The following is a 238,483-nucleotide window of genomic DNA, read 5'->3' as shown; positions in this document are numbered from 1 at the left end:
TTAGCGTAAAACAATATTTCGTCAATATAAAACAGGAATTGTCTTATCGCAAACCCCTCCTCATCCTCAGACAGAGGTCAAAGTCGAGCGGTCTAGTAGATAACGTGATTGCAGAGTCGCGTCGCTTTGTTGTACTTCCGTGTTTTACCTCTACATTTCTCCAAACACAAAAATTCAACAAAAACAAACATTACCAAACTAAAACTAAACTCTTTATTGAAAAAACACTCCAAACTTGTTTTTATTCTTGATCACATTCCGCCACCCAAAATTCGAGTGCCTCCGCCGTCAACGAAAGAAAAACATCCCTCGAGATAGTACCTATCAGTAAAATATCAAATTCTAGAGGGGCTGATCAGAAATATAAATTGAATTGTAATGGAAAGGCAATTATGTACCTTGCAAATCATGTGATGCCGCGCGGCCTGCCGTAATCGGGATTCTCGAGAAAGATAAGATAACAGCGACAACAATACCGATCACAATACCTGGAAATGCTTGTAAGTTTGTAATTTTGTAATTACAGAGTTTTTTTTTTCGTTCTATCATGTTTGTTTCTATAAATTTATATTTTTGTGTTCTTCATACTGGTGTGGTCGGTATAATCCCAAAGTACCCGATTATATTCATCGTTGTGTGACAATTCAATGTTAAACTTGAATAATACCATGATAATTTCCAAACATTTCAGTTTATTTTTATATAACAATTTACTTTATTTTTACTACATTTTATCTCTAGTGACTTGAACTTAGCGTCTTAGCATATATGACAACAGTAGCCTATAATAAATATGTAGACTGCTTTCTACAATACTATGGCATAATAAATTGTGATAAAGAAATATAAACGTGAACAGCACATTTTCTGTCAGCAGAGCTTTAGAATTAGTATGTTTCCTTGATTTTGATGTCGTTTGTTTTTTATTTCCTCTATGGTGACCGAGATAGGTGTATGAATCGGACGGAAGGAGGAATGGAATGGAATAGTTACTAGTTAGCAGTTGTTTTGATGAAAACAAGCAGTAGAAGTGTCAAACATAACCTAACTAACTCATAAGTGCTGTTTACAATCCAATTTTTAAGTTTCTCATTTCAGATGAAAATTGATTGTTTGTTACCTAGTTGTGCTTACACTAACTAATTACCTCTTGTTCCTCTTGTTGTTTGGTTTCTTAAATCATGGGGAAGACTTCCAAAGATAAACGAGACATATATTACAGGTTAGCTAAAGAACAAGGTTGGCGTGCTAGAAGTGCTTTTAAGTTATTGCAAATAAATGAATACTTTAACATATTTGAAGGTAAGTACCACATTATTTTGAACAAAAGTATACTTTTAGGTCATACTTATCACAGTAACGATGTTTTTTTTTAATATTGAAATTTGAATTAGATTGTTTGTTAGATAATATTTGCTTAGGGCCTACCTAAAACTACTTTTAACACATTCTTAAAATGTTATATTTACATTTCTCAAAGAAATTTTAGGCCATGACAAACCGTCTATTGCTACTAAATTAATAACGTAAATTTCAGTTATCCTAGATAATTCAGCAACCTAGACTCTAGAGGACCAGAGGGAATTGGGGTTTTTGATCGGAGGAATAATGTGGTAAGGTGGGGTAAGCATAGGAGGAACTGATAACAGGGAACATCAATACTTTCAGTACAAAAATCAGGGAGCAGTATAATAAACACTCATCAAAACATCGGATTACTGAACCAAAGTCCATTTAGAACTAGCCTACTTAAATTATCGACTGATCTTTATTTACAATTATTGCCATAACTACATTGTTTTAATTAATTCAAATAATTTCTATATGTCATTATAGAAAATGCCTTAACAAGTTTTTTTATATAAAAAGTATTGGGTAGGGTACAATAAGCGGACCCGGTTTTTATATCGAAATTCGCAAACGATATTATTACTTAATCATAACCATCCATATAATCAATCGATACTGATTAATTATTTTGAATTATTAACTTAAATAGTCTATATCAACAGCTGTAAACACTTTAACCCTTCCCACGCGGCAAACTGATATATCCGTTAGGTCTAATTTTGACCAAAACGCGGTGAACTGATATATCCTTCAAAGTCTATTTTGTGTTATTTAATAAATTGTAGTTGCCGTGGAATCCGCTAGAGTTCAAGGGAGTGTTGAATACTTGTTCTGAAAAGCAGATGTTACAGTTTGAACCTCATTGGCGCATCGCAGTGGTGGGAGGGCGTGGCTTTGTCCCTCGTGGCGTGATTTTGCCTCAGTCTGCGGTGAACCATTACGCGGTAAACAGATATATCCCGGCACGGCATATTTTAGTGTTTAACGCTGTTTTGCCATATTTCCTTATTTACTGTTCGTGTTCCTGTTGTATTTAGCATTATATTATCTTTTTATTCTGTTGTTATTACTTTATTTGCTGAAAATATTTTTAGAAATTCTAGTAAAAAGGTTGTTTTTTCAATTTTATGTACATTTTGAAAAATTGTAAAAAAATATAGGGGTCTGATTATTTTGTGATACTGTATTATTTTTTTTATTCCTAATAGCCACCACTAACTAAAAAAAAATTAGAGTTGGTAAAATCTAGAAAAAAATTTTAAAGTTAATTACGCGTTATGAGTCAAAATTGAAAGATAAATTCTGCGTGGGAAGGGTTAAAATAATACATGTAGGGTAATAACTCGTGCATGTATTATTTTAACACTTCCCACGCGGAATTTATCTTTCAATTTTGACTCATAACGCGTAATTAACTTTAAAATTTTTTTAAATTTATCGTACCGAAAACACCATAATGTGAAATTTGTGGGAAAGAAACAACTGTAACTGTGAGAGGAGCAAATATGGTTGTCTTCAGTTTTCCTAATTTTTGTTATAATAACTTGTTTGATCACTGTAAATATTAAATTCATATTTTAATTTAAAACATATGATTGTTAATGAGGATTATAGATACTTTTATACCGATTGATAGTCTAGGATTTAAGATGTGAATATTAGGTATCGAAGACTACATTCTTCGATATAAAAAACCGGGTCCGCTTATCGTACCCTACCCAAAGTATTCTTGACGCCATCATCAGTACTAACGGTGTGGATATGTGTCATACTGACCAAATATTTGCATTGAAACTCTTTATATAATATCCACATGCGTAAATAGTAATAACATTAATTTTTGTTGATGAAATATTACTTTTTACATAAGAAGTACTGCAATGCCACCGTAGCATCATTGGTACTAACAATGTTGACATGATATAACCTCAAACTCACTTATTTCCCAAATAATAATAGTGAAACATGTGGGATAATCGAGTCACATGTTATCAGAAGAGCTAACTATAAATCAGCTGACACTCAAGCTGTAAACATTACAAAATACCTAATCAGTACTGTACTTTGAAGACTGCTTTAGGTACCAACGTCAATTTCCTATTCTTGGACATCTAACTGAACATATAATATAGCAATAATTATGAATTATCATTAAATAATAACAATTTCGGCAGCTTAAAAATATCCCTCCATTTGATGCCATGGTGGTGGCTTCATCGGTACTAGTGGTGTAAGGTGTGCACGATGCTGAGCACTGGTATCTGGCGTCACCAGGGTTGAACATTTTAAATTATTTTATGTATTAGATTGTTTCTTTTTATTTCCATTTTGTTAACAGTATGATAAATTTTAGGTGTGACAAAAGCAGTTGACCTTTGTGCGGCTCCTGGTAGTTGGAGTCAAGTACTTGCAAAAAAGCTTCCGTAAGTACAATCTAACATTTGGGGCATGGTGTTTAAAATATTGAAGTATGAAGTTATTTATACTAACAAATCAACTTAAAAGTTAGGTTGCAGTACAATAAGCCACTACAATCAAATCATTGATATTCATGATTTTCTGAACAACCGAAACCAAAATGTCCGAATAACCAAATTACGTTATAGGTAGTTCAGAATATAGTATAGGTCAGCTATTTTTCTATATACAAATTTAATGATGAGTAAAAAGCTCTCTAGCTTTATGTATTTACAAAATGTAACCAACAAAACATTTTAGTCACTTTATACTATTTTGAACTCTAAACTTGTCTGAGCTTACTTGCTTGTACTGTGCTTGTAACACAAATAACACATGTAGATTACCATTGTGCTTGCAGCCATTACTCAAATACCATACAACTGATTTTACTTTGATTGAATTAATTTGGAACGATATTAGTATTCGATACATTAAAAAGAGCTAGCAATAATTGATTGTAAATAACCATAGTTGCAAAGTTTTTGTACTCGATAGATATATCTAATCCATGATTCGATTATGGTAGTGACCACTTACTATACTACAGCCAAAAGTGAATTTAATGATAACAAATAAAATCAAAATCTCTATTGTATTTAGGCAATATAGCAATCGACATGATCATTATTTTGTGTTACAAATCATAACTTTTCATAGGTAATGTTTACACTGCTTAGGTAGGACTAGACTATTGTAAATTGATCATGTAAAACATTAATGTATTTTAATATTATTTTACTATAAGAAATTCTTAAATTAAAACAATATTGATAAATATCCAATAAAACCTTAAACTAAGTAAATAAACTAAAATAAATTATCAATAAATAAAATATATAAATCTTACATATTTAACAGATTTACAATAAATTTATTTCTGAATTTGGCATGTTTAATTCATTGATGCTATAGAAGGGATGAGCATCCAGCCATCTATATAACTTACATTTAAAAAAACTAAAAGATAAATCTTTGGTTGAGAGTGGTAACTTATTGTATAGTCTAATACACATTACAGTATGGCAAGATCTAATTTTTTTCAATCTTGTAAAGGGTAAATCAATATACGATTACCATGCCTTGTAGATTTTTCATGGATTTCATTCCTTAATTATATGATTATATTATGATAAAATATCTTTATGAATATATAACAATAAATAAAATATATAGAGATTAAAAACAGTTAAAATACCTAAATTAATAAAAAGTGGTTTACAATTAGTCAGGTAGTGAGACTTGGTAGTTGTTCAAACAGCCTTCTTCTGTATCAAAAGGATATCTTTAAGGTTGCTGGAATTGCCCCAGAAAATCAAACCATAGCTAATTATTGACTAAAATAGTCCATAGTAAACAGTAACAATATAATGTTTAGTAACACAGCTCACAAGATGTCTTAAGAGATAAATCACACGAGATAGCCTAATGGATGTTGTTCAATGTGTTTTACCCATGACAGCTTACAATCAATGTAAAAACTTAACACAATTATCAAACTCAGTATCATCTGTAACAGGCCTAAGACTAAACACAACTGATCTAGTTTTGTCATTATTTAAAAGTAAGTTATTAGTTGAAAACCAATTTGAAACTAGTTCTAAAGTATTACTGACTTTTAATTGTAAATCAAGTTGAAGTTTTTAACAATAGAAAGAAAATTGAAATTGGTGTCATCAGCATGTATACAAGTTTTAGACTGTTGAATATTAATAGGTAAATCATTTATTGTTATTAAGAACAAAAGAGGGCCCAATATAGACCCCTGTGGAACACCACATCTAAGCTCCCTAGCTGAAGATCACAGGCCATCAAGATAAACAGTTTGACTCCTCTTAGATAGATAAGATCTAAAAAATGATTTTGCAGATCCACTGATGCCATACTGTTCCATCTTTTCAAGCAACAAGCTATGATCAACACAGTTAAAAGCACGGCTTAGGTCAATGAAAGTGGCCAAGGCATACTCTTTGGACTGAAAAGCATCGAGAATCTCCCTTACTACAGTATCAATAGCAGATATTGTTGATCTACCTTGCCTAAAGCCAAACTGTTGATCAGATCAAAAACCATTCAATTCCAAGTACATGCTTACCTGCTTATAAACAACGTGTTCAATTACTTTACCAAAGACTGGAATAAGTGAGATAGGAGGGAAACTTGCCGGACTTGTTACAGGCCCTTTTTTAAATACCGTTATTACTTTGGAAATTTTGAAACTATCAGGAAATACACCCAGGCTCCAGGCATAAATTAATACTAATGGTAAGTGGTTCTACAATATGATCCACTATTTCCTTCAACATATTGCTAGATAGGCCATAGAAATCCTTATTGTCTGTTTTTTTTTTTTTTTTTCATTTTACTTATAACATACCTTATTTCAAAAACTTGATTCCACTTAAAACTATCTGGGTTCGCAAACGTTGGGCACATTTCAGTAGCCAATAGTGAGCTAGGCTTTTTTATATTTGACCTTGTTTCAGTTATAGAATCAATAAAATAATTGTTAAAACTATCAGGGTTTATGTCCCAGTTCGTCTTATATTATTATTAATATCATTAACAATGGTCCAGGCTGCTTTACACTTGTTATTTGAGCTTTCTATAAGATTAGCATTGTAATTTATTTTTGCTTCATCAATGGCTGCTCTATAAGACCATTTAAGTCTGGCATAACAATCTTTATCACATATACACATAGAAACTTTGTACTTGTCATAAGCAACCATTAACAAAGATCTAAGATACTTTAAATCATCATTAAACCAGTCATCCCTGTTTTTAGTTTTATTATTGGGCATACAACTTAATTCCTTAAGAGGAAAAATATTATCAAAGATAAACATAAATACCCTAAAGAACTTGTTAAAAAAAGGCGTCAGCATCACTAAAATACAAAACACTAAAACATAATGTATGATTCCAGTTGATCCTTAAGAGTTCATTTCTTAGTTGAAAGATTTTGTCCCGTGAGAAAACTCGCTTCCTCACCGGTTGACTCCTTACAGATGTTGGGTGGACAGTTGAGGAATTACGAGTGACATAGATCCTGAACCATAGCGCGTTGTGGTCCAAATATGGGAAATGTTCCACAAAAGAGAAATAGTTTTGAGGTGGGATATTTGAAAAAACATTATCCAAACACGCATTAGAACAAGTAGGTTCAGAGTTATAGCAATACATATTGAATTGTCTCAAAAGATTTAGGATTTAGGATATGTTATGAATTGTCAAAAATATTGATTTAATGTTAGGTAGTGGTTTTTTCCTTATAGCACTCCTGATAGAAAGGATGTGAAGATTGTCGCTGTGGACCTGCAAGCGATGGCCCCATTGCCAGGAGTGGTACAGATACAAGGGGACATCACCAAGCTGTCCACCGCGGAAGAGATCATCAGTCACTTTAAGGGGGAAACTGCTGACCTAGTTGTTTGTGATGGAGCCCCTGATGGTTTGTTTATTACATTGATCATTATATTTATTTGTTATCAATCTGTCAATAAAATGCAAATTAGAGGTGGCAACTGACAGATTTTAGTAGTAGAGTTTAGCCTCCCAAGGAAGCCGAGATTGCATAGCAAGTGGGTGATACGCACTATGCCTTAGCAGCCAACCAAGTGGTATGGGGCATTATTTTTGAAGGGACATGTCTATTTTAATAGAGGAGGAGTACATCCTCAACTCAGATTACAGTGAGAAATCCCAAGAGCAAGGGAGATTTCCTTCCCTAGTTAGTTACTGGTGCTATAGCTGCTTCAATACGAGTTGATAAAGTGTACCACACGTATGTACTTATACAAGTCCAAAATAATCATATTTCTTGGTCAGCAGAGAAATCCACGAAGTCGAAAATTGTGTGATATTTGTTGGGCATGGCTGTTACTCCCCCAAGTCCTAGATAGGATGCTAGCTCGAAAGTCCCAGAAAGCAGTCAAGGTGAGGAAGTTCCAAATAGGATGCTAGCTCGAAGGTAGCTATTCGAGATGTACGTCTCTCTCAGTCACTCAAAGAAGCGTGATACACTAGAATTCTTTTGAAAAATGCAGTCTGCGTGCTTAAGAAGTCTGCGGGCCGAACCAACTGGTCTGTTTAAACGACTAATTACTACCTGGCTGCGGATGATCGGCTCTGATAACGCTGAGTCTCTCCTCACTCCCACTTACCGTTATTAACTACATTTACTATAACTACTTTCAGTTGCTGTGCCGTCGTGTCAGCATATACAACATGTTCAACCGCTTGCTTAGATATTTTTGTTTTCGTAACTTTTATTTTATTTTATTTTGTGGGAATGATTGTGTGAGCTGAATTTTGCTTATTGTATGGATTTATAAAAAAGTCTGTTCTATTAAAATTGTTGTAAATAAGAGCTCGCCGTCACGCACAGGCCTCGGCCCATGTGACGGTATTTTCATAATAATAATCATGTAATTGTAATTATTGTATATTTGAAAATAAAGAGTACTTTGATTTGATTTAAGAAGTCATGAAGTTTTATTGCTTAAAATAATATGAAATCTAAAAACTACACACTACATGAAAGAATAGATTCTAAGCTTTTATTTTCATTCATAAATGTGTTCATGTAAGTGTTCATCTCTGTTGTAGTTATCGCTAAGCAAAGAGTTCAATTATTTGTAATCTTACCAATCACCACCTCATGAGTACAACTTAGAATAATGAGACATAATTTGAACTTCTAATAAAATACAGATATAACATCTTTGCAATCTACTGTCTTGAAATTGAAAGATTTCTATCTGTAAATTGAAAGGTTTTATGTAGGAATGATATGTAGGTTTTGAATTTTTTTAAATAAGTTTGCATCTGAAAACTTTTTTATTATTTTAGCCAAAAGAAAATCAATTTTAGCTGAGGTAACATTTTGATGTACAAGCAATATACTCATATGATGTTTTTGAAAAGTTTTATTTATAACAGAAGAAAAGATGAAAAGGCTTTGATTTGACACCTGTTGTATCTCTTTGCAAGCAGTTAATTATTTATTTCTTGTTGTTAAAACTAAACTTCATTTTAGGCGCTACCACAAAGCTGATTGAGTCTAGAGTCAATTATTGTGAGTGAATTGCTGCTGCTGAATTGACAGCATTAACTGTTACACAGTACTCTCCTCTGTTTAATACGCTCAACTTTTAAACGTAGGACTGGTGCATGGATTATCTGACCTTCCACAGATCCTGGCATAATTGTATTCCATCTACGGAAGTTCATATTACTGTCTCTGAGGACAAGAAGCTTATAAATTGCACTTAGTCCTGTAAGAACCTTTGCGCTGCTTCCGGAGTGACAGGATATTCAGGATAGGTAAGGTTAGGGAGTAGGGGCTGCCTCCTATCGAAATCCATGAGGAAGAATTAGGGCACTACATCTCAAAGTCATGTGTCCCCGGAAGAAGAGGAGGCCAGCTCTGACCCAGCCTCTAGTCAAAGTAGGCAAGGAGTGGCACACCCTTGTTGAGGTTAACAAGGACCTCTGAGGTTAGGGAACAAACCCCACCAACTCCAACAGTCATCTCCCACAGTAGACTAGACCTATTGAATTGCCTATGAACCCCCGAATCTCAACATTTATGGTTAGTGATGTGCCACTACTGGACATCCATAAGGTTGCCCAGATTGAAGTGGCACATTGGTTTTTGCTGTGCCCAGTGGTGGGTTCATCTGGTAGGTATAAACCAGCCAGAAGTGATGCCTGCTGGGTCTCTGAGAACCTTACTTGTAATTCCTCTGAAATAACCAAATTTTTCACCAAGTTACCGTGCATGATAAGAAGATTATATTGGCCTCATTATTGTCTTCTGAGACAGAGTCTGCCTAACTAACCGGTTATCACGATAAATTGGCACTTTCATAGCATGCATATCAATCTACCCAAGAACTTCCCTTACAATCGGAGAGTTAATGTTACACATATTGTCACTTTTTAAATAGCATTTCAGGCTTAAAGTGCCATTCTTCAATGTGAAGCATCTGCTCTTGTGTCACAGTCCAATAAGGGTTAGATAAAACAGCAGCCATATTGTCTAATAAGTATTGTAACATTTGATACGACCACAATAACTTCGGTGAATACACCTTATAATTTGAGAGGTAATCTCAGGCTACATAGTAACCCGCGAAACTCTGGGCATTCAGGTATTGCCCTGCTCTTATCGTCCATTCTCTTGTTTGGAGGCAGTTGATTCCAGCTTCAATCCCTTTCAGATATTCTAACAAACAGGACTTTATATCAATGATCATATCAAGGTTACAACATTATATTAGTGATTAAGCTTTAATTAGTAGTACCACTAAATTATATCTACCAGTAAAATATTATCTAAAGTAATCGAAGTACATGATATGGCTGTTTGTAGTGACGGGATTACATGATATGGATGAGTACATACAAGGACAGTTACTTCTGGCCGCACTCAACATCACGACCCATGTTCTCAAGTTGGGCGGAACATTTGTAGCCAAGATCTTCCGAGGACGTGATGTCTCTCTGCTCTACTCTCAACTCAGGATATTCTTTCCCAGAGTGACCCTTGCTAAACCCAGGAGTTCTCGTAATTCAAGCATTGGTAGGTAGAAGTAATCTCTAGAAAGATTAATTGATACAGGCTTTAACATGATATTGATCTCAGTGGCGTCGGGCCGGGGGGGCACGTGCCCCCCCCAACATTATGCAAAAAAAAAAAAAAATAATATAAATTATCTTTAAATTACATATATGTATACACTAAAAAGTTACGAATGAATAACTAATATAGATCCCCCGTTAGTCTATTTTTCTGTATGCATCTAATTTGATCTGTGTGTGTAAAGTATGCGCGTGTTTAACAACTAAATTTACAAGTGCCGGTGAGCCGACTCTGGCCGGTTTGCGCCCGAGCTGGAGCAGCCGATCGAATTGCACCCGAGCCCAGCCGACGCCGGCCGAGGGCCTCCGAGCATTGACGACGCCTGGCGGAGGGATATCATACCAGCTCAGTGCGCGTGTGTGTTGTGTTGTGTTAGGTGGTCGCCACGTTTTATTCGTTCAATAAGCTTATTGTTACTAGCTGAGCTGCTATTGTTTGTGTAATTTTTGCGGATGTTCGTTTGTTATCATGTCTAAGAAACAGTCCTCTGTACTAACATTCTTTAAAAAACTTGGAAATTCAAGTGAAAGTGTAAATGAAGATAGACATTTAGCGGGAAGTAGCACTGGAGGTAGCGTTGGTGATGAATCGCCATCTTGTTTACGCCCAGATCGTGATGCTACATTCCAGGGCGAAAGTAGAGATTCCTTCATTGGGAGTACAAAGTGCAGATATTGCAAAAGGAGCATTTCAGCCTGTTGAATTGTTTTAAGGTAAGCAAGATTCAATCCAAATCGAGGCAGTTCAAAGAATCCTGGTACAGTGAATTTAATTGGGTCGAATATAGCCCCATTAAAGACGCTGCATTTTGTTACCCATGCCGACTATTTTGTCAACATAAAGTCTGGTCGCGGGGAGGAGTCATTCACTAAACTGGGCATGAACAATTGGAAGAAAGCTTTGGAAAAATTCAGGAAACATGAGAATAGTGAAATGCATCAAAAATCTAAACAGTTTCTCAATGAGTATAGAAAAGCAGGAAGCACGGTAGCAGATTCGTTGTCCCTCGGCACATACTAAAATGGTTGAGATGAATAGGAGGTATTTAAAATTCATAATTGAAAACATCCTATTCCTTGGAAAACAGAATCTTGCCTTAAGAGGACATGATGAGAGTACTGCTTCATTTAAACAGGGGGAACTTTATAGAACTGCTACAACTGAGATCTACTCAAATGGAGGAAGGAATCCAAACATTAATGAAATCCCCAGTCCATTCATACAAAAGTGCCCAGGTACAAAATGAGATAATAGATTGCATAAAAAGTGAAATGCTTCAACAAATTGTCCAAGAGGTGAGTGAGGCTTTGGCCTACTCAATTATTTGTGATGGAAACTACGGATATTTCAACCCGTGAACAGCTTAGCATTTGCATTCGATACATTACTAAAATAGATGGACACATTAAAATCAATGAAAGGTTTTTTTGGGCTTCGTTGATGTGTCAGACACTACTGGTGAAAATTTACATCACACTATTAAACAGTATCTGCAGCAGTTGGGTATAAGCTTAAATAAAATGCACGGCCAGGCATATGATGGAGCTAGTAACATGAGCGGGCAAATTCAAAGGTGTTGCCCTTCAAGGTTCCAAGAAGAAGAGCCTAAAGCTTTGTACACACACTGCCCATGCCCACTTGCTTGATCTGGCTGTTCAAAGATTTTGTGAAGAAAATAAGACAGCTTCGGAATTGCTTATCCATAGTAAATCACCTGTATAACTTAATTAATGCATCAGCTAACAGGTTTTCAATATTTGAATCAATATGTAAGCAAAGCGGAGAAAACAAAAATGAAACAGGGATGCTACAGGTCAGGGAAATCAGGGAAGGAAGTCAGGGAAAAGTCAGGGAAAAAAAAACAGGACTGGAAATCAGGGAAAAGTCAGGGAATCCGGTCTCAAGTCAGGGAAAAGTCAGGGAATTTCGACGTTGGTCAGGGAAAAATATAAAATCCCTTTACACAAATAAACTTACTGCCGCCGCGCCGAGTCCAAGCCTGCAGACGACGCGGCGCATATTTTACTTCTGTGTTGTAAAAGATCATTTAAGTCAATCTTTTTGTACGTATTAAAAACTGTGTTCACTTTATTTTTTGCTTTTTTATATTTGCCACCCCTGTTAGCCTCAACACCGCTTTTTTCCACCCCGTTAATTGCCAAAAACCCTGGGGATTGCGTCGAAAAAAGTCAGGGAAAAATGAAAAATTTGGTCTGGAAATTCAGGGAAAAGTCAGGGAATTTCATTATTGGACTCCTGTAGCAACCCTGTGAAAAGACTGGTGAGCTTGTCTCGAACTAGATGGACAGTTCGACACAAAGCAATCCATGTAATTCTAGAGCAGCTCCCTGGAAGTGTACGAAACTTTGGAAGTTATTGCAAACGATGTATCAAATCGTAAAATTGCAGCCGAAGCTGATGGTCTAGCCAAACAAATCAGCACATTTGAATTTGTATTCAGTTTAAAAACTATTGCACAGCGTTTTGAGTCAGACTGATATACTCTCCAAAGAACTGCAGAGTGAATCTCTTGACATTTCTAAGGTTTTTGCAAAAGTTGAATCAGTCATTGACTGTTTAAAACTGGACAGAAATGATGATGGCTTTATTCAGATGTGGAATGAGTCAGAAGAACAGTGTAACAAATATGGTATGAAAGGTTTGTCAGTTGAAAGGCCTTCACTACCACGCAAACAGGAAGATTCCGAAAAAACTTGAAGCTAGTAGTTGCTCTTCAGATGCTGCATTTCATCAATCACCTGAACCTGAACCTGAACAGATGTTCAAGACTGGCATTTTACTTTGCTGCTTTAGGACACAGTAATTGTAAACCTGCAATCTCGTTTTTCCAAGAACGATTATGATAAAATCAACTGCATTGCCCAGTTACTATTTAATTGGACCGAAATTGACAACAACGCTGTTATGGCAATCCAAAAGTTTTATAAACTTGTCTTTAAGTTTCTCTGTACATCTTAAGTTTTTTCACTGTTATGCAAAGAACAATTTTGTCAAAAACAGACAAAGCAACCACAAGAATAACGTTCCAAGAGTTGGCTGATTTTTTTTATTGAGAATTGATCTTCAAGCCAGTGTACCAGATGTTTGGCAGCTACTAGAAATATCACTTTCGTGGCCTATCACAACAGCAAGCGCAGAAAGATCGTTTTTCTACACTACGAAGGCTAAAGACATTTCTTCGAAGCACCATGACAGAGACCGCTTAAGTGGGCTTGCCCTGATGTCTATTGAGCAAGAATTGACGTCTGAATACATGAAAGATAAAAAACTAGATCTGTTAGTTAACAGATTTTTCAAATCTAGCCGATAGGAGGCTAATGCTTCATTAGAAGTAACGAAAATTGGTTCGTTGAAAACCATTACTGTAGTTCTGTTCACCTTAAAACTTTGTCTTGTACACAAATTTGTTTTTGTGTTATAAATGTCCTTGCAGTTATGTCTAGAATAGAATAAACTTGTATAATTTGAAATTGAGTCTTTTTACAATCCATCAATATAGTAAAAATTGATTAAAACCAATGTTTAACAAAAATACACACATATGCTTTACTTTAGTTCTTAAGTGGTAGTTTTCAAAAAAGTTTCCACGGGACCACCCCCCCCCCCCCCCCCCCGCTCCCCCCCCCCACCCCGGAGACCCCGTGCCCCCCCAAATTATTAGGTCACGCTACGCCTATGATTGATCTGATTGTTTTCTATGTGTAAATATAAATTACTAAAGTTACCAGGCATACAGTGATGTTCATGAAATAATTTATTAACAGCTCCAGCTCACTCACTTATATCATAGGTCTTTGGGCATTGCAAAGTGAATATCTTTGTTTTCAGTTCATTGTTAATGATGGATGGTTGGAAATACAAAATATAGGGTACAGGCATCTTCCATTCGCTATGTTTAAACAACATTGAGCGCTGTTTTAAAAAACCATTTATCATTAGAACAGTGTTATGGCATAGGATATTCTGTCATCATTGTACCAAACTGGTAATTATATTGTTGTATTAATACCAATGTTATTATTGTTTGTATTCAATATGGCTATGAATATCACACACTTAAATAATTGTATCTTATAAGAACAGTTAAGGAATTTGGTCAATTCATAATAAACAAACTTCACATTTAGTCATTTGTTTCCCATTAAATGTGCTGTCATGCTATAAATTAATTCATTGAAATAATATTACATTTTCTTATATTAAATATGTCATTTTACATGCACTTACCCTGGCAAATTTCATAGCAAATGACAGAAGATGCACTGCTAGATTTGTCAATGTATACAAAATCAGCATATTTCAAGAGTCCTAATTTTAGCACTTAGCAAAAATTGTTGCATGTCATAAATAAATATGAGCCCCCAGAGTCCAAAACCACCCCCGTTCAAACCCCGTTCAAATGTTTTATATTTATATTTTATACTTATGCTATATAAAGTAGCTTGTGGAGACGATAACTGTCCCATAAACACCCAAACAAGTTGAAACTTGGTCCTATGAATATCTCCCTGGCTTTTTTTGGTAAGCTTAGTACACCATTCGTTTCAAGATGGCGGTCATTTAAACTTTTAAAAATTCACAACTCTGTTATTTATGAACTTAATTCTGGAATGTTTGTAATATTTCTTAAACTTTTTATCATAAACAATTTGTGTGTCTTGAACAGTTTTCAAAATATTAAGTACATGTAGATCCAATGAGAATAAATAAATTATGTTTCAGTTGTCACAAAATCGACATTCTCTTCCGACTAAGGCGGAAGGACTATTTTCTATTATTGTTATTTTTACAGAGATGATCATTAAATACATTTCCCATGATTTTAAAACAGGCAGCATTATTAAATTTTTTTTAATGACCACCATTTCTAACCAAACATTAGTGAAGACAGCGTTCTATCTTTTGTATTCTCATGTTGTAAAATTACCAAAATTTGAGTTTGAACATGTTTTCTATTCTTATTGTTCTGGTGTTTATTGTATTATAGGTTGTAAATATGATGGTTCAATTGGCATTGGTATGAATCCATGAAAATTTTTTGTCTTATTCCCATGATTGTTGCTTATTTCCAGAATGGAATCTGTATTCAAAATCTTGTATTTGGTGTTAACGACAATTGGAAGCTTTATCTTTGATAGCTGCTTCCCAACTCAGTGGTTTAGTGAGGTACGAGTTGTAGGGATATAAGCATGGGAGATTACTAGGCATGCAAATGTTGTTGGATTTCACCTTACATGTCTCATTGCTTGTGATCTTATTGTACTACTGCTCCTTTTTATTACTGATGTCACTGCATCTTAAAAAAGGAACATTAAATGGAATGTATAAAGGGAAAGAGAAAAATGACCCTTGAAAATAATTGGAAGACACTGTACCCTAGACAAGGACAACTATCTTATTCCGTTAGACTTGATGTCACTCAGATCTAGATAAAGATGTAAAGTCTTTTACAAAAAATATACAGCCTATTCAAACTTTTTCATAACAATAATAATAGGACATTACCAAATACTTCCATTTCCCCCTTCTAGAGATCTTCACACCTGCACAAATATGCATCATATTAGTTTGTCCAATGGTTTTCTTATATATTACAATATAATTTTTGCTCTGCCCAAATAAGTTTATCTTGACAAACATTAATCAATCAGATATGAAACTAATATTATTTCCACTGTAAAAGTAAGTCATCTTTGGTTAACTTGAACACACTACCTAGCATTAGGTTTAATGGCATTGAATGTTTTTTACAGAAGCATTTGTGGTATGCCAGAACTATGCGCCACCTGAGGGGTATGTACCAACAATGGCCAACCCCTTGTTGGACAACACCAACTGTGACTGGTCAGAGCTGAACGGTATCAACCGGCTCATTGTACCGTTTGTGGCATGTGGAGACCTTAGTGGTTACGATTCTGACACCAACTACAGTTTAAATGTAAGTCAAAGTAAAGTTTTCTCTTGTTTGAATATAGTTATTATTTAATGTATAGTAACCTACATTTATTAAATCAATTTCATGTCATTGTAATTATAAACAAGTTTTATTAAATATTTGAGTAACTATGCAGAATATTAGCAGCCAGGAATGTGGAGAGGTGATAAATGCAGTTCCTCTGCAATGATGCTACTTTGGTTCAGTACAACTAGGAGTTTTAAAATTTTTACCACAATTAATTATTTATTAAGCCCAATAAAACTGACTCTACACTTTAGATGTTTGTACTATTTTGGATATCTTTATAATACAAAGTTATAATAGGAAAAAGATAAGTTTCACATATCAAATTGGTTTGAGAATTATTTCAAAGTTATCAGTACTTTACATTATAATTTATGAAATTTTTACAATTCTTTATAAACTTGGATGTCATTTTTGGGTAAATTTCGAATGATCTTTGAAATTGTGAAATTTAATAGCAAATTTTGCAAATTTTGAACAGCCTCTTCATCCCACTCTGTGTTTTTACATACCAATAAAGTCTTGCTCATACTTTGTTAATCCTAATGCATTGTTTATATTGTCATAACTCTTTTCTCAAATGTGACAAAAATCAATAGTTCGTCATTTTTGTTACAGTTGGATGGAAAGCCGTACCAGTACACAGCACCTACTCAACTACCTATTTCACCTCCATATGAAGAAGCTATGGCCCTTATCACAAAACCAGGAGAAACTGTTGTTCAACTGCCTGATGGAACAAATAAAGTTAATCAAACATAAAGGATTTTATTTATTTTATTCCTAAAATTAAAATACAGTACCCACAATGAAACTTTCACTATTATTAATCCTTCTTTGTACCTTGCTTTGTGCGTATATTATCCTCTCCTGTATGAATTATTCTGGCAATTTCTGCTGTGTTTGGTTTAATAACTATAAATTATAACTAAGGTACCTATTTTATTGTGTGATTTATGTCGGATGAAACTTATAACGCTTACTATAAAAAAAACTCAGGAAACACTTGGTTACATAATATAATTATACATACTTGTGTGAAAGTTTAGAAATAGACATACCTATTACACTAATTAACTACTTACTGTACATTACTTCTGAATTTTTCAGATCACAAAACTATTTACATCTTTCCCGTAAAAATACAAGACATTCAGCACCTCTGTTTTAATTAATATAGAGTCTATGCCATATGGCAATTATAAAATAATCACTGTCACTATAAAAGCCTTAGGTTCAGGATGTTAGATAAAAGAAACACTCATTACCTTTTTTCTGATTGACAATAGAATTTGAAACAATTCATTTTGAAAGTTAATCCCTCTGCCTTATTTTGTCAAAAATATAGACAGCCATATTTGTGTCTCATTGACAAAGAAACGTAATATTTAGTTTTTGGAAATTACTCCTTTATAATGTAAACATATATATATATATATTAAAATCATAAACAGAAAGCCAGGTATTTACAACTATACAAGTTATATGTTATTTAAATAAATCATAAATTGTGTAGGACTTTATTCAAATAGAATTTTGATTCATTTGATTTTAAAACAGACAAATTTTACAGACAATATATTTTAATGTTATAAACTCTTGGTTAGAAAGCCACAGCTTTCCCCTACCCTATGATGAAGAGACCTTTTAACAAAGAATAATATTAAAATAAATGTGCTAACAATCTTGAACCAGTGACATTAACAGGAGTGGCGTTAGGGTAGGGGCAGTTGGGCGACCGCCCAGGGGCACCGGTAGCCTTTTTTCGTATGTAATTGAATTGCAGTTAGGGGGCGCCGAAGAAATCTCGCCCAGGGCACTTGTAATGCTAAAACCGTCACTGCATATTAATTCATATCTTACAATGATTGTTAGATTTTTAAATATATTTTAAATAAATAACAAAGTGACTGTTTTCTGAAAATTTAATTTACTTGTAAATAATTGAGCTAGTTAACTAAAACAGTTATATCTAAGGAAGCTAAAATCAAAATGTTTATAAAAACATCTAACCAGGACCTTTGCCCATAGTTCCTTTTATAATGGCATCCCTGCGTTTTAAAAAATTCCTGAAACATTATTATTTAACATTAAAATGTATTTCTAGCCTGGTACTTCAGCTGCTCAGTGATAGCAACAAACTAACCTTTATGGAAGCAAAATTCCTTTATCAAAGAGTCCCTTAGACTAATTTGAGTCTCTAATATCTCATATTTAACATTGTCTTATTAAAATTAATAGGAATAGTACATTATTGGTTTACATTATATATGTGCAAATAAGTACATATTGCTTATGATTTTGGATTACCTACTGCTCAATCCAGACATGATTGGTTTCACCGACTCAAGATATTTATATCTTCAGTATGTGGTATCATCAATAAAATCATGCCCTCTTAGCCATGGCTGTAGGATTACTATCTTATTACCCTTGAAAGCCTGCTTCAATGCATGTCTAAATGAAGGTGTCTTTCCCAGTAAGTTAAAGGTTGCTCGGGTCACACCAATTTTTAAGAAGAGAGATAGGTCACTGCCCGTGTGCTACAGGCCTGTTTCTAATATTCCCATTTTTGGGAAGGTTTTTTAATCTCTTATTAAGATTCAACTCCAAAGGTTTCTCGAGGATGGTGGCTTGAGGATGCCCAGTACTGTTTTAGGAAAGGCCTTTCCACGGTGAGTGCAGTTTCTCACTTGGTTAGTGGCGTACTAGATGGTTTTGAGCATAGGCTAAATACGGGGGTAACACTCTGTGACCTCAGTAAGGCCTTTGATTGTGTATCACATGGTATATTGTTTGAAAAAATAAGGCACTATGGTATAAATCACAATAATTTGGAATTATTCAGGTCTTATTTGGGCGGCCGTGAGCAGATTGTCACAATAAGTGGTCGTAGCTCTTGGGTAGGTGCTGTAGTGCACGGAATCCCATAGGGATTCGTTCTTAGACCATTACTCTTTCTTGTTATGGTAAACGACTTATCTTGTAACACCGACTCTGATGTAATTTGTTATGCTGCTGACACCACTCTGATTGATGTTAATGCTGATATACAAATGTCTTTGTCATATTAATGCAGGACTCACTTGACTGTCTCCAGTTGGTTCCAAGCCAACCTTTTTATGCTTAACATGAATAAAACAGAAAATTATATTTAGCTTGAGTAATGTAAATATTTTTAAAGATAGTGTTAAACCTACTGAGCATAACCTTAGATAGTAAGTTAATTTGGCATGATCATGTACATATTTTAAGTAGCAAGTTATCTAAAGTAATATATCTCTTGAGAAAACTAAGGGACTGTGTCCCTATTGGATATTTTGAAACAGCATATTTTGCATTTTTTCAAAGCCTAATCCAGTATGGGCTCAGTCTATGGGGATGCACTTCTGGTGTAAATAGTGTTTTAATACTTCAAAAGAAAGCTCTTAGAATAATATGTAAAGTTAACTCAAGTACTAGCTGTAGACCATTGTTTAAAACCCAGAATATCATGACTGTGGTTGATATATATTTTTAATGTTGTTATGACTATGAAGGAAAATTATGAGAAGCTTAATATTAAGAAGTGATGTCCATAGATAAAATACTAGGAATAGAAGTCTTATTGATATTCCATACAAAAGGCTCACTAAATCTAAATTTAATCTGCATCACCAAAGTATATTATTTTTGAATAAACTTCCAGGCTCAGCTCGGACCTTGAAGACATCAAAATTTAAAAACAAACTGTCTGCTTTCTTTTTGGCAAACCCATCCTACAATCAAAGTGGGTTTCTTGCCTTATCTCAGAGTGACTTTAACCCTTACTTCTAATGCATGGAATGCTTGCTTTTAGTATTTATTAATCCTGCATGGTTTTTACATAGCCTTTGGTTTTTAGTTTTAGCTATGTTTGTTTTTTAACCTCTATTGACTAAACCTATTACATGTATGCTACTTGTTAAACGGTTAATACAGTTGTCTATTGTCTATTGCAATGTAAGTGGAAAACAGAAATATTTAAAGCAATAAATTAAACTTGTGAATTTTGAAATATTTTTGGAATAAGCCTAGCTAGAATTAATTAGCTTGACTATATTTAGCCTTAAAACAGTTTGTTTAGTATGATTTTTTATCAGTGATAGTAATTGATAATAGCTGATCATAGTATTGTACTAATAAAATGTAAGAGTCAAACTAAACTTACCTTATAACAGTAACTATTTTGTACTTCCGTATACGTACAAAAATTTGTTATAAATACACATTAATATACACTAAAACATATTTTTTCATCAGCAGAATTTCATAAAGAAATCTTGTCTGTTTTGTTAAATGAAACTGGATGGAAGAACTGAACTAATTGTATATTTAAATATTTAGCCTGAGTCTTCATCACTCTCTTCTAAATCCATATCTTAAAATATTTCTTGAAAGTTTGAAGATGTAGATTCATTTGATAGTAAGTAGTAATCAATCACTTTGTCCAGTTTTGTGGGGTTTCTAAAAGAGTGCGTTTTCAGATCCTCTGCAGGATCAGACATTAGTAACAACTGATTTATGAGGTCCTTACAAATGTGCATTCTGGATGTTTTCAGAGAGTAGGCGAGTCGGTTTCGGCGAATAACTTTATGCATGCCTTCAAGGGTCTCCTCTGACAACTGATCTATGGGTAATGGAAATGATTCCATGATATCAATCCCGTGAATAAGTAGTTTGTGGACGCTGCTTGGCATGTATTACCATCCATATAACTTTAAATACAAATCCCTTGTACTGTTGAGTAGCTCCTGGAATCGAAAGTTAACTGATTTGCTACTGGAAACTACTCTTAAAAGTAAGGGAAATTTCTTAAATAGTTGTTCATTAATAACAGTAATTTCTTGGGTTTCCAAAGAACCTTCAGGCCTTGTTGCTGTCGTTTGATGATCCAAAACCCTGTTTTGGTTTATCGACAATTAAGAACCATTTTTGTATTGAATTCTTACTGAATTCATTTTTTAATATTTCCTTTTTATCTTGACCTCTTATCTAACTTGAATAGATTTGAATGCCAACCTTTAGGAATAACCGTAAAAGCATCTAATTCAATCTTGTAGGGACGATTGAATTAATGCCTTCAAAGAAGTAATGCCTTCGTTTGATGTGTTTTGGGTTACCAGAGAAGTATTCATTTGCGATGGCCCAGCAATACAAATGAAAAAATTTGCAGTAGAGTTGGTTTCATACAAAATATTGCATACACTTCCAAGTAGAAATCAAAATTAACTTTTAAAGTGTGGCTATCCACTTGTACTTCATATTGGCCACATTGAGAAATTTCTGTTTTTATTTAACTCTTTTGCTCTATCACAATGTCTGGGCATTCCTTTAACAAATCGGAATTTAAAAGGTTTACAAAGCAAAGAAGACTACATGGAAGAGTAGGCTACATGGTGTGTTAAACCAATCTTGGAATTTTATTAAACATTGAAGTTATCTTCTGACAGTTTTGCCATTTTTTTCTCAATATTCATGCAAAGGAGGTCACAGTAGTTCACCAATTCTGACAGGACTTCATCTGAACAGTTTTCCAGTTTGTATGTCTGCACAAAATGTAAGGCTTCAAGTTTTCTAGTACCTTATTCACTGCTAAGCCATTTCTTAAATATTACTCTATTTCTTATTACCTAATGGAAAAAGGTTAAAAAAGAAGGGGCAGACTTTCATCAAGGAAAATAGTTCAAAAGTGTCTAAAGAATGAAGCATTGCTATTCACAGAGTCGGTTTTAGCCAACGAACTATACTACTGGAACGCGCGCTGGGGCTACAGAACCGGGCCGAAATCCGGGGTTGCGTCTGACGTTTGCAGGCGCTCGGAGTGGGCAAGAACACGCTCCGCGTACAAGCAGGCTATGGCAGTTTTGCTTCGCGGCATTTTAAATCGCCCTGTAGCCTCTAATATGATTAAATTTTACAACATAATTTTCTAACATCTGTTGTTACACAGCGTTTTTTCTTAAGCATTTGAGGTGTATGTTAAATTACTATAAACAATAACCTGTAATCGTTATCAAATTACCGTAGGCTACGACAGTAACTAACACAACAGGAACCAGATATAGTCTAGGTAAAATAGTAGGCTACATGTTTTTCTTATTACTTGTGGTATATTTCAATTCATGTCACAAACAATTCACAAACATGATAAACTTAGTCTAAGTGTTGGAAAACAAAATCATTTTATTAAGTTTTTGTCTTATGCCCAAGTTAGATTTCTTCGTCACATGCAAGGTTTTTTGTTTTGCAATGTGATGAGATATTATTTTCAAAAAACAATTGAGTTACAGATTTTATTAACAATAATTCATGGCTTCCAGTAAATTTCATCGTTACTTAAATGTCCTTTGAATACACTACCTGTTAAATGGTTACAAACTCTCATTGTTAAATTTACAGTAGTCAAATTAGTCTCAGATAGCTTGAGCAAATAGGCATATTTAACAACCTTTAATACATCCTCACTTGATCTGATTAATTTGCCCTTAGATTTAAAATCAGTAAGGCGTGTATATGTTCTAAGATCAGAATCATTAGCATGGAGTACATAACAACAATCTTTACATTTGATTTGTTTCTCCATTCGTCTAACAATGACTCCACAGATATAATACAAGATTTCATCCTTAAAACTAGAGTCATCATAATTTTCCATTACACATATGGCGCTCTCAATTTCACTCTCGTCATCTATGTCATCTACAACACATAAACCATGGCCTAACTCAAGAAGGCCTAAGTGTGAGTTGGGGTCAAACTCAAGACAGTTGGAATTTTTCAGATGCCCTGACACTGTCCTAAACATTAGTTGCCTTACTGCCCAAGTAAACTGTTTTGTATTAGGATTGTCATTATTCCCACCCCTACTTCTAATACAGGAGAAAAATAATTCCAGGTGGTCTTGACTAAATTTGTATGACAACAAGTATTTAAAATCCTCTAAAACTAACAATCTGTCTCTTAAAATACAAAAACTCTTAATATTACTTAGAAAACCTAAAGCGAACGTCTTCCTTGCATGATTTAAAATTGATTGTCCTCCAATTTTAAGTTTTGACAAATAGTTGTCTGCTTTTTTAAGCATTAAATCATCATTTGCTTTGTTTTCTAGTTTCATCGGGCCCTTGTAGCCTCTTCCAAATGGATCCATACTGTTCATAAAATCGAAAAAGATTGTCAACTATTCTTAAAAATTCTACAGTTGCTAGACAATCTGAATCTGAGAACTGTGGATGTTCTTTAATGTTCAAATATTGTAAAGCGTCTGCTACGCTGGAACTAATAGTCTGTGCAGCTACCTTTACATTCATTTTTCTATTTTTGTAGAAAACATGTTTGTCTGATAATTTGTTACACATTTCAGACCTAGCTTGTTCTGTAAATTATTAAGATCCTCTATATACTTAAAACAAATTCTCCCTGACTCGGAGTCTATAACCTTTATGTCCGCTAGTGCATTTCTTGCTAGTTTTAACATGTGTGGAGGATCCAAAATGGCACAAAATATCGTAATTCATAGTATCGAGTTTGAAAAAATGGCGCTTCAGGGAACTTACAACCTAAATGTTTCAATGCGCTAAGATTCGTGCTGGTTCCGTCAAAAGGTCACGCTCTGTACATTAACGCCCACTTCACTTAGTTTAACTATAGCCACTTTACTTAGCTGCGACAGAAAAACTGATGAAGTTTTAATTTACATAAAAATACCCTACGATACATTTAAAGTGGCCTCTCAAAGAAACAATTTGAAATACTAAAGCTTCCGTAGCAATCTCCTCGTTGTTGTCTATTTTGAATCCTCCAACATCTACATATCCTACATTTTTCCCTAGTTGCTCGTCATAAACTATCTGCTTTCTAATGCTCATGGAATCGAATACCAAACTTACATTTCTTAGGTGCTCCTGTTCCTTAACATTATGTCTTAAATACATGAATACTCCTCCAAAAACCCTGGACAACAATTAAATTTTGAAATCCATTTTCTTATGTGGCAGGATGTGGTAAAATTAAATTTGAAGCCCGCAAGTATCTATAAGCTTTTGGTGAATAAAAATATAGTGTGTTAAGGCAAACTCCTTAACACTTTCTGTGAAAGTATGTTTGTTTTTACTTTTTTCCTTTGTTTTTCAGGCTACTCAACAATAACTCGAAAGGCAACCCTGTAAAGTTGTTTTCTACAAATTTCGATTAAACGAATCTGGTGCTTTAAATTTGTTTTTCAAATTTGAAATCAATTCTTTCATTGACCTTAATTTACAGGTCCCTTCTTTTTAATTTTTGCTTTAGAGCTTTAAACCTTCGGCGCAATAGCACTTTTCTGGGAGATAGAGATGTGGATGGTGATGCAGTTTTCCGCTTATCCTAGAATCATTAGCATTGAATTAATTACAACAATTAAAATTATCGTAATTATCATTCGTGAATTTATTAAAATTATTAACCCAAACTTATTAAAAAAAACATTTGTATAAGAACCCCACTCCAATTCATGAGACATTTTTATCTAGCCGCATCCTCTAAAAAAAAACCTTTTACGTGATGTCCGTGTCTATGTCTACCAACGAACTATACTACAGCTTACCGGTGTTTGATGTAGGCCAACTGTTGATTTTTGCTCGTTTGGTGTGGAAACTGACTGGTTGTGTTCCAACGGCAGCAGCAGAACCTCAAAAAATACAACAAAAATTGCTGTTAGATTAACCTGCGTTGAATATAGCCCTATCGCAGCAAAATTGCAGACAATAAAAACAATAGAACATTATAACTGAGGGTTTGCGGCAACAAGGCTGGCTTAAAATTTGTTTATAGTTTTATATCAAATAAAAAATACTTACAATAGTATTAATAGAATAATAACAATTTAATATAATGATTTTATGTTTTTTAACACTGTGCAGGGGAGCAAAGTAGTTTTTACGTTCTTTTAAAAATTATGTTTATCATATTACACATTTGCTTTTTGATTCTGACAACACAAATAATTATGTTAAAACTTACCGATGACATAGACGTGTTGGCTTCAAATCGAAGATCTGCACTAGGTGGCTGAATAGGTACGGGTAACTTCTTTTTTGATGACAACCCTCCTCTGTTTTTTTGGCGGTGGTTGGATATTTGATGGAAAGTCAAACAATGTCGGAATTGCTTCATTTTTTAGTCTTTTCTTAGTTGTGTTTGGTAAAACTAAATGAAAATCGTCTTCTTTGAAATGTTTACCACACAGAACAGTATGTTTTGTTGGTTTGAATTTCTTTCTTTTCAATGCAATAATCCATTTTTTTTTAAAAGTTTGTCATCATCCAACGGAAAGCTAAAACATAAAAAGTCTGTATAATTTACTGAAAAAATCAAAACATAACAATAATTCTGAAGTACATAAAACAAATGTTTTAGTTTCGTACTGGATTGGAATTTGGTGCATAGTGTAAAAAAGGCTAAAATCTACTTTAAGAATAGATAGGCTAACTTGGAACAACTCTCTTGAGTAATTGGATTTTTTAAATTGTTTACAGAAATATCAAATTATAGTTTTAAAAAATATAAAAATATATTTTTGACTAGCGGATAATCAGTCTTACACATAATTATTTATTTATATACCATCAAACAGTCGTACTTACTGAACTATTTCTGTTAGGTCCTAATAATCTTGCAAGTTTATGAAACAAGTATAAAATACAACATATCATGTTACAATTTATAATTGCTAAATGTATTACTATGGTTAAAAATGTTAAGTCCTTACTTGTGAAAAGAAGTGTTGCAGCCTTTACTCCATCTCGAAAGTACAGTTGTACGCAGCACAACTCTTTACCATTGTTAAAAAGCATCTCGAATATAAAACAAATTTGTAACTCTTAAACACCTATTAAAACGATTAAAATAATAATTGACTTTAAAACGATTAAAAATAACAATTGACCTTCTCGTAGCAGACGTTGAGACAGACTGAAGTAAAGTATGTCCAATGATGAGTTTCGTGTTGTGACATGAAAAGTTCATGTTGTGACATGTAAAAGCGGGTTACCTGTGTAGTCGATTAGTGCGGTTGAGTTCTTGCCCACTCCGAGCGCCTGCAAGTCTATGGATACTCCCGCAGCACACGGCTGTGTGTGCCCGGAAAACATAGTACAGGGCTTATGGACAGCGCGCGTTCCAGTAGTATAGTTCGTTGGTTTTAGCTTTTGGAGAAAATCAATGTTAAAATTGTTATTAATAAATTAAGTGCTTACCTTCAACAGCTTGATCCATGAGTAGAGAGTGAAATAAATTAAATGGAAATTTTCAAACCAATATAAAATGTTTTAAAATCTTTGTATGTATAAAAATATAGTTTTGAAATTAGGGTGACGTAACATGAAAATTAACATAAGGAACGGAATATGAAGTGGTTCCAGAACGGGCTCGACTTCACAAGTAATACCGGACATACGAGATAAGATAAGCTGCAATGCCAATTTTTGCTGTGCAATAAAGTTAAAAATACTTAATAAGACTTTTGAATGTTGTAAACAAACAAAAATTAAGCGTAAGAAACTGAAATATTTAAGAATATTTGTTTTTTATTTTTGTCCATTGGTCAATGCACTGTGCGGCGGCGCGGTGTGCGTCATCATTATAGGTTATGACGTGTGATAAGAAAAGTGGTTAGACCGGATGTGACGTCACGGCATTGACCTGAGTAACGGAGATAACGGTCCGCCTCTCTACCATTGTCAGCTGTGAGGACTGCCGCAGCTTCATGGATCCCACATCCTTCATTTCACTGTCAATTTCATTGGTTTTTCGTTCGAACATATATATTTCAGATAAATTGAGTAATTGATACTGGTATAATAGCAACAGTAATTAATTGTTATTATAAATGGTAATTATTTTATTTAATATTGTAGATAGGCACTATAATTTTATTAACTGTCAACTAATTTTTGCGACCGAACATGACAAGCAAAGAAATTAAAATGATGAAATTGGAATTATTATTCAATTTATTGATATTAAGGAACCGGCTTATATTTTTATCTAATTCCAAAGATTATCTATACTGTTATAAGTTTTTATGTTCTAATATCTAGATGAATCGCTTTAGAGCCAGATTTGGACAATTCAACTAAAACGTTTTGTTTTAGGTTAGCAGCAGTGGCGTTTTACAATTTCTTCGACAACATTGTGTTTTTCAGTTGTTTTGAATTTTTACCAAATAGTTAAAATTATTTATTATTGTCTCATTGACAATTTATTTGCCATAGCTATTTATTTATAAAGCATCGTATGGTAAATTTATAAATAGGCCTATTTACGTGTACACGATGTCTATGTAACGTGATGCTAGTTTCGAGAAATATCTGGTGTTTTAGTCTATACTAAAAACCATGGACAGCGATAGACATTTTGCCATTAACTTACATTTTAACTGCAGCATTGGGTTTGCCAAATTGGAGTACCTGATAAGGCCATGGGCGGAGTTTGGGTAAACAAGAAGTTCACCTGCATGATCAATGCCTTATCGTAACTCTTGAGATTTAGTTAGTTATATTACAGTTTATAGTTGATGGTAGTACCTGAAAATATTTAAGCTCATAGCAGACGCTAATCTTTCAGTATTTCTCAGAAGGTCTCATAATCAAGGGTTCTTTCTACCCAATTGGACTTTTCTACCTGTAGTGGCAGCGCGTACACGAGGATTGTTGAATGCCTTGAAGGTAAAGAGCCAAAAATTCTTACTCAGTTAAAGACCAGAAAGGTCTAGCATTTTCAATTTGCGTTGCATAATTAAAATAATTAGCACAGTAGTATTCTTTTTGTACTTAGTGTTAGGTAGATAACTTTTCTTATTTGGGCAAACGGATACATGACTGCATTCTTACAAATTTTACGGATATTTGTTTCATATGGTTGGTTAAATTTGAACGTAAGTGTACAGCAGTTAGTCCTAGTTTTATTAAATGCTAAAAATGTTTGTATAGTGAAGATTAACCCATTCTCTACATTGTATTAGATTGGGCTCCTTAGGTCTAACTTATTTGGCTGCGTTAGTTAACTAAGTCATATGCTGTTATGTCAAAACTATTTCGAGGGACGTTTTTCTTAAATAAACTGTGAAGTATTTGTTTTGTTGTACTTGCGAAGACATCGTGACCCAATAACCGAACTCTAAATAATATTGGGTAGAAGGTTGGTACATTGTTTACATTCACTTACACAAATTTTACAACGCTAACAATGACAAAATTCTTTAATTCTGTTACGTACCGGATGATAGTTTTACCTTATAGTTAGTTGATCACTGTTCAAACAGCATTTTAACTTTGTTTTATCAATTGATTAGTGTTTAAGCGATTTTAAATACTTCTTTGGGCACTTCCATTTTAGTTGTAAGGCGATGACGACATGGCAGCATTCATGATATGGAAGGAACCTTGTGTAGCTTAATCTACTAATGTATAAGCAAACGCCGATATGTAAGTAGTACGACGCGACGTTTGGACGTACGTTTACGCAAAAAGAAAATTTACGCTTGTTCTTTTTCTTCATATTTGTTTAAAAAAGTGAATCACCTCGACTGCAATACTTTTATTATATGAACCAAAAAATGAATAAATAAGCGGAAGATATTAACAAAATGTGTTTATTATGAAAGAAATATTTACTATTTTGTAGAAGTAGCTAATAAATTTTGGTTTATCATCATTTTTAAACTGTGCTTGAACTGGATTTATGCGCCAACATGCTTATAGACTTATAGGTAAAATAGTGAGAATACAATTTTAAAACCGGTTCAATAATTTAATGACACATCTCGTAGATTTAAACTAAGAAATGAACCAATAAAGCTATAAAAAGGTGAAGCAGGTAAAATGTATGGAAACTTATAACAATTCTAAATATAATAGTTAACAGAATTTAATGAATAATTTCACCCTACAAATGTTTAATACATTACAATAAAACCTAAGAATAATATCGGTTTTTTCGTATTAACCAACAAGACTATATTGATGAATTTGAAGAAAATTATAACTTATTGAAAGCAATAGGTGTAACATAACATGTTCTAAACAAAATTGCCACTTTAAATAACCAAATACACATACTTAAATAACCTTATACGAAAAATAAATTATTAATTAACTCAGAGTAATAGATGAGTTGGGTACCGATAGTTGGATACTTCACGTGGCCCAAATAAAGGAATATAGAATCGACCAGCGGACGAGGTAGAATAATGCTATATTATTTGATTACATCTTATGTGCGAATACAATTATTTACGAATTTAAATAACTGTAAACATGATAAAATACAACAACTTTAAAATTTATGGAGACGATTCTTAAAGCAAAACAAGATAAACAAATCTATTGACATATTATTTGATTTCATAAAAATCGGTTCAGTGCGCCTGTATAATGCAGTCGTATGGACTGTCATTGCTAGCAAACCGCTTGTATCTAGGGGATGTAAGATTGGCTGTTCTGACGTACAACTTGTCCTGTCTTCAACATTCACTTTATTCATCACAACGTTTTGGTTAACTTTGCTTAACCTAATGTATAAATCAAAGTCAAAGTAAAAAATCTTTTATTCGACAAATTTACAAAGCTTACAATGTTTGCTACACCCAATGTTAATGTTTTTGTTTGTTTGCTTTTTTGACAACCTAAAGAAGAGAACCGACTGCAACCCTAGATATGTAATGTAATATTCCTGTAACATGTAACGTAAGTATAACGATGGAAAATGTCCAAAATCCTGATTCTTTTTAATGTAATTTTATTTTTATCATTAACACGTGTGTACTGGTGATGCCTCATTTCCCATAAGTAGACTTTTCTATTTTAAATGTTAATATTGAATGATACTGCAATAAATAAAATATTTAAGATGCGCTTGTATTCATCAGATGCGTTATATAGGGGGAGGGGAGTAGAACCTATGAACCCCTCTTGATGTAGCCTATACACTGTAAGTCCTCTTGATATATATTTGTATTAACCTTAATACAATTTTATAAAAAAAGTTTAGTTATTGTAACTGTCACAACACAGATTCATTTTAATGCTCCAATATTCTTCTTTATAGATGAATAAATATAACAATTGTTTATTTGGACTCTAAATAGTATAAACCAGAAAAATGCATCGTAATGAATGAGTGTGAGTTATTCAATTTCAATAAAACTTAATGATTAGATATTATTTGTGTAACGTCCACGTGAAAATATTCATTCTTTACAATCTGCACAAGATCCTGAAAATTCAGGATCTTGTAGAAATGTAGTGGTCTGTTTTTTTTTATCTCCACTGTTTCATATTTCCATTTTTTTTATTATTACTACATGTAATTTCCATATTTTCTTTTTGACACCTTCTTTTCATTGAGTGAATCTAATACCGATATTACGTCATAACCCCAAATTATACCTGTAATAATAAATTCCAAGTATCAGCGATTCAGAGTCTGAACCCTTCCACCTCATCCAATTTTCAGCGGACCTGGTCCTCATAGTGATTGTGTTTATCACTTTCCCCCACTTCCTGGAAGGACCCGCTTGCGTCACGAGAAAGCACACAGGCCCTTGACCTCCACTTTCCCTTGGGAGTATACGAGAGTAAACAAATCACGCACTAGATATAATACTTACTTGGATTGTTTCTCAGACGCCATTCATAAAACCGCCATTCAGAATCTTCATAAGTCCTATTTGAAAGAGTTAATTACTAAGTACACAGAATGGTCTGAGAGAATCAGCTGGTAGCGATGGATAAATCCTCTGCTCTTCTTTATTATCCTTTTGAATTTTACTGGTTGACACAAATAGACATAATTTGTAATGAAAAGTCTCCAACGACAGATAACTAAATAACCTTAAAGATTATTTTAATTTATTTTGTATGCAGGAGCCGATTATACTGGTAGCCATCTTAATTTTAGCTCCCATAGAAAAGTTTTAAACTCCATAAACTTTTAAACCTTTTAAACTTGGTCGTGTAAAAGTATAAAAGAACCTCTTCTTTTAATGATATTAATAATATGCGCACAAACCTTTTTAGGATTGTTTTGTTATTTTTATTGGTGGTCTATAACAAATACACCATTGTGTTTTATCGTTTAAATATTTAAAAAGTATACCCACAAACTCAAATGCGCCTGTATATAAAGATTTTTAAAATTAGACATTTCTCATAATTTTAGGATCAATTTAACAGGAAAATGTTTTGAGGTTACTTAGGAAAGATTACTTTGTTTTATGGGGGTCAAGGTCGTTCACTAAAACCGGCGACAAACTCATATCGTTATCACTCAAACAACCAAACTGTACTTTTGTATTTTGTTTACAACGTTTACTAATAAGTCTGTGGTGACTAAACTTGTACAACATAATGTGTATTAAAATAATTAAAAGGAGGAGATAGGTTCAATTTTTATACCAAAATCTGGATTGAATAAAAACGTTTGTAAAACACAATTTTAAAATTAAAACTACATTTTAAACAAGCTTTACGAAACTATCATTCTAGTAATAGCTACGTCACTCTTTGTTAGGAATGGAAGACACCAAAGAGCACAGAATAGAATATCTGTAATCTCTGGAGGGTACTGATGGAGATGAGATGAGATATGTGGTTTCTTAAGTAAACGTCTAAGGCGCATGCGCGATAGGGGCATAACATCAGTAAGCTTCATTTGATGCGCTTGTTACAGTCTCAAGCTCACTTTGTAACTTTATATTAGTTACTCTCAAACCTTTATGTTCAACGCTTTAAGGTAAGACAAAACATTTTGGAATTGTAAAAAAATGTTTTAATCCTGCTTCAGAACTCCTAATGAAGAGTAATACTAAGACAAAAGCCTGTGCTCAGACGGTTTTCATTGTGATGACGAAAACCGGCATTACAAATATTTTAGTACGTAATTTGTTTTATATATTTATTAAAAAAAATTTTACTGTAAGTCAGGTGCCGTTTTATTCATATAAACTGGATTTGTTGTGAGGAGAAGAGTACATATTTAACACTAGATTAAACGCTCGCCAAACAAACCAATAAGAATCAAACAGTATTTTTCTCTTATTCAGATTGTATTTAATGCATTACCCTTTCAAACCCAACACAAAGCAATGGTGATTACAACTTATTTATTCTTTATTTGGAATTTAACATGTAAATGGCACACTTGTACGAAAAATGAAAACTCTTTAATCTTATAGCACACACTTTGTTTCCATACGATTCATAATAAAATGTACCTTACTATTTAATTCAAATCTAAATAGTAGCTAAGATAAGAATAAATCTGTTTATTGTTATTCAAATCATCATAATGCTAAAAATTAAAAATCAACAATTTGTTTATGAAAAAGGTAAAAGATTGTTTATACGATTGGTTGGAATATCTTTTAATTGCCATTACTAAAAATATTAAGAGTAGACGATTACTTTATTTATCGTATGATTGAGAAGGTGAGGTGATTAATGATAGGTATCAACAAGGTTACCATTGCCTCTGGATTAAACATATACAAGAATAAAATTATATATAATATTTTAACCAACAGATATAGGAACAGTCGTTTCAAGAGAAATAGCATGCTATTCTAAAGCTCCCTGAGTGTAGCATGGATTACTGTGTTCTCTCTGTTTGTATGTTCAATGGCATATTCTCTCCGAGTGCAGGCTTGACGAAACATTAATATTCCAATTTAAATCCAAAAATTTTCATGTTATTAAGATTTAAAATATTCAGAAGTAGTTTTTTTCCAAGTTTACAATAGTTGGAGGTTCATTTTCATGTCAGTGTCTTCTGTCTTTGGTCCAGTAAGCAATAGATTACATCCAAAAATCAGAATTGACAACTTATAGAAGTATCAAGTTCCAAGTTTTGATCACTCAGCAATAGATTGTTCTCAGAGAATAGACTTCAAGATTCAACGGAGTTCAAAGTTCCCAATTTGATCCACTCAGCAATAGATTGTTCTCAGAGAATAGACTTCAAAATTCATCGGAGTTCAAAGTTCCAAATTTGATCCATTCAGCAATAGATTGTTCTCAGAGAATAGACTTCAAAATTCATCGGAATTCAAAGTTCCAAATTTGATCCATCAGCAATAGATTGTTCTCAGAGAATAGACTTCAAAATATCGATTCAAAGTTCCATCTCTTAGAGAATAGGCTTCAAGATTCATCGGAATTCAAAGTTCCAAATTTGATCCACTCAGCAATAGATTGTTCTCAGAGAATAGACTTCAAAATTCATCGGAGTTCAAAGTTCCAAATTTCATCCACTCAGCAATATATTGTTCTTAGAGAATAGGCTTCAAGATTCATCGGAATTCAAAGTTCCAAATTTTATCCACTCGGCAATAGATTGTTCTCAGAGGATAGACTTCAAGATTCATCGGGTTTCAATGTTATTTGCCTGATACAATTAGCAATGTATTACTTCATAAGAAGCCCATGTAATCACTGATTTTAGAGGTTAAATACTCAGTTGTATGGTTGAAACTCGTACGTTACCGCTGGATTAGTCTGAAAATAATAAAATAAACCAATTTAAAAATTGTTACAAATTAATTTTTTAATGTATTAACTGCATTAGTTTATTAATATCGAAGTAACTTTATGCTAAATAAGTAACAGGTACACTGGTTGAAACTATTGTTCAGTACTAATCATTAGACGAAAATGTAGTTTAAGAACATGCAACGAATCCTAAACAAATAAATTAAGAACCTGTTGTGCACACAACTTATTTATTGAAGACTCTTGGAGAAGTTTGAAAAAACTTATAAATACTACTAAATGTAAATATTACAATACGAGTACTTGTCCAAATGATTTATTTTTTGGTCGAGGCCTTTCAAAACGAAAGGTCTCATTGTATCTACAATTAAATTACATTTTACTATTTCTAATAAGAAGAATACCGGCAAGAAATTACAGTTCATAGATTGCGATGCTATCTAGTTTTAAATAGTTTTTTACATTTTGAATAATCTTAAATTTCTGTATTTGTTCTTCTTTGGATGACGTATATAAAAGACATGTTAATTGTTAATTAACGACATGACAACACGCAATATGTTAGGTAACTTCACCCCCGTGCCTTAACACAATCGTGCAAAACACATTCCACACCAAGGTGTTAAATGACACATAATGCTTGTCTCCTCTCATGGTCTAGATCGTTGTTAAGGTTAGTAAGTCGGCTGAATTAGTACTTCGTGTTGAATCAACTTAACCTGAATATTTGGCTGGGTCACTAGGTTTACAAGCAAAACTCCTTCATCCCAGTTTCGCCTACAGTGTTTGGGAGACTATCGTCACACGATTGATCGTTTCAATCTTGGAGAGACGTTGACAGGTTAGCATCTTTTATGAGGAACAATGCAATACAAAACCACAAACATTACGCTAAACAACGCAGAAAATGCATGTGCTAAACCAGGTTTACTTCAAAATAATTCTAAAATTAGTATTAGTCAGTTAACATCTCTTTAGGACACCACCTTTTTGCGTTATCTAAAAACACCATTGCTAATTTAAGCTTAGATCACCTGTACTTGAGTTAGTAATTTCATTCTTATTTTTTCTTCTCTTATGTTTTAAAGGAAACAATATCTCGTTGGGTATAGAGTGGGGTAGGACGACCTGGATGTGTTGACTACGTTCTGTTAATCAATTATAATCTTATAAATACAAATTTATGTCTAAGGCTAAGCGCAACACATGAGACCGGATGGACCAATTCAGCTTTTTTTTGTTCGTTGGAGTCCGAGAAAGGGTCTTAAGATAAGAAAATTTGGAAAAGTGTTCTGAGATACTTTTTAATTCTGTAAAATAATAACATTCATAAACATAATCCCAATTTAGCTAATAATAAACAGTTGTTGAGACTTTCAGCTGAAGTTCCCTACAGGCTGAAACATTATGGTGGTTCAGTATTCTGACAACACGACTCTCTGTGTTAAAGCCAAAACACTTCAAAACTTGGAAATAATAATTACTTTTTCTGAGTTGAATTCCTGCATTCAATTTTTTTCTGAAATAAACCTGAAAACAAATGAATCAAAATCAAATTTCATGAAATTTTCGCTAAGCAAACGAGAATCTGAAACAAGACCTTCAGTATTTGTGAATGATCTCCCGCTCGATGAAACGGAATCAACAAAATTCCTAGGAATGTCCCTAGATCAAGGACTAACCTGGGACGTTCACGTGGATCATGTCTGTGCCAAGGTTGCATCGGGCATCTTTGCCCTTCGCAATTTGGCAAAGCACTGCCCTATTACGGTATTAAAAACGGCCTATTATGGTTTAATTTATCCCCACTTGGGATATGGAATCAAACTTTGGGGTAGTTGTGGACAGCACAAGCTGGAGCGAGTCTTCAGGCTCCAAAAAAAAGCCGTAAGAGTAATTTTGAATTTAAACAATAGAGAGTCGTGTAGAAGCGCGTTTAGGGAGCTAGGATTTCTGACTCTGCCCTGTGTCTACATTCTCGAGGTGATCCTCTACTCCGTGTCAAGGTGTGCTTTGGTTAGGGGACGGGATGTTCACCATCACGGGACGAGAGGCAGGGACAACTTGCGCGTCCAACAGCACAGGACAAAGCGTTCAGAAATTTACTATCCCAGGTTGGTGCCAGATTGATCAATAGTCTCCCTGAACACATCAAGCAACAAAATGGAAAACATTTCAAAACTCAGTTGAAAACTCTTCTAATTTCGAGGGCATTTTACTCGGTTGGTGAGTTTATGATGGGTCGCTGGGATGATTAAAACCTAAAATTCTCAAAGACCATCAAAACAAATAAATTTGCCGGGCCTGTAAATCGTGTGAAAGAGGCGTGAGTGATACAATGTGTGTCTGAATGGTGTATTGTCAGTATGAATGATTATGTTAGGTAGGACGACTGTGATACAATGTGTGCATTGTCTGTTCACAATAAAGTTTATTATTATTATTATGTTTACATGTTCTAATTTCGAAAATATCAACACTTAAGTACTCTTAAGTGAACTTGGAACTTTAGTTAAAACTGTACAGTTTAATAAATATACTGTTAGATACCTCTAAATACTATTTAAACATTGTTATCAAACCCGCCTTTATAATAAAACTGTGAACGTTTGAACAAAAGATATACGAAACTAGTACGATTTTTGACATTGTGTTATGACATTTTAAAGTGACTCAAGTAAAAATCCAAGGAATGAACACTAACACGTCTCAACGAGCTGTTTTTCAGAATACAGCACGAAAAACAGTTCTATCACATAAAACCTATGATTATAAACCACTATTTTTAAATGTTAAAATTAGTAAATATTATTCAGTCTTATCGTCATAGGTACCTGGATTATGATACGTGCGCCGGAAGTAGATGGTTTTTGCCAAAAATATGTACAGGTATGTATATTCTCTTGATTGGGCCAACAAAGCAAAATCAGCTGTAGTTCCGGGAATACATTAGATAGGTAATTATGTAGGCTATACATTTTTCCTTGATTGGGGCAACAAAGTAAACTTAACTATGGCACCATAAATATGGGAGTTAGACGAACCATAAGGGGTTAATAACAAGGGTAGCAGCACAGTTTAACCATTCGTTTATTTCCGCATTACTGCCACCGAAAATTTACTTTACAAATTCAAGTAATCGGAACCATTTCTTAACATTTGCCCTCCACACTTGGGAATTCCAAATCAAATTCAAATAAAGAATGTAATAATCCTAATCTGTCCAGCTGTTAATGCTGTGATGTATTTGTGGAAACACTTCGAATACAAATCATATCTTCAAGTTTGACGCAACTGTAGTGTTTGCGACAACACCGTGAAGAACTGTACCTGTATTTTTAAGGTTTTCACCTCATGTCTTGATTTGGCAGCAGTAAACAGTGGAGTACAGTCGGGACCGAGGTCCACGGCCTATGGAGGTGAGTGTACCTCTAGTTCCGTCAACTACGGATCTCACCGCTGCGCCTGGTGCCTCACTTGAAGCGGACAGACGCAACAACGGGGTCACCTGCGCCGCTACTGCTCAGACAATCCCAGGTGAGGCTTCCTATCACAGTTACCATAACATCACTCCAAAACGTGTATGTTTTAAAATACTTTACTTTCAGTTCAATTAAAATAAGTGTTGTCAAAACACGGTATATATTTTTTTCTTATGTGTTTACATAATTCCGAATTCGTAATAAAATCTATTGAAGTGATTTTTGAACGCAACAATGAGAATTGAAGACTGTAAAAACGTACCTAATCGCTGTCTATGAATTCAGTTGTGCGTTTCATAAACGTTGCTAGGGTGTGATAAGATTTTATTCTGGAATACATTGTAAGGCAAATACTAAATCTATAAAGTTGATATTTTGGAATATTTAATGAACTATCCTTTTATCATTTAATTATTAATGTAACATTTTTAGTTGACAAAGCTAAAAGTTACGTTACGAGATGTGCTCTGAGTATTACGTATGTCCAAGCATAATCACTATATTAATTACAGTCCAAGAATATTTCCTAAAATAAAGTAAACATTTTACGAATGCAAAAAATGTGAACAACTATAATCAAATAATAGGGTACATGCTATTTGAAAAGGGAAAGTGCAGAAAAGAAATAGCAGCATAAAGCGTTAGAAAATTATTTTTTATTCTGTGCATTATTATTTTTTTTATAACCAATTGTTAAATATTCGGAAAGTTGCTCCAAACTAAAAATATGGCGAGCCAAACAGTATGGATAAATGAAAAATGTAAGATTCAAGGTATTGTATGGCTCACAAGGGAAGGAAGTAGCAAGCGTTGCTATATATTTACATTTTCCTTAAAAACAAACATCGCCAGTGTTTTGTGTATCACGATAAGTTCAAGGCTGTGTGACACAATGGACTAGAACGGAGGTGTAAAAATCCCAGCCCAAGTCGATGAACCCTTTCGGTCTGTAGGCTGGACAAAATGTTCATTTTACGTATGTGACAAAGGTTAGAGCTTTGAGAACTCCGTATGAAATGATCTGAAAAGAGTTGTCAGATCATTCTTTATCGCAATTGATGAACACCTGCCATAAACACTCTTAAGCTGTAGAGTTATACGAGGTGTTTGATTTTAAAGGTAGCTTATACGCATGTTTAGTTTTTGTGAGATTATATATTTTGAATAATTAAACGATAAATAAATATGTTTGAGATTTCGTTTCTGAGGAATCAATAAAATGTTTCGAAAAACTAGAACGCGTTTGGAAACGTATTAATTAAATATTAAAAATGAGACATACCCATTACCTCTATGAGGATATAAGGAGTTTTTAAGGTTGACCATTCTTCTTATGGGGTACAATAGTTTTATTATGACATATTTACGCCATATCAAGTTCATATAAAGTACATACATCACATTAATAATACGAATATAAGGCAATTTATGATCACCATACAATTTAGTGCAATCAAAATACAAATTTGTTTGCAGCATATTGTTCATTTGTTTATAGTATAATGATGTCTATAAATATAATAAAATTGAAAACTGTTAAGACTATAGGTTTTTTATAAAGATATATAAAAAAATAAAATATCGAAATGCAGATTAGAAGTTTTTAATTGTGATACATTGTAGTTTATTGGGATTGTAACTCATCTGAAATAAAAATAATCACAACTATCTAACTTTATACGTTGAAATTATATTTTGTACATCTCCAAATTCATGTTGCAAGAGTACAAACAGTGCTAATACTTGATATCTGCGCGACTTTATTGTATTTTATACATAATCCTGTAATATTCTGTAATTAGTTGAAGAAACGTTTTAAAACGTAATGGAAAAGGTTTATATTTTCTAAAAATTATTTTAACTAACCGCTAATTAAAAGAACACATCGTGACTGAACTTATTAGATCATTTTATACTGAATTCTAAAAACCCTAATCGTTCTAAGTTAGGTGCATACGTGATACGAACGTTACTTACATGTGTAATTTCAGTCACTGACCTATTGTAATCTAACGGATCAACATGAACGCCTACAAAAACAGAATGCGCAATTCTGCAACCGGTGTGCTTTGCGGACAGTGTAAATGTAACAACTACGGCGTACGTCACAGGTCACTGACAAGTTAATAAGTGTACCGAGTATGATAACGAATGTCTGTTACAGTATTCTGGCGTAGAAATCAGGTTTTGCTATTTTTCAAACTGTAACTTGATCATTCGATTAAATAAACACAAGTTGTAAATCAGCAACAAACCAACATCGGTGAGAACAGAAATAGTGCAGTCATTGGAACAAAACATTTTAAAACCTGTTTTGTTTAAAATGATTTTCTCGTTTAGTCATGACTCTTATATCCTAATAATGAGCATTTACTTTCTCTATTGATTGTAAATTGTATGTAGTTATGAGCACCGTATTTGTAATGTTTAATTGGCTGAGCGTTAGCGAAGCTTATCACTTGAGAAGCTAGAACCTGTTTATTTCTGTCTGACTATCTCTCTGTCTGTTTGCACTATATCACAAGAACGCACTGACCCATAGAATTGAAACTTTGCTTGAAACTCATTTTTATATACGTAACATCGAGTTTGTTAGTTGTGTATAGCCTAGCAATCCAAAGGATTTGGCTGAGCGTTAGTGGCCATTGGTCTAATGAGTAACATGATGGCAGCGAGAAAATTCCAGAATAAATAAATTTGGTAACAAACTGAGTCCTATCCTATGACATTTTAACATGTTACATGTAGCCTAATGAAATGAGGAATATACGTAATTTTACACGTAACCTTAGCGAATCCTCTTACACGTCAGGTGTACTCCTCTTTGTAACACTACATATTTTATACGACGATGAAATGATCTAAATGGATGATTTGAAGATATGACAGGACTATGAACGATGCCCTAGTTGTGTGAATAAAAATTAAACATAACTTTAAAATAGCTCGCTATCTCGTTTGTTAAACTCTTGAAAATAAGCTTTATCGTGCACGAAGCGTAAACAACACTGTAACTTATTTATAATAACTTATTTCAACACGACGCTGTACATACCCGCATCAAACATTACAATAGAAAATCACTAGGCTGACGTATTTTTATCTACAGTTCAGTTCTCAAAATGTCATCTTTCAATTTCTTCTGTGTATAAAACGATATTCCCAATTCTGTTTCCTTTCCAATATTCTTTTTCATGTCATTCGGTGATGTACTTGTATATAAACATATGAAGATATGTACGCTTTTAGTATGGATATGTGGGCGTCCTGATATTATTTTAAGTCCGTATGGTGTTTTAATTTGCCCAATTACAATGTTTTTTTCGCTTGAAATTTAACCGTGTTAAAGTCCCGTGAACTTAAGTTTTACTAATTTAGTATGCAATAATTTGTCGTACGATTGGTAAAAAATGTATGTAAATCATTAGAACAAAAATGTCTCATATGTACACAGAGAAAAGCTGTAATTTATATGAAGTCTTAATTTATATAAATTGTTAGAAACGGTTATCCGGAGAAGGCGAGCTTGGCTCTTTAAGACTACGACGTAACAATGTTAGGGTCAATAGTGAACAATCATTTGAAGCGGTAGCCGTATACGAAATGGTATTGCCCGAGGGGTGAGGAGTGTTAAATTTAATTCATACCGGTATTGTGCCCAGAGGGTTGATTGAGTTTGTTCCCTCGCCGGCTTTGATGAACATATTAATTATTTGTAAATAATGTAATAAATTCTATTTTACGTTTACAATGATTATACGAATAAAATCTGGTCAAACCCCACTGATTAAAGAAATCTCAAGAAGGAACATTGCGATAAACCCTAACACCTAAAATAGAAGACCCTATTTTTGCAGTTATGTATTTTTATTGGTATCTTCTAGGATAGAGAAATGGAGCTAACTGTTGAATTGAAGAATATGTGGCGCTTTGTTTGGGTTGGAATTAAAGGTGCGCACTACCACAGTGCTCGAAGTCGAAAACAAGACTAAAGGAGATTACAAATCATATCCTTGCTAGTATAACAACGTATAGGAAACCAGAATCAAATTAAAGCTAAAATTCCACTCCATACTTCTCGTAAACCGGGTTTTCATGGTATAAATCAGATATTAAAATGTACACTTTATTGTCTTTTGATGGGACCGTTTACACCATTATTAGAAGCGTTAACGATAGATTTATTTAATGGTGTGTAGAAAGAATGGGCTCTCCTTCAATACGCTTGATTATTATCGGTATCTGCCTGAAGATTACGGAAGGTCAAGAGCTACTGGGACTGCGCGGCATGGTTTGGCCAGGATATACAGTTCACCGCAATGCGGTCTTGAAAAGTGTCTGTCAGCCGAGATGAGTTCTCCTTGAGTCCTTGCGTATGAAGTAGCCGTAACATTATGCAATGTAATAAACGGTTTCCGAGTTAGTGTCCGAAAGAGAAGAGGGTATTTTCAAACAAGAGGATAATTAAAAAAAAAACACGTTATTCTTTTCAACTTGCGAATGCAAGATAATGAAATGTTACCAGCGGTCATAGTGAACGAGTCTCTTATAGAGGAAGTCGACTCTATTAAATTCCTAGAAATTCATATGTACAGAGGGCTAACTTGGAGAGATAACATCGACGTGCTATGCTCCAGAGTTGTCAATGGTATCTTTGCTCTACGGAACCTAGCAAAATCATGAACGAATTTGAAAGAGCCTTTCAGCTCCAATAAAAGGCAGTCAGGATTATTGTAAATTTAAATGTTTGTCTTGTAGAGATTCCTTCAGGAGTTTAGGATTGTTGATTTTGCCTTGCCTCTATATCCTGGAGGTGGCCCTGTGTTGTCGATACAAATGTGATTTGACACATGGCAGTGACAACCACAGATATAATAAGAGACAACTTGAGGATTCAGTATCACAGAACGATGGCATATGAACAACTTTCATTTCAGGATGGTGTCAATGTGATCAACTTACTCCCGGAATGCATTAAAGGATTTTCAACAAAGAACGTTTCAAAACTCGATTAAAAGAGCTTTTAGTGTCGAATGCGCTTTATTCCGTTGATGAGTTCATGACGAACCTCTATGAATAATAAAACTATTTTGTTAATTCTGTTGATTAAATGATTTACATTTTTATGTTAACAATTGTACAAAAATTGATTACCTAATGTAATTTGAGTAAAAACTGGTGTTTTATACTTAATTCAAATGTATATAACTATATTAATATGCGTTGCTATATGATTGACGCAAGCAATACAATTGTAACAAATTACCTATTAAAATTAATACAATTTGAATTTGTTTTATTTTATGTCTGTCTGTGTTTTCTTTACAAATGGATGGCTTTTAGTTATAATGTTGTAATTTAGAATGTGCTTGCAATTAATCTATGCTACTGTTACAACATGACCACCATTTTGAAAGTAATAAAATTATGTACTTTTTATTTATATAGTAAGTCAGGTCATAGTAAAATGAATATTCAGGACATATTGTAACACCATATCTTAAACTGTTTTAGAGGAATGAATGTTTTGATGGAAAACAAAACAGGATACAGCCATTATATGTAATGTAACATTTTTTTACATTTCGGAGTATGGTTGACTAAGCTCTAGACTGCCGGTAAATGGAGAAAGGTAGACGGCTGACAACGATAATCCCCGAAAAGTGGTGTCGCGACACGGCCCAGGAACATTAGTCAGTGACGCAGTGACGTCGGCTGGCCACAGCGGCCGCGGTGCGAGGCGCGTGTTGACTTTCCCCTAATGGCTCCAGATAGACTTTCCACGATTAGCTTTCACAGTCCCTTAGGCACGCGCCTTCGCTGATCTGATCAGAGGCACACGTTTAGCCAAATTATGGCTGAACCTTTCTGGAGCACAGCACCCATCTTTATACACGAATTTGAGTGATCCAGTAGCCCACAAACAGTTCCACTCGTTTGTAATGACAATGTTAGATACTTGTCTAATGGTTTTATTTAGATTATTAATTTAAAAGTAGGTAATTCTTTTGTTAAAACTTGGAATATTATTTGAATACGAGGGATGTGTGTAAGCAATATAATATAATATCCTTCTAGTAGATGTCTTCAGACACATCGACTACAGCTGTCTTATCAGAAACTGTCCCTAGTTCTGTTTACAGTATTCACGTCAGATACCGCACTCCAGTGGCGTAACTAGGGAGACGGAAAAATTAAAATAATATCGTCCCTCAAAGAGGCTTAAACAATATTCGTATAGCACCAACCCAACTTGTTTGATATACATCAGTTAATTTTTTTACTTTTTATTAGGCCTATCTAATTTATTCTAATGTTGATTCGTCACATATCCCTGTGTGGTGTGCTCTTTAATTTGATTAACCCCCCTTACCTCACCTCACAAAAATTAAGTCTTAGTTACGCCACCGCCGCATTCTATGTATTTAACTTTTTTGCATCAAATTTTTGTTTTTTTTTTTATTTTATTTATTTTTTGTTTATTTATATTTTTTAGAACGATCTTTAAGTATTACATGTCAGTAATACTGAATTATTTAAATAATCATAATCGTTTACTAAAAAAGTCATTGAAAAAATTAAAAGTTTGGTGGGTCCGGACCCCTCATTGGCTACGTCCTTCACAAAAGCTTCCGTTTTGTTAATACTTGTGGGAACCAGTACGGCAGACTATGTTATTCCCGATCGGTACCAGTTTCGCGCGTGGGTTACAATTGGTTTCAAGGGCCGAGGCTTAATTTATTATTCCGGAATATTTATTGTTGTAATATGAATAGTAGCTTGAGCTACGTCCAGTAAAAGACGTCATATTAGTATTAAGCACGTTGCGTAGTACAAAATAACCTTCAAAATGTTGTGTAGTTATAAACCTTTCGTCTTTTTCACCTTCGTAATTTTAATAAATTTTATGGAAACTTGGGTTACTTAGAACAATAACCTTCATATACTGTAATTACCACTCCTCGCTCCCTGGTTCCATATCAAACTTAGTTATAACTTAAAAATTGGTCATTGGTCATCGTTACAAATAAAATGCAAACTAATGATTTGTTACAAAGTAATATAATTTTGATATTTTAATATACTACAGTTCCAGTGTGCAAATCTATGGCAAGTATAAGAAGTCAATTCTGGAATGTACGTACTCATAAGGATATCCGTGAAACTAACTGTGAGCCTAATTGCTATAAAACTTATATTGCCACTTTCCGTTACTTTTTTTATTTTCAGTAATTACCAAAAAATCATACCGGCCTCGATGTAATGACATTTTGCAGCATTGAAGGCGTACCAACTAACAAACAAGCACAGCAAGGCGGAGGTCGACCCGTGGGGCGAAGAGGGGTACATTAACTGTTCCGTACCAATAAATTGCCTTACTCTTCAACATATTTACAGGACGCATAGTATGATAGAGGAGAAAACTTGAGACAGTATAAACGACAGCTATGTCCCAAACAGTTAATGATATTTACTGAAATAATCATTATACTTGAAAGTAAAGTTATGTTCATGTCACATCACGTTGAGCTTGTGTACTACTACAGCTGTACCTCTATCAGTCACTCTTTGACCCACAGAGACCTCGTGCTCGCTCAGTGTGGACTGAGACACAACACAATAAGCAAACAACATTTCTGTCTGTCAGCTGAGTGGATGCCGAAATATTTGTTAAAATGTATATTATTAAACACGATTACCTCGAGAAAATGGGGATGGGCATTCAGCATGTAGTCCCCGCAGTTTACTATAAAACTTAATAATTTAAGGATGTAGCATAATTTATTTCACCCCTTGTATTTTATTGATAATCAAAGAACTTATTTACACTTTAGTTCAAATTATCACCAATTATAATATTATTATTGACGTTATAGTGCTTTTCGTGTTTTAAACGAGAAAAAAAATTGGTTTTAAAGAAGTGTTGTATATATATATATATATATATATATATATATATATATATATATATATATATATATATCTTGTGGACACAGATGGAGGTGAAAACAATCCTTGAAAACAATACTGTACGGGTCGTTTACGAAGCCTCCGGTAATATTTCAAGAATTTGTTCGTGTCAAAACAAACAAAAATTTAATTTTTAAACATGGGTCAGAAATGCTTAGTTTACCGTATGTCTATTTGTTTTTAGATTTAATGTTTTTACTTCAGAAACTAGTAAAGTTAAAAAAACTCAAATTTTGGACAATTATTATGGGTTTTGCATTATCAAATCAATATACAACATTTGAGTAGTATTAAGTTTCAAGATAAGTTCTAAGTTTTAAGAAATAGGATAAGTAGTTTAAGTTTAGTATCAAGTTTTTGTAATTTTAAGTTCATCAAGTTTCAAGATAAGTTCTAAGTTTAAATAGGATAAGTAGTTTAAGTTTAGTATCAAGTTTTTGTAATTTTAAGTTCATCAAGTTTCAAGATAAGTTCTAAGTTTAAATAGGATAAGTAGTTTAAGTTTAGTATCAAGTTTTTGTAATTTTAAGTTCATCAAGTTTCAAGATAGTGCGTGATTGAAGTATTGTATTTAATGATCTTAAGCCATAAAAACTAATAAGATAATTACAATGTTAAAGAACAATGAAAGATTTTAAATTGAAATAAAAACATTTTGACGCCTAGGTCGTAAACTTGGACGGTAAATAATGTAGACATAAGCCATTAACTGTTACAATGCATGGTTAATTATACTGTATGTAATAAAATATTGTTCTTTGTATTACAACCATTACATATACATAATTAATTCTTAACCGATTGTAATGTTTTAAGTGCGAAAATGTCTGTAATTAAATGTATCAACTTATTATTTGCCCATATTGTCATAATCTTAGGTCTATTAGTTGTTGTTATGCTACTAAAATTTCAACCGTCAACCATTTTGAAACGTGATATGATAGTATAATATAGAATATTCTATTGGGGCTGCAACAACAATAATCATGGAAAATTTCAGTTAACTAAACTGGTGTTTGAAATAAAAAATAAAATCTAAAAACAAAGACGTACAGTAAACTAAGCTTTTTGTTTATATTTATAATAGGCTACTTTTTTTATTTGCCTTAGCTTGATAAACAAATTTCCAAAATATTACTGGAAAATGTGTAAACACCCTGCATGCGTAATAAATATAGTTGGGCGTTTTCTTTTTATTTGATCACTACTGAACACTGATGTAAAACCAAATTTCGACGTAAGGAAGTCATATATTTTTTTTAATAAATATAAGTGAAGAGAATGTCATGGTTTTTTAATCTTGTAACGAAATTGTGGAGTAAACAAATATTAAGTGGAGTAACAAAAGAAATTTATATGCTTTTTCTGCATTCAGAGATGTTATATTATATTATTAATATTAGACCTACTATATTATATTTATTATAAAGGGACATGAATTTTACATAAAAAATATTTTCCAAATTCAAAATCGGCTGCATCATCTCAGTTGTACTTCATTTGGAACCCGCGTAGCAAAGCGAAAGGCTATCTTGATAGGTATAGGTTTTTATGATTTCTAGCCCAACTATTGTTATATGTTACTTCATAATACTCAAGAAAAATTTATTTAAAAATTTCACTGGCAAGCGATATAGATTCTCAAGTTCGGTGACAAAACACACAATGCTACTGAACACATCTTTGGTAGATTAAGTGTTACAAGACATAATTGACAACAATAAGCGTATTGTAAAAGTCAATCTTTTTGTTAAATTAATTGTTTAAAACTAATAATCCGCACGAAATGTTCAAAATGAACAACTGCAGAGAATTCATTATTTAAAAATCAAGTACACCATATCACTTGAAACGAATGACTCCATTAAAACACTTAATTAGTAAATAAAAACTTAAATAAGCCATCATTTGTGTATTTTAAATACGAGCCAGTCCATGGCACAAGCTTCAATATATGCTATGCCTGCTCGTGCGAACATTTTGTCCGTTAGTATTTTTTTTTTTTTACATATTCCTTCTCGTATTTATGTACGTGTAAGAGTTTCCTGAAAAGTCATTCAAACGTTGCCTTAATTTCGAGCAGACTTATTAAACAAAATATAATGAACTGTTTGAAACACATTTTTGAACTTTTCCACAAATTGATTTTAAGTAGTATTAAATCACAAAACAAATGTTATTAATAAAAAAATTTAAAACATTCGTTGATGGCGCAAGTTGCCCCGGGCGGTGCGATTGGAAGCCAGGAAATGCGATACTTATAACCCAGGCCACAGTCTTCTCTTATTTGTTTTATAGTATAGAATTACATTGCAAATACTCGTATGTTCCTTGATTAATGTTGTATTGCTACAATGTTACCAAACGACAATTTCGTTATTTTATTTACTTTTTATATTTCTGTTGGTGTGAGGCGGGGGCCCCGGGCGCCACCAAGTCTAAGACAGTCCTGCGTTTACCCTTTAACCTCTTATTTTCTATATTTGGACTATCATGCATTTACATATTAGACTGTAACCATAACATGTGCACCATTGAAAAACATTGACCGTTTAGCTGGAAGGAAACAATAACAAAAGTCGTGCTCTTGCTTAAATCTTTTAAACATTTTAATTTTATTATTTAAACATATGAACAAAACATGCTCACAATACCAACACAGACCTAAAAAGATCGATTGTCCTCATCAATTGAATGGTTTAAGTTTAAAATACACAAAGCCATATACTGTATTACGTTTGGCGTTCCTAAATTGGCAAGTGGCGACAAAATGTCAGCAGAGAGACGCAACATTGATCCGGGCCCAGGGCGGCTCTCGCCCTACTTCCACAATATAGGGTCTGAATACAATTGGGGTAACATTAACTGATTATGTTTAGAACTATGTTTTAGAAATATTCTTAAAATACAAATTTAAGTTCCAGCTAATATAGTGATGAAGACATATGGATTGTAAATCTCTGTAACCACTTCACTTTACGTTATGTAAGGCAATAATTACGTACAGTAATAGATGAACCTCTAGGTTCATATAGTCATTTGCATTTACATTATTCCGCACTTTTATTGCTAATATACTCAGTTATCTTAAATGTTATAAACAATAATGATATTCCAGTATATTAAGTATTCTTTCTTATCAATCAAAAAGTAAAGCATAAGGAGTCTATGTTTACAAACTTTTAGATTATACAATAATAGAAACTACATTTTATTCGTAATAAGGCTAATACGTTTGAAACTAATTTACCATTGACTAAATTGTTAACATCTAAGTTAGTATTATTCTCAGAATGCTAGAGCGTTTAAGATATTAACATTTAAATATTGAAGGACAGATATAAATATAGACAACGTACGGACGTATTCGTTCTAATTAAACACAGAAAATTGTATAAATAGGCCTGTTAAATATTAACCATACATGATATCATAGTCCCCCAATGTCTCTCACCGTGTACGCTATTTCGGGCATTTTGAAATCCTTGAAGCTGGGTAGGCGGTTGACCAGGCTGGCGGGGATGGAAGGCATCGTGATCACCGGGGTGATCCTGGTCTCCTGCAGCTCAGCCTGCTTCTGCTCCTCGAACCTCGCGAGTATCTCCGTGATGTTGGTCTCTTGCACCACTCCCCCCATCACTATTTCGTTCAGAACATAGTGCGCGCGATCCACGTTAAAGATGAGGTCCAGTTCGCACACGTTCTTGAAGCACTTGTCTAACGCTTCCACAAAAACTTGGATCAAATCCAGAATGGCCAATTCTGATTCGGCGGTGTCGCAGCAGAAAACGAAGTACAGAGTCGTGAAGTGTCTGTACATTATTTTGAAGTCGTCGCCGAGAAATGTACACTTCTCGATGAAATTGCAGTTCTCATTGTTTTTTTGTGACACCGCTTTGAAAACATCCGATAAAATTTGTTGTTGCCTTGCTTCCGAATGGTCAGTATAAAATTTCATCAGTCTAGGTTTACCGTAGTTGTTGAAGACGAGCACTGATTGAATCATGGTTGACACTGGCACTGTTAGGTTATGTGAGCCACCACAGCTGATCACAACAACAATGTATAATGTTTCAGTGTAACACAGGAATGGACAGTTCATGTGGGCGGAAGGCAGCGCTAGCGGTAGCGATTGTATGTACTCTATCAGCTGTTAATCAAGTCAACAGTCAAAGGTTATACCAAACTTCAACTCGTAAGTGTACAGCTATAATCTATTTAATAAGTAATTTTCTTACTTTTTACATATCTACCAAGTGAGGAAAATATATAATTCATAATAGTACTATAATTGTGAGTGCACCTATTAATACTAATATTTTGATTCCTTCGTTTTATTATTTGTGCCCTTTGATAAAATGGTACCCAATCATTCTCCTATCCATTATCACATACAATATATCCTAAATTTGATAGTAACAATTATTATGGATTTGCATTTGTGCCTTTGTTAACAATGTACCGTATACAAATAATGTAAAAAGATTAATTTGTTACAATGTTAAAAAGTTTTCTATTTGACAATAAAGTAATTTTTTTGTAAAAATTACTTGTTGATAATTGTACCCACATTACTGGGGTTAAAATCAATTAACATATAAAACATTAAATTTTATTGTGGAAGTATTCACTGCAAATCCGACATACAAGTTAACTAATATTTTACTATTCATTGTATTTATATTGTTGTAAATATCACTTTTATAAACCATTTAAATTAGAAAAAGACTTTTTACACTGTGGTAGATTTTTTTATAGAGTTCCGCATTTTTACGATGCATCGGTAGAAAATATATGTCTAAGTTCTAGAGTATGCACACTATTCATATTAGACACCTGTTCATTTGTGTATGCCATTTTGCAAACCCAGTAACTTTGTGTACTTGGCATTCCAAAATAATATTAATATAAATTTCGCTTATCTGAATATGGCAAGCTTTTCTTTGCCAAGTTCTTATGTAACGTGAAAGTGCATGTTACAATGTGACTACCTGAATTACTCCCGTAACCACATTGTTTTAAGTAAGACTTAATGTTCCTCAAAGAACGCGAAACTTGTATATGGTGTATATGGTAAATTGAGCAAATTTCATAAAATTAAAAAAAACGTAATAAAATATTTAAATCAAAATACGTTTAAACAGATAACAGCCAAGATTGCCAAAACAATAAACACAAGCCTCAACCAATAAAATACTAAGCTGAACAATTTAGAGACATTGTTAAACGTTAAGATTTATATAGTATATCACGTTATGTGATTACATGTGAAGTATTCTGGTACTGAGATGATAACCTGCTGACGGATATTTTTATGAAGGCAACTCTACATGTTTGATCGAAATCAAACATCTTAACAAAACATCACTGGTATTAACACATAGGTAGGGCTGCTATTCCCCATGTTTTTAACTTCTTGGTTAAATATTTGAGACTAGAATGTTTGGCCTGCGAGTTTTATTCCTACTTGTTCTGATTGTTTCTTTTTTAAGAGATGATACCTAATTTTAGTAGCTTGCGATAGGGAAGCAGCGGTGTTGCTTGGTAGATAATTGGCATCTTAGTCAATAAAAATGAAGGGGAATTAAGTGCCGGGGAGACTCGAGATTAAGGAATACCCCTCATTAAGCAGTGGGTACAGAAGTCCACCCACGGATATTTTTTAGAAAATCGCCTCTGAAATCGTATTAATCGTTTTGTATTATTCTTTTTTTGTTTGGTGCCGAACAGATAAAAAGGACGTGTCACAAACATTAAAATACTCTATTTGTATAATGTATTTAATTAAAATATAAATGGAGCAATATTTTTTACAGATCTGTAAAAAGGACTAATTTAATATATTTGTTTACTAACGCACTTAGCACTGTAGCAGGCGCGGGCGGGAGTATGCTGGGGCTAGAGATCGCGCTACGGCGCAGGTTGTACTCAGCAGACAACAGCAGCATCTCTTGTACATTTCTCATCTCCCCGGCCAGACCCCTCAACCCCCATCTATGCTGTTGCCTGTCACCGTCACGTAATTGCTTCGTTAGATATCAGCCGGGATTGTTTGAACAGAGAATAGTAACGCATTTCTATCATGTTCTGTGTTGAGTATGTTTCCTAGGTAAAATACTCCTTGTTATATAAATGCTTGAACGCTATTTATATAGGTACTTACTAACCGATTTTACTGAATTTTTACATCGACATTCTTAGTGTCCCTAGGATGAATATATAGGCCTAATTATTACTTCGAAAATTAAATGTAATCAACTGTTCTGTGTTAACATTGTTTTATGACAGCACAACCGTATGTTTAATAAATTTAACCTCCATTTTCAATTTATTTACATTAGTGTAAAACCATAGTATAGAGTAAGCTTGACAGTAACATTTCATATTCAACATTTTCTGCAATCGCTGTTGAGAGTAAAAAAATATGCAGATAACAAAATTAAAAGTGTTAATAAAAATATACTTTTAACTGTACAGTATTAGATTTAAAAGGCAAAGTTACTATCTAACTTTCACTATAAAATTTTAAGACTTTTATAAAACACATCTTAGATGTCTTTTCATAGAAGTAGCCTTCTCAGATCACGTATATACATTTTCTTGATCAGAAAACGAGGCAAAATCAACTATGGAACAAAAAATACTAGACTGGTGTAAATTAGTATGGCCATAAATATACACTTTTTGACAGATTTTCTTGATCGTGGTAACAAGCAAACTCAACATTGGCGTCAGAAATATAATTCACTTTGAATCAGAGGTGCTCATATACATGGAAAGGCTACGAAATTGCATGCAAAACCGTGGGTAACTGCTAGTTAGAAATGAATAAAAATATTAAAGAATTACCTTAGATTTACTGAAGCACTGCATTACCTGCTACATCCCAAAGCTTGAGCTATACAATTTTAGGCAGTTTATATCATATGTAAAGTTGTATTATGATGAAAAGTTCTAATAAATAAACAATTGATAAAAGTTGAGATACCTATAAGTTAATAATTTTTTTCCAGCTTATTACCTCCACCCATGCTCACGTTCAGACCCCAACATCAACCAGTGTCTCACATATGCCGCAAACCATCTTGCCATGAACTTCAGGAGAGGTAAATAGACTAGTGAAGAAATACGAGTATCATTGATTGGCAACAAGTACACAATAGACTAGCAAATGATTGTATGATGTATGCAAATAAGTTAGACATGCAAACGTAAAAAAAATCATTAAAATATGTAGAACAAATTTACTGATTTTTGTTCTGCTCTGAATAGTTTTAAAATTGTGCTTCCTCTCTACTTTTAGCAAGCATATGATCTTTAGTAGGGTGAATGGTTTTCTTTGTTTTCATGTAAAAACATGCTACTGGAAATATTAAAATGATTATACTATTTTTGGGTTTTGGTAAATACAAGTTTTAGCTTTGTATAAAATACTTCAAAAAACTTTTCAAAAGGTATTACAGTAATTTACCACAAATAATGTTTATTCTTCAAAAAAATAAGAGCATTTTCAGATTTAGGATGACAAAACATTTCTATCTTTATTGGTTATAATAAGTAAATATTAAAAGCTGTCATATCAAACAAAAGTTATTGTATGTTTAATAAATAAAAGCATTTAAAAGTATATCTTATATTATCCCCTACGAGAAATGGACAAAACACTTTTGTTCTCAGATAAAAATGTCCATCAAAAAAAGGAAAGCTTAATTAATTTTCTTGTGCTCAGAGCTTAATGCCTTAGTATTCACTAAATTTCATGCTTATAGATCAGTAAGAAGTGCCCACTAGTGTTGTAACAGTCTTGAATGAATGAGTAAACCCATTTGAATATCCAATGCTATATTATAGCAATAATCAAATAATTTATTTTTTTTATTACTGAATAATTATTTTTAGGTAGTAATGATTAATTTTATACAGTTTTATAATAATTTTGTGTAGATCAGTATATTATTTGAAAATACAACCTTTTTCTATGTTTTTGAAACTGGAAATACTCTAATAGTCTATTCAGAGATATAAATTAGTTTCATTGTTAAGTTTTCCAGTATCATAATAATCCCATATCTTATTTTATTTGCCATACAACTTTATTGTTTTAAAGGGTTGCTGTAAAAATGTTCTGATACATTCTAAATCTCTTCAAGTTATTATTATATTCAATGTCATGAACTGTTCAACTAAATTGATTATTAATATAAAATATAGATAATAAATTTAAAATATAATAATAAAAAGGTATTATTTTCAAAAAATTATATTTATATACCCACATAAGACAAATTGGTATTATTCAGCTTTAATTTTTTGAAAATACACACAAACACACACACACACACACACACACACACACACACACACACACACACACACACACACACACACACACACACACACACACACAGTTTCATGCTGATTGCTATCCTAATACATAATTACATAAATCCTCTTATAAACAATGAATTATTAAAAAACTTATTATTACCATAATACAAAAACACATACACACACACACATAATGTTACATTACTTTGACTGGAAGAATAACACACTAAATGTTTTTATTATGGTAATAAGTTTTTTAATAATTCATTGCTTATAAAAGGATTTATGTAATTAAGTATTATTATAGCAATCAGCATGAAAGTAAATTATGTTTTAGTCATGTTGCAATAATGTTTCTAAGAATAGAACAAACACAGGCATCCCAGAGTTGGGAGTAACGGAAGTGGAGCCCATCACTATAGATGAGATCAATCTGGCACTGGGTGCAGGGCCTGACGGTTACAGAGCAACATTCCGCAACATTGAAGCTTATGGTGTAAGCAATCTCACCGTCACTGGAGTTAGGTGAGATATTAACTTCTGTTGGTTCATTCAAGCTTATTGTGTAATTCTGGTTGAGAGTTATCAGACTGTTTCGGTATTTTTTATTTTGTAATTACATTCTATGCAACTTCTGTGTTTTACTAGTATGTTTAAATCAAAACACTTTATTTACTGGAATTAATCCACATTAAGCTAGTTGTAGCTGAGAAGGATATCTGAGTTCTGTCTTATGCAGATTTTACTCAGGAACATAAATTTATAATATAGTCTAAATATGGATCAAAGTAGTTTAATATATTTAATTTATAATATGAACTGTTTTGGACGAGTAATGGTTAAAATCATTAATGAGGAATGTAATAAAAATTATTTGATCAACCCCTTCTATTGTAGTGAAATATGATATGAGTGTATGTAGGCATAGCTAGACAGAGCACTGAGGCAATGGAGTCACAAACTGTGTGCCCGGAATAACTGGAAGGGATTCCCACACCAATTATGAATACCTCTGGAACACTTGTTCTTTTAAACGCAATATGTAGCTGGATGTTGTATACTTTCCAAACCGATTTAAAAATTAAGAAATAAGGTCCTACTATAAAGTGGAAATGTGTGTTTGTTTGTAACTATGTCTATATCAGGAGTTTCCAAACTTTTTGTTTGAGGGCCAAACTAAAAGTTTGCTAACAGGCCAAGCATTTTCACATGTATTTTATTGAGAAAAAAATATGTTTAAATTCAAAAACTCAGTACCAGGAGTCGAAGTACAACTCTAACTGGACCAATATAGTACGGTAAGTTCCTAAAGGAAGCTATTAAATATTTCCATAAAACATAAATTAATTTACAAAATTTAAAATTCTTTACATTTGTTGACAAAACATTAGTCATATTTTCTGTTGAGCCATCGCTTACGTTTATTGTGTGTGTGTGTGTGTGTGTGAGATTTGTGCATTTTTTTTTTTTAACATTATCAATCCATCTTTCATCAAACTTTGACAACGCTATAACCAAATAGATATTGTATGTTCATCAGAAAGGTTCATTCTACTTGTAACTTACAATTTTGGTGTTCAGATCAGACCTGAACACTCTACAGTTTCAATTGGCCTTTTACATACCCAAAATCTCTGTGAGGGCAAACTACCGCAGTGCTGGAGTTCTCATTATGGTCCAAGCTACAGGGGGTGGAGACTACTGGGGCGAGTATGGTGAGTCACACTCAACTTATCTATGTAAATATTGTACCAATATTCAAATTCATATCATACTTACTTGTTAAAAGTGTCGGTAATAGCTAATTACCAAGTGGGTTGTTATCATGCTCAAAGTATGTTATCATTCAGCATCATTAAGGCTTTGACTCAGTAGGTTGACACAGTTTCTCCTTTGCCTGCCACAGAGGATATAACAAATTCAGTATGATAGCCTGCACGACCTCTCAAGAATGAAATAAACTGTAGATTTGAAAGTTTGCACCTGCGCAAAGTCTGTTATGCGACATGTGGTGTGGCATACTCCTACTACCTTATTATATATACACATAGGTAGTGCATTTAAATGGGGCAGCTGTGTCGACTCTGGCCTGTGTGCCATCGTGAGTTTGGTGGTCCACCTAAAGGAGTGCTACCATCGATTACTGAGTCGCTCTCCTCCTCGTTTGTATTCTCTCAGTCACCATCAAACTTAACGGTGTGCTGCTCTGTCAGCTCTGTGCCGATCGCCTCATGCTCAAACATATATACATGGATCTCACTAACATCACTGGTGACTGCTCTGGTAGTAATGGCTCCAATTTGACTTTCACATTACTATGTTTAGTGAATACTGTACATGTTACGAGCAGGGCAGTAAATGCGTTTAATTTTCTCTTGATAATGTCTTGAGTTAATTAATATACTTGGTTCTATCGATTGATACTTATCTTAATTTCCCAACTATTTCATAGTACATGTGCAAGAGAAATATGTTTTTTTTTTAATATCCCTTACCTCTTAGACTCCATCATCTTGAAGACAAAAACATTAAGGCCGGTATCGACAGTGCGAGGCTGCTCGCTGCGAATGCCTCGTGGCGGATGCTCGGCTTTGCCTCGGACTGTGAATACCGGGGTTGCTCGCTATGAGGCGTTCGCGTCACACAATGTGAGGCGAGTCGTGTGCTTGTCGGTTTTAGAGCAGTGCTCAAAGGTGCCTCGCTCCGAGCTGTGCGTCAAGTGGATACCTGCGCTGTCTGCCTCGCACCATACAAGACAATTCTGCACTGCAAACCAATAAACCTCCACAACGAAACTGTCATCATGGATAATTATGGTATGATCAGACAATTAGTGGAGTGTTAGAAACCAAACGTTTACTGTGGGACTCGAAACACCCTGAATATTATAATAAAAACAAGAGAGAAGACTTGTGGCGCGAAATATCGCAGTCAATGATAACCGATTTCGATAAATTTTATGATCCACCAACGGGATTTACGTCGCTTTTCTGTTGTTTTTTCCTAATAATTGTCGCCATCACAACAAAAGCAGCGGCAGGAACTTGCGCATTTCTAGAAAAAAAAAAACATATTGTTCTGTCTTCACTATGAATGCGGGTGGTTCGCGTGCTCGCAGTGAGCATTCGTGGTTACAAACTAGCTGCTAGCTGAAGAGCTCGCCCTGAGGCAGATGGCACGAGGCATTCGCAGCGAGCAGCCTCGCACTGTCAATACCGGCCTTTATGTATGTAAATTTAGGTAAACCTTTAGGTATGTAAATTTGTTTGTGTAAACATGGACTTGATTTCTGGACTATCAAAAACAAAATTATGTTGGTATTCACTGACAACTTGAGAACATAACACACACACAACTGACACTGAAAACATAAAACTGCCATTATATTGAAACCTTAAGAGTTATTTAAAAATTAGTAAGAATTAATGTTACATGTTATTGCTTACCATTTGTAAAAATTATGTAATCAATGTTAATAGCCTAGAAGCCGAGAGCCTATTTACATTTTATAAGCACAGTACTTAGTTTTTTTTAAATTGATAGAGGAACTTTTCAAAAGAAATAATTTAATTATTAGCCACAATAATTTTGATGAAGGTCAAAATATTTTTTAACCTCAACCGTTATAAGGGTTAAAACGGTTAAAAATAAAATACAGTAATTTTTTTAGATCATATGTTTTTTGCATACCTTAATTTTATCAATGCCAATAAGAATCTAATAATTAAAGTAAATGCTTGTTTTCTGATTATAGACACCATTTTAGGACAAACGAATGACATTAATAAAAATTGTTTATAGACCAGAAAATATTTAAATAATAATTCAACTATCCTGCTATTCCTGCTTTATTCCAAATGAATTTTAGTGTAATTTTTAGATTAAGAGTAAGTGTTGTATAGACCTACAACATGGTTTGCCAATTCATGTTTCAGGAGGTGTACGAGCTAAAGTGTATTTCCGAGCCAGCCCTCTAGAGATCAATGGCCAACAGTTTCTAAGACTGGAGGACCTCAAGATGGACTTCAGTGCCAAAGAGCTTCAAATGGGGATAAAAAATGTGCACAATGGCAATGCTGTATTAGGTAAATTCAATAACTTACATAGTATATTTCATGTAATTTAACTATATCTGCATACTATACGAAATTATTGTTTCTAAAAATGAATCAGAAAGGGAGGAGACATGTAAACAGTTAATAAATAATGCTTTCAGTACAGTACAGCTTAGATGATTGGATGTCTATTACAGTAATTAGATTGAAGGAAAGGAGGGAATGTGAAAGGTTATCAAACTTCCTACATCAAGAGGTGTTCCCCAGGGCTCCATACTCTGTCCTACTCTTTTCCTGATCTGTATCAACGATCTTCCTGTAGGTACTAAGTCGGCCAGGGCCATTCTCTACGCCGATGACACATCTCTTTTGCTGTCCAGAGACTCCTACTGTGGAAACTCTTGAACAACTGACTTTTGTTGAAGCGAACAGTTTAGTGCAATGGTTTGATAGTAATCTGCTCACAATTAATTCATTTAAAACCCAGTTTCTAAACTTTCACATTTCTGAAAAATCCGCTCCTGATTTTAGATTCTATCTAGATGAAATTCCTATCTACCCCATTAACAACACGACATTTCTTGGACTGACCTTGGATGATAAGCTAAAATTTCACAACCATATTGAAAATGTATCCAACAAAGTGAGCTCAGGAATATTTGCCATCCGCACCTTAGCATAATTATCTAACTCTGATGTTCTTCTTTCTGCATATTACGGACTCATTTACCCGCATCTCGTCTACGCTCTGCCCATATGGAGGTGTGAGAACAAAGGGACACTGTTTCTGTTCCGCCTACAAAAAAGAGCGATCAGAGTAATTTTTCAATTAACAGGCATCAGTCAATCTTATAAACCGATTTTTAAGTATTCCAATATTTTTACTTTTCCATGTCTTTATATTTATGAAACTTTATCTTTTCTAACTCAATACATTGAACATTTAAAAATTCCTCATAACCATCAGTATAATTTAAGAATTTCTAACAACCTTCAAGTCCCTGCACATCACAAAGCTTTCCGTTCCAATGCAATTAATCTGTTTAACAAACTCCCTATGCACCTCAAAACAGAGTCAAACCATTTAAAATTTAGAAAAAAACTTAAGGCATTTCTCCTTGATAAAATGTTTTTACAGCGTCCATTAATTCCTGACTGACGGCTAATTGGACAACCTGGTAGTTTTATAATATCTTAGAGTTCAAGTCATTTTGGTTATTTTATTGACGATTGTAATCTGTTGTAAGAAGTTATCTAACATGACCAATGCATGTAATTGTGTTACTTTGGTTGAATAGTTATTGAGTTATTGACAGGAAAACATATTTTCAATGTAAAATATATGGTGTTGAAACAGTTTTTAAAGAAATTAATAACTGACTTGATTAGAATATAGACAATTATTCTTTTACCTAAAAAGTAAATAATATATTTATAAGTTTTGTTGTAATAACATTTATTGCAAGATTAATTTTAAACCATTTAAAAATTATTACCATACATAAAAAAATCACTAATTTTTGTAATCGTTACAGTTATTATCCTGATCAATTGCAGTACTTCCACAAATTTATAAATTTAATTTATACTGCCATCATTTATACTTACAATGTACCCACTACCCAATAAAAAGTCAAATTCTTCGATATTTACCACCCAGGGCACAAGTATGTGGCGGCACCCCCTAACATGGCTCATAACATGGAGTGTGTCGAAATTGAACAATTATTCAAGTGTGTAGTGAGTGTCACTGAATCACTCTCCAATATAATTTGTTTTTAAGTATTAATATGCATAAAACATATAGAAGGTATCAGATAACATTATGAATAACTACCAAATACTTTTATTTGACTTAACGTTGTTGAAAAATACACTTCTAATACAATGTGCAGATGGTCTTAAGTTTAAGGAACAGCGTCAACAATGTTTGATACTTTTTATAGACTCAATCAAATATTTTAAACTTGTCCTTTCTTGCCTTTGCTGCTAAAATATCTTAAATAACGTCTCTGACATTAAACATGCAAAATAATCATTTGCAGTATATCTGTGTGGAATCATGAGAAGTGTGCAGGGCAGTGGCTAAGGATTGTTATCAAATTTATAGACCTTTTGGTTTTAAATTAAATTTTCACCATTTCATGCTGCTCTTTACAGCAACATCAAAACATATTTTGTATCTTAATTGCTCTTTATTTCTTCAAAAATATCTTGTGGATAATGGTTAGCCAATAATTTGCAGCATTCATTCAGATAATTTTTCATCATTGATCCTAGGTTTCACATAATTTTTAAACTCACAATATGATATTACCAAAATTAATTTTCTAGATTTGAAAGGGAAGTAAATCTGTTGCTCATCTCTGCTGACAATTTGCCGATGATTTTATCTAATTAGACAGTATTTCATCACCTGTTGGCTGCTTATTCCTAAATCATCAGCATTTCTCCAGGCATTTTATGTATTTTCCTTGGCCTTTTATTGATCTCCACCACCGAATCCTCACATATTTTCAATGATTTGTTAATGATATTAAGTGTACTATGATAGCATTTTCCTTCAATTTGCAGTACCTTCTATAAATAGTTTATTGCAGGAAGAATTTTAGATACAGTAAACATATGAAACTGGATGTCTCTAATCCATTTATGAGTACTAGAGCTACCCAGAAAGTTGATTACGTTGCGCTCTGTAGCCGCTAGGGGTGGGAATATGGTGGCCATTTTGATGTCAGTGTGTTTTTCCATTCATTGACTATTCAGCTGTGGTCATGAGAGATTGCTGTCGCTCCTTGTTGTTTTACAATAGCAGTTTAAAATGTATGATGCAATTAAAAATCCATGAGTTGTGGACTGTGGTTGGTGACGGTTTTAGTTTGCTAAGCACAATAAACCAATTGAGATTTATCACCAACTCTGTGAAGTTTATAGAGTGATGTGATTACTGAAGGTGGAAAGCGTCAGTGGTGCATTAGGTTTAAAATTGGCCAACTAATGTTCGTGATGACGAACGAAGTGGACATCCAAGCATTGTAAACCGATGAAATTATCTCTAAAGTCGATGAGAACATTAAATAAGACCGTCGATTCACAATAACAGAACTCTCACGTAGTTTTCTTCAAATTTCAAGGAGTTGTGTTACACAAAATTGTTACACAGAAGTTAAGTTGCCATAAATGTTGTGCAAGATAGGTACCAACCACACACAGCAAATCAGACTCAAGAAGTCTTAGCTACATTTAAGTTTGAGTTGTTTCCACGTCCGCCTTAGAATCCGGATCTTGCACCCAGCTACTACCACCAGTTTCCAGCAATGGAAAACTGGCTTGTGACGCAGCACTTTGATGACAACGTGGAACTGATGGAGGGTGTGACTACCTGGTTGAAGACTCTGGCAGTTGAATTTTATAAAGCTAGAATTTCAAAACTAGTTCACCGCTATAAGTTTCTTTTTATGGTGACCTTTTTTTGTGAAATAGTATTTTAGTGTCATTTTTAAATGTATATAATACAATATTTTCTTGTACTTGAATATCTATAATCCCTTTAAGAGTATTACAGCACCTTCACGTATGTCAAATCTTTCTGTAGGTGTGTCTCTGAGTTTCTCAACTAATGATTTCATGTAGTTGATAAACTGCCACTTAACTGAATTTGCTTTAAAACCCAATCTTTTTTCTGCATGTCGCTTCAATGTTATATTTACACAATCTCTCAAAACATTAACCCGGTGCGTTGAACTAGTAGAAACTCTTGAATTGTAAGTATAAAATAGTGTATACATTAAAAAAATCTTGTTGAGAAAAATGTCATTTGCAGAAAATGAAATTTAGACGTTTCTGAAATAATGACAATTATTTAAAGGGATTATAAATTGAAATTAAATTTAGTATAATGAGAGCAAAATACAATCTGTAGCAAGAGAGATATCTTTTAAGAATACATTTGTTAATTTATTGACTTGTTATTCTATCACATCCTCTCACCAGTAGGAAAACCATTATTTTGCATTAAATTTGTACATTTTAAAGTCTTCTTAAGTGTGAATTGCTTGTTTAAGCTCTTGTTTCAAAGTATTTGTATATCATTGTTTTTTAACAAGAGCTCAATTTTATTGATACATAGCTTGACATATGTTTAAATTGAAGATTTTTGTGGATTCCGTCTCCTCAGGACATGATTTCCAACTTCCTCATGTGAACAATCATTGATGAAAAATTTAACTTTTAGGCCTTAAACCGATGTGAAAAGTTTAATTTTTATAATTATAGAATGAACTAAGTAATAGTATTAACCCATTCAGATACTTCTCAGTATCCATAAGAATGGCCAGAGTGCTTTAATTTATCAACCTGGAGGCACTGAGACTTGAGATGAGATTTGATTAAAAAATTCTCGCATAGTCTCGCATGCATAGTTCTTGCATGTTGTAATCCATGCGAGCAATAATAAACATATATGGCATTTTCAGGTTTACAAGGGAATGTTAAGGGGATAACTGAGTCAAGACTCATCACTCACTGCCAATCATTAAGTCATTCAGATCCTTGGTCACAGAACTATTGATATGACCAATTCCTTCTAAATATCAATTGAGATAGCTCTACGTCACTCATACTACACTTATCTCATATTCAACTTAAGCCAACGTCTGACATCTTAAAGAAGTAAATAAAAGTCAAGTAAATAGAAGTAACAGTAATGCAACTGGGAGTGTTGGATGCAATGTAGATATTAATATTGACACCAGAAATTAAATGGGTTTTTTTCTCCAATAAACTATGAGTTATCCACAGAGTTGATGTAGGTAACACGGATAATTGACTTTCATGAATAATCCTCAAAATTGCTGGGACTAGGTGTAAAATAGCCAATAGCTGTATTTATATTGGCTGACAGTCTATTCTTCTATTATTTATTGCAATTTCAACATTTTATCGTATTTAGAAAACATAGTAACAAAATTTAGTAGTTCCAAATAATTAAAACAATGTTTAAACAATCTTAATGTAAATTGCTACTATGTACATCACAGATAACCCACAAAATGGATACATCCTCTGTGGATAAACGTGATTTTGATGTAGTTACTTATTAGGAATAGTAGTACTCGTATATTCTAAATCAAACGTGTTGATAAATTGTCAATCTCTGGTTACAAAAGAAAACCTGTATATTTTCAGAGGCAGCCCTTAATCTGTTCATCAATTCTAATGCTCAAGAGCTGCTGAGGGAGATGAAGCCTTCAATCAAGAAGAAACTGCTTGTAACAATGAGGCATTTCATTGACAATCTTTTTGACAGGATTCCTTACGATAATTGGATCGTTGACTGATTTCTTTCCTCATTTCGTTTACTTTGTACTTTTATTATTTATATCGAAACCAAAAAACATAATTATAGTATTTTTATATAAAATACATGTTATTTTATTAACATCCCATCTTAAAAGTAAGTTATTACGTTTACAAAACATATACAGATTTGTGAACAAAAGTTTAACCAATGCCATACAAGTATTAAAAGTACAATTAGGTACAACATTAAAGTAATCATGAGGCACTTGTATAATATTATTCTAACATTATAAAGAAATTAGGTTTAAGTTTTTGCTCTTGTGGAGGGGTTAAGGTGAGTCATTGCAACTGGATGTTGCCTTGTCACGACAACGAAAAAATAATGGTTTCACTTGAACTTTCATGGTAATACAACCGTTGCAACAAATAGGGGGCGGTCATTCCAATTGAAACTGTTGTGACAACTCAACTGTTGCAATGAATACTGGATTGATTGGAATGACATCACTATATGTTGCAATGAATCCTGAGAGACTATATTTATTATTTCCGTCTTTTTCCTTTCCTCTAAACCCTATCTGTTAATAACTGAAATTATTTTTATTCAACATTTTTCAATCCGTAACAATTTTAATTTATAACGTTACAAATTGTTGGAATATTTGTCTTGTTTTATGTTGTTGTCAAAATTTAATTTTGACCTTAGTCAAACTATACAATTACGGTATATACTGTATTTAGCATACCATCTGTTTGATGATTTGTAATATCAGAGACCTCGTGTTAATATAGTCTCTGGTAATAATGAACCCAAACAAAAGTATATCAAAGTAATAAATATCGACTATGTTGTATGTCACTTGTATCAACTATATAAGTTGTATATAACTGACAACTTATATAGCCAGCACCAACTAAAAACAGTTTAGTTTATATAGTCTTATGAAGCTAAAAACTAATCAAGCAAAATAAGTAAACAATTTAAAAACGCCATTGCTTAATGCATTATCAGAAGAGTGACAATGATTTATGTATATAAGTATATCCACATTTTTATGACTATTAAAATAAAAAATAACAATTTAGGTGAAGAAAGCCAAATAATCTGTTATTGATTAAAAATTCCTTTTTATAAAACACGGTTTTAATTTTTAAAGTACACTTATTACATTTGGAAAGTTAAAGTGTTCACTGTTAATTTTGTCACCCATTAGGTGCCTACTAAATTCATTTAGAGTATAGCAAAGACTGTTTAGTTATTTTCTTCTAGATTGTCATAAAAATTGTATTTAAATTCTTCAAAATTATTTTATTTATTTACTAGCATTTTATGTTCAAGGAAATGTAACACAAATTTTCTATATACAGTAAATATTTATTTTATATAACTAATCAATTTTAACTATAAAACATTAGCATTCCAAACATTAAGACTTAAAATATGTTTGTACAAATTAATGTGCAAATACAAATTATAGCACTATATAAATTATTATTTACAAAATATTGCACATAGTCACTGGCCATAGTCAATTATATAAGAATAATTAATGTCAACTATTTGACAAATGTAATATTAATGATACAAAACTACATTATTAGGTGGACTATATAATGTATGTTCATATAGTAGAATGTTCAACAGTTTTTACAATAAAATAGCATTCTATACCAATTTCAAATATTAATTAACTATTATAAAACCATAACTTGCATAATCTTATTCATCAGGAACCTCACTTAAAGTTATTATCATACAATTATTTTACTATATGTGTACATAAAATGACAACATATACACAGGACACACTTTTACCTACTGTCCATAAGTGAGAATATTTTAGAAAAAATAGCCAATTATTGTTGTTCTTATTATATTTTTTAATAAAAGAATATCAATTTGTTGAGATTTCTTATGAGTTTTATTACAATAACTTAAACCAAGGTGTATAAAAATAGACAAGATTCGATATAAAATAGAATCAACATATTTTTAGAAAAATATTAACCTAAATTCGTAATTATTAAGCTATACTTAATATTAAAAATCAATTCACTGTTATTGACAGTGAAACAAAGATAAAATCACAGCTATTGCCAGTCTTTGTCTTTTAAATAATTACCCTGTTAAGTTCATATCCTAAAGTATGAAAATTTACAGTTCATTCAAAGACACAAACATTATAAAATTTTAATTAATCATGCAACTACATTGTTTCTTTTTGGTTTCTTACCACCTAAAATTTGTTGAATTTCATCTAAACTTTTTCCTTTAGTCTCAGGAACCATTAACAGGACAAACACCACTCCTATTGCACATATGACACTGAATATGCCAAATGTAACACCCATGCCCAACAGATTCTTGAAAGGAGTAAAGGTTTTTGTAACTATAAATGTATACAGCCAGTTGAGTCCAACAGCTATTCCAGTCGATGGACCTTTCACATCAGGTGCAAACAATTCCCCAGTCATCATCCAGGGGATAGGACCAAAACCCAAGGAGAATATGATGATGTAGAGGACAACACTTGAGAGTGGGATTAATGTTAAACTACTGACATCACTTCCACTCTCTTGTAGGTAGAAATAGAAGCCGAGCAATCCTTGACAGATTGCCATCACTACAGCTGAGATCAGCAGAAGAATTCTACGTCCGGCTTTGTCTACAAGGAGGGAAGAAGCATAAGTAACGATTACTTGGACTACTCCTACAATTATAGCTGAAACAGAGGGGCTCAAAGTACTTCCAGCATCCCTGAATATAGCATTAGCATAGAAAATAACAGCATTTACTCCTGAAAGTTGTTGGAAGGTCATCAAGCCCAATGCAATCAGAAGGCCTCGTAGAGCAGATTTCCTCTTGAATATATCGCTTATTGAAGCTTGGTTATCTGAAGACTTCTCGAGCTCTCTTTGGAGCTCATTCACTTCATTCTTGACATCATAGTACGGCCCTCTCAGTCTCCTCAGAGATTCCTCAGCGTCACTTCGACGATTCTTCTGCAGGAGATAGACTGGAGTTTCAGGGGCTCTGAAGAACATCAGGAGGAAGCCAATGGGGACAATGCCACACATGATGGCCAAAGTAGTGTATGATACACATGCACCAAGAACGTAAACGTACAGGATTCCAACTGTTATCATCAACTGGAAAAATGAGCCCAAAGAACCTGAAAGAAATGCAAATGTAAGTTATTATACTGTTGTAAGAGATAACAATTTTAAATCCCAAAATAATAAAACAATTCCAACTATTATACACTCATATAACTGTGAAGAAAAACAGTATTTTCCCAAAAATTTGCCATTGTACAGTGATACAAAAATGCAGTAACACTATGTTTTGCGATCTGCAACCTTATCTCTACCTCAGATGGATAACTAACATAACACATAACCACAATTTAGGTTAAAATAATCTAATCATAGCAGAGTGTTGTGGCACACATAAGTCAGAAATCAGAACAATCATGTTGTGTGTTAATTTCATGCACACTATCTCTAAAATATTTGCTTAATAAAAACAAAACAATAATTATTAAAACTGAATTAAATAATACAGATCACAAAAGGGCTGCACTAAACGACCAACCGCAATGAACTACTTTGAATAATTGGTTTATTTTAACCTAGATTGTAGTTACATGTAAGGTTAGTTATTCACCTGGGAAAGATATGAAATTGCAGATCTCGAAACGTAGTGTTACTGATTTTTTTGTATAACTGAATGATGGTAAATGTCTGGAAAAACCATGTTTCCTTCACAATCCCTCCATCGTCAAAAACAAACTTTAAACAAAGAACTCATTTAACTGTCATTATAACAGCCTTCAAGTCCTTTCTGTCGGTATACAGATTTATAATTTAATAAAAATATTATAACTAAGTAAATTACATTTTTTATTGATAATCTTTTGTAATTTTCATAACAAAATTGATAATTTATTGCAATTTGTATTAATATGTTCACTATTTATATGTTATATATGCACTGTTTATTGCCCTACAAACATCAAGATAACAATTAACTTAAACCTGGTATGCTGAATCGTTTTGGACACTTTCTCTTAGTACATAATGTTTCTAATACACAATCAGAAAAGATTTAATGGTGTTAAATTTAAACTTCTAGGATACCATTGCCTCTTACCTACCCATTGATTTCTTTAAACTAATGAGAAGAGCCAAGAGTATAATTTGTAATTTTGAAAAAGCCTGCTGCTCTAACATGTTTAAATAAACATTACCAGTGACTGTTGGCACAACAAAAGAAAGAACACTCTAATCATTTGCTTATGCACACAACCACCAAGTCACATGTTTGCTTTGGAAAAATCTTAAACATTCTCAGAAATTTTATTTAGTTACTTAGACCACCAAATTTAATAGTAACATCTATGTTCAACACTATTCATGTAAAACTTTGCTACTTAAGTGAGTATAACACTCTTCAAATAAATACTGGCTGCATCAAATGTATTGAGAATTTAAACTGAAAAAGAAAATTACGCCTAATGTGGTTAATGAGTTTAAATTCATGTTTATACTGGATCTCAAATACATGGCAACTTAGATGGGGATAGTTTATACCTATACCTACAGGTAAAGCAAGCTTTCAATTGTAGGTATAGGTATAAACTATCCCCATCTTTTGATTTTTATAATTATATAAACAACTAAGTTATAAACATTAAACGTTTTAACAATTTTAGTTTGCCCAATTAAGTGGTTTTCTCTTATTCAAATTGCCAGTTTTCATAAACTGCTTGAACTTCAATTTTAAGGTGATAGAAGGTGTGACCTTGTGATAAATATATCAGGAATTTGAATGTTGAGTTTAGCTCCAGTTCACCTTCCTCTTAGTGTAGTGTCTGAAACCTGACACTACTATCACATACTTAACTTCTGGAATATGGAGTCATATTTGTCAAATGTATTACCTCAAAATGTACTCTTTACATCATTTCGACATCGCTGCATTAAGAAGAAAGTGAAATGGAGTTAAACTCACATTGAATTATTCCTTTCCACCACAGCTACTTCTTATATCAGAAATTCTATTATACATGATTTGTGCTCTGGTGATCACAACACATTCTGTCTTTTCCTAAGTAATCTTTATTATATTTACTGTCTTTGAGATTTGACAATGATAATATATACATTGATTGACAATGTTAACAGTTACAGGTAAATCAAAAACCTAAAAGTTGACAAGGAGTGACATAGGCTGGGTTATTGTTTTTGTTACTGAACATGAATAATGAAGATATACAATCGTAATCGCTTATGTTATAGACATTCAGCAACTCACATTGCACAGGCATTCAGTAAATATTCTCAAGAAGACTTTTTTGATTGTGTAGTGCAAATGCATAAGAGCAGATTTATGGAAGCTAAACTTATGGAACAAATATACCTAGATGGACTAGGAACCATTATTCAGACTGTTAATAGATCTGAAATAGATCATCTCATATAGTTTATGGCCTTTACTCTATCCTGTGAAAAGGTACATTAAGCCCTCAGGTTGATGTTCTAAGTCATTGAGTTTTCCTACACTTCAATCTATACTTATTTACTCAGAGCATGTTCAAAGTTCAAGAGATAGTGGTAGTAAATACAGTTTCAATTACACATACGTCACTTTCCTGGAATAAGCAGATAAGATAATAATATATTATCTTTCATGTTCAATGATACATTTAAAATAAACAAATATAATTATATAATCCATTTATAATTACTGATTATTTTCATAGATTATTTTTTTAGATTATAAGTAGAATGTTTGTTTAGTTGCGTTAAAATTGTCTGTTCAAAATTATATTTTGCAAACTCATCTGTAAAAAAGTGAACTATTTCTAAAAGAACAGTAATGTTGTACCAAAATGAATTTATTATACATAAATAACAGCATTTATCCTTCAATGAATGAATATATCTGTTAAATAAGTGGTATACAAGCAAACATTTAATTATTCATACAGTTACAATACCATATCATTATAATTTTAACTGTTTGGTAAAAATAATAGACTAAAAACTGTGTATTATTTTGTGATAAATCAAAACTCATATCAGTAGACAGTTGGAGATCAGACTAATTTTTAAACAGCTAGGAGTCTGCTATATTTATCTCTACTTGACATTGAACTATCTACTGATACTGCGTTTGTTCTATCATTATTATTGGCAGAAAATACATCCAAATGGCAATATTGTGGTGATCCTAGTTTGTACCCCTTTGATTGTTCAATATATCGATAAGAGAAATAGTATCTTATAATGTAGAAGTTATCACTCATAATTCTCTCTTCTTTATCATATACAGAATAACCTTGTAGGTGTTCAGAATGCAGGTGTTCAACTACTGTTCTTCTGCACAATACCTTCATCTTCAAACTCTAACAGAACAGTGCACATAACATCAAAACAATGGTAATGGTAATGGCGAGGCACTGCATGGTTATATAAACAAAGAATGAAACTTTATTATTAATTCATTCATTGTCTTATTCATTAGAAATCAATGTGGTAATTGAGTTAATGATTTTTAGATATTTGAAACAACTCATTAATAACAATAATTAATTATTAGACTAATTTATTAATGTTACCTGATTTTACCCAAAATTTTGGATGCTTAGAGATATAAACTTCATCATATCTTTATTTTGTTTTTTGGCATCCTTAAAACTTATTGTAGGGTTGAAAATGTACAATATTTTAGATTAGAAATGTATTTAATTATTTCCACATCTCCTAAACAAGAAGTAATGCACAAAATTACAATGATAGTTAACGACAGTGATTATACTTTTTGAGTATTCTGATAGTTTAATGAAGGAGATTGTAGATCCCTCATTTCAGCACAAAATTCCCATAAATGGTAGCTTCATTACTGGTGTAGCTTTTCTTCATACCTTTAAAAGATGGCAACAATATGTTGAATTTTTAAGCCTCTTTTTGTGACAATACCGCAGTTTAATGAAAGTAACAGTGTGATGATATCCTTCAGCATCTTTACCTGTCATTGCTTTGAAGGAAAACAGTATCCAAAAGTTACCAAGATCTTAATACATAAAATCTCACCTCTGACTGAGCTCTCAGCAATTTCCCCAACGTACATGGGAGCAACAGCTGAGGAGGCTCCAGTAGCTACACCTACGATGAGTCTGGCAATGTACAGCTCCCATGCACTTGATGCCATTGTTATGAGACACCTAACAATAAATGCAAAGTTATAAATACATCAAAGTATATATACAATATACAAACTAGAAAAAAAAAAAATATATATATATATATATATATTCTAACTTCCTTGTAATAAATATTCTACAAGTATTTTATAACATTTGATAGAGAACAAAATCAAATCACATACAGCAAACTGTGTTTGAAATGAAAATCAGTTTCGAAACATGTACATTTCTAAATAAGTAATAGTTATAGTAACAGTGTAATAAAATAAATTGTATGTCTTGCCCTGTACTTTTACAGTCTTGGGTATTATCAACATCAAACTGCAATATACACCAATATATAATCCATCTAATGGAATTTCTGAATTAAGAGAGATAATTAGCACATTTTCCTATTTTATTTTCTGAAAATTAAAAATTTTCATATTGTAAATTTGAATAGCTTTTAAGTGAATATCATCTGAATTGTACTAGTATTACCCCCCTATTGCACAACACTCTATATTCAAAAAAACAGACACAAATACACGGCTGCCGCAAGTCACAGCTTTAAAATTTATAAATTTTGACACTACTAATTATTAATTGTAATCTACTTTATACTAATAATAATTAATAGGAAATTAACTTGTACACATCCAAATGTCTGTAGTTTTGGTAAAATTTCAATAGTTTTAATTTATTGGAAGAGTTACAATCTTTGTGAGTTTTGTTGTTAAACAATGAACAATAATAATAAGAAATCAAATTATTGTATAGAACTTTGAATGATCACATCACCTAGAAACCTAAAGATATGCTTGTATCAATAAATCTGTTGTTACATTTATTCAATGTTATTAAATATCATGCCATTGTTGATATTGTGAAATAACTAGTATAAAGGGTTTGAATAGTTCCTTACTCCACACCGAAAGCCATCTTCAATCAACAAATGGAATTTTAAATAGATAAGGAAGCTATAATTAAATTTTTATTAAGGGGGAAATATTAATATTACATACAAATTAGAGTACTGTTGCTCCTAATTGCTAAAAATAACAATATAGTCTGTTAGGAGAATGTTATCAACAAAAAATGTTTTGTGATAAGTGCATGACCTTTACTCTGGTCAAATATACAAACCATCATACTCAATTGCATAAAAGAAAAGATAAAAAGTTGGTAAATGTTGGTTTTCCCAGCTTCTAGAAACATGAGTTACAGAAAATGTACAAGGCTACAAATAAGAACAATTGTTATCAATGAATATGGTGTCCTGTTCTAATGCGCTTAGATATAACCATTTCTTTACTTGTAAAATGATCTATAAGTAATGATAAATCCCCAAATGCAACCTGAAATAAAATTTATGTGACTATAATATGTTTAATCAGTAAAGCAAAATATTCTTTCACAAGTAACTTGTTTACTGATTGGTTTTTGAAGAACCTTAAAGTCCAACATTCAGAATGCTTGTTTGTATAAAATTAGTTATACTTTCATATTTAGTTTTTGTTATTACTTTAGTGTGAAACTCTGTAGAGTTAGTTACCCAAACATAGGACAACTCCTAGGTTAAGTGTAAATGGTCACTTTTATTAACTGTTAATTGTTCCTTTTATGTGGTACACTCATTCTATCTCTTATTTTGTCTTTGGTAAACAGCACAGAGTAAAGAATTAGGGTAAAATAAAAAATGGGAGAAATTTAACAAAATATCTTATTCGTAATTTTACAATAAACACAAAAGTATTATTAAAAATGACTAGATATTCTGTAATTCACATTTAAGTTTCACACTTCATAAAATGCTTTAATATACATACAAACAAATAAACAAGATTAGGTACTGATTGTGAATGTTCATTTAAATTTACTTAAGCACTGAGGAGACAGTTCAAAAACTGTATGTTTATGGACTTAAACTCTTAAAAAAAACAAAAAACAAAAATTCTCTGGCCTCAAGAATCTATCTGGTTGTGGCATTCTCCATTGGATCACCTCATCCCATACATACTTGGATGAGTTAACATACATGATAACACTCTATCCTATATGTGATGGATAAAAATTGTTTATCTATTTAGTTGTTTATGTGTGAGCTTTACACATAAATGATTTTATAGTTAAACAGTACACTCGTATACACACAGTGTCTTGAAATATTGGTCTTTCTGTAGTGATTCCTTTGTTAAGTAAACAAGTAAAAACAAGTATTGCAAATCAATTCAAATAACATAATGTCTATTTATTGTGAGTCATTAGACCATGTAAAAGTATTAAAACAAACACACTACAAGAGAACCACCTAGATTCCAGCTAGCTAAATATCAAATCACAGATTCTCTTTTCTAGCTAAATTTGAATGAAATAAAATATTACCAGCTGATGATAAAGGGGATGGCCAGCGAGATGCAGACAAGTTTGCGGCCAAAGAGATTGCAGAAGTAGCCAGCAGGCAGCGCCCCTACCAGGGCTCCTACTGGCATGAGTGCACCGACCCATGAGCCTTGCTCCTCAGTGATAGAGATGGTGTCTGGGTCTCGCGTGGCGTTACCCACAGCTACGATCACCTCCAGAGCGGGACCAGTCCAAGCTAGCGCAGTACCCGCACAGAACGCACTCATGGTGGCTGCCAAACGTAACGGTAAAGTATATAACTCATTGAAAGAGTTCATGATGTCTAGGATTAAGAATTAAGTTTGTTGATTTCAATTAAGACTTCTCAAAGTAAGCGATTGGTTCAGATTGTCGACTTTATTATCACTAGGCCAGAAAATGTAGTCACAAAGGTTTTATTATCTGAACTAGTATCTTTTATACTAAACAAAAAAATGACAATAGCTTTTCAATCGCATAAGGTTTTTTGTGACACTCAAATGGTTTTATTCAATTTTGTACCAATTTACAGCAATTTCTATCTAGATTTGGTGCATTAAAAGGTGGCTGCAGAGGATTCTCTTCAATAACTTCTCAATAACAATTCTCTTCTTGCTTTTAAGGATCCAGCAATAGTTAGCCAGCATTCTTAAAATCCATTTCCAAAACTAAAATATCCTGATGAAAATGTTCTCCCTATTTGTTACTCATATCTCTTACATTCTGTGAGAAAAACACAAGTGGGAATGAAAGAAACGATTTATGAGAGGCAAGTTGAAGTTAAAGTCACTATATGTTGTCAGCAGGTTGTTCACACATTCTTCATAATAGTTGGTTGGCTTTATGGTTTCCTAGCATTTTTTTAACTAACTTTTTCAAACAGATCCAGACTGTTTACTAAATCTTTAAACTTTATCTCTAAATTATCATCATTAATCAGCTGCCTTGTCTGTTGACCTATAACAATGCCTTATTTTATCTTAGCATTATTTAGTTTGGAAAGCAAATCATCAAAATCCTCTAGCCTATTCCTAAAGCAACATACGAGTCGTTTGGTACTCTTATCAAGTAAGTTCCAACCCTTAAGGCATGATCCCAAAAGTTCTACTTTTTCCTAATAAGTTTAAATCACGAACCAGGTTATTAAGATCCCCTCAAGTTCATAAACAAGGCACAGTTATAAGGCAATTAGTTGGCATAGGGTATGGAATGATGGCTTTGTATGAATGCTGATGGCTAAATGTCTGTTAATTTCCTTCCAATGTGTATTTGATTTATTTATTTTTAATTTTTTTAAAGAACCTTTTTTCCTTTTATTATTTCATATAAATATAGATTATTATTTTTTAATGTAAAACAGTAATGTAGACTCTACTGTGGCTCTGTTTTACACTAAAAGTATCACTTATAAATTTATGGTTAGTCGTAAGAGAGGACTTAGTAGTCCTAACCTCGCCAATTGAATATATTGTTTTTTTTTTATTCAATATTTAATTTAATTTTACAGTTAATAGCTCGAAACTAGGATCTTATATATCTTCAATTTCTTCTTACTTTGTGTCAGAACATGTAAATGCTTTTCCTAATTTCTCCTGACAGTAAACAAAAATGGCATAAGGTGGGAACCCTTTAGCCCGTCCAGTCAAACAGCCTAGAGCATGTAACACAAAAATATGTGGTGCCAACTTTTTATTCTAGTTTCCCACTTTAAAGCCAAAAAAGTTCATTACATTGTTCTATTAAAGAAGTAACATTTCTTCTTTGTAACTGTCAACTCACCACACACTTATATACCACAAAACATATCAGGATGTTTAAGCATTTACGTGCCATTGTAAATATGCACACAATACCACGTAAGATCACCCTCACAAGAATAAAGTGATCAGTTTAGAAGATAACAGAGCACTGAGTACGCTATGTGACCTTGTATGTGAGTTGACAGGTAAACTGGTTACTGCCCCCCCCCCCCTCATTGTTTCTTCATTTAACCAAGTGAATAAATTTTGGATGTAATGTTTTTCAAATACAAACTATTGATTGAATAAAAGTTATAGCAATATTATTAGATATTAAAAAATCCCTTGCTTGATATGAAAATTATGATTTTATTTTTGTATTCTACTCAAAAAATGATAAGACGTTGACAAAATAATAAATGGGACAAAACATGTATTTTAGACTGTACCTAATCGAGGGCACCATGCACACTATTCCTTTTCTATACAAAAAATTAGGTAATATTCTCACTCTTTAAGATAAGTGACAATGTAGTTATTTAGAGATCAAAGTCCATGCCACAAATGAAGGATCACTTATGACTATGTAAGGTCAAAGTTAATTTTTGTTGTTTGATTAAAATTACTTTGATACCTGATATTTTCCTTCATTGCTTAAACTCCAATTAAAATTTAATGGTTTTGTTTGTAAAATAATATTCATAATTAAATAAATTATATTAGGAAGATTTTGGATTGTTGCTTGTGTTATTCATGGATTTGCTATTGTTATTTTAACTAGATTTTCTAGTTTAGTCTCATTACAAAGGGTGTTGTTAAAGGTTGTTGTGAAGATTTTTACTACAATTTTCCAATTACTATAAATAAAGAACAGAGTAAGAGTACCCCATAATAGGCTATTATTCAAACAAAGATGTTTTTAACCAATTTTGTAGTGTTCACTTTATTTACTATTCAAGTTAAGCCAAGAATGAACAACTTTGTCTTTATGTAAAATACTTTTTATATCTACAGTTTCAGTATTATTTATGATTTCAACTTTTTTGAAAGTTGACAACATGTAATAATTTTTCCATGCATTTTTATGTTCTATCATTTGTTTACATATGAGAGAATTTTGAAACATTAATAAATTATAATTATCATTTATGATTTTAATAATTATCATTAGAAGACACACTAATGGCTTAGTTCTGCCTACAGCTAAATAATGTAAGAATTAAAAATACTTATTTAAAAAAAATAGAGAATATTGGATTTTCACATGTTAAAAATAAATATTTACAAATTGCCACCACTCAAACCTTTTACTTCGTAAATGAATTTCTAAATTCAGAGGTAAATGTTATAAATGTCAATGTATACTTTATACTGACATGTACAATGTTTAAATCACCTGATGTAAAATGTACTGCATTTTATACATCATTCGTGACAAACTTTGTAAATTCTTTAAACAAAATGACAGTAAAATGATTTTGATTACTTAAGATATTACAGTAGTTAGAATAAAATGTTCATACAGTTTTGTCATATGCATGTGTGTGTGTGTGTGTGTGTGTGTGCGCGCACGCGCGTGCGTGCGTGCATGTGTGTGCGTGTGTGTATGTGTAAAAGGAATTTTGTTTATTTTTTGGTATAAAATTTGAACAGTAAATATTCATAAGGATATAAAAGTATATATACCTGCAATGGTGAAGAAATACTGGGGACCCTTCATGCCCTCCTGTGCAGGCCTGGGACCATTGTTAAGCATAGGCTGCATAGTCTGACCCTCTGACTCGGCCATGGCTGTACAATACACAACACAAAATTTACACAAACTACACACCTTGTCTCTCACACACAGTTATACACAAAATCAATCACTGCTGTTATCTCACACAATCCTAGCTATCACTGCTCAGTTCTCCAGATATGTCACTTGTATTTATCCCTCCTGATAATGAATCTTTATCAAGACTGAAGTGGTCATGATTGTCTAGTTTGTTATGAGTGTGTTTTTCAATATATCTCACCACACAACCAGGTTGTGGTGAAACAAGTGGATAATTACACTACAATAGATGAACCAATTCACTTTATACCCATATAATTCTCCAGCTACCTTTTGGTTTTATTGTACTCACATATGCATTTTAAAACATATGTGAGTACAATAATGTGCATTTTTAAACACAACTTATTGTGTTTCAAACCTAGATCTTATTTTTATATACTTTATTATTATTTCTTAATAGAACAATACAAACCTGTAATAATGCCAAATAGTTTAATAATCTTTAAAAAATTATAACATCATTTAACAATGCACCTAAAGTACATCATGGGTTAAGAATATGTTTACATTAATAATCTGGGAATAGACCACTATTGATTGCATCATGATATGCAAATAATCTGAACTAGGTGGTCTGCTGTGATGAAACAACTTTACTCTTGCAATGCTTTGTTTGGAAATGAGTTTTGAAAATATCTTTTTCAGTATACAACAGTAGGAAGTAGATAGATTAACATCATTATTCCCATCACCATGTGAGTCATTGGGTCACACGCCAATTTTGTTTACAAACCCTCTACGCTTGGCTTTGTTGCAGTTTGCTCAACGAAATCTGAAGAAAAGTACTGTTGGATAAAATATAAACATACAGTAAATTTTAGGAACTTTTTTCTTTCACTGCATAGCTCTACTTAAAATAGGGCACTTAGAAAAATTGTATTCCTGAACAGAAAATATGAAATTAGTACTTGAATGATACATGGATTCTAAATAAAGAGAAGCATGGCCATCTAAACCTTACATAACAAACACAATGATTAACCACTTTATTGAGTTTATTGAGTAGGCTTAATACAAGATCTTCAAGATCTGAATTGGTGTCAAACAGTATAGGATATGAAGCATTTGAATAATTTGTCAGAGGACACTAAGCAGTGGATACTAAGTGGTCAATGTTCACGTTCTCTCCAGGTCAAGAATTCTTCAAGGCTGTAGAACGATCTCCCTAGCAGCCAGGCAGTTAGCTTCTTCTTGAGCAGGTTACGGCTGATACTCTTGAGTGCTTCTGGTAGGCGGTTAAAGAATTTTGCTCCAGCATAGGTTGGCTTCTTCTTGTAGCGTGCTGTCTTGTGTGGAGGTAATGCATAGTTTGCAGCATTTCTGGTATGATAGGCATGTCTGTCTTGGTGACTAGGCAGGTCTTGTGTAGAGGCATACATTATTGTCTCCAGGATGTAGAATGAGGGTGCAGTGAGGATCCCTAGGTCTTTAAAAGATTGTCTACAGCTGTATCTTGTGCCCAGGCCAGATATTGCTCTTACAGCTTTCTTTTGCAGGATCAGTACGCGCTGCATATTTCTTGCTGTTGAGCCTCCCCATAACACAATGCCATACCGCAGGTGCGACTCAAACAGTGCATGATATGAGGTTTTGCTGGCTGCTTGAGTGCTTATTGTCTTGATCCTCTTTATAACGTAGATAGCTGAGCTAAGTTTTTTACAGAGCTTGTTTACCTGCCCCTCCCAGGACAGCTTTTCATCTATCACGATCCCTAAGTGATTTACTTCGTTGGTTGCTGTAATACTGGGGAGCTCTGAAATTTTCTCTCTATTTATTCCCAGAGCTATCTGCTTTGTCTTAGATTCGTTAAGAACGAGGTCATGTACAGAAGAGTACTCAGCTGCTACTCAGCAGCCACACTCTAATTATCATATATAATTAATAAAGTTTATAGTATACCTTTATTAGTAATATATTTGCTCTAATTTATACCTAAAACTGCTTCAGAAAGGTAAGGTTATATGCTTTAAAAAAAGATGGAAAAAAAGCTTTAATTTAATATTTATAATTTTTTTAAATCATGCACTCGGTTTGTGACTACAAAATTGCAGTGCACTTTTCATACGACACTTGACTACTCTAGTGTTTCAAGATGGTTAGAAGTGCCTGTGAGAACGGCTCCACTGAACATCGCCGGAAGATTTTCTTACTGCGTGATACAAGCAGATCAATCACTGATAATGTGACAAGGTTACAATCAAATACAATTGGTCAATATTGTTAACCTATAGGCATAAAAATTGAGGATTTAAATTCTGTTCACGTGTGATCAGCATGGTTTAACGATGATGTATGATTGTCGAGTATGATAATCTCAAATTTAGGTTAAACAACATTATGCAATTTTTATGAAAAGATAAAGGATGACCTAGTTAAGAGTAATTCTTACTGGTTGATTGTTAGTTAATAGAAAAATATGTTATGCTTGTACATTCAATTGATAGTTAAGATATAATCTAGACACAATACAATACTTAAAACCAGTATGAGTGTAATTTAGAATCTACGTTTTCTAAGTCTGGAATTAGAAAACCCAGTCCTAATATTGAAGCTATTTTTAAATAGAATTGTATAAGGCCAACAGCTTATATCTTTAACCCATTAACTGGATTTGATTACCATTGATACAAGAGTAAATCTTCATCCAAAATGTTAATAAATTCTCATACATAAATATGAGCAATTGTTATAATTTCTTAATGTTAATGGCTTAGTTCTCAGAGTATGAAATTTGCTCTACTCCCAGGCTCTAGAATACATCTTTAATGGTTTTTTAATAGATTGTGCATATATTTTGTTTGTGGACATTTTGCATTTTTCAAACACTTGTCTTCAACAATAACTTTATTCTTTCTTCCTGAACAATCATCCATGTCCTGAACAAATGGATGAGTTCTTTACTTCACATTAAAAAAATATCAATATTTTATTCAATTTACAAAGAAAATCACTTTAATATGTTCCCAAAAAAGAAAGTTTATCAGATTGCTTACAAAATTACCTAAAGTTTTCACCCCTCAAGAAGTTATACAACATTTTTCATTTTGTGCTCTAACGACCAATAGTTTAACTTTTTTGAATGACCTTGATATATTTAAATTGAGCATTATCATGTTAATTATTTCACTGTTATGTTTTCAAATACTGTGATTGTTAAAAAAATCATATTTTACATTTACACAAATTACATGCTTTTTTAACTATCTAAGGAAAATTATTGAAAAAAGGAATTATTTGAAAATAATCACAAAGAATTATAACCTGAAATTGAATTGGTTGGTTTGCTTAATAAACATGTCAGTAATTTAGGTATGTAATCAATTTTAGTTCATCTTATTAATATTACATTTATAAAACACAAAGTAAGATAATGCTACAATAATTTTATACTTGACTTTTTACCTGAAATAAAATTCAGCATAATTAAGAGATTTATGCACAAATTAATGTAAACTCTGTAGAATTGTAATTGCCAATTCACAATAAAATATTACTTGTTTCTTATTTTCCAGATTCAGAAAGATAAAACTAATTTATTAAACTCTTCAAATGCTCTTCAAATCACTCCATCCCACGTGGAGTGTGATAGACTTCAATAACACAATTTTTTAGGAATAACTGGCTAAAGAATTAGGTCCCATAATCAATAATTGCTTATATATTAATAAGTAGAATGTCTGTCCTATTGTGGCTTCAAAATTGTGCGGTGATTACCAAAATTATTCAATTTTAAAAAATATGTTAAATATAAAATGAATGTACATACCTTTGGTGGGTCTGGGACAGTTATGTTGTCAGCTCTCTTGTGAACTGACACCATCCACTGCACTCTTTGAACTTGAACACCATTATCACCATAGATAACCCGACATCTGTCTTTTGTTCAATCAAAAGCAGATATCATTTAAAAAGTCAACCTTAGGGCAAACTACTCTCCCCTAATACTTCAGTTTTTACCCACTGATAAAATGAGTGCAGATATTATCGTGTCTGAAAATAACTATCACATGACCAATTACTTGTCAGCATGTATTCTTCACTCGTTATACATTTAGCTTAAATATTTTTAGTTACTTTTTTATATTTTTAGTTAAAAATTATCACGTGATTGTGTACTTTAGTTAATCGGTGTATGCGAACTGGTTTATCATGGATACAAATATATTTCAAGCTTGGGTGAATTTTCATCTAAATTCTATGTATATATTTTGACAATACCCATGTGTACGAGGTGTGATCAAAAAGTTCCAGGACTGAATTTTTATACATTTATTCATACAACATACAGGTTATTCGAATTTGTCTCCTTCAAAGTACTCCCCTTGGGAAGCTACACACTTTTCCCACCGGTGTTTCCACTGATCAAAGGCCCCAGAAAACTGTTCTTTTGTAAAGGTGTTTAGCAGCTCCGTCGTTTTTTCTTTAATTTCGTCAACTGCTTGAAATCTTCGTCCTTTCAGGGGTCTCTTGAGCTTCGGGAAGAGAAAAAAAGTCTGCTGGAGCCAGGTCAGGTGAGTAGGGGGGCTGAGGAATGACAGTCATTGCGTTTTTTACACAAAAGTCACGGATAAATAATGCAGAGTGAACAGGAGCATTGTCATGGTGAAGGACCCAATTACCACTTTGCCACAGCTCAGGTCTCTTTCTTCTCACAGCATTACGCAATTTTCTGAGGGTTTCAAGACAAAGAAAACGATTAATTGTTTGACCTTGTGGAAGGAATTCATAGTAGACGACACCTTTACAGTCAAAGAAAACCGTAAGCATGACCTTCACATTTGATTTGACTTGACATGCTTTCTTGGGTCTTGGAGAGCCTTTTGATGTCCATTGTGATGATTGGGCTTTTGTTTCCACATCGTAACCAAAAACCCATGTCTCGTCTCCTGTAATGACATGATCCAAGAAGCTTTCGTCGTCATTTGCCTTTTGAAAAAGTTCCTCAGAAACATGAAAAACGTTTTTGGTCTTCAGTTTTGGCACACACTTTGCTGCAACACGACGCATTTGAAGTTTTTCAGTTAAAATTTCCTGACATGACCCAAATGAAATGTTACACTCTTCTGCCATTTCACGGATTGTTAATCGACGGTCTGATCGTATGAGAGCGTTCACTTTAGCAACATTGTCATCATTGATTTGACGTTGAAGGGCGTCCGGAACAAGCATCGTCGTCTGTGGATGTTCGGCCATCTTTAAACCTCTTGAACCACTGATGGCAGCATGATCAGCTTAGACATTCTTCACCAAAAGCCTCTTGTAACATCAAAAAGGTTTCAGAAAACATTTTGTTCAGTTTCATACAAAACTTTACACAAACACATTGCTCTTCTTTCACATTCATTTTTATTAAACAAAAAAATAGCCAAACTCTATAAAACTAATCTCAAACAAATTGTGCTAATGTTACTTTCAGTGATGTTATGATTGATCTGCAAACACAGCTGTGTTACTGTTGAGTCAGGGAATACAATGCTGCCAACCGCATCTCTGTGAGACATTGCATTCCCATAGTATATAAAAAGTCCTGGAACTTTTTGATCACACCTCGTATGTATGCATCAAATCTGAAATTAATAACCACTGCACATTAAAAATCACCAAATGTTTTGTCATTAAACTAATCCTCTGGTAGTGCATGCTGTTAAACAACAGTGTTAATGCAGTGTCTGAAATCTGATGCTGTTACAGACTTGACTCCTGAAATCCTGGGTCATACCCGTCTAAAGAGATAAAAAGTACTGGAGCAATCTCAACATTTTCATCAATCCTTTCCATCATAACAATGTTGTGTGAACAGGTGTTAGTTTTGGTCTGAAATTGCCACTGGTACTGTTGGGGTTAAAAAATGTAAGTTTTTCTAAACATTTTTAAAATATGGTACATTATTAATAAATATATCCAAATCAAATATGAGCAATTTTTTATCGCTAGAATATCCTCTTGACCACTTCTAAATTTCTACTGTTCAATGCTTCTGCCAAAGACAAATCCAAAACTCAGATCGAGACGTCAGAACCAGAGGGTTCCATCTGCAATTTTTTGATTTTTTTCATTTTATTGTATTAATGTGTACATTAAAGCCTTTTTGTACTAAATATTAACACAATCTTTGTGTAATTATGAACAGTTAATATTTTACAAGCAGGGAAATTTAGTTCCATCTGCATAAGTTGGCAAACTTGAGAACCAGACAGTTCTATCTGCATCAGCTGGGAATAGTATTGTTTCACTGCTGGTAAGGTTATGTTGTCGTGTTAATGTGTTAAAAGTAATTTCATTGTGTGTTTGTAAACATATTAAAATGGATGGTGATATCATAAATAAATGGATTGATGACAGTTTAAATGATAGTTTGTCAATAGAAAACATCAATAGTGATGATGAATATATACCTTCACCTGACGACAGTAACAGCGAAGAGGATTGTATTCTTTCACCAAACCCAAAACGACGAAGACTTTGTAAAAGGTATGAATATATATATTTGTTTATTTTAGATTTGTTTAGATTATATCTGTGGTCATTTTAATATCAAATATAGGTAGCTTTGCAGTAATTGACTATTTTTGACGGATTTTATAGTCAACCCTTGCAAAATCGCTTTAAAAATCTATGACATTCGGGCGCATTTCAACTGCCAGTTAGTGGGTTAACTGTTATATTTTAACAATGATTTGACGGTTATAAACAAAAGTTAGTCATCATAAAATATTCAATGTTACTTAACTTGAAGTTTTTAACCATGGCGTAGGCCTAGTATGTCTCCATCTTGCAGAGAATAACTAAAAACTACTGTAAACTTATTATGTAAACATGATGTTTTTATGCTTTGGGCCTTTTAAAAAAGCTTTATCGTTGACTTTTGGCTTTATGTTCTAACATCGTTTGTTTATTTTCAGGTTGTTTGATTGCAGACGACACGGATAAAACTTCCAGTGAAGCCCAAACGAACAATACCGATCCAGCTCTGGAAAATGAAGGAAGCTATAGTTCTGTTTGTGATGTTAGCCCAACAGTGAACCAAAGTGGAAAAATAAATCGATCTCTAGTTCCTTACAGTGAAACAGAATCAGAAAAAGACTCCACTTCTGATGAACTAACGCCGATGAAGGAAAAGAAAAAAACTAGAAAAAGACAGCGGAATCCGAAGGAATTGGAAGAAAAATGTTAGGAAGGAGAGGCGACAAACGGGTAGATCATACACCAGCTCATGTGGTAAGATTGTTCCTCAAAGAGAACCTTCAACACTTAGACTGCAAAATGTAAATTTAAATGTAGTAATAAAGTAAGCAAAGATGAGCGTGAAGCTGTTATGCTGAGCTATTATAAAATAGACCAAAATGAAAAATATCATTTCATACTAAGAAATACAGAGTGCAAAATGTCAGTAAGAACAAAGGTGAAAAATAATCCCCAGAAAAAGAATTCCTTTTCATATTTTTTACATATAAACAACGAAAAGATTAGAGTTTGTAAACAGTTTTTTCTCCAAACTATTTTAGTGAGTCAGAAGACCATTTACAATGTTCACAATAATAATAAGGACAAATCAAGTGAAGTACCGAAATCGGACGAAAGAGGAAAAAAAACTAAAGACAGGACGCAAAAAGCTGATAAAGATATTCTTAGGAAACATATTGAATCTTTTGCAAAAGTCGAGTCCCATTACTGCAGGGCAAAAACAGCAAAAGAATATCTTAGCCCTGACTTAAATATCAGTAGAATGTTTGACATGTACCTTGAACATTGCAAGGAACTTAAGGTGAAACCTCTATCCATATCAATGTATAGATCTATTTTCAATAATGAATATAATTTGGATTTTTTGCTACCCAAGTCCGACAGATGTGACTTGTGCGAAGAATACTCTATGTCCCTAAAAGAAAATCGAATGACAGAAGAGCTTGCTGCCAAATATGATGATTCATATGTTCAATAAAACATTTATGAGAAATGAAAGAAAAAAAAGACCGAGAGAGTAATGAAGTCGTTGTATGTTTTTGACTTACAAAATGTTATAGCGCTACCTAGGGCTAACGTAAGCTGTTTTTTTTACAAAAGAAAGTTGAACGTATACAACTTAACTGCACATTGCTCAAAAGACAAAAAAGGCTATTGCGCATTTTGGCATGAAGCGCTTTGTGGTCGTTCTGGGAAATGATATTGCCAGTGCAGTGGTAAAAATAATGGAAAAAATAAGTTCAGCGTTTCCAGATGTTAAAGATTATATTTTGTGGAGTGACAGTTGTGTTCCCCAAAACAGAAACTCTGTCATTTCATATGCCATTTTCTTTATTTATGGCAAAAAATAAACACATTGAACGAGTAACAATGAAATATTCTACTCCAGGCCATTCATGCATACAGGAAGTAGATAATGTGCATTCCAACATTGAAAAGGCACTCAAAGTAACTGAGGTTTGGTCCCCTGTTTTCTCTTTTAAGAGTAATCATCGCATCTAATAAAAAGTCACCTTATTCAGTAATCCAAATGTTGACAAATGACTTCTTCGACTTCCAAGCACAAAGCAAGAACCTTGCGTATCAAGATTGCCCTTATACTAAAGTGTGCCAACTTCAATTTTGCCAATCTAATTTACTATCAGTAAAGTTTAAAACCAGCCATGATCCTTTGGAACCTTGGAACTGCATTAACTTGGTGAAAAAAAATAAGTCGAACAGATCTACAGGACGAGCAACAACTACTCTGCCGAGAATTCTCTGGGGAGCAAACGTAGTGCGAGACAGGAAGAAATTAACCTTCAGACAAGATTAAAGACATAAAATCTATGATGAAAATGGATGCCTACAGTTGATGTAGACTATTTAAATACAGTTTTGAATTAAGGACCTTTTGGACTTTAAATATTGATTTGTACTCAGGGACAAAAGGTTCCATCTGCACGTTTTGTTTTGTTTAAAAAATGCCTAAAAAATTGTATTTTACTAATATTTCAATAAACTGGGGTTTTTGTAAACACTAACAAACTGTTGATTATTTATAACCTAGAATTTCTTTCAGTACAATATAAAGTTGCCCTGCAGAAGGTCTTAAACTTTAAAACGCTCTACTGTAAAAATTTGTTAAAATGCAGATAGAACCCTCTGGTTCTGACGTCTCGAGATGTTTCACTGAGGTTGATAACTAGGTCACATAAGAGAATTTGCTACACAAAACATGTAGTGGCTGATCTTGCCAACTGTACTTTGTAGATTTGGCCATCAGATAGCACTGTGACCCATTTCTGTGGGTTTTGCTATCCTACAGTTGACTCCTTATGTTATATATTTATCATATCCAATTATGATTTTGAATTGATTGTACAAGTTTACGACTTCCTGCACAAGTAATTTGAAATACAGCATAAACAAAAAACTTAGATGATCTTTGCCCAAGTCCATACGCAGGTGACATTATCCATTGTCTTATCTAAAACATTTCTTAACCATGAATGACAGTTGGCTAATGGTGCATTATACAGACATAAATCAGCTACAGTCACATTAACTTGAGTTTCCTGCATATCTAAATGGAAGAACATGACTTTGTCATGAAATAACTTCATATATAAGACTGAACATGAAATTAAAAAACTCATTTCAGTATTATGCAGGGACTAGACTACCTGCGTTATGCTAGACAATTTACTTAACAGCCGGCTGTAGTGAAATGACAGAGTTTTACACACTAAGAACAATGTTAAGCTCTTAAACCCTTATTTTTTAAATAGATTTATGATGACGTCATGATTTAAAAAGCTTCCGAACATCCATTCTAACAATCTTTCTATCGAAATACCAAACAAGGAGCCCTTGTTTCGCCCTATTGAACAATCCCCAGCCAGATAAGTTTAGCTTTATCACCTTTTGCTTTTGAGCATATTATGAAAATTATATTGCACGATAACACATGGACTTAGACAATGTCACTTATTACTGTTAAGGCTGTCCAAAAAGTGGTACATGTCTCATGCCACACATGGGTTAGGTTACCCAAAATGTTCAAAATTTGTATCTACCAACCAATCCGATAAAATAATGTTATCACATGTGTTAATAATTGGTTGAAAAGTGTTATTAAACATTAAAATATACCCTGTTAATTTGTTTATTTAACATTCTTCTTGTGCTATGATGGATACCTGTAAGTCCAAGCAATATTTTAAAATTTTATTTTGGATAACTCATAAAAAAGTTTCCTTCATTCACATCCACTAAAATAAATTGTGTTAAGAATGTTAAAGAACAGAGGCACAAAATTTACATATTAATAAAAACCCATTCCTGAATTATTAACCCTTTCTGCTTAGGTGTTGGGGAATCTCACAGATTCCGATGTTGAGCCAGTTTCAGTTTTGCCATTATAATCCAGTATAATTATATGTATTTGGGCACGCATAGTTACTTGTTTGCCGTTAGTGCTGATCTGTGATATCTGCTGCTGTTACTATATGTTTTCCCGAACCATTTTAACACGGTTTCACTTCTAAATAAATCTTTGGTACTGAAACATTTGTTATCTGCTCTTGAAACCGCTGTCAGACCAGCGCTGTGTACTTCTATTCCATGTAGGTTAGACATTTCCAGATGTTCTATTGTATTATAGAGACACCTTCACATTTTACTTTCCAGTAGTTTGTTCTTCTTATAACAATGTATATTGTAGAATAAATCAATAATAATGACAGTAGTTGGTCAAGAAGTTGTAAACATATCAATGAAACTCTGCCTATAAATCTTATTCTAATATTGCCAGTTTGTTTGATGATGATTATTTATTACATTACTCTAGCTATTAAAAAAATTTAACAACATTTAGTGATATTGTCAATCATCTTAAACATTAAACATGATGTAAGCTTTGAGACGTTCATTGCACATTCTTTTAAGCCACTATATTTCTTTGCGAACTAGAACAAAATTTGTTCCTAGTAGTTTTAATACATTTGTCACTTGCATCATCACACATTCAGACTCTTGGTAGCCAAAGTGAACATTTAATACTATAACTAGAGTAGTATTGATATTTAAATTAATCAGAAACAGGATTTTTCCTGACATTTGCCATCGTTCAGTGAAACAAGAAATCAGTAACACTACGTTTTGAGATCTGCTATATGATCTCTTCTTTAGGTAAATATCTAACCTAATACATAATTATTACTAACTAGGTTGAAATAAACAAATCATACCAAAGCGTTGTGGCATGCCTAAGTCAGGAATCACAACCACCATGTTGTTTGTCAACTTCACTAACTCTAAAAACATACACTTAATTTAAAAAACTATACACAACACCAATCATTAAAACTCAACTACAGAATACAGGTCACAATACGTCTGCATTCATCTACCAACCACCTAAGACTGACCAGAAGGCACTAGCCAATGGCAATCGTCACGGCAGACAAAAACAAAATGGCGGAAATAAAAAGGAAGGGGGTCAGGAATGGGCTCTTTTGTTATTATTGGTTCATGCTAGATGAACTTCTTAAAACCATATTGTGACTCCGCATTGGTTTATTACGAATATCTGATCCGTTTGATACTTTTGGTTTTCTTTTTAGTTCATTTTATAGAATTGGCAACCAAAGCGGCCTAATCTTGACTGATTGGTTGGTCTGCCAATTTAATGTATGTTGCTTCAATTAATTTCCTTGAAGAAATGTGGTTCTCGATGTATTTGCCATTGTCATTGTTTCACTGAACGATGGCAAATATCTGGAAAAATCCTGTTTCTTTCACAACCCTTCCATCGTCAAAAATAACCTTCAAACAAAGAATTGATTCTCGGTACGGACCCAGAACCAGTAAACAAATGAAAGACCTTGAGAGCTTGCATCTTAAGTTAACTAAACACATCATCATCTTTCATCTTAAACTAATCATTTAACTTTTTTGCATAAATGTAAGGCTGGAAACCTTACGCCTACAGGGTTAACTCTAAAAACTGTTCTGAACGTTGATTGTGGCTTGGAGAAGCTACCAAAGCAATGTTTATCGCTGGTACAAAACGTTCTCAAACGGCCAAGAAGATGTAAACGACGAACAGTGTGCCGGACACCCGAGCATGTTAAGAACAGAGGTAAACATTGATAAAGTGATGAAAATAGTATTGGCCAATCATAGAATCACTGTTAGAGAAGTTGCAGAGGATCTAAACATATCAATTGTCTCGTGCCGGATCTTAACATATCAATTGGCTCATGCCATTTGATTTTTACCAATGATTTGGGCATGAGACGGGTCGCTGCAAAATTTGTATAAAAATTGCTCAATTTCGAGCAAAAACAGCAGCGCATTACCATTATGTGCTGTTGGACTCTGTCCACATTAACCCAAATTTGATCCAGAGCGTCATAACCAGTGACAAATCGTGGGTTTATGGTTATGACATAAAAACAAAGGCTCAATCATCCCAACGGTAGCTGCCGCACGAGACAAGACCGAAAAAGTGCACCAGTTCAGTTGAAAAGTTTTGAAACTGAAGAGGTCCAGGAATAGATGATGCTACGTTATGATTAACAAGATAAAGACAGCATCGAAGAAATGTTGGCACAAATTTATAATATCTAATAGGATTACTTTGAAGAAGACAAAATTGTGATTGATAAATAAATGGTCTTCGAAAAAAAAAAAATAATAGTGCTGTTTTTTTAACAGATCTCGTATCAGACCACTCGGTCATCTACTTGAACTATGAATAGTTAGCATGTCACTCTCGAGATGGAAACAATCAAAATAATTCAATAGCCAGAACTCAGCAACAATTCTGAGCTAGAAGAATCAGAAGCAATACAATCAGACCAAAGGTTGGGAATTGATTTATAATATAAATTTTAACCATAACAAATATATAAAGTAAATTCTCAATCCTAGTTTTATTGTGTAACTAATAAAACACAAAAAAGATAGTTTTCAACACAATCTTTCTAACAAGTACTGATTAATGTATATATCAGCATGTTTGAAAAATGTTTTAATATTTTAGTTTAAAAGAAGATAAATTTGCCAGTTTATTATATTTATATTAAGAAAATAGATCCATGACTGCTATTAAATACAAATTTTTAGACTCTTTTTGTCTTATACATTTAAGTTTAATAAATTTGTCAATCAAAAAGATAAAAAAACACATAGTCATAAAAGGTAAAAAATTTTACCATAAGAATTACAAAACAAATTTTTATTTTTAAAATAGGGCACTTACATAGTATATTACAGATAGGAGTATTTTACAAAGAGAAACTATCATTAACTGAAGTTAAAACTGATCGGCTGGTTTTGTAGATTGACTGATGTTGTGCTACACTTTTCTCCAGTTCTTGTAACAGACGGTTTGCGTTTCTGAATGCCAGTTTCTATAAACAGATATCGAGAATACAATTAATTAATTACATTTCTAGAAACATAATGCACATTATTGGGGAGATTGATTTTTAAATTATTTTTTATACTTATTAGACACAACACTCAAATTAATTTATTTCTAGCTATATACAGGATGTCTATTTGAACTGTACCACCATTGGTATCATAAAAAACAACTAAATTTACAGAAAAGTTTAAATGGAGGACATCACCTACTTTTTACTAACAATGAAAAATATGAATTCAAAATTTGAACGTTCAAATTTCTTATGAAACATCCTGTGTTTTCTTGCAATTTTTTATATTACACATTTTTATTCTTGGCATTTTAAGCGTTAACTTACTCGTTTATTAGGAGCTACTAAACCTAATAATGTTTAAAAATATTAGACATTTTGACATTTATAAGAATTGAAGAGTAAGTATTTTAACAGTAATAAAAGGAACAATTGTATTGATAAGTAGACTATTAGCATCATGTATAAGTTTAGTAATAAAATATACTTGTAAATGATAAATTATCAACATGCATATAAAAATTTAACACTACAAAAATAATGGGGACAGCTGTTAAGTATTAATACTGTACACAATAATACTATACATAAATATCTACTTTTTTGTAAATATTTTATTTTTCATTATATGAGAGGACAGTGCAGAAGGAGTCGGAAAAGAATTGTAAATGATAGCATATGTCAGAAGATAAAACATTTCTTTGTCAAGTAGTATATCAAATTAAAGTTCTTTCTTAGGAGAAAACAATGTCAAAAATCAGACCTTCAGTCATAAGGACTCTAAATACACTTAAAATGTAAATCTGTAATTTTATGTGTAGCTGAAGGACTATTGAGAACACCATAGAAAAATAACACTGTGGGTGTGGCCCTATAGAAAATATGAAAAATAATAACAATAAATAACTAATGTAAAAAATGTTTTAATTCATAAAACATTTTAGTCAACATATATAAAGTTATATTTGATTACTGGAAAATTTTGTCATGGTCCTTTAAAATTTAGTCTTCTGCAAGAATTTAATATCTTGAATTATGTATCCTGAGGTATATGACGTATGTTAAAAAAGTAACGGGAATTTTAAGTTTCGCGGGTTTTGCGAATCTGAATGTCAAAATTATTTTTATTATGTTGGTGCTTATGCTCCTGAAACATAAAATTTCCAGCTGTATTTATTGTTTACTTTTTCAGTGGTAGCTGGTAAAATTATTAGACGTGTTTGATGAACTCAGTGATTTTCGTTAAAAAAATGGATCAAAAAGATTATTTCAAATTTTATATGAAAAATGAAGTGTTGGAAATATTGACAAAGGCCTATGGTGAGTCGTCTATGAGTAAAACTATGGTTTATGAGTGGTATAAATGTTTCAAAGATGGCTGTGAAGACATTGAAGATGATGAAAGCTCCGGACATCCCCGCACATCAACAATCAAAGAAAACGTGAAAAAAGTGGAAGAAATGGTTATGAACCATTGCCTTATTATGATTACAGAAGTCCCTGATGATGTTGACATATCAATTGACTCATATCCCAATTTCTTTTGAATTTTTTGGGTACAAAGCGTGTGGCAGCAAAATTTATTCTAAACCTGTGCAATTTTGAACAAAAACAGTAGCAAAGGGAAGGTGCTAAATTCAGTCAATGATGATGCAGAATTACTGAAATGTGTTAAAACAAGTGACGAAACATGATTTTACGGATATGACGTCAAAACTAAGTCTCAATCATTCCAGTGGAGACATTCTGGATCACCAAGACCGAAAAAGGCTTGACAAGTGCAGTCAAACATGAAGGTTCTGCTCACCGTGTTCTTCGATTTTAATGGCATAGTGCATCATGAATTCTTGCTACAAGGTAAATAAGGAGTATCACCTGCAAGTTCAAAAAACACCCGGATTTGTGACAAAACATTTCATGGCTTTTGCACCATGACACTGCAACTACTCACACTTCACTGCTTGTGGGACTTTTAATTTTAAAAAATAAAAAAAACCTCAAAGAGCTATTATTTTACAAGAATAGATGACATTTTTGTGCATCGCTAGAAGAGCTAAAGGCTATCCCAAAGATTGAGTTTGAGAAGTGTTTCGAGTATTGGAAGAAGCACTGGCACAAGTGCAAAATGTCCAATGTGGGCTTTTTTGAAGTTTTTATATATATATATATAATTTTAATAAACATTGAATCGCAAAAAGTACTCGCTCCGCCGGGAGTCGAACCCGGATCTCTCACTTGCCGGGTGAATGTGCTACCATTACACCACAGAGCGCTTACTTTTTCCGATTCAATTATTTTGTATTTGGCCGTATCTGTCACATATGTGTTTAAATAAGCAAACTAACATATGATCGGAAGACCAAATACATGTCAAACGACTTTTATTTACATCAAATTGTATAAATAGCAATAGCCTTATTTAATTTCAATAAACATTGAACCGCAAAAAGTACTCGCTCCGCCGGGAGTCGATATATATATACATACATATTAAAATTACTGTAGTTTTTTGAACATATCTCATATTAAAATCTATTGCAATAAATGTAGGAAACATTATAACTTGTAGACTAGATCTTTGCAGGCAATGTTTTAACACTTTCATAATCAACAATATTGCCTTAACATGTTATGCTAAGTTATACAATATATACATCTAACATAGCACACACTGCAGTGCAGCCTTCAGTCTGAGCTCACTTTGAGCATCGTGAGCAGCCTTAACATTTTATACTAAGTATTACAAAATTCAAATACAACATACCGCCTCCTGCAGTGCAGCCTTCAGTCTGGGCTCACTTTGAGCATCGTGAGCAGCCTTAACATTTTATACTAAGTATTACAAAATTCAAATACAACATACCGCCTCCTGCAGTGCAGCCTTTAGTCTGGGCTCACTTTGAGCATCGTGAGCAGCCTTAAATTCTTCTAGCTGGTTACAGTACTCAAAAATCTTTCTCACACCTTCAATTAAATCTCTTGAAAAATAAAGAGATTAAAATTACATACAAATCAATCATTCAAATCAATAGATGACCACATTCAATAACAAATTTTGGGTAGTATGGTTGAATACAATCTGTTTTTTATAAAAGACGATCATTTTGGATGTTACTAAACAATTATTGAAATGCTCAAATGGAAAATACATTGTGAAAATGTAAAACATTAGATATTGAAATGTTATTAATATTTGTTTTAAAGGTGAAATGACTACACTACTGCTATGCATAACAACTCTTCCTCATTATTCAACAGTTTAAAATGTTTAGCAGCTGTATTTAAGTACAACTTGGATACCAGCTTGAATGCTGAATATTCAGAATGGCCAAATATTGTGACCACTGACATGTTTAAATTCACCAAATGGTGCTTGTTTACCAAATTAAAATAAAAGAGATAACAGAGGCCATCAACATTTCTATAGAACGTGTTTGTCACATATTGGATCAAGGATCAGGTATGATTATAGAGAGCTGATTTGATAAAGACTATAAATTTCCAAAATCAAATTGAGGCTGCTGATTCATAGCTCCTGACAAAGCGTATCTGTTCCCAGTTTCACCGAAAGGCGAAGAACGAAGTTGGAGTTGTTTAAGAAGGTAACATATGCTCATTTTTTACCATGGGGCTGACAAGATAGTATTGCCAACAAAGTTAGTGTCTTTTCAATCTAGTCTTAAGACCAGATTTATAGTTGCTATTGAAAAGAAGCTTATCCATTGTAGATACATTGATAGTTTTATGAATAGGATGCAGGGATATGGGGAGGTACCAGTCTCAGGCTACCATTGCAGTGACTGGATGACAGGTCATTAGCATAAAGATAGGTGTTATAGTTCAAGATAAATGTTATGTTATTTGATAAACAAAAAAGAGATTGCAAACTGGAGGATAGTACAACTCTCAGAATATACTCAACCAAACTGTACTCTAAAAAATACCTTTTCTTCAAGGTAGAATTTAATCTGTTGCAGTTTGTGGAGTGTAATTGGGTGTTTTATAATTGATCACTGATGTAAAATTGATTTCAGTGAAATATTTCTATCTCAGGGCCAGTTCGTTAAATCAATAAATAAATAAATGCAAGAGTTAAAAAGATTTTAAAGTTTATTTGAATTTAATTTAAAAAAATCACATAATTAATGCTTATCAGTCCAGCATTGTGTTGTTTTGAGTTATCGGATGACTTTGCAAAAGATGTTTGTTAGCAAACATATCCTGCCAAGCCCCCTGGTACTTAATAATAAATTTATAATAAGCCTATTTACTAAAAACCTAAGTGCTAATATTCTGATCACACAGTCAATTTAATTTGTGTAAACTTTTTACTGTGAATCAACAAAACCAATCAGTCTGTTTTTTTGTAATTTATAATACGAGGGTCTTCCAGAAAGTAAAGAACGTTTTGTTATAAGTCAATAAAAACAAAAGATAAGAGCATGAAAATTTATTTATAAATACTTATAAACTTACTCTATTTTTCTACAAAATCGCCGGAACTGTCAAGGCACTTGTTGTAGCGTGGCACCAGTTTTTCTATACTGACGTTATACTGTTCTGCCGCCAAGGAATGAAGCCACGTTTTTACTCCTTCTTTGAGGTCTTCGTCACCCAAAAAGTTTTTTCCGCCTAAAAACACTTTCAACTTTGGAAACAAGTGATAGTCACTCGGAGCCAGATCTGGACTATACGGAGGGTGTCCGAAGATTTGCCATTTGAAAGAATTGAGTTCTGCTTTGGTTCGTGCACTGCAATGAGGCCGAGCATTGTCGTGGATCAGCACCACTTTCGACGACAGCATTCCGCGTCGTTTGTTCTGAATAGCGCAGCGAAGCCGATGCAAGGTCTCGATGTAGGCCTCTGAGTTGATTGTTTCGCCTCTCGGCATGAACTCCACATGGATTAGGCCTTTTCGGTCCCAAAAAACTGTTGCCATCAATTTCCTGGTGTTCAAATTTGGTTTTTCTTTCCTGTTTTTTGTTGGTGAATTCGAGTGATGCCATTCCATTGACTGGAGCTTTGTTTCCGGGGTTCGATAGGAAACCCAAGTTTCGTCACCCGTTACGATGCGGTCAAGAAACGCATCACCTTCTTCGTCATACTGAGTCAAAAACTCAAGAGCTGCTCCCATCCGTTTAGTCTTGTGGACATCAGTAAGAATCTTAGGCACCCAACGAGCACACATTTTCTGATAACCAAGACGTTCAGTCACTATTTCGTGCAAAAGCGACCTTGAAATTTGTGGAAAAAATTCCACTAGACCACTCAAAGTGAAACAACGGTTTTGTTGAATTTTTCCATCAACTTTCGCTGCCAACTCGTCAGTAACGAGTGACGGCCTTCCACTTCGTTCCTCGTCGTGCACATTAGTTCGACCTTCCTTAAATTGAATGCACCATTTTCTCACTGATGACTCGTTCATCGCATTGTCACCGTAAACTGCCTTAATTTGCCTATAAATTTCAATAGGTCGAACATTCTGTGCATTCAGAAACCGTATCACACTACGCAGTTCACACTTGGCGGGATTTTCAATTAACGCCGCCATTTTAAACTTTCACAGGAGATGCAAACGTGACCTCACGGTACCGCTACTCAGCTCACACTGAGGCAGAAGGTGTGGCTAACGAACAAGCTATCTACCGCGGTGGTGGGGGAACTGCGCCGCCCGTGATGCGCAATCGTTCTTTACTTTCTGGAAGACCCTCGTATTTATTGTCCAATAAATTAATACTACATTTAACAAAATACTTTATTTTACTTGTTCATTCAAGTTCCATTACAATTCATTTTCATCCGGGTAGTTTCCATCTTGAATATTTTACAAGTTGAACAGAGCCAAATGTTCAACTTGTATATACCCAAAGAAACATTTATTTATATTTCTACTAGTGCCAACTGTTTAACTTGTATACACCCAAAGAAACAGTTATTTTTATTTCTACTAGTGCCAACTGTTCAACTTGTATACACCCAAAGAAACATTTATTTATATTTCTACTAGTGCCAACTGTTCAACTTGTATACACCCAAAGAAACATTTATTTATATTTCTAATAGTGCCAACTGTTCAACTTGTATACACCCAAAGAAACATTTATTTATATTTCTACTAAGATGAGGACATTTTCCTAGTTTAATAAAGGAAACAAGTTGTGTTAAACCAAATTAAAATGTTTAGATATACACTATTATTCTATAATTATATTATCAAAACTATTAATGCACCTGTGTTTGGATTGTTCCAGCAAAATGTAGTTGAGTGCAGACTCTTTTACATCTATTTCCTCCAATACCCTCCGATCTTTCTCAAAAATGTCAAGGAAGTTGGTATCTATCTCTTCCACTAATTCACTTGCCTCTCCTGTAAAATATAAAATGTAAAGTTCAATAATATTGTATTTTTCTATCCAAAATATTAACAACTATTTAATAAAAATACTAAAGTTTTGCTAGTCAGGATCCTATTGGTTGGAATATCTAAAGAAACAAAATGGAAGGACTAATTAGTCAGTGTCCAAACTAGACTGTACACTTTGTTTAATGTTTAGTGGTAAGGTTCTATCACCATTTTAGAAAAACAATTGCCCATTTAATATATTTTTTATTTTAAAATAAAGTGTATATGAATAGCAAATTTTTGTGAATGAAGTATTATAAACACTTCATTTGGGTCATCATTTCCTGGTGCCAACAGGCATCAGAAAATGGTGAGTCTTGCCTACTTCATAACAACAAAAACTCAAGAAATTAAAAAATCCTTTAACTGTGCAATAATTAATACTATTGTTTACATTAATTGATGGCCTGCTAGAAAATGTAGATAACTTTTACTAGATTCACCAAATAGCTAATTACTCAAAGATAATTTTGAAGATTATTAATCAGACATTATAAATGTAAAACTCTTATGAATATAAAACCAGAGATTATCATAATATCCTACATTTGAGAACTGGTGATAGCAGTAACCCACAAAAAAACTAAAATTCATGGTTTCCTACCATCATTTATATTGTACTAACCATGTACTCGCAAATTGTATCAAATCAAGATGTCGGTATATTACTAACCTATAATAAATTAACACTAACTCCCAAGTGAATATTGCAGATAAAGACTGCTGGGGCTGTAGGGTTGTATAACAGTACCCGACAAGCTAATGTACACAATGTTAACACTCTCAGCCCCAAGTGAGTATGGCAAGTTAGAAAAATTACACTTATTGCAGATTAACATGGACTGCTGTGGCTGAAAGTGTTGTATAGCAATACCGGACAAGCTAAAGTATACAATGTTAACACTCTCAGCCCCAAGTGAGTATGGTAGATCAGGATATTTGCAATAGGTACAGATTAACATGGACTGCTGTGGCTGAAAGTGTTGTATAGCAATACCGGACAAGCTAAAGTACACAATGTTAACACTCTCAGCCCCAAGTGAGTATGGCAGATCAGGATATTTGCAATGGGTGCAGATTAACATGGACTGCTGTGGCTGAAAGTGTTGTATAGCAATACCGGACAAGCTAAAGTATACAATGTTAACACTCTCAGCCCCAAGTGAGTATGTTAGATCAGGATATTTGCAATGGGTGCAGATTAACATGGACTGCTGTGGCTGAAAGTGTTGTATAGCAATACTGGACAAGCTAAAGTATACAATGTTAACACTCTCAGCCCCAAGTGAGTATGATAGATCAGGATATTTGCAATGGGTGCAGATTAACATGGACTGCTGTTGCTGAAAGTGTTGTATAGCAATACCGGACAAGCTAAAGTATACAATGTTAACACTCTCAGCCCCAAGTGAGTACGTTAGATCAGGATATTTGCAATGGGTGCAGATTAACATGGACTGCTGTGGCTGAAAGTGTTGTATAGCAATACCAGACAAGCTAAAGTATACAATGTTAACACTCTCAGCCCCAAGTGAGTACGTTAGATCAGGATATTTGCAATGGGTGCAGATTAACATGGACTGCTGTGGCTGAAAGTGTTGTATAGCAATACCGGACAAGTTAAAGTATACAATGTTAACACTCTCAGCCCCAAGTGAGTATGGTAGATCAGGATATTTGCATTGGGTGCAGATTAACATGGACTGCTGTGGCTGAAAGTGTTGTATAGCAATACCGGACAAGTTAAAGTACACAATGTTAACACTCTCAGCCCCAAGTGAGTATGGTAGATCAGGATATTTGCATTGGGTGCAGATTAACATGGACTGCTGTGGCTGAAAGTGTTGTATAGCAATACAGGACAAGTTAAAGTATACAATGTTAACACTCTCAGCCCCAAGTGAGTATGGTAGATCAGGATATTTGCATTGGGTGCAGATTAACATGGACTGCTATGGCTGAAAGTGTTGTATAGCAATACCGGACAAGCTAAAGTATACAATGTTAACACTCTCAGCCCCAAGTGAGTATGGTAGATCAGGATATTTGCATTGGGTGCAGATTAACATGGACTGCTGTGGCTGAAAGTGTTGTATAGCAATACTGGACAAGTTAAAGTACACAATGTTAACACTCTCAGCCCCAAGTGAGTATGGCAGATCAGGATATTTGCATTGGGTGCAGATTAACATGGACTGCTGTGGCTGAAAGTGTTGTATAGCAATACTGGACAAGTTAAAGTACACAATGTTAACACTCTCAGCCCCAAGTGAGTATGGCAGATCAGGATATTTGCATTGGGTGCAGATTAACATGGACTGCTGTGGCTGAAAGTGTTGTATAGCAATACTGGACAAGTTAAAGTACACAATGTTAACACTCTCAGCCCCAAGTGAGTATGGTCAGTAATATTACACTATTCCAGATTAACATGACTGCTGCGGCTGAAAGTGTTGTATAACAATACCCGACAAGCTACTGTACACAATGTTAACACTCTCAGCCCCAAGTGAGTATGGTAGATCAGGATATTTGCATTGGGTGCAGATTAACATGGACTGCTGTGGCTGAGAGTGTTGTATAACAATACCTGACAAGCTACTGTACACAATTTTAACACTCTCAGCCCCAAGTGAGTATGGTCAGTATTATTACACTTGTTCCAGATTAACATGATTGCTGTTGTTGAAAGAGTTAGTGTAGGCAATGTGTATCAATAGCAACAGTTAAAATGTAACAAAATATACCAACTAACAAATAAATTTCTTTTTCATTTATTTCATTTATTTATTTCCACGGCAATCGCCACTTTTACAATACCATTACATAGTAAAATAACATAACAATATAGAATAAGAGTGCAACAAGCGAATACAACAACTGATACAATTGGATAACAATAACTTGATAACGACTAAATCAATAGATAACAATAATAACAACAGGTAACCATTTGACAATATAACAAGAAAAGTTTGGAGATTTAAGATGCACAGAGAGTCAAGCAAAACAGGGTTGATTAAACAAGATCAACAAGAACAGGTACATGAAATAATCAATAAACTATAAAATACAACAACAATATCGAACAATTTAAATGCAAAGACTATAATATATAACAAAGTACTACTAAAAAAAGGCGAGTAAAAACAGAAAAAAAGGTATAGTTGAAACAGAATTATAGAGTGCCATATACTATAAATGCCATTTTCTTTTGAATAAAAAGAAAACAAAATATATTTATGAGTAAAATAATAAATTGCAGTCAGTTGTCATATCTTACTACCTGCCGTATACAGTGAGGTGGTGAGATACCAGACACCCAAGTTTACAGATGGCTCATCAGTGCAACAGAGCAATAAGGTAAGTTTGTTTTTCTAATGGTGACACCTTCACATTCCTGTTGTTGGATCTAACAAGATATAGATGAGCCGCTTTGAAAGCAACCTATTAATTAAACAGTGTGGGGTGAGTGAGAGAGAGATGCAAAGAGGGAGAAGAATCACAAACTCACTTCCCCCTCCACATTCCTTACCAACCACTACTCAGTCGCCACTTTACCACTCGTAGGATATGTGTTACATAACAGCTGTTTTACAAACCTAATAACAATAACAACAGCTATTAACAATAAACATTTGTTTAAATACTTCCTAATTATACTAACATATTAAATAGATGACTAACATACTAACATACAAAAATCATATGTATGATTTTTAAGAGGGATAGAGAAGACTACAAGAAGAGATAGAATAAGGAACGAAATAACCAGAGAAAGATTGAAGGTAGTCTCACTGCAAGAGACAATGGAAGGAAGAAGAATACAGTGGATGGGGCATGTGAAGAGGATGGGAGGTAATAGAATGCCTAGAATAGCACTGGAGAAGGAGGAAGGAGGAAGAAGACCAAGAGGAAGAACGAGAGGAAGATGGAAGGACCAAGTGTGGAAAGACATAGAGAGAAGGGGACTACAGAAAATACAGGTGGAGGAAGAGGAGACCTGGAATGACAGACAAAAGTGGAGGAGGCTGTGTACGACGACCCGTGATAACGGAAACATCTGATGATGATGATGATTAAATAGATGCAATGCACTATTATTAACCCTTCGACGGACCGCGACGTACGCTGTACGTCTAGCGTTTACCGCTGAACTCGGCCCGCGACGTACGCTGTACGCATCGCGCAGTCCGATCTTATAACGAATATATTTCGGTTATTTTCGGTGTAATACATTTGAGTTATACATCGTTGGAAAGAAGATGAAATGAACTATCGGTTTATCGAACCTATGTATCGAAAGCCGTTCAACATGTAGTTTATAGTAGACGAAAAACATCGATCAAGGTGGCGCAACTTTGTCTGCTGGCATGACGATTTATTGTTTGTCTTTAGCTGTTTATTTGTTTGGTTATATTTACATACTATTTCATAGTGTTACTTTTGAGTGTAATTTTATCAATTATGTTGTTTGAAAGTGATTTTCACTGTGGTTTAGGACAAATCTGATTGTGAGTTTATACTCGTATGTGCATCAGTGAAGTGAAACAGTTTTAGATTTAGTTTTTAAAATTGGTTTGGATTATTGTTTAGGCCTAGGCCTGTTTTATTACTTTATTTCATAAGTTATGATGGGCATACTTATATTTTAGCAACACAATCACTTTTACAAGTATAGGCTTAACAGAAAATCATTTAATGTATGTATAGGTAATGTTTTCACAAAACTGTGAAAAACAAGAAATTAAGTGGACCACTTAGGGGGTGTTCAGTTCAAATTAAATAGTGAGTTGAAGGCTTAACATAGATAATAAATGTGTTATTACGTAACAACGAGAATATAACAGAACATAGTGTGATGCTCCAAAACACCAATACAGGGAAGCAGAGCACCAGCAAGAAATAGATCAAGCAGTGAAAGAGGGCGTGGCGGTAGGAGTGGTCAAGCTCCAGCTCCTCCCCCCCCCCCTTATGCGCAAGAAAACATAAAATCTTCACGCAGGTCGCTTTCAATGCAGCTCATCTATAGTTCAGGATTCCAAGAAAAAACCAGTAAACTAAAATGTGAATGGTTGGACAGCTCTGATTAGCTTTTAAAATTTAAGTATGTATGAGGCATATTCAGAAAGTAAGTGTACTAAGGCTCTCACAGGTGGAAGGACTTTTTTCTCAACATGTTAGCTACATTGACATGTAACGTGATTCTTCCCCTCTGCAACAAGACTGGTTTGAGGTCCATATGTTGATAACTGTCGATGTAACAATAGTATGTTTCGTAACAAATATCAATTAAATCACCTGCCAAGTGCAAAATACGTGGCGTCATCCGTTATCTCGTTTGGAAGGGAAAAACTCTGGTTGACATTTATAATGAGGTAAAAACTGGAAATGGTGATAAAGCTATGAGTTATACAAGTGTGTTCAAATGGTGTTGCGAGTTTAAAATTGGTCTATGTCTGTGCATGATGAACAGAGGAGCAAAATACCTTCAATTGTGACTGAAATACTCTAAAAAATTGAAAATGTGCTCCTTAAAGATAATAGATTCACTGTAGATGTACTTTCTAAGATATTTCAGCAAATCCCAGATCTCTGCAACACAAAACTATCACAGTAACCCTGGATATCGGTAAACATCCACGAGAGGTCCCAAAACAGACCAACATAAGTTGAATCAAATGGAAGCTGGACAAGAGTTTTTGAGTTGTTACAAGCTCCATAGAGATAAATTCATCCACTTCATTGTTTGGAATTATACAGTTTTTACTTATTACAAACCTCAATCAGAGTTCTTTCCTTCCAAACGAGACAATGGATAAAACTCTGTATTTTACACTCGGCAGGATATTGGATTGATATTTTTCACAAAACGTAGTCGCATTGTCAGTTCTCAACATATTGACTTTGAACTGGCCTTGTTGTATAGGGGAGGATTCAGGCTACACAGCAGTGTAACCCAACATGTCAGAGAACATCCTTCTGGCCGTGAGAGCCTCATTACACTTAATTTTTGGTTATGCCTCATATAATGTTGTGAGATACAAATCAATGTCATCAAAATGATTGCGTCATACCTTAACATATACCAAATACTTATTTTTCACTATATATTATTTACGCAAATGCTCATGTTCAGAAAAATATATAATAACTGTAATCAGTGGTACAAATGCATTGACAAATATTTAAGAAGGAAAAAAAATAACTGTCACTTTCATAGTCTATATGTCAGATAAATGAATTAAAAGATCATCACTATCCTTTATAATAATTAGATTTAAAAAAATACTCAGTTCACTGTTGCTACTGTCACACTCTGCTTTAAGTTCATGTCTTATTCGTTCTGAGCCCATTTTGGATGTAACAGTTACAAAATACTAGTAAAAGTAAGGTTGGATCACACAAAGGACACGTACTGTACCTGCAGGTTTATATCAGCAGGCAATAACAAAAATGGCTCAAGGGGTCTTGGTGGAGAAATCAGGACCATAACATAAGTAGAACTATTAGGTTGAAGGAACATGGTAAAGTAGTGTGTACAAATACGATAAACATGGGATAGGCAAAAAAATCAGTGTATACGAAATATATAAACATAGTAGCGTAGCCCAAAAACAGGCACAAGTCCCTTTTGGGTCTAAGAATGAAAGTGTTAACAAATAACTGATATTCTAGAGTAATACTAAAATACAACATACTGTGCTTACCAATTAGGTTTTTAAGTTCTCGTAGACCTTCATTATAGTCCTCAATATCTTCTGAGATAGAAGGCAACTCCCCTGATTCAGCGGCCATGCTGTTAGATCTGTCAGACATAATATACCAAGTTATTCCGACAGTTTATTCTAATTAAATAGGTAATATATAAGGTTAAATTAAGATCTACTATAAAGCAATAAAATTTAATTAATTTAATCAATGAATTTGTTGGTAATATGAATATTAAATATTTAGCTGTTTCGAACAGTGCAAATTACACAAATTACAACATTAAAATTATTATTAATTTATAATTACAGGGTTGCTACAGGAGTCCAATAATGAAATTCCCTGACTTTTCCCTGATTTCCAGACCAAATTTTTCATCTTTCCCTGACTTTTTTCGACGCAATCCCCAGAGTTTTTGCTTCATGCGCCGCGTCGTCTGCAGGCTTGGACTCGGCGCGGCGGCAGTAAGTTTATTTGTGTAAAGGGATTTTATATTTTTCCCTGACCAACGTCGAAATTCCCTGACTTGAGACCGGATTCCCTGACTTTTCCCTGATTTCCAGTCCTGTTTTTTTTCCCTGACTTCCCTGATTTCCCTGACCTGTAGCATCCCTGAATTATTAAAACATAACATTTTGTAATTATTATTAAACTTTACTCCACTATCTATTGCTTATTTTAAATTGAGGTAATTCTAAGAAATACATAAACCTTCATTATGCTACCATTTATATGAGTATTTTTACTGAATCATATTGTGGACAAGCAAATAAATTATGAAATTTATCTAACGATATGTCAATTCAAAGACAGTTATGCATGTAAAATACTGGAGTTATTTACGGCTTTATTTACAAAGCTCGATATAAATTATTGGAAACTGGAAAATTATTTTGGTATGAATTACCATACATACACAGTTGACTTTCAATTAACTTCTTTGAAATGTTCTAATGTGCAAGATTGAGTTGATATATAAGCCATTATTCCTTGTCTCGTTTTCTGTTACTTAGATTAAGGATATATTTCAGAAACAAATCAAAATCCTTAATATATATACTGGCAAATATTAACATGCATAAAATAAAAAGCTGAATGTCAGTTTCATTACAGGTCAGTAAAGAAACAAACGTAAAGGACTATTATTGAGTATAACAAAAATGTATTTATGGTAAAATACAAGAAGAATGGAAGATTTTACACAATATATCAAAAGTGTGTGCCATCATTTTTATATGTATTTATATATACAAGGTAGGAGTGTGCCATGTAAAAGACTTGGCTTCACTGAGGTTCAATGCAAAATTTCAAGTCCATAGCTCATTTCATTACTGACAGGTAGAATGGCAAACAATCATACAACAAATAAATCTTTACATCCCCCACCAAACAAAACAGAAATTGTGTCAGCCTACTGAATAATAGTACTGAATAAATGTTCTACAACTCCTGCAGTCAAAACTAAAAGCCCAATAAAAAATGTTACATTATAAAAATATCACCTCATTTTACAAAATTTTTCCCACAAACAAACTTTGTCTGACCAAAGAATTAAAAATAATCCTTGCTTAGGCCTACTACTTTTTCCTAGTCTTTATAAATGTTATGTAAAATCTATACTTTAATAATTATTTCACAAACTTTTAAACTTAACAATTATTTACCAGGTGGCTACTAAGAGCTTTACATATATATATATATATATATATATATATATATATATCTCACAGAATTTTACAATATTGTCTAGACCTTCAAATTCAGTGAATCATAAATGGTCACTAGTTTTAAGAATATGAGTTTAATCCCTGCAGAGACAGTTTTACTCTGCGAGACGGACTTTTTCATGCAGAAGGCTAATAGACTGAGTCTACAGTTATAAAATTCATACACTTACTGATTTTGACCAATTTTGTTCTAAAACATGTGCTTTTACTTTCAACAAAATCCACCAACACTGTTCCTCCCCTAATTTACTTTAACAGGACAGAAAACCTACCATAAACAGTATTTGTACTAATTCTACATATTCTTCATAAGCCTAGGAAAAGAATAATATGCTACTAAAAAGATGTGAGGGGTAAAGTACAATAAGCGGATCCGGTCTTTATATTGGTTAGTATAATCATCAATGTTTAATATTCATATATCGAATACGAGTCTAACAATCATGAATCAGCATATCTATAATAACAAAATAATATAAATATATTAACATAATAATGATAAAAATCATATTTTAAATTAAAATAATTACTATAATACACAGTGACAATCTCATAAATAATAAAGGAGCTATGACGATGAAACAAACAATTAGAACTAGAAATAGGAAAAACCCATTCAAGTAATAATGAAATAAGATAACAGAAAATACAAAATACGCGTAACTTTGTATTTCTCCAGGTTATCAATGATTAATCGCTTTCAAGAAGTTGTTGAAAGCATCCTCTCTAGAAACCCGAACTTCTCTTGTACAAATACTCGAATAGAGATGCAGAGACCTGAAAGCAGGTCAGCTCATACGCCATTTTTTAAACTTTGTTTCACAGTCCTCCACGAGCTTTGGACTGTCTGTTAGTATATAAAAGAAAATACAGTTATTATATGAAAAAGTGTTTAAAGTCATTTGTCAATACTGTTATAAAAAACTGGGTGTCTGATTATCGTACACCATCCAATGTGTCTGAAAAGTATGCCTTAAAGGCAGAGTGGGTTGTATTTTCCAAGTTTAAATAATATTGTATGTTTTGTATTATTTTTCGCAGAAAATAAATTTATTTATTTCCTTTAATAGTAGTCTATAGTCGTAGATAGGCTTATATTAACCATGTAAAATGTTAGTATGTGCTCATAGAAGATCATGTTAGCATGTGCTCATATAGATCATGTTAGCATGTACTTCTGCAAGTTCTTTTCAGCAACAATCTACATAACCATAGCTATAATTAATATAAATCTGGTAGAATCAGCAGTCACAATGTAGAAATAATAGAAATTAAATAATTCAGTGTAACTTAAAAATAAAGTTTAAAATTTGGCTACATGGAAAAGCCTAAAAGATACAAAAAGCATGACATGCTATGTTAACTAGGTTAACTATACGGCCCATGTTTTAATTTACAACTTATATACATCAAACTGTTATGAATTATCACTTGAGACTACGTTTGTCTAGTTATCAATAAGACTGCATTCTGGAGTTAAACCTGATTTTCGAAGTGTATTAATTGAATATACCAAATTAAAATACAGATAATTTAATTTAGCCACTTAAATTCAAATACCGATATGAAAAATTCTCAGAACTTGGGTCTAAAAAACAGGTGGGTCTAAAAAACTAATTTTGTAACAGTTTCTCATTCTTAGGACATGAAAATTAAACATGTTTAAAATAAGGCATAAATAAATTCTGTTGAAATTGTAAAAGAAATTCGTAAATAATACCTGACTACGATAAGTTGTTAGTTGGACAATCCTTAGACTAGGAGATTAACCCTGCCGACAATTTTCTTACTTCCAGCGTTAAGGTTATTTGTTTACTATTTTCAAAACAAAGTGAGGTGGTATTTTGTGACGTGAGTGAATTCAGTGAATGTGAAAATAAAAGAAGGCAGCGGAAAGCAGTACGTTCAATACTAAAAAAAGACAAACAAGTGGGAAGTACTAAAGACAGACCATGAAAGAAATCAAAATTCACGACAACGCGAGGCAAACAGATGTCATTTTGTCTTTGACAAAGTAAATTATTAATAATAAAACCACGCAGGGTTACTTTAGATGTTGACATGATAAGTATTTGGAGAGTTACTTATTAACAATTTTATAAAGAAGAAAAAAAGAACAAGTTAATCTGTAAGCAATATTCTACAGCGCTCTCTTGATGACATTTATAACTGGTGCTTTACTAACGGAATGCAGCTTAATGTTTCTTTTTAATGGTTATCTTGAACGTTACCCTTTCTTCGGATTGCCACATCGATGCTGAATGCAATAGAGCAAGCCGACTCTTAGGTTTCTTGTGGCGTGGTGCTATTGGTGGTCTGTCAATCCACTCCATATTATTCCTTTTCAAGATGATTCCATTCTGCAATATGTTACAGCAGTATGGAAACCATACATATTCATAATATTACCAGCCTGGAAGGCATTCAGAGAATGAGGCTTGTTGAAAACAATTTTGGGGTTTCGGTACCTGTACGTCCCCGACAGCGGTATAATGAATTTGCTTGATCTAAGTCCTTTGGAACAACGATTTGATCTGGCTAACGTTCTCTTTCTCCATCCATATTATAGGAGCAAGACGGATTCATAGACTGTCCAGCTCTACTGGCCGAAACTTTCTTCAGGATTCCAGTGTCACCAGATCCACTGAACTATTTGCTCACAACCACTTCAGAACGAATTACTTGAAGGCAGGACCCAAAGCTAGATTACATATTTTTGGTAATTGTTATAGGTGAAGCAGAATTCTTCCAGGATAAACTACAAACATTTTAAGATGGTCATGGTTTGTTTCCCTGTATAACAGCCATGCAAAGCCTCTATGTTGTCTGCCTGCTGGCCTTATATTTGTCCATTTAAATTAGCTGTAACTATATTGTTGATTGTATTACATATTATTATGTATACACTTGTTAGTGTTATATATAAAATTATTATAATTATAATTATTATTTGTTATGTTCATTGTAGTATCTAGACATTCACTGTTGTCAACTGTTTTACATATTACTCATTCTACTTTAGTGCATATGTAATTTTTGCGCTGTCATATATAAGTGTTGCATTTATTGATGATCAGTAGCCATTCTGCTTGTTGCAGAGACGCTACCACAGAAGGGACGAGAGTTCCAGCCTACCCGCTGCCTGCCTGCCTGCCTTGATTTTTATTTGTCGTAAAGGATACACAACAATATCAACCATGCCATATAAACAAACTATTTTTACGATATGAAACGTACGTACGGCGTATGTATAGCGACTTTAACGAAGGTACAGTTTAGTTATAAATTAATTTCCTTTTTCAGTCCTACTGGAAACTGCAATTTAAACTCTATACTAATTTGTAGCTACTTTAGCTATTTTTTTAAATGATAGGTGTGAAATTATTACTAATTTGCACTTTAGGTTGAGTTCCAGTGAATCAAATTATAGTGTGTTTTAGTGGTCAGATTTGTATCTAGAAATGCTACCTAACTGTTTTCATTTAACTACAAATTCACTATGTTGACTGTATAATACTTTGCTGAAGTTAACAACTTATGCTATTTTTCTCAACATCTCCATTTTAAGCTTGTTGCTTTAATTGTTATTCTCTGGTATAACTTCATCTGTGTTAAGTAAGTGAACGGGATTAAAACATTCTATTGTGTTATTTTATGTGTTTATTGCTATTTGTACATTGTATAAAAGAAAGGTCATACAATAAGGGGTGTAGCGATACAGGTCTTCGAACCAACCTTAGTCACTTGCGAGTGTCGATATCAACATAGACCCAACAACATTGTGATGCTGGTAGAAATTAACCTTAATGACAAAATAAATGATTTTGTGCTCCATTTTACAAACCACTCAGTTTTTCGTTGTGACTAATAGTAACAGTAATGAGTAACAGTTCTGTGGTTAATATTTTAAAACGCAACAAATGCCGATTTTTATCAGCTCAACAAATACTGCAATATAATGAAAATAAAAAAATTACGCAGACCCGAAATTTGTGAGCAACATGGTTTTTATTGGTGAAACACGTTTTATGTTAAAAAGAGATGTTAATCGACATAACGGTGGATATTGAGCTGATACAAACTCTCACTGGATGATAGAGGCACACACTCAGCTTACCTAAAATGTGAATACGTGAGTAGGCATTGTTGGACAAAATATTATTGGTCTTTTTATTACTGATTGAAATTTGAATGGAGAAATTTACCACCACATGTTGGTGAATAAAATTATGCCTGCTATCATGTATGAAGAAGGATTAAACTGGCATTATGTTTGGTTCTAAAAAGACGGAGCGCTCCCTCATTATGCAATAGAAGTAAGTAATGTTTTGAACCATACGTTTCAAGAGCAATGAATAGGTCGGAGAGGTCTATTTGAATGGCCTGCTAGATTACCAGACCTGTCACCTTCGGATTACTTTTTTGGTGTCAATTAAAAAGCAAAGTTTATGAGACCAAGTCCTCTAACCTAAACGGCTTAATACATTCCTTATGAACCAGCAGGCATGTATGATGAGATACTACGAAATGTTATGGGTAGCTACTAAAACCACCTTGCTCACTGTCAAACTGCCGAGGGAAACCAATTGGAGCATCTGTTAAAAAAACAGGTAGCTCTAACGATAACCTCATCGGGAAGTTTTCATATTTTGTGACTGAAAATTTTCAGTTTTTGGCAGGAAATGGCACAAGAAAAACTCGGTCTGGTGCACTAAGTTTAAGAATTCCAATACACGGAACCACAACTTATAACCAATCCTACACCACCACTGCCTATAGATTATTGAATTCATTATCAGATTCGGTCAAACAAATTGAGAGCCGGAAACGGTTTGTGGTGGAGATGAGACGTAGATACCTGGACTGGATGATCATGGCGGGCGGCGGAGCTACTCTTTGAATCATGACTGTGTGAATGGCATATTGTGTTAGTAAGTTGTGGTTAGATAAGCCTTATTTTGAACTATTAAGATTGCTTTTTTGTTTAAGAGGTTAAATGTAAGAAAGGACCATATGGTCCTAATTTCGCCTCAATACAGAAATGTTTTTATTCTATTCTATTGCACTATAGTGGATCTCTCTCGGTTTTAAGCTTTTAATATGTTCACGAATAAGTTTCTTTGATTGCTCTGAATGGGTGTGTGGGTTATGTTCATGTTTGCCTCTTTTATCAATTGGTGCATGAGTCTAAAATATCTAATGCTATGTAACGACATGAAAGCTTTTTTGCATACATTAAACTTAATCAGCCTTTCATTACCATCTATATACCTGACTCTGTACACAAAATTTGCATCTCGAAACTGTGCTTCGTCCTCATAATTTCGAGGATGTCTCCTATCTACTGGGATCACCGATACTTGACCTGCTAAGTATGAATTTATAGTATTATTTGTACCTAACTGGTTCATTCGCCGAATAATTTCTTTTTTTGTATGGACCGACACAATCAAAACACTAATTTTTGGAATTACAATATTTCTCTGTATCAAATGACTGCAGTTTTAACCTCATTGCAACCTCTTTTAAACATCCATACTTATGTATCTACTTTGTAGTAAGTGATTTGACCGTAATAGAGACATTTCGTTCTTCTTCAGATTAATCCATTTCACTTAATGTTAGCACACGAATTCACAATTCACAGCACCAACACAAAACAAGATGAACTGTAACACACCACATTTCAGCTGTCAACAGTGGCAACATAGCCAACTTCAGTGCTACCATAAAAGGAACACCAAATTATTGGGACTAAGCATGTTTCACCCCTGAATATCATATTTTTCAACCTCTTTATTTGTAGACTGAACATGTTCTTCCCCAATACAAATAACTAAATAATACAGCTATAATTGAAGCATGTTCAAGCAATCAATTGATAATTGATACTGATGCATCATATGTGATTTAAAAAAATGAAGAAAATGGATTTAACATGTTCTTCTCCTGAACCCCTCAACTATATAATTTAATATCAATATAAAATTAAAAATAATAATTTGGGTGTACTACAAGGTACTATTTTGGGATATTTTTTCTGTGTTATTTGAGCAACTTTAGGATATAACTTTTGAACCTTATTCAGGGTTATGCCTCTATGCTCATGACCCTAAATTGAAAGTTTTAGCAAGAATGTAAGCAGAATTAGAAACATTGGTCTCAATCAAATTATCTGACATTGAAGAATTTTTTTCAAAACCAGTATTGAACCTTAAATTATGAAAAACAGATTGTAATTTCAAAACTAAACAATGTAAATAACTGGTACAGCCTAACATAGTAATTAACGGGAATGTAATTGGAACAGTTGACCAGATAAAATTTCTAGGCCAATCGGTAGTAATTTTTCATGTGATAGTTATTTTTTTAGGGTCAGCTAAAGAACATTTTATAAAATTTATATTTTTCAAGGTACTCAGACATATAACTCTAAACACAAAAATGAATTTAGTTTTCCTAATCACCAGCTGGAATTTCTTAGAAAGAAAAGAATTGCAGGAAATATTTTTTTAAAACATACCTGATGAAATCAAGAGGGAGGAAAATCATAACATATTAAAAAAAACTTAAAGAATACTTAAAAGGATTAGCCTTGTATTCAATTAAGGAATTTAAAAATTTAAATTAATATGCAATTACATTTTTTATACAAAACAAGGTATATTGGAAAAATATTGAGTTCTAATCTTAGATACTAGGTTAAGTTTTAGTTTTAATATTTTATTGTATATTGACCATTTGCTAGCGGTAGAGTGGCAGCGGAAAGTTTGTTGCCTAGACCAGACTGAAAACACACCAATTGAAATATACCCTAGTCAACCTAGCAGTTTTATGATTTAGATGAGTGTAAATAGAGATTTAATTGAATAATCATGACTTTTTAATCACTGTAGGGGACATTTCTGAAGACATATCAGGCTTCCAGATGATATTCATTTTGATGCGTTTGGGACATTTGGCAGGACAATGAGACAAAATATGTGTAATTATGCCAATGAAAATTTATATGTTCAATGGAGTTCCTGTGGCTCCAATGGATATTACAGTGGTCATGTAGAATCCATTTGGAAGCAGTGATACAGGGTAACCAAACGGGGTGTGGATAACCGAGTGTTGGAGTATTGGAAAATAATTTGATACAGATTCAATAATTTTTATATTAAAGTATGGTTTACTGTATTTAAATTTAATTTAGAAGAAATGAATATAGTGTCCTTGAAGAAAATTTCTATAGAAGAGACATGATTAAACTAGTTTTTAAGTATGAGCTGCAGGTCTACTACATTTATGTAAAGTAATGTAAAAATTTGTCATTTTGAACTTATTGAAGAGGATTTTGCAAAAATGGAACAAATAAAATTAATAATGGTAGATATTCTAAATATTAATTTATATTTTTACAAAACATAAGCTTCATTCTTTCCATCGTTGAGGAGTTCTTCGATGCTGTAGGTGGAAAAGATTTCATGGCCATACTGTTCATATCTGGACTCCAATTGCTGCAGTACTTGGTCTCGGTAAAGGCCCACGACCCATGTGGTAACTCGAGATACAAACCAATTAAACCAGCCTCCCACTCCAGTCAGTGATACATCTAGGTCTCTATAGACATTACAGAAGAGTCACGTACAAACCAGATTAAGGCATTAAGATTGTACCCATAATTTCACACTGAATTATTAATTACTCATATTAAATATAAATAATACCATCTAACATTAGTTATAACTAATTAATATAATCAACTGATTTTGTGCTTTTCATACTGCAGGGAAAGTAATTCTACTATAGTATGAATATTTTATAGTTTTTATTTAACCTTTATGTTTTAAATCAAACACCATTCATAAATCAATGATACCACTGCCTGTACTAATGGTTGATGCCTGCCTGCAGTGTCTGGTACTCAAAAACAAACATAAAACATACCAAGAATGTGTAATGTTTAAATAATTTAAATATTCATCAATATTAAAATTGTAATATTTTATTGAATTATAGATGTTTACGAAGATTTCCTTCACAGAGCTACACAGTTCGGTACCACTGTCATGTTGATTCATTTATCAAAAAATTGTATTTTATCTTTTGATTTATTACTTTATTTAGATTAATCAAAATGTGATTTGTTTAATATCAATTTTCCACTTTTATTTTTATAGTATTTTGACAATTTATCAGTGAGATTGTCTTCATTCATACCCCATTAAGAGAAGTAGGCAGGTAACGTTTTCCGGCATGGTTTTCCAGGCAACTCAAGGACATAACCATTAAAAAAAAAAATGCTAACAAGGCATATATAGATTGTACCTCAACTAAGCCAACTGAGATAAATGAGATTAAGTTTTCTCAGATGAAAATGTGTCAGCCTGTATGGCTGTCATAACTACATCACTTCATCGACTCATCCTTCCATATAATTCCTGAACAATTTGTAGCCACGTCAGCAAACTGAAGAAATTCTCTTCAGTCCTGGCCATGCTACAACATAATGGCATCGAAGTTCCGGAGCCTCAAGATACGTATGTGTAATCTACTTACCACTTATTTCTCAGATTCCTCACCTCCCAGGCATCACCTTTCAACTTACGAAATAAAGAAAGAGAGCATGCACAAGAGGCTCTCCAGCCTGGATGGCTCTAAAGGTTGTAGTCCCGATGGTATTCTACATTCTGTTCTGTGTGTTGCACTAACATTTTATCTAACCAGCCTAATTAACAGATCACTGTGTTCTGGGATCTTCTCCAGTGTTCTAAAGAAGGGTTGTAGATACCCGAAGGTTGGAGACAACAGTAGTAACTAATTTCAGGCCATAGTTATACTATCACCTATAAGAAATGTCTTTAAGGGTTTGGTACTCAATCAACTGGAACCTATCTCATGACATGTACTCTGCGATAAAAAGCATGTCTTCAGATGCAGGTGCTTTACTAAAACCAACCTGCTTCTACTATAAAACATGATCTTCTCCAGCTTCATCAAAGGGTATACCAGGTGCATGTTTGGTATTTGGACTACACAAAGGAATTCGATACACTTATCCACCCAATCAAAATTCTAAAAGGTTATGATATACTCGGATCTGCTGAGCTATATAGGACAATGCATCATGTAAGTAAACACCAATCTTAGTCACATTGTGTATCCCATAGGGCTCATTACTGGGTAAATTATTGTTCAATCTCCTAATCAATAGCCTGTTAAAGGTTACGATGAACTCCAGTTAGCTCTAGATGCTGTGATCAACTGGGTAGAACACAACCTGGTATCACTCAATCAAAAAGAAGTGCAAAGTCATCAAGTTCACCACAAGAATTATCCCATTGATTTTCAATACAAATTGACTAAACAGTGATAAAGTGCTGCATGATGTTACCTTGTCTGCTAGAGTCGCATCTGACCAGTATATAAACCATATCTACCTGAGTGGCAACAAAGCCTTTGGCCTACTTTATGACTCTCAAGAGATCAAACTGTCTTATAACAGGAAAATCCAATCAATATCACGCAGATTTATTTGGTGGGTGTAGCTGAGGATGGCCACCAATATCTGGACAGTGAACATGCCTATCAATACCATTGTGACACAGGCTGGACTTACTCTATTGAGATTGCTGCCCTATGCCTCCTATATAAGCTGCTATATGAAGATATTGACTGTGCCGACTTTCTTTCAATGCTTGAGATAAGAATTTCATAAAGGACAAAGTTCCTAGCACTGTTTATTCACCAATATCATCCAATGAACTACCAATAACACTCAGCTATTCCCAAGACTCATGCAGGTGGGCAACGAGGTTTCAGTTCAACTGCACTTCTTCTGAAACGTCAGCCACGCCACTTTCAGAAGGTATGTCTGTTCCATCCTCTTAAACACTGATGAACCATGAGTTAAGACACCAATTGTTATGTGTGGATGTTTTTCTTTAAGGTCCATGATTGTTGTCTCATTACCTGTTATTATTTTGTCTATCTGTTACTATTTTATTACTATCCATTTTATTTACCTTTTACATCAGTTGTTTATTTTTATTTTCAGTATATTTTGTTTTATCATTTTGTTTTTATCACTTTTGTAGTTATATTGTTTTTGTTAACTTGTCATTTACCTGGCTGTTTGAACCAATTTATAAGCTGTTAATAATGTTAATATCTGGTTGGTCTGAGTCCATTAAAGTTGTTTTTTTACACTGTACTGTTTTTTGTTCCAAACATGCAATTTAAAATTTTATATCTATTAAGTAATTACATTTTTGACTACATGGTTTTAAACATCCATTCCCTACATACAAGTGCAAGTTTATAAAAACTTTCTCTTACTTACCCAACATTGGTAATTTTGAATTTTTCCAACGTTATAACTTTGGAGGAAGTGTTTAGATAGACGTGTACCAGAACAGAGAGTGGAGCCAACTTGGTGTCCAGGGATCCAGAGGGCCCAACACTCCAGAGTTCAGCTTTGTACTGGTCGTAGTAGAGCTGCAGGATGATGGTGATTTTACAAACAGTAAACAAGCTGATATGTTCATTGTTTGAACAGAACTAAGTTATATTTTACATGTTTATTAACATGTGCTTTATTACGCCATACCATATACCCATTGCTTGAATACGTATTCACCTATTAACAGTATACAGCTATACAGTATACCATTGGTTGAATATAATCAAATTATCCTGTATTCACCCATTTTTTAATTATTAAGCCAAACAGCATAAATTTATTGTTTAAACATACCTAATTTATATTCTAAATATCCATTATTTAATAATTCAGTTATAAAAAATACACCCTTCGTTTAGTTACTACATCATTGTCACTACGATATACAGTACACCTATTGTTTAACTGATATACAATTGAGACTACATTATACTGTAATTTATCTTTGAAATTAGCATGTTTGTAGGAGTGTTAGTTTTAGTACATACTACGATATACAGTACACCTATTGTTTAACTGATATACAATTGAGACTACATTATACTGTAATTTATCTTTGAAATTAGCATGTTTGTAGGAGTGTTAGTTTTAGTACATACTACGATATACAGTACATCTATTGTTTAACTGATATACAATTGAGACTACATTATACTGTAATTTATCTTTGAAATTAGCATGTTTGTAGGAGTGTTAGTTTTAGTACATAGTGTTTGTATCATTGCTAGTTTATTTGAAGTACATTAAATTTCTAATGTTAATTTGTGTTTACGTAATACGGTCAGAATTTTCTAATGTAATTTGTTGTCAGTTTACAGTTTTAGTAATTTTTTTTAATTACCATAATTATACTACATACTATAGATTTCTAACTATATAGTTTTATCATTTATATATTTCATTCACATATTTATTTATTATATCTTTAGGTTTGTTTAATTTGAATTTTATTTTTAATTTTATGTGTAACTAAACTCAGTCATAAACAGTACACTATGGTTAATCCCTTTTCAGCGGTAATCTACTTATCTCTCTCATACAAAAAACCTCTACCTTTAAAACTTAAGCTAGGTACAGTAAGAAGTGATGTTTAACTTATATTTGGATAGCCCAGTGAATGTCTAGGTGTTGGTGAATCATCTATAACTGGCCCTAAATTATTAAAATTATTTTAAAAAAGTCTAAAAAATGTATTAAAAGCTACATATTATTTAATTTTGTTGTGGACTATTAAACTACCATTAATATTAAGTTTTTACTAATATATATTCACTACACTTACTTTCAAAACCAAAAAAGGAGCTTTGTTCACATGTTTTACCAAAACAACATTATACATATATGTGATTACCAGTGTTGTATATGCCAATGTTTTCTAAGCATGCTGTGCACCACCACACACGGCTGTTACTATAAACTATAGTTAAGTACATCACCCATACCACTACACCCTACTAGTGTTTTTGGTAGACACACACAAGACATTCCTCAAGGAATAATATAATCAACAGTATCAATTGCTTTCAAAACCAAAAAAGGAGCTTTGTTCACATGTTTTACCAAAACAACATTATACATATATGTGATTACCAGTGTTGTATATGCCAATGTTTTCTAAGCATGCTGTGCACCACCACACACGGCTGTTACTATAAACTATAGTTAAGTACATCACCCATACCACTACACCCTACTAGTGTTTTTGGTAGACACACACAAGACATTCCTCAAGGAATAATATAATCAACAGTATCAATTGCTTTCAAAACCAAAAAAGGAGCTTTGTTCACATGTTTTACCAAAACAACATTATACATATATGTGATTACCAGTTGTATATGCCAATGTTTTCTAAGCATGCTGTGCACCACCACACACGGCTGTTACTATAAACTATAGTTAAGTACATCACCCATACCACTACACCCTACTAGTGTTTTTGGTAGACACGCACAAGACATTCCTCAAGGAATAATATAATCAACAGTATCAATTGCTTTCAAAACCAAAAAAGGAGCTTTGTTCACATATTTTACCAAAACAACATTATACATATATGTGATTACCAGTTGTATATGCCAATGTTTTCTAAGCATGCTGTGCACCACCACACACGGCTGTTACTATAAACTATAGTTAAGTACATCACCTATACCACTACACCCTACTAGTGTTTTTGGTAGACACACACAAGACATTCCTCAAGGAATAATATAACCAACAGTATCAATTGCTTTCAAAACCAAAAAAGGAGCTTCACATGTTTTACCAAAACAACATTATACATATATGTGATTACCAGTGTTGTATATGCCAATGTTTTCTAAGCATGCTGTGCACCACCACAAACGGCTGTTACTATAAACTATAGTTAAGTACATCACACATGCAATTGATGCTGTTGATTATATTATTCCTTGAGGAATGTCTTGTGCGTGTCTACCAAAAACACTAGTAGGGTGTAGTGGTATGGGTGATGTACTTAACTATAGTTTATAGTAACAGCCGTGTGTGGTGGTGCACAGCATGCTTAGAAAACATTGGCATATACAACTGGTAATCACATATATGTATAATGTTGTTTTGGTAAAACATGTGAACAAAGCTCCTTTTTTGGTTTTGAAAGCAATTGATACTGTTGATTATATTATTCCTTGAGGAATGTCTTGTGCGTGTCTACCAAAAACACTAGTAGGGTGTAGTGGTATGGGTGATGTACTTAACTATAGTTTATAGTAACAGCCGTGTGTGGTGGTGCACAGCATGCTTAGAAAACATTGGCATATACAACTGGTAATCACATATATGTATAATGTTGTTTTGGTAAAACATGTGAACAAAGCTCCTTTTTTGGTTTTGAAAGCAATTGATACTGTTGATTATATTATTCCTTGAGGAATGTCTTGTGTGTGTCTACCAAAAACACTAGTAGGGTGTAGTGGTATGGGTGATGTACTTAACTATAGTTTATAGTAACAGCCGTGTGTGGTGGTGCACAGCATGCTTAGAAAACATTGGCATATACAACACTGGTAATCACATATATGTATAATGTTGTTTTGGTAAAACATGTGAACAAAGCTCCTTTTTTGGTTTTGAAAGCAATTGATACTGTTGATTATATTATTCCTTGAGGAATGTCTTGTGCGTGTCTACCAAAAACACTAGTAGGGTGTAGTGGTATGGGTGGTGATACAATCACCACTTTTGTGAATAAAAATTATAGTAAATAATTACAAAATTTTAAATTAAAATAATAGAACATTTGTTTAATAACAATAGTTTAAATTTGTTTTATAATAATGTAATCAGAGTCTGTCTAAAGTGTCCTGCAGTTAATTTTAAAATTATAATTTTTTTTACAACAAAATAGTTTAAAAAAACAAACAGATTTTTTTGAAAGCAACTAATGTCATTGATCGAAATAAGGGAGATACATTAAAGAATCAATGGACAACAATAAACAATAAAATAAAGCTTTTGTCTGTTCTTTGATGGCGATTCTTGCATTCTGAGAGGATACACACTCTCAGTGAATGTGTATTATTTTTTAAATTTGATTTACAGTGCTGTTTTTTGCTGTAATTTTTTATATTGTTAAAATGTGCAAGTGAAATATAAAGTTATCTTCTTGTCTTCTGAGATCTAAGACACATCTGAGAGCTATGTGATCTTCTGTTCATATTGAGTTATAAATGAATACTGTCTTATTAAGAAACAATTTATAATACTAGAAGTGTTGTTATAAATAATCAAAACATAACAATTCTCAATTCTTAATAACGATTAATAATTATGATTCCTGAAAAATATTAAACATCCCAATATTTTAAGCAGTAATATTAGAATACATTATTAATCAAGCGTGGTAATACATTATAAAACTGATAATAATTATTTTTCTATAAAACTTACATGTAAAGCTTGGAATCCTAGAGTGCCATAGAAGTGTAAAAGTAAATCGTTGCTGTAGCCAAACACTACATCGCCAATACGATAGACTGAGGAGGCACCAATAGCAGCACCTTGAGTGGCTTTAAAACTTCCTCGGAAAGTAACTAGAAACTGAAAACAGGCCCGTCAAGCGTTATACTAGTCTCAGTGTTATGTAATGAAGTAGTTTGTTTAGAAGTGTGTTATTTTTATTACATTATTCTTAATTAATTTGTATTTATTTACGAATGCTTGTACTATGGAAATGCTTATACTTGAGAATATATGATAGTGGTTCCCTACCTGATCATATTACAAGAATCCATGAAAAAACAAGCAATCGGGTATGAAGTGAATTATAACTGATTATCACAAATTTGTAATAATCAGGAATTCAAAAGGCGTAAGCATGCTACCAAAGAACTTTAATAACATGTATACTCCTTAAAATTGAAATTAAAAAATAACAGTTAAAAACAACTATAAATTCTCAGCTGATGTAATTTCTATAAGCAAAATAAAAATGTTGTAAAGCAAAATTGACATAACACTTTAACTGAAGCAGATAGTGTAAAATTATAGGACAGTAATTCTTTATACTAGCATCATAGTACATAAGTACTTCCTTTTTTAATATTGACCAAGAGGCAAAATAACAACAGTATTCAAGTGAAAATTGAAAATGAATTAAAGGACTAACATAGAAACTAACACTTCAACACAAGATCGGAAGATATAAAGAGTATACCACCAGATTTAAATATTATTTCAGTTTAAATTTAGAAGTATTAAGTTTTTAATAATATTTCCACAATATGTTAACAAATATCTGGCCAACAGTATATTACTCTTTCTTACAGTTCTTTTCTTACTGCTTGACAATCATTAATAAGTTAATTTATTCTCTGATTGTTTCTTATTGCCATTGTATTGATGTACAACACAACAATAAGGAATTGTCAGAAAGTAAATTTACAATTTATTAATTAAATGTTTTCAAAACTTCAAAATTAGTTAGACCTTATAGCTAATTAATGTTTCTAATATTCTCTGTTACTAATAAACTATATTTTGCATTTATACTTCATTCAGCGGAATACTGTTTCTACTGAACCTGAGAATTAACAAAGTGCTATTACTCGACATTAATAGATCTTTAAGCCAGCTGCTAATAGTCATGATTTTGGTTGTAATCCTAATAGCAAATCAATACAGAGTAACCTTGATTTATTAAACCTGGTATATCAAATTTCTTGATAAATCAAAGTTTTGTCATTCTCCTACTTCCCTTTGATGTACTGTTTACTTCAATGCAAATTTGACCTCTAAATATATATATGCCAAAGGTTTAACGTAAATAACCTCAATATTTGCACACTTAATTTTGCTTACTGTGTAAGTATTGAAGTTTCAGTTTATCAGTGTAATGAATTGAAGTACAGTACTGTATTTTTCATGTTGAGACTTGAAATCCCCACCACCGACACTCCTTTGTTTTCTGTTGTCGTCAGTAGTGAATCTCCACTCTACCCTCAGTTTGATTCGGATGTTACCGTGAATAAGTTATCTCAGTGAACTATGGCTGTTAGATTTAAACTGTGATAGTATTTCGCGTAAAAGTATGATTGCTTACACATGTTTTTTATATAACTCTTTCAATTACTATTTCATGTTCCCATTTACACTGTAATACTGTACGGTTGATTAAAATTAGTAAATTTGAATGTACAATAATTATTATTATTTATTACTACACATTTTCTGATAAGATATTCACAATCAAGCTTACATTATTACTGTAGTTGTTGTGAATCTCTTTATATCAAAGTTTTGTATTTTGCCTTGAGATTCGATATATCGAGGTTCCACTGTACTCACCTTCTCTGAAAATCCCTCATCAATGTCAGGAATTTTTATTCGATCACCATATTTGCCACGAATCATTGCTCCCCCAATTTTAAGTAGACTATCTATGAAAGTGTTTGCATTTTCTGTGTTGTTAACTCCGATTACACTGAAAAGGTGGCTTTGTGTTAGTTTAAAACATAAATATTAGGTAGAAAACTTTTATTGATGGCTAAAATTGAGTAATGAGAACTTTTTATAGTAAAACAGATACTGTAGATATATAAGCATTTTCCAGTACGTTTTTAAATAAGCTTGGTTTTTTTGTTGTTTTATTTTACATGTTTTGTATAATTCCATACATTACAGGAAATGCTATGTAATATACAAAAAATATCTTGCCTAAATTAAACTTTAAGTCAAGTTAAAAATATACATCTTTGTAATAAATCTAATATAAGGCATTAATATTGAAGCACATTAGATATAAAAAAACCAAATGTATAAATAAGCTTAATCAAAACCAAAAATTAAAATTTGTAACTTTAGATATTAAAATTAAAATGTTATTGATGTTCACTTGAAAACCCACATTATAAAAATAGTATAAAGACAGTTTTAATTTATTCTTTTGAAATTTTGTATGACATTTTTTGATCTGACATATTATTAGTTAAATTATTACACAGACATATTCACGCAACTGTTCAATATCTTAAAAAATACCTGTTCTCGTAATTAATAATTAAGAGAGTTGGAGTTTATTGGAATTATGTATGTTGAGGTAGGAACTAAAATAGCTATGTTTTTCTTAATCATAATTAGTTAGTGTTTATAATTTCAAATTCATGGAAGGTTACAAAGTTTAAAACTCTTAAAGTGGGCTCTTAATAAATCATATTGTAGTACATAATACTAGTTTTTCTATCTTATCTGAATTAAGAAAAAGGGTTATTTAGTTCCATGGAATTACTCCAGAATTCAATATCATATGACAGGCACTATATATTGTACATACAGACATGTAGATGTATCAAAGTTACTGATAAGGCCTCCTTATATGTCATGATTTAAAAAACTGAAAATGGGATCTCTCCGGATACTTTGGAGGCCACCAGTATCATAATATTAATTTTTAAATTATTTGTAATTTAATCAATTGTGTTACTGTATTTGTTACATTTTCATTTGAAATAATTAACATTTATTTATAATAAGTGTACCTTTAATTCTCTTCTCTGTTTGGCTAATCTGCTTAAATCAATTTTAATTCAAAGAATTAAGTTTGTTCATGTACTGGGTTGCTACAAGGAACTCTTCCCCACACATAGACTTATGTCTATGTGGAGAATATATTCTGTATTTAGTTACATGAACTATGAAATAGTCTATCCAGTAATTAATGTGAAGACATTTATTTTAAATTCAAATATTACATAGCTGTATGCGGTGACATTATTAGTGGCAATGCCTAATAAGGTTGTTGTTTATTTCATATACATTAAATGTTACATCAAGGATAGAAATGTCAGATCCAAAGCTAGTGTTATAATGGAAAATTGGTCTATATAACTAAGAATTGGTCTAGTATTGAGTTAAAGACCATTTGCTTTCAACCACTTATGTGTTAACTATCTTAAGATAAAGATAGTTTGTTTGGTATTTGCATACATTTAGTCTCTGGAAACATGATACAAAGTAAAACATAACTAGACAAGAAACACATTACAAGAGAATAGGGCCTGCTCAACACTTGAACATAATGACAATTGTATACCGACCGATGTGCAGCAGAAGAGCTGGCCCCACCTCTAACTATGTGAACTACTTTCAACCATGGATAATCTTCATAATCTTTCAAATTTAAAGAGATCTGTTGTTTTTGTAATTTAAGTAAAAATGTAGTAATGCAGCAAAAAAAGTGTTCTTCTGACCACTATACCTGTTAGTTCTCATAACGGACTTTGAACGTGCCATTTCCTCATAAATCTAAATACAGAGTAATTTAAAAAGTTGGGCCCGATTTTAATTTTTAATTTTTAAAATATTAATGAAGCGATTTCAGTAACACTAATGTCATAATATAGAAAAAATGTGCAGGTTTTAATATCTTCATTGGGCTGACCTTGAAGTTATTGCAATTCTGCTCATGAGCAGGTACCATATTGACACGTACTGATTCCCTGATCGGTAGATTGATAAAGGTGGTCCTGTTGCATGACTGCCAAGGAGCTTTGACTTAACTCCTTTGGACTTATTCTTTTGGGATTATATAAAAAATATTGACTATGCTACGAAGAACCGCAACCTGCGACACTTATGGGTACGAATCAACACTGTGAGTGCAACTGTGACTATTGCTTAGATGTCTGTAGTGTACAGGAGGAGCTCACGTAGAAATTTATTAAAGTTAAAATTTTCTAAATATTTTGTGCAAAAAATAAATAAAAGTATCTTTATTAAACTTACTTAGTAATGTTTAAAATCGGGTTTACCTTTTTAATGACCCTGTATATTATAGATTTCTACATATTAAAGTAAAAAAAAAAAAAAACATAATTTTGTTGTAGTTCATTAGTTTTAAAATACACTGATTTGCTTTGTATTGCCATCATTAAAAATGTACAATTCTTTCCTCCCTTTGATGAGTCATAATAAAAATTTTTGTGGTTTACAGGTTTTTTAAATAACAGATTTAGATTAATATTGCATTTCATCATATTTGGTGATTCTTTAAGATTTTACAAGAAAACAGATGATTAGATAAATAATTAATACATTGCTATCAATAAAATTGTGTTACTGAATCCGTAGTGAACATCGTCAGACAATCTCAAATCGAGTTTGACATGTCAAATTGACAAATCTCTATAATCAGTATATACGAGTATATGTCACTCTATGGGATTTGGCTGAGCATTAGTGAACATCTTTATATTGTTTTATGAGTAACCATGATGGCAACTGGAAAATCACAGAATAAATACATTTTAAAACAAATTGAGCACAACCCTTATAACATATAAGGGTACATAAGTGAGATAATAATGTAGACTAATGAAATGATAAATAGACTTTGAAGATTTCAGACGCTGTACTGGGAGCAAGGTGAACCAGAGCTAAGCTCCATATTCACATTGAATTGGTCCTTCCCGCCATATCTATGTTATTTTTAGTATTGTATTATTATTTTATATATTCAAAAGACGAACCTGATTTCTTCGGAGTACGGCATCAAATTCTTTATTTTTGAAGTTCTTTTCAATGTCTGGTTGAGATTCTTACTTACCACTTTGGTAAGCTGATCACTTATATCACGTTGTAACTTTTTGGACAACATTTCCCCTAAAAATATAAACAATATACATTTTTCACTTGCTTGAAATATCTCTGTAGATAAACTAATTATCTGTCTTAGGCATGTACAAGTAAATATTTTCAAAAGCTGTAACTAATAGTTATTAGTATTTAATTTCTTCCATATCATAGTATATAGTACTGCGATGATTCATAACAGAATTTTGATTTTCATGTGAGAAATACATTTTTGAACTTACTAGATCTAAAAACATTAGTCTTTGGAATATGTCCAACCATGTGTTTGGATATGTAAGCAGTCAAACGCGTAAGTGATTAACCAAATACTTGACTGATTTTGACTAAGTTTGATATGCAGGCTTAATTGGAATAATCAGGGCTAGTTCGAAAACATCTTGTCTGTGTGTGTGTGCGCGTGTGCGTGCGTGCATGTGTGTGTGCGTGTGTGTGCGTGCGTGCGTGTGTGCGCACGTGTGTGTGTGTGTGTGTGTGTGTGTGTGTGTGTGTATGGGTATGTTCACATGGGTTTGTCTGCACATTATCTTGAGAATGGTTTGATGTACAGCAGAGAATTAACATCAAAGTTGGTCTGGATCTCTTTGAACGGAAGTAGATAATTTTGACTGAATTAAGCTTCTCAGACCTTTGTATGTATTATATTTTGAGACAGTGAGGTAAATTTGTCCGTAGAAAATTATTGAAAATGTAATTCATTTGAACCAGAAGTGCTCTTACATGTGGAATACCAAAAATAATTTGTGGAAAGAATTTGCCAACCACAGATCGCTTTGCCAAATCCATTACAGAAATAATGAGCGCACTCCTAATTTAGAAATTTTTATTTTTATTAATTTTAAAATTTTTACTGAAACAGCAAAAATATCTAAAATTAAGCTGTACTAATTTTGACTAAATTGTTGTTATTTACAGTGTGTAAAATGTTCTACAAAATATTCTCATCAAGAAGTTTTAAATGTTAAAGTCTAATTTATTAATTCATCCAGAAAGCCTTATTTTAAAATTATTTAACTAGAAATATTTTTGAGTGATTTTGATTGTAATTTTTACCAACTAAACTATAATAAAAAATAAAAAAACCAAAGTTTTTATTTACAAAGCTTGATTAATTTTTCACTAGAGACAACTCCTAAATAGTTTAAAATAGCAAAACCACATGCTTATATGAATTATATTTTTAAAATAATATAATTCTAATTAAACAAAAATGTAAAATAAATGAATCCATGAGGATTAAAACAATATCAGATCTTTGAAAAGTCTATGATAATGTGGAAATGGTGAAATACAATTCTAATACCTAAAGAAAGAAAGCTTCCGATGTATTTATTTTATTTGAAAACTATTATTGACAAAATTTATCGAGAATAGGCAATATTTTCAATTGTATACTTTTTCCCTGAGAATGTAATATCGTTACAACAAAGATATAGTGGATGTATTGGGAGAATAACTTTTAAGTATGTTCATATCAATAATATTTAAAACTGTGTAAATTCTTACCAAATTGAGACGAATTTAATGTTTTGAAAATATCTCCATCAAGTTTCTCTTCAGAGCTCTGTAAAAATAACAGTTACATTTAATTGTAATTAATTCACTATTTAGTTTTCAATATAAAAATGAAAAATTAGAGTAAAATAATATAAAGTTCCTTCATATGCTAATTATATTGAATGAAATACAGATTCTGTGCAATAATTTGACTTGCATTTCTGGATAATGCTATTTTATAGTAGGGCAAAAATTCTGTTGTATCTCCAAACTTTTAAAATTTTTATAGTAGCTAAATGTGGACTCTTTTAGAAGACTATGTTATTTGTGTTTTACAACACTAAAACAGTTTATTTTGCACTAGTTCAGTCACGGATTTCACAGGGAATAGACGTAGTGTGCTGCAAACAATTGTTTTAACAAAATTCCTGAGACAACTTAAACAATAACATTTGAAAACATACAATAAAGAGCATTCCAATTGTTATAGTAACTAAGCTAAAGTACACAATTTGTGTATTTTTGAATAAGATTATTATTGAGTTGTAACTGGATTATGTAAATATTTTGTTACCTAATGTTTTTCTCTTTAAATTTGTTATTTTTACTTTGTTTTTATATTTTTTTTAAAAATCACTATTTACTATCATATCTATTTACAAATCGCTATTTATTTATATAATTTATTATTTATGTAAGTAGTTTAAATTTGAATTTAACTTTTTGACTGTATAATGATATTGATATATCTATACATTGTGTCTGTTAATATGATCAAATCAATAAATGTGAATACAGATTTCCAATCTTAATGTCAGATGTGTATTTTGAGGTCCTAGTATGCATGAGGACACATTTGTAGCTGAAAAAATTTGACTACCAATAATCAGCACAAAGGATTTGGATATAACTGTATAAGTGCAAGTTTTACACAGTAGGCTCATACAAGGGTCAAAAATACAATGTGTCTACAACGTCATGTCAAACTTTTAAATAACTTTCCTTACAAAAGTATTTATACCGTAGGACATGAATGAGATTAACATAGGATTAAACAGTGCTTTAAACAGGGTTACATCAGTATATGTAGAGGAGTATTAAACTTAGCTAGCCACAAAATACACTGAGCTTTTCTCTACAATATTGCCATAAGCTCTAGCCACGCATTACTATATGGTAACAATGGGTAACTTGATTAATAATAACAAAACTTTATAAAGAGCTGTTTTAATTTGCATCTACTTCATAGACCTGCAACCAATAATAGAGTAACTATAAAGAATTAAAAGTGTGACATGACTTTTTTGACACACTGTATAAATAAAGACAAAATCATATTGACCAATGTTTTTCATGTCATAGCTATCACCAACTGGTTAATTTACACTTAACATAACTCACAAGATTGTGGTTTTGCTGGGGTTGTTGCACTGTTTATAAGTCCATAGTACATTAAAAACAATTTTTTCTTATAGTTATTCTATCATTAATTTTGGTATTTCCTTATATGGTGCAATAACCTTCAAAAATTTTGACTGAATATTAAAAATGAAAAAGCAATAAGAATAATACTGAATTTAAAACCTCAAACATCAGTTAAAGAAAAGTGTACAAAGTTAAACATTCTTATAGTCTACTGATGGTTATAGTATCAGTGAAATCCTTTATAACAAAATACAATAAAATATTACATTAGAAATTTATTTCCTTGAATTCAAAAATAGGCAAATAATACCTAATCAATCAAACACTTTATTCATTCACTGATCTTTGAATAAAAAAAATAATGAACTGTTTATATAAAATCAGTGATTAATATAATATTTTAATATTGTATAAAATAATGTTTTAATTAAATATTAAGATTGGGTTTTAGTTCTGCAATTTAGGCTTATTGTTATTTTAAGACTGGATATCATTCAATGTATTCTCGTAATACTGATGAATAAGAATGTTTTCATTGAAGTACAAACTTCCAGTAAAACCCTCTTCTCTATACTACTCATGATTATACTATAGATTTTGAGAATAATAGCATACACATAATTTACAATTTAATGGTACCTTAATTTCAAATGATGTTGAGTTTGGCCTGAAATAAAAGTAGGACCACATAACGTTGATCAAGTCAACAGTCAAGCTCACCACTCCTGTGCCTCGAAGATGGTACTGCATAAGCCTACAAAGTATAAAATAATTACTTGACACCAAAGCATCCTTAAACAAATAACAAAATCTTCCAGAAGCTTGAAAGAAGTAAAAACTGAGTACAACATTAATTCATTCTACTTACTCATCTAAAAATTTCCAGACTTTGATTGCCTATTGAGTGATTTTATATAAAAAACCTAACATCTTTATGTATTACAAGTACAGTTATGTGTGAAGTGCTATAAATGACTGGCCTAAATCCAGTCCTCTTGTTCTCTTTATAAACAATTTACTAAGTTATATCTAAGATCTCAATACTACTTGTAAGATTACATACAGATGAGACAACTCTTGATCAAAAGTACCACCACCAAAGAATGACATTGTTATACGATGAGGTCCCATGTATGAGAAGGAACTCAAGAGTCCCAAGCCATCCCTGAAATTGTATATTGTTATTGTATATTGATGACAATGAAGGTTAATTTCAGTAAAATAACTAAAGTTGAAAACCAAGTGAAATATTTTTATGGTATACCCAGCTTTACTGTCCAGTTGACACCATTTGTAAAAAGATTAACACTCACATACATGTTGTGTGATAAATAATACTATCATCTAAATTTTCTAATTCACACTGCTTCAAAACATTGTGTGGAAAGCCATGTTGAATCTGCATAACTGAAACATTATTCCACTTTTTCAATCATATGCTGATTTGGATGTTGATGATGCTCCAGGAGAGATCCCTCCTAAACAAATGCAGCTCCATATAATGCAGCTATGGTGGGAAGGGTTGATTCAATGTAAATGTTGAGTTTAGCTCCAGTTCACCATCCTCTTACGTGCAGAATCTGAAATCTGATGCTGTTGCAGACTTGACTCCTGAAATCGGAAGTCATGTTTATCTGAAGGGTTCCAAAAACAGTCGGCGGGGATTTCGTTTTGAGTTCCTTCATTCTTTGTCGCCAACTGGCTTTGGATCCCTTTAGACGAACATGACTTCAGATTTCAGGAGTCAAGTCTGCAACAGCATCCATAAAAAGTCCCATTAATAATGAGGAAATAAAAGGTTCACCCAGTCAGAGCCCTGCATGACCAGGTAACCAAGGTAAGACTATTTGATTGGGAGAGCACCCATTCCCTCCATGGGACACACTAGTTTATGACACACTAGCTCTGCACCACGCATCCCTTAGGCACAGCCATATCTCCAATATGACCCCACCAATGAATGATGAAACTTTCTACAAACAACAGTGTCACTTCAGGTACTTGTTAAGAAATGGTTTTAAAAACGTGAAAATTGTATTGTAAAAATCTGTGAAAAATCATGAATATTTTCACTACTCACAAATTCCAACTATTAAGGACCTGAGGGTTAAGTTTTCACATTATAACATGGAGCCGTAAATGCTACCACAAAAGACTACATATGTGAATCGTTAATATAATTATTAAAATAATTTACAGATTGAATTTCTGTTTTTATTGAATGGTAGATGAGAATAAATTATATATGAGGTAGAGCCAAAAGTTTACAAAATTGTTACATATATTCCAGCAGGGGTTTGCTAAAGATAAACATTCTCTTCTGGTTGGTAATTTTGAGCACTTTGATAATAGTCACAAGCCATCTGGAGTTATTCTTCATTACCGCTGTGAAAAGGTAAGGGTCATTTCTGAAAGAATACTTTTTTAATTGTTGGATTTTGAGTGTTTATTAAGATGGCTGATACTTTTGTCTGAAGGTTGAAAAAACACTAATGTTCATCACTTGTCAACCTTTCTTCAAGAAGCTGTCAATCATATTCAAGGACATGTTTTATCTCACTTCTTAATGATCAAGGGTAACATTTTTGGACCAATGTGCAGATAAAAACAATGTATGTTCAAATTACCAATAGGAATCTATATTGTTCCATGTGAAATTCCAACTTTTTAGGCATCAGCATTGATAATTAATTAATCAACTGTCTGTGTTTACAACTCTTTTGAACATGATCAAATTTTTCACCTGCGATGGAAGTAAAGAGGCACTCAACTGAAGTTTATATTAAATATTATTTGTTTAACTTCCATGAGACCACTTATGCATCTTTTACACAAATTTTTTCAACAGATCTTGTCTGTATGCTTTCCTCAGAATTCCAAGGGATTCAAATGGTGATTTCTCAAGCAAAAGGCAACATTAGATGTTACACTGCTTAACACACTGTGTGTGGCGCAGTCACTGGCGACCGCCACAGTAGTGGTGTGTGGCGGTCGTCAGTGACCATACCACATGCGGAGTGTTAAAATATAAAGTTTAAAAATCTGATGAGTAACATAATCTTTTGTCAGATTGCAGCTTTCAGTAGCAATAAAATAAAGAATGCCACATGACTCAGTACCATCATTAACCACAGGAAGATAAAATTTTCAATTGGTTAATCTCTGTTTGAAGATATGAAAGGATTTCATGTTCTCGTATAGATAGGTTCATAGAGAAAATATAAAAATGTGACTGACCTGAATTCAGATTTAAGAGGTGCTGTTGTCCCAAGACCTGTTTTCAGCTTCCCATTGACTTCAATCCACTGGAAAGTGACTGATGGCATCATCCTGTGGCCTAACACATCCAAGTTGGTCTCTTCCATCTCAAACTCGCTGCTTATCATGCGCATGTCAGATACGTGCCTAATGAATATTATTAAAATATTAATTTAAAAAGGAACATACTGATTTTTTTAAATAGAAAAAGTGTTATATTGCTTAGAAAAATTGAGATTATTAGAGATGTAGTAAGAGAAAAGTGTCAGGATATTTTACTCATTTTATTTTCTATGAGTATAATTCAGATGTATCGAGAACTCTTCATTTACTTAGCTAGTGGATTTATCCTTTTACTCTACTGAATACCTGCTTTATTATTTAACCACTCAGAACTTAAAGTCTTAAATCAAGAGCCAATTTGCATTCTTCAAGCACACAATCTTTTTTTTGTAAACTCTATATTTTATGGATTTTCCCTAAGAAAGATATTGATTAAATAGATTGGAGGGTGCCTAAATTGGGAAGTTATTAAAAGAATAAAATTTAATGTATCCCACAATGTTTTCAAACCTAATTTTTAGCTTGACATACAAATATTTTCAATGTGTACTGTATGTATAAGTTAAATCAGCACCAGCCAACTATATGAAGACCAACTACTTTTTAATTTTTTGCAGATTGTGATATAGATTTTTACATGTCTGAGGATGGTTTTGAGCGTGTCAAGCTAAAAATATATAATCTCAGAAAAGAATATTGTTTCATATTTGTAGCCCTTTTTAACCTCCCCCCAATTTCAACCCCTACCAAAACTAGTGCATTAATGTATTTCTTAGGAGAAATTCCACTATTGATTTTGTCATACCTGTGAGCTTATATAACACAAATAAGCTTTTGGCTTCTAGACTGTAATTATTAATTCTTGTTGAGAGGCGTTGATTCGAAAGTAAATGAACTCAATCATTACAACCAAGTATTCCAAATAAAATTCAAATTAAACCATGCTTTTGAAAATTAGAGACTAATTCAAAGGTGTTATGCTAAAATATAAAGTGTTCTGGCCTAATACTTCTATATATATATATATATATAAATGAATGTTTGTGTGTTTGTCATTTATGGAATCGTAAACTATGTGGCCGATCATTATGAAAATTTGTATGTATATGTATTTTTCCGATGAGAAGGTTTATATGCTATGCCCATTGATGTAACTCGCCACCAGGCGGCGCTGCAAAAGATAAAAGTTTTCAAATCGCCTGCACATTATAAACCGCAATCGCAAGGCAGTTACGTATTTAACTGCCAAATACTATTTGAAGGCGCTAAGTTATAATGTATATTTGTCTTTAAAATAAATTTCTGGTTGAACTTAAAGCTTGAGTGTTAGACCACTTTATAATAAAGGACATATACATGTACAATACACTTTTGATACATTTTCATGATCGGAACATCAAGGCAAACTCTACATTGGCGATGGAAGTATAATTTACTTGAACCAGAAATGCTCTTATACGGGCAAAGCTTACGAAAAGCGTGCGAAGCCGCGGGAAACAGCTAGTTCCTTATAAATACTAATATAGTGTCATCCATCATTTTGAGTGATCAAATAATTTACTTATTAACCTACTAGGAGTTAGATAATTAGTAATGATGAGTTATACCAGCTTTGCTATCCATAAAAATGAAAGGTATAGAAAGTCAATTTAAAGCTAGCGACTGTCACACTTAAAGCTTGACAATAAGCTTTCAAGTACATATTTGTGTTTTTCAAGTTTGAAGTATAAACAATAGTGATGTTGTCATCATTCATAAACATTTTTCAGATAGTAGATTCTAAAAAAGAAAATGTTGCATTCTAATATCTACTGAACAACTATAAAATAAAAATGTATGTAAGTTCTTATATTATGTGATACATTGATGCAATTATGCATCGATAGACTAATTTTCAGGAACTACTTATGCAAGTTTTAGATTTAAATGAATTCATATATGTATATGTATCAACAAATTTACTATGATTCGTGCACTGTCAAACAGAGTATTTATGCAGTGTGTACAGTAAGCCAGGGAAAGAGTGGCTATAGATTACTTCTGAACATGAGAATTCAATGCTACATTGTAGCACTTGATTTTATGTGATATGATATGCTACTAGACTGTTGTAAAACCTATTGTTGGTGTAAGGGGTAGAGGGGGAGGCAATAAGCAATAATCGCCTTCAATGAAGTTGATGGAGTCAATACATTCTTTTATAAATAAATCCTCCATGCATAGTTTTCAGTAATAAAACCATTTGATTTAAATTTCTTTACATTTCTGAGAGTAACAAATTTGCAATAATGACTTAATATCCATTTATTCTTTACATAAATTTATAAACAGAATATACTTACCAAAATATACTTTTGGTTCATAATTTGTTGTGTAATTATATCCAAAAAACAAAATAATTTTTAATCATAATCATAAACATCAAGTTTAGCAAGTACGCCATATTAACTTAAAACCATAAAATAAAAAAAACATACAATGTTAAATAGTTACAGAGTTTCATAATTTCTGTAAAAAATGTATCAATAGAGTAAAAGAATTTGACAATGAACCAGTCTTTCAGCTTCTTCTTTAGTTGTTGGTAGACTATTATTGAGATTTGTTGGTAGGGCATTGAAAAACTTTGCTCCGACACAGGACGGCTTTCTCTGGAAGAGTGCTAGGCGATGTGTAGGTAGGGTAAACTGTTGGGAATGTCTTGCATTATCTTCATGGATGTGGATGTGAAAAAGGTTTAATTTATTCATATATTTGGTAATTTAATAAATCTTTACAAAAATCTTGATTTATCAATCTCAGTCAATACTCTAGTTATTAAAAATAATAAGCGAACTTACACAGCTAAATCATCAATATGGAAGTACAGTGGCTTCAGTTCCATACTCGTAAGAGAGCTTAGCTTTAGTGCTCCTCTATTCTGTGAAATTAACATGCATAAATTATTTATTGCAAACAATTATTAAAATAATTTAATTATAACTGAGACTTATTGTATTCATGAGAAAATTAAATCAAGGTATTGCTAGACTAAGAATAGATGCACTTGTATTGTTTCTTATTAAATAAAACTATTTTTAAAATTGTTGGTTTACTTATTGAGGAATAGATTTACAATAACCATTAGTTTTATAATTGTTTTGTAGAGATGTTTATTTGAATAACTTAAACAAAGATGTATAAATGGGGTTTTGTAAACTTAAAATTGTGGTGACCTAGGAAACTTTGAACTGATTGAATACTAAGGTCTTCTTCCTATGAAGCTTATATTTGTATTATTATTTGACACAAAATATAAACAAATATGCAACTTATAAGTATTGTTGGTCAATGCAATATCATGTAAAAATAATTATATAAACTTTTCTTTAAATTGCCAGAAGCCCTTGTATACATCAACAGGGAAAAGTGTCATAGGCAAAACTGCAGTTATTATAAAACTGAAACAAGTACAGAATGATCCAGTGATCTCAACTTTGTAAGTGTTACATTTTACCAAGAACAAAATTGTGATAACAAAGTAGAAGGAGAAATAAACATAACATATTTGAGTCTTCAAAGGAGCCGTCATTATCTGATAAAGATATGAGTGAATGTCTTAAAAAAACTTATTAAGTTCTGAGTGGATGTCTCAGTCCACACAGGAAAGCACAGTTATCCAGAAGAAGACACTGAGGAATAAATACACTTTCTTTAGAGGTGAATGTGGGAGCTGTAAGAACTTGGGAGCTTGTTTTGGTCATCTTAACTAGCTGACCGAGACAAAACTCTGGGTTAAGCAAATTGAAGGCAAGTTCTTGTAATGATGCTACCTGATCCAGAGTTGAAAACACTATTTTTACTCATCAAATGAAGGATTTTCAGCAAAATCCAAAGAAGTGATATATTGATCTCAATCTCAAATCTAACAACATCTTGGGACATGGCCCTCAAAACATTATCCTTCAAAGAACAAAACAGAATCAATATGAGCACCCTGAATCAGAAGCGACCGCCTCATGCCCAACAATAAAACAACAACCTCTTGTCTGCTACTTCCATCACTGTTGAACTTTACTTACATAGAGATTTGTTATATACTCTGAAAATCCATTAGCTCAACATTTGCTTATATAAGATTTGGAAAATAATTTAGTGTAACTTATCTGAATCATGGACAGACAGCTTACTTTAACTATCTCATCCGAAAGGTCATTTTCAGCTCTGTCCAGTGCTTGTAAAATATTGTTATCTGAAACAAAAAGTACAATTAAAAATTAAATCAGTACATGTTTAAAAACAGAACTGAAATAATAAATGACATGACTCACCAAGTTGGTTCCGTAATGTGAAGTAGTGGGTTGCTGTACAGTGTGCTGTGAGCAGAGTCACCACCAGGCTGATTAGAACAATCATTCGACTACAACAGTAAAGCATGTTTTAGTACCTGATATTATCCTAATATAATATTTAAAACCTGCCACTTGTAAAGACATATTGTTGTTATATGAAGGCAAGTCAAGTACAGACATTATTGCAAAGCACTGTGTTGTAAAACTTTTTAAAATATTTAGAAATGATCCATGTTTTACCCTAAGTAACTCTTTACAACGTATCTTTTTTGATTTGTCTGTTTACTTGTCAAAACCATAGAATCAATTTTTAAATATGTATCATACATCCAAAAATTCTTGAGTCAATAGAATCGCAGTATCTGCCTAATTTACACTTCCATAACATTTTGTTACCGTACATTTTTATTTTTAGAGTTTTTTAATAATATTATTTTAAAATAACCTCTAAGCTTCTTTTCAGCTGAAAACTATGTTGTGAGGTGGATGCTGGAATGTCAGTCTATGCTAAATATGTGGAAGATTGAAAGACACAAGTTAAGTAATCTCAAAGCAATTATTTCATTGAGATATCTAATATTATGGCACTGATTATTGGACTCCTGATTCAGTAATGTACAGATCACTAGAACAAATTTATGATTTAGGAAAATCACCTATGAACCAATTCCTTTGATGACTTGTCGGGAGAGCGGATAGCCTCGCGGTCTAAGATATCAACCTTTTCATTTCAGTTAGAGACATCACAGGGCCTGTCTGCGACCATCGCACTTTTTATCAGTACCATCAAACTTGTACTGTATCCTCCTTATTCGGTTTGATAAGATCCTCGCACAGGCCAGTAGCCCATGAGGACGGACAGAATAAGGTTTAAAAGGGAATCAGCCTCTCCTTTTATAAAAAATTCCTTTATACACTTTGGATCTCTTTCCCTACTATGTAACTGGTGTTGGTTAGAGATCAGAATGCTAATGAATCATCTGTATATGTTTGGATGGTGATGTAATCCATACAATTGTCACTACTACATGTGATAATTAGTTTGTCCTATGGTTAAGGCTGCTCAAAGATAAGAATTGCTGATCAGGTTATTGAACTCGCTGAATTTATGTAGATGACAACCCCAAACGGTATAATCAAGTTAGTGAGGATATAATTATTGAGCTTGACAACTTAATTCAATAAAACTAGAATTCAACTAGAATGTAATCCGGAATCACTGATGTAATCTCTGCTACATAATGGTGTGACTTTTGGCGTTATCAACGAAAGCTGTATCTACCCCTCTGTAAACACAAATTACTTTCTGTAGCTGTTTAAATTTCTAAGAAATTCAAATTCAAAACAACCTTATTCATATTATATGTATACATGTACATATAATGTAAATTTAAAATTATACAAATAAAGAACGGCGTCAGTCATATTTTATTCAAAATATTTTTATATTTCCGTTTACATTTCCAGAAAATGTGCCAAAAAAATGAAAACTTGGGTACATATTTGACTTGTCAGATAATTTTATACTTTATAGTGGAACATGAGTGAAAAGATATTTTATACAAGTAAAGACACGTTGTATGCAGTAGTAAATTTGAAATAACAGAAATGTGAAATATATATGTAACACCTATATTTTAGTCTACCTATTTTCATTATTGTAAGATTTAGAATTAGCAAAGCATTTGTGAAAACTTTATTATGAAAATAAGTTTGATTTAACATTCACTTTAAAGTTATGCTTTTTAGTAAAAAAAAAAAAAACAGTACGGATAACAAATATGAATATTGTATATTAGGGAACAAACTTAGTCACAAATTAACTAATTTAAAAAGGAAAATCTAACATAGCACACAAGTAAAACTAATCTAATATTATGTTTAGTACATGTGTGATACTTACCTGTACATTCTTAATAAATCTTATTTTTGTTTAAAACTAGAAATTTAAAACCCACACGCATTCATTATATTCACAAAACCATATTATCAAGAGAACAGCCCACTCTGCACGTAACAAGAAAACCTTTGGTTTAATTGGTATTGATTTCTTACGTAATCTATTACTGTTGAACGAACCGTAGTGTTGTACTGGGTACTGAAATGTCCCAAGTATTTCTCAGGAACGCAAATGACAATCCTTTTATAGAATTATTCAATGTTGTAAAACAATTGCAATTTTAAACAACTAATAAATGTTATTAAAATCCAGACTAAATCTAAAAAGTTAACTCTTTTAAAAGTACAAAATAAACAAAACCAGTTACTACCATTCTGAAAATTTAATCAAAAGCCATAATTAAAAAAGTAGAAATATTTTTTCCAATTGTAGTCAACATTTTAAAATATGTGTTTACTTATTAATTGATATTCAAACATTGTAGGATATGATCGATTTCAAAAATATTGAGGAGATAAATGTTTATTACATACCATTAAAATGTTTGAGTGCACAGAGAACCTACTGTATTTGATGATGGTCTGACTAGGACATGTGAAACTTGGCCTGCGACCTTGACAGTAGAGGACATGACTATGACCAGCTCCCATTGTTATTTGTATCACAAAAACTGTCCAATTTATTTTAACTGCCCACTGTTGTTAGTATAAACCCCGCAGTATCCTTCTGCTAGCTAATAAGTACTTTGTCAATAAACACTAGCAGTACCTGATCATTAATGAGTATGGCAGTACTGTAAAAAGTCTAGTAAATAATTGTACTTTTGCAGTGATACATATCATTCTACTACCAAAATATAGTAGTTAACATTTCCAATGTGACGTAGAATTCTAATTCATTTTAAATATAAAGTTAAATGAGTGTAAAGTTATGTTCACATTTTGTTTTCTCTTAAACAGATTTTTACAAAATTATTATACTGTTTGAAAATTTTATTTTACTTTTATATTTGAACTTGACTTAAACATTATTTAAAATTGTTGACATTTCAATTTTAGGCACATGTTGCCTGGCCAGTTTTGAAAGTGCAGCACTGAAATTTTGTATTATTAAAAAAATATACTTCAGCTAGCAAGGTAGCCTTTAGAATAGCTTCAAAAACAGTTGAGTATATGTATGACATATACAATATTTACAATAACATGGTTAATAAATCCATCAATAATCCATAGTAAGTTAGAATTTGGAATATAAAAAATATAGGTGTGATCTATCACATTCTTTAAGGTTGGATATGTTTTTTACTAACACTTAAATTTAATATATGTGAAACATAAATGCTTCTGTAATTGTTATGTAATTACCTTCATTGTAGATGCTTCTTACTTATTCGATACAATTCTTCATTAATTTAAAATCAAACAATCCATTATTGCACATTTTATTTTTGTAAGTTTAAGGGAGTTATTAACCTTGGAGCCCTGCGGGTTCAATTTTAACACCAATTTGACGATATGTTGAATAGTGTCATCTAAGAGATCTATATTTTTTGCTATTTTCTTCTTTTATCATAAAAGTTAAAAGGTGGTGGTTATAAAATGGAAGGTATCAAAAAAGTTTTTGTGGTAATCTCATTGTGTGACACCCTATTTTAAACGTCTTGATAAAAGAACAATAATAGTAAAAATTGGAGATTTATAAGTTGAGACCACCAGACAGTGTCCAACTTAAGTTGTAACTTTACCTGTATTCTAACAGTACCAATTTTGATCAGAAATTGGGTTTCTTGGTGTCTTTGATTTGTCTTGTCAAAAGCTTTAATCTCTTGTTTGTTTGTAGGGGTGATGATCTGACCTTCTGCGTTACTCCCTTATGTATGTCTCAGCTCAACGATCTGTTGGCGCCCTTCCAGGTAGCTGCTAAACTATCTTAAGGCCTGACCTTTGATACTAAGTTGTTCTAGTTTATTTAGTATTAGGTCGTGTCCAAGACAATCAAAGACTTTACTCAAGTCAAGTAGCACAGTAGTCACCAGATGATGATGATAAATTGTCAATGATGAACTCATTAAACTTAATTAAGACCTCTCTGATAAAGCCATGCTGTCCATCAGGTAGAAAGTTGTGGTATTTGTGACCTATTAGTCTGTACAACCTTTTGTATTACTTTTGAGGAAGTTGATAGAAGAGGTATTGGTCTATAGTTACTGACTTCTGAGTCGGCAACCTTTCTTGAACTTGGGGTAGACTTTACTGAGTTTTACTGGTGATTGAATATATCCCTAGGCCAATATTTCTCAGTAGGCTGGACAAACCTCTTTATTGTCTGATTTTCTGAAGGATATCTCGAGAATCAAATGACTTGACATTTTCAACAACGATCTTGCTGAGAACTAAAGGAAGAGATTCAATCACCCATCTTTTTCTATCAAGGAATGTAGGTGACACCAGATTCTTCACTACCAGAGGCCATAGTGAAATAATTTTAATAGTGAATTTTCCACTAATACCAGAATCATGTGAAGAGCATTATTCTAATTTGTACATAGGCCGCCACTGCACCCTACTCCGAACTCCTTTTTCACGTAACATTGGAGTAGTTGTAAGTTCAAGCATCACATTTGATTCGGTGATTTCTCCTAAAAAGCGTTGGACGGACTGACAGGTGCCATTGTGAAATAACAAAACTAGAATGTTATTTCAGTCCAACCTCAAGCTTTCAGGAAAATTTTTTTCCAAAATTCTAACTTCAACTATACTTTCCTATAACTATATCTAATTTTCTCTGTCTTTCCAAGCCAAGGTAAAGCAGCATAAATGCCGAGGGCTGCATGGTCAAGGGAGAACTTGATCTTTAATTTGCGAACTCTGGAATACCTTCAGATCTCACTACTCGTGGAAACACAATGAGTACAAAGGATTAAACAACAAACCAAACCAGAAAGCTCTCAAAAAGTGGATGAAAATATATAAAAAAAAAAAAAAAACGAAGGGACTAGAAATGGGTATTGACTATAGCTGTCCTGAACAACCAAAACACAGGTGGACCTCCTAGCAGAAGTCCTGGATCCCTCGACTCAGTTAGAGTTGATACATCAGAGGAGGATGCCATACTGGAGGATGAACGCTAAAGGGTACAGCCGTTCCGAGCAATCCCTAAATTGGATGGTGTCACCAAAAAACATATAGCATAGTTTCATAGACGAGGGTACTCCCTAGACGAAGCCAGGGTTTGGCCTTAAAACCAATCTCAGAACAAAACAAGTTTCACAAAATGCAAAGAGAGGGAAAACCAAAAAGACCTCACTTTGATGGCTCCACTCCAGAAGCTCGTAGAGAAAGAAAACAAGAAATGAAGAGGGACAACAGAGGTCATGGATAGAGCAATCCGCATCTCCCCAAAAACTGTCATATAAACAAGCTGCAGAGAGTATAAGGGTGCGAATTCTCCAAGCTTCAACGATTTTCACATGTGAAAACAATAATAAAACTGAATGGTTGAAAGAAAAACAACAAGCCTTGGGAGGGAACCAATCTGAGGATTGTTTCAGAGCGAGAAATTCCTCGTGCAAGAATCATTACAGCCTGCTTTCCAAACAGTACAAACAAATCCACTGATAAGATCATGGAAGTTCTTAAAAGCACAAAATAATGTGCTAAAGGTTGAAGAATGGAATGTTCTGCATAGAAGTGATGAGAGTGTCAGTGCTGATAACCCTGGCAGTCTATTGTGCTATAGCAAATATGATGGAGAAGGAGGGTCCATGGATCAGCTACAAGTTTGGGAAAATTCAGTTGAGACTGAAGAAAAAATAACTGGACCCCAAAAAGGAGGGGGAGACCTGAGGAAAGTCTGAGACCGTCACAAAAAAAGAACACTGCTGAAGAGATGGAAGTGGAAGAGACCACAAAGGTATCAGAGGAATCTGCAAATACCTTAACAGAGAGGTCTACTCTTAAGGACAGTGCGGTACAAAATGAAACACCAACTTACTACCTCTTCCTGAGGAAGGGACCTACTCTGAAAGGACCATCGGTTTCGGCCAGGGGAAGAAAAGGGGCACCATCCTCAGTTACTCCAAGAAGATGAACATGGATGAAGCACCAGGAGGAGCTGGTAAAAAGGTGTAAGTATGCGCCACATTCAGATAAACCTACACCATGCCAAGAGTACACCAGTCTCATGAGTAGGAGGTTTATCACAACAGGCCAGGATATCGCCCTAATCCAGGATCAACAGAGGTTACATCAGAGGACCAACAACTCAGGTAGGTAATCTCATATAAGATCGATCAATTGAAAACCCAAGAGCATGTGTGTTACTTTAAAAACATATAACTGCTTTTCCTGTTCCAGATCTAGCAAAGACGTGATGGTGGTGGCAGTGAATGCAGCCTCACAAGGGGAAAAAAGAGGTAATTATTGCCCCAGCATACTTCCCAAACTCTTCAACACACTGTCCACCAGTGGAAATACAAGAGCTACTTCAGTACTGCGGAGAAAGGGATGTAGCTCTAATCCTCAGCTATGACTGCAATGCACACCACACCTACTGGGGCAGCACCAATATTAACCCAAGAAGTGAGGAGCTTCTGCAATTTTTATTTAGTAACGATCTTGTTCTAGAAAATAGGAGGTCTAGCCCTACTTTTATAACTAGAGTAAGACAAGAAGTTCTGGACATAACCTTATCTAAAGGACTCAAAAACATTAACATAGAAAGGTGGTACGTTTCACAGGATGCCTCACTTTCTAACCACTGCCCCATTAGGTTCGACATAGAGGCGGGAGTTGAGGTAAATATATCCACCAACTGGAGGTGTGGATTTTGGAACTCCTAGTCATTTTGGATGAGTGTCCCTAGTCAAAGAGCTGGAGGAAACAGAACCCTATCAGAAAAAAGAATTTGGACTAGGAAGGTCGGCTCAATTGGTAGAGCAAGCCATCATAAAGATCTATGAGAAAAACTGCCCCAATACAGATAAAACAGATTAAAGAGTTCTCTAGAGGGGGAGAAATCTGGCCAGGAGATTGCTAAATCCAGACAAGAGTCAAAAAGAATCTTTACATCTAAAAGGATTAAATGAACAATAAAATCCTTTAAGCCATTTCAATCTCCTGGGACCGGAGATGGAGTTTTCCCAGCCCTTCTCCAAGAAGGATGAATATCCTACTAAACACTCTTGACTCTGTTTCGAAGCAGTTATGCCCTAGGAATTTATTCCAACGAACTGGAGGATGGCACTTGCGGTGTTTGTACGAAAAAAGGACAAGGATCCGTCTCAAGCCGAAGCCTAACCTCCTTCATGGTAAAAAATAATTAATAGACATCTAAGGGTTGAAACCTTACAGGTACACCCACTCAGTCTATATCAGTATGCATACATGGAAGGTAAGTCTATCTCTGCTCTCTTAGTTGGGAAGTCGTCAAACACCATTGCCCACAGGAGGGGAGACAGAATCTCTCCCTGGGGGCGGCCTTTCCCAACTGTGTTAGTGAACAATTCATTCCAGATCTTTGCAGTAACTTGTCTACTTTTTAGGAGGTCTACTATCCACTTGACAGCATCTGGGGGAACTGCAAACCTTTCCAGTGCTGTCTTTATGGATTGATATGCTACTCGGTTGAAAGCTTCTTCAATATCCATAAAGACGCTGACTAGCGCTTCCTTTTCCTTGAAGGTATCCTCCACCGCTGTAGATAGCAGTGGTAGTTGACTTACCTTCCACGTATGCATACTGATATAGACACAGTGGGTGTACCTGTAAGGTTTCAACCCTTAGATGTCTATTAATTACTTTTTCCTTAGTTTTTTACCATGTAAGAGGTTAGGCTTATAGATCTGTATGAGTCGAGTTGGGGCAGATCCCTGTCCTTTTTCGCACAAACACCGCAAGTGCCATCCTCCAGTTCGTTGGAATAAATCCTAGGGCATAACTCCTTCTAAACAGAATAGTCAGAACCACTGTAATCTACTTCCAATCTAAGGTATTTCCACTGATGGTACTTTTTTGAGAACATAATATACATGTGTGTAGTTTCCCCTTTGTACAGGACAGTGCACAGTTGTAAAACAAAATATAATTCTTCTAGGGTTAGCAACTCATTTCAGTTCCTGTGGAAGGTTGAAAATCTTCATGAAAACTTTGCTTTGTCTGTAGAGAGTATATATTTCAAATTACATCGTTCTAGGCCATCAGGAAGTCGAAGATCAAAAGATTATACAGGTAAAAATAGACAGGACAAGCAATGGAATACAAAGAAAAACAGATTTTACAAAATAGATTATATTTTATACAATTAATAAAGCACAGCATTTAATACACAATATACATACGACATTAGAAAAAAGGTAAGAGCCACTTCAAACTTTGTTATCTTTTGTTTATTTTGCACACTACCCTTTTGAGATTGGTTGCCCTATAAAACTTACATATAAGTATCACAATAAATTACACAGTAAATCAAAATAACACTTATTAGCTTTTTACAAAAATTATTGTACATAAATGAGTTTCTATGCTTATATCTTTTTCTTATTATAAATTCTTCTATAAAAGCCTTTTCAAATACAGCCTTAAATTACTGTATAGTGTTAATTTAACATATTTCATCACATAAAGGTTTCCAAGCTTTAGTCCATAGAAAGATATCAAAACAAACATTTTTTAAATGGAAAGGCAGTAGCAGGACTGACCAACAGAAGTGACTACTTCTTATAACAGACTGTGAATAAAATCAAACACAGACTAAAATATATGGTAAAATACTGGTTTGAGTAAATTTACGAACTACTAATTTATTTACTATTGAATCCAAAGTAAGATTGATAAACTTAACACATCATTTAATAGCAGTGATTAAAGCTCATCTGATTCCAATTGAATTTCAGCGTGGCTAATATTAATTCTTATTCTAGTTCACAACTAGTCCTGACGAGATTTACAAAAGGATTTAAAATGAACTGATTATATCTTTTCTAGCTAACAAAGCTGTAGTGTTAATTGATCCTAAAAAAAATAATCTTTCTGTTGATTATTATTTTAACCTTTACTCAATTACATTGGGCTTTACCATAAATTCACTTATAATAAATTAAGTAAAAACAGATTTTAAGACAAATTTCACTGAAGAAACGTTAAAATCATTAATTGACTTTTTGAAAGATAAATTAAATTAAACAATGTCAAACAATAAAAGACAAATATGACATAGCAAGATATTTAGCAAGATTTTATTCCACAATTTTTATTTTTTACTTCTTATTTCAGTTATTACAAACCCATAATTTCATTTTTAAAGTATAATGGCAATGAACATTTAGTAATTATTTCTGTCTTTCCATTCTTTTGGTCTGTATCATTTCCACTACAATCTTGTATTTCCGAAATAAGGAATAAAAATTAGTCCCCCCCTAGCAGCTTCGTAAACAAGCGTGACGTAACATTACGTAACGCGAAACGAAGATTTCCCCCCGCACAAAACACACACCCATAGCCCACCAGAAGAAGTAGTCTCTTCAAAAACGTACAAAAATAAATTACAAAATCAGTGATCACTTTAAAATAAAATGCATCATGGCTATTTTTACTTTTCCTAATTGATCAAAAACAAATAGCTACTATGAAAAATATTATTGCACAGTGCATATCAATATAAAAAAGAAAGAAACGAAATTCAATAAGTCATTATGATTATTTGAGAATAGAAATGGCTATACTTTCCAGCCTAAATAATTGTTTTTGTAATAAATAAATAGTATTCATTAAATAAAAAAATTTTATTAAAACAAAAAGAACATTGTTTACATAAGTATAAATAGAAAAAGGACTAGGCTCTAAGTATAAATAAATAAGTTAGGCTCTTTTTACAATGAAAGCTGAGATATAAGTTAAAACAAAAATTATTTATGCTAGTACTTCTTGTAACAAAAACATAATTGTGCTACTGTTTCACAATGTGCTGGATCACTTATTCTGGCATGCAACCATTAGACATTATATTACCATAGTTATTGTATATTTCCAGTATACTATATACGTTTTAAATAATATAAACTCAATTTGCAAAAGGTACAACCAAAATGAGAAAAAGTGATGAAATAAATAACTTTAATGAGCAGTCATGGAGGTGGGGCATGAACGTTAATGGTTTACGATCCAACTGTCAAAGTTAGCAGTTTTTCTTGCAGCTGTTTAACGCAAGCTATAGAGTCCAGGTAGACGGGAACAACATTCTTGGAGTCGTTCTCTGTCCGAGGCAATGTCAACTCCCCGATTACAATTGGTTCAGTCTCGGCAAGAGCCTGTAATACAGAGATTCCAAAAATAATTCTTATTTCACGATATTCACCAACTTACAACCCATCTGTGTATTCACAATCTCCTTGCACAGTAAGATTTGATTCAGATCACCATACATTCAGAGTGATAGAAATTAATCTTAAAATATCTTTCAAACAAGATTTACAGTAAAAAAATGTTTTGATCACTTAATACTTGTTCAGTACCAATAATACAATGTAGGTGTACTTAAAAAAATAATACAAGGTACACTGAATAAAAACACGGATATAAAATGGAAAATTAATTAATAACCTAGTAACCAGTCAAATATAGGATCTGCAGTATAACAAGAAAAATACTTTAATAAATGAATGAATGACAATAAATGATGATTTATTTCTAAAAAATATACAATTATTGCAGAATACCTTTTTAGTAACTCAAAGATAATATAGAGCATTGGCCTATGTGAGTAGAAATCTTGATCAGGCTGAGCTACTATTAAACACAGAAAATAAGTTGTTACGTAAATTTCAGAGAAGAAAAAGAAGAACAAAACAGTAACTGCATGTATAAATAAAATTGCCGGACAGAAAGGGATAGATATCATATATATGGTGTAAAAGGTGATTCACACGTAGAGTTAGAAAAGGAAGATGGAGCAGTATATATATATATATATATAAATATTTGCAACTCTGCTACTCGTTACTGGTTACTACCATTTTTTCCTGATGTTCTTGGAACTAAACTCTTGGCAGAATACTTGGCAATTAGCGTTATTCTGATGGTAAAAACATATCCACATACCGTGCTTTAAGAGATAACCTGAATTGCTTGAGCATCAGTTTGAGTACTGTTATGAAAACTATCAACACATGGTTATTTACAGTAAAGGTCACTGATACCATCTAAAGACTCACCTTAGACATCTCTGGTGTAGGAAAAACTGCAAGATCTGTCTCAACTTTACCTCCTCGTTTTCGCTTAACTATTTCGCACATCACTTCATCCTGGAAAACATTTGAATAGTGAAATTTTTTTAACAATACAAAAAATGTAATTTCTTTTTTTTTGCAATGGTGATGGTGACTGGAAATCAAAATGAGAGTAAAACAGTATGGATATTTAAGACCAAAAAAGTTATAAGGCCTTAGGACTGGAAGGAAGTGATTAGACTATAAAGACAATATACAGGGTGAGGCAGCCCAACCGCTCGTGATGTATAGCGGCTGAAATTTAAGTCTGTATGTTAATTCATTCTCTAGATATCCAGTAAACAAAAGAAAACTTTTCTACTCCTGAGTAATAGGTTTTGCTAATGCTCAGCCAATAATTTTTATCCGTAATTTTTTAATGTTATAATCATGATGTAAAACTTTTATGTTGAATAACATCAACATTAGTTAACATAAATTTATTAGGGCACTAAATTAACACAATTTGTAGTGTAAGTTGCTGTTTAGTAAAACATAATAGAAGTGGTTGATAAAAATAATAAACTGATGAACAGCTGACCTGCAGCTTATTGACCCGATCCTGAAGAAGTTTCTCTTGCTGCATGCGGCGGACAATGTGATTGGCAGGTTCTAGAGAAGGTTCTCCAGGCCTTCGCTTGCTGATGTCCACTACTGTTGGCAACATGTCTCTCTGAATATCCTAAACAAGGCATAATCACTGTAATTACACGGAATCTCGTCTAACACTGTCTGGCAAGTTACAAATTTCATCCAATTAAGTGGCATAGTTGATGTAAAGAATGTCCAATCTAATTTGCTTATTTGCTACAGGACTGTGATTTCTATATACTGTGAAATACACTGTGAGGGTTGCAGTAAAATTGTTGTAGAGATGTTACTGAACATGGGCTACATGATATCTCTTCGAAGGAGACTAACGCAGTGCTTAGAAGTTTTGTAGGTGTCCCTAGCTTACTTAAATTGATATTCTTACTTCCACATTTGGAAGACAATTTTACAGCAAATGGTCAAAATGGCTACCTTCAGTACTGTATTCATGAACTCATTTTTTCATGTTTGATGAGACTTTTCAGCACATTTACAGTGATGTTGATTTCCATTGTTATATTCATTTTCAATTCATCCAATGTGTGGCCGGTTTTTAGAAACTTTATATTTAAGGTAACTCCTCCACAAGAAAAAATCTGAAAACATGAATCAAGGAATCTTGGGGGCCATAACCCTTTAGATATGATACGATCATCAAAACACCCACGTAAGAATTGCATTGTGTCATTAGATGTATGACATTTGGTACTGTGCTACAACCAACAATCAGGTTTATCATTTTGAAGCAACGAAATAAACAGCTTAGGGGATAACTTTCTCCAACAGCAAAGCTCTTGTAAAAGATTGGGAAAAGAGGATAAGAAACTTTAATTGGAGTAGAGACTCAGATTCAGACAATCGGCCTGGGAGTGCCGATGGCCGAGTGGTCTAAGAGTCTGAGTTAGAGATAGCGCAGGTTCGAATCCTGTCTGTGACCGTTGCACTTTTTATCAGTACCATCGATCGACCTTGTACTGTATCGACTCTCCCCCTTATTCTGTTTGATAAGATCCTCGCATACGCCAGTGGCCCATGAGGACGGGCAGAATAAGGCATAAAAGGAGATCAGCTTCTCCCTTAAAAAAAATCTAAAATGTTTATCTCCCCTTATGCTAAAGGGTAGCATCTCTCCTAGGTCAGAGAAAGGAGGATATAAGAATGATATTAGGAATGTGGACAGGACATGGCCCCCTAAGGAAACATCTTATGAGGGTGGGCCTTAGCCAGACTGACGAATGTAGACTCTGCGGAGAAGAGGAGGAATCAGCGGAGCATATTTGGTTAAATTGTCCTGCCATATCAAAAATTCAGGAAAGATTCCTGGGAGCATATCTCTTCAGCCCCAAGGACATCAGAGAACAGGAGTCCTCAAATCTGATCAGATTCTGTAAAAGTTTCAGATTCGGAAGACACAAATATAAGTAACGGAGGCGCAAATATAAGTAACTTTTTAGGACTAAGCGCAGGGACTAACCGTCTTTTTCCCTCTGGATAAATAAATTAAATAAACAGTGTAATGATGACTTGGTACACAACACTGTCTACAATCCTTCATAAAAAATAGAGAGTGCACTATTCGACGACATGATACGGCACACCACACTCTAATTTTCTGGCAGTGCAAGGAAGTTTTGTGGAAGAAATAAGGATTTTCTGTTGACCAAATTCTTGTATTTTGGATATTGACATAAACACTGAGATGAAAAAAAGCCTTACCAGTAAAGAAAACATGGTCAAGCTGTACAACTCCATTGGTATCAACGAATGTCCGAAACCATCTACAGTACAGAAAGCGCATTTCTCTGTCTGGCTCTTTCATTTCCTGAACATTATGTACATGATGTCCAAGAAATTTTAATTTTTTAATCGTTTTCTGAGCACTACAGTATGAAATCTTAGAATGTGTTGAAAGCCAGTCTCCTTTAACTTTTTGAAGGCGAGTGTAGCATAACATTTCTAACGTCATACAGTTTAGAAAATGGTGACTGACCTCCCGGTTCTCTTCCTGTCTGCAACTGATCTAAATTCATGGAAACAGGCAATTAGTCTCATTATTGTTGAATTATGAGGCAATGCATCATCAGGATATTTCTCATGAAATTCGTTAACAACTTGTGCATATGATCTGCGTGATAAATAACGCTCAACAATAAAAACTCGCTGCTCTTGAGAAAATGTAATATAGTAGAAAAGCAGTAAACTCAACATTTTAATTCAAATGAAACTACTATTTATACATACGTTCTCTTTTATGTGCATGACTTAATGAGCACTCTGTATACATATACATAAATATACAGAGTGTCCCACCAAGAGGTTTAAACGTTTCATTTTGTATTACTTGCCCATTTAAGCACTGAATGTTTTCAAAATATACACAATTAATAAAGTAGGTTTTGAAATGTTCTGTGAAAATTAAAGCCTCCCAACAATTGTAGAAACAAAATGGTGACAATTAAAAATGATTAAAATGCTTTACTTCCCTAGAATATAATAAATAATTTTACAAAACCAAAAATACTGTTTTTATAGTACAGTTTTTCAAAATGCCACCATTTTGTTTCAACAAATACTAGAGAGCTGAAATTTTTTCACAGAATATATTTAAAACCTATTAACTGAATTGTGTACAGTTTGAAAATGTTTGGTGTATAAATGGGCAAGTAATATAAAATCAAATGTTTAAACTTCTTTGTGGGACACCCCGTATATATATATATATATATATATATATATATATATATATATATATATATATTTTTATGCATTTAAAATGCTCTTTCAATTAATAACATATGTTTGCTACAGTACATTTTTTATGGGATTTTTCACAACTTAAGAGGTTAGTTGGGCAGAGCCTTAAGGTTAGATAGTGAGAATTCTTTTTTAATGAGCCTCTAGGGCCTTTAATAAACCTATGTACCAAATTTCATGCCTCTATCTTTCATGGTGTTTGCTGGGCGTTGATGAATCAATCAATCAGTCAGTCAGGACAGCTCCTTTTATAAATATAGATAACCGAAGGAATGATATATTTTTATACTATAAAAGCAAAATGTCCTTAAATGATATTCCTTCCAATCGCGATAAAGTTTATATAAATACCGTAGCAAACTTATTTCTTTAGTTCAGCCGTTTTTGCTTGGGTATGGCAACAAATCTGCCTAAAACCAAGACTTAAAGTACATACTCATATTTTTTATAACTTAAAGAGCCAGCTATACTGATGGCCAACAAGATTTTAACCCAATAAAAATGATTTTCAATCTAAAACCCTTTTTCATTTTTTTGTTGTATAAGAATTATGTGAGATGTTATAGATATGAAATACAGTTATATCCAATATTATACATTATTTCTCTTGGAGTTTTTTAGTTTACAAAAGCCCTTAGAACTGCCCTGTGCACACTCTATGCTTATCGCGCTTGCCAAGGAAGTATTTATATACGACCTTCACTCTGGGCAGCAGGAGGGGAGCACCCTTTGTCTAACTCTGACCACCTGCTCATCAGTTCTGCTCCTCCTACAGAGCCATAACCAAACATATCCATGGGGTGTATTACTGCTTTCTCGGTTATCACGTGTGTTACCAAGGATGTTTAAATTCAGTCGGGCCATAGTATAATGTTTGATTTCTAGACTTTTAATAGAATTAAATTGTTAAAAATAAAATAAAATACAAATATTTCAAACTTAATGAGTAGTGACTGAAAGGATTATTCTTTTACTTACTGAAAGAAGAGTTTGAGCTTTTATTGAGAGATGTTTTAGCTCTTCAGTGGATTTACGTTTGGGAATCTGAAAATAAAGATTATAATGTAAAATTTCATAAATTTAAAGAAACAGCCTTTAAGGATAGTAATAATAACTAAACAATAATGAATAAGTTAAAAATAAATTTTAGTAATTGATACAATGTTCCATTTAGGGAAGAGGCAATGATTACTTTTTCATAAAAATGTAAAAAAATCAATATGATGCATAACCAAAAAATATGCTTTCAATTAAAACTTTTTGAGCATTGAACATTACAATTCATCCCTAAAAAAAGGATAAACGTATTTTTTTTAATGTGTTAAAATCAACAGTAAAAAATTATAGTGAATCAATATGTCTAATTGAATGTATAAATAGCATACAACTAGTTTAATAGAACAAACATAACTGCATTACGTTTTATTATTTTATAAAATATTAAGTTTTTCATAATTCACATTCTACAGAATAAACTGAAGTGTATTTTCATTTTAAACTACAAAAAGGCTTAGATTACAACACTTACATTTAATGGCTTTAATTGATCTAGCAGGTTCTTTATATGATCAATCTGAAGTTTGAATTTCTCTGATTGTTCATTTTTGAGTGCCAGTTTGAGAGATCTGATCTCATTGAGGAGAAGTGGTGACTCCCTGACTGATGTATTCTGGCTAGAGCTGAGTGTGGCATTCACTAAAACATCAGTAGTTCACATTAGTAACAATTGTACACCTTGATCAATAAAACACTGACATTTTCTAATTAAGTAACACGTCAAGCTTATAATAGGAATTTAAGCATATTTACCAACAGATGATTTGACTCCTTCAATGAACACCTTCTTAGAGTAGTTCTTAAGTTTATCTTTCAGCTCGCCTCGCTCACTTTCCAGGGAATCAATGTCAGCCTGAAGATGATCCATGGTCTCCTCAAACTCCTTCTCTTTTCTTTGCATCTGTTTTTGTGCCTCTTCAAGTTTGCGCTGTTGGAATGAAATTAATTAAGTTACATTTTACAAAAGGATAGGTAATAATCAAAATAAAACATTAATAAGCAATAGACACACTTCTTTATTTACATATTTTTTGAGAACAGTAATTGTGTCAAAAGTTTTATATACACGGTAAAAGAAAGTTCTAATATAATTAGAGTCTTGATTGAAATGTATATTAAGTTAAAACCAAGTAAGGTTAGTCTGGTTCTTCCAGTTCAAATTCTTCCAAAGTGTAGTAGAATGTGTGCTCTAACAACCACTCCATGAGATGCTTGTTGAAGGTTTTGTCTTCACGGATTCTTTTTAACTGTTCAGTTAGGAGGTTGAACAGCCTAGCTCCTGCGTAGCACGGTTTCTTCTCGTAGAGAGATGTGTGGTGAATCAGCATGGCAAAGTTTATGTTGTTCCTAGTGCTGTATTGGTGAGCATCTCCTAGTCTATGGTGACTCCTGTCTACTGCATGTTTGACCACTTCAAGAATGTAAAGGGATATAACATTCAGTATTTTAAGTTCTTGGAACGCACTTCAAAAAGTCATATTGGTTTAGGCCTATTAAAGTTTTTACTGTTTTCTTCTGTGGTACCAAGACTGCATTCCTGGCATAGAATTTCCCCATACTATAAGTTCATACCGAATATGCGACTGAAATAGCGAATGGTATACTACTTTTGCTGTTTCAAAGTTACAGGAGTATGTGTTTTGAGTGCCTACAGGCTAGTATTTAATTTTCCACAAAGGTTGTCTATATGTGATGCCCAAGTGAGGTTGCTGTCAATTATAACTCCAAGATATTTTGCTTCACTTTCTAGTTTAATGTCTAGTAGCCCTAGCTGGTTCTGTGTCCGAAATTTAATTATTTAGTTTTTTCTCATTAAGTACAAGAAAATTGATTTGACAATACTGCTTAGCCATGTTGTATGTAATAAACGATGAAATTTCTAATGTTTTTTCTGTTTGTCAGTAACTAAGAGTGCACTACAATCCGCATATATAACTGCTTGCCCATATTCTTGAAGATATCTTGGCAATTTGTTAGTCAACAGGATGAAAAGGATTGGTCCTAATACTGAGCCTTGGGGTACACCTTTATTGATAGGGTGTAAAGGTGACCTTACTGTGTGGGTAGTGTGGTTTTTGGTGTACGCCAATTCAACAAAAATTTGTGTTCTTCCTGCCAGATAGTTTGAGAACCAATTTGAAGCTTTGCCTTTTATTCCCATGCTCTTCATTTTGTTTAGCAGTAGAGAGTGGTCTAAAACTGTAAATGCTTTAGTGAAATCTACAAGAAACTCAGTAACAGATGCTCCTTCCTCCATCTTATTGATAATGTAATCAAGAAGGCTAGTCAGGGCTGTGGTGGTTGACCTTCCCTTTAGGAAACCATGTTGTTGACTACTGAGGATGTTGTTATTAATAAGATGACTCATCAATAGTCTCATTAAAAGTCTGAGACAGCGCCAGGTACCAGATGTTGCAATAAAAGAAAGTTAAACTGGAGCTAAACTCAAAAGTCTGTAGAATCGGCCCTTCCTACCATAGCTGTGTTATGTGTAGATGTCTCATCAATCAGCCTAGCATTGCCTTTTCAATTACTTTGGATATTGTAGATAAGAGGGATATGGGTCTGCAGTTTTCTATTGAGATTGCGAGTTCTTTTTTTAAATTTTGGAATTACGAGGAACCTATTTTGGATGATTTCAAGGCTTTTGGGAAAATACTTTCCTTAAAGGATAAGTTAACAATGTGTGATAACAGGGGTGTCAAATCCAGAAGATGGTTTTGATTTTAAGCCACAGATAATTTTTGATATTTCAGATCTTGTGGTTGGGTTTATTATGAGTTCTAGCAGATTTTGGAGTTCAAATGATTCTGTTTCTAAATTAGGTACTGTATAGTGATTCTGGGTGTTATCTGCAGCTGTACTGAAATGGTTATGTTAGATGTTGTGCAACGAGGAGGGGATCTTTAATCAACCTATTATCTACTACTAACTCTATGGGGGTTAATGCTCTGTGAGATAAATGCAATCAGGTAATTAATTACTATATATAAAAGATGGATTACATAGGAAGAACCATGTTCTCACTCAAACAAAAAAGGACCTAAAAGATACAAGGAACACACACCAACGTGATGCGATACGTATGAAGCTACACTTGAATCACATGATAAACTTTAGAGTGATTTGGACCTTCCCAATATTTACGTAATTCTCGCAGTAAAACAAAATGTATAGAACATTAGGTTATCAGTTCAAAAAAATTCCATAAGATATTAATCCTTAAAACATTATTGAGTTTGAAATCAAACAGTATCGTGTGAAATTACATCGTTACATGATATTACTACACAGAAAGTCTATTTTATATAATCTCTTTTGTAAAAATGCATCACATGATTTACGTATAGCCCAATAAAGGGAACACATTTTGGTTGTTGGCCGTCGCTTGGACAGTCCCTGTCTGACACATAAAATAAATTAACACAGTTTATTCCTCCTCCTCTTCAGATTTCTTCTCCTTCTTGGGCCATCCTCTCTTGCCTGCACTGGCCTTAACCTTGGGTTTAGCTGCAGCAGCACCGCCAGCCTTCTTCTTAGGCCTGCCTCGTCCTCTCTTTGCTGGTGCCTCTCCGTCCTCCTTCTTGGCAGGAGACTTCCCTTGTTTCTTTGCTTCTTTTATGTCGCTTGTCTTGGAGGGACAACCTCGGCCCCTCTTCTCCACAGTAGTACCATCATCAGACATTTTGAATCAATTAAATTGAAAATTCCAATGCTGAAAATCTTAACTCTTTTTTTCCTTTCTGTTTCTGCATCTCTCCTGGTTAATTACATTCCAGATGGCTTTTTGTTGGTTTCCTGAATTTTGAATATAGTTTGAAGTGGGTTCTTTCCTTAAAGTCTAAGGTCATAGTCCTTCTTTGCTTGAGCTGTAATCACCTTGTCAACCTATTCCCCTCTTTAGATCTCATTTTCCAATGCCTGAAGGTAAATATTTTAAAGCATGCATGCTTCTTGATCGATTGTAGTTTTGAAACTGAATCCTCTTTTTGGCCTGGATTTTATCAAGGGGGATGTAGAATTCAGGGCCCATATAAGTATGTGATTAAAATTGTCATTCACATTGTTACAGTCAAAGTGTTGTAGAGAGTTTGCCATGATTCATCCTTCAGGACTTGTTTCAGATTGTTAAGGTTGTGTATGGGAGAAACTTCTTTTTGAGATTGTGAATACTTTATTTTGAGTTTGCAAGTTTAAATGGCAGATATGGGCAGTGTTCATGTGAGATAGGCCAGTTGTTGAGATTTCTGTCTTGATATCATCATTGTGAATGTTATTGCATATAAAGTCAATAGAAGTCAATTGAAGTGCCGTGTGTGACTATGGTTGGTAGGAGGTGTAGCTTTTGGATGTTATGGCTAGCCAGCTGTTAATTAATTCCTTATTACCCATATTAGTGGTTAAATCATCTACATTTATGTCCCCCATAACAACAGTAGGACATTTCTATATTGGTATCATGTCCAGTGTCTTGGATAGGCATCAAGGGCTATGTTCCTCACTTCGAAGACTGTGTTCCGTCAATAAAGCCGTTTTTTTTTTCAGTAAATCATTAAGTATTCCTTTAGAGGTGGTTTAATTTTGGTGCAGAATTTTAAGCTGTCTGCAGTATTTAGTACTTTACGGAATTTTTTAAGATCTTTGTTTTGTAATGTTTAATTTATCTTGACTTCTTGGTTGACTGATCTAAAGAAGTCTTCAGTAAGTGGATTGTTTTAAGGAAATCCGGCTGATTAAAAAAAAAATACTCATAGATGTATTGTCAGGGTTTTCTAAATATTCAATTGTTCCTTATGTCTGTCAAAAAATTCTTCATATGTTTCTCCACCCCAAGTTTCAATGCTGTGACTGGTGGCTTCCTTGACCCCACTCAGTTTTTTTAGGTCAAGTGAAGGTGGTTTATTTGACAGTTTTTGTGGTAAATAATTGCCGGGTTGTTGGACCTGCACTTCTACCAAAGTTTGATTTTTATGATTGGAAGTTACATGATGCAGCTATTTTATTTCATGTTAATCTGGCTTCTGTGCATAGTTCTTTAGCAGTTGTAGGAGCTTACCTGGATTTAGCAACTTGTAGCGAGATGCTTAAATGATATTTTACAAAACTATTTCTTTTCCCGCTTCGAGACATGGTAAGCTTTGGGTTTCTAGGTCAATCGACTGGATTAAGATAGTCGTCTTGTGACTTTTTTCTCTCAATTGGCCTTTAAGTAGCATGACCGAGTGTTACATACTGTCCAGTCTCTTTTTTAATAGAATTAGCTCTTGCGACTTTAGTGAGGACCTTAAGGGTGTCATTGGTAGGAAAACTGGAGGTGTACATAAGGTTTGTGTTTCTATGTTTTTATGGCATTTTAGAATTTGATTGTTGGTCTCTGAACAATTTGATTTTGTTTTACAGTGGTTAAGGATTATGTTTTCCGAATCTGATATTTTCTTAACTTTTTCTTCCAATAGGAGGGACTGTCTTTATGTGTCTTTTTACAACATACTCTTTGTAAAGAGCTTGTAGTTCTTGTCAATATTCTTTTCCTTCTCAGCCCGAGCTAAAGTTTCTTGCAATTTTTCTTGTAAGGCTTTGATCTTGTGCATATACTTATCTTCCATCTCTATTTGATCTTCAATTCTTGCCTCCATTTTGGCAAGTTTAGCTTCTACGGAAGAATTATGGATGTTTAACTCTTCAACCTATTTTCCGGTTCTTTCTAACAGTTTCTGCTAGGAGAAGGTGACCGGCCTCAGCTGCCAATGTTAGAGAAGTCATGGGATCCGTTTCCTCTTGAGCTGTTCTATTACCCAGCCTCAGCTCCAGGTCCGAGATAGCCTATTTTGTTTTCCTTGCTGTTGCACCATTCTGTTTTCCTTGTCTCTTTTTTGGTGTCTTGGTAGGCTCAGTGTTTTCAAGAAGGGTACTTTTGCTTTCTTTAAGACCAAAAGAATAGTTTCTGACAGGGGGCTGCTATGAGCAATATTGCAGGGTGCTGAGTCCTTACAAGTATTATATCTCCAGGCATTAATTTCATCCTTGGTCAGTTTTTTCAAACTTTTACAAAACTATTAAAAAGTTCTGTGCATAGTTCCACAAATGGATTAATGCAACCACCATGGTGCCAATATCTACAGGTCCCTGTCTACAGAGTATTCCAGAATATTCTACCTCTATACTGCAGATGCCACAAAGGTATTTAGAGGTTTCAATGTTTATCTTGGCCAGCATGTTCAAAAATTCAAAATGTCTATTGGCAAAAATACCAATTTTTTATTGAATGCTTGGCTGAGTTCACTAGGTCAATTTGAATCAAAATAAGAAAGGTAAGCTTAATCAAGATTATAAGAGATATGAGAAAATTGAGTCGGTTGCCTATTAAAGAGTAACAGAACAGTGATTTTATGATGTACCGCTTGCAAAGCCAAATTCATTCTAACCAAATATATCAACCCTTAAACACTTATTGTAACCCTAAAGTACACTAGAAACAAATTATTTAAACTGTTTGGTTATGATTTATGATTATTTAGTTTCATGAAAAAATATTTAAATATTGCTTGCCTCAAGTTTCTCAATAGCCATCTTGTCCTCTCGTGACTGGTTAGCCAGACGTTTCTCTGCCAGATCCTTCCGCACCTGCAACTCCCCGAGTTCCTCCTGCTTACTTCGTAGGGACATCTTGAGCTCCCTTATATCTGCTTCACGCGACTCCAGCCTTGCGCGTAGTGCTTTTGTTTCCTCCAACTCGCTTTTCACTTGCTGTGCTCGCACTGTGATTGGTGGCGCTGCCTATACATAATAATTATTAAAACAGTTTAAAAGACTCCAACATAAAACTTATCTTCTAGTAATTGTCTAGTAATTTTATGGAAAGTTCTTGAATCATTCGTTTACAAATGCATAGAAAAAATTCTTAAACAGATCATTATGCACTTGTCTAAAAACACAAGATTGATGAAATATTAAAAAAAAGGAAAATTCTATGTGTACATTAGGTATTAGTCACTCTTTCCCTGATGTCAGACATACTTATACACATATTTACTCTTTAATTACTCCAAAGAACTATATGTCTGCGAATGTCCTAAGTATAAAACCATTGCCAACCACTGTGGAGAATTGAAGAGAGCTTAATGTTTAATTGATAGACATTCATATTTAAGTAGGAAGGGGATTACAAATGCAAAATAATACAAATTTATTGAGCTATTAATGTGAATAAGACTTTGTGTCTCATATATAGTTGATAGATTCAGCGCAAAGAATTAGGGTTTAAATAATTTTCAAATTTCAAAAAAATAGTTTGAAATTGAAAACACTAATTACAACTTTCAACTACCAAGTGAAACAACTGAACTTTACTTGCATCATTTATCTGAAACCATATTTGCTTACCATTATGTAGTAGTAAGAAAACTTGTAATATTGTATTTTTCAGACACAATTTAAATTAAAATAATTATTTTTAAAGAAACATTACTTTGTAACCTACAAAATATAGCAGTAGAATAATCTAGGGTTCAAAATATAAAACTGTAACAATGAAATGACTGTTACTAACTTACTGTAGACTAACAGGTTTTGAGGAGACATATTATTTGAGTGTACAGTAATATCTTGACATAAGTGTACCCACAACCAAAACATACAATCAGTGATTTCTCAAACACAAACAGTATTATAATATTTAAATTTATTATGGTGGATCAGTGCGTGACCTTGTCATCCTTGGTAAGTTGTACAGCAGGTTCGGAGTCCAGCAGGGCTTGGGCCACCTGAGCTACTGTACCAGCTACAGACGCAGCCGCTGCCTTGATACTAGCTATCGGCCCGCTGTTGTCGTTGTCGAATATCCGTTCCCATGCTGAGGCTAGAGCTTCCAATAGCTTGCTCACATCTACACCTGCTTCACTGTCTGTTCGACAATTAATTATGTAAACTTATTAATTAAAATGATAATTTAAAAAAAACAACAAATTACTACCAATCAACCAATACAATCTATATGCATTCTGCACAATTGTAAATAAAATGGCACCAATAAAATTAAAAAATGTTAAACTAAAAGTATAGTGTGTAGGATAGTGTTTTGATACTTTGTCAAGGTTTTAAAAATAAATTATTTAAATATTAATTTGATTACATTTACTCCGATGATACAAAATAACAGCTCAACAAACAACTACAAAAAAAATGGCATGGATTGCCATTACAGTAATCTTATTGACAATTAGGTCTTTCTGCACAATAAAGTAGTGTATGCTTTTTCTTATTTTTATAAGAAATAACTTAAAGTTGATTTAACAATACTATTAAAAGTTCTAATGAGAATGTTATATTTTGTTGCAATATTTTTATTTAAAGGTAAAATAATATAGTTTAAATCAATTATTGAAACAATTAAAAATCTAGTCACATATTTGCAGATATTATTTTAAATTAGGTATGATTATATTATATTTCTCAATAATAGTAGGTAATTCCATAGCGAGTTATTTCATATTTCTGCTTTCAGAAACCAATTTCTTCAGTCACAACAATGAAAAGTCCAATGTGAGATGGTGAATTCAAGCCTCTAAATTATCTAATAGTTGAACAATAACTTACAGAGATTGCAATTAAAGTGGAAGCTCGTTAAGTCGGACTAAGGAGACCACGGCTGATCCAATATAACGAAAATCGGAGTTAAACATAGAATGTTAAAGAACAACATGTACAAACAATACAATAGTTTTTATTGCGGAAAAACACTTAAAATATCCATTACGATAAAGTATAATACAATATATAGTTTAATTTTTCTGAAAAAATTATGTTAATATTAGTTGCATCAGTTTTGATTGCCGTTTCCGTGCCATGTGGCCACACATCCTTTTCAACATGAGAAACTCGGCCAGTGTTCTCTCTTCTTGTTACTCGAAATAAACTATTAACTCGCCCAAATGAGATGCTGCTTCTGAATGGCTTATAAATGCGATATTTTCAGTGTTTCCTTCATCAGTATACTCCCTGTTATCAGCATCTTTATAGCAAGAAGTCACAATAAATTTAGTTATTGAGTTCTAAGAACAGTCTACTGATAAACAAACATCCGTCCCATGCTCGCCAGTCTGGATGGACAACAAAAAGCTAATTTAAAATTTTCCCAAACTGAACTGGGTTACCCGGAGATCCGACATAACGAGGTTGCACTGTACTATTAATATTTTTAATTATACCTTCACACAGCTAAATGAAACATTGGATGTGCTTAATGTTTTTGATTGGACAAACTCCAAATGTTTCATAAAAAATAAATCTTTTAATATGACAAATTTGAAATTCTGAGTCGGAGAATCATTTACCTCCTGCATTCCCAACCTGAGACAGAGCAGCCTTGGCAACCTCCCGTGTCAGCTTGGTGATGCGGGCCAGTTGTTGGCAACACTGGGCCAGGTCAACAGTGGGAGGGAGAGGCAGAGTGTCAGAGTCGAAGATGGCCAGCCTGCGTCTGATCTGCTTGAGGTGCTGGGAGGCCACCTCCATCACTGTAGACAAGTGTTGACACAGCAATTGCATATCTGTCGGCTCCGGTCCTGACTGTAGAACAACAGGCATCGGATGAAAACATATTGTTAATAATAAAAAAATATTAACCACTACTCTATTTTTCTGTATGTACTGTATGCATAAAAACTATTAAAAGATCTTGTTGTTGAACTGAACAGTTATATTTCTTTGAATCAAAGTACGTACATTAGTTCTTATGCTTACACAGTTGGTGCCCATGTCTAACATCTAAGTTTTCCAGTTCACACTGTGTTGAAACATTGCTCACACAACTAAATTCTTGAAACATTTTGCTATCATTGTGGAGAACCATCTTTAGTCAAGAGATGTTAAACCAAAACAGTTTTGGTACAATCTCTTATAATAAAGGATAAGAATAATAATAAGGGCATAACATTGTTTGAAGTTTAACACTGATCATGTAGTATAAAACTAAATATCAACGATGATAAAATGTCTGAAATCCTACTAACCTGCTGTTTTTCAGTTCATTATTGAGATGATTATTTATTTTGGTGCCACATTGTTCTACATATTTTTGTATTAATATAATTTTCACTCTTGGTGACAAAAACTGTTTATTAACCCTTTGCACTCGAGAGTAAAATTTTTGGTCACTACCAAAAACTCGGGCCTCTATTCAACAAGTACTGGCGAAAACCTCGGAGCCCTTTTTATCAATTTTGTAAAGGTTTTGTTAAAAAGTTGTAACTTTTTTATTTTAGCAGATAAGAGTTATAATTTTGGTTTTGTTTTATTTGTCATAAAATTCTATATTGTAAAAAAATATATATTTGTAATTACCTTATTTTTAATATCTTTTTTCACTTATAAAAAAAAGATTTTGTTGTAAAAACTTTTACAAAAATTAATATTTAGCTGTTATACCTGAAAAAAATTGCATTGACATTATATAAACTATTATTATTTCTAGGTTCCTTACATAATTGTAAACATGCACATAAAATTTCATAAACTTACCTCAATAAACAAAAATGTTGTAGGCAGTTTTGTAATTTCCGACAATTACCCCAAATAGTGAGTTATGTCAAATGATTGAATATTTACTTTTTTATACCTTTTTATGCCCGTAATACCGGTACTTTGGGATTATACCGACCGCACCAGTATGAAGAACACAAAAATATAAATTTATAGAAACAAACATGATAAAACGAAAAAAACAACTCTTTAATTACAAACTTACGATTATCAATGGGGTCAGATTCCGTTAAATGCCCCCAACGCTTAAACCTTTTTCAATGAACTTAGAACGTTATAAAATGATGTAGTTGAGTAACAGAACTAACATTCCATCAATCAACAAGCATTCCCAGCATATTGTGATCGGTATTTTTGTCGCTGTTATCTTATCTTTCTCTAGAATCCCGATTACGGCAGGCCACGCAGCATCACATGATTATTTAAGTTTTTTTTGCACGGTACATAATTGCCTTTCCATTACAATTCAATTTATATTTCTGATCAGCCCCTCTAGAATTTGATATTTTACTGATAGGTACTATCTCGAGGGATGTTTTTCTTTCGTTGACATCAGCGCGCTGATAGCCGGAGGCACTCGCATTTTGGGTGGCGGAGTGTGATCAAGAATAAAAACAAGTTTTGTGTGTTTTTTCAATAAAGAGTTTAGTTTTTGTTTGGTAATGTTTGTTTTTGTTGAATTTTTGTGTTTGGAGAAATGTAGGGGTAAAACACGGAAGTACAACAAAGCGACACACCAGCTGAACGGGCGGCGAGACTCAGCAATCACATTATCTACTAGACCGCTCGACTTTGACCTCTGTCTGAGGATGGGGAGGGGTTTGCGATAAGACAATTCCTGTTTTATATTGACGAAATATTGTTCTACGCTAATCTAGTAATCAGTAGAGGCAAAATGTCAAATAACGATTCATATCTGGGTGTGATCGGTATAATCCCAAAGTACCGTAATAACTCCCTCACTTTCACTTTTGGCATCGTCAGATGATTCCGAATCTGATATGTTACTGACAAAAATATCACTCAGATTGTCAACATAACCTTATTGACTGAAATAACTTATCAGACTAAACAAAACAATGAAGAGATCTGCTGTTGAAGTTGTGATCAAATCAGCTGACGAAAATGGTGAAGTTGACAAACTTCTACAACACAGTGTAAAAATGCAAAATAATCACTATAGAGTATAAAGGTTTACTACGTTTTTACATACAACAACCATCCAGCTTGCGTATATCGCAAATTTACCGCATTTGGATAATTTATAAAGCCAGTATAAAGGATTTACCAAACGTCCGACATTTCGGACGTCGGAGTGCAAAGGGTTAAGATGAGGAATCGATAAAAAAATCATATAAGCTTTTATAAATTATTAAAAACATCTGGCAAAGCAGGAACAATAGCTTTGACAAAGTAGAAGTGTATATTACCAATTCTAGAGTAAGTTTTCTGACCTTGATGAGAGCTTGGATGGTGGCAGTGTCCGTGTGTATGCTGTCACAAGCCGCTTGTAGAGCCTTGCCCAGATCACTTACGAGATGACCCTGATGTACCCTGGTTTCCCCAGAAGCCAAAAGCAACAGTGGGTGCATTGTCACAAAGTAGTTCACGCACTTCTCAAGGCTGTCCGAGTTCACGTTTTCATCCAACTGCAAGAACACAAACACTATATTCTTCTCGAGGATTTTAAAATTGAACTGGAATAAATAACATCAAATCCTAATTTGTTTTAGTTTTAATAGTTATTTGATTGTAATTATAAAATTTTAGAACCAACTATTTCAAAAAATTTCTTCCAGCTATTTTTTGTTTCAGGTTAAGGGCAAAAAATCCTATGTATTCCTAAAATTGAAAAATAAAAGGTTATTTATTTCTTCTTTCAATCATATTAAATCAAATTAATTTTTCATATCAGTTACACAAAACTAAGTAGCACTGTATTAAAAAAATAGGCATTATCTTGTCATATTATCAAATATTGAAATGAAATGATTTTCCGCACTAAAACAGCAGTTTATGTTTATCTAAATTCACTCAAAGTGTATTAGCAAGATTATGCTCTTAATGGAACTAAATATATTCACGTTATCTTTTTTACTTTACACAAAAAAAGACATGCATATTCTGTTTCTTACAAAAGACCACATTAATTGTGTTAATCTTGTAAACATCAAAAATAATTAAGATGAGCTAAGAGTCTTTTTACAAGTGAAACATTAATGAATCTGCATTAAAGCCACTTATTTTATTACTGTTACTAAATGTTATTAAAACATTTTTTTTAATTAATTGTTTTTAACCATAGTACTATTAACCCTTTGAGTGCCACAGGTATTTTCCCAAGGCATATGCATAAAGTGCCACGCTGTTTTTTGTATATTTGTAAGCTTTTAGGAAAAATGCTGTTGTAAAATAACTACCAAACAGAATGTCATAATTTTGTTGTTATTTTTATCATTAAATGCAGAATATGATACATATCGTTACAAAGTTTGATTTATCAAAATATAAAAAGTTCACTGTTTATAAAAAAAGTTATTTACTTTTTTATAAAAAGTTAAGTTTCGACCTAATTTGAGTGTATACATTATTTTTTATATTTTATTTCTTTATACCATGATAAAGGCCATATAATTCTAAATAAAACTCTAGAGTAATATATTATTCTAGAATTTTAAAAAACATGGCATCATATGTATAAAAAAAATGCTGCCCGGTACCGACATTTTATAAATTGTACTTCATTTGTCAGAGTTTAGAAATTACATAGAAATAGTGTAGTTTTCACAATAATCCTAATAAAATTATTAATATAACACAAATAAATATGGTTAGTAAATGTAGAGATAAATACTTGCTAAAAAATTTATAAACAAGTTTACATTTATTAAATAATAATCCTAATATATTTACACTGAAAATTCACGTTTTTCGCTTGGACACAACTAAAATCACTACATTACTTTTGTAAATAAATACAGCAAAATAACTCAAATCACTACATTACTTTTGTAAAGAAATACGGTAAAATACTGTATAAGTTACTATTTTATTTTGTATTTACTCAAATGCTTGGTTATCGGCATACAAACAACAAGAAAGGCCGTTACGCAACACGTACTCATCCGCTACGTCACGTGACTGGAAGATAAAATCATTGCGTACGTACTTCGTTAGTATTGCAGCCCACTATTTTTTTCCGAGTTTGATCAGTGATCAAAATAAACTTCATTATCTCCAAAATGAATCGAAAAATATTTGATGAGTCATACTTCCTCACCAAATCGTCTCCAAATAGACACACGAATTACCTGACATTTTCGAATAATGAAACGTTCTTTTAGTTTTTGTTTTCATTGATTGCCGTAATAACTTGTAAATTCCAACATAGGTTAAAAAAAGTCTGCTCTATATTATTCTGTAATTTATTTTCTCCCCGATAAGGAAAACTCATCCAAAAATGGTGGCCTCTTGATAAGTACCCAAACAACATAAGTTTCACAGATAAAAAAGTAGAGAAACAACATAAAACTCGTATTTATTGATAGTTTGGAACCTACTGAATACAGCTGTCTGGTTATTTGGTAAAAAGAATCTTGTACTATATAAAATATTGACAAAATACGAAACGTCAAAATTGGTGACGCTGGCACTTTATGCACTTTTCATACAGTCAAAATTAGCGATGCTGTGGCACTCAAAGGGAAAATGATTGATTGATTCCTATACTAAATTCTTAGCGATATTGAGGAATCAACAATTAAATCAACAGAAGTGCTTAAAATATGTTTGGAAAGTCATGATTTAACAATATCATAGTGATGTGTTGAAGCTGAATATCGAATCCACCGAATCTTCAAATAAGTTTATATGAGGACATCAGATTGCTTAGCAAATTCCCGATCAATAAAACATTTCATAGTCATAATATCTGTATGGAAAAATTTAATTGGACAAAATAACGACAGTAGTTTTTTTTATATAATACTTTTATCATTATAAATATGACCGTATTCTATATATTTATAATCATGCTTCACCATGCAACTATTTGTAGATAACAGTTGATTGACAGTATGTAAATTACTGATTGCTAAAACATTTTATTGTATATGAAAACACGTAGATTGATGACCATATTAAAAAATTATGGCAGTTTTGTAAATAATATTTGTTTATCTATTCTATTTGTGTTCCTATGTTCATATATAGGTTGTATCTATGTGGGGACATCCACTTCACAGCAGTAAAAAAACAATCAACTTTTTTTATCTTTAAATTTCCTTAGTTTATACACATATGTCCTCTTTAAGAATATATGCATGTTTATATCTTTAAATGTTTATCATGGCTAATAGTAGTTTGAAATTTTTTACTCATATTGGCCAGATTTTCTTTAATGGTAAAAAAACAAAACCATTTAAAGGGACTATATTCCTAGTTACTATTTATGATTAAAGAGGGCATAAAGTCAGATTTTAAAATGAGAATTCAGATAAAATAAGACAACCAGCCTTAGATTTACCACACTGAGTGTGCTATTTTAAATATCTCTATGATGAAGACGAACATCCCTCCCGTCTGGTAAAGGTAAACCTGTTCTTCCTATCGTATCTAAATTCTTTAGTGAATATTCAGTTAATGTATATACAGAAGTTGTATCAAATTCAGAATTGAGACTATTCATTTTGTCATCACTATCAGAATCAATTAATTTTGACATTGGCCCATCCTTAATAAAAATGAGAATAACATTCTTTTATCAGCTATATTCTTACTTCTTAGTATCAAACAACACAGAAATGAGAATCATAAAGATGACAATTTTTTGGGATTGGCTCATCACTAATAAAATCTTTAACTTTTAACACGTTAGCTGCCAACCCCGAAAAATACGTTTTAGCGCTAAAGCGCCAAATTTTTAAAAGATAAATTGTTGTAACCTTTTGTTATTTTTCTCTTCTTTGGTTACTGATAAACATGATTTTATGATTTATGTATATTTATTACGTTTATAAAGCATTGTGCACATTGGCCCGACAGAGCTTTTTACAAGGCGATATATTACATAAATCTTTGCTGTCGGGCCTATACGCCCGACGCCTGATTCAGGGATATTCTGTTTTGTTGATGTGCAGCCTGAATAATTCCCGCGCTTTAGTTCTCTGTCTACAATTGTATCAGCTTACTTCTAACCCGCCTTTTCCACATAGCTGAGTGCTAATTGACGCGTTTTGTTACTGGAATCCTATATTGTGTTTTTTTATAAGTAATGTTTCGATAGTTGTGTGCGTGTATACTAGTGATTGGTAAAAATGAGTGGCGATAATCTTCTTACGGATGAAATCGAACGTATGATTGAGAATCCGTCTTTCCCGGGTGATTTTTTTGCCGAAATTAGTGATGATGACAGTGTGGAGTCAATGGTGGTTAGTGATATACCGGATGACACTGATAGCGACCTAGACTTTATTCCTGGTACTCATTCAGAATATAACTCTGATGACAATCAAGAATCAGACGTGGAACTTAATTCTACTGATGCTAATGGAACAGTTACAGATATCACAGGTACTTCTTTTATTTCTTCAAACATCAAGGACAATGATTTGGGCTGGGAAATGTTTGAGGGTAAGCAGAAAACGTTTCAGTTCACTCAGACAACAAAATTTAATTTTTGTTTACCGAACAACAAAAAACCAATAGATTTTTTTCGTCATTACTTGACAGATGAAGTAGTTGAGCTTATGGTTGTAGAAACTAATCATAACGCAAATGAAGTAATTTCAAAGCTGCGACTAAGTCGTAAGAGTAGGCTAAAAGACTGGGAAAATACCAATCATGGGGAAATGAAAAAATTTATTGGCCTTCTTTTATATATGAGTTTAGTAGGACTTGCAAGAATCAGTGATTATTGGCCAAAAAACCCTTTGTATAAATTCTCAGTTGCCCGAAAAATAATGAGTAGAAACAGGTTTCAGTTACTCTTACGTTTCTGGCATTTTAACGGTAATGAAAACCTCAAAAGAGATGGGCGGATTGGTAAAATAAAACCTCTGCTTCTAGCACTAAACAATTTATTCTTCACTTTGAAAGTAGCAGAGCAAGATTTAGTTATTGATGAAACTATGGTGCCGTTTCGTGGTAGACTAGGTTTCCGGCAGTATATTCTCGGAAAGGCCCACAAGTATGGGATAAAATTATTCAAGCTGTGTGATAAAATGGGTTATACTTATGCAGTAAAAGTATACATGGGGAAAGGTACTGTAGAAGTGACGAAAGACAGTTCTGTTGCAACTAAAGTAGTACTGGAACTCATGACAAACTTTTTAAATAAAGGCCACAAGTTATATACAGACAACTACTAACATCAATAGAATTGGCTAATGCTTTGTTGTCAAATAAAACACATCTTGCTGGTACCGTGAGAAAAAGTCGTAAAGGCCTACCAAAAAACCTTTTAAAACAAAAACTTAGTAAAGGTGAAATGGTTTGTTCCGAAAATAAAGACGGTATAGTTGTTACCAAGTGGAAAGACAAAAGGGAGGTACACATGCTTTCCACATTCCATAGGCCGGAGTACGTCGTCCTTGACCAAAAAAAAGTTGGAGGGCCAAATGTAATGAAGCCATTAGTCATCGTTGACTACAATAAGGCGAAGGTTGGGATAGACGTATCCGATCAAATGTCATCATATAACACTGCAGTACGGAAGACAATGCGTTGGTTCCAAAAACTAGCTGAAGAACTTCTTCTTGGAACTGCAGTGGTCAATAGTTGGTTGGCCTACAATAATTTTCTTAACCACACTACATCTCATAATAAAAAAAAAAACAAAACTTAGTCTCTATCACTAAGTTCAGAGAGGAATTGGCCTGTTCCTTGATGAACGTGCAGGAAGAGCCACGCATTCCAAGTGACCACTACAGGGCACCACTACATGACAGCATCTGCTTTTGTTGGTGGAGGAGTACAAAAACACTGACAAAGAAAGGTCATGTGCAAGTTGTGCTACCAAAATGTATCAGAGGAAAAAGGACGTAAGGTAGCAAGAAATTTGACACAAGTAACGTTTTGCAGTGAATGTCCCGAAAAACCATTTTTGTGTGAAACATGCTTCAAAATTATACACAAATCTTCATTCATCTTTTGTATAGGGTAATTTTGTATTTACTTATTTTTCTTTACTTATAAGAATTGAATTATTTGATTAGTAAGGAAAGCAAAAAATATGAAAATAAATAAGATACAACCTTTTATTTACTACATTTACTTTTTGTGAAACTGATGAAATAAATCTCTTCTTACTGTAAAATAACAAATCACATATTTTATTCTTCCTGGGAGCAATAATAAGGCTAAAACCTTATTTTTCTATATTCTAACACCTATAAAAATACCCGTCGGGCAATGTGGCCTGACAAAAATGGCCAATGTAGCAATCTCATTCATATCACTAATAACGAAAATAAACACAACAAACAACGTTCTGTTAATAGCAGAACTCTTCATAGTTCAATCAGTTTCAGTTAGAGTCGTCAGGGTGCAGCACAGGCACGAAGGTAATCAAAATGGTGGGTACCGTCATTGTTATGCTGTAGGGCCACTTTACCCGACGTGCAATCTCTTAAAGACGTAGAGCGTCGGTCCATTTGGCCCGACGTGGCAGCTAATGTGTTAAAAGATAAACACATTGCTACTTTAAATGAATTAAAGACTATGAACATTCAGAAAATGCGATACCAAGAAGGTTAATTCTTTAATTTAGCTTAAAAGTAAAATGTTCTAACCTGATCTCGTTTGTGCAGATCTATATAACCATCAAGAGCTCGCTCCTGCTGTGCCATATCAGGGTAAGAGGATCCGACTTTGAGCAGTGTCTCTGGGCTGCATGAGTTGAGTCCATCATGGAACTGGCGCAGTATTGCCTTAAAAAAGTGAACATTCAATATATAACTGCATGCTTGGATATTAATAGTAAATTTCAAAATAAATAACAATTTACAAGAAAACAACTGCACTGTGAATTTCAATGTATCTTTGAGTATTGGTGACAATAACAGCATCACGGCAAGGGCATCACTTTTCCACAACCTACCAATACACCAGTGCACTCGCTTGCTTCACACTGTTAAAACAAAATCATTGCTTATATTTGAAAAATCATGCTAATATTATAGGACAAAATCAGAAACATGATTTTTTAATATGAAAACTTATGCCATAATAATTATTAAAAGGCAGTATTTTTAAAGTTAAATTTTAATTTTACAGAAAAGTAATTTAAAGTACAGGTGGGATGTTGCAACTGAAACTGCCTCATCGTAATGCTCCGTAACTGCAAAGGTTATGGAACTGTAACAATGACAAAGGAAAAGGTTTAATTCAAACTGTAATGATAATTTGACCATTCCAACCAGGGTCTGCCATTGAAATGGATTCTAGACTGGTTGGTAGTGGTGTTGGAATGATGAGATAACCTTGACATTGTATGTTTCAATGAGTCCAGAGAAAATATATTTAGTTTTCCTGCCTTTTCTTACCCTTCCTCAATCCTGTACAAAAATTATACAGAAATGTTCAATTCTGTAGGGAAATGTTTAAATATTTTTTTATGTTTAATGGTGTTATCTACATTTAACTTTGATCTTAACCAAACTAGATCAAATTTTTTAGTATAGCATGTTTAATGTAGTTTGAAGTTTTCAACCTAAAAAAACTAAATAAATGTTGTAGCCTAGTAAAAATATTGTAATCACACATGTTTTAAAAAATTGCTATTTCAATCACTGATTTAGCGATGGAACTGTTAGCCAAAACTGCCCCACGGCGAACTCGTTGCAACAGTTCCACATCTGAAACGGCTTAGCACAGCTCTAATTTACACATGAAAAAGTGAAAATACATTTATCAAACTTAAGTCAGTTCTATCGGACACTAACTTGTAATGAGTGGAGGTGCATGGCCAAGTAACAGCGGGCGGTATACTGCTGTACTGCGTGGCCCTGGGTGAGCACCTGAGGTGTAATAGCAGTCGTGACAGCCGGGAACTTGTCCTTGAGCTGAGATAACAACACCTCACACTTCCACAACAGCCTGGGGAACAGCAGCAGCACTAATACTGCATCATTATCACCTGGCAAATATACAGTAGAGCATTAATGACCAAATACTTTTATTCAGATTAGAAAGCATTAAGTTGCGTGTCCTCTGTGTAGACGATACCTGAGTTCAGACTGAATTGACACTTATGAAAGTGGCTCACAACTACACTAACTAAACTGTGGCCATGCTTAACACTAAATAAAAATGAACTCTGATGAGTGGTAACACTTGAACTCATGACTAATTTTAAGTAAGGGGTAAACATGTTAAGTGCATAATCTTTAATTTACCACTATTTTATTATTCAGTCCATTCAAATGCTAACTATTAATAATCAACCCAACTTGTAGACTTGCTAACAATACTTTTGTGTGATTACAATACAGAGATTGACTAGTTTCAGAATTTTGATAAAAACCTGATGCTGATTAACCCTTTAAGGACCAACCGTCTGATTTATCGCCGGCGGCGTACTATGCGAAAAGGACCAGTCGTCTGATTTATCGCCGGCGGCGTACTATGCGAAAAGGACCAGCCGTCTGATTTATCGCCGGCGGACTTTTCATATTTTTAAGAGATATTTTAATCTTCTATATGGAATAAATATACTATTTTTCTATTCCCTGTATGTTTCTTACTATGATATCAAATTTTAAACGTCTTTGGAATCATCAGGTTGGTGAAAAAAAAATATTTTACGGCCAAGTTGATTCTTAATGTTGTCAGGGTACTTTGGGATTATACCGACCACACCCAGACATGAATTGTTATTTGACATTTTGCTTCTACTGATTACTAGATTAGCGTAGAACAATATTTCGTCAATATAAAACAGGAATAATTGTCTTATTGCAAACCCCTCCCCATCCTCAGACAGAGGTCAAAGTCGAGCGGTCTAGTAGATAACGTGATTGCAGAGTATCGCCGCCCGTTCAGCTGGTGCATCGCTTTGTTGTACTTCCGTGTTTTACCCCTACATTTCTACAAACACAAAAATTCAACAAAAACAACATTACCAAACAAAAACTAAACTCTTTATTGAAAAAAACACACAAAACTTGTTTTTATGTACCGTGCAAAAAAACTTAAATAATCATGTGATACGGCGCGGCCTGCCGTAATCGGGATTCTCGAGAAAGATAAGATAACAGCGACAAAAATACCGATCACAATACCTGGAAATGCTTGTTGATTGATGGAATGTTAGGTATGTTACTCAACTACATCGTTTTATAACGTTCTAAGTTCATTGAAAAAAGTTTAAGCGTTGGGGGCATATAACGGAATCTGACCCCATTAACAATTGATAATTGTTGTAAGTTTGTAATTTTGTAATTAAAGAGTTGTTTTTTCGTTCTATCATGTTTGTTTCTATAAATGTATATTTTTGTGTTCTTCATAATGGTGTGGTCGGTATAATCCCAAAGTACCAAATAATATCCTTAGTAGCCTGTAAGGTTTTGTATGTTAGGCTAATGCTGAAAAGTGTGTTTTAACCAGTGTTATAGAAAAATTTAATTCATTTACAAACTTTTTATTTTTTATTCCAGGGCTTTCAAATTTTGTACAGTTATAGAGAATTATATGTAGAACTAATAATACCATTTCCCACGGATAATTTATTCTTATTTTTAGTAGTTATTGAAGATCAAACTCAATTTTTTTAATTTTTTTTTCTTTGATAAACAGATAAATCAAATTGTTTTTTGCTATAAAATGACTTAAATTTATATTTTCACAATGAACAATTTAATTATAAACATTTTAAGCCTAAAAACAAATCTGTACAGTAATTAGTTCTGAAGATATGATTTTTCTCTCAAACGCTTGAAAAATCGCACATATTTAATATGCACAGTTCTTGGAGCATGGCCAGAGAAACGCAAAAATTTTCTTTGCACATGTCAAATTTTGGTCTGGTCCTAAAAGGGTTAAAAGAGTAGTTCAACATTATAGAAGCTGAAGATGCTGTATGAGTTATTGCTACCCTTTGATATGGTTTAACGTTATATGGACACACCGGCTTATGACCTCATTACGTGGTTTGACACGCATATAATGTGCAACGTCAGCCCATCATGTTTTTCTATCTTGCGGCCAATTGTTGAACTACTCTGATAAAGTATATCTATAAAAGAACAATGTACATAAAAGGGAGTACAAAATAATGTTCATATTGGTTTTTATTTTAATTGTATTATTTTTCTGAATATTGACAACATTCAACAGACATATGTCAGCTGATTACAGTTATGGCAGTGAGAGTACACAAAGTGGTGAAATTGTCTTACCGAGATGTGTATTTGTAGATTATTTATGTTAGATGTTAGTAAAATAAAATTTATAAAAGTGTTTTATATTGTAGTATGTTTTCTCAAAGCCATAATAAGTTGTCAGATGCAGCTCGAGATAGCATGATGGACTGCTGGATATACAATGTTTCTTTCTTGTAAGAAAAATAAATTTTAGCATACACAAATAATTAAATACCAACATTATTATAGTAGATATAGTTAATTTCATTATGACTATTTGAATGAAAAAATCATGAAGATATGATCAAAATTAGCTAAGATATTGAGATTACTAAATCTTTGTGTATTTATACGAGTTTTGTTCATGAGTCTTACTGTAGTGGTCACCATGCAAGCTACAACAACCAAATGACAGGATTTAGAGATGTGGTCTAGTTTAGTGTTATTTTTAGACTTGGACTAAATTGGCAATAACTGTGAACAAAGTTTGGATTATATGTAACTGAATTCATTGGCTGCCTTCCCACAAATATAATTTAATGAAACATCACACTAACTAAATTGTAATTTCAAGGATAAAAAGACATGAATACACTTGGAGTCTGAAAAAAAAACCTTATTTGACCAGTTAAAAGAATGTTTGATAGCTAACTAAAACAATATCTGAAGTGATGCTATGTAAAGATGATACCGGCCTTTACAGATAAATACTGATATTTACAAAGACATAATAAAAAACCTCCAACATGTTAGTATCAATAACTGAATCAGATCCTATTTGGTATTAGTTTGCACTTTATTTATCAGACTCTTATACATATATAATTAAGGTAATTGTTTTAACTGCTTTAAATAAGAAATTTAACAGCAATTGTATGTCATTAAACACATTACCTCCTCGGTTCATGAAAGAGTCCGGCATGAAGGCTGCCAGATATTGCACATGCTGCTGTGACTGTTGTACCTCCATCCTTCGCAGCTCCAAGTCTATTGCCCTTGCGTGTGCTTTGCTCTCAGCAAACATTTTCTGTTGCAATAAACATACTGTAGTATATAAAAATAGAAAGGTTATACAACAAGAGCTACATCACTTTATACCTTGCTATCCACTTTTATTTTGACACACTGCCAAAAAACTCTAGTGTTGATTTATTAAACACATTTATTAATGTTAATTTATTGATAAACTCACACACCTTATGGAACCATAGACATGGAAAAAGTGATTGCTTGTATATAATGGGAAAACAATTACCTTGAAATCCAACATCTCTGGTAGAACTTGTGCAACAGATGACTTGTTGCTTGACTCCTTCTCCAACTGAATGCGAAGATCCTGATTTTGCTCCTGCAGCTTATGAACCAGCTCTCGGAACTTCACGATTGTCAGTTCTCGGTCTGCTAGACTCTCCAGTATTGCTTCCTTTTGTCTCAAGGCCTGCAACAATTCACACAGATATTATTATATTTGGACTTGATCACAAAAAACCCTTTCTACTCAAATTATCTGTGACTTCTTTTAGTCATCAATTAAATTTTGAAGTATAACTGGAAGGCTAATGATTATACTTTTCCCCTTATATAACTAAAAAGAGGTTGATGTTAAATAAAATAAACATTTGAATTGTTAAATACTTTTTTAGTATTGTATTTACTAACCCAGTTAGACCACGAGTTTTTTCATTTCTTGAGTCATAAATACTTTCCACTTTTTACTATAACTGTAATGAATTATAATAAAGATTTTGTCTCCTATAGATATTTAATACATTGCAGTCTATGTCGGAGTCCTGCTTCAGTACCATTTAATTACACAGCCAGTGCTCAAGCATAACTTAGCATTTGTTTTCCGTCTATTTCTTAATTTGGTCACATATTATTGAAGTTTGGCTAGATAAAATAGAATAATGAACTTTAATAACCTAGAAGACAAACTAGTTAGTTCTCATTTTAACTTTAAAGACAAACTAACGATGTACTGTAAGTTAGTTCTAAGTTAGCTTTTTTAAATAAAAAAAGTAAATGAACAAGATTATTTAAAACTACAACAAGAATATAACGAGTTTGTTGTCTTTTACATAGTTATAGGTGGATTTCATATAAGTCTGGGTGTTGCAATAACCCTTATAATGAATTTATAGTCTTGGTTTAACATCTGCTAACTGAATATGGTTCATTACAGCGAGGTTGAAATATTTCTACAATTTATTGTTTGAGCAATGTTTCAATGTGGTGTGAACCAGAAAACTTAGATAATAGTTATGACACCAATTGCATACGCCTAAGAATTGAAATGGTTTATAACGTTTATTTTCACGAATATCTACCTCTCTCGTAGCAGCGTGCGCCAGATCAACTTCCTCCCTTAGATCCATCTCCAGTTCTCGGCTGTCTTCTTGTAATTGGTCATTGATCTCCTGTAGGGCTTCCAGATCAGCAATTGTCTCTTCCAGCTCCTTCTGCCTGTCCTCCAGTGTCAACTTCTGTTGGCCCAGCTGCTCCACCATCTCTTCTGCTCCTAAGGCTGCATCCACCTGCAAACACATTGTATATTGTTATACAATCTAAACTTCATCTCATAGCTGAATTCCTACAGGATTCACGCAAAAGAGATGGTATCCTTAATACATTCTACCTGCACTCCAGATTGCAGAATATAAAACGAATAAAAAAAATAAAAAGATTAATATATGTTTAATGATTGGGGAGAATACAATGGAGAGACCACTAAATTAGCTCCCTCGTTACTGAAATTCCTCAACGAATTATTAGTCCTCTCTTAATTAGTCAGTGAACTGAATTATTGCAAGAAGTTATACACATTCTATCCATCTCAAGGAAAGAGATGGTCTGCCCGCAAACACAACCCAAGAACGCTCTTCTGGATTGATAGCTTCTAGTATCATCTGGTCTGTCTCTTCTTCAGACACACCAAGCCCTAGCACTCACCCTGTCTACTTAATCAATCCGATATACACAGGACAACTCTCCTTGACCCCCTAAGGACGATAAAACTTATTCATTTTGAGTCTCTCCCTTAAAGGCTGTGGTAAAAAACTAATGCTTCTGAAACCTCTCAATGTTTGTCCAAGAAACTAGCAGAAAGCCCATTTGATAAGGGAGAATGACAGTAGGGGAGAATAAGTCCTAACAGATTCTAATCTCTAATCTCTGGAAATTCCTTCAGCCAAAATAGGCTACCAAAAAATCAAATATAACCTCAGCACAAAGGCATTATCTATCAGGATAGGGCCTGAAGAATGGGAGCCACAGTATTGGGCAACTTGTGAAAGGATGCCTGACTAATGTCCTCCAGAGATCTAACTTTTTCAAATAATTTTTTAAAACATAAATAAATATTACATCAACATTTTATTAAAGAGGACACAACTACTAGTATAAATCTAAGAAAAATAAACCTCAGAACAAAATGTTAAGCATCAGTAAGAGGCTGTAGTTGAGAAACTTAGAAGTTTTTAGTGTAAGAGCCCCTCTGGCATAAAATAGTATAAGTAATTGTTGTAATATTTAACAACAATCCAAAGGATCTAGTTTCTCTACCAAAAGCAGTAAAGTAAGGATAGTGAACAATTACGCTAGGATATACCTGGATACATAAAAAATTTTAAAGTTTTGGTTTGGATCCCGATACACAAAGTAACACACTAAATAATAAATAAAACTACATACATAAACCAAATTTAGCTTGCATCTACGATTTAAATAATTTTTGCATAAACTTTTCAACTTTTTAACGCACACTTGATGATAAAAAATGTATCTCCTAAGTACCGATGGGTTCACCACATACAGTTAATTGTGAAAAGTGTGTAGACTTGTTTGAAATAAAATAAAAAACAGATCCCATTTTCATATGAAGGTCGCAACCTTCCATGGGAGGCCTGCACATGTGATCAACCTTGTAGTGGCAGGCAGTCTGTTTGATGGCATAAGATGACAAGAAGCACAGATGCATCCAACGGCCAGGATAACAAAGCCTTTCCCCATCCCAAGACAGTCTTTAAGAAATTTAGCTCTACATCATGTTGGCCAAAAAATCTTGTCGAGAAGAAATCCTCAGTGGAAACTCAAAGGACAAACTACATAGCACAGACCAACAATAAAACTAGAGGATTGACCAACAATGAGGACACTTTACACAAGGAACTATGAATATCATAAGAAATTATTACGGACATAATTAAAATTAAGCAACCTTGCCTGATATACTGCACTAATTAAACAGGTCATGACATATTTTCAAGGCAGCGGCGGTCTAGAAATTCTGAAATGTAGGGCAAACCATACAGACAAAATATTACAGCATGCCAAACTTTAAATGTTAAAACACTAGTCTCCGGTGAGAAGCACAAGTGTTCTGACATAAGCTTGATTTCTGCTCCTGGCACGGGATTTTATGGATCTGGTACACTTATATGTGAGTTAACTGTTAGGTAATATTTAACTTTGCTATTTTAATTTACATATTTTAGTGAGTATATACTAGAAAACTACTTACAATAAAGAGTTTAAGTACATTTTGTTTGTATTTCTGAGAGAGAAAATTCAATAAAGGAATCCAAGATTTAAAAAATTAAAAATCAGACAAAATTTTACCTGATTTTATTTGTAAATTTTAGAGGGAAATAAGGCCTGCACGATCTTCTTCCGACTTAAAAAATCCAACACTGTCCACTCCCAGTCCATACATAGCTAATATCAGGCTATATAGATAAACTCAGACAATATAATTGTGAACCGTAATTGGAATATGTGTAATGTATCTGACCAGGTCCCTTCCGAGAACCTGTTATTCATAAAAAACAGTTACTGAATGAATATATCACGTGTATATTCATAACTGTTATTATATAATCATTGTTATGTGGTTGTTTAGTTGCTAAAAGTCACTTTGTACAGGATGTATTGTGTTACCAAGATTAGTATTGTATAAAAGAAGTGCTGTATTGTATTGTAAATTGAAGTGTTTCAACCATGCAAATGTAAGAGCAAATAGCATTAATTCATTTCTTTATGTAAACATACATCCTTAGGTTCTGAGACATTGATGTGAACTCTAGTTTTACCTGCTCATGGAGATCAGTGACTTGATTTTCTAGCTCAGTAGTTCTAGCAATGAGTTTCTCATTTGTCTTCGTAAGATCAGCATTTTCAGCCTTCTTGGCTTCCAAATCTCTGGTCAGCTTCAGCATCTCATGTTTTTCATGCGCAGCCAAATCACGCATCCTAAAATTTTACATAGTTTTCCCATGAAATAAATTTTAAATTATCGTGCTTCATGCACTAATCACATCACAAAGTGTAAGACTAAATTGAAATATTTAACCGCCATCAAAGAAAATTAAAAGCATATTATTATTAATGAACCTTATTACAACTAATTTAAAGCGTAATTTCAACATACCGCATACCCAAACCTCAACTGCTGTAAAAGTGTAAATCATCTTGTGGCATACCTGACAAGAGTATCCCTTAATCGTGCATTCTGTTGTTCAAGCTGCCTCATTTCATAGGAAGTTGGCACATTCTGATCAGTCTCTCCACGTTTTTCTGACATTTCCTCTTTGAGAAGTTGATAGTCAAGCATAACTTCTTCTAGCTTCTCTCTGGCTTGTTCCAGTTCTAGTTGTAAAGATTCCACCTACAGAGAAATTTAAAATTGTTGTAAACGAATCTGTACGACTAACTGTATTTAAACTAAGAAAAATCATAGGATGTTGAAAGTGATGAGTTAAAAAAAAAATACAATATAACTAAATTTAAAAACAAATCAAAGTGTGGTCCATCATAAATGAATTTTAGTTTAGATTTGTGTGACAGTATCTGATTTTGAAATAGTTCTTTTTGCTGATTTTGATAATGTCTTCTGAAGTTGTATTACATTTATTACCATAAGGTTAAGCTTAAATGAAAAACCATGTTAGTGTAATAGTAGAACAACAAATTATTGTGATATTCCACTTTAAGCTTTGAAAAACTGCTACTGAAACTTATAATTTACTAAAAGAATTATAGGGCAGTGAATATCATGGACACATATTTTAAGCATTTTAAAGATGGCAGAGAAGACAATGAAGACGATTCACTGTCAGGTCGTCCTTCAGTGATGAGTTTGATGATTGATGAAAATGTAGAAAAACTCGGTAATTTGATTTGGTCTGACGCTGATTAAGTATTTGCGCAATTGGTGAAACTGTAGATATTAATAAAGAATGTATACAGCAAATTTTACATGACGATCTTAACATGCGAAAAGTGTATGCTAAAATGGTGGCTAAAATTATAACGTTTGAACAACAAGAAGCTCAAAAAAATGCTTGTACTGACACTTTGTATGCAATTGAAAATGACCAAAATGTTTTGGGAACGATAATAACATGTGGTTTTTTTACTTATGATCCAGAAAGTTTTTATCTAAAACTAATCCTAAAAATGTTGTCTTATAAGCATTCTACAATTGTTCTTCCACAATGAAAATGATGGATTGAACCCTGTTCAGAGTTTGGTTAGTAGAAAAAGAAATGAAATTTGGCAAGATTCGTATTTTTGACACTTACTAAACCACACTAGATCTCTTCTTCTACACGCATTTCAATAAAAACAATCTTATAAATCAATATCATAAATTATAAACCTTTACAAGTAAAAAAGGCCTAGGTAACTTATCAAATAAGAAACTTTAATGATGCAGTACTATTTAACCGCTACAGTTGATTGACATGATGTGTCTGATGAAAAACATTTGCTTATTTAGATTAAATAAGATTGGACATTTTAAATAATTTTTTTTATAAATATATAGACTGAACTAGAAAGGTTTGTATTTTTGAACATTTAAAGTTTAATAAAAAAAATACTAGACACAAATTTGAATTGTGTTATAATAGAAATTTTTTAACGTATTTATCTCTGTTTTCTTTTAAGAGTATAGTTTAAAACTGTAATGCTTACTACAAAGAGATCTTTTCAAATCTCTTTGTAGAAAGCATTAATTTGTTGCATTTCAGTACCTTTTCCTCAGCCATTTCCTTATCGAGTGTGATGAGCTCCAGAGTCTCCGCTATGTCCGACATCTCCTCCTTGGCCTCATTTGCCCTCTCGGCCTCACGCCGTGCGCGTTCCAGCTCTTTCTTGAGTGCTGCCTGAGCATCTAGCATCTTCGCTTTGAACTCTTGGGCTTGGTCCAGCTGGATCTTTAGCTGCTCCACCTCATGCGACTTCTCCTTGTATTTTACTGGTACAAGCAGTAAAAACATCAATCACTGTTGTACGACAATGAAGCTAATTCTCATTATGGTGAAATATAATATGACTAAGAATCTGTACAATATTTGATTATCAAAATCATGGACAAAGTATCCTTTACTTTGCTACTGATTAATACAGGTGATTAAAGAGTTAAAGAGGTGAGAAGACTATTTAAACTGTTGTAATATACTATTATAACTCACATCTGCCTGCAGAGTATTGTGACCATGATGACTAAAGACAAATAATTCATCCTAACAAGATATCCTATACATGTACCGGAGAGTTAAATATGTCTATTTTACTGGAAACAGAAGGTTATTTCAATGATACCTGAGTTAGTAACATTTTAATCTTAACTAAATCTGTAACACTATCAATACTACAAGAAGTATATTGAGTAATCAATGGAAATAGAATATGACACTCACACCACCTACCAATAAACTAGGAAATTACTTACTGAGTTTGGTGTCTCAAACTTTCTATGCTGTATACATCCGAGACGTCAAAGAATGCAATAAGAATGGTCACTGAATGCAATAAGGTGCTATAGCATGAGACATATCAATGCAATACTGGGTTATGGCACGGTGTTGCCAGCTGTAATGGAATAACAACTAATAATGGGATAATCGAGTGAATTCAATGATTGAGTGATCGCTACTCCTCATCTTTACTTCCCATCTATCTTCAAGAATCTTTACTTTCACGATTTAAAATAACACATGTTTACACTACGACACAGAATGAGAGCAAATAATAATAATAAAATAAAAACATGCAGCATAATCGAACACCAAAGAACAAAACTGATGTAAACAACCGGAACAAAGCATATGTCGGTCAAGTCACCTCACACTGCGAATCAGCTGATTTGACAATATAGCAACGCTGCAAGGTGAGCGGGGAAATAAGGTTCGGTAAACTAACCATAAGACCAGGGTTGCAATGATGTGTCTAGTACTAATCTAGTATGTGAACTGTTTTTTAATTGATGACAAGTGACTGATGGGGAGATCTCCTCAATTATTCTGATAACTTCTATTCTTGTAAATACTACAAAAACACCTACTAATATAAATATTTATAAAATGTGATAACTCCATCTTAATGAAATATTAACATAATTAAATTTGACATGACATTTAAAAATAATATGGCTATTAATTATAACAATTACATTTACATTATAAAAAAAACTAATTTTTAAACATTACATAAATACAATTTCTAGATTATTAATTACTGGATTTTAGTTACCTATAATTACACCTTTAAAACAGTTAATTAGGATTTACCAAATAATAAAGCAAGGTAAAAAGTTTCTAGTCACACTGTATAAGTTTACAACTACACAATAACATTGAACAAGTACAAATTAATTTTTCCTCTGTCACTGCTGCAACTGCTACAACCAAATGTGGTAATCCAGACAGTTATTGCCAGTTTTATGGTTACAGTGTACTAAAACATTACCATCAATAGCTCTGTTGGCTATTTACCACTGTAAACCTGTGTTTGCTTCCAAATAATTAGCTGAGCTTTAGTGAAGCGTATCACTCGTAGGGCTGAACAAATTTAATTTATGTTCGCACGATATTTCGAAAACGAACTTACCTACAGATTTGAAATTTTGCATGAAGCTTCTTTTATATATTAACAACACTGAGTTACATGATAGAGCATGTCACTCCATGGGGTTTTGTTGAACGTTAGCAAACATTTTTACATTGGTCTTATGGGTAACCATGATGGCAATGAGAAAATAGCAGAATAGATCAATTTGTAAACAAACCGAATCGAATCATTTGAGACTTTTCACCATATGACTTTTATTCATAAGATTAAAAAGAAAAAAATGTGGAAAATTAATGTTAATCTTCAGTAACAAGATTAGACTTCAACACACTCTTGTGTTGTTGTACCCTTTCTAGCTCACTGGAACTGTTATTATTTAAAGACTTCTATGAAACCTAATTCAAATGGTTTTCAAATTACCAAAAATGGGATTACATTTATGTGGCAAGATATCATATTTTGACTTTGAATTTTACGTGAATCTTCATTTCTACATAGACAAGAATGAGTTACAGCCTTCTTTGACTGAGCACCATTGAAGGCTAGACTCAGAAGGCTGACACAGTTTTTTCTTTTGCCTGTTGGAGGGGATGTTACAAATTCTTTATAACTGTCCGTCTTTCTATCTGTCCGCAGGACCTCTCGAAAATGAAATGACAGATTTGAAAGTTAGAATTTAACCTCAGCGAAGCCTATTACGTGACACGTGATGTGGTGTACCCCTATCTTGTATTACATAGCTAGGGAACTAAACATACTTTTTATTGTCTCCAGTTTCTCTCCGAGATCCTGCACCTGAGACTTGAAGTTGGCCAGCTCCTCAGGATCAACAGGGGGCGGAGGAGGTGGACGGGCGGAGGGGGGCTGGCTCTGGGATGTTGAGGGTGAAGCCAGTACCTGCCCTGGTGTAAACTGTGGCTTCAATGTCTCCACAAACCCCGTCTGTGCCAAAGTCACAGAACATTCATCAGGTTTATGTGCAAAAAACTTTGTCTCACACTTTAAGGAATTAAAATAATACAGTTTTAAAACTAAATTTATCATGGTAGTTTTAATAATTAAGAACAATTGTATAATATAAATTAAATAACAACCTTTTATCACTTAGTAAGTAGTCTGATGTAAAATTAATCAAAATCACATCAATATATTGGACTTTTTTGTAATAAAGAATGGATTTTAGCTGCCAATATTAAGTTCAACAACAATCCTTGATTATAATTTCTTTTTTTTTTAACTAAAAATTAAAAGTTAAGTGGCAAACCATCTAGAAAAATTACATTATTATTAAGAATAACCATAAAAAATTATTTATGTGTTGGAAAAATACAAAGTACTAAACATAAAATTAAAGACTGAATTGTGTTGAACGTTCTTTAGAAAATAGTACACCTTTGGTTACCAAGCTTTATACTGTACTTCACAACATGAACAAGAAGGGACAATTTCTACAGAACGAAAGTTATGGAGAGAGTTGTTTATTCATCTACTCATGAAACTTTGAAATTTTAACATATTCACTGACATTTTAACATAAAAAAAAAATAAAAAACAGGCGGCACAAAAATGCTTTGGTTGTTCTACCCCCAGATATGTGCCACTACGTCCCAGTAAAATGGACGTTCAACATACATTTGTATAAGTGTCCCAATGGAACTCCCATTATAAGTTTAATTTTTAGATTTTTTAAGTTGAAATTCTATTTTTGCCATAGGGTTGTATGGCACACATGTGTAATTTAAATATTAATGGAGATAAACTACAGCTCATCTATGCAACACTCGAGACATGACAAATTCAATCATCACATAGCATCTTCATTCAATCATCTTTAATAATGAGAGCGCCGATAGGAGCAACACAATCTTGAACAGAAGTATACAACCAGCCAAGAACACCCATCCGTGATTGTTTTGCAACAGAACGCAATAGCATTTTTGTCCATACACCTGGATGTCCTCAGTAACAACACTGGTAATAAGGGAGGAGGGATTCCAGGAAACATGCTACTATAACTTCTTATGATTTACCATTATCTGAAACCTAGAACTGGTCTTAAGATTGAACTGGTAATGATGCACACCATTCCTCAACCTACAGAAATTCTAAAAAATAAGATATTTAAAAATTTGTATGGTTTTGTTTTTAAGTTTCAAAATCATTATCAGAAAAATTAATAAATGAACATGAACATGAAATTAATACATAATTAATGCTGCTTTTCAACAAAGTTTTCACATTTTTCTATTTTTAATATTAGTGTAAACATTTTTGCAAAAAACAGCTATTAACCTACTGATATCCAAAAGTATTTATGCATCAAAATAAGCAGGGATGAACCATTTAACTATAGGCCTAATAACCAAAGGTATACTATATTTCAATTTGTACGTTAACAAATTGTGTATTGAATTAGTTTTATTAAAAATAAATCTCCTTAGTTTTGTTTTTAAATTTATTTAAATTATACTATATACTACAAACTTGTTGACAAAACAATATTTAATTTAAAATTGGCAATATCACATGAATGACTACACGAATATATTCTCTAACGCCAACACCACAGTTAATCTAGTGAGACTTGTGAACAGGTTTTATATTACATTTTACAACACTCTAACACTTTAGTCCACCTTTTAACTACTTACCATTTTACAGGAACATTTGTTTTTTATTTACAGTGACCAACACCTCAATTAAACAAGACATACTAGTCACTACAACTATGACAAAACAGGAGTTAAATTGCTAACAATGAAAATTAACACTAAAACCTCTAAGTTAAAGCCAAATTAAATTGAAATTTTTTGAAGCTTACTATTTTTTCTATACAACTATTGTATTGGTGTGAATAGAGAATCAGTATTTCTTAATCCGGTGTAGTATTAAGAAAGAATAATAATAATAAAAAAAACAATAACAGCTTTAATATTTGTGACTTTGAAAACTATATTGTTTTATTACATTTAAACAAGATAACATTGCTGTTTCTATACATTGCATATATTAAGAAAGAAAACTTGATTCACAATATAAATCTCAACCATTACAGGATCTAAAAGAGCATCTTAATTGCTGATACTTAAAACTTTCATTCTTTTATAATGTAACAAAGACAGACATGTATTTACAATGCTAATTTGTATATAACTTAAATTGTTAGAAAAATATTACAGAAAGCAAAGTTACTACAATGTGAAGGCTATTGCAATTAGAGGTCTAACCATGAAAACTATACCTACTATCAGTTACCTGCGGTTTCGTACAGTTTATACATGTATGAGCACTTCTGGTTCAAGTGAATTATATTTCTGGCAACAATGTAGAGTTTGTCTTGTTGCCACAAACACTTACTCCGGTAATAGTATTATTTTGTTTCACCAATAAAACTATATATACACAGGTCAGAGAAGCCTATTTCGGTCATAAAGCGTCTACTTTCAGCTATTGAAATTTACTTCCAGATTAAGATATTTCGGGTACCACAATTGAATTTAATTTGTCGCCCTGATCAAGAATATATATACATAAACAGTTCTAAAAAGCCTACTTATGCGTAAAAAACCAACTTAGATGGGTTTTATATCAGTCTTTAAATCTGTAGCAACTTTGTCTTTGATATCTGCAATTACACTAATGATAAAGCACTACATACTTAAAATTTGCTAAATTTACTTTTCAAACTATATTTTTATCAAGACTTCTTATTTTAATATCTTTACAAACTCTGTACTCCAGGAACTCTAAGAATGTCCATATAAAATTTCAGTACAATTGGGCCAGTAGTTTTTTCATGGCTGAGTAAAACACACACACACACACGCGCACACACACACACAGATACACATATAAACACACAGACATACACCATTAGATTTTATATAATAGTATAGAGAAGGTTGTATTTGAAAATAAGGGACAAACTTGTGGGATATATTGTTAAGATGCCCCTGACTTTACCCATTAGAAAAACTTTCCCACATACAGTATTCCTACAGAATTAAGATTCTTAGGTTTAAAAAATATTAAAAATTTTTTAAGCAGCTATTTTGACATATTGTACTACAATACAATTATCTAGATTTTTAAAAGCATAACAAATTTGTTTTTGGACATAGCAAATCTAGATTTAAAGCACTCTAAAGTAAAAAATACATTTTGTCAAATGAGTTTTTCGATGAACACTGTGTCGAGACATTATTAACAAAATCAAAATTCTTTGAATATCTTAACCTTTAAGTGGAGAGCCATCTTAAATAGACATATGTTAAACTAATAATGCCAGTAATACAGATGTGGACATGTACTGTGATTGGACAAAACTTAATCACAACTACAAGTTTTTTGATAATTTTCGAGCTTATTAAATCTCATCAACAAACCGGGCAAACTAGGTTCCTTCCAACATATACTCTCAATAAGAAAATAGCTGAGTTTTCTTATACTTTTCCTCCCATACCGCTTGGTAATTTTAGTTCTTACGCTAACATGGTTGATGTTATGACAATCAAATATTTTCCATACTTGAAAGGTAGGTTCTCAGTTATGCAAGGAGCCCGATCTTCATTGGTAGAATGACTTGCCTGTCAATAACCTCCGCCCTTACTAAGATATAGAAGCTTATATGTATTACTGGTAATAATGATTTGAAAGTCTGTTGAATGAAGAATGAAGCAAAGCTGAAATATATATAGATTTTTATTTTAACTGGGCTACCATTGTTTTGATGTGATATGAATAAAAAAACTTGATAGTTTCCCATCAACTTGATAAAAGATGATAGTCATAATATTGGCCACGTAAGCCTAAGAAGCAAGATTCGATTTTTTAAAGAGTTTTAAGTGAAATATTTTCTTGGTCATAATCTTCAAATCCTGAAGACCTTTCAACAGCTCAACCACTTCTGAAACAAAGGTGTCATTTCTTGGTTCTTCAGGTGTAGGCTTAGTTTCAGAGTCAAATGTTGAGCAAAGCTTGTTCCAGGCTTTTTTAGGGTAGTCTCTTTGACATTAGTCCACGCTTCTGCAGCCATGTAAACAGCATCCTTTAAGTTAATATCTTTGTAGATTTCAATGACTGTTTTATTTTCTTCTAGGTCAATTAGTACACTACGAATCAATGTTTTTCTGTAGTAATGCTTGAAGGCCTTAATCACTCCCTGGCCCATGGGTTGAAGGATTGAGGTAACATTCGGTTGCAAAAAAATCACCTTAAACTTTCCATCTTCTCTCTCCAGTGAAAGGTTTGAGGGATGAGTCGGAGTGTTATCAATTACCAATAGCACATTTCCAGTATCCCCAGTTTTCATGTGATGTTTTTTAACCTATGGGATGAACACACTGTCATACCACTCAATAAGTATTTTAGTACCCATCCACGAGTTTTTTGGTCTTTATAGATAACCGGAAGTTTTTTTATTCCTTTAAAGCATCGTGGATTCAAAGATTTTCCAATGAGCAGCAAAGGTAGTCTATGAGTGCCCACGTTGTTTCCACATACCATAGCTGTTATGCGGGACTTGCTGGCTTTAAATCCAGGTGCTGCCATTTATTTTTTAGAAACAAAGGATTTGGTCGGCATTTTCTTCCAATATAACCCATTTTAATCTGCATTGTAGACGTTACTGTCCTTATATCCCTCGTCTACAAGGAAACACTAAAAACATTCTTTGAACTTTTCAGCAGCATCAGTGTCAGCTGACAGTTTTTCCCTCTGAATGTCGTATCTCTCTAATCCCATGACTAGATTTAAATCGCTTCAGCCAACCAGTGGAAGCTTTAAAATTGTTACTACCCCCTAGTTTGTTGTTCATTTCGAATGCTTTTTGTGTCCAAGTCCTGATTTTCTGCTGTTTTTATGGTTTTTTATGCAAGCTGCCATCTTCAATGTCTAGTACACACGCAAACTTTGTGATAGATTCACTGTTCTTTTTGGTGTCAGTTATTGTTGAATTCCCGAAGCCAGACTCCCGAGATAAGCTTGATCTACTTGGACCTTTTTCTAATCAATCAAGCAATTTTAAGTTTGTCATATAATCTGAGAACAACACGTTTACGTTTTGCAGACATTGCTAGAAGTCACACAGCACAACGAATAATAGCACACAGGTTAAAACAACACTGATTTCAGTGGCACAAAAGAGAGTTAGGTGGACGTGGAACGGTACTGTACGTAACAGTGGAATGGTGGATTGTTGTCGATCGCGCACAGCGCTACGCTGCATGCGCTCCTGCCGGCCGGTTCCTTTACTACTATATGAAAATTTCGTTGATTTTCAACAATACAATCGATTCCAACAATGCGAAGGAACAAATGGTAGGCATGCACAAGAGCACACAACATCATCTAGGATCCGGCGACAATCAATAAGAGCCTTCATAATCATAATATACGACCCAAGTCGGATAAGGCTGACCAATCATCAGCAGGATTTGGCTTTCCGTTAACAGACGTTTCGGATGACCAACTTTCGGATAATCGACGCTCTACTGTACTAAACAAATCCCTAATATTTTACCAGTGGTAAGCTTTACCAATTGTTGAATAGCCATATTACTAAAGTTAATCCTTTGATGACGAGGTAAAACATTAGCGAGAGCCTAAATTGTAACATTTGCACTATTCACTAAATTTGCACTATAATGAATAAACTTTTCTTGAATGCAACACACAAAATATTTTGAATTTATCCCAATGCATAATTTCAAATTGTATACCCATATTATGTTTTATGCTTTTGGACTTTTTGACATTGACTGATGATGAAAAGGAGTGAGTAGAAGGTTATTTTGCTTTCATATTGGAAAGACATGCTTTTGAGTCACTACAATCCATAGTTTTGAAAAACTGCACTAGAACAGGGTTAAAAACATAGAGAATTTGTTATTTTTAGATGTTGAAATTTTGAACACTTGTTATTTATAATATATAATTATGTTATTTCCTTAAATTCTAAAAACATTGTTGTATCACACCTATAGAAATTGGTAATACAGAGGTATATCTAATACAGTGTCATCGAAAAATAATGCCTAGATTTAATAAAATTATAACATCAAAATCTTTCATATTAAATGAGTAATTCTTTCACTGGACGATAACTGGTGAACGCAAGTTTTGTTTTTAGTTTGTCTGATTGTGTTTCCCTGTCTTTGTGATGCGCAGACAAGCTGCGCAATCGTCAAGGCCAGCTGGCCACAGACGCGCCGCCGCTCAGTACGATGTTGACCGTGCAACAAAAAGCACAGTGCGTGATTTGGTACGCGGAGTCAAAGTCAATTGTCAGTGTACAGCGGCTCTTTCGGAGAACATATCCGGGTCAAACAGCACCTGATAACAAAGCTATCGTTCGATGGTTTAACCAGTTTAGGGAAACAGGGACCGTCGGCAAAAAATCTAGACCAGGCCGACCAAGAACATCAGAAGAGAATGTTGAGCGTATCCGGCAATCTTGTGTTAGGAGCCCAAAAAAATCCATTGCTCGACGAAGTCTTCAACTAAACATTCCAAAAACAACAATACAAAATGTACTGCACAAATGGCTAAGACTTCATGCGTATAAAATTAAGATAAAACAGCAAATAAAACCTACCAACCGCCCTAAACGAACTGAATTTGCAAGTTTTATGTTAAATGAAATTGATAATTCAAATTTTCTACAGAGAGTGTTGTTTAGTGATGAAGCTACGTTTCACATAAATGGATGTGTAAATCATCACAATTGCCGTGTATGGGGATCGCAACAGCCAAACGAAATCCACGAGTATGTGCGTGATTCTCCCAAACTCAATGTATGGTGCGCGTTATTTCATGACAAAGTTATTGGACCTTTCTTTTTTGTAGAAAAAACCATTACAGGCCTAATTTACCTGGACATGCTTGAACGGTTTGTGTTCCCCCAATTAGACAATATCGAACAACAGACTGGACAGCGAATCATTTTTATGCAAGATGGGGCTCCACCTCACTACCATCGCGAGGTACGCGCTGCACTAAACGCACGCTTCCCAACGGTTGGATTGGTAGAGCAGCCCCCATTTCATGGCCTCCTAGAAGTCCCGATCTTACCCCTTTGGATTTCTTTTTCTGGGGGTACATAAAAAATATAGTTTACGCAGAAAAGATTCGGGATTTGGACCATCTTCGGGAGCGAATTTCTTCCGCAATCTTAACTGTTACACCAGATATGATTGGACGCACGTGGCAGGAAGTTGACTACAGACTTGATATCTGCAGGGCAACGAACGGTGCTCACATTGAAACATACTAAGGTATGAAAAAAAAAATTTATTTCTTTCCGCACATTTTAAGACTACAACCTTTAAATTACCTTTAATAGTTTTTTTATGACAGTTATTTAAAATCTAGACATTATTTTTCGATGACCCTATATTAAGAGTTACATAAGTTCTAAGGTGATAAAAAATGTTTACATCAGAAGGATTATTATATTGGAGTGTGTTATATGGGGACTAACTGTGCCAACTTCTTGATCTCCAAAATTAAGAACTCCTACATCAGAATGATGAGACTTTAAATCATCAAATTTTGTATTAACTCTTACACCTCAATAGCAGATGGAAATTATACCTAACCTGCAGCTTCAATAATCAGTGTGTACATACAATACAATGCAAGAGTTCAACCTCACTTGTGATATCAGCAAAGATCTTGTGTTTTGAACTCATCTTTCTCTCATCTCACACTTTTCACTCTGAAGAAGGAATTTGAGGCACATTTCAACATGTTTTATCTATTATAACAGTCTCCAATGATCCATTATGTAACTCTTAAATCGGTTTCTCTCAATTTGTTTAGAATGTTACAGTAAAATGCTTGCTAATAATAAAACTTTATTATTTGGCAATAACATAACATTCCATATCTTTTCATTTAGGGAATTTAAGGTTGTGATATTTTATTAAAAAATTAAATCTTAAAACCCTGGATAAGACCATACATATTGAATAGACTATGTAATAACAAAAATAACACAATAAACACATCTACTGTTCTTTGGTTATTTCCTGTTAACCAGTTAGCTAAGTTCTAATATTTACCAGATATTGCTAATTCAGACTGTTTCACTACTTTTTAAAATAAAGCTATTGCTCCAAAAAAAGTCCTCTAGTGCACTTAACAGGATCCACTGGAGGAAGTAAAGGCTCATATTGACGTAATGAGCAGGTCAGACTGGTGATTGACGAATCAACAGCTAGCAGAAAGCAAAGTCTGTAGGGTAGTAGATTGAAATTATTGGATATAAAAATAAATACTAAAAGTAACAATAACATCTGTATGTGCTCTCCAATTAAATAGTCTCTCTTAACACCCTATCATAACAGATAATGTGTGGTAAACATGCCAACTACCATGCTTCTCTATACAACCATCAGGCAATCTCAAATGATTGACATCTTCTTTGCTTCATAACATTCCAAGAACAGACAATATTTATAGTAACAGTGATTGATGTTTTGAGAGAAAACTTAAAAATATACACAATTTTTATATGAAGTCGTTTAACTGTGTTAATTTTAACTGCAAATTTGTTAAACAATTTTCATAATACTATTATTATTAACATTCTCATTAGGGTTCAGTAATTAGTATATTGTTTTAAAGTAGTTAGCTTGTACATCATGTGGCAATATTAGTTATTTTTTTAGAAACTTGTAAGATTATACAAGAGTAAAACTGTTACTCTGTAATAGAGTATGTAACTTTGTTAGACAAGGAACAATAAGTAAGCTAAGCAAATCATAATACAACAGTTTTACTTAATTTAAAGTTATTAATTGTAAAATTGTTATTATTTTTTAATAAAGACTACTGTCATTAATATTTTTTCTGTATTTTGTACTTAGTTTCACTAAAATAGTATTTTATGGTCTATTTTTTTCAATATTATTTATTATTTTAAACATAACAGCTTAAGAGGGAAATAAAATTAAACCATCAGTTTAACTAGAACAATTTTTACTATTCATTGTTTTATTATTTAATTTTCTAAACAAATATCGCATAAATTTTGTTCCCCTATAGAATAAAGTACAAAAATGAATAAAACATCAAATAAAAAAGATTATTAATAAATTAAAACAAAGAATCTTCACTAAATGCAACTAAAATATTGAAAAACTAATACAAAAAGAAAGAACAGGGAAATATTTTTTGACAGAAGCCTTGCATTAGAAACAGGAGATCTAGAAAAGCTTTCAGGAAGCTTAAAAATGGTGTATGAGTCTGAAATGCAGAAGTTGGGGCAAAATTTTGAAAACCAGTTAACTTCTGGAGCGAGTTGTTTTATTGAGATATACACAATTTAAAACACATTGGTTTCTAGAATTCGGATTAAACAACAAACTGCATCTGATATTAACATTCAACACAGAATGAAGTCTGTGTAATTTCTTGACTGGAAATTGTCAAAACTACTTTAAAGTAGAAAGCCAATTTACTACATTGTAGATGACTGGCAGACTCACACACCCTTTTGGAAAAATGATCAAAACCATCCCCAAACTGAAAAACTAACCCAATGAGCAGACCGAGACATGAACTATACAAGGCCTGTGTGAGAAAGCAGACACAGAACGGAATCACAATTACTTGAGTTGTGCCGACGTAATTTAAAGACTTTGAAGGCACGGCTAAAGACCTTCTAGGGGTGAATTTGAAAGTTGGTAGTCGTGACGGTTGGGGCGTTGAAAACTTCTGAAACACCACGCAAAAAACACGCACACACTCTAATCAAACTAATATTTAAGCAAAACTGCACTTGTAAATCTCTCAGACTTTTGGCAACAAATTTTCAGTTAACAAACTGTAAAAACACAAAACATTTGGAATACTGAAGGAAACTAGCATTTTTAATTATTCTGTAAATAAAGAAACTACATCTGAAATGAAAGAAACAATAAAACAAATACAACTTTGAGTAATATAAAAAACACAATAAAGCCACAACAAGCTTATAGTACGTGAATTTATAGGTTTTTACTATGCAAAACAAAACAGAAATATCTGAGTGATCTTTGAAAGTGCATTAAGCTAAAAATATAGCGAAATATAACAATAACAGTTTACATAGCAGTACGGTAAAATAAAAGAAAGAAGCAAACTACAGTCTCCAACAGCAGGCTCCAACGGACAAGTACAAATTAGCTAAAACTCAAGACATCACAAATACAAAAATCAGAGCTGAGTAGTCAAGGCTGTCGGTGCAGGATCAAATACAATTTCAAAACGTGCAGCTACAATATGTTAAATTTGCTGTAGAATAAAGTTACAGTCAACTCTCAATCAGCTGGTAGAAATGGAGAACAGTGACCATAGACAAAACCAATAATTTAGATTGCGCTACTTTTTGTAATTTGCAGTTGAAAAATAATTTTATAATCTGTATATCACTTTGAGTCGTATTATTACTGTAGAAAACTGGTTTTGTTTAAAAAATCACTAATGATTATAACACAAGGGACAAGATATATAAAGCCTCTAGTGACATCAATTGAATTATAACACACTATTTGGCGAGAAGTAAAACTAAAAATTCCAGTTTTTACTGCTATTAATGACTTGATGTCTTAAAGATCTGATTACTACTTCACTTTTGGAGTCCCATGATAGAAGTTTGGAGTTTTCCAATTTATACAGCCACTACAATTAATCAATATCACATATGATCCATTCTTAGTTAATTGGAAGTTGACATTTCTCTTACTCTGTAAGCCTATATTTAAAATCAATGGTTTGCTCCTTTAGGGAAAGAGGAAGAAAAGGAGCAAAAATAATATGTAAGCCAGTCTATTAATATTTATCTTAACTGACTTATATTATAGCATAGTCTTTTTTAATGAAAGTTTAATCAACCAAATATAAACACTGTAATACAAACAAATCATGACAACAATAAGGGAGCTTATCTATTAAATCAAGATGTTTTTAATCATTTTGATCAGCAAGTAGCTTTTATAAGCATAAACAATTTATTGTGGAAATCAGAAATTGTTAAGCTAGAACATGTTCGCTGCAGCACTAATAATTATAAACTGTGCACGTTAACTCCAGTTTTTTGGTATTAACGACTCCACCTCATCAGGAAAGTTTGGCAAGGCAAGGCATAACTAGGACTTGGCTTTGGAGGGATGAATCTGATTGAAGATCATGGCACACCAGGCAGTAAAAACTGCTGTATTTCATACAAGTTGGATTGATGTTATACAAATATTTAATTTAATTTTAGGACTCTTACGGGTCTTAACAGTGGTTATACCACTTAATGTAAGATACTCAAGTGGTATTAAAGCCACTTCATTTAATGGAGGTTCCTTAAAAATAATTTTTCATGTCCTCATTTATATTTTTAAAACACAGCACCTAAGGAAAACCTAAACGATGCTGGTACATGGCTTGTTTATTATGAAACAGTCAACAAAGTTTAATAGCTACCAACAAATTTTAATGAGGTGTCCTAAAAATTAAAAAAAAAATATTGTTTTTGAATCATTAAGACCTGAGTAAATATACAGAGTTTCAGGTATATCAATTGAATTGTTAATAAATTACTATTTATATTTCATATTTAGGTTATAGTCTGTAAAAACATATCTGTACACATAACACTGAAACTCATATTATCGAAATTCCATTGCTGTCACGTTAATTATTACTGAGAAACTACAGTACAAAGGTTATTCAGAAAGTAAGATTACAAGGCAAATAACTCTCATGTATTTTCATGGGGAAAGACAGTACCACTGCCTTGTAGTGAAAACCCAGTGGAAGTGAATTCGTCTCAATTGTCAGTAACTTCTTGAATGACATTGTAGTGTTCTTTAGAAATGAACATCCTCATTTTGTTTCATGCCAAATGCAAAGTCAATGGTGTATTTCACTATCTATATGCTAAGGGCATTTCATTGCATCTCTGCGTTTCATTGCATATCTGCGTTTCTTTGCATCTCTGCGTTTCATTGCATCTCCGCGTTTCATTGCAAAATAGTTTCAGTTTATAGCAAGCACACAATTTCTAGACAGCCAGTACCAAATCGGTGAGGGGATCATAATGAAATCCATGATGTAAAGTAGAGAAAAATGGCACACAATCTACCATAAAAAAGATGTAATGAAGTATTTCTTACGTTCAAGGGCAGATTTTCTAGTATAAAGGCCAGGAACCAGATAGGTGGTTCAGTCGAAGTCTGAAAGTGCTCAATACCTAATAATATCCAATAGTCAGCTTGATTTAAAGGTGATCAACGCCTATACTTTTGAGTCCAGGGAAGTATGGAAATGCAGGAATGTTCTAACTGAACTCCTGTGGACAGACAAAAAGATCCTTGTTTGGGGGCCAGATCATGAAGGCATTCCTGAAAATTAAAGCATGTATTCTTGCCAAGAGGCTCTGATAACAATTTGGTAGGGCTGAGCTGTAAAGTTTCTTTCTTATACAGCTGAGTAACTACATGGGAAAAATTAGTTAAATCCAAGACGTGGTAAGACATCTCTGGTCTAAAAAAAAATCAATCGGACCTTATTCTAAAGGCTCGACTAGACTCAAAAACTTAAGTAAGAAGAATATAAGACTGATGATTGAAATGCTAACAAGACATGGTCCTCTTCAGAAACATATAATGAAGATGAGTTAATGCCTCGCGATGAATGCAGACTTTACAGAAAGAGCAGAAAAATCGGCAGTACATCTATCGATGGAATGTATTTGTGCATCTACAAAAAGGTGCAGAAAAGCTTAACATTTTTCATGGGTCAAAATAAAATCAAAGAACAGCAACTAAATATCTCTTAGTTTTTTGTGGAAGCATCACATTTGAGGAGTAAACAGAAATACAGGAGGTAGAGAGGTTTCTTTAGAACTAAGTGAAAGGTTTAGACCTAACAGTCATAAAAGATTTCGTTATCATTCAGTTAACATATTACAGTGTGCACTTTGTAATTGGTCAAAAATAGAATGAGTGTACACACCTCAAAGCCTTCACAACGATGTCATTTGAATAACTACTGAATTGGAACTGATCTTCACTTTACCAGGCTTTTTGCTATAAGGCAATGGTACCAACTTCTAACACTAAAAGTCTCCATGTGATCTACTTGCCTTGTAATACTACTTTCCGGATAACCTATAAATGTCCTTAACAGTAACATGCAACAGTTACATCAATGCACTTCAAACCACTCGATGATGGCATCATAATTGCGTTTTGGGTTTATTTTTTTAAAGCAGTGTGAACTAATATGTTGTAATCTATTAATTTTCATTAGTGAACTGCCCGCCCTGCCATCCCTTGACGATGTTTAGAAGCAAATTGTTGCAGTTCTAATTCAATCTACTAGATGTCAGATGTACATATTTGTGGGTATCCAGCCAGCTCTCGCTAAACACTAGGATTGACGATCTGCCTTTACTGTTGTTTTACAGTAACCAGCAATGTTACTTTATAGCTGTATATTATTGGATAAGGCTTACAAAACAGATTGAAGAAAGCATTTCGGAAGCTTCCTATAGGTTACTACCAAATATAAAAAAGTTTGTTTCATATGAAAAATGATTAAATTATATTTTTCTCACACAATGTCATACTTGCAGATCAACACAACATAAAGTAATTGTAACAAATTGAAAATACTCATTTTTGGTGCCTATTGGATGTTTGGAAAGTAACTGCTCAAAAGGTTAATGACAGATTTGAGCCCTAAAATTGTTTTCTGTCCTAACATTGTGTTTAATTTCATGTGAACAATTTTAAATTGATTAAATCTTTTACTGTTTATAGATAAAATTATCTTTTTTATAAATACATATATCCAAGCAAATATTATTCACACCTTATCTACTAAATAACCAAATTTATATATTATAAGAAATACATACACATCCTACTATCAACATTTCTCTTCAAAGTCTGTTATGATAAGCTCAAGAATACCTGCTGCAACGAACATTTTGAATGTTATTTTACAACATATTCTTCCATCTGTAATCTGATCGTGATGAATCTACAATATGATTAATATTTTCAAAATTATATTAACTGAATCTAATTCTATACATATAAAGTAACTTGCTCAGCTGGGAATCGAACCAGGATCTCTCACTTCCAGGTTGGTAGCGCACTCACCCAGTAAATGAGAGATCCGGGTTCGAGTCCTGGTGGAGCAAGTACTTTTTGTGATTAAAAGTTTATTGAAATTAAATTAGGGTATTTTAATTTATAAAAATTTAATAAATGTATATAAATATATACATCTAACTTTCAAAACAAAAATGTTGTTTTTCTAAATTATTACATTATTAAGATACAATTATAAGATATTAGATTTAAAGCAACAATTTTATGTGATATTGATGGACCCAACATTTTTCTTGAATATATAATAAAAATAGATTACCATAAACATTAGAAGTTTCATTTTCAATAATTAGTTAAATTAACTCCTGGCTCAAATCACAGCTCACAAATTTAATTATTTTCCTGTTAAAACTGAAAATCTATAATAGTTGAAAAAAACATGTGACATTAAAAATACACAATGTTACTATTTAATACAAAATAAGGGAAGTAGAATTAATTAATGCAAAGTGTCTGGAAATTCATCTGTTACTAATAAATACCTCGATAAATGAAGCTCGCTTTGACGCAGGCTCGGAAACATGTTGCGTCGGTGCGGCAGACATTGTGACATCCTCTCGGCTCTGATAGTCCCCGCGACTCCGTGAGGATAGTGATTGACGAGAACTGTAACAATGGATCACAGTGTCCAAAATATTTACTGTTAGGATAAAATAAAAAAACTATTTGAAGAATCATTTTTTCACTCTTGACTCTGTGAATGAGTGAAAAATATTGTATTTTATTAGTAGTAGTGAAGATGATATAGCTGCTTGTTATCTTCCAAGTTTATTATTCAATTCTAAATACATACCAAAGATCAATCAATTTCTGCAACATGTGGTAAAGTTTTAATATTGAAAGTTAGAGACTACATTTGGAACCATCTCAACTAAGGAACATTCGGTTTATTAGATATTTACAAATAAAGATGTGTACATTGTGATTGATTTACAGTATATAAGACAATTTTATACTTTTATTTTATCAAAGAAAGAGAGAAACATTCATCTTTGTATTAGATAGAAAAATAACATGTTTACCGTAAAGCTCCATGATCGTTTATTTCACTCTGCTCCTTTGTCAAAGAAAAAAATATACTCGAAACACAACAACTTTAGCTTTTTCACACACTATCCTAAGTAAATGAAAATTACTAGACTCAAATTATTTAAAATAGTGATATAAACATTATAAAAATAAACAAAACAGTTTATTAGATTTAATAATGTCTAAAAACTGGTACAAGATTAATAGACAATGTTTTTTTTAAATATTTTCTTCATAATGCTATTTATTATTTACAGATATATCATTTATCTTTTAGTTATTTATATCGAATTTTTGTACCCTTCACTGAAAATAATTTCAAGTACTTTTTTATAGACCTTAGAAATAAACTTGATATATTGTATTTGAGCGATCCAAATGTTCAAACATTATAATTCCTTTAATTTATAAAATTAGATACATAGCACACAAAAATTACTGTAAAAAGGAAACATTTTAAATTTGTTTAATAACTTGACTATAATAATATTAATTTAAAGAGTTTTATATTTTTTGTTATATTAAATTCAAAATGTGTTATATTAAATGCTTTTGTTTATTGGACTTTTACTTCCTCCTTCCATGTACTAGTACAAGTGAGTCTATAAAACAATGGTGTAAGATTGAGTAATGTCCCAGGTTCAATCTGGTTTTTATCTTTTCGCAAATAAAAAAGTTCTGTTTTCCCCTTCCCCAAACATACACCTATTGGGTCTTTTCATAACATCCCTGTAAAAACTACTATGTCTTGCCAATTCATTTTTTAAAGTTGTAATAATATGATTTTCACGAATAGAGACAACTTAAAACTTAGACAGATAGTGTGGAAAAAGAATTAAGAGATAACAGAAACACTGAACATCAATGTAATACCTGTGAAGCCTACATTTGTCAATGAGCCAATGAGGTGTTGTATAGTGTAAATTAAGAGTTAAAAATTGATGAAAGCATGATTATCATTGAATAACTATGTGTGAAACTGAGTTCAGTGTACATAAAAATAAATCCTTGATTTTTATCTCACTAATTAATAATTATCATAATTTTATTTTTATGTCACTTCTAGCTATTTATTTTTATACGAATTGCGATAATTTATTTTACGTAAAATTACTTATTTATGTATTTTATAAAACTCCATAATTATGCTTTTTTTCTTACCTTTTATTTTTTCTTTATTTGAAATGATTCATTTTAATATTTTTAAATAGCTATAATTTTTTAATTCTTTTTCAACATGTTCATAAATTAAAAAATATTTAGTTACCGTAATAGCAAAAGGTTTTTGTTATTTAATCTTATTTCCACTATCGTTACAGGTTCCATGTGTCCACTTACAGTCTTTAATTTGCGCTAATAAAGACTACTCCAAAATTAAGTGTACCATACTTATTATCTGTGTGGTAAAATCATGGAATCACAAACATGTTTGTGTTCTGGAAAAAAGGAAATTTGTAAATTGTCCTGTCCACTTTATCTTATCCCAAAATCATGGATTCAGAAGAGACTGTGTTGTTCCAAAACCCAACAAACACTTCTGGATTTATGATATTACAGCATATAAGACATCTGTCATTGATTTCTACTAATTCTGCAGTTTTAGGAAAAAGACTATGATTACAAAAATCTGTAAAATTATATTACAATAAAACATAGGTAGAAGACTAATAATTTTTAAAATCATATTTCTCATTCAAAAATTGTATACTGATTAATGTGACTTTATGGCAAGCTCACATTAAAACTGGAAAGAAAAGAAATATTAGATGCATATTTTAATGAAACTACTCATCAACGTAGCAGAAAGAAAAATGTAACATAAAACATGCTCTTCAAGTAACAATAAAAACACGTAATGAATAGTGCAGCTCATGCAAAAAGCATTGTGCTAACCTCTTATGGCATTCCTTTTATACAAAATATAAAATAAAACTATATTACTTGGTTCAAAAATAGTGTACAAGAGAAATATGCAAACATTGGACATGCTTCCTGATTTTAGTTTTGTAAAAGTCTTTGACATGAATAATAATACGAGAGATGAACGTAAAAAAAGGTTTGCGAAGAGTAGAGCAGCAATGAAATGTATGTGACAAGACAGGAGTGCTCAATATCTCTTAACTTTCTATCTCTGTCACTCCAACATCTCTACACAACTTAGTACCAGTCCACTTAGTCATATACCAAATTTGTGGCACTATGTTTTTTTATGAGAAAACTAACATTATTACTGTGAATTAACTGAAGTATGTAGAAAAACCTGTATCGGTTATCCAACACATCCTAAATGGTGTAAATAGGAGGTTGCACAGAAATTTCAGGTCATTATAAAGGAAGGCTGATCAAAGGTGTAATGTTTATTCACACCATCACTCGATTCTATGTCTCTTGTTCAATCCAGAAACTGCTAACAGAATTTTGCTGGAATGTCATGTCTCACTCCCCTAAAGTCCAGACCCAGCCCAAGTGGTTATCACTTCTTGTTCCCAAAATTAAAGGAACACTTAGATGACTTACGCTTTTAGACCAATGATTAAGTGAAAGAAGAGGTTATTTGATTTCTTAAAGGACTGCCCATAGAATTTTACAACACAAGTTAACAAAGTTAGAGCACCATTAAAATGCTTGGGTCGAAATGGTGAAAATGTAGGAACAATGCATGAAGTTTAAGCTTATTGTATAAAGTTAAAGAAATAGACAATGCTATTTACTTCAATAAACATAGAAACCTTGTTCTACGATCGTTACTTGTGGTCATAATGTAATTGAAATATTTGTCCTTTGCAACCTAAACTAACTTTCAATTCATGTTCGTTCGGAAGTAACCTATTTTTCACTTTGGTAAGCAGTAGGAAATGTGACTGTAATGTTTAATGTCTTCTTATTCAATAAATGTTCAGTATATCCAATTTGTTGACATCTAGGCTAAAAATGTGCATATATACATCAGGGTAATAAAATCTTAAGATAGCAAATAAACAGCATAATTGGCCGGGTTAAAATTTGGAACAATTCATTGTATTGGTACAATTGAAGTTTTAAAAAAGTAGCTGTTTAGTTAATACTGCTATTACTTATCTTTTAAAATGTAATGTTACTTATTAACTTGTTCATTGCTGTTATTTATTCAAGAAATTACTGCTGGAAAAAACTTGCTATGTCATAAATAATACAACTACTAATAGCTACGACTCATTTTACATCTTGCCTTAATTAAAGAATTGCTGTAAAAAGAGAAAATAAATGATAAAAACATACTACCTTTACTTAATGTTTAGTACTGGAACAAAATATATACACTCGAATTTTATGCAAATTATAAAAATAACAATGAACTGAAAAAAAAAAACAAATTGTAAACCGTAACAGTAAACTTAAAATTACTTAAAATATAGAAATAAGTACTATGTTATTACAAGATAAATTTATAACTACATTAATAATGTGGGCCAACAGCAGGTATATTAATTTAAGCAATATTTTATGACAGACCCCGAAAAGAACTAACAAACCATAATAAATTATTTATTGCAGGTAGCAGTAGAAATAAAGACATTTATTGAGATGTAAGGATTAACATAAAAAGTTGTACGCTGGAAAATATAAAAAAGTTTCCTGCTTATTATAACATAAATAAGATCTAACATTATTGACTTTTTATAGTCAAGTTAAACAGAAGTAATTAAAATTTTTAATTTAAAATACACACATTAAGATATTGAAGAATCTTACAATAGATATGTATATAGGTATGACTAAGCATGAAAAAGCAGTCTGAAACAACCCTATTGTTGTGTTAACAATCACAATATAAATTAAATTTGACATCCAATATAACCCTACCTTTATTCTATATTATACAGATAGATATTTATCCCTCTTATAAATAACCAACAGATACAAAGAGATGGGAAGGATGCATTAGTAACGAACACTGAAGTGCGAGTGCTTTGCACAAGAAGCGTGAACACTTAAACTAAACAATCACTACCTGGTCCTTGACGGGGTTTGAGAAGCAGGTGAACTTTTCCTTCGTACGCTGTCAAAACAAAGATTTGAAGAATAATTTTATGCAGCAGAATTTTTAAACACAATTTTACGTTTCTTAAAAATTTTCAATTGCAATATATATTATAAATATAAAATGTTAATTACAATTATTTGTTGGGAGGTATGATAGTTATTAATAGAAACACTTGCATCCTGTAGTTCACAATTTTTTTTGTGCTTTACTTTAGTAACCTTGATTCAATTCAATTGATTTAAAAAATTCTTAAATGTAGGATATGAGACGTGCTGCTACTATAAATACCAACAGTTCTTCATAGTACAAAAATATTGATCACTCAAACTGTCATATTTTACATCATATAGATCCCATGCTAATAGTATATAGCTATTCTAAAGGTTAGAGTATACTGAAAAATTAATTTTTCTCAAACTCCTCCCATGCCCTCCTCGCAATATAAACTACTAGTACTAGTACTAGTATGCAAATATATTTTAAGGATAATGTTATTTTGTTAAGCTTATTTTAATCTAATTCCAAAATTGGAAACCTAACATGTTATACATAGTTTTCCTGAGATATCAAAACAAAAAATTGAACAACACAAGGAATAAAAAATCAGTAGGATATGTTGATGACTCAACTGCTGTGTAGCCACCAGCTGACACAACACTCATAACAAAAACTAAAATTGAAGAAGATCCAATAATTTTAATGATGATTGATTAATATATTTTGCAACTATAAAAAACTTTCTTCTATCCAATGATATTTGCTCCTTCAAGAATAGTTCAGTAGTTTGAGGATACGTTCATAAACCAGATTTCCAGGGGTGCTGCTTGACCAAATTCTTAAAATACCTGTATATACCACTAGACAGCTTTTAACAGTGGGTATTTCGACACTGGCTATTTTAGAGTTAAAGCAAGAAGGCTAAGAAGTTTTATTTAGCAAATAATATTTATTGTAATTAAACAAAGTTAGGGCTAAGAAGCCAAATGCAAATACAGTATTGCTCAGCGGTTGGCCATCAAAGGGGTTACTTGTTGGTTTACACCAGTGATAACTGTCATATACTCCAAACAATGGTAACTAACCCCTAATTTTTTACTAGACACAAAATGATTTCTGCAATGTACTGCCTGAAAAGGTTATACAGTCAAGGTACATGTGATATTACAGGTTCAAATCCTTTTGGAACTGTTGACCTTGTATTGAATTGATTCTGTCCCTTATTCAGATTGATATAATCTTCCATCAGTGGCTTATCAAGGTCAGAATAAAATAAAAAGGGAGAATAAACTAGCATGGACTTGAGAAAAAGTTTTAGATGAACTAGTTGATGACATAAGTCACACTGAATGTCCATCAAATTCCCAAATGGTTGAAAAATGTAATTACACATAATAAACATTGATAGCTTGGTTCTCATTTCAATAAATATTACTTGATTCTCTCTCATCATGAATCTTTTACTCACCTAGATTCAGAAATGTTTGTTTTCACAAATGCAGAGAGATGAGAAAGGACATTTTTACAATGTGGAAGGTATTATTAATGTCTGTATCATACATAATGACGAAAAACAAGAAAACAAAACTGCTTTTACTTAATGGGTCACCAAATGGGTGCTCATTTCGAAACTGGTTATGTCATGATAAAAATCCTTATACTTCACCCAAAGCAACTTCCAGGAACAGCCTCATATATTGTACAGATTTTAAGAAGAGAGAAAAAATTGCCAATAACTTCAAAATAATAATTTTTAGGAAACAATTTTAAATCAAATCCTTAAAGTAAACTGTGATAATTTTATCATAAAATAGAATAATTATACTTATGAAATTCATATACACAATAAGTTGCAGTATTCACATAATGACTAATTAAATATGAGGTGAATCCATTAAAAATCTCTTCTTCCAATAATCAGGAAGAAAAATCATAATTTACCGCCGTAAAAAACCATGATATAATAAACAATCCCATTGACATTCTTATTCATTCAGCTTAGATGCGTCTACACTAACTAACTTAATTTTCTAATTACTAAAACTGTGCATAACCATAAACAATATAAATAGAAAATAAAATTTCAAGGCTTTGATTAAAAAAACTAAGATTTTCTACACACTTGAAATGGGACCACTTACGTGGTGGGCTCTGTCCTGCGACGGCTGGTGCTGCATTAGAAACATGGTTTACTGTAGATAAACTATTTCCATACAAAATATTTCACTAGTTGACTTGAAAATTTATTGTGATTGTTTAAATTATAAAGTATCTATGACATGCAATGATAGGATAATTTTTACACATTAAATTTTACTGGTCAATGAATTATACAATTTTTTTGGAAAAACTTTAACCATATAATGCAAATCTATACCATATAATTTTAATGTTAAATAAACATTAATTGGAGAAGTTTAGTTCTATTATAATAACACATTTGGCTTACAAAGAAACATTTCCAAAACAAAAAATTTGATGTCAAAAAGTTAAACTCAAAGAATGCCTTACTTTACCAGGTGAAGTTAGGACTAAGAAGTCCTAAATAATTCTTAACCTTTAATGTTTTCAATGTATTGTTGCTAATGCATGACAATTAGAGAAGAAGTAGTAGAAGGTTTCTTTCTACTCCTTCCTCAGCACATCATGTATTATTTGGTACGATTTTGTAACATTTGATCGGTAATTACCAAATCAGTCAAGATTGTCATGGATATGAGGATGTTTATTGCTGTTAAAATTTCCCACTATCAACAAACAAGGATATGTGGTGGTGATGGTGGTTAATGCAGTGGACCAATCTCCAAAAAACATGTGGTGGTTTCCAACTTACATTGCAGAGTAGCCTTTGTACCTTCATGTTTCACACCAAACCTGTCAATATCTAGATAGGTACAAATATTACTTGTATATTGTGTTTCATCATCTGTAGCCTCATTTATCTAATAAAAGACCAAACAAATAAAGAACACAACTGTTGTGACAAAAAATTAAAAAAATTAATTTTAGACAACCAAAGTTTTATATTTATTACTATTTTTTAAATGTAAATTAATATTTCTTTACTTTTTGCTTCTTGTCTTTACACTGTATTGCAAAACTGTTAACTATAGCTTTCTACACAGACTCCTACCATTGTACAATTACAATTCTATTTAATTTTGACGTCACTAATTAAAAATAATTATTTTTATATATAACATACACAAATTAATCTTTTGTTGCTATTGAAATTACCACAATGAATAACTCTTAAAACAATTAAATAAAACATTAGAGAAGAAACCATAATACTTTTGTATTTCTCTAACAGGAGGAAGTACAATGATCAAAGATATTAAATTCACAATTCTGAATTACCTTACCCAAGGTAGATGACAATTATTTTGAGAATAAAATATTGTACAAATTATTTGAAATTCTTATGTTAGTTTCCAAGTGGAAGAAAATAAGTTATTTAGAAAGCGAAAGAAATATGATCCAAAATTAGAAAAATAATTAATACTAAGCAGATAATATGAAATATTTATGTTTCAAGTGGACGGATAATTTACTTTAATAAATAAGACCATGATATACAGGACTACTGTGTTGAGATAACTATTGCCACACCAGCATTACATACCTGGAAGCACAAAATGTAATTTAATACCACTACATAAATAGGCACTATTAGCAGTCAAATTAATTGTTTATTTATATTAATTTCAAAACTGTTGAACCATTTTGGGTCTTTCTCCCTCATAAGACTCAACAAGATTGAACACTCTCATGAATTACGATGAATAATTTACCAATTCAGTGAACTGCATGCAGATGATCCAATTCAAATGTGTTATGGAAATTTTAGTGTACTCGTCATATATTAGAGTTAGTAGAAAGTAAAAAATACTTGTCTTATTTAAAACAAAATATCTATATTCAACATACTACCTAGTATAAGAGTCCCATACATGCACATTAATAGGGCTATAGAGAAAAATCTAGAACATCTGGATTGGAAAATATTGCTAAATTAGCTTAGTTTCAGAGGTGGGTACCTAGAGAGCCGAGAGCGCAGGCCAGACCGTGGCGGATCATCAGGGGAAGTGGCAGTGGAGTAGGCGGGGCTGGCCCCCGACTGTAAAACTTCCATCCTGTTTCCGAACTCATCAATAATAGTTAATTGTGACTGGCGGACAAACATCCCATAGTTCTCCCGGCACTACATCAAATAAGTTACTATTAGATTTGTTATATGATTTGTAAAACAAAATTTTCCTTTTCCCAGCCTGACATGTTAAAAGTGCTTGATATACTTACTACTATATACTATACAATATTAAAATTGTTAATTCATTACGTAGAAGAACTTATCCATTGGGATTCGTATCCAGATCTCTCACTTGCAGAGTGAACACGTTTGACACGTAGAAATAAAGTTGAAATAAAATTCTAGTTGCTTCTATATTTTATAGGATCTCCTTCACAATACAAAAAGTTATATAAATAGGCTACAAGTAAACAATAATATACTAAATATAAAACAAAAAGGTGTAAATACAAAACTGATGGCTGTATAATACATTAAACTAACGAAAATTTAGAAATATATTTAAATTTAATTATTAATTATTGTTATTAATTAAGTTCCTTTCTAATTTGCCAAGTCATAAATATTAAAATTAATTTATTTAATACACCAGCATTACACTTACTGAAATTTACACTTTAATTACATTTTATGAAACTTATATCGCTTAAAGAAGTAACAATATGTTTATATTTTTTCAAAGGAATTTAAGTAGTTGAACTTTATTTCAAATTAAATGAATTTAGAAGAAATATTTTTAAAAAACCAATATTCTATAGGCACTAGTTTATTAAAAGTTTTCCTTTTACTGTAAGACCTAGGTGTATAGTTAGGCACAATTCATACCTGAAAATAAGTTTTCCCTTGAACCGTTCCATTATTCTTTCCTTTAGGTTCATCAAGAATAACACCAACCCATTTGCCAGTTGCAAAGCCAGTTGTGCCTAAATAGGCAACTTCACCTTGAACTCCTTTACCCGTAACTTCAACTCGAAGACCAATTTGCAGATTTGCCATGTTTCAGTGTTTACCTGAAAAAGTGACATATTTTTTTACAAAAATAAAAGCTTTTAGATTTTAAAAGTGGTAAATTTTTTCATAAATTAAATAGGCTTAAATTCTTTGAATTAGTTACTGTAATAATCTACAGTGAGCTTGTAATTGTTTTCTTAAACATTAGGTTCAATCAAGTTTGTACAGAGCTCACAGGTTTTTGTGAGAAAATGTAAAAATCACTTGTGCTTATTTCAGTGGGTTATGTAACATCAATGATAACATATGTTTATCATATTTATTAAAGTAAATCTTAATTACTTTATTTACCACATTAACATAGATAGTGTGGTTAACCCGTGAGAATTCGCGCTACAAGAAGTTACGCAAGAACTCGCGTTGTTAGATCGAATCTAACATCCTCCAACCAACTAAGAACGGCTTTTTCATGGTCTTCATTCATTGCAATAATTGTAAAGTCATAAAAGAGCAATCTACGAAATATAACTCAAAAGCAAACAGAAAAACAAGAAAAATCACTTAACTGATGGATTAAATCTGGCAGTTACGCAATCACTCGTGCCATTAGATTGCTCCTAACATTGGGCTGACGCGATCACTTGCGCTGTTAGGTTGAAACTAATAACCCGCGAGGAGCGTCCACCCCACCCACCATGACGCCCCACCCCAGCAACTTCTAATGTCTAAACATGATGCAATACGCAGCAGACATACCCATAGGAGCATAAATTAAGGGTTCAGTGTTGTAAGATAACAAATAAAAAAATGTTATATAACACAAATATTATGTTAGATTCAATCTAATAGCGCAAGTGCTCCCGAGTTAAAAGTCTTAGAGCTAAATTATTTAAAAATTTTCTATTTTGCTTTCTGTCACTGTATGACTTCTTATTGTAATGTTATTGCTAAGAAAAAATATACGTTCTGTTTATGCAACCAAGTATTTTTATAAACAGTTTTAATTGCAATTATCATAACAGCTGGTATAACTGCAGTTTGACACTGGTTTAATAGACTTGAAAGAACACAATAAGATGTCTTATTCTTCAGTTGAGTTTAGTTACAAAATTAAGTAAGTTAACTCATTATTAAAATTAGTTTCTGTAAATTGTCTGAATTTATTTCATGAACCTCTCTTACAGGAGTCAAGATGAATTTTTTTTCCTTTTTTATTTTAGTTCAGTCTCAACTGCTAAATTATTTACATATTTTAGTTTAGTTGGATAGTTGTTGATAAGTTTACCTTAGAAGTGTTGTAATTTTGATCTAACTAGTTGATGTAATACTTTTTCGTTTTATTAAATATTTATCTATTGTGTTATTTCTTTATCTGGTTATACTTGTGAATTCTTGTTACAAAATTATTAAATAGGGCTAAAGAACTCACATACCACAAACTTCTTAACTGCTTTTTAATGTCTTAATATATGTATCTAATAAATATGTAACTTTTGACTAAATATTATATAATGCTAAACATTAGTCTAATTTAAGTTAAACAAACATTTCGAACGGTCTCTAATAATTCAATTAATTTTAACGAAAGGCACTGGTTTGTTTCGTTATATACACAAATGAACAAATGATTATTCACCTAATTAACACTTTCAAGCCTGGCCCTATTTCGTGGTATAGCGCACAAAATCTCAGATTTTGTGTTTTTAGCATTATAATTATTATGGAATATAATTGGTGTGAAAACATGCCATACTGAACAAATATTTATATAGAAACCCTTGATTACACATTAGATAGTTATAATTAATCATTAAAACATAGACATAAAAACATAGTTGAACCTTAGTGTAATTTGAAATAGACCTGTAACGTAATTCGGATTGATATTTTGGTTTATTGTAGTTCATAAAAAATATTAGCTACAGTATAGTAAGCGGCCACCATCGAATCAGGATACCAAATTATCGAATAACAATACCTAAACTATTGAATACAAAAACATTCTAGCTGTAGTTAATTACAATAAAACAATCCTTTTGCAAATCAATTCAAACAAAATAAAATCATTTTTATGGTATGTTAGTTATAGGAGCAAATACAATGGGCTGAACATGTGTTTTTTGGCACAAGCTGCCTCATTTATCCTTCAGAACAAACTAAATGTTACACTGGTTTGTTTGTTACATTTTATAAACATTTTATACACATAGCCTAGATAGATTTTTATGCATCATTAAATTGTTACGTTTTTAGATATAAAAACAGCTAAACTATACAGTAATGTGAAATACCTCAAATATTTATAATGTAATTTAGTTTGAAATTTTGGTTTTGATAGTTTAGATAATAATTAATATCTATGATTCGATTGTGGTGGTGGCCGCTTATTACTGCAGGCGATATTTTGGCTGCAGTATAATATACCACATGAAAGTACATAATATACATTACATTTTGACGTACATCTGGTTTTATGCATTTATATGGTAGTGTATATTGTGTACTTTCACGTGGTATATGTGACATCCTGGAGCCGTTTTGTATTTTTAAGAATAACATAAATTTTGGACCGCTTACTTGCAAAACTTTAAAAATTCAAACTCATTGGTAGCTTAATAACAAAAATCTCAGCAGATAAAACCACATGAATTACATGTCAAAATGTAGTGTATATTGTGTACTTTCATGTGGTATATGTGTGATTCTGGAGCCGTTTTGTATTTTTGTGGAAAAAGTTTAATTCCGACCATCTACGTGCAAATCTGTGAATCATTGTTATGATTTTCAAATCTGCCGGCAATAATAGCCTGCTATGATGTGACTTTTTTGTTCATATTTGTTCCAGCTGCTGACAGTAATTATAAACAATAAATTTTATTTAGTTATGTAATGTTCCATCCCTTAGATTGTTTTTATTTAGCGAACAATTTCATTTGTAAGTTTATAGGTTAGGTTTCAATGACTGTTGTCCGCCATTTTTTTGTCTCACTTGTCTAACTCGTGTCAGAGGTGCAAACATGGTGGTGTTTAGATACCAAAAAAGAGTCAAAATGCTCACACTATCACAAAAAACACTTTTGCCAACATGTTCTTTGAAGGTTCTAAGTTTGGCATGAGAAATATAGTTACTCTCATGTACTATTTCTCTATGAACCAGACAAGCTATGACTTTTTGATGTTAGAATGCAGTGACGAAAAGTATAATGTGTTGAGCAAAACTGTTTGTGACTGGCTTTCTTTTTGTAGAGAAGTATGTTTCATTTGGCTAGATAATAAGTTTGACAGGGAGGAAAAGTTGGGTGATCCTGGGGTTGTAATAGAAGTTGATGAATGTAAAATAGGCAAAAGAAATACAACCGTGAGAGATTAGTTGAAGGAATTTGGGTGTTAGGATTAATAGACTAGCAGACCATTTCTGTGAATTCTTGTACCACACGGAAATACGTCTGTTCTGGGGAGAATCCTTTCATTTATTTTATAAAACTGGTTGCTAACTGCTATCCGGGCAAGTAAATACTATATTGTAAAGTTTATCTAATATGTTTTAAACAGTTTTGTTATGTTTGTTATTGTTAAATTTAGTTTAATTAAAAGTCGTATTATTCTTGTGGTTAATAAATTATAATTCTTGTTGCTTATGATTATTATATAATATTGAAGTTTATAATATATCAAAACGTTTGATTAAATGAATCGATGACCGGTTATTTAAGTCAACCCCCATCTCTAGCAGTCATTACTCAAATACCATACACTTGATTTAACTTGTTTGAATTAAGTAATTTAGAACAATAATGTCCAACCGTATTAGGCTACCTTAGACTTCTAAGATTGTATTGATCAATATTGTTATTCTGTAAAATCAAAACAGTTGGTAATTATTAATTATCAATATCTAAAGGCTAAAGGTTCTTATATTCAAAAGTTTTGATATTTTTATTGATTCGATTGTCATAGGGGCCGCTTATCATACTGCTGACATGAGTTAAACTGGTGGTAGGCCTAAATAAAATTCTACAACATTGACTTTTGGTAATAAAAACCAACACAATATAATGTAAAAATTATGAGGAAGATGAGTTTCAGGTAAAATCTTGTTTTCAATGCATATTACAAAATTCATCAACCTACAGAACTATATTGTATTTAATTCATGACAAACTAAAGTTATATCAATGAAAATAACACAGTAGTCTACAAATCATGATACGGTTAAGATCTAAACCTAGATTTATTTAACAATCTATTTTTCACACTCACCCGTAACTGGTGCAACTATCTTACCGAAGTGAGCAGTACTTAAAAACCGATAGCTAAAAATGTTAGTACAGAAATAAAGTAAGAGAAAATAAATAGTTAATAGCTTATTGACACATTTAATGCGCAAAAGTTTAAAAATCGAATGACTTATAAACGAATAATACACATAACTCTAGAAGAAAACGCTTTTTATATTAATATGCTTTGCATCCAAATCAAAATGAGGATTGTGGTTTGGTTAGAGCAATATTAGTTTTTGTCAGTCAGGATAAAAATGACAGATCGGAGTTTGTTTTTTTTATAACATCTGATGTGATTCCTCCATCGACAACTAAAATGTAATAAATTTCTTGTTTTTCTGATCCACCAAATACTCGGCTTGGAACACTATCCATAAGGTTTTAAGGTACATCACAAAATGTCTTATTATACCAGAAGTAAATCGTCTGGAAAGGTCTAAAGATGAATGAAATAAAAGATATCATACACCGGCACAGATATCTCTCCTGCTAAGAATCACTTTTGCCTGGCTCATGAAGAAACCCTCTTACTCTTTAACCGACTTCCTGACATGTCAAAGTACATCCTTTTGATGTTATAATTTGTCATTGTTTTGTTAGTTCATTAAAATTTATCGTGTTACTTTGTTAGATCCAGATTAGTCAGCATTGTTATTTTATCTTTGTGCCACATTTATTCATGTCTCTTTTAATATCAAAGTATTTGTTAATTTTTCTTGTTATTGATACCATGTTATTTTAATTTATTTCATTGTTAAATGCTACTTTAATGTTATTGTGTCTTATTATTGTTTTATAAGTCTTAAAGTTACTGGTTTAACTCACTACAGAACCTGATTTGATATTTAAGTTTAACTTTCTTATTCATTGATTGCTTGTTTTATTGTTATTGTTAAATTGTAATTAATGTTATTGATATCAGTTCTTGACGAGGCATTTGGCAAAAATGTGGCTTTGTCACTGCATGCAACTGTCACATGACTAAAAATGATTTGACTGTATTATCTAGTGAGTCCTAATATCATTCCGATTCAATTTTGTATCATCAGTACAGTAATACACATATTCTGATATTTTTTTTTATTTCTACACTCTTTGTAAATTTGCAAAGGCACTAACTTAGATCTTTAAATATGAAAATGGTTTCTAAGCAATAGAGTCCAGCAAATTTGAATTTATCGAGTTGTCTATTTCATGACATCTCGTTCTTGTTGATATGCGGTCTATATTCAACGCAAAGAACACAGAAACATATTATCTAACCAAGCGCTACTTGCTCGACATGGGTCTACCTGTGTTTTATTGATCATACACATCTATTTCTTTCAAAGAGACAATGATTCTCATTGATGAATATCCCGCACCGATTTAAGTTACCATTCAGTCGAGAGACCGTTGTGTAAGCTTGTAATGAAGACGTCTAAGCTACTATAGATAAACCGCTCGCAAAGAAACTTGCGAATAAGCAAATATCTGAGCAACCACGCGCAGGAGAAGCCCTCCTCCTGTGGTGGGGAGTGGGACAAGCTGTGTATCAGCTGTGTAGATCGTGTCATTTCGTTTACACTGCAACTACTTACCTATTCTATAAGTATATTGTATTTGTGTGAGTAGGCGTAAAATATTAATTGAACACTAATATAGCTATAGACGTATCCGGGGAGCGTAGTTGCCAGGTCATTGGGCGTGTGACGAGCAATGGTGGGGATACTGGGAGGGGGCGCATCACAGCAGCGAAGGGGTTTATTACCCCACCATGCGTGAACTAAAAACGCCCAGTATCCTTTTATAAGCGGTTTACCTGTAGCAAAAGCAACATCAAACTCAGCTCATATCCAACGGTGAAGCTGTCTTCAAACATTTTCGTACGGATGATCCCGTCTTGAGCGATGTATTAAAGCTCAATTCTACGATAGAATCCTAAACAACACCTGCTGTGAAATTATTTCGGTGCGATCCGTCGACTATCGTATACATCAATTACTTATTCATGAGGCAGCTGCGAATCACATTCTTGAGGTAGTTAGAGACGCATTAAGCCTTTTAGCCCATCTAACTAAATGGAATCGGTTTCACACGTCCAATGCAACAAACTTAATTCCATTATGAATACTAAGTAAGCAATATAAATTAAGGTGAAGTTATTGGTATAACTTATTTATCGCCACCAATACTTCTAACGAACAGATTGTTGCTTTAAATAAACTAGTAACACCCAGGGGCGTACCGGCAAGGGGTTAGGGAACGGGGCCTGTCCCCCCAAGAGCATTTTATTTCAGAAATAAACCCCCTATTAGTTTTATTTTGACAAAAAATTTCATTAGGCTATTTATGATCAAAATATGAATTTAATTTTTCTTAATGTTTGTATGTTAGTTTCAAATGTAATAGCTATGACCTGGAATTTAAACAAATTTTCGTCGCTAAAAACAAAACTGATACAACTACCGTATAAATAAATAGAGAGGGGAGTATTAAGATACTATCTGACCGAAATATATCCTCTACAGCTCTCTCTCGGCCCGAAATCGCAGATAATCCGAAAGACTATGAAAATGAAAGTTTTATTGAAATTCCGAAGAAAGATATCCTCAGAAAACTTTACGATATCTCAGTCTAGACTTAAATTAAGAGTTAAGAAACCCAGCTAGTCCATGGCCAGAAGCCTAAATTGCCTGAAGAAAGAGAGTCAAATTGTGCTCATTTTGACTTAACGGAAGCCACAACTTTTCGAAAAAAATGAAACAATGAAAATTGTAGAGAGATTATGATAAAAACCAAATTTACATGAACATGATATGTATTGGTTTCAAGAAAGAAGTACCGTCATTAATTAACTAAGTTAGTGTTCCGTAATATAATAATACATGTAATGTAGAAATATACAATTTGCTAAAATATTTTATAAAATATAGATTCGAGTAATCTATATTAATCTGGAGCTATCAAGCTTGAATCCCATTCTATTTTTGTAGATTGGGAATAACATTAATAATCTTCAAATCTATTGCGAAGACATGCTGAGTTATAGAGGAGTTGAAGAAATAAGTCAAGATATGGGTAGCTCAAACCATATTTTTGACGGGTTAAAAGGACAAGTAAAAACACAAGGTTTAAGGTTCTTTTTAAAACAAGTTAATGCGTCCAGAGATTCAAAGAACTGGATTTTGTGAATGGAAATTTAGTTTCAATATATTAATTAGTTGTGGAACATTTTACAAACTTAGATTGAGCAGTACTAAAACTGGCTTATTTGCTGGAAGAAAAGGATTTAGATTTTAATGTACCAAAGTAGTCAATAAAGTAATTCTGTAGAAATTTCACGGAGATAATGCATGATATCCCGTTGAGTTTCAATTCACTCACCTCATGGTTAGATGACGAAGATGACAATTTTAAAGTGTTGATAATTTTCCATGTTGCCCTCAAAGGGTTGCGACTGGCAACAATTGAGCCCCTGACATGGTCGGACAAGAAAGTAGGCAGGAAAACATTGGGGGGGAGTGGTCAAGACATCTGATATTTTCTGAAAGTGAACAGAAAGTAAGGCCTCATTTTGTTCCTTAAAAAGTTCTTGGCCAGTACCTGTGTTGAAAACGATCTTTCAGCAGTACATGTCAGTAATACTGAATTATTTAAATAATAATAGTTTACTAAGAAATAATTGAAACTATTAAAAATTGAGGGCGGGTCCGGACCCCTTGGACTACCTCACTAGCTACGTCCTTGTTGTCGGATATTACTCTAGCAATGCGTTTTTATGTTCACCTTCTTTAATTTATAACAAGTCTTCAATTCTGGTAGGCCATTAATCGATTAGCATCTTAAAGTTCTTGCTTGTTATTTCTAATTATATGATTTAACAATTTTTATAAACTGATACTGTTTTGTGAATGAAAGAGAACGCTACGTTGGAATGTTTTTTTCAACATCTGTTCTATTTAATACAGTAATCCAATATTCTAGCAATATTTTCTTAAAGTTTGATTTGGTTTTCTTAATATATAGTTTTACTTTAAAATTTTAAGTTTAGTGTACTTGCTACTGAGAACTACTAAATAAAAGGCACCCTGTTCAGACAAGCGAGATAGGAGAATTTATAAAATTATTGTGTGAAAGATGTTATCAATACAATCTTCTATGTGAGATCTCAGTTTGATGACTGTAATAGTGAGTCTTAAACTGTAACCAAAAGGAAAATCTAATAAGATAATATAGTATTGTTTTGACGAGTAACATAATATTAAAATCTCCAAACAAAACATTGATTTTCGTCAATTTATATATTTTGTGTAACCTGCTTTCGTTCATTGTTACGAAGGTTACTTACCGATGCTTGTGCGGGAGGGTCGGAAACCTCCTACATTTTCTGGTACGGTAGTGATAAGCCACATCTGTACGTCACACTAGATACGCCTATGATTCTGATTGATAGTCTCCTCAATTTAAATATAAGGTTTTAAAATTATGTTGTGCCTAGAAAAAGAACGATAACAACACTTTCAAAATTAGTATGGCTACGTATTTAGTTGGGTCAACATGTAGAAGGTACTATATAACCCAATTGATGTTAAGGGTGGCTTTTAACAATTTTTTACATTTTATATTACCTAGTTACTAGAACACAATAACTAAATAATAACGTGCTAATTTGATTAACTAGAGATATTAGTATAAATATTTGATTTGATAATAAACTTCTCAGACATGCAATAATCATGTATTGAAATGTTTTATTCAGGAACTATAAGTATTCATGAGACGGTATTATCTAACTATTTAGCTTAAATTGTTTACTTTTAGTACTGTTAGATTCCAAAAACCAAAGGAAATAAAACAATAATACAAATCTTTGTTGCTCTTTGAGCCAAGATGTTGTCCGCTGTGATGCTTAACACTTCTAATGTCTCTGTGATCGATCTTTTCAAAGATTTTTGAAATAGTGTTTTGCCTTTTTTAATAAAATCTGTGTAATATGGTATAAACATACTTCTTTTCTATTTTTTTCCTCTGTAACAAAACGTGACGGTAGGTGGTGTGGATAGCATCTATAGATTGAGTTGTCATGCAGACATGCAGGAGGTAACGCAATGTTAGTTTTATGCAAACCTCTGATTAATTTATTTTCTATGTGAAGAATTTGCAGTTTATAAACACATGTTTTATTAACAAGGTCCTGAAATAAATCCTCATGTAAAGGTTTATCGAATTCCATATAAATTATAAAACATCCTTACGAATTGAGTTAGATTGTGACTATTTAATTTACTAGACATCGTTTTTATTAAGCTAGCTCATTTTGCTAATACCCATTTTAATGAAAAACATCTAAGCCATTTGTGGCGAGGAATTCATGGTAGTTTTAGACAACAATTGGAAAAGTTCTGCGTAAAAGACTCAAAAATGCATCTGAAGGCCAAAGATGATTGGAGCAACCAACAACCATGTTATTTAAAAAAAAACTTACTGTCTACTTAACGTTATGCCTTTACACCTGATTAAAAGGATAGATTCCAACCCTCGGAATGGTGTTTGTTTTTGTAACATATAATGATGGCTAATATCTGAAATCCTATTATACTTTCAAGTATTCTGAGTTCAATTTTAACATTCGATATAAAAGCTATGGAATAGAATAAATTATATTTAATGGCTGATTGTTCAACTTTTTAGGATGTCATAAATTTGTTTCCTACTACTTAAGACGTGAGACTTGAAGCCGTTTGACTAAACTTGTCAGTTGTAAAATTCAATATGAATAACTTTGTACAGCACTAATCTTTTGAAGTCCGGTTTGCGGCTCCTAATTTCTTCTAAATGTACATTTTATTTCATATGCTTAGTTAGGCTACATTTATACTGAGGTATTATGAGATATTCTTCAAGATTTCTCACGGACTGCTCCCCTTATTACATGAAATGAGTAAGTTCTTAGGATCCATGTTAAAGTGTACAATTTTATTTTTGAAAGTTATATTTCCATATAAAAGTTATAAAAAGCTTTCTATATGGTTTTCACCCTGTAAGCCCGGCTCGGAAGACCTTAAAACAAGGCTCGGAGGTACAGGTATAATGCCCGTTTTTATTGAATATCCTTTGTTGCTGCGCTTCAGAGAATCTAATGTCCGGAAAAAATCTAGGATCGAAGTTTACAGGATCGAGGAGTCTATGTAGACACATAGGAACAGAGTTATCATCTAACTTGAATAATCAGGCTCTAAAACATCCTCCTATTTTGTACTTTTTGGACGTTTGACTATCATTTCCCTAAGATTGTCAAGATTTCAAACTAAATGTGTTATAGTAAAACAGTTATTCAACAGTAGTTTAACACATCAACTGGGGCAGACGCTCATGGCGCAGTACTTTGGTGAAGCCAATGAAAATCACTCAATATCGAGCCGCAGTAAAGGCAATAAAGATGGTTCAATTAGTTTTCGATTAAAGTAAATTTAAAATATTCTTTAATTTATTAAAGTCATTTATGATGCTTAACTCAATGACAGAAAAAATACAAGAAAACGTTTGATCATTCCGTGAGTAATAATAGTAAAGCGTTTAATATATAGGTTATTAGTTTGGGATTAATAAAATTAGACCCACATACAATTGATTGAAGGTTAGGCATTAAATTACAATGTATTACTTCAGGCCTTCATATTAAACTTACATCAAAATTTTAAAGACATTGAAATATCTTTAAGTGACTATCGCTTATCTCAGGAATGTAACTGCTAGTATTTATTCCACACACACACACACACACACACACACACACACACACACACACACACACACACACACACACAACACACACACACACACACACACACACACACACACACACACACACACACACACACACACACACAACACACACACACACACACACACACACACACACACACACACACACACACACACACACACACACACACACACACACACACACACACACACACACACACACACACACACACACACACACACACACACACACACACACACACACACACACACACACACACACACACACACACACACACACACACACACACACGCACGCACGCACGCACGCACGCACGCACGCACACACACACACACACACACACACAAACTAAACTAACTATTCGTTTACATGTGTACTAAATTCATATAATCAGTGTTATATAATTATATAAGCTATGCACAGATTTTTCTACCTTGTTATCATGAGGGCGATGGCCATAGCTGAATTTGTGTACTAAATCTATTGTCTAATAATGCAAAGTACTAAAGTCATACTCAATGAAATGTCTGTCAATTTCTAAACTAACTATTCTTTTACATGTGTACTAAATTCATATACTCACTGTTATCAGTTTTCATTGGGTTTGGTGAAAAAATTGTCAAAATTAAATCTTTATAACAACTACAAATTTGAATCCAAGACTAGTCTATTTTTTTCTCGACCGTATGACCAAATAAGAAAAATATTAAGCAATCATCATTTTGAGGTCAGATTAGGCTGCAGGGTCTGTTTCTTGTTGTGCTTCTGTTTACAATACATATTACTGTTTACCGCCAGATCACGTGATGTAGTTCTCCTACCCCCGCCATTGGTACCATTAAACAGCTGGTGTTTGTTTACCGTGAGCTGATTCACGTATTATGGTCGAGTCGGTTGACATCAACACCTCTCTCTTTGTGTCTTCAGTCGGCTTATGCTACTCACTTCAAACTGTTTGTTGACAAACCGTACTTTATTGTCTTATCAAAGGATAGGGGACCGCTAGCAGCGTCTGTGTGCATTACACCAAACTTATTTAATTTGTTATGCAATAATTCATTGAAAAACAATCCAAATTGGTAAAACCATAACATTTCTATAACTATGTCAATGTTTGTAATATTAGTAGTGTAGCCTCCAAAGAATTTACAAAATCTTTAACACTGTTATGTATAACGGTTTTGTAATGAAGTAATCTGTTTTATTATAAAGGTATAAACTTTTAAAGAGAAAAGAATGATATTAATCAGCCATTATCAGTTATTATTTTGCCTTTCATTTGTTTAACTAGTTTTCTTTCGATGGGAGAATTAAATACATAAGAGGATTCTCATGGCTACAAACAGCGTTCCGTAACATTTGTCCTTTGAATGTAATTTAAATTTGTTATACATTTTAGTATATCTCACGTGTAATTGTAGGTACAGAAGTGTAATACAAAAGAACATTAAATGTACAAGGAAATAAAACTCTAATTGAAAAATACATGTACACAAATACTTCACATCTGGTATTGGAATGTTAAGCCAAAAGTAAAAGTGAAAACAGGCTATCAAAGGTACAATTCCAAAGATATTTAATTTCATCTGAATTAATAAGAGGTTTAAATTGGTTTAATTAGGTGTAAATCTCTTTACGTGCTCATTAACATGCTATACAGTGACCAGTGGTTGGTTATAGAGTTCAAAAGTATTGTGAACAAACATTCTTAAGTTCAGTTTTAATTATATGCAAGTGTAAGTTTTATTTATTACATGTCTCAGAGATAGTGTGAATGGAGTTGATACAAAACGTGATTTTTGAGATTTCTGTGTGTATCACAACGCTGTTATTTTATTTGTTTATTTAAACAGTTGTAGTTTTGAATGAGGTTAATTATCCATAAGAGGAAGAGATCAGATTACAGATCTCGAAACGTAGAGTTACTGATTTATTGTATCACTGAACAAATGTCGAAAAAAATCTGCTACCTTCAGAATACTTCTATAATAAAAAACAGATCTTTAAACAAAGGACTAATAATGGACCTTTTAATTTGTAACAAATTTCAGCTCGGTACTAGTTGTATTTTTTTGAATGTATGGCGAGGAGCTCTTATGTTTAACCACATATTGAGGTGAAAGGAATCAGATTGTCCTGAAGGGAAATTATTCACACATCCCTGCCCCTGGTGACACCCAGCAGGTTAACTAACTTCACTAAGGGGATACTATAGTTAAGTATCATAATTTTTCATCATTTGTTTCAAATTCGATACGGTCATACTACTTAACTTTAGCATTATACAGAAATGTATGCTTCTGTTTACACCGAGTAGAATTAGCAGCTCGTGGGAAAAAATGTCCTTGTTTCCCTCGCCTTAGACTTGCGCTAATTCCGCTAAGTGATAACTAGGTTATCAAATTCCCAAACCATGCTTTTTATATTAATATACTACTTGTTTCGGTATGGAAGTATTTGGATCTTATAAATTTCACGACAATGAGTTCGTGACACTTATGACCTTGCTTCTGTAAAATCAGGCTATCCATGCCTGTGAATAAATATGATGCTGAATACTTATCATTACTATGATACTAAAACAATTTTGACTGAATGATATGTCGTTTCATGTACTGCAATTTTAGGAGGGGTGTACAACGACATGTGACGAGTACCAGACAAAAAGAGAATATATATGTTCCTCAAGTTAAATCCAGCTTAGCAAAGGAGAGCCCTAGGTTCATGAGTGGAAAAATTTACAACAAAGTGCCAGCTGAAATCAAGAAAATTGAAAATTATGAAAAAGATTAAATTCAAAGAATATCTGCTGGAACGGCCATACTACTCTGTAGAAGAATACTTAGAATCGTGAAGAGGCCCATTTCAATATGACACCACGGCACAGAAGTGCTTCTAGTGGGATATCACCAAGTATCAAGTAACGATTATATTATATTCCATAATTATTGTTTTTCAAAAATTTCATATTGACTTGCGTAGATTTTTTAGTATTGTAAAAGTGGTTTCAGGAGGTGTCAATGTATATCTCGCATCTGAGAATGTATTTTTCAGATTTTTATTTGTTGGTTACTTTCGCATTATCAACTATAGTATTGAAAAGTTATCTCCTTTACTTCTCAAACCACTAAAATCTTAGTGTTTGTCGGATAACGTAAACGTGCGATCAAACAAGAGTATAGCAAGAAAATTTAGTTATAGCAAGACAGTGTTGAAAGTCGTCATACATAAAACATAAACATAACACAACAATCCAACGTGCAATAGTTAGGCCATAATGCGAGCGAGTGTAATACTGTAGTGGAAAGCGATACACATAAGTAATTACGGAACCAAACAAAGTAATTCAGCGACTACAGGGATAATCACTTCTGCATCGAGTGACATTGGCGGCGCGACCGACGCGGCGGCCCCCTGAGTACATATTGATGTTTGTGTTGGGATCAATTAATTGAATAAACAACATGACATTAAGGCGTTGTTGGGTCGGCAATAAATCACAGTTGACAGCAGCAAGGTCCGTCCGTACACCGCGCAGCAGTCGTTGGGGAAATTGTTGTGAAAATTGGGCTATGCAGTTCTTACTGATTGCTACTCAGATATAGTTCAACTGGAGCATAAATCTTGTATGTTGGGGACAGTCTTAATGATCTTCTGAACAAAATAAATGTAGTTCTTTGTTTATCAAGTTTGTTATTGGTCATAGGTGATTTGAAAAGGTACCGAACAGGATTGCTAACTCTGCTCTCATTATATATTTTTTGTAACATATAACGATGGCTGGTGTCCGCAATTATGTTATACATATAGTCTTCTAACATGATTACAATGCCAGTTATAACATAAGGTATTACTGAACTTAATAAACCGATTGAATAGAGTATCAAAGGACCCAACAGAGCGCAGCGATTTTATGTCACACAGACGGATGCTGTTATACCTATTGATCCCAAAATTAATAACCGTATCCTTTGAAACAAGAGGAACTTGTGTATCACGTATCAAATCTCTGGTGCATTTTATCAATAGTGTTATCGCACAGACAGAGATACATAAGGTGGACGGACTGCCTTTTTACATTTTGACCTATTACTATAATACTAATACTGCCATATATTATTACAGTACATTTAATTGTAACTGGACATACTATTTTGAAGAATTTGTATTATTGTTCTAAGCTCTACATTTTCAAAAGTAAATAAGTAAATAGTACTGGAGAGTTGGTGATCTCCTTAACATATTCGTTTTAAGGAGACAGTTTTTGAAGAGCTTCTCATAATTAATATAAATTATCATAACGATAAAATAACTTAAAGCGGAAATTTAAATCGGCTACTTTTAAATGAGTTATAAGAAATAGTATTGTCAATACCAATTAATATAATTTTATTAAAGTAATACAAAACATTTTTGTTAAGAATGTTTTACAGTTTTATAAAATTTGTAAAGATACAAATCGAAACAATACTTAGTTACCAATTAACATATTCAAACTAGGAAAGAAATAATGTAAGGGGTGCTTTTATTTTTCATAACAATTTGTAACACTAAACGCCAGAAAAATCCATTCAATTTATTCAATTAATTTTATAAGTGGCTTAACGAGATTGAATATTTTATGAACTGATTTCAATAACAAATTAAAAATGTGACACTGCTCTAAACCATTAATGTCAATATTTATAAGTACACTAATGCAGATCGAGCCAAAGGTTTTACAAGTAAAGGAAGAAATACAATAAATATTTACAACTCAAATGATTTATTAAAGCACATGTATCAAAACATAACAACTGTTCAGCGTACAATACTAAAACAACTAATATAACATATGCAGTATACTCGGACTAAAGCTCGTTTAGCATTTCGTTTTAGAAATAGTTTCATATATGTACTTCCTTTAGCTTTGGCAAAGACTATGGTTAAGATGGCTTACGTAAATATTCATTCACACCCAAGGTATTTAAGTATAATAAATAAAGGCAAACACAAATATTGCTAAATAAATTTTAAAATGAAAAGTGGACAATGAATCTCTAAGCTTGATGGACGCGTGCAATTATTTTGCGAGAGTGCTTTGATCGAGTAAAATTAAAAATAATTATGAACTGACGAATAATAAATACTTGAATGTAATAAGTCGACATGACAGCAAATTAATTACGTTTTAAATTAATGTTCCTTAACTAATTTATGTGTAGGTTGATACTATATTGTGATTACTAATGTAATAGTATAAAATTATAGCCGACCCCGGTAGTTGAATAGTCGAAGTTTCAAGTTATCATTTCCTGAATCTGCCTCCTAATTCAGATATAGACACGGCTATTTTATACGAATAGGCTACTAACAAATAATCAGTTGGAAGAAATGCGATAAATTTTCTGTCACAACATTTAGTATCAACAAAAGGTTATATCTAAAAATTTGCGTTATAACTTATTGCAAAACTAAATTGTGTTTCCTACCTTTTAGGCACTGCGGGTTTGAACAGGCATACTTGACAAACCAATGTCAAAATCCATGAAAGTTTCTGGATACCTAAATAAAAATAGTTACGTTCTCGAACCTTTTAAACACATCTTGGCACATTTAAGCACTAAAAAACATTTACATAGAATTGAGGTGATACATAATAGCTATGTTCCAAGTAACTTTTAAAACTATTAACACAAAAAACGTTCATTTGTACTAACGTATGCTGTAAAGTTTAACTTAAAAGGAACATTTTTATTTTAAGGCGATAGTAGCACATAATATACAGATATTTAGGATCGGATTTAAGTAAATGTTTTTAAAAGATTTTGGTTTGTAATACTTTTGGAAATGTTTAGGGTAACAACCAAAAACAAATAATCTATGTTAATATTTCATTAAATCCTTTTGCACCTTAAGCATTTCATGGAGGTAGCGCAGTCGGTGTTTGGTTGGTTTCCTTTAATTCAATACAATGTCTAGACTCATTTCTTTTGCTATCCATCCTGATGAAAGAAACTTAAAAACAAATTTCTATATAATAATATTAAATTTTTCATGACTATATGAAAGATGACTGGAGTGTGTGATTCTTATTTATATAAAGAGCATTTCCTGCAGTAAACTTTACTTCTAGGTATATTTTTGACTACTATTTTATTAAAAAGATTTCATTTTATAAGATCACAAATCATTAACAATCATTTACAGCCCTAAAACATAAGTCACACCCGCGTGTACATGGCTCGTGACTGTTAGATATATTTTACACTTAAGAATTAAATATTTAATGTAAGGTGTGAAACAACAGTTTTAGTTCATGTATCAAAATACACATCGATTTCTAAAACTAGCACAATGGTTCATATGACGTGAGAGGTTGAATAAGTATCTTATTGAAATGAAAGCGTTAATGAAGTGCAGCCATTCTTTTATAACAGACACCTCAGTGTTAAAAAATGAAATAAATTTAAAGTTAGTTTTTAAGACATATTTATGTTGTAAAATACTTTAATTTACCAAATCCAAAGAAAATAGTTTAATAGAAGATGTATATTTATTTTTATTCTAGGTTAAAGTTGCCTGTTGATGAGACAGTCTACTAATAACAATAATCTAGTTTTTAAAAACAGCTGATTTTACCTAGTGTATAAGTGTTTCTCAGATTTGAGGTTAGAGAGAGGAAGCTTGGACATTTTACATAAACTTGAGCTGAATTTAAATAAACTTGGTAAGTAAACAAGTCCTTATTTCCAAATAATTCTGACGTATGTCACAGTGTCACATACATAACAAGAAACATGAAAAAGTTTAAACTGCATCTCATCTAGAATGTTGACATGGATAACATTTTGTAAAAGTAAGGTTAAGTTAATGATTGTTAATATGATATTTTTTATTTTATTTTAAATGTTATTCTTTGGCAAGTAAACTGTGTTACGTATGTGACACATCAAAATGTTACGTATGTGACACATTAAGTTATGATACAAAAACTGTCAATTTGAAGAAGAATTAACTTAGGAAATTAGTTAACCTAGCCTATCTACCAAGTTAATCTATTTATTTGTTTATTTTAAAGCCTCCCAGACTGATTTATGTACAAAAAAATAAAAGGTTGGCATAATGATAAAGTTTATATTTTTGCTTGTGTTAGTGATGATTTGAAGCATTGTAACAACTCTGTTTGGCCATTTATAAAAGTTCTTGTAAAAGAAATTAATCAAATAGCTCCAGAAGTAAAACATTTACATATATTTTCTGATAACTGTGCCGGCCAATTTAAAAGCTGGTACACTATGTCAAATATTTGTTTTGCAGAGGAAGACTTTGATATTGCAATGAACTGGAATTTTTTTGCTTCCAGCCATGGGAAGGGGGCTGTAGATGGTATCGGAGGGATGGTAAAGAGGATTGTATGGAGAGCAGTAGAGGGTCGGAAAGCTTTTGTTAATACCCCAGAAGATTTCTACAGAGTGGCATTGGAAAAATGCAAAGAAATTCGGCTATTGTTTGTTTCAAAGGAAGAAATAGATCGTACTAGAAAACATCTTGAGGAGAGATGGGGTAAAATTCATCAAATAACTGGTATTCAAGCAATGCACCACTTTCAAGCATATAGTGATCACGAGATACTGATTAGCAGGACATCAAAATCACTCATGCTTAAAGTTGACATTAAGAATGAAAAATATGACTCCACAAAACTGTCAACCCGACGACGGCTACACTATGAAGATGCTTACAGTGATGAATCTGATGATGATAAGTATGAGAGTACTGGAAAAGATGATGCACAGATGGAGAAAGATGAAGAGCCCATTATCAAACACTGATAGAAATGTCCAACACCCAAATCCTGGTGACTTTGTATTAGTGAAATTATTAAGTAATAAAATGAAAGAATTTCGCTACGTAGCAGTTTGCCAGAGCAAAGTAAATGAAGATATTGTAGTCACTTTCTTCAGAAAGTATGGGGAGCATACTACACTGTTTAAAATTGATGAAAATGATGAAAGGCTCGTGGCTACTAAAGACATTATTCGGGTGTTGGAACAACCTAAAATTAAAACCGTTGAGTTCGTGTACTTGTGACTATGTTCTGTTAGTTTTACTTAGAACAAAAGTGTACCCAACTTATTTAAAAATTAATATTGTAGAAATAGTTATAAGGAACCTTAATATACAGTATGTGTGAATTTAGTACCTAAGTTTTATTGTAACGTTTTCTATGTGAATTGATAACAGTTATCTATTTTGTTGGTTCAGTTCAGTTGTAAGGATAACACTTTTAGATAGAATAAGTTGTTATTTTTATCATAAATAGTGTTCTTGGTACTCTAGTTATACTTGTCACATACGTAACAAACAACCTGTCACATACGTAACAACAAATCACAATTTTTAACAAGTATTCAAAACATTTTGGTACATTGATTAATTAAGAGTTGTACGTAAATATTAATTAGGAATGCAATTAATTTTATTTTAAATTTTATTGAAGGAAAAATTAACAGAATTTTACCATTATGTACCTAACACTCTGAGGATGAGTGCCTTTCATGTCACAAACGTAACAGCCATAAAAACATGTATTGCTTGGAAAGTAATAAAAATTCTTGTGCCCAATTTTGTATACTTTTGAATTAAATCACCTTCTATACACTGAACTGTGATAAATGTATTTATATAATTTTACTTTAGTGTCACATACGTAACAAAAGAATGGCTGAGTGTATCAATGTGTACAAGAACGTTAAAAAAGTGTTCGGTGAAATAAAAAGTGTATGGGGGTGGTCGTCTGCTTATTTCCAAGACTTAAACATAAATACACGTCATTTACCGTTAAAGTATCAAAATAATAAAAATGAATGAATATTTTACATTTGTACATAGCATCAAAATGTATATGCTGTAAGATTTAGATGTAAGTGATAAGCTGTATAACAAGGTACAACAGTTTTTAAAGTACATTAGGTACACTAAATGAATTAATCCAATCTGAAATCTCCATATGTACTAAATAAATGCGCACATGATAACAATATTGCTCGGCTATATTTTGTAATCATCAGTATTTCATAATCAATGACAATACTGAAATACCTTGTCACAATGAGATTATAGACATTTTGCATGGTCAGTTGTTAGTAAAATATATTTTATAACATTTTCATGTACACTTTAATAACATATTCAATATGTTAAACTCATATTAACAGAGAAAAATAAGAAATCATAGATGTAGACATTTTTACTTCTTTCGTCTTCTTTGATATAATTATTACTATTTTTGAACAACAAACCATACTTAGACCTAATCCAGGCATCTGGTTAAATGATAAACATTATGATACATCGGAAATACCATTACATGAGTAACATAATATAATATAGAGCACTATATATATATTGATGTCGAATATAATGTCGTAAAAATAAGACATTTTAAAAATTTATTTAAATGACAGATTTTTGAAGTGCATTATATTTATTGAAACTGAAATTCAGTTTGAAAAAGAATTTATAATCTGAGCACGCAACCATAATCAAGAATCTCTGAAGAGATCACCAAACACACAAATTTGTTCATTGCCACGAGCAAATAATAAATCGAAAATATTCTTACCGATATAAGACAAAACTCAATTCAATAAAATAATTCTAAATATTCTACAGCCTATGAAACCATTAACGAGAAGTTCATAGTGCTATGAATACTTATTTGTATATGTTCAAGCTACATGTGAGTTGTATACCATGCCTACAGACCAATATCTCGACAAATTATACGTCAAATAAATACAATTCATTAAAATTGCTACAAAAGTTTTGAGGCATCATAAGTTACAAAATTTGTGTTTGAAATATTCTATATGTAAACTGTATGAGGCCATGGTGCCGATAAACCTAAAACACAAGGAACTTGTGAATCTTTTGTCTTGTATAATTTATGCTTGCACTTGTTCGTTTTAATTATTGATTTAATTCACTAATTATTTACATAAGATAAATTAATATAATATTAGTTAGGCAAGGCTCACGTCCACTCTTTCATGTAGGAGGGCGGTTGCTCAATAACGGGGAGGTATTCTAGCGGGTACGCGGGTGGTGGAGGGAACTGCTGGGAGTAGCTGGGAGGCTTAGATAGAGGTGATGGCGGGGGGTAGTGAGGGGGTTTGCTGGGGGGTGGTGGTAGCTCAGGGGGGCGCATCCTTTTGTTCTTGTAGCGACGGTTCTGGAACCAGATCTTCACCTGAGTGGGTGACAATTTGATGGAGTTGGCCATGAGTTCTCGCTCAGGCGCCGATAGGTAGCGCTGCTGCTTGAATCGCCGCTCCAGCTCGTACACCTGCGCCTGCGCACAAGAGTATGAATCATCTAATGAGTCATTAACTTCTAGTAGACATTTGGTGAGCTGAATATCCAGACATAGTAGTATAAATACAGTATAATATATGTCTGAGTTCTGCAGTCATCTATGCCATAGTTACTGGTTGCGATCGGTTTGAATGGTTTTATTGGAAGTAAAAGCGCCAAGGAAAACCGACTTCATGCGAGATATGTTTTTGTAAAAACCGGGTAAATCAAACTCAACAAAGAGAATAAAGAACAGGCCTACACATCCGGCTGTAATCAAACAGCGTTGAATTATACTCCACAAAATTTTAAAATCCTTTACGTCCCTATGTTTGGCCAGAGAATTCTCATATTAAACATACGATTAATGCGTGTCCAAAGGTTTTCCAGTATTTTTTGTAAAGTCTTACGACATCTTTACGTCTTTATGGGGCATTTCCCATGATACTACAACTAAAAGTAAGGTCGTAAAAGTGTCTGTAGTACAGCCAGCTCTTAATAAAGACTGTCATGTAGTATAAGCAATTCAAGTTTATTCATAGTCTATATATAATTTCAAATTATAGCGTTATTACAGCTTATTAAAATTATAGATTTTATCACATGATAGCTATTTACGTTATAGGGTCGTGATCGGCAATAATACAAACATAATCTTCTAAAAACTCCGTTTTGAGGTTATATTTGTAATAAGCATAAATGTATACGTTGTACTTGGCAGCTAGTGTTCAAAGTATCCTAAGTGAATTTGGAAATAGAAATATCTCACACACTAAAGTGATCGGTTGAACACCAATTTTAAATTTTTATGAAAAAAAATGTTTGATATTTTAAACTGATTTCCTAAAGTAGAAATTTCTCACGTTTGGTTTATGCAACATTGTACGGTCTATTATGTCCATATATTCTTGTCGTTGTTTGTCTGTCCGTCTGTGCTCTTATAACTCTTGGTAGAAAGGTTCTAAAGAGTTGAACCATATCATCCTCTTGGTCCAAGCAAGAACTCTATTGATTATACAGTCAAAGTCAGTAAAGTTGAAAATACAGGCTAGTTATAGTCAGGTTGGGTTCTCTCAGATCCTTCAATACTCGGTCATATAGGTGTAAAAAACTTAAGAAAAGCTTAATAGTGGCTTAATATTAACAATTAATTTTTGTGTTCACAAAAAAGTTAGTATTACTGGTTTGGAATTGTTGAGGCCACCTTGCAACATCAGTTTTTGAATTAGGTTTAATATTTTAGATACGAATGTAATCATATACCTTTGTTTTTAACTCTGAGTTCAATAGTACAAAATACTTCTCGATAGCCAACACCAGAAGTTATTAAGAATAAATACAATTTTTAAGTATGTAATTTTACTATCCGAAGTTCTGTTATTGTGCTACATAGCTTCTGAAACATAAAACTTGCTCTAACGTTTAAAATAAATTATTACGTGTGTAAGTATTAAACGTAGGTTTCAAGATGGCGATCTTACACAGATTTTAGGAGCATTCCATTAAATATTATTAATAGAATGAATATGAACACTACTACTTTGAACTGATACCTACTAAATACGTCACCCGCATGTTATAAACGAGTGTGTTAGTTATATCCATTTAATTTTTTTTCATATTAATTATATTACTTTAAGAAACACTGTGTAAAGATTATTTAGAAATTCAGACTATTCATTTAAAATATTTACATATTTACAAAATGTTTACGATTATAAAATATTTTGTAACGTTTTAAAGTGGCATGGCTTCCAAATCTCTTCTTTTTGATATTTGATTATTTGGATGATATTTTCAAAATCTACTTTTCTTCCGACGAAGAAGGGATATTTAAATTTGTTTTTATAGATATTCAAGACCAATTTCCAATTTGTTGAACAATTCGTAATTCCTATATACACATTTGTAAAAGGTAAACTAATATTTAAAAAATGCTTGGTGCAAGTATTTTTGAAATAAAAGTTTGCTTACCAAGTAACTTGGTAAAAGTTACCAGTGACCTTTCAATAACCTTGTTAAGTAATAGTGTACGTACAAGATGTTATTCGTTCAAAATTTTCAGCTCTGTAAGCAGCAAATATATTGTAATTCCATGTATCCCCATAAAGGCCTTTCCATAAACTTAATGTTTTATTTTGTTTATTAAAACAGATAGTTGCACTGTAACCAAGATACGATTACGGAATTTGAACGGAGGATTGCAAAAGTAACGAAGTTTATAAAATGTCTCTTGTGTCCAAAATGTTATTTGTATGATTGAATTTGAAATTATTGATAATTAGTATAGCCATATAAACTCTCAAACTCAAATATCCATTGAGCCCCTACATAAATGTTTGAAAATTAATTTGAATATAACTACGAATTAAGAATGTGTAGAAAATATAATTTTAATATCCAAGATACAATAGTTTAGTAGATAATTACAATTATCAATCAATCAGTTTACTTGGTGGGAATGGTTTCGATAAACGGCATTCATCATCATCGTATGTTTGTACTAATTCCGGTTGGACAACATGAGTTCAATAGTTTTGAGTAAACAGTTTTGGACTTTAATAGTTAATTGAATCGAAATTACTTTTTACTTACTTGTGTAAAAAGAATTCTTGGTTTCCTCTTGGCTCTGGACTTCGAATGGATTTTCTTCTGTGAACTCTGACTTTTGGTCACTACTTCTGAAACAAGCATGTTTACACTGAATGTTTACATTAACGTAATAATTACACAATAGCCTTACTTCAAGTGTGAAGGGCTGAAAATACCTGTGTGTCAGATGTGAATAATAATAAGTTAAATTAAAATAAAGCTAAATTACAGTTATTTATTAAATATTTTTACAAGAGGGGTCAACTAATTCAAATTAATTTATTTACACGGAAAACGCTTTTTTACATAAGCAAAACTCCGAAAATACAATAACAATTAACAAATAACGATTTTATTTTTAATCTTTGCTAGGTGAAATGAATAGTCACTACGTGCAAGTAACGTCTGTGTATGACGTCTTTTTACTGACTGCCAATAACTCGAGGTAAGTAGTACTTAACGTTAAATGAAACTATAATACAAGAAGAGGGAAAGAAATAATGAAAAAGGGATTGATATTTACAACACTGGACCTTTCTAACAACCTAACTCATTCTATTCCTACACGCGGGGTAATTCGTTGTGCATTAGCGAAGCCTTTCACTTAGTGTTTGGCTAAATTTATATTCTGTGTGTCTGACCGTAGGAGATCTCGAAAGCGAATTAAGCTACAAACTTGAAATTTGGCATGAAACCCAACATAAACTTCGTCGATGATGTCACTCGGCCATTAGTAATGCCTATCACTCAAAGGGATATTAGTATATTGAGAAGTAATGTGAGCATACAATTTAACATGAACATTGTTTTGATAAGCGTTTATACTGAAAACATTTCCTCGTTCGATGTTTGTCGTTCCTCAATGAATAATGGAAGGATTGTGAATAAAACAGGATTTTCCCGAACATTTGCCATCGTTCAGTGATACAAAAAAATCAGTAACACGATTATAATAACGTTAACATTTTATGTTATACAAAATTATAATAACACGTGAAAATATTTCTCGCATTCATCTGTCCGTTACAGATACAGACTAGCAAGTATTTAGAAAATCTTTCTACGAATGATCACGATCCGAGTAACGTTGAGCATACAGAGCAGCAGCAGCGGAGTAGTTCTGTAAATATAGAGAAAGCTAACTGATTGGTGAATGGCATATTTATTTGACAGACAACAATACATGCATTCAGGCACGGCACAAAACTGACTGACTGACTTAAAGAAATAAAATCTGATCTGATAAGACAAGATAATGATCATTTTTCCCGATATGGTTCAGTAGTTATTGAAGATAAGCTTGTCTATACCGGTAGAAAGTAACTTGAGTAGTATTTAAACTCGTGTTTAAATTACTTAAAAACAGGTTAAAACGTATCTGTCTTTGATATATGGTTAGTAGTCAAACAAATCCATCACTACTAGATAAACCGTAATCAACGTTTACATTTTATAGGGTTTTGTAATTTTATATATGGTACACACTGAAAGTGTTTTAAAAACAGGTGGTAGATATTTTTGAATACCCTAAATAAAAGGTAGGAGAAACAATGGCGTACTAACTACAACAAAACGTCATGAAAATTAGTATTATTGGTTCCATTTCTCAACAATTCAAGGTAAAACCAAACTTTAAAACAATTTGTTTTTAAGAGGCCTATCGATATTGTAATGAAATACTTGTCACACCTTGCTATTTGAATTTGTTATGTTTTACGATTTGGAAATAATCGAAATTATAACCATTAAAACAATAGTAAATTTGCTGAAAAGTGACAACTGTAACATATTTAAAAAAGACTTTGGTAACCTTAAGTAAAAATTTATTTTTACTAAAAAACTTTAACGAAGTAACAGTAAAAAAACTGTAAACCGTACAGCTTGGAGATTTTGGACCACTCAAAATAAATAAATTAAAACTTTTCCAAAATGACCAGTAAATAGAGATAGATTTTAATAAAACGGCTCGACCCACCATTAAACTTTAAAATATTAAAAAAACTACCCCTGCTCTCCAAGTGCCATTTTAAGATAATAAGGTATTTGAATGTTAACAGTTATTTTCACGGACTCTTTCAGGGTCAAAATATGGGGGTTTTCATTAAAACGATGAAGGTACTATTCTCCGTTTAGCCGCTACACACCGCGGGCGGGTGGTCCGCCTCACCCTGAAACATTAATATAATTTGATAATCCTTTTACAATTTTTTAATTAATTAAGTATATTTTAAACATTTATATTTTAGAGTTATATTGATTAAAAAAAATACGTTAACCAAATAGATTTTTGATCAATGTAATTATTCTATAAAAAATAGAATAATTACATTACATAATATAATATACATTCTAATAATAAAATAAAATAAAATAAATAAAATAACATTCATAATAAAATTACATTCTATAATATAAGAATAAAATTTATACATAAAACATTACTTTAATCTCCGAGCACTTTCTTTGGGAATGCAAGCATCTCGTTATTAAAAAGACGTATACTCGTATATCATCCACGAATAGAGTTTATAGAGGATTCTAACTCCTGACATTTAGTTCACGATCTCCGACCTGTAGAAGATTTCAGTTTCTGAAAGCTTCTTGCTTCCGATTTCGGCATATGAGAGCTCACGGTTTGTAGTATTTGCCGGTCTAGCAGAATTTCCTGCTTCTGGAAGTTTATGGACTTTGAAAGCTCTACGTCTATTTAAGCTTCCAGGCTTGAAAGTCCGGTCATCAGATTACTCTCTAATATTTTGACTGGGCATTGCCCACTTTTTGCCTAAGTATACCACCTTTTTAAGTTGGGTATTTCCGAGTCGTACGTATGTCGATGACTGTTCACACCGTGTCGAAATATTGTTTACAAGATTAAATTATTGAAATATTTCCGTATGTCAGTCGGCAGAGGTTAAACCAAAACAGCCATTATCTGCTTAAATTGGTCAAGCGGGAGTTGAACATCAACGACCAATCTCGCAGTAGGCCTAATCAATATGGTTTTTTACCATAGGCTTCCGGAATTTTGGTAATTTCCACACTATCATTGTCATTAACATACATCATGATTCCTAAAGTTTACTTTCAGTTACATTATACGTTTATTATCTAGCCTTTTAAATGTATTTAAACGAATTGCGGTTGGATTACAGTTAACTGTGAGGTCAATTAATATCATATTTACTTTGAATAACTGAAAACCAGAGCTTTCGGAATTAAAAAACTTGAAACAAAATATTAAGTACAGAAAGTTTTGGTGAGAAAAATACTCCAGTAGACCCGAGATGTTATATACGTCTCTATAAACTGCCAGACTATAACAGTAAAAATTAATAATTGAATCATGAATTTAATGAAGATGGATGAACGTGAACAAGTCTTGTTACTGGCACGACCCCGAGAAGCAACTGAAGTTCTGGTGGTCAATTTATTTATTTTAGATATCGAAATGTATAGAGTTCCTTTTATTCGTCGCTTACATAAAAGGCGCCATATTGTACGCTAATTGCAATTCAAATTGTACCATAATATGTGTATTGTTTATTCATATAAGTCAAAGATGGAATTTGAAAACTGCAACTGTACATACGTACTTAGAATGGACCCTCCGTAACGTCTATGTAGAAGTCGATTGGTTAGATCTAATTGATTATTCGTAATAATGCAAGTGTTAAGGGATTCACATGGAAAGATTTTGCTTTTTTTTGGGAGTTGCAAGCCTTTTTGTCAGTTTTTGTTACTGTAATTAGACAATTACAAATACATTTTCTGATAATACGTATCAGGCGGAACCTATAAAATACGTCAAATACCAAATAATATCTTTATGTATGAGAAGACATCATGGTAATTTGTTCTCAGCTATTGTTAAAAGTATTGCTGGAATGTCTAAAGTAATTAACCGTAACTAAACTTAAATGTCAATAGAACCTTAACATCTTGAATAATTCCGTTAGCCTATCCGGTCAAAGAAAAAAATAATTCTTTATGAAAAGTAAGCATTTTAAAAACAAGTATATAATGTATGTAATGTTTGTTTTAAAATCAGTATAAAAGGGTGTATAATTGTCTTTGGTAATTCATTTTATCGTTTAGAGAATGTCGCGTCATTTGGAAAGTTGGTGTTGGCTAGTGAAAAATAGTTTAGGAGCAATACAAGTACACACGATTGCTGCTTTAATTGCCACCTATTTGCAATGAAACTTGGCATAATTGCATTTATTACACCTGAACTATTTTATTAGTCGAATATATTTAACCAAGTTTCATTACAGTAAATTTTTATGAACATAATAATTTTTTCTTTATAATAAATACTATTTAATGAAACATCTAAAATAATGATATTTTATACAAGTACACACGATTGCTGCTTTAATTGCCACCTATTTGCAATGAAACTTGGCATAATTGCATTTATTACACCTGAACTATTTTATTAGTCGAATACATTTAACCAAGTTTCATTACAGTAAATTTTTATGAACATAATAATTTTTTCTTTATAATAAATACTATTTAATGAAACATCTAAAATAATGATATTTTATACAAGTACACACGATTGCTGCTTTAATTGCCACCTATTTGCAATCAAACTTGGCATAATTGCATTTATTACACCTGAACTATTTTATTAGTAGAAAACATTTAACCAAGTTTCATTACAGTAAATTTTTATGCACATGATAATTTTTATTTTATAGTAAATACTATTTAATGAAACATCTAAAATAATGATATTTTATATTTAATACTAGAAAATTTTGATCAAAGAAATCCATTTACAATAAAAATAGGTTAAAAATATTATGGCGGTTTAAAAAACAGTTATGAATGAAAATAAGCAATAGAATAGTCGTAAAAACAAATTGCATTAATATTCTCAAAAGTATTAGTGCATATTTGATATTTACAGATGACAGTCACAAAACATCCGAATTTCTTCTGACCATGGCAAAGAAATATTTTGGGTTACAGCATATAGGCTACTCTTTAACCTCGAAATGTCTTGGGGTAATATAAGTTTAGAGTTTTTCGGTGTGTAGTACATCGTAATGTTCTGTAGTTTAAGTAAAGGTTTTTGGTGACAGCTTGTAGGTTGTATTTATTAAATTGTTACACTTAGGTTAATAACGATCAGATTTATGCAGTAGACGCTAAATTGTACTCTCAAAGTACTTTGTATTTTATAATTTTAAATGTTTTGTTCAATGAATACATGGTCATTTTCTTGGTTTGTGTAAATAAAATAATGAAACATTAAGGATTATGTATTACACTCTTGTAATGAACCAAATAAATGTTGCATTTATTGCAATACGCGTAAAACATTCATACGCGTATATACTACGTGTCTATATTTTGAGTGAATCATAACTACTTAGAACATTTCCAGAGATATCTTAGTTGTTATTTTAATTACTTAGTGACACGGTATGCTTGGATGAATAAACGGTTTCTAAAAAATGTAAAATATGTCTCATGCTCTAGTGTTATAGGACAATCTCGCGTTACACGTGATTAAAGCTTAAGTTCCGTTTAGCTGTGGAGTTATTTTTGTTTTTGAGGAAGACCTTTTGATTATTGAATAAACGGTGATTCTCAGTTAAATATGAGTAGAACCCAAATGAATGGACCTGTATGCTTCTACTAGTCATTATTATTTGGAATTATAGAATTATTACATTTTAATGTACGGTACGTAAAAGCATTGCCTACAATGGTAAAGTTCTCCTATTATATATTTTAGGTTTCGTATAAGTTGTCCACTGGCAAAGCTATAAAAAGCCATATTATTACCAATTCCTACTATCAATGGAGACAATTTTATCCTCGAATACATTTGATTGTTTACCAAAATGTTTTGTTAAAATAAACTGGTGGATAAATCAGAACGCTAAATATAATATATAGGCATTACGTACAGGCTAACCTATTTACAAAATACAAAATCACAGATTTCATTTATAACTCTATTTTATCAGATAAATTTTTATTAAATATAATAAATTCGTTAAAAAAATGCAATACAAATATTAAGTTTTGCTACAGATAATTTATTGGTTTTGCTCAGTAAGTAATCTAAAACGAATCCATGGCTACTTAAATTGAAGCTAATGTACTAAGCACGATTAAAATAATGTGACTACTCTAACTGCTGTTACATGTAGTAGTAAAAGTTACCAATGTTTTGACTCCAAATAATTAACTTCTAGAGAACAGAAAATGTTTCAATAATTCAGGCCATTTTGTACCAAGCAATTTTCAACCCAAATCAAGCAATTTAGAGGATATAGACAATTCAATCTGAAAGGTACAAACCGTGTAATAGGAAACAAAAATTGTATCGTGACAAACAATCTACTACATGCTCAAGGAGGACTGTCACTAAAATTGCATGAGTCAGCTAGTTGCAAATGAGCGAGAATACGTATTGCTAATAATTAATATTTATTCATCCAAGTACAAACACAATAAAAAGTGGTCCCTACAAGTAAAAAAATATCCCGTGGACCTACCAAGATAAAAATGTTTCTATTATGGCGCATATCGCCTATTAAATAGAATACGTGCTTGTTAGAACTATGGTTTTTATTTGAATGGTTTTAATATTATAATATTTTATTATTATTATTTTATTATTTTAATATTATTTAATATGGTTTCTTGAGAAAGCATACAAATAACAGTTTATACAAACTATCTCCTATAATTTAACAGTACCTATGGATATATACAGGATTCAAGCTATAGAACACGAAAATATGTCTTGAACAATGGATAGCACGTATTTGCCAGAACATCGAGTTTCATTCAGGTTAGTTTAACCATGAACACTTTGAAATAGCCACCGACTAATAGGAACAAACTCAGTGATTTTTGAAGATCAAAAATAGCGAAAAGTTTGTAAACGTAAAAAGCGTGCAGTAAATAAACAAAAATACTTCTCCACTTTAACAATCCGATCCATACTCGATAACTATATTCGAATTAAATTTATTTTTAATCGGTATAGCATAAGTGTAATAAATAAATACAGAACTTCAAATAAAAATTAATATGTATGCTCACTGATAAATTTCAGAGAAAAAAATTAAAGTTCTGGAACATACAACAAGGAGTGAGCTGGGATTACCGATACAAAGTTGGATTTAATTTGGTTAAGCATAATCGTGATTCGTATTCAGTAGTATATAAATGTTCCCTGGAAATCCAAAATTATTAAAAACTCATATGAGAAGTAAAGCTTAATATTACAAGTATGTGTTTTTAGAAACTCAAAGAGTAGTATTACTACAGTAGTACTGATTTCTTCGGATTGTATTTGTACTCGATTAAGCACATCTGTCTAATAAATTTTCTCTGTGAAATGGAGTTTTACGTATAGAGCATCAAATTTATTTTTGTGGAATGAAGGAATATAATAACAGGTTTGCGTTTAATTTGGTCAAAAGTAACTGTGTCATAAATATTTTATCAAAGTAAAGGCCACAACAAGGCAGAATGTAGAAATGTGTGATTGTTAATGTGGTTTGCAATCTACTTGTCCTGTAGAAATCAGAAATCAGAAATTCTTTATTGTCAGACAGTATAACACTTCAAAATAGCGTCAACAATAATATGTAATAGTTAATTACATTAAGTTATTTTCAGAATAGCCTAATAAAATTAAATATAAAAACGTCAGATTAATTAAAATAGCATTAAAGTTTTTGTCAATGCTAAAATAAAATAAACTAAAGCTTACATAGGTGGCTAGTCTTAACATAAAGCTTAATATAAGCTAGTCTGACCAGAGCACTCGACAAAGTCCCTGACACTGTAGTAAGCCCGCTGTACCAAATTCCGCTTGACCTCCCTCTCAAAAGAAGGACTTGTTTTTGTTTTCATAGAGTCTGTGAGTGCATTATATAGTTTAATGCCGCTGGTTAATAAATGTCTTTAAAAAAAAGGACTTTTAGTAGAGTGAACTAAAAGTCCCACACACATTGAGACATAGATGACGGACAGATCGTATTTCATGGATTCAATTCCAGAATAGCATAAAACGTAAAAAGACCAAGATTTCTGTTTCATTTGAATGGCTTACTTCCTCAGGGCGCTTTAAATTGGATTGAGTTTGGAAGCTGAACTTTTTGGAGGTAACAAATAATCGGGTCTCATAAATAATCAAATTTGTAAAATGTGGTTAGGCGAAAGTATATAATCTTTATATTTCATGGCCTGTTGAAACCAAGCCCTTTGCAAATATCATGTATTCTCCTTTTAAACCCTTATCAACAAACATCATTCTTAATGAAGATATA

The 238,483-nt window shown here is 32.8% G+C and overlaps 9 protein-coding genes across 16 annotated transcripts in view; 2 read left to right on the top strand and 7 right to left on the bottom strand.

The window, feature by feature from the left end:
* Nucleotides 1-955: 955 nt before the first annotated feature.
* LOC124359145 (putative tRNA (cytidine(32)/guanosine(34)-2'-O)-methyltransferase) lies at nucleotides 956-17,202 on the top strand. Its single transcript, XM_046811636.1, has 6 exons — nucleotides 956-1,302; nucleotides 3,704-3,773; nucleotides 7,086-7,261; nucleotides 10,187-10,396; nucleotides 16,231-16,415; nucleotides 17,058-17,202. The coding sequence occupies exons 1-6, from the start codon at nucleotides 1,182-1,184 to the stop codon at nucleotides 17,199-17,201; spliced, it is 906 nt and encodes a 301-aa protein (XP_046667592.1). The 5' UTR covers nucleotides 956-1,181; the 3' UTR covers nucleotide 17,202.
* Nucleotides 17,203-33,687: 16,485 nt separating this feature from the next.
* LOC124359144 (AP-3 complex subunit sigma-like) lies at nucleotides 33,688-49,540 on the bottom strand. The gene is made up of 2 exons (XM_046811634.1): nucleotides 48,893-49,540; nucleotides 33,688-33,991 (listed from the first exon to the last, which is right to left on the bottom strand). The coding sequence occupies exons 1-2, from the start codon at nucleotides 49,538-49,540 to the stop codon at nucleotides 33,950-33,952; spliced, it is 690 nt and encodes a 229-aa protein (XP_046667590.1). The 3' UTR covers nucleotides 33,688-33,949.
* LOC124359143 (protein takeout-like) lies at nucleotides 49,522-63,243 on the top strand. Its single transcript, XM_046811633.1, has 6 exons — nucleotides 49,522-49,633; nucleotides 52,452-52,544; nucleotides 54,144-54,291; nucleotides 55,348-55,481; nucleotides 57,702-57,851; nucleotides 63,009-63,243. Exons 1-6 carry the CDS (start codon nucleotides 49,528-49,530, stop codon nucleotides 63,158-63,160), a joined length of 783 nt encoding a protein of 260 aa, XP_046667589.1. The 5' UTR covers nucleotides 49,522-49,527; the 3' UTR covers nucleotides 63,161-63,243.
* Nucleotides 63,244-64,228: 985 nt separating this feature from the next.
* LOC124359141 (facilitated trehalose transporter Tret1-like) lies at nucleotides 64,229-80,188 on the bottom strand. 2 transcript variants are annotated; one of them, XM_046811631.1, is made up of 5 exons: nucleotides 80,040-80,188; nucleotides 76,120-76,224; nucleotides 72,698-72,947; nucleotides 70,221-70,351; nucleotides 64,229-66,295 (listed from the first exon to the last, which is right to left on the bottom strand). In XM_046811631.1, exons 2-5 carry the CDS (start codon nucleotides 76,220-76,222, stop codon nucleotides 65,322-65,324), a joined length of 1,458 nt encoding a protein of 485 aa, XP_046667587.1. In that variant the 5' UTR covers nucleotides 76,223-76,224; nucleotides 80,040-80,188; the 3' UTR covers nucleotides 64,229-65,321. The 2 variants fall into 2 exon arrangements, with proteins under 2 accessions (XP_046667587.1, XP_046667588.1); XM_046811632.1 differs by lacking the exon at nucleotides 80,040-80,188 and having other exon boundaries at nucleotides 76,120-76,343.
* Nucleotides 80,189-89,447: 9,259 nt separating this feature from the next.
* Nucleotides 89,448-106,409, bottom strand: LOC124359140. Its single transcript, XM_046811630.1, has 5 exons — nucleotides 106,226-106,409; nucleotides 102,778-102,875; nucleotides 95,896-96,031; nucleotides 92,528-92,642; nucleotides 89,448-89,637 (listed from the first exon to the last, which is right to left on the bottom strand). The coding sequence occupies exons 2-5, from the start codon at nucleotides 102,863-102,865 to the stop codon at nucleotides 89,512-89,514; spliced, it is 465 nt and encodes a 154-aa protein (XP_046667586.1). The 5' UTR covers nucleotides 102,866-102,875; nucleotides 106,226-106,409; the 3' UTR covers nucleotides 89,448-89,511.
* Nucleotides 106,410-111,877: 5,468 nt separating this feature from the next.
* On the bottom strand, nucleotides 111,878-137,159 carry LOC124359139. Of its 2 annotated transcripts, none has more exons than XM_046811629.1 (12): nucleotides 137,068-137,159; nucleotides 134,614-134,702; nucleotides 134,473-134,534; nucleotides 133,144-133,223; nucleotides 130,223-130,390; nucleotides 127,625-127,739; nucleotides 125,570-125,627; nucleotides 123,943-124,075; nucleotides 120,764-120,899; nucleotides 118,868-119,017; nucleotides 114,833-114,987; nucleotides 111,878-112,110 (listed from the first exon to the last, which is right to left on the bottom strand). In XM_046811629.1, the coding sequence occupies exons 2-12, from the start codon at nucleotides 134,696-134,698 to the stop codon at nucleotides 111,906-111,908; spliced, it is 1,347 nt and encodes a 448-aa protein (XP_046667585.1). In that variant the 5' UTR covers nucleotides 134,699-134,702; nucleotides 137,068-137,159; the 3' UTR covers nucleotides 111,878-111,905. The 2 variants fall into 2 exon arrangements, with proteins under 2 accessions (XP_046667585.1, XP_046667584.1); XM_046811628.1 differs by lacking the exon at nucleotides 137,068-137,159 and adding an exon at nucleotides 136,538-136,673.
* A 5,646-nt stretch (nucleotides 137,160-142,805) lies between these two features.
* LOC124359137 (dynactin subunit 1) lies at nucleotides 142,806-210,728 on the bottom strand. Of its 5 annotated transcripts, XM_046811621.1 has the most exons (26): nucleotides 210,456-210,728; nucleotides 206,070-206,254; nucleotides 205,192-205,355; nucleotides 203,293-203,322; nucleotides 201,122-201,169; nucleotides 196,584-196,707; nucleotides 191,561-191,665; nucleotides 181,705-181,888; nucleotides 179,128-179,351; nucleotides 177,574-177,758; nucleotides 177,184-177,343; nucleotides 174,424-174,630; nucleotides 173,352-173,534; nucleotides 172,991-173,123; nucleotides 169,679-169,872; nucleotides 168,527-168,664; nucleotides 162,191-162,385; nucleotides 159,530-159,764; nucleotides 157,904-158,100; nucleotides 156,747-156,974; nucleotides 150,951-151,125; nucleotides 150,670-150,836; nucleotides 150,120-150,185; nucleotides 146,338-146,478; nucleotides 145,743-145,832; nucleotides 142,806-144,839 (listed from the first exon to the last, which is right to left on the bottom strand). In XM_046811621.1, the coding sequence occupies exons 2-26, from the start codon at nucleotides 206,238-206,240 to the stop codon at nucleotides 144,687-144,689; spliced, it is 3,897 nt and encodes a 1,298-aa protein (XP_046667577.1). In that variant the 5' UTR covers nucleotides 206,241-206,254; nucleotides 210,456-210,728; the 3' UTR covers nucleotides 142,806-144,686. The 5 variants fall into 5 exon arrangements, with proteins under 5 accessions (XP_046667577.1, XP_046667581.1, XP_046667579.1 ...); XM_046811625.1 differs by lacking the exon at nucleotides 191,561-191,665; XM_046811623.1 differs by lacking the exon at nucleotides 203,293-203,322.
* LOC124359138 (histone H1-like) lies at nucleotides 153,613-153,926 on the bottom strand. Its single transcript, XM_046811627.1, has one exon. The coding sequence runs from the start codon at nucleotides 153,880-153,882 to the stop codon at nucleotides 153,628-153,630; it is 255 nt and encodes an 84-aa protein (XP_046667583.1). The 5' UTR covers nucleotides 153,883-153,926; the 3' UTR covers nucleotides 153,613-153,627.
* A 15,232-nt stretch (nucleotides 210,729-225,960) lies between the features above and the next one.
* The window catches only part of LOC124359136 (homeobox protein Nkx-2.3-like), a 14,067-nt gene continuing 1,544 nt past the window's right edge, over nucleotides 225,961-238,483 (bottom strand). The window contains exons 2-3 of one of the 2 annotated variants that reach the window (XM_046811619.1): nucleotides 230,178-230,263; nucleotides 225,961-227,580 (exon numbers count right to left, since the gene is read on the bottom strand). In XM_046811619.1, coding sequence (XP_046667575.1) covers nucleotides 227,263-227,580; nucleotides 230,178-230,263 — 404 coding nt within the window. In that variant the 3' untranslated portion in view covers nucleotides 225,961-227,262. The remainder of the gene's footprint in view (nucleotides 227,581-230,177; nucleotides 230,264-238,483) is intronic. The other variant, XM_046811620.1, reaches the window with a different exon arrangement.

The sequence above is a fragment of the Homalodisca vitripennis genome, chromosome 4, assembly GCF_021130785.1.
Source record: "Homalodisca vitripennis isolate AUS2020 chromosome 4, UT_GWSS_2.1, whole genome shotgun sequence".
NCBI lineage: Eukaryota > Metazoa > Arthropoda > Insecta > Hemiptera > Cicadellidae > Homalodisca > Homalodisca vitripennis.
This window is presented reverse-complemented; position numbering and strand designations above follow the sequence as displayed.

What these genes read in the sequence shown, in the direction of transcription:
- LOC124359144 (XM_046811634.1), bottom strand. Translation starts at nt 49,540, where the DNA reads ATGAACTGTCCATTCCTGTGTTACACTGAAACATTATACATTGTTGTT. An exon ending in TGCCCGAAATAGCGTACACG is followed by an intron (nt 33,992 to 48,892) that starts GTGAGAGACATT and finishes TATTATTTTCAG; the next exon opens with ACTAATCCAGCGGTAACGTA.
- LOC124359138 (XM_046811627.1), bottom strand. Translation starts at nt 153,882, where the DNA reads ATGTCTGATGATGGTACTACTGTGGAGAAGAGGGGCCGAGGTTGTCCC.
- LOC124359145 (XM_046811636.1), top strand. Translation starts at nt 1,182, where the DNA reads ATGGGGAAGACTTCCAAAGATAAACGAGACATATATTACAGGTTAGCT. An exon ending in ATACTTTAACATATTTGAAG is followed by an intron (nt 1,303 to 3,703) that starts GTAAGTACCACA and finishes GATAAATTTTAG; the next exon opens with GTGTGACAAAAGCAGTTGAC. An exon ending in TTGTGATGGAGCCCCTGATG is followed by an intron (nt 7,262 to 10,186) that starts GTTTGTTTATTA and finishes GGCTGTTTGTAG; the next exon opens with TGACGGGATTACATGATATG.
- LOC124359137 (XM_046811621.1), bottom strand. Translation starts at nt 206,240, where the DNA reads ATGGCAAATCTGCAAATTGGTCTTCGAGTTGAAGTTACGGGTAAAGGA. An exon ending in TCACTGATCTCCATGAGCAG is followed by an intron (nt 174,631 to 177,183) that starts GTAAAACTAGAG and finishes ATGTGTTTGCAG; the next exon opens with GTGGATGCAGCCTTAGGAGC. An exon ending in CGCACGCTGCTACGAGAGAG is followed by an intron (nt 173,535 to 174,423) that starts GTAGATATTCGT and finishes GAATTGTTGCAG; the next exon opens with GCCTTGAGACAAAAGGAAGC.
- LOC124359140 (XM_046811630.1), bottom strand. Translation starts at nt 102,865, where the DNA reads ATGGCCGCTGAATCAGGGGAGTTGCCTTCTATCTCAGAAGATATTGAG. An exon ending in CTGGAACAATCCAAACACAG is followed by an intron (nt 92,643 to 95,895) that starts GTGCATTAATAG and finishes TTATTTTTCAAG; the next exon opens with AGATTTAATTGAAGGTGTGA. An exon ending in AGGCTGCACTGCAGGAGGCG is followed by an intron (nt 89,638 to 92,527) that starts GTATGTTGTATT and finishes ATCTGTTTATAG; the next exon opens with AAACTGGCATTCAGAAACGC.
- LOC124359139 (XM_046811628.1), bottom strand. An exon ending in CACATTACGGAACCAACTTG is followed by an intron (nt 134,535 to 134,613) that starts GTGAGTCATGTC and finishes TTTTTGTTTCAG; the next exon opens with ATAACAATATTTTACAAGCA. An exon ending in CCTCTTAAATCTGAATTCAG is followed by an intron (nt 127,740 to 130,222) that starts GTCAGTCACATT and finishes TATACTTTGTAG; the next exon opens with GCTTATGCAGTACCATCTTC.
- LOC124359141 (XM_046811631.1), bottom strand. Translation starts at nt 76,222, where the DNA reads ATGGCCGAGTCAGAGGGTCAGACTATGCAGCCTATGCTTAACAATGGT. An exon ending in GTATTTCTTCACCATTGCAG is followed by an intron (nt 72,948 to 76,119) that starts GTATATATACTT and finishes TACGTTTGGCAG; the next exon opens with CCACCATGAGTGCGTTCTGT. An exon ending in TGCTGAGAGCTCAGTCAGAG is followed by an intron (nt 66,296 to 70,220) that starts GTGAGATTTTAT and finishes CATTTCTTTCAG; the next exon opens with GTTCTTTGGGCTCATTTTTC.
- LOC124359143 (XM_046811633.1), top strand. Translation starts at nt 49,528, where the DNA reads ATGGACAGTTCATGTGGGCGGAAGGCAGCGCTAGCGGTAGCGATTGTA. An exon ending in GTTATACCAAACTTCAACTC is followed by an intron (nt 49,634 to 52,451) that starts GTAAGTGTACAG and finishes ATTTTTTTCCAG; the next exon opens with CTTATTACCTCCACCCATGC. An exon ending in CTCACCGTCACTGGAGTTAG is followed by an intron (nt 54,292 to 55,347) that starts GTGAGATATTAA and finishes TTTGGTGTTCAG; the next exon opens with ATCAGACCTGAACACTCTAC.